This window comes from Falco rusticolus, chromosome 6 (assembly GCF_015220075.1).
Source record: "Falco rusticolus isolate bFalRus1 chromosome 6, bFalRus1.pri, whole genome shotgun sequence".
In the NCBI taxonomy this organism is placed as follows: Eukaryota; Metazoa; Chordata; class Aves; order Falconiformes; family Falconidae; genus Falco; species Falco rusticolus.
Genome location: NC_051192.1, coordinates 40,861,009 through 41,064,531, shown reverse-complemented (window position 1 = coordinate 41,064,531; position 203,523 = coordinate 40,861,009). Strand labels below are relative to the sequence as shown.

The following is a 203,523-nucleotide window of genomic DNA, read 5'->3' as shown; positions in this document are numbered from 1 at the left end:
TAGGCATATATTTAATATATAGCTCTTTAGTTGGATGAACTATCACTTGGCTAGTAAAAGGCCCCTACATATCAGAGGAGCATTCAACTCAAAATCTTTGGTAAAGACAGCTATCTGCTGTCACTGGACCCATTGTTAATACTCATAATAAAGTTTAGGCAAGTTTTTATTTCTTCATTTACTTTGACAAGATATAAATGACAAAAATTGAAGGAAGGAGGGGGAAAAGATAACAAAAACAAAAAGACCACATTTATACCAGGTATAAAGAACAATGTGTTTAATAAGACTTCTGGAGCAACTTGTTTGTATGATGACTGATAATACCAATTTAGTTTCAAGTGTAGGTTTAAGAATTACAGTGAAGTTACTAATTTGGCATATTTTGTACTGAGTGTTCTACAGTACATATATCCATATGTATTTAACGATGGGAAATAGAGCTGGAGCAGAGATGACCAGGAGGTAAGTGGAACAAAGTTTGGGGCAGCTGGAAATTCATTCATCCTCTCTGGAAGTTAAACTTTGCTTTATCCTGAAAAACCATGAACTTTCTTGCTATAAAGGAGAAATGAGCAGATAAAACTTGCTGCATTCATCTTCCCTGTTAAGTTAAAATTTCCCAGAGTGTTGATTTTATAAAGAAAACTCCTTGTCATACAAATCAGGAGTTTTGAATATGTAAGTGAAGTGGGGACTGTGTAAGCAGAACTTTCCTTCACATTTGGGTCTAATGCATAGCGTGTAACAAAGCTTTTTCACTGTAAGGATTTCATATCCTAATTTCATATGCTTTCTGCTGATTACATTGGTTAGTGTTAGGGAAGGAAGGGAAGGCAGGTAACAGGCCTCTGAGGTACAGAAGCGCAATACTGACCAGGAGTGTTCTATCTGCCCGCAGATGATATGGCCCCCTGTAAACCACAGCAAACATTCTGCTGTAGCATGCAGTCTCACAGAGGGATGTCGCCTTTGGGAAAAGGTTTCGGTACATACAGTGCAGTTATAAATTACCTGCTGTCCTGGTTTAAGAGCTTAGCTCTTACACTACATCTGCCCATCATCAAATTATTGAAAAGGCTGGATATGCAGTATTGTTTAGGAATATCAGTGAACCGTAAAAAATCAGAACTGCTTGCCATGGGGAAATATGAGTCAGCTTCTTATTCATTAAAACTGTGCAAAAGAAGACAAAATTTCCATGAATAATTATAAAGCCAGAAAATGTAACCCTGTTTGTTTGGGGTTTTTTTACATAACTGCCTTCTCTTAGACCATCCTGATGGAAGACAGTCCAGATGTTACATTTGTTACCAGGTACCTTTGAAACATGTGAAATTCCATCTGAACATAAGAAAATGCTGTTTACTGTCAGGATGGTTGAACATAGGAACAGATTGCCCAGAAAAGCTGTGGACTCTACATCTGTGGTTATTCTCTAAACCCATCTAGACACAGTCCTGGGCAACCTGCTGTAGCAGACCCTGCTTGAGCAGGGGGATTTAACTAGATTATCTCAATAGGTCCCTTCCAACCTCAACAATTCTGTGATGCTATACTGTAACTGGAGGTACATATGTGACTAATGCATAACTCACCAAGTCTACCTCAGCTTCCTAGGTTATCTTGTTAAAATCAGCTCTCTGGTGGCTTAAATCCCATAAGTGCATCACCATGCCACCTCCTCTGAACACCTGGACAAAGGAGTTAGAGGTGGGATGAGAAACAAGGGATAGGAATGATGCAGGTGCCCCATGCCACTTCTGTAACATTGGTTGCATAAAAGAGTTATATAATTCTTAATTCATGCTGGAGACTTAATATGTGTATTTTATGGATTGAGTTGAACAAATCTCTACCCCTAAATCGCCAAGCAAAAGTTGTGGAAGTATTTTTCTGCACCCTACCTCTACCCCAAATTCTCATTCATAAAACTGGACTAGTAAAATTTCCTGTCTTGTGTCCTGACTGAAAGTTCATCTTAGCAAAAACTATTTCTTCATGTATTTTAAAATAAACACGCAATTATACTTCACCCAATTACATCTTGGACTTCTGAGAAAACTTGAAATATTAAAAAATGTAGTATTTTCCTAAACAACAGATTCTTTTCTGTGACAGCTAACTGTAGTGGGCAGCACTGGAAAATAGAGTCAACATGAAGTATCTTCTGTTGTGAACAGGTGAGTAATTTTCTGGTTTAGCTGCAGTAAGGTTTAACTGATCAAGGGAGAGTAGTAATATGCATCTAGTACAACAGCCACAATGCAGAGGATGTTTCATTCAGTGGCAGAACAACAGCATTGGCTACCAAGGACAATAGTAACCAAATACCCACCTCAAAAATTTGGCACAGCCAGGTTTTTTTTAACTAGTTTGGCTTTGATGACTTTTCAGAAGCTTGTATTGCGTTTGGGCTGCCAAGCAAACCTGGAGGTGCCTGTCGTCATCTGCTAGCCCCGCTGCAGGAGATGCTTATTGTGCCAGCTCCCCTCTCTTGGTAGGAGCGACTCAGCAGTGCCACACTTCTGGCTTTTTACTATCTGCCAGACATTACAGCAGTAACCAGGCTCTCTCTGTCACCAGCTGGAAGCTGTTGTTCTATCTAATCTTTTATGCTAGTGCTCATCCTCAAAATGTCTTTTACACAACTTGTAGAAACTGTCATTTCAATATATATCTTTCCCTTTGATACAATCTGCTGCTGAAGGCTCGCATTTCTCTGGGCTAACAATTGCAGGGGGTCTCTACCATACTGTGATGATACTGTGTTACAGATGGATCCAAAGGATGGTTTTCCTGGATACTGATACTGCTCTTTTTTTTTTTTTTTTTCTTTCTTTTTTTCTTTTTTTTTGATGCTTCCACTTATCAAAAATGTTTGGTCAAAGCTGACTCATATTCTGGAAAAGCAGAACATGAATAAGAAATCTTTGGGTAAGGTATCTTCACGTCTCCAGAGTAACCTTTAATTTTCTGCCTTCTTCCTTTTTAGTTCAGTCCATGGCTATGCCAATGGATTCAATCCTTTCCTTCTTCACTCATTTACACTCATCCAGCCTCCTTTCATATCTTGTTCTTAGACACACAAAACCACTGTGGATATAATAGAAAACTATTCCTGTGATTTCCTCATTTATTAGTCTGCCATCTGTATTTCCATAACTAAACCCCTCCTTTTAAATCAGTGTGAAAAAAAAATCCACAATAAAAAGGGAGACAAACACACATGATGTGATACAAAAACTGAATTGCAAACTGGGTTTAGGGAAACGACCATGTATAACTTTCTCTACTGTTTGTTCAGCCTTGTATATTCTTATAGTCTGATGATCGTTTGAGATTGATCGCAGAGGATAGAATGACAATATGCTTTAAAGGAGAAAAGTAAGGGAAAAGCAGGAGGTCTAGACCAATCTTCAGAAAAGAACCAGCTGTACACTATTGCATATTTGAGCTCTTAGATAAATCACCGCAAATGCATATGCAAATAAATGAACACATTGAAATGACTTTGGACTTTCTCACAACCACCTTTTTCTGTATTATGATATGCTACCCACTTGCTGGAACAAAAATAAAAATCAAAATATTTTGGGACAGCTACATCACGGCAATTTCTCTAGAACTAAGTGAAATAACCATAACCCTTGCTTTACTGAATGACACCACTGTTGCAAAATACACATAACCACTGCAGAGGACAGACTGGAATAATGGATGTTTGCAAAGAAAAGCTAGTACTTAATATCATTAGGAAAATTTGGCTGCCGGAGCTCCTGCCCCCAAATCTCAAGTTCACTAACCCCAAGTCACTTTGCCATTGTTTTCTGTTTATAGAAGGAACACAACTGTATAGACTTCATAGATGCATCTTGAAGAGACAGCAGTTTAAGCAGATGTGAAGCAGTGTTATTAAAAGGCTTAGTAGTATGATTACTAGCTAATAAAGTGCAATTGAATAAACCAGAAGAAGAGGCTGAATTAGGATGTATTTGCTGGAAGTAATCTCAGACATTGTAAATATGGTAATTAGGATACCTTTGAAAGCCTTTAGGTGCCTTTTTGGAGTATATTAGCTGGTCAATCACACTAGTTTCTAGTAATTGGCAATTGGTAGGGATAACTGAAAATGCACAGGACTTCAATTTTTTGCCGAAATAGTCACGTGAATGGAGTTGTAAGAAAACCTTTTTATGAGCATTTGGGAAAAAAATATAGCCTGTTTTCAAACATCTTCAAGTCTTGCATGTAGTTCTGCAGCCACTGACCTAGCAGGTTTATAATTTATGAGCAGCCCAGATGGCACACTGGGATTCAGAACCCAAAGTAAATCCTTGGAAGACTCCATTTAATTTTGGCTGGTTTAGATTAATCACAAAACTGTCCTCTGTCTTTATGTTTTCTGAACCTAAGCAGTCCACGGTTTGAGAGGGTTTTTTTATTTTATTTTTTTTTGGGGGGGGGTGTCATTGTTGGCATCCTAATATAAGAGATGTCCTTCTTATCAAAGTAAATGATACTATGAATGTTTCCAGCAATGACTGAAGAGAGGGATTTTTAAACTTTCAGACATTCCTGATGGAAGCTGAGGAAACTGCGTATTTTTCACTTCATCACTGAAAACATATACAAGTGTGTCTATTATCCTGGTAAGGGATTCAGTTTGGGACAACAGCTTGCTGCTTATGATAAACTGAACAGATACGATGGATTCAGATGGAAGAAGTATGCAAGTTTCTTTCAGGGCCAACACACCTAGTTAAAATCTTCTTGTCAGCAATATAATAATGCATCTCTTGGGAATTACTGGTGTGTGATGAGGATAGGGTGTAATGCAGGTGAATGCAAACTACTGACATTCAGGGTTTGTATAAATTTCAAGTGGTTACCTAAGTCTCTATGAACTGCATCTTAATTCAGAAGTCATCTTTCTAAGATATTTAATGTACTGGGAGCACTTAAGTACTATGTCTTTTCCACCTCTTTGATATAGTTCTGTCCTTCATGAATAAATTAGCATGCCTAAATAACCTGCACTACTTTTATCAGAATTAGGCCATAAACAGTTTCCTGATTCAACTAACCTATCTAAATTTGTGTCCAGTTTTAACACCTTCAGTAGATCTCTGGTGAAAATTTGACCCTTCTTCTGAATTTAACGATACAGCTTCCACTGATAATGATACATGATCAAGCCTGAGCTCATGTAACTTATTTATTCAAGGCCAGTGTTCTGGCATCATTAAAACATTAAAACCAACGCACAGAGTGTAGTTGCTATGCCACGACTGGAACACAATACGTTTTGGGTACCATCATTCTTCTTTCAGTACGAGCAGATATTCTTAGTTTTCATTAATGTGCCAATAAGTTGAAAGGGAAAAGAAACTAATGAGCAGAATATTAATACAAAACAAAAAGCAGCTTAGCATGAAAGTGTGCATGCGAATGAAAGTATGTGATAGTGGCAGGAAATAATTGCCTCCTAAGTCCTCTGCTTTTTTTCCAGGTTTTGCATTATTCCCTAAACTCTAAAATTATGGCAGTGAATCAAATAATTTTCATAAAACTAAACCAAACCCCAGTATTTTTAGGTTGAGCAGATATACCATGTGGAGTTTATTACCATTTGCTAATTTTCAATTCATTTATTAAGTTCAGCTCTCATTTTTTAATTTTCAGTAATCAGTGTCACTCTGTTATGAAAGCACCTCTGCAGTCTAGACAGTACATACTCATTTATGTGATAAATAATGGATAAACACTGAGTGTGCCATTAGCCGTTAATGCAGTAGATTGATTCCCTGCAGCACATACTTTCCATCCTTGTTTTAGCACTTATGCCACCTGTCTCTTGCACTTACTGTATGATGCTTCAATAATCCGAATGGAGTTCCCTGATCATTCTTAATTTAGCTCATTTTTATCATCTCATAAGTAGGCTGGCTTTACTATGACAGATGTGCAAATCAAAAGGTCCCTCACTACTACCCTTATGATTGCTATCAGTGCTGTATCCAATGTTTTCAGCACAATACAGATTACTTGTGGATAACCAGATAGAATCAGTAGACCTATTTTCTTTCCACAGATTTCCATTTTAACATATCACTACTGCTTTGGCCAAGTGGCTAGGGCAAAGACAAGCCTCTGTTCCCATTTTCTTCAGCTGTAGGAACAGGGATTCAAATTGAATTAGGCCAAATAGACAAATTAGATATCAGTAAGTCACCAGGGCAGGCTGGCATTCAACCAAGATTTTGAAGGAACTCAAATGTGAAATTGCAGAACTGCTGGCAAAGTCATCTCATAGATCTATAGAAATAGCTGCTGTGCCAGGCTGCCAGTGAGACTTCCACCTACAAAAACAGCTCTAAAAGAGATCTGGGGAACTGCAGACCAATAAAATACTCCATTCCTGATTAGATAGTAAAGTATATCTTACAGAGTAAGATACTGGATCACATGGATAAACATCACCTGTTGTGAAAAAGTCGGAATGGCTTCTATAAAAGGAAGGGCCCTCTCAATCACCTGCTGAAGTTCTGTGAGGGCAGTCAGTAAGCACATAGATAAAGGGTATTAGGGGTACTTAATATTTTGATTTTCAAAAAATCTTCGACACGATTCCATACCACTGGTTATTAGAAAAGGTAGTTTTCCATGGGGGTGGAGGAGATGTTCTTTTATGGACTGAAAGCTGGTGAAAGATTTGGGCAAATGAAAGAGTTCGATCATCACTACTAGGGGTGGGGTCGGTTACCAGGGTTCAGCGATTTAAACACGTTCATCAGTGACATGGAGCAGGACATAAGCAGTGAATTCTCCAAGGCTTCTTTTTGGGCAATGAAATGCAGTGCTAAGAACAAGGGACACCAGAAACAACTTGCTAAGTTGGGTGAGGAGGCAAGCAGGGGTCATATGAGCCTCAGTGCAGACTCTAGGAAATAATCTAAACTCCATGTCTGCAATGTGAACTGAAAAGCTGTAACTCAGAGAAGAGGTCTTGAAGTTACCATTGACACTACCTTGAAGTCATCAGTTCAATGTGCCAATAAATTGTTGTACATCATCAGGAAGGGTACTGAGAACAAGGCAGGAAACATGTTGCCATTTTATAAGATGTCAGTGCACCTACACTATAGGTACTATGTGCCACTCCAGCCACCACAGCTCAAGAAGATATGGTGGAATCAGAAAAGATACAGAGAAAGCAGGTGAAATGGTTAAGGAGCTAGAGCAGCTGATTCCTAAGACACTAAAAATGTGGGCATTTTCACTGTGGAATGAAGAGGGCTGAGGGATGTATGTTCTAAATTACGAGAATGGCATAATTCTAAAACTAAGAGATGCTCAATAAAACTAGAACATCAGTTTAAAAAGTATTTTAAAAATACTACTTTACCAAGCAGGCAGTAAATTTCTGGAAAATGTTGCCTCTCCCAAATTTTGTCTCCTTCTGACACAGCTGGAGTCCAACAGAGGATGTTGGGCTAAATGGACCACTGCTCTGAAACAAGAGGCCATTTTTAGTCTTACATTTTTGGCAGCATTTGAGGCTAACCTAGGAAAGGAGGCACCTCACCTGCACACCTTTGTCATAGTTTTCAGTCAAAAACAGGAAAACATGGAAAAAAAGTGTGCTGCTTCACACACACAATGCAAAGATAGATCAGCAAAGCAGAGATGCTGCAGAAGTCAATGTGTGTTCCATAAGTAAAAAAGTCAAAGGCCCAGGGCAGGAAATGAAGTGCACAGGTGATGAGGAACGCACAGTTTTTAGCTTCGCTAAGGTCTATGGATGTTACAGCTATGAATATGTTTCCTGCATGACACAGCAGTGTGCCTCAGTATTGTTGCTGCACAGTAAGCTTACTTATGTGAACGTTGTTATTCCAGGTGCTTTGGATGTTTTTGACCCATGACAATGTTTTATGTATGGCATAGTGATAGATCAAGGCAAGAACTTCCATGACAGATGCATGATTATACATAAGTAGGTAGAAATTTGTGATTGTAATGCAGTTCATTAGGTACTGATGAACAGTATTTACATACAGATTCATATGGTTTAGTGAAATAAATCTCTTCTGTTGTAGATTCTAGCAATCTAATTAACAATTTATTTGTTCCTTACCTAATGCCTTTGGGTTTACTGGGTGATGTTCCTAAGATGCTTCTTACTTTTGATAGCCCATTGCATTTCATTTTTTTATGGGTATTACAATATTCAAGTCCTGCTCCTGTTTTGCATGGTTCCCCCAGTTCCTCTTGTTCAAAGTGGGAGGCCTGTGGCTGCAAGTGGGTAGCAAATTGCCGTCTATCTGTTGGTCTGTAAGGGAATATGCGAATAACTTAAATAAGAAAAACCTTTTTGTTTGATCTGAAACAGCATATTGTAGGAAAGATGGGTGAGAGAGAGCAGGGGGAAGGATGGACACAAGGAACTGGAAGGTGAACTCTTTTTCCTGAATAATCCAGGTGTTAAAGCAATTGGCAGGTATATGAGAAAGTTTGGTTCAGTTCTTCCCAGTAGCAGAACAGACTAGAATCTGCAACTCCCACTGCTTATTTTCTCCAACATGCTAGAGGATATGTTTGCGTGGTAAAGGGTTCTTTTCAATTATTTTTGGTGACTGTGTATTTTGTATAAATAATAAAAACTCTTTATTTTGGCAATTAGTGTTCAGGTTTCATATCTGAAGCAGGACTCAGGGCTTATTGTGACCTTGACTGATGACAGCTTGTTTTATGCGAAGGAAAAAGTGTCAGCAGTAGAAAATTCAACTGTGCTACATCTTAGCCATTAAGGCACTCATGCAAAGATAGTGGGAGAGCTAGTTTGAATCTGCTCTCTGCCTCATTCATGTATACCCATCGCCTTTTAGCCTTGTAGTTACATAACTCTCTTAGGCAAAGAACTGATCTTGTGTTGCTCCTATCTTGGGCAAGCATTTTAACCCTAAGGTTATTAACTAAAAAAGGGGGAAAGAAGGATGCAGGGAAAACCTCCATTATTCCTGTTGCAGTTCTATGAATACAATCCTCCCCACATCCCTGAAGCACCTTACAGTTCAAGCATTTGAACAAATATTTGCAAATAAATTCAAGACTATTAAAAATCCATTTTCCTGAATTCAATATTCCTTTTTTACTTGCTTAATTCTACATAGACACAACTAACTCATTTTCCCCCTGGATGGGCACATGTGACTTTCCTGAGCACATGAAAGATTGTTAGCAGAGAAAACGTCTGTAAAAAATAGCTCTACTGAGAACACAGAAAAAGCTTATTTGTGTCTTAGTGTGTCAGAGCCAAGAACAATGCAGCATGGCCAGAGATTTCAGGACGTCTCCAGCACTTACAGCTGTAGTCCAAAGGAGCTAAGAACATGAACCAGGCAGGTTAGTGTAAATATGTAAAAGAAATACAGAGATCCAGTTTGATACATCTCTTGAGTGCCACATGCTCTGATACAGTTCTTCCAGATTCAATTCTTCACAGGGGAAATTGCTACTAGAAGGTATTTATTCAGGAAGAATTACTTTATCTTCTTCCCAAGTTAATTTGTCTTTTCTATGGACACAATTGAAAATTAAGGTTTTTTAAAGGCTTTTACTCAGAAAACTGACTCTTCTTTTTTTGCCAGCATTTGCATCTTGCAGAACTATTAACATTTATACCTAACATTTATACAGGAATATTAGATTTTAAAACTGAAGTTCATGAGAAAGTTTTCAAACTGGTACCAGTGGAACTAAACCAAATACTGGGATGAATATTGTTACTGAAAATTAGACAATTAGTGCTTGACAGAAAAACATAAACACCAGTGGTACCAGAAAATTCTCAGTGCGTATGGCTAAAGTTTGACTGGCAGGGCTTAAACAGAAGTTCAATCAGAAATAAAAAACCTTGCTAATGCCATGGAGATAAGAGGAAGCTACCTTTTTCTACCTACATTTCACATTACTTTTTTATGCAAAACAAAGGTTGCCTTGGTTGAAGGTATAGGTCATGTTACTCACACTGGTCACTTGCATTAAGCCATGTAAGCAAAGGTTTGGGTTCCCATTGTTAATAATGTTCTTCCTTGAATAAGAGTCCCCAGACACCGCCAGGGGAACTGCGACTTGACACTATCTCCTCCCTTGGTAACAAACCCCTCCTTGTCCAGAGAAAGTTTCCCTTCTCATGAAAACATAGACTGGCCTAACTGGAAAATATACCCCATCAGGGCTGTTGACAGCACCAAGAGCAAAATCTCCGCCTGTTCAGATGAGCCAGAAGGTTCCTGCCTGCAGCCAGCTGGCCAGGTCTGCCCCAGCCCAGCCCCCTGCATCCTCAGCCGTGGTCCTGCGTGCCTGGCTGCAAGTGGTCACCAGTGCCAGCCAGGGGATGGCACACAGGCTTGTGCAGGCCACTGGCCGGCCATCTGCAGGCTGCCTGCAGAGCGGTGGTGCAGAGAGAAAGCAGATGGGGCCAGGCACTGACTCCCCCCAGAGCAACTCTTCTTCCCTGGGAGATTGTGTCTGGAGGTACACCTTGGAGTAAGTCATGGGAGTCAAGATCCTGCTTGCAGTAAAATGAAGAAGGACCAGTGCTCCCACTGTCCCTTCAACTTTCCCCCTCTCAGTCAGGATGGAAAGAAGTGCAGGACCCATACTGTGAGCCACAGCTTACAGGGTTCCTGCTCAACCTCAGGGCAAACTCACTGCGGGAAACTGGGGAATGTATTTATCTTTGCTGCATAGGTCATAAAGTATTTTTAAATAATGTAATCCTATTGATCACTGAATGTGCTTTTGCTTTAAAAGAGGACTAAAATGTGAAACAGTAAATGAAGTAGGCATGTCTCTGGCTCTATAGATGCATAAACTTGATTTGACCGTAGAAAAAATGTAGCCAAGAAGATCAGAATGTAAGTCCATTCAGTTTAACCAACAAAACCTATTTCCTCAAAAGACTGTCAGAAAAAGATTTACTTTTATTTAATTGTCCTGGTTTCAGCTGGGATAGAGTTAATTTTCTTCTTAGTAACTAGCACAGTGCTGTGTTTTGGCTCTGCTGTGAGAACAATGTTAATAGCACACTGATGATTGTAGTTGTTGCTGGGTGATGTTTATGCTAAATCAAGGATTTTTCAGTTCCTTGGGCCCTGCCAGCCAGAGGGCTGGATGGGCACTGGAAACTGTGAGGGGACACAGCCAGGACAGGTGGCCCAAGCTAGCCAAAGAGGTATTCCATACCATATGACATCATGCTTGGTATATAAACTGGGGGAAGAAGGGGGAAGGTGGGGACATCTGGCATTATGATGTTTGTCTTCCTGAGTAACCATTACGTGTGATGGAGCCCGGCTGTCCTGCCCAGGGGAAGTGGTGAATGAATTCCTTGCTTTGCTTTGCTTGTGTGCACAGCTTTTGCTTTACCTATTAATTTGTTCTTATCTCAACCCTTGAGTTTTACATTCCTTTCCCATCCTCCTTCCCATCCCTCTGGGTGAGGGGGAGTGAGCAAGTGGCAGCATGGTGCTTGGTTGCCGGCCAGAGTTAAACCACAACGTTAATCTATTAATTTTGTGGCAGAAAGCTACATGTCTTATCCTCAAATTAAATTTATTTACCCATGCATAAGGGAAAAGAAGTAAGCCTGAGAGATGCCCTGAGATTTAAAATTCAGTAGGTTTTGCTTCTGGTTCCATTAGATTCTTTCCTTCTTAAATTTCAAAGACTCTTAAGCAACTAAGTCATGCTACATAGGAAAATTACACAAAATAATCTGACTTTCAAAAGAATGATTGTTATGGCTGAACTTTGGAAAAAGTAGTGAGAGGCCAGGTTAAAGTACTACGTGTATCTTATTGTAAGTCTTAGAACACAGAGCTACGTTCAGCTGTGATGGTCTACTTTTCTTGGCAGGTTTTCATACTGCATTCAGGAGAGCAGTTATTTCAGGCTGAACAACAGCAACAACTATTCGTGTCCTTCAAACACATCCCGTGTATCTTTACTGTCAACTAATCTGGTTTGTGTATGTCAGTTATTATCCTGTTAGTTTATCAGAAAGGACCCAGTCATACACCCTTTTACTTCAGGGGAAAATCACAGCAGCCTTAAGAAAAAACTTGCACTGAGTACCAGGATGAGGCTGATACCACAAAAATGGGAGCAGCTGGCAAATGAAGGCAGCACAGTCCCTTCCTGTCTGTGCCAGCCCATCGGTGCTGCAACTTAGCTCATCCCAGTGGACTCCTGATGTCCTGGGGCCTTGGGTATTTGTTCTGGTTCTTGCCTGTAATCCCACCTATGGAGTAAGATAGTGGACTGATACTTGGCACCAGTTAAACCTGATGCTGATCCTACCACATTCTTCCCCAATGGCTTGAAGAAGTCCAGGGCAGTGATAGAAATCTCCCCTCTGTGGGATTCAAGCAGCATGTCCCATCTTTGTTTGTGTGAAAGCCTAGCTCTACTGTCCTAGGAAAAGCACTGGGAAATAATTATATATATATATATATTTGTATGTATATGGGAGGCAATTATTGACAATGACAGCAATTTTTTGACATCTGACTTCTGATAAATAGAGTCAAGTTCTTGATTCCACTTGCCATCCTATATACAAACCCCATCAAAACATGTATGGTGGAAATTGCACCAGACAGGGAGGCGTTGCATCCACTCTTATAAGGACTTATAAAGCACCAGGGAGGTCTGCTCCTCCTTATTTTCTTGTTTGCCGGCACAAAGTGAAGTCATAATCTTTTAGCTTCTGCTTCCCATCTGTAGAAAAGGCCTGTTTTCTTGCTTATACAGATGGCTTGGGAGAATAATCTTTTCAGAGGCAGTCACACACTACAGCAAGAGTAGCCACAACAAAAAGACAGCCTCCACCAGCAAAATCTTGGGGGGAGCCTAGAGCTGACTTTTAACTGAATCCTACATTTTACCATGAATTACATATACATATATGCAATATTTGGCATATGTAGCACTTACAAGAAATAGACTTTTAAAATAGTCAATTAACTGATCAAAAAACATATCTGTGTTCTTAGATAAAAATATACATTACTGTTGAATAGTTTAAATAACTACCTTTCTTCATAAAATTCTCCTTAGTAAATCTCTGACTTTGTTCTGTCCCTTTGAAATATCTGAAGTGTTTTTTGAGGAGCAGTCTGAACCCCATTCTGTCCTGACAGACTAGCACACCTGTTTGCAGTCAGCACTAGCAGGGCTCTGGCTCAGTGGGAACAATGACAACATGATAGCCTTGTCATCTGGAATATCCAATTAGCACTGTATTTTTCCAAATATTTTATGTTTGGTCTTCATTGCTGTTCTCTTTAACCTAAGTCCTGTAAAATCTGAAGGCAAAAATAAGTAGTTAAATTTCACAGTGATCGAGGATTATCTTACAGATGGTGCTATGGTATGTTAGAAAATACATTGCAGCCCCTACAGAAAAAAAAAAAAAAAAAGTCAATCACAAAACTTATGAAAACATTCTAACTATTCTTTCATAAAATGTTTAGCTGTTTTACGTGTTATAAAGTCAGTTTATCAGAGTTATAAATAACAGTACAGCACACTAAAACTCAGATTAATGTACACCAATACAAAATGTATCCCATCAAGCAGCACAGTCATTCATGTAGGTAGCTTTAGTCAGTTTATTGCTAACTTGATTGGGTACTCAGGGTACTTATAATGGATTTAATTTGGTAATAATAAAGTACTGCTTATGCTAATGGTGCTATCTAGATTAATAGGTTTTAAATGGTGCTGTGCTATTTTATTGTCTCTTCCTGACTAATGAACTGGTCTATATATGTACTGTACACTGAATGATGGAGACCAATAATTTAAGCAATATCATTACAGTGGTATCAATATGGGGCATCTGGATGGTTTTTTTTTCTTATATGCTAAAAGTTACAGTTGAAGCTTATGAAGAAGTGCTTTCTGTTTAATGTGTGCAACAGAAAGTGTAAATAGCTGAGAGAACACTAGGAAATGGGTGCTGTTTGAGTGCCTCACCACTCCTCACTCAAACCATCTGTCAAACACTTCTTCAGGAAAAAAAAATCCACATTTTTTTGGAATGTTTGTTCTGAAAATGTAAATTAGTATTTTTTTATTTATTTGCAGTCACGTAGATGGATCTGTTTCTTACACTATGTCTGCACAGAGATATGGTGCTTTTTTAACTACTTCAGAAAAAGGTTGTGAAGGCTCAGGCAGCTCATCTAAGATAAGCTTGAAATTTCTCCTTAGTTTTGCTGAAGGAGAAGTGGAGTGGCTGAGGACACACCGAGTGAAGTTTAACAAGTGTCTTCAGCTTGTGTCCAGCTCAGCTGTAGATGCTGAAAAAAACACTTTTGCCCTCACCTCTCCTGCTCATGTTGTCCAGTCCCCATTGCAAGTTCATTGCTGGTGCTGCTGGCAGCGCAGCTTGCACAGGTACTAATGCCAGCAGAGGAGAGAAGGTAGAACAACAGGGCTAGGGACATGGGGAAGGGGAAGCTCATCTCTCTCAGTGATGCTGTGGATTTATATCACTTTAAGCAGTTTGTGAAACTTCACTGCAGAGCCCCAGCTCAGCAGGCTGCTCAAATATGTGCCTAACTTGAGGCACACAGACTATCGGTATGAAAATATTGAAGCATATGCTTTAACTTAAAACACATTATTAAGTGCTTCCTGAATTGAGATTATTTCCTTCTCGGTATTTCTTCTCTCCCCATCCAGCATAACTTTATTTTTTCACTCCCTGCCAATATGCACTTCATTTCTCTTTTTGCATATTGCCAGTTCTCCCTCGACTTTCTGATTGTGCATCTTTTCATTCTCTTAGGCCATTTCTGTCCCGATGGGTAATACCGGGCCAGGGCATGGTTTCAGCCCTCTGGTTGTTAGCCTGTTGTTCAGCAGTGAACATGTTCCTGGCAGGGTTTTGGCTTGTGCCAAACAGTGGTCTGCCAGATACACCTGAGCACAGCCTGGGGAATAGCATGGGCTCAGGGCTGCTCCTGCCAGGTAGCGTGTGTGCGTGATGCCACTCTATTTTGGAAGGCATTAAAGACACAAGTCCTCAGGGACAGAGAATGGGCCCTAGCCTGGTTCATTGACTAGCATAGCTATAGCTTTGTTGTCTTCTGTGTTGTACGAGTCTAGCAGAAAAGTAATAAGAACCAAAATTAAAAAGTCCAAATATCTATAAATGAGCTTGGATTCAGATTTCCTTACCAGCCTTTTCTGGCATCAGATCCTATGGTATGGAGTGAAAATCTACTTCTACACCACTTATGATAGCTGCACTGTCTCCTGTGGCCTTGGAGAGGCAGATAAAGGAAATATAAAGCTTGTAACTGTTGCACTCTAAGTCTGCTAGTCAAGCTGAGACAGCGAAATTAAAGATCCCAAACTGCAGACACGACTGCCACCAGCTACCTGATTTGTTGGCCCAAGTATTTCTTTAATCAGAAGAATGTTATATTCTTGATTGCTAACAGCATTTCGCTGAAGCCAAACTGGAAACTTTCTGGTTTTGCAGGACTTAGATGCTTGTTAGGCTTTCCATACGTGTTCTTCAGTTGTGGTAGCTTGAGTGGTACAGAGTATGTAGGCAATATATTCAGCTAAATGGGTAATGCCTGTGCAGTCTCTGAAGTCCTGTTGGGATGATAATGGACAACTAGCACTGAAAAGGACTAGGAAATATGTTCATCTGGTTTACTGTCAACACAGCCACCTATTTTGATCTGTGTATTATCTCCTCTGCTCTTATTTCCTTTAATTTGTCTGAAGTTATATCTGACCTCATGGATTCAGTGATTTCTCCCCCGCCACATCTCCCACCTTCCTACTATATCTGTCTCCTAGAATATTTTATTACATTTTATTCGTTTGACTAAACTCCATGTTAATTTATACTTCAGGAACACCTGTTGCCTACAGTCATCAACAGTTCTTAGCTGTACTTTGGCTTTTCCTCTGAAATGGAAGATTCAATATTTTTTTTAAAAGAAAAGCATTTCACCTAAACTATTTAGCCAACCTTTACACCTACTTAGGGCAGAGAAAATAAGACAAAAAGATGACCTCCAGTTTATTATATGGCTGTGAAAGAGGCTTCTGTGCCCATTGCTCACAGCACAAAGGGTTAGCTGCTGCCAACTTTTTTGTAGTTTCAAAACTTTCTGGATTGTTGAATTATAATTATAGTTTAAATGAAGATGCCACAGAACTTTTAATTTGCTCTTTTAGTCATTTCTACAGCCCAGGGATCTTGATCCAGGAATGTCGATAGCCATGCTGTAAGCCCAGGAGTGAATCTCTTATTTGTATATGTTGGTATCCTCCAACTGACTTTCCCCAGCTGAACAAGCTTCCTCCTAGTTCCTTGACAAAACATGGTTATTACACTGGCAATGTCAATTTTTAGCCTTAGGGGAAAAATGCTTTTTACGCAGTCTGCCAATGTTCTTACTGACCAAACAGGCAACCTGGCTTTTTTTTCCCCATCTCCAGTGATTCCTCATAGTTATACTGAGACCGCAAATAATATTGTTAATGAACAACATCCAGTGAATGCAACCTGTCCGAATTTAGTAGTGCCCACACACATGAAAAATCTAATTCTCAAAATGTAAGAAAATGTTCTCTATGCATATTAATAGTCACTGGAGATGGGGGAAGTGTTTTATTAGTGTACAGATTTGAGCCATATCATGCTTCTTCTCCTAGAGGTGTGTAAGAAATGTCACTGTTTATGGGAGAGGATGGAGGGCACAGGATTGTGAAGTCTAGGACACTCAAGCATTTGTTTAACTTTAAGCCCAAGAGAACACCACTATGTTTATTCCTGCACTTAACAATTAAGTATACCTTTACACAGCAGCTTGACTTCAGACTTGACTGTACTACACTGACTCTAGGCAATTTTACCTAGCTCCCATTGATGTAAGAATCATTGTGCTGTCCTTAGTGCATCTTAAGTGATATTAAATATTCCATTAGAGGAACATTGTTTCCATTACAGTTTACAATTTTAACATCTAAAGACTATCATTAAAATATGTAGCTTTATAGCATACTTTTTTTTTGTATATGTAGCAGATTGCTATTTACTGGCAACTGGTCATGTATTAATTTTTCAGAAACATGTTTCCTGAATATGACTAATGACTCACATCCCTTTCATACCTCTTTACTCCAGATGAATGGTATACGGATTCTGAAATGCAAAATATATGCTGAACACCTAATTGGGCTAACAATGGCTCAAAAATATTAGAAGTTCAAAAAATCAGTTAATACAAAGTTTGCTGTCTGGATATTTTACATTTTTAAACTTGTGGTATTCAGAAAATAGAATTTATATTGATCTTTTAGCTTTTAGAATTGGTTACATCATGACAAATCAGTATCCTGCTGGAGATCTTTTAATGCATTTCTGTTTTCAAAGCAGAAAATATAACCTGCACTGCAATGTTTCTTTCATTATGAAAAAGAAAAACAGTGCAAGGATGAAATGAAATTTTCTTTGAATGCTTCTTCATATAATCTTTGAAACTGAAAATCATGAAAAAGCCCCAAAGTAGTCACACATTTGCAGAAAGAGAGGCTAAATGTGAGTCAAAATATCCCCATAAATTGGTAGGAAGATAACAGCTGCCACTACTGCAGCCAGATGAAAGCTCTGTGTAATTTACTGTCCTCAAAATGTGGCCAATGACATCACTTAAGAAAAGAATTTTCTCTTTTTGTCTCCTATACTTTTTCCATGATACACCCACTTGTGCCAGTTCAGCAAGCGGTGTAGAGACTGACCCTCTGAGCATCTGCATGCATATGGGCCATCGTTTTAACAGCCCGTGTTGGCCTATCTCACAGCTAATGAGGTGAATCTTGTTTTGAAGACTTGCATACTTTGGCACCCCACGGCATTCTTCTGTGCCAGGGCCACGCTTTAACTGTGTGCTGTGTCAAGAAGTGGTTCTTTTTGCTTGTTTTAAGTCTGCTAAACCAGGTAGTTTTCCTGGAAGGAGGCAGGGAAGAGGGATGGCGCCTTATTATGTTGTTAAATTTTGAGAATATCAAAGTGAGAGTTCACTTTTGGCTCACCCTCTTGTCATGACTAATAACCTTATTGATAGACCTTTTGTAACCCACAAAACCCTCCTGCACCTGAGAGCCCCAGCGACTGCCACGCACGCCCTGGGAGCTGAAGGGCAGGAGGGCAGGGAGCCCCGGGAGTGGGCAGGGAGCCCCGGGAGCAGTTCGCAGATGGAAAACCCTGCACCCAAAGGGGTGCCACCGCGCAGCCACTGCTGGCTCGCGTCCTGCCTGCCCCCAGAGTTTTGCCATCTGAGCGGTCCCACTGGGAGCACAATGGGCAGAAAATGACCAGAAATACATTTGGTATGTGCCACCCTAGATCTATAAAGCTCTATACCTCTTTACCCCTGCAATGACCTCCAGACTTTTTATTGCTCGGTGATAGCTACTATAGGTTCTGTGACTGTGATGGTGAGTCTAGAGTTAGATCTTTCCCCGTTTTGTGCTTGCTGATGATGAATTTTATTTCCCTTCTATGTCCTACATATGTGAAACCTTCAGTGGTACAGTTTCAGGTATTACAGAGATTTTAATGTGCTGTATGACAGAGTGGTTAAGACTGTGACAAAACTGGTAGAAACACTTCAGACTTTTATTATACACATTTTCACACTGTAAATACATTAAGATGTTTATTCTAAAACATATTATTTTATTTCTTTACTTTCCAGCTGAAGTTATGATGAAATTCTTCCTCAGAATTTTGGAGAATAAGATTTCTTAGGAAATAAATCCAATAGAGAAGTGTGATAAGCTTTAAAGACATCTGTTAATTTCAGTGAAGCACAGTTTTAGATGTTTTGATTATCTACTGTAATGTACATGAGCAGAATTTAAATCGCTGACTCCAAAGTGAAAGACTTTAATGAGCCTCAAAACAGAGTTTTTCAGTTACCCAGTTCCACATATATTAATAAAAGCAATTGGTCTTATTAAAATAAATATTTATGACCCACTACTACAACAGATGAAACAACACTGAAATCTGTTTCAACTTTTTGGATAGCAAACCCGATGCATTACTGTACATGAATAATTCAGGGGCATGAGACACAGGTAACCAAAGGACATTTTCTAGGTGTGTCAAACAAGTTATGACAGCAGCCATGTAAAGTTTCCTTTGAGCTTGTGCAACCAAATGATTAACTGAACAAAGTGCACTATCAAAGGTAACTACTATCTGGTGGTAAAGGAAGTTGTTCATTCATTTGTTAAAACGCCCTACCTAATACTTAAAGTGCAAATAGTGTGTATGTCAGTATTGACAACACATCCATGTGTTGTACTGATTATGCCCAAATTTAATCTTTTCTTACAGTTATAAAGATTGTTCTTGATATTCATCCCACTTCTGGCAAAAGTGGCCATGTAGAGGTAACACTTGTTTTCAGTCAGAGTGTTTATTTTTATCTCAAATTACTTTGCTTGCACGTGAATTAGATGGAGCTAGCCTGGATTGCATTTGCTCATGTCCATTGCCATGACCTTCCAATTGCTGAATTTACGAACTTTCATAAACCAAAGACTAATTTCTAATTCAAATCAATAGTGTGAAGGCCTGGAAAGTTCAGGAATAGGAAAGAACTTAAGAAAGCCCAAGACATAGAGAAAGTGGCCGAGGTCCTTCAGTAGGTGGCACACTTCCCTCTGAATGAGATGTGAAGGAAGGTATCTGCAGGATGCTCCGGGCGCTGGCCTGTGGGAAGATTCCCCAGATGCAAAACCAGGAGGGCAACCAGTGTGGTTAGGAAGGTTCCCATGACATGTGCCAGGAACGTAAGGAAGATAGGATAATATGGCCAAATTCTAGGTAGCTGCAACTTCATTAATGTCATTTTTCTTATCCGAAGTGCCCTCTGCCATTTTGAGACGCCAAGAATTTCTCCTTTGCTCTGTTTTCAGGTTGTCACTGCTTGCCACTGAGTGGTCTGCCCCGCGGCCTCTCCTCAGCCTGTGCAGGAAATTGTCTGCACATGAAGCACTTGAGGTTTCTTTGGATTGGAAGATGATGGAAAATTGAAAGTTGCCCGTTTGAGAAGAATGCTAAGTGAAAGACTATTAGGTCTAATAGGAATATAAATAGGTAAGCTTTTAGAAAAATTAAGTCGCTTAATTGTTCAGGTTATATATAACTCAGGAGTTGCTACATCACACCATGTCATTGGCAGGCTCTTACTTCAGCTGTACCTAGAAAAAGTGGGGCAAGGAGGAAGAGAGAACCGAGTACAGTCTACAAAATACATAGCAGCTATTACTTTTCATTTGAAGAGAAATAACCAGTCCCTAAAAACACAGCCCACTTGTTAGCAAGGCAAAATATTTCCTCAAAATGCCTAAAAGTAAGGGTGTTTCAAAAACATAATTCAGTTGTGATATTAAAAAGGATGATCAAAGAGGATCTGCATATAGCACTTAGAGGGTTCAATTTTCTCACATGAGAAATGCACATAATCACTCAGCTGAGTTTCTGGTCAGCACTGTAGATTTTCCTATTCAGCTTGCTAATTAGCTGTGAAAAAATGGAAATGAGTAAAAATAATCAAATTTTATTCAAAAATCTTTTCCCAGTATTCATGGGCTTTAAAAAATGTTCCCATGAAAGGGCATAATTTCAGAAAATTCTGCCTTTTTAATTTTTCCCCCCCTTCCAAGGTCAAGTGATGACATGCTATTATCAAGCTGTTGATACACACAGCATGTTAGTTCTGCATCTGGAAATACTTTATGTGGAGAAAATCACTTTCTTTCTTTCTCTCCTTTTTTTCTTTTTTTTTTTTTTTTTGAGGGAAAGCTCAATATAGCAGAAAAATATTTTTCCTTCAGGAAGTAGAGCCATTTGTTCATTACCAGGCAAATAGTACTCCTCTTCCTTTGGGCCCTCTGCCAGAGTTATTTACACACAGGCTTGTTCAAGCTAACCACCTTGGCTTCTTGCTCCTTCGCACCATTTGATACTGTATTTGCTTGAAGCTGTTGTGGATAAAGAAGTGCTTCACTGTGACTTCTTTGTGTTCTGTGGAGGAGTCACAGGCACACTCCCTTATGAGGAAAGATGACCCTTGTTTATGTAGGAGAGTAGACAAACAAGATACAGCAGCCCAGATTCAAGGAGCACATCAGGAGAGGTGTTGGGAGGGTGAACCAGCAATGTCTTTTTCTCTTTTCTCACAACATAAGATGGCACTTGAGCAAAATAAAAGCAATGCCTACAAATGGAAAAGTGGAATTCTGTGGCTGGAAATATGTTTTATGGTATTAAACGATTAAAGGATTTGTGAAACTCATAGCTGCCAGTTATCTCTGAGAAGAGGAGCTTGAGATGGTCAGTAGAAGGTAGGTATCTCTCAAAGTAAAAATCCCCTCAGTTACCTGAATTAATACTGCTCTACAAGCTGATTTTGTGATGCATTAGGCATCCAAAGTAAAGCAAGAGACAAATGCAGCCCTTTCAGGGCTCTCACCAAGTCTGATCTAGCTCGGTCCCCCTTCTTACCCTCCTTCCCAGCCCCAGAGCTGTTGGGAGTGCCCCCTGAGTCCCTGAGGACGGGCTGGTGGCAGGGACCTTCATCCTTGCCAGCTGTTCATCACCCCAGCATCCAGCTCAGGGCCCTTCTCTCACACATCAGGGGAGAAAGAGCAGGTCCTCCAAAAAGGAGGACAGAAGAGGGAGCATACCTCCCTTTCAGCATTGGAAATCCAGCCCTGAGTATCTTGCAGCTTTACTAGTACGCACAAGGAGTGCTGAGTGTAACTAGGGAGTTAGAAAAGGCAGTGGTGGGGGCGGAAGGGGCAAGGGCAGCAAGAGACATTGCAGTGCAGGCAGACAGAAAGGAATGAAGGAAAACGGAAGGAAGCTCCTACACAAATAATCATGATGTGTTTTAAACAACATTGATAGGAAACTAATAGTATTTGTTTATTTATAAGGAAAGCCATTCCCAGACAGTTTCCCATAGATTTTCTCACTTACTCAAACCTTAAGAAAGAGGATGCTAAAGAGCAAGATAACACCACTAATTTTAATTTGTGCTCCTACACTCTGAGACTTTCAGAAAACTGGATAAATTTGGTCCATTTTGCTTTACAATACTGACACTGAAATTGACAGATAGTATCAATCCCTTTATATAAAGTAATTTTCTCTTTTGGTGTGGCTCTATCTGTAACAACATTGTAAAGAAATGGTAAAGAGCTTGTGGGTACAGGTTCAGGGACCGATGAATTTTTCCCCAAGAAAGAAAGAAAGGATAAATTGCTTTAAAATTTTTAGCTATTTTAAGAATGGTTATTTAACATTTCAACTGTACTATTATAGAAAAATTATGTAATGCTTTCTATTATCTACTTTGGGAGCAGCACAATTTACAAAACTGATGGATTCTGTATGTTCTGAGATCAAACCAAGTTTTCAGAATAATTTATAGTGTTTAATAAACGGTGAACATCATTCCTGAATATTACCATTCTGTATTGTGCTTGCTACTAGCAGCAGCTGTGATGGCTAAGGTGTTTTCCAAGCAGCAAGAATGACTGCTTTTCTGATGAGTCTGCAAAATCTGCATTTAAATAACAGCTGTAAATCTTACACCTGAAAGCTCCCATAGTTCTCCTCTCAGTTTAGTTAGTGTGATAGTTTTATTAAATGCTGGATGTAAATGTAAAAAAAAAAAATCTAGAGGGAAATGATAGGGTATGATGCAAGGACATCATTATTAAGTTATGTTGTTGTCACAAGTAGGCGAGAGTGATTTCAGATGTCTGTTGCCTCTCTGTGGAGTTATTGGCAGGAGTTTGTGAAAAAAACTACCTGGGCATCCCAGCTGCAGTCCCTCTGCGGGACAGTACTTCTGCCTCATGCTCCCCGTGGGAGGGGAAAGAGGCATCGGTTAGGGATGAAGGTAAGTTTGTCCTCCGTTACACCCATTCTCCTACAATGGTGCACGAAGTGGAAGTGGGCTGAAGGAACCATGCAAACACCTCCCTGCCTCTTTGGCAGGCGGGGGTCTCCTCCAAGCTAAGGACACTTGCAGTTGCAAGTTGTGCAGCCTGTCAAAACCTGCTTCAGAGCTTGAGCCAAACGAATTATGTACAACCGCTGAGGTCTGAGCCCATGTGTAGCTTCTGTCTCTTCCCTAGGAACTCTAAGGTGCCCAAGAGCTGTAACGCCAACATGTACCTCGTGGAGCCACAGCAAAAGAAATGGCTGTGGCTCAGATGCTGCGATACTAACAGAAGGAGAATGCGGGAAAGGATGCAAAGGAAAACTCGTTGAGATAATCAACATAACTGGAAAAAGACCCTTACATTGAAAAGCATTACAGAGAAACATGGGGTTTTTTACTTTGCTTTGAGAATAATCGTCAGTAAACACTTTATTTTAAATTATTTTAAAATGATTGAATCTTGTTGCAGTACCTTCTGTGGGCTGGTCTCTGTGACAATAAAAATGGACTCTTGAAGCCTTGTGAGAGGCAGGAGAGCAGCAGACAGTGCTGGGCATACAGCAACAAGTCAAATGTGCTGGTCAGGAGCCTGCAGCTTCCCAGAGGGGAAGATACTGGCAGCTGTCATTTGGGGGCAGAGGTAAAGGCAGTTGCTGTGGAAAGCAACTGCAATGGGAAAAAAAACTCAATTTGTAACAAATCCTAAGCACTCCTGTCTCCCATTGACTTATTCTGACGTGACATCAAATAAAGATCACAAGCCCAAGGTCAATATGTTTACTCAGACAGAATAATTCCAGTCAAACAATACTCGGTGTCAGGAATGACAGTATCACTTACACTGAAAATCAGGAAAACAAACGCAGACATTCTCACAGCCTTAACTGGAGCAAGCAACTCCTTGTTCACTTGGTTCAGTCCTCTTAGTTTTGAACGTGCTTGCAGGAGCAAGCCTTTTCTGTAACAGAAGTCATCAGTTACTGTAAAACTGTGATTGCACGAGATGCTGGTGCATCTTGTATCACTTGAGGTGAGTCCCAAGACATCCCGAGGCTCTCTCGCACCTCCTCGCACAGTGAAGCCCTGTGTGAATTGGACTCTGAGGCCACCAAAGTCAACAGGGACCAAGGACCGTATTAGGGTGACAGGGTATTTATTGATAAATTCTGTGCCCCTGTATTGCTGACCCCAAGTACTGAATTACTAGTCCCTAAAAGCTCCGGGAACGACTTGACTTTCTTAATTACTAAAATTATGAAATAATGGGGTTTTTTTGCCCTGGCATCTACCGTAAGAACTACTGCTTTCGGGATTTATGCGTGCACCCTTTCCTTTCCATCCGTGAGGCTGAGATTTTCCTCCGGTGTGAATCACGGCAATGCTCAGGTGTCACTGTGACTTCCGACGTCACGGCCACAGCGCTGCGGGTCCGCGCCGCTCCAGCTCGGCGTGCGGCGCGGCGGCACGGTTTCCCCGGAGGAGAATCATCGTGGTCTGACAAGTAAATGGCAGCCCTGCTTTCGCAAGCCCAGCACGCCCCTGTGCCACAGCGAAGCCAACCAGGCGGAGCCGGAGCGGGGACCCCCGCGCTGCCCAGGCGAGGGAGCCGGCCGGGCGGACGGGGCTCTGCGGCCGTGACTAACGCGGGAGCGCCGCCGCTGCCGCCCGTCACCTCGCCCGGGTTGAGCGAGCCCAAAGCCCTCGCGGGCAGCTGCGCCCTGGGCCCGGTCCCGGCTCGGCCAAGGCTCTGGCGGCCGGCAGCGGGCAGCACCCGGGCAGCTCCCCGGCAGCGGGAGGCGCGCCCCGCCCGGCCCCGCCGGCAGGGTATTCCCCCTGCGGCGCCCCTGCCCCGGGGGCGGGCCGGCTCCGCGGCCGGCGGGGGTGGTGGCGGCTGCGGGAGCCCGGCCCCGCCCCGCCCCTGGACGTTGCGGGCGCTCATTGGCTGCGGGCGGCCCCGTGAGCGGCGGCGGGGGGAAGTGGCGGCGCGAGCCCCGGGCGGCCGTTAGCCGGCGTGAGGTGGTGGTGGCGGCGGCGGCGGTGGTGGTGGTGCCGTCTGTGGCACGGGCCGCTCTCGGAGAAGGCGCTGCGCCGCGGCGCCAGGCTGTTAAAATAAGTGCATGTGTCTGCGGCAGAGCCCGGGGCGCCGGCGGCGTGCCTACCTGCCCCCGGGGTGGCGGCCAGCCCCGCCGTGCCCCTGTGCTGCGCGGCCCCCTTTAAGCGGCCATGCGCTGAAGTGGTGAGCGAGGGTCGGGGCGGCCGCCCGCCCGCCCAGCGGGCACAGCCGTGCCCGGTTTCGGAGGTGCCGGGCGGGCGCCGCTGGCAGGCAGGTTGCGAAGCCGGGGCCGGCGGCCGCCACGGGGAGCCCTGGCGGTGTATTGTTCTCCCTGACAGATAACGTGATCTTGACCGGGCAGGAGCGAGGGGGCGGAGAAGGGGAGGAAAAAAAAAAAAAAAAAAAAAAAAAGGAAGCGGCGGGCGGGGAGAGGCAGGAGGATCCCGCGTCCTCGGAGGAAATTCTCGGGCCGGGAGGACGCGCGGTTTTGCGCACGGCAAGTCGGGACTGGCTCTCCTGGGAGTTCCCTCGGCGGGGAGGGGGAGGGGGAGCGGCGATCTCCGCCGGCGGGGAGAGGCCGCGGCTTCGCCCTCCGAAGCCCGGCCTCCTCCCTCCCTCCGCGGCCGCACGGCGCACCCCGCCGCCCGCCGCCTCCCCGCCGGCTCGCCGCGCACGCACAGGCAGGGGCGGGCGGCGCCCATCACCCCGCGGCCGGGCGCTGCCGGTCGCGCCCCGCTCGCTCCCCGCCGGCGCGCGGGGGGACCCGGTGACGTCACGGGCGGCGCGCTCCTCGCGCTCGCTCCGCGCTCGCCGCCCTGTAACTTCTGTTCTGGGAAGTGGTGCCAGGAATAGCCCGTCAGAGCCGCCTGCAGCGCGGAGCTCCCTCCCGCCGCGGCCGGGGCGGGCTGCGGCTCCCGGGCCTCCGCCTCTACCCCGTGCAACACCAGCCCCTCCGCCACTGTCAGGGTGATGGTGATGAGCCTTTCCAAAAAGAGGGAGAGAAATGACCTGCCTTAAGATAAATGCGTGAAGCGGGCGCCCCTTGGCCGCTGGAATACCTCTGTCTGGCTTTATATATAAAGAAGCACCGCGAGGCACCTCACTCAAGGCAAGCCCTTAGCAAAGGAGCAACAAGAGCGCCCGGCGGGATCATCATCATCAGCAGCAACAACAACAAGGGCACCGGGAGGGCTTCCCTCCTTCCTCCTCGGTGACTTTCCAGGTGAGCGGCAGCGGCTGTTGCGGGCAGCCCCCTCCTCCCTGCCCCGCCGCTCGTCCCCTGTCAGCGGCACCAGCTGACAGCCGCGCCAAGCCGCCGGCGGGGGGCGGCTGCCGGCGGCGGGGCTCGGGTGCGGGCCGCCGCGGGGCTGGGTTTCGGGCCGCGGCAGAGCGGGCTCTTGCCGAGCTGGGGGGTCTGACGGCCGCGCTCCCGGTGCCGCCCGAGCAGCTGGCGGCGCGGCCGCCGCCGGGCGCCCCCCGGCCGCGGGGCTGCAGGGGTAAATGGAGGGCGGGCAGGCGGCGGGAGGGCGCCGGCGGGGGAAGCCGGCGGGGCTGTAAAACCGCCGGACCGGTAAGTCACCTCTGTGGCGGCGGCTCCGGGCGCTGGCAGTTACGGGCGCCGGCCCCGGGGCACCGCGGCCGGCGGCCTTTCCCCCGGCCCGGCGCGCCGCTGAGCCGGCGCGGGAGGGGGCCGGGGCCGGGGACAGGCCTTTGTCGGTGACACACCGTTAGGAAATGTGGGGAATACCCAGCTTGTAAGTGTATGCAGATGAGGAGCCGGCTGCCTTGCGTAATCCCCTCCCGTGGCGGGGAATGGGCACGGTCACCCTCGGGGAGAGGCGCCCGCGGGGGGAGGGGGGGAGCGCCCCGACGGGGTTTTCTCCGCTGCCTCCGGCGCCCTGCGGGGGGGAGGGGGGCGCCCTGCGGGGGGGACGCCGCGGGCCACCCGGCGCGGCGGCGGGCAGGGCGCCGGGGGTAGCGGCGGGGGGTGGCGTGTGTGTGGCTCCGGCTGCCAGCACGTCCCCGCGGGAGGCGCCGGGCACAGGGGGTGTTCGTGTGTGCGGGGAGACCCGCCGCCGCGCCGGGGCTGCGTGTGTGTGTGTGTGTGAGTGCGTGTGCGCGCTGCACCGCGGTGACTGTTCCCTGAAGTGGGTGGGACGTTGGCCCGTTCCGGGAATGTTCCATGACGTGTAAACGCCACAGGAAGGGGGTTAACGAGGGGCTCGGCCGGGGCCGCCGCCGGGGCCCTCCTTTCCCCCGCCCGCCGGCGGGGCTGCCGTGGGGGCGGGGGCCGGCGGCGCGGGGGCTGCCGGGGGCACGGTCCCTTATGTAACGCGGGGTGCGTGTGCGGCCGGCGGTGGTTATGTAAGCGGCACGTCCGCGCCTGCCGCATAGGCTATCTCACACCGGCACCGCGCTGCGGGGGCCGGCGGCGGCGGGGGGCAGGCAGGGACGCCGCGGGCTGCCCCGCCGCTGAGGGCAAGCGGCGGCGGCGGGGAAAGCCCCGGTTTAGCCCGGGTGATGCTTCGCAGCCCGCTCCGACCTCCCTGCCAGGGGCGGGCGGGCGGCACGGCCTTCCCTTCCCCTCCGTGCGAGGGAGCCCGGAGCGGCGGGGAGGGAGGTGGTGTCCCTGCTGCAGGTGGTGCCCCGCGGAGCCGCGGGCGGGGAAGCCGACGGGAGGCCCCTTGGCCCGGGGTCGCGGCCGGCCGCCGGCGCACGCCTTGTCTCCGCGGGCAGGCGGCCGGGGCTGGCCCCGGGACAACGATAAACGGCCTCCGAGCTCAATTTCCCAGAAAAAGAGTTCTGTTTTTCTTATTAGCTGGCACTGGTGGTCAGACGTTATTTTGAGATGGTTTGTTGTTGTTTTTTTTTTTTAATCCCCTTCGTATGGTAATTGCAGAAATTAAACTTCCACTCAAACATTAAAGGTTTTCTTTAATGACAATAATTCCTAAGTACCCTTTCAAATTAAACTAATAGAAATACTAATGAGTTTCAGCATAAATATTTAGCTAAATAATTTCCCTATCTCATTTTAAAATGAAGTCAACTTTAATGTAAAACCTGTCTAGTTTTGTACGTTATTAAATGATCCAGAATACATTTTATGCCTACTTAGTCAAATGTGTGTGTGTGTGTGTTTTTTCCTTCCCCTTCCTAATGAACGTCTACTGTGGATTATTCTGAAAGAAGTAAATGAAGTCGTCAGGGTGGCAAAAGCAAACCATTAATCGACAGGTCTGTGTTGTTCTGCTCCGTGGGGCTGTGCGTGCAGACCGTACCTTCTGTTCCGTATTTGTGCAGCTCCTAGCACAAGGGGGCTCTGGTCATCGTTGGGAATTCTGGGGACACCAAGTAATTACTAAATTAAAAGAACTACTGGTCCACCAAGGTAAAAATTCAGTGGGCCCAGTTTTTAAATTCTGTTGTTGTGAGTTACCACTGGCCACCGGAGGAATTTGATCCTTGGTTATGAAGACATGGTGTGGAATCCTCAGTATTTTGATAGTGAAAATGATATGCAGACATGCTAAAAAAGTGCATCTGTTTTTAAAGATAGGAGAGTCTCTGCCTCTTAGGTTTGCAGCATGTGGACATATTTAGATTGATGCACTGTAACCTGGGAGTTGTATTTATTTACAGTTAGATGTTAAATCTTTACTTATCATTGCAGTCAGGAGGTACTTCTGAAAAACTTCAGGTATAGATTATGTGAAACTTTCTTCATTATTTTTTTGCTTTGCATCGTTTCTCAAAAAAATTGTGTTGTGGATTAGACAGAGTGGGTTTTTGCTGTGTGAGTTTGAAAAAGTTCCTCCTGTTGTCTGTAAATTCATTTAAAGTTACTGTGGTTTTCAGCTGTCCAAAGACAGCAGTGATATGGTACAAAGTCTGGGTGTCATTACTTTTGTTGATAGAACAATCTGGATTTTTAATGTTTTATAGCCTCTTACTGTGGTGGCATTCCAGTGTTTTTTGGGCATAGCAGTTATATACATCCTGGCTGAGGTTGCATGTTAAAACATCGCTGCTAGATAAGAATAAAATTGAGCAGCACTTGTCTCGAAGCACAAATGTGGAGGACTTTTAATTGTGTATTTAAGTCCAATTGCGTGGCAACAGTGCAGAACTCTTCTTTACAAAGGCAAGAGTTTTAGATTCTCAAGTGACTAGATTGCCTCATATGTGACATCTATTTACAAACCTTCTTGTTACTATGAAGACAAAACAGAGAGCCATATGCATTTATGCGGTCCTTGCTGAATAATGGTACATGTGTCTCCTTGAATGTTTGGCAGTATAACATGTTTAGTTTATGTGGTGGCACCCTACAAGGCTATTCTTTTTTGACTTTTAACTATTTGTAATACCATTGTCTGGACTCAGTTACATGAGTAAACTTACAACACTGGTCCACATGTTTGTAACTAAGCTGGAGGTTTTAAAAGCAGGACCTTTATTGAGCATTTTGCCAAACTTATTTGTTTATTCATTTATTTAGGTGCTTGTTTTTAAAAGAATTAAGGTAGATTGGATCTAAACAAAGGTGAAAATAGTGAGTACCATTTTTGCATATCCCTCTCATGCTTTTTGAGTCATCGGCAGGGGCAGTTACTGTTACTACTTTTGAAATTTAACTGTATCAGGTGGAGTAATGGGAATATAGGGGCTGTGTGTCTGGCAGAAGTGGTTTGCTTAGCGAACTACTGCAATATTTGCCCATTCAAGAGTAAAATGCTTACTATTTTAAGAGTATTACTGTGGAGTATACAAGTCACACTTATATGACTTGTATTACGAAATATGGCAAGCTGTTTTTCAAATTTGAGTATGATGGGGCTTTGCAATAAGCTGTGGTTGGTCATATTGATAGTTCTCCATCCAGCTCTGTAAGTAGAGCTCAGGAAGTACTACCTGCATGTAGTTCTCACTTGATTCAGCGTAAGAATTCCAGGTAAATTGCCAGAGCTGAGTACTAACTTCCTCTGCCTGTCTTAGGTCTTAACATAAACCAGGCCCAGCAAAAGTTGGTTCTTCATGTGCTGGCCTTCACACAGGGTAAAGAGAGGAAAATGTTTTATCCATCTTACCTCAGTCATTGAGAAGAGGTGAACCTGACAGTGCATGGGTTTAAACTGTTGGTCCTCCTGGCAGGAGGAATACATAATTATTATTAGATCTGATGTGTTAAAGTCTTCAGAAGGAGTTAATTGCTAATACTCTTGGGAGCTCCACAGAAGTGTGGAGTGCAGAGGCTGCATACCTTTGTTATTTGAAGAAAGTCCGATAAGTTATGAGGAAACTGCTTTAAAAATTATTTTATTTAAGGAGGCAGGTTATTTTTTCTTGACATTTCTTAAGCAGCATCTCTGAAGTAGTATGTTACAGATTAAAATAACTATCTTGGAAGTTATTTTGTTTTCTCCTGTAATTTAACTGGTGTGTTTGTTTTTTCCCCCCCTTCAGTAGAAGGAACTATCTAGCAGTTCCTGAAGAAGTGAAGGAACAGCAAGGGGAAGTGTAAGCCAGATGGAAAATGGAGAACAGTATTTTTCATGTTTCAGTCAGTGATTTGGATGCTACATTTAATTAAAGTAGCACAGAATTATCACAAAAGAATGAAAGTTTCAAGCCGGCTGTGCCATTTTCATAGGAAATAGCAGCTTTGTACAGTTTTGTTTCTGTTTTGGGGGCTTCAACACTTTCTATAAGACTTTGCAACAACTATTTATTTCAGCAGGAAATATTAAAAAGCAATTCATTGGGGCCATATTTTTCATTCTCAAATGAAATTAGGACTTGTAAAAGTGCTAGTCTGATAGCCTGAGAGCAAAAATCCATTGTAAATAGAAGTATTAGAAGTTTTTCCATGGTAACCAACTAGTGAGCCCTTACTTGGACCTTAAGAAATCATCAGTGAATTTAAAGAATATGTTAATCTCTGGAAACATCTGAGTTTTGTTTTTTATACCTCTTATTTTAGCATTCTGAGCCTTTGTTAATAAATTAAACAATTTACCCTAACCACTCATTTGTAGTAGGTTGCCCCCAGTAAGATTTGTCTCCAGAAATCTCTCACAAAGCTATGAGCTTGAAAAAGGTGTGAGAGGGTATGGGTAGGGGAAACAGTCTGATATAGTGTTTCCAAATCCCCGATGTCCCAATGTGAAATAATCATAAGATGTCCAAGTGCCTGTCAAATTAAAAGTCTCTTGTTTTTGTTGGTTTTTCTTTTTAATATTGTTGTCTTGTGATTAATTTCTCAGCATAATGAATATGGTCTAAATATAAGAGTTTCTTCTTGCACAGAGGAAATTTTGTGGATTCTGGGTGCTCATTTTCATTTGTCTTTCAGGCGCTTTTTGTTCATCTGCAAAATGGTCACTCTCCGTTCTCTGTATGGCAGGGTAGTAGCAGCAGAGTGTGGACAGCAGCTGTTCATGGTTACAACATTGCTTGTCTTTCTGTATTTCCTTGTTCTGCCCTGGGCATACCTCTTTTACTGTTTCTTGAAACTGCATATTGCCTTTTACTTTTTCATAGATGTATGTATGAGTAAGCAAAAACCTATACGTGGGGTTTGTTCTCCACTTTGGATGGGGAGGGTGTCTCAAGGTATACCTACCAATAAAGGTACCACTTAAATGGTAGTATTCTTAAAGTAATACAGTGTACCAACAAGGATATAATTATCTGATAGAAATTACCCTGGTACATGGTTACGCTGATATGACTAGTTTGTACAGTGATTATATCCATTTTTCTGAGTTTGTCTATGCACATTCTACCTCTGTCAGGGTAAACTTGGTCTCAGCAGAAAATTTATTTCTAAAAATGACATAGAAACCATAAGTATTGTACTAATTTAGTTGGTAATGGGTTTATGGCCACTTCATGCACATGTGGGTTTGTTTTGTTGCACTTCAGTTTGCGTTTAACAGAAAATTATTTTATTGTTTTGTTTTTTTTTCTTGTGATTGACAGTTTTGTCCTAATATGCCTATTGAGTGTGAAAAACGCAACTCTAGTATACAAGAAATTCCATCCTGCACAAAAAGTTGTAAAGAATATCTCTGTTCTTAAAAGTGTAAGTTCACTTCATTGCAACTGAAGTTGTAATAAACTGCTGCAAATCTGACTAAAATGATGTAATTTGTGTAAGCTGTCAAAGGGTGGGGGGAAAGGATGTAGAGTATTTTTTAAAAGACATGCTTTAATTGCTGTGGTGTCATACAGGAAGAACTCAAGGTTGATTATTTCAGCAAGTTTCTTATTTAGATAGTGGTTTATCAGAAATTCCATACAAAGGAAAGCAGTTAGATAATTTGCATGTGTAGTTCAGTTTAATAGCAAAGTGAAAACTACAGGAGCTAAAAGGAATTGAAATTACAGTGTCAGGTGACCTTTAAAAGGTAATGTAGTAAAAAAATATCTTCATAAGAAAATGATCATGAAAAAAAGCAGAAAACCCCCAGATTATTTTCTGTAATTTATGGTGAAGTTTAGACTTTTTTAGGCTGCAGAGGTTGGTGTTGTTGCTGGCATGACTAGCTAACAATCCTCCCTGTGTCCCCAAACTCTTGTGGTGTGCCTGGAATTTTCCTCTGCTGGGCTTGGTGGTGGACTGTCAGAGCTTGGGTGCACTCCTTACCAGGTGATTTATAAATACGGAGTAATAATGGATGTTTTCTATTAAGCAATTTAAAAAGCTGAAAGAAATGTCTAATTACGTGTTGTAGGACATGATACAATTGCAGAGAATTTAGTACAGCAGAATGCTTAATTTTGTTGAAATAATATAATTCAATGAGCACTTTTCCCATAAAGTAATATTTGTGCTTAGGCAGAAAGGAGCTTTATGTTTAGAAAAATCTTAACAGGACAGGATCAGGTTTATCAGAATTAGTATTACAGTGGGATTTTCTTGCATATTGTTTTTTCATTTAAATCAGTTAAATGGCCCAGTCTCTGTATTATGTATTTTGTATTTGTGGTTTGCGTTAAAACAAAACACTTGTAGTGTGTCAAGAAGGAATAACATGAAATATTAACTGAGGTTACCCTTACATGACAACAAGATGTGCCACTATTTAGAGCAAAAAATAGTTTAGACCAAAGGCAGTATTCAACAGAGACTAAGTAGCTGACATCTATTAACAGTCTTCATAGCTCGGTGTAGTTTATTTCAAGTGTAGTCAGTTCACGAAAGTCCTAAAAGTATGTGGAGTTTCATGTTCCTTGTCTCTCAAAGATAGCTAAGTTAGATGGCTCAGCTGGAAAAAAGTATCTTTATTTGCTCTAACTGTTGTCAATGTGTGTGGGGGTTTGAAAGTGATTTTCTTCCTTTCTGTACAAGCATTAGCAACGAAAAAAAGATGCTCTAGAGCATAATACAGGCCCCTGGTTAACTGACTTCTGTGAGTGCTGACAGTGTTAAACTGAGTCCTCTGTGACACCTGTGAACACTGATTCATCCTGAGAGTTTAGTTTCTAAAACTGTTTTGTTAAAGTTACAGAACAGAGAATCGAGTACAGTTCATGATCTTCCATAACAATAGAGATGGACTAATTTTGAGTTTCCCATTTAAAATCAGTTATGCTTATGAACACAGTTTCTGAAGCTACTTATGAAAGGGTTTTTTTCCCCTGCATTTGTCTTAAGATAAAATAATTCTTTAGTGAAAAAGGTACTTATTTTTGGCTGGATGGATATTCATAGACTCCTACCACCAAACTTCCTGTTGTGTTTCAGTCAATAAAAGTTTCTACACTTTGATAAAGGTAGGATTTAACTATGAGCTTTTGAGACCATAAAGTTTGACATCTTGATGCTGTGTGATCTGATAGTCTATTTTGATCACCAGGAGAGGTCATGGTACTAGGCTGTTAGAGTAAAGAGCCTTTAAAATCTTTGTAGAGCTTTTAAATCTTTGCAAGGCTATGTGAATATCATTTCTTCCAACATTCTTAGTAAAACTGTGTCAAACAGAACTTTGAACCTGTTCCGTTATTTTGTGCTTGGTCCTGCAATACTAGCAAAATTTCTTTAAAAGTTAGTGGATGTTTTCACAGTGCTGCTTGGCTGGAATCTTTGTTTTCTTAAGGCTTAAATAATGGATCAGCTGTATATATTTAATTTTGTGAGGTTCAGTTGAATTTTGTTACAGGCTTAGCAAGACGTTACTGATACCTCTGAAGAAATTTATGAGAAGTGGAAGGGTAGGAGTCATTTATATAACATGCTTGAGTAGGAAATTATGTTAGTGAAGTACAAACTCACATGAAGGTGTTTGTTTTAGAGCTAGAGTGATGGCAAATACAGTGTTGCTACCTCTGCAGTTGGTTGGTTTGGTGGCAAAATGTTGAGAGGGAGAGGGCAATGAAGTTGGGCCAGTAAGTTGTCTGTGACGTTTGATATATGTCATATCTTTTTTAGTTTTTTATTCTCTGATTTACTTAATTACTAATTAAAAAAAATACACAAATTGTACTCATCTCTGACCTAATTTATCATAGTGGGTAATGTTAATTATTGGGGAAAAACTTGAGAATCAGCCATGCATTAGTAAAACTACTACATAATTTGGAGTAATTAGTAGGGCAGCTTTGAGTCAGCAATGTTTTTGTAAAGGAGTAAGGTTGTAAGTTGGGACTGGTATACAGTAGTAGGCAGGTTCCAATAACACCTTGCTTTGGCCTAATTAGTTGACAGTACTTTGGTCTGTGACATGTCAGGAGCCAAAAGGATGACAGAGGGTACCTTTGTTTTCTCTGCTTTGTTTTTAGCTCAGGTCACTAATAGCTGGAAATGTAACATCCAGCTGTTCAGTGATTCCATTAAATTAGTTAGTGATTTCTTTGTGGACAGAAATTCATCACTCTGTATGTTGCTCTTAAGAACAGGCTTGGCAGAGAGGTGAGAAGGTAATAGGCAAGGAAATGGAAGCATATCAGATCCTCTAAAACTTGCTCTTTTGGAGCAAGGATAAGGTGTGTTTATGCAGCACCTTGGAAATGCTTGTTTTGCCTCTGGATTGTACAGATTTCAGCATTCAAAGCTGATAAACCTGAACCTTCCATGATGACAGATTGGCCCAGACCCATTCACTTGTAAAAGATGGCATACAAGGAGAACCTCTCCTTTAGTTTTGGTTTGTGTTCTTTGTGATGCTTTCTAAGTGGTGTGTCTGGGGTCTTTGCTTGTTCTACTGTAGTAATGGCAAAGTAGCTTTCAGTTGATATACCCTGACTTTCCTTCCCTTGCTCCCCAGATCACCCTCTGCATGGCAGGAAAGAGAAAGACACATGCGATGATGGAGTTCCTTTACACCCACCTCTCCAAAGCTTCACTTCAGTGTTTTACACAAATGGAGTAACTGTGAGAGAAACCTTTCAATTTTCTTTCTCTCTCACAGCCTTAGTAATTAAAGAAGAAAACAAAGATGCTAAATACACATTTTTGGATGTATGCTGGTTGAGAACGAAGCTTAGAGCAGAAAATAAATAAGATGGGGAGAGGAGGTTTGAATGTGACTGACAGTGGATTATAATTGCCTACAATAAGTTATTTTTATCAGATCAAGTTTCCCTCTAACATTTAGTCCTCAATCCAAAGAATTTTAGTACTACAGCCTTTAAAATCCCTGTTCAATCACAAGTTGTACAAGCATGTCTTGATGAATAATTAAGATCCTATGGACGGCATCATTGGGGATACAGTGGTAGCAACCTGTTTGACATCTCTACAGATAACTGACATGCAGAATACAGTGCCTTGTCTTGCTCAACGCTTGCAGGTATTTCTCTGCACATTTGCTTTGTTGTGATTTAATTTAGTTCCAGTATCATTTGAACCTGGTCAAGAGTTCAACCCACTTAACTAGCAAGCAAGGGAACAAATGAAACCATTTTTGACTGACTCTTTCTCAGTCAAGTAGTTTGTCTGGCAAGACAAGAGTGTAATTAATAGATTTTGTGGTTATTTACAGAGATACGCACTAGAAAACAGAGTGCTGTGCTTCCCAGTTTTGTTACATAATTCAGACAGCCTCACATCCAGATGATGGGATTACACCTGTGTTTTTGTGTCGCCAAAAATGCCCTTTTTTTGGCTCCTGCTTCAGTGTTTTCCCATAGAAATAAACAGATTACACCAGAAAATGGAGGGGTTTTGCTATATTGCATGAGGAAGTATTTGAGTATGCATGTCTATGTATATACCTACACACTTATGTACATTTATGTGATCGTAGCTTTTGCCTCCAGTCATGTTCTGTCTCCTTCACAGTACAGTATACCTGGAATAACTTCAGGAGAACTTGTGGTTGCCGGTCTGGCTTGCTTGTCACAGAGAGAAAGATTTGTCCTAGATTCAATGTAGGTTCAACTTCTGCTATTGTTTACATATATATATATTTTTAAATAAATAAACTTATTTGCATTATTTATGTGTATTAGCATTTATTTCACAAGTTTGTCTATAGATGCATATACACAGCCACATTTTGTTAAACAGGTAAAAAATCATGTTAGTTTTCTCTGATGAACTGCAGTGGTTTCACTTTGGTGTAATGGGTATCAGAATCTGCCCAGGTGATCTTTCTCCAGTGCTATCCACTGTTCCTGGTACGTTGCTGATACGATGATGCCAGCAGAGTCAGTAACTGAGCATGGCCCATTTTATTGCCTGTGACTGATTCAGCCAAGATGATGTCTTGTTGGATCCTGAGGATGTTTGTCTTCTAAGTTGAAGCCCTTTGAATTCCTTTTATATCCTCTTGTTTCTGAAGGACATAATGGTATCACTTTTTGTCTAGTCAGAAGGTTAAAGGATTGTTTCTGAGGCCCTCATTGATGGTGTGTGACAGTCAGCTTGTGGGTGGTGCTTATTAACCCTCACTCTTCTGGTGGGACACCCACTTCAGCACCATAGCTGAACCAGTGATGCCAGGTCTCATGGGTGTAGAAATGTGACCAGAAAGTCAATCCATGAACAGACTACCTGTAAATAGATTGTGTAAATGAAAGATATCATAAAAAACACTTGCATTGTGCCAGCACTTGTTATCTTGTTGCTTGACCTTCACTTCCTCTGGTGTCAAGTACAAAACCATCCTGCCCTCATCTCAGTTTTCTAATCAATGCCTCACAGCTGAGAAGGTGAAACCAAACTGTGCTTGGCACAGCTTGTGTTACTGTGTGAGCTGCCTCATCTCTTGTGAGTAAAATGAAAACCCTGTCATTTTGGATCAAATCCTGACTTCAATAAGTGCAGAATGAGAAGTTGTTACTGGGGTTTTTTTGGTTGTTTTTTTTTTTCATGAGGCCAGGATTTTGCCATCAGCTGTAGATAGGACTTACACTGCTAAAATAGTGCTCCTCGTGACTGTCTCAGCTTAGAAATGGAAACCTTCAGCTTGTGATGTTTGCTTTTCATTGGATATAGTAACACTAGGTGAGAATATTGGAAAAACTGTCTACACGGAAGCAGCCTCTGGATACTTCAGGCAGAGAAGTTATAAAACAAAAGGCACTCTCAACAGAAATGATTGTTACATTGCCAGATGGTATAAAGTAGTTTGGAAAGAAAAAGATATATTATCTACCCCAAGGTGCTTTCATTGTGATTTGAATATAAAATGCACGAAGACTTAGGTACAAGTGTTGGAACCGACAGTGGCTTAGAGCTGTGGTGTTAGCTTTTTTAAAATTTTTTTTTCCTGTAGTTGTAACTAATCTGAGAAAGGAACTTGCTGGGTTCCTGAGGGCATCGTAGTTCCAGCAAGAATTTGTGAGCTTGAAGCTTGGGCTGGACGTTACCTGTCCTGTATGCTTGTTTCCTCAGTAAAATCTCATTATCTGGATTTGGAAGTGCTTACTAAGATGGGAGAAATATGTATTTCATTTCAGTTTGTTGCTGATGGTGTGGTTTTTTTTCCTAATGAGGTCTGATACCTTCTAGTTTCAAGTGGCATAATTACAGAGATTTTTTTTCCTGTTTCTGGTATGGTTCAGCATAAAAAAAAATACAATAAAACAATATTTACAATAGGTTTTCAAAGTTCTAGTGTGATGTTTCATTCTAATGTAACCTACCTGTCCTATGTATCTCCATCTGAAGCTCAGTAGCACTGAACTGAATTGGCTTATCAATGATAACTGGGTTTCTCTCTGCACTTTCCCATTTTTAGATGTAATTTTGAAAGAATTGCACCTGATGGGTTGATTGGAGGGGATATGAGCTATTTTCTTGTTTTAAATACCACAAACAAAAAAGGAAAAGGAAAAAGCCCAGGTCAACCAAAGCTTATGATATGGTTTCAGAATGCATAACCTTGGGCAAAAAGGGCCAGTTATTGGAGTAGTTCTTGAGTAACATAATTGTTTGATAAGGATCCTTGCCTGTTTAAGTTGTTGCTTGTTGGAAACATTCCATTTCTAAATTTGTGCCTTACTGCATACCCTGAGGTATGTGTACAACCCACTGTAATTGCACAGTTTATTATTTTATTAATGAGAGCTGTGATAATGTGTTGGCTCATGAATTCCCTCCAGTCCAGGTATGGTCTCCTAATTGCCCAGGGTTCTGTGATGCCATCATTTGTTCTGGGGATGGTGACAGAGAGCAAAAGCAAAGCTTTTACAAGCATGGTTTAAAGAACTCAGACCTTGCCCTGAAGCCTGTATTTGGTGTGATATTGCAACAAAAAGCTGGAAAGGTAGGATGCTTTTTTAACACACACCTAATGAATAATAATAGAAGTGGCAGAAGTAAATTCTTACTACATAATGCTGAGTACATGAGACTTTGCCAGCTGGAAGGAGAGGGATGCACACCTTAATTGGCCTTCCTAACCATAACAGAGCACCCCTTAGTACTTCTTTGATCTGGGTCTCTCCTGCCTGCCTTTTTGCCTGAGTGGCTGGAAGGCTCGCACTTTATTTGCTGTAAGGCACACAACAGTGAGCAAGCATCTGGCATGCAACAGCAACTCTTATTTTTAATGAGCCTCAGGGGTAGCAGGCATACTAGGGTGCTCATTCCCATGTTCTAGAAACTATTTCTGTGTGCAGATGCTAGATTCATAGTACAAGAGCAGGGAGCAGCACTGGTGGAGGTGTGATCTGTGGAGGAGTAGTTGGGGAAATCCAGTTTACTGTGTCTGTAACTCTGGAGACAAAACTTTGTGGTGTTTTGACATGGCTTTTTACAGGAATCTCAAACAACTGGCACTTGCTCCTCAGCACTGCTTGGCTTTACTGGTACGCTGTAAACCTCTGACCCTGGGTTTGCAAGATCCTGGGAGCTCTCTCAGGACATCGTGGCAGCCCAGGTCCCCCCAGCCTGCAGGACGGCAAGTTCCCACTGAGTGTGTTACAGGTTGTCTCCTTACTGTGGTGGCTGGTATGCTTTTCCACAGCTTCTGAAACTGCTCATTACAGTGCTTGGCTCTTCTACAAGGGCTTTTCGTCTCTGTAGCCCCTGTGGCTTGCTGCAGCATGGTTTTCTGTTGGAACAGATGGTATATTGCGTAGAAAGTTACTGTATTTTTGTATCACTGATGATTATTTATTTCAGTTAGTCTTTTTTTTTTTTTTTTGAAGTGGGCATATAGCATAAGTGCAGAGTTTGGAATCGGTATTGGATTTGCCTTTGATATATTAATCTCTTTATATGTGTGCAGTATTTTACATTGAGTAATGTCTGCTTTCTGAAATTTTAGTGAACAGATTTTCATCGTATGGATTGAAATTAGTTCAAAATACTGTAAAGGAAAGAAGCCTAGGAAAGAAGATCTTTGAAAGGAAAAGCAAGTGTCGTCTTAAACAAGCTCTGTACTCACTGGAGTACAGTTTCATTTTTAAGTCAGTAGATGTGCTTTCTGTATCTAATCTTTGTTTTTTTAATTGATATCATCTGGTCAATTTGAGTGAAAATGCTATTCCCATAAGAAAAATATTTATTCTAAATATTATTGTTGCCTAGGTTCTTGTTGAATTCATGAGATACAGAAGCAGTCAAGCTGATTTAATATTTTTAACATTTTTATAGTGTTTTCTCATTGTTTCCATGAAAGCAATTTCAATAAATATTTTAGTGATTGCTTTTGGTTTCTTGAAATTAGGTTACCTATTGTTGAAAACTGCAGGTTCCTAAACATGAATTTCCGATCTGCTTTGCCTTGGTTAGACATTTGAAATGAAATATTAATACTTGAGCAAGCCCCAAAATAAAGGCTTGCCTTTCCCCTGCTTAGCTTCCAGGACTTAATGTGTCTTGTCCAAGAATCTCCGTAAGTCATTACTTACAAAAGATAGTTAAAATCACCGTGTTTTGGTTCCACTTAGCCGAATAACTTTCATATATTAACTTTTATTTTGTGTGTGTATACATATAATTATATATACAAACATATACATTATCTTACATACACATGCACATACACGAGTGCATGTATGTACATATGCATACATACACCATACATGCCTATATACTCTCACACTATACAGACACTCGTGTACATCTGCAATATATGGGATCATCCCATTTGAAATTGAAGGTTTATGTTTTCATCTTAAACCCGATCCTTACTACATAATCGTAGTAGTGTTTTTCTCTTTGCAACATGGCATTTTTCCAGTAGCTTCTGAACAGGAGGTTGTGCATCCTTATGTTTGGAGACCCCCTGAGGTACGTGGAGGGAGACCAATGCTGAAGGCAGAGCCCTCTGGGGGCAGGAGAGCACAGAACAGGGCAGCAGAGTGTGGTAGATGAGAAGGCAGATGATGGAGAACACTCTAGGAATTTCTGATTGCTGTGACTTCACTGGTGGTTGGATTGTGTCCTTCAGTGGTGGGCAGTCTCTCAGGCTGCTTCTTGTGTACTGTTGCATTTAGGCTGGATACTAGGTTTATGGTGAAAAAGAAGCCCCCCCCCCTTCCCCCTTCTGTTTTCTGCCACATATATTTTGAAGATAAATAATTACCTGTTATCAGGTGTTTGGCAGCTTGGACCTTGTAGTCTTTATTTGCCTTATTTTCCCCATAAGTGTCACAGGATATTTTAATTATCTGTTCATAGGATTGCTTGAGAGACTTCCCTTAGTGATGAGACAGTTCAACAAAAAAATCTCAAGATAATGGCTTTTCCACTTACATTTCTCAAATGTTCCTTCAAATGGAACTGAAAGAATTATAAAAATCTTGTATGTAGTTTAGATTCCCAAGTGATATGATACAGAGGCTTTGTTGTAAGTATTGCACAGATGTGTTGTAAAGGGTAAAAGTGTAACTGAGTTTGTGGGAATCTGTAAAGGTGTTAAATATTTTGTAGGTAGCCAGCTTTTAGCGTGTAAGAGTTGTGTTCCATAAGTATTTGTAGTTAACCAGCTTCTATTTTGGAGTGGAAAAGCACGTGTTTTCATCAGCATACCAAGGGTACTGACAGTGAGGCCAGTTCAGTTTGCATCTGTCCCTTTGCTTTAAATTTTGAACTTTAAATGAATAAAACCAACACAACAGATACAGCTCTTTTAAACATATTGAGGTCATATTTGGATGCAAAGCATACTGCAGAGAACGTACTTTCTCACCTCAAACCATGGCAGAGATGGTTTAATACCGATCTTCAACTGACAGAACAGTAAGATGTAACTACTTGAAGATTAATTCTCAGGACATGGATGGGTGTGTGAAAACACTGCTGTCCCTTATATTCTCTGTTCTTTAACAGGCACTGTATTGCAATAGGCAGCCATATATGTATGAAAAATGTCTACTGCAATACTCTGTGCTGGTGCTGAATGGTTGCATATCTGGGCCGCATGCTATGGTTGTGCCATGTGGTAATTGTCTCAGTACAGTCAAAAGCACCCAAATTGTGGGTGCATTTCTTTAGTTTTAAGGTGTGGTGCTAAAAATAATTGGCCAAGCTTATTCCGAATGGGTGTAGTACTTTATGGTCACATTTCAGAAAACTGAATGGCTTGCTTAGATGCTGTTTAGGATGCTGTGCACAATGGAAGCGTTCTTAGAGTACTCTGAAGGTTTTGTTCCTACTTTCTTTCTCTCAGACTGTCATGGCCTACACCCATCACTGTGTATCATATGGGCTGGATTCTGATCCAGCGCCCACATTTTTAAAAGGCAGATTCTGATTGCTTTACTCCGATTGAGCCAATCCAAACTGTCTTTGGTAAAGTTAATGCTTCTTCAGTTTGGTGCAGAGTTAGAATCTGATTTTCTCCCGCAGATTATGTATTGTGTACTGCAAATTGTTGCCAACACCAAAGACTCATTTGTCTGCTTTTCTAATATTGAAGAGTCCTGATGATTAGTGCCAGACTGACAACCTTCAGGATTAAGCCTTCAAGCTAATGTCAGAACAAGAGGCAGCAGAGGTATCTTCATGGTAACTGGGCAGTGAATCTTCAAGATAAGCTGTCTTTGAAAAATTTACCTCTAAAAGAAAGGGTAGAAAACAACAAAACTAGTTCATGTTTTTAAAAGTATATCCAAAATGTTTAGTTTATAAATAATTAAAAATACTATCTTTGACCTTCTTTTAGTAAAATGAGCAGTTTTGGCAAGCCGGTGGTGTTGCATATGTCCCGTGAAATACATGATTTATTATGAGTCCTGGATACAAACGTGGATCCCTAGTTTCAGCTCTGAATTACTAGAGCTGAAAGGCTGGCTTCAGTTCCCGGTGTGACCACAGGGTGGTTATTGCAGAAACGTGGCAAAAATACTCTTCAACTACTGATGGCGGTATGAGATGAAAATGCAGAAAAGCATTTTCCAAACTCTTTGTAACCTTCTAAATTGAATTTTGTTGAATTAAGTCCCTCTATTTGAAAATCAGCATCTATCAAGTAGAGCACTGCTACCCAAGCAGTCTTAGTCAGTGTACAGTGGAAAAGTCTAGTGTCCTGGACACCAGAGGTTGTTGCTGGGACTGACTGTATTTATCACTGTGTTTTGACATGTTGTTCAGAGACTAACTAAAATGGGTCTAGAATGTGTCTCATGAGTGAGAGTGTACTGTAAGCCCGTGCATCCCTCTGTTCCAGGGGAGGATCAGCTATAACCAAACCATTTCCTATGGATTGTTGCTCAGATTGCTTTTTAGAGCTTCCAGTGGGTGGAGACTCTGAAACCTCCTGGGTAGTCTCATTTGCATTCCTAATGATGCTTTCCATTAAGAAAGTCTTTCTAGTTTTTAACTTAAGAAGGTAGCATGGTGGGTAGAGTGGCAATCCAGGTTCTCCCTACACTTGCCAGGTAAATATACTGATGATTTACTTAGAGTCAGATGGACAAAATGCTGAACTCCCACTGCCACTTTACTTTTTTCCTTGAGCTGGGCCCTTATCTGCTTCAGAAAGGCAGGGACGAAATTGGAAAGAAGCATCTGTATTCACTTTGCTGGATTGTCAGCCATATCTGACAAGGGAATCCTGTAGTTTTACACTCCGCTTGTGCCCCAGATGCATTCACAAAACATGTTCTACTCAATGGGATCCAAAAATATGTAAGACTTGATTTCCAGATGCTTGGAGAAGTATAGGCTGTAGCGAGAGCTTTGTGCATTTCTATATTGTAGTGATATTCTTACACAAGCTGTAGAAGAAAAACAAGAGCAGCATGGCTCCTGAGCAAATGTTGTTTCTAGTCACATACAATCCTTTGCAGCTGAGCCTGGTAACACGCTGCTTAGCTGTTTTGCTATGCAAGTGCAGAGAACGCTGTTAGCAATAAAGCCACTGCTGGTTTCTCCTCCAAAACCTCCCTCCTTGCAGTGCATTGGAAATGACTGAACTTTGGCCCTCAATCTGCTGACACCCTGAGGGAGTGTAAATGTAATGACGTCTTTGCTTGTTTCAGCTGCACAACAGGAAACGCTCATGGCCTCCCCTTCTTCCTGCTCTGAGAAAGTGCTGCCTTTTTAATTTTTTTTTTTTTAATATTTTTTTTTCTCTCCCTTCCCCTGCAGTCGAGCAGGCTGAGACCTAGTTTCAGGTCTGGGCTCGGCAGCCAGCCGGTGCTCGCACAGGGCCCCCATTGCTGCTGCCTCTTCTCCGGGGCAGCCAGTCGCCTCTGTATTGCTCTGCTGTGGTGGTGATGCTAGAAATATGAGCATTTTGATTTTTATGGGGGTTTTTTTCCACCTGGAGAAGTGACTGAGAAGAGAATACAGTTATGTGGCAATGGCTTGCTCCAGGGAGCATGTCACTGGATACAGCTCAGCTGCAAAGACCAGGATGGTCAGGTGATGACTTGCCTTGGGGAGACCACATCACTTGCATAATATAGAGGACACACTGTCAGGTGGGCATTGAGGGATCCTGGAATGTGGTCCCAATAGTGCTGAATAATGCTGAATATACAGGGCCTGAACAGATTTCTTTGCTTTGCTGTAATACAGAAGCTTGCTTCTTGCAGAGAGCATTGACAGGAAACCTGTTTAACCCTCTCCGGCTGCTGCTTTTACACTTCGTAACCAAAACAGGGGCATGAGTAGGAACGGTTATCTGAGAAACATGAGCATTTTGCAGCTAACTCGAGGAGAATTTCGTCTCATCAAAGTCATCCAAAACATTAAAGCAATACTGCGTTCTTGCAAGTGAAATTGATTCAATATTCAACTGTAATTCTCTAATGGTTTGGGGGGGCGGGTCACTCTCAAAATGCATATGCACTAGGGATTTTGCATCTTGTGGCATGAGAAAAAGCACTGAGTAGTCTAGAGTACAGTATCTTGAATTTGAAAGATTTAATTAACTTTGAATGTAAACAGTGCTGGTGCAGTTGCTTATTCATTTGTTTAATGTTGCATAGGCATATTATCAGGGGAGCAGCTTTTGACTGTGTTCTGTAAGAAGCAAGTTCTGGATTTACTTCATTAATCTATCACACTACCTAGCTAAATAACTTGTTTTTAACAAGCTGGAGTTATGTAATGTGAATCGTGCCTGGTAAGATGCTTGTACGCAGGGCAAAGCAAGATAGGCAAAGAAATAATGGCACTCAACCTTTTGTGGAATAGGATATGACTGGGTTTTGAAATAAATACTGTGTGTCGATACTCTCAGCCATACAGACAAGGTCTAGCTATTCATTGTGAGGATGTGTCTTAAAATAAAGTCTTGGGTTGGGAATGTTTAACAGACAGAAGAGTGAATTTGCTCAGGCATGTGCAGTCCTTGGAGGATTTTGTATATATGCATGCCAAATTCCACCCCTCACTCCTCACACCCCCCCACCCCCCCCACCCCCCCTGTTGTTTTCCCTTTGAAAAAGCACTGTAGAATAATAAATGGGAAAATTCTCTTAAATGGGACTGACTTCACATATAAAAGAGAATAACTTGATGAGCTGTGATTGCCCCTGTAAAGTGTCATGTAAATCTCTTCTTCTAAATCTGCCCCTATAGGGTCATTAGGCATGTATACAATACAACAGTCCTCTGTCTCAAGAGAGTTTACAGCCAGCTTATGGAAAGGGGAAGCAAGAGATTATATGAATGAATTAGAATAAAAGCAATTGATTTTAAGTTAAATCTTCCTTTAATAATATTTCCTTGAGAATTTTCATTGCTGTTATTCAGTCCTGATCTTCAAAGTCATGCAGAGTTGTTAATCCTGGGATGACTTTTTGCTTTAGTGGCATGGATACAAATATTAAATAATGTTAGGAAATAAAAGTGTGAGGATAACAGGTCTTTAGGAAAGGAGTGGGAATAATGACTTCTTGGAAAGAAATGGTTTAAACTGCTCCCGAATTTCCCTTCAGACTGTCCTACTCACTCTCATTTTGACCAAATAAAGTCTGTATTCTTCCTTCCTTCATGCATAAATTCAATAGCTGTAGTCTGTGGCGTAGGGCTATTAACTGCTGTATTTTGAGATTTTATTGTTACCAACAACAAATATTCAAAAATGAGTGCTGATATTTATGGTCATCTCTTATATACTACCATATGTGCACAGTGGCAGATTATGCATTGGTACAGACAACAGCTGAGATGTTATAATAAGAAACAGTTACATCTGTAAGCTGCTTCTGTAGCTATAGCACCGTTTCTGATAGCAGCATGGAGAGGAGGAGATGAGCAAGCACAGACGGAAACATGTATTTTCTCACACGAGGCCATTCAGGTCATGGCCAAGGGATGTCAAAAAGGCACTGTAAGGAAGTAGACAGTGTTGCTCTCAGTATGTCCTTATTTTCCAAACAAATGCAGGATTTCTTTTGGACTGTCCATGCAACATCCTTCAGAAGGAACTTGCTTTTTTATGAAAACTTACAAGAAATTTCAGTGTTCAGGAGAATTTTCATTTATTATACTGGATTGAGTTAGTTCTGTGTCGTCATGTGTTACTGGTACAGCTGCAGAAGCTTGGAGCTGGGGGTCTGCGTAGTGGCATGTGAGGACACCAAGGTCTTGTAGGTGGAGAAAGATCTTTTCCTGAATCTGCATGATGATAACCAAATACAGGGTTCAACAAATGCTTGTATTTGTATCATCTCCAGTACTCTTTACTTCAGACTCTGTAGTGGTTTTTGGCTAACTAAAGTTATGTTCTTTCTGCAACTCCATAATTTTCTTAATGCAGATGAATGTTATGTAAGGACGTCATAAAATTGTTGAAATATTTGTGCACACTATCAATAGTAGCAGGGGCTCAATTTTCTGATGTGGTTATTTAGGAGGGTTTGAGTGTACTTTACTTGAATTTCCCTTACTCTTTTTGATGAGAAGTCCTTGTGGTTTTGTTAAGAGCTGAGACTTGTAAGGTCAGGGGTAGGTGGGAGCACTGTGGGGCCCATGGGGAGCGTTCACCCCACGTTTCTGTAGAGCCTATGAGATGGGCATAGCTGCAAGGGGGGTTGTGGCTGCCTGCTGCATTGTGTTACGGTGAAAGCCTGTGCACCTTTGCTGGGGTGTGAACAGGGGTGTCCTGAGGGCTGCCGGGGTGTGAGCTGTGGCTGTGTGAGCACAGGCTGGAGCCATGGCAGGTGGGCACAGCTGGGCTCAGCTGGGCTCAGTGCCTGTGAGTAGCGAGGGTTGCTCGCCATCATGGGCTGGCCTTTATTTCTGGTGGAATTTCTGTTGAAATAAGCGTGATCTGAGTGAGCAGAGTAGGGCAAGTATGTGGCTGCCAGATGAAAGACAGTAATTGCCACGAGTGTCACTGATGCATGGGCAGGAAGGGGATGTATCTGTGTGTGTGCAGGTGATGGCTTGGTCAGGAGTAAACTCTCACATCCTGAGGTCCTCGAATAGATCTTCAGAGGTTAGTAGTCCTGGTCATAAGGCTCCGCAGAGAGGGATTCTTGCCCTGCAGGTTGCTATACACAATTGTTACGTCCCCCTTGATTTGTTAAAAGCCCATGTGTCTTGTTGTTCAAATCCTTAAGTGTCTTCAGGTTATTGAGTTGTTCCCATATTGCAGCAAAACTTGAAATAATTACCAACTCAGATTCACCATTTCTGCCAGTTAAAAAAAGGTGAAATTTAATTTACACTAATTATTTAACTACATAAGATGCTCAGCGTGAAAATGACTAGGTGCAAATTAAGATTAAATAAGTAAAGGAGAAAAATATGCTGTGCATTATTTTTCATATTTAATGTTCTGTTTGTATTTCATTACCAGTCCATCTGCAAGAAGACTTCTTTTAGCAGATTGAAGCATTTTTTCAAGAAAAAAACACAGTGTACAGTTAGACTAATAAAACCAAAATTTTAGTCTGAATAGATTAAGATGGGAGAGTTTTAATAAAATCTTCTCATTATTGCAGGCTTACTTTCTCAACTCTGGTTACACTATGTGTATGGTATAATCTTTAGAGCTGTGCAGTGGCCATGCTTTCTCCAGGTTGTGTTGCTGAAACACATTTTGTAGCCTCCCCAAAGCCATTGTGTGTGTGAAATCAGCCTCTAGGTAATACTGAAATTCATATAATGCATAACCTGAGTGGGTTACATGGTCTTGGCTTCTTGTCACAGGAATGGATTTGAGAGTGTTCCCCTGTAGTTGTGCTTGCTGCAGTCCTGCTACCCCACAGCCTGTCCCCTGTGAACGTGCCGTTGCTTTGGGAGCAACGGATCATGAGTCATGGTGGCTCTGCTGTTTGCGGGGATGAGAAGTAAAAGCTTTTGTGTTATTGTAGACAAGACTAGCGGTGGGGGTGGGTTGAATGCGCTGCCAGTCTTACCAAGGTGAATTCAACACCGTAGCAGTGTTGCCATGGTACGTTTTTTTGGAAGCACCAATACCATACAACACCCTTCTGTATTGTAGAGAACTTGTTTCACCATCCAAAAATGTGTGTGCTGTCTTTCTTTACCTCAGCTGACCCTGGCTTTGAACCTTCCCAAACTTTGGCGATGTCTGGAGCGAGACTGCTTTGTGAATGGAATTTGTTTTTCTAAGTGCGGCATGAAAGATTTGGTTTATCTGCATAGAGCATGCTTGCTCAAGCAGTTGCTTTCCACGGTGCAGCGCTTGTAGATTAAAATCCTTTGTTGTGGTCATGCCAGTTCAGTTCCTTCTGCAGCAAGTCCATTTTGCTTGCAAGTGTGCTGCAGTAAGGTGCCTGGTTTCATTAGTGAGAAAGAAATTTTTTTCGTTTCCGCTGATGTGTCATTCTTGTGGATTCAAAATGGTAATGACAATTTTGTGTAACCATTTTTCAAAGATACTTTGAAAACTGGAATAACACTCCATGCTTCAATGTATATTTTATTTCACCTGTAAAACTGCTTTTACTGCATGCGTTTGCACTTGGAACTTGAACACTTTGCATCAAAACTAGAAGTGTCATATGTATGGAGTAGGTCATTTATGGTGACATATTTTACTGTCTGTGATGTGTGGTCACACAAGCTCAACAGTACGCAGCTGACTTGATATATTTACTTTATTCTCTACCTAAGGAAATACGGTCTAGTGACTAGTAGGCTAGGCGGGAACTTAATACCCATAGGTTCAGTTCCTGGTTCTGCTGCACAGTTCATGAGTTTAGGGTAAGATTCACAACACCTTACTGATTTTCATGTGAATTATATTCATAAATATGACTTAGGCATAAAAATACCATTATTGTGCAGTATTCTCTTTATGTCAGTTCCACTTCCTTATTTTATGGAGATATCCTGTAGACAGATGCTGTGTTCTGCTGTCAGTCCATAGGGAGCCAATAGGAGTTTTGTGCTAAAACTGTGGGATTTGAACCTTATTTTTTTTTTTTTCATTTGTGTATCTGTTTTTAAGTGCCCACTCTCAGAGTGATCAGTTGTTGTGCTATTTACTATGACCACGTCTGCTCATAGTATTTATGCTGTTAAAGGTCATACAGGTCATTGCAGAAGTCAGGGTACCCGCTGCTTTGGAGTCCAGTTCTGTCTCCTAAAGAACGAAAATAGCCTGGCTAAGGTACAGTCAGCAGCTAAGGCATTAGCGAAGGGCAGAATGCATAGACCTGGATCCAATTGTTGAATGCTGTGTTTAGAAAAAGAAAGAGTTAAATTTCCTCCCAAACAAACTGGTAAAATTCAAGGTGGAAATCTGTAAATTTTTTTTTTATAATTGACGTTGTATTGCAGTGAGTGTTAGAGTGAGTACCAGCTTTGCAGAGCAGAGGGAAGAGGTACTTCTGTTGAGTGGGTACATGCAGAACCTGCCAGTTTTAAGAGTAAAGCTGTATGCAACTGTGAAAGTTGTGTTTTGAAGTACCCGGGCAGTTCAAAGGGTAACTGCCAAAGCGACGGCTTAAGACAGCTGCTGGGAGCACTACAAAATGTTTCGGGGTCTACAAGGGACACGAGTGCTTCCTAAACCAGCAGAGTGCCTGCAGGGACACTCGGCCTCACCTGCGCTAAACCTTTGGGAGGTGTGAATCAGCTCGCTGTCACTGGCAGCCCAAAAGTCCCCACAGTTTATGCCAGGTGATGTTGCGTAGTTGCTCTGTTTCCCTCCTGATCCGGGATGTTGTGACTGAGCTCTGTAAATGTCTGTGGGGGAATGGGAGGCGGTGGTGGGAGTGTTGAGGAGACCTGCGGATGGGGCTGGTTTTATACTACGTGTAACCTTTACCACACCCACTCGTTAGCAACGCGCACTTTTCACTGACAGGCATTTCTGAAGAAAATGTTAATCATCATTGCTACGTGCGCAGAGCTGGTAGTCTTTCACAGCCGTGGTCTGGTGGCTGGGAGCGTGCTGTGCCGCAGGACCGTGGTGCCCTGCCCGGGTTGCGGTGGTCAGGGCTGAACCTCACCGGCGAGAGAAGGCAGACCGTGAGCAGCCTTGTCTTCACTCCCTCACTGGTCTTTTTTCCTCCGTTTCCTAGTTTAAGACTTAAACAGGAAGAATTCAAGTAGTTAAAGCGATTAAACTTAATGCTTTTGATACTGCTTGTCTTGTATTTCTCTGTGCTGTCTGTGATGCTTGTGGCCTACTCGGAAGGGTGTCCTGCGTGTTTGCAGTCCTTTCTGCTTGTCGTGTCCTTTGCTGCTTGGGTACCTCCTACATGCAGCTAGGCCCATCTTGGCCAGACTGGTGAGCACATTGCTTAGCAAACAAAGAAGATGCGATGGCAGGTAGAAAATGTAATGTAGAGACCGAGTGAAAAGCGAAGGCCTTGAATACCTGCCAGATGTATCCGGTGCTTGATTAGCAAAATTCCTAAGCGAAACTTTAATTTCGGGCAGATTCCCAAGTCATAGTGAAATTACTGTGTCCTACATGTGCTCCTGAAGTTAAGTATATGCTTATATATTTTCTGAATAGAAATGACTTATTGAGCTGGAGCCAGCGTGGGGAATTTTGGGACTCCTGCTGTTCTGCTTACAGTATTTTGCAGGGGAGTTTAAGGCTGTAGAATGACACCAACTGGATCCACAGAACAATCTGCTCCTGTTCCCGTGAACTCCAAATTATTTTCCTTCTCACATGCAAAGTTGTACCAAGAGCTGCATTTAAAAACCCATCTGTTGTCCATATTATATCAATAGAAAGAAAAATTTTAGACTTCTAAAATATTCTGATTACGTGTTCCATCCTGCTGTCATCTGTCTTTCAACTACATTTCTTGTAGTTGCACTTACTTCTAGCTGCTCAAATCTTTTTCCTCCCACCAACAGATGAAACTCTGAGTGCAAAAGTAGAAGCAGAATGCTACAAAAGGGTAGTGGAAAGAAATTACTGGTTTCAAATAAGATGCTTTTGGTAGTATAAAATAAATAAATTGATACAATGTTTTTTTTCTTATCAAATGTGGGAATAAGTAATAAATTAAAAGTTGTTTTGTCACATTTTTCATTATACAGATAGTATGTTTGAGGTATCATTAATGTCTATATGTGTTTTAATATAATCTGTGATGTGTAACAAAATACAGCAATTTTTCTTTTAACTTTTACAGCAAAATAAGGTAGTAATTCCAGTGCTGCTGGTTGTAATTCACCTGCTGCTGATCCCACTTTTCTGTGTTGCAGTGGCAGTAGCACAAGCATACTTCTTGGCAGATACACTGCTTTTCCACAGGGCAGCGAAGTTCATCTGTCTTGTTTATATTTTTTTTGGTTTGTTGTTACATTTTGGTGAAACAGCCAATAGTGACAGAACTGGAGAGACAATATTGTGTTGTTTCAGGTTTACAACCTTTTCTTTGCAACTGTAATGTCTACTCAGGGGTGTCCTGTGTGTGTGTATTTACATCTGTTACAGCATCCTGGCTTTTCTCCCACCATTTTCAAAGCAGTACCTTCTAATTGAGGGCTTCAGGATTATTCAAATACTGCACTGCGTCATGCCTGGAAAACTCCATGGGAGACACTCTGGCAATGGGAGCTTTGTAGCCTTTTCCCAGTGAGATACAGGTCACAAACTCAAACTTCTCGTCCCATGATGGTTGGATAGCTAGGCCACAGACCTCTGTTCATGGGAAATTCAGTGCTGACACCTGTCTGTTTTCTTATCAATCCTCTGTAAAGTTTCATGCTCAATATTAGAGCAGTGTCTGCTAGCAGCTGACCAGTTTTACTCATTTGTTCCCCAGTATGAAGAAAGCGAAAGCCTTCACCACGTGCGGTTAATGATCTGCTAAACAGCTCATTTTACCAGGATTTCAGTTGCCACTACCTAAACCCTTACTGCTTTCCCTTCAACAATTTAGTATTTCCAAAGATTCACTTGAATCTTGAAACCATCCCCTTGGAAACTGCAGGTCCCTGCTGTGGAAGCGTTTGGCTGGAGTTGATCCTTAACAGATTAGTGTGTGTGGCCCAAGAGGATCCCATTGATGTCTGTTCACAGATTCCCAATTTTACAGATGTTTCTTTCTGAGATTGGGTAATGGAGGTGATGACTCAGAGGGAAGTCCTGATATGGAAGGTTTCTCCTGATACAGAAAGATTTTGAGGACAGGATTTGGGCAAGGGGGTATCACACAGGGAATGACTGACAGATTTCAGACTTCAGCGAGGGAATAATTAGCACCTGAATTTAAAGGTTTGGGTCAGGGGGCAACACTGGTTTCCTTTGTCAGGACATTAAGGAGGAGTAGTTCAGTTTTAGACAAGCAGTTGGTAAGACTCCTGTTGTGACGCTGCTGGGATGTGGAAGACCTCGAGATAAAGTGTTGGTGGAAACAGTGGGTGAAAAGGACTTAAGGCAGACCACTAAGAGGAAGGTATAATGAATATACCTGTGGAGTTCTGGTACAGTAGTGTGTTGTCCACTATTTAACTGACACTTTCAAAGTCACAGACCTTTCTGTTACTGAATTTCAGTCTTGAACATTTTTGGGTAGAGAACTGTAAAGCAGTGAGTGTTTTCACAGCTCTTTCTGGGTGATGCATACTTCTGTGAAATAAACTGCATGTGCTCTCTATTGATTTGTCCCCTGAATGTAAAGGTTCAAAATTTAGAATTATGCACAGGTTACTATTTTTAAATGTGTAATGAGTACTGGGTTTAGGATGTGTAAGGAACAAACCCATGTCTGCAGTAGCAGATTTTTGTCGCAATAATACGAGACTCAGAGGAGACTATTTGGGAGTGCCCAGTGTGGAGGGACATGAAAGCAGGCAGGGGCCATGGGGGGGTGGGGGGTGGGGGCTGGGCACTCAGTCTGGAGCAGCTGTGCACTGGGCAGCGAAGCTCAACTCCAGAAACAGTTCTAGCGGGGATATCGCCCAGCTGGTGCTTTTATACATCTTGACTTACGGCACCAACATTCAAATTCAGGTCAAAGGTAGAAGAGTGGTAGGATGGAAGGTTAGTGAGGCAATGGTACATGTGTGTATTTGAGAACCTTCCCATCCCCTGGTTTTCTGCTTCAGTACTGCCCCCACGAGATGCCCTAGAAAATGCCTCAGATTTTTCCGTATGCAGCAGAAATCATGAACCCCAGCTTCCTGTAAGTGCCTGTCTTTTGGATGCAGTCCCTGCTGTGTTTGGGCTGCTGTATAAAAGGAGGCGAAGGACTGACCCTTGAACTGATAGCCAGGTCGTACTGGCTTGGTCACATCCTTGCTGCTACAGCGGCCCTCCTGACAGCAGGCCTGGCTTGTGAGGAGGTGGTTGGAGTGGTTCAAAAACACACAGGAGGTGAGCTATTGAGCAGTGTGCTGCAGTGCTCAAACTTGCTTTTTTTCCCACTTTTTATTCAGCCATACAGGTGCACCTGTAGTTGTGAACTTCAGGTTTCAGCACAGTTTTGCATCTCTGTACATTTATTTTACCTGCAGATCCTGTGTTGTCTTATGAGTCAACGTGGAAGATTTTTCCTTTAGTGTGGATGCTGGCAGTCTGTCTCTTGTCTGAGCACAAGCTGGAATCAGAAGGAGCTTCTTCCAACTGAGTAATTTTCAGATTGCTACCTCTTTGTTAAATGTCTGTAGAGAAGTTATTAGGGGAAGACAGACAGACACAGGCGTGACATTACACACAGCGTGTGATTGCAGGTTTTTTTTTTTACATAGGAAACAAGGCTACAAAAGAGATCTTGGGAGGAAGGCAGAGTTTATTCCTTTAAGAATACTTCCCGGATAGGAAGCTGTGTGAAAATGATAAAATGGTGGATTTGTGTGATATACATGATTTTTTATTATGGTGACTATTATTTTCCTTGTGGTAACATCTAAAGGTTTCAGTGAAGATGTAGGCCTCCTTGTCTTTAAGTCTTCAGACACATTGAACTTGCAGTGTAAGTATTTGATAGATAAAGATGAACAGAGGAAAAAAATGTTATCACAGGGGTCAAAAACAGAGGCAGATGTGAGATGTCCTTCATGGTCAGATATGAAATCTGTGGCAGCTAAGAGCTCAGCCTGTTTCTCAAGCCCTATGAGTTGATGGAACTCTCAGCACCATACATTGCTTAGCAGCACAGAAGTCAATCTTGCAACGCCATGTGAGCCTTTTAGCTCCATGTTAAACCTTCAGCAAACCTTTTTTCAGTGAAGCTTTTGACATACTTAAAAGTTTATTGCATGTATCTTTATGTTGTAATTCAAACCTAAATTTGTTTTGTTCTGGAGTTTAAAGGTCCCTTCTGATATAAAGCACATTGATTTTGGGAAAGATTTATGGAATAATGTCAGATGCTGCTATTTTAAAAAATGTTACTGCCTTGCAAAAGTGAATTTCTTGTTTCTTTGTCTAGTAACATATTGGGAGCACTTGAAAGGAAGTGTTGGAATAAGGAGATTTCTACCCTGGGGGGGTAGTATCCTGTGCTTTCGTTAGGTCATGTCAGGCCATTGTTTTGCTTTTCTTATCATAGAGATCTTGTGTCTTTATTCGTGCTCAGCTGTGGACCTGAGTTTCCTGGAAGAGTGAAATAATTAAGAATTAATACTATAAAATCATATGTTCTCTGTTTGTAGCTGTTTGTTTAGTCTAAGGCAGTTCTTACCTGTAGTTATATATAGTAATAGGTGGTGTAGATACATACCAGTAATGAGTAGTATCTAGTATCTGTGGTTCTCAGTGTAGCTGAAAAGAAATGCAGTTATTCTCTCTAAGTATGAGAATACATAGACTGAGAGATTCAAGGCCACCCATCAAATGGCTAGTAAAACTGGCATCTCTTGATCCCTGCAGGTTTTAACCCCTAATTGTCAGCTGCTGTTCTCAGTGGCTTTGTCTCTGCTAGAGGGTTACAGAGTGGCAGAGTATGGGAAAGGGCATATATGATTTATTACTTTAGGTGCAGCCACTGGGAAGGATGGTTAGGTACGCAGAGTGGTTTATCAGTAGAAGTCATTAAAGTAGGGTGATTAATGTAGTGCCAGAGAAGGGCACATGGTGTGTTGTGCTTGCTCTTAAAATCTGTGAACTGCTACACAAGGTCATGCAGCCTAAAGACAGTCCCGGTGAGAGGAGTCGTGGCAGGGAGAAGGACATTGCCAGCCTAAATTGAGAGCTTATATTACTGTGCAGTTGTGTCCTGTCATGGAGGAACACCTCCCTAATGACTTGCTGATGGAATGGTGAAAGCTACTTTGTCTTGCCTGGTAAATCTGGCTTGGTTCTGGTGTGACAGGGCTGAGATATATATTAATATAAGTGATGTGAGCAATAGCTTCCTGATCACAGCCTGGGATGCAAGTGCCTGCTTTGCAAATAAGCAGAATTTCTAGCACTGACAGTGAGATGCCTTTCCTCACTACTGTATTTATCGTTGAATAGAAGGAGGCATGAGAAGGTGAGGCTTGTGAAGTCTCATATGCATGGGACTCTTGCTTTGAAATGTGTTATTCTATTTCCTCCAAGTCTTCCTCAGGGGAACACTTAGTTTGGATTTCCTTTGTGTTTTACCATCGATTCTTCAGTTGTCACTATCTGCTTGTAGACTGTGGCCATAGTTTGAGTCTACTTTATTCTCTGTCAACCACTGCCACTCTGCTTGCAGGCTGCACTGTGATGTGTAGATTGTATGCCATGTAGAGAAGGCAGAAGTTTTGGTAGATGCTGGGAGCAGAGCAGAGGTGCCACGGGTAACCCCATAAAACATGATAGGTGCGCAGCAGCCAGCAGATCTGGCAGCCTGCCAGATTAGCATAGAAACCACCTCCTGCACAGACCTTGTTTTTCCAGCTAAGGACCGATATGCTCTCTTAAAAACAAAAATAAATAAATTGCACCGAGGGTATTCTAGTCCTTTCAGGGACAGCTCTGACTAAGAGAAAATGGAGAAAAAACCCCTGGCAGAGGGTTATACTGAGGCTGTCATCTTCACGTAAGTGGCAACACCAGAAAGAGATGAAGTTGCACAGCCATATGAATAAATGTGCAGAATCTGAAACTCGCACTTGTGGCTCATCTATCACGCACCATCCTTTTATAGTGTGAGATGAAATGTCCAGCACTAACTTTAAGCAGCCCTCAGCAGACATGCCATTGCCTTCTGTCCCAGTGCACAGCCGTAATCTCATCCTGAAAAGTAAGATTTTACCTTCCACTTACCCTTCTGGAGACAGCTTGTCAGAGCAACATGGTACTGCATACTTATCCTGCTTAATGGCAGCTAATTAAATTAATTTTTGAATATAGTACTAAGTCAATTTAATTCTGTCTTTCAGAGCCTGCAAAGATAGTTGTGACTCTCGGATGGGTTTCTGTCTCTGATTAGTTATCAGATCTCTTTGTGCTTTTTCAGACTCTCTGTCGTCTTCTGCGTGTCTCTCACCTGTACTTGCAGTGTTAGAGAACAGGGTGTTTTTCCCCAAGCTTTCATAGCCCCAGCATCTACTGTTGCCTTTCATAATATAGTCTGTTTAATGGCTTTTGTTCTCTGAAATGAAAGTGTCATTACTGTGGCTGGAATAGAAATAGAAATTACTGTGAAATACTCTTGGTGTTAGATCTTGATCTTGGAGGTTTTTTTCCAAAAGTGTTGATATTTGGAGGAACGGGTATTTGAGTGACCTTCTAACTCGGAGCTCAAACACCCGCCTCCGGATGACCATCCACATCACAGTCCAAGTGCAACAGCCTCCAGTAATGTTTACTGCCTGTCACCCTTGATATATTTTGTGATCGCTAACATTAATGAAAAAGAGGGGCAGAATTTAAAAGAAATAGTCAAAGAGAAAGGTCAAAGCAAATCCTACTGTAGAAAAGAACAATACGCTCGATTAATTAAGTAGTGCTGGTGGAGTGTATCATGCTAGAGAGAATCCAATGAGTATTTTTTTTTTTATTATTTTAAATACCATCTGAGCAGGTTATCAAAAAAAGTAAAAGAAAAAATACTGTTCTTCTGGGGATTTTCATGCATTATTTTTTGTACAGCTCTGTCATGTCCCTCATCCCTTCTGTGCAGCTTTGTGTCAGGGAGTGCCTCTGATCTGCTGTTTCTAATTCCCCTGATGCCATCGGATGGCACATCAGTGTGCATCACTGTGGAACCTCCTTCTGCAGTTTACCCCCTGTTTGCAGCTTCATTTTCTATCTCTTATTCTCTTCCCGCTTCCCCCCCTACTTGTTGATGTGTGTTCAGACATTGCAAGTGCAGAACTGAATTGCCATTGTCAGTGAAGTAATTCCCGGTTACTGAGAAACTGCTGCTCTTGCTCCTTCCAGAGTATATCTGGAGTGTATGGGGAGACGTGGTTTGAGAAGAAGCTTGTATCGTTGTCACGCACCATGATTGTTCTGTATGGAGAAGAGGTCTTCAATCTGCGTGGATGTCAGTCTGACATATTTTACAGGCGGTTGATTTATCCATCCATTTTTTGTGTTGCATGGTAAACCATACAAGTACTGTCATGTCTGTAATGGACCTTCTGATGTCAGAGAGAACTTAACATGGAGCTTCTGATGTCAGAGAGAACTAAATACCAGCTTTCTCACCTTTTTTGAAATAATGCTGAAATGCATCCGTAGATACCAGGAAAGTAAGACTTGAGACTATATTTTTTTTCTTAATTCCTGAAATTTGTTGACATGAAAGTTTTTTCAGATCATTAATTACATTTTTTCTTTTATTTTGAAATATGCTTTCTGAAAGGTTATTCACAGGTGTATTTTTTTGAAATCAGAATCTATAGTTTTTAAAAAATTCATAATAAAATATATGTATCTGGGGAGGTTTTGAGGCTTGATATTTAGACCTGATTTTAGTAAACAATTCAATGCATGTATGTAATCAATCTAAGCATTTGGTTTAGACACTCTGTCTGTTATAAGTCATTATTCATTTTTCAAATGAGCAAATAGTATTTACTGAAGGTGGAGAAAGAATTGCCAAAACCCTGACAAGTCCTAGAGCACAGAAGTGGTTTTATAGGCACTTTCTAAATACCCACATTTTAAGGCCTCTTCAGTTCTCTTCGTGTGAATTTGCTGTGTGCATTAATATGAATATTTATAATGCAAAAGCTTGCATATTTGCTTCTTCAGTGCTGTACTTTGTTGTAAGGAAGGAGTTCTTTGGGGTGAGGGAGTAACTTATCTATAGTTCAGTATGTATAAATACAGCTTTAATATTGTCTTAAGACTGATAGACTCAGTTTTGGGAAGTGAGGGCACACTTACCTGCATGTAAGTTAGCAGCAAAAATTATGTTTCGGCTTCCACTGATTTTTCTAACTACGCCTAATGTTTACATTTCCTTAAGATACTGCTTGTGAAAATAAAGGTCTTAATTGATGGCACCGGAGATTACCACTGTCTAGCCATAGAAAATAAACAGTTTGGACAAGAACTGTATATATTTTCTTACCATTATCTCTTTCTGTAGAGACTATATTGATTTGTATGTTTAGTTCCCAATCTTTCTTCCACCAAGATTTTAAGTGCTGCGTCCCTAGTGTATTCCTGTCAGCGCTAGCTATTTCCATAATTGCTAGAACCATGTACTTAAACAGCTCCCATATAATTTCCATTTTCAGATTTCACAGCGGCTTCCATGCTTCTGCTTCACCTGAAAAGACTTTGCCTTTGCTTTAAAGAAGCTTTTTTAGGACTTGCAATTTCTAAGTGTATTTTTGGGACTTTGGTGCTTGTTTCTCAGTGAAGGAAAGGCACTAGGAAGTCTCTGCCAGAAAGATCTTTGTGAAAGATCTTGAAACTTGTCAGGTTCACAAGTAGTTCAGTTGACTCTTAACAGCTTTTCTTTAGTCCCTCCTGCTCTGCCAGAAGTGGTTTGTTTAGAGCAGTTTTGTCTTTCTCCTACATGGTCTCAGAGATCCCTCTATCTCAACTGTGAGCGGAGAGGCAATAAGCTCAGAAAATGGGGCATGACTTGTGGCCTTGAAAATCTGAACCATGGCTTTGACCTGGCCAAAGAAAAGGAGCAAGGCTCAGCGAAGGGATCTGAGCAAAAGGGAATCAAATGGAGAACTACAAACGCATTTCCTACAGGACACTGAACAGCAGGAAGCCAACGGTAGCCGGTGACAGCTACCATCCTAAATTAGGTTTGAACTGATTCAGTGGACATGAAACACTGTGTTTCACTTGGTTCCATGTGTTGCTATACATTTCTGTTCACAGTGGGGCTACTTTGTAGTCATTCATTTCCATTCAGGTGGTGATTTTGGACTTCTCTTTCAGAGTATTGTCCGAGAGTACCCTTAACAGGCAGCAAAATAACAGAAAGGAAAAATGTTTAAATAAATTATTCACCTGAAAAGTTCTGGTAGTTTTCCAAAAGGTAAATGAAGTGATGCAAGGTAAATGATTAGGTGCAGTCATTAGGAACAGATTGATCAAATGACTCCAAATAAATCTGCAAGCAGAAAAAGAATGAGTTGCATGTCATACTGTATTTTCCTGTTGAAGACATCTGGCCATGTTTAGCAACATCCTTTAGTAGGGAGGATGATTTCTCTGGGAGGGAGAATTCTTTTTAAGCCTTCAGTGGGTTGAGAACGAACTGTTTTTGTAGGTAAACAGTTATTAGGAAGTAGAATTTAAGCAGTTCAATAGAATGGATTTATCTAACACTCAGGAAAATGGCTGTTTTAGGGAAAGCCCTTTATAACATCAAGCCTGGATGTGAAGTGTTAGGTGTATGCTCCTTAAAAATTCTAAGTCTACTTTGTAAGTTAAAGCTGTCTATCAAATCTAGATAATGCTCTCTTGTTCTTTTGTGCCTATGTGTATCTGGGAATGCAGATACCTGGTCATGTTTTGGCATTTCTGAAAATTAGTTGCCCTCTGGTAGGGCTCCCCAGGCAGGTGGGTGGTTTTCACACATTCATGCTCTGAAGCCCATGTTTCTGAGGTCAGAAGCGCTGCCAGTTTTGCAGTGTTTCAGCTGTACCGTGAGTGCCTGCAGCAGCCAGTTCAGCTGACGCTGTGTCCCCAGCCCATCCAGCCGTGCAGCCCTGCCAGTGTGCATTTGCTTGGTCCTCCCTGTGTCAGCCAACATGTGCACCTGCTTACCAGTACCCCAAGCTGGATTCACGTGTGTCAGACCTCCATGAGTTTCCCAGTGAGCCCTCTGTTCCTTGAGCAGAGGTGGCTGTGAGTGAAAGGGAAGGAGCCACAGCTGGTGTTACAGAGTGGAGGCCGGTGAATGAATGAGATGGTGCCTCAGCCAGCTACTCCGCAGCTGGGCAGCGTAGGAACCCCCCAGCGCAGAGCTAGAGGAGCTGCCTGCCTGCCTGCCAGCCAGGAGGGACGGAGCTCTCCCCGATGAAGGGGAGCGCTGCTGAAATCCCAGCAGTGGGGCACGGCAGAAGATCGTGCCTTCCGCCAGCCGGGACTGCCTCTGGGCACTGTTAGCAGTCAGTTCTCGGCCCTTGCTCACTGCTGCTGGATCCCATGCTGTGACTCAGCAGCTCACCTCAGTGCCTGACATTTAAGTATGTGTATACTGAAATATATATGTCCACTGCTCTGTACTGATTCTGTTCACCAACTCGTATTTATACTGTTTCAGAGCAGGCAAACATTAAATAATACATATTAGCATCATACCTATGGCAAGCGCACTCTACTAATAATATTTTTTTTGGGTTTGGACCATGGAGTATGTTCTTGGTAACTTAATCTTTACATGGTTTTATGCTTGTTATTGAAGACCAAATACAGAGTATAGGAGACACTGACTTGCTTAGGTAGCAGCAAATGAAAGATGTACATGGTGCTAGTGAGCTGTGTGATGTTGTGGCTGGCCAGTGAATAAAGGCAAGAGCCAAGCCTCTTTGGAGGTGTGAAGAGTCAAAGAAACATTAGAGTAACTTAAAAAATGTAAACTATGGCTAAAATCTAAGCCCATGATTTCTTTAAAATTCTTTGTTATTTACTAAACTTCGCTCGTGAAAACCTCTTACCCTAGGATGAGATGCAGCTTGTAGAGGGGGAAGAGCAGCTTCTGTTTGAGGAGACTTGATTTAAAAAGATATGAGCCCTGCTTTATCTCTGATGTGACTTCTTATCACTCTGTGTGTGTGTGTGGCTGTATTTCTGTGTGTCCCATAAGTTATATTATCCACATTTTCAAAATGAAGAGAACCCAATTAATCCGCTTTTTGTATCAATAACTGTGTTTTATAGCTTTATCCACATCCTCATGCATCGTAGGATGAGTCAAAACAATTAACAATCAAAAGTTTCTTAATTCTTGTTTCAAACATTTATTTATGGGGATACACAGTCCAGGCAAGTTTTCTTTATTTAATGCTGTAGACTTTTATGTTGCCTGAACCAACATTTGTTTCAATCAGTTGTGATTTTACCATTAGTTTTAGTAAGAAAAAGCTTTTTCATCTCTTAAATTGGAAAATGTATGTGTTTGCTGCCATGAGTGCTGCTAGTAAAAGCTCATTTTCCATATCTGCATTGGTTACCTACAATACATAAAAAAAATATTTTAAACCAGACTCACCCATCAAGTAATTTGAAATGATCAAATGGTTATAAATAAGGTAATTGTTGTCACCAATAGGAAAGAAATGCTTTCTTAAGACTGCTTCATCTCAAGAGAATAGTTCATGAGGGAGCTCCAGTGTTGTGTCTTCTTCTAAACCAGCGATTTTCTGTCTTAAGAACGAAAAAAAGAGATAAAGGTAGAGCCAAACTGGCAGTGCACTGGTGAGAGCAATTATGTGCTTGTCAGGGACCTGACAATGGGGAATCTGAAATTCCGTATCTGTCCACTCTACATTTACAGCTTCTGTTTTCATTGCTTTGCTAGCATGCCTGAAATCTGGTCTGGAGCAGTGGGCCAAAGCAGTTTGGCTACAGCAGCACACTGTTGCTTGCCATTGTGAACAGCAAAAAAAACAAACCCCCAAACCAAACAAGCAGAAAACCCATCACAAGTGTTTTCTGTAAGCTTGGGAAGAGCACAGACACTGTTAATGCAGAAGAGGAACATGTGTAAACACACAAAATGGATTAGCAGAGCTTGATGTAAATCTCTGAATATGATGAACTTACTATCTGGATTTGTTATGTTTTCAGGTGGGACTCTCTTCTGATATGTGACCTACAGCAAGCTACTTTGAATCATACGATGACAATGTTATCACTGCCACATCTCTGGGAACCAGTTATTCATAAGGATACGGTATGTGAATGTCTGCATCTTACATTAGCCATTGCTTGTTGGAACAACGCAGAAACAATAACATGAAGGTGCTAAAAGTCATTGAAGTAAATGTTGAGCCACATGTACAATCAATTACACGGAGCCGTTCCAGCAGATGTTTATCTGCTAGGCCTGGTCTGTATGCAGAATAGTGAACTGTTTTAACTTGAAAATGTATTTATTTACAGATGCTGGTAGAAACGTTCTACCACTGTTTTCTTTGGATGAAGTTATACTGGTACAGTGATGATATGTAGATGTACAGACTTACTATTTTCTTCCTCAAGCGGGAAGGGTGGTAGCAGTAGCGTGAAGGTTTCTGTATTGCTGCACTTAAAGCAGTACTATTTTTGCATTTAGGAAAGGTCTTTAATTGCTTTTCTCCTTCATTCCATTTTCAATTTCTGGTCAATCTAAATTAGATTAATTTCACACACCAGTGAATCCCTAAAGAAGTGTAAATTAACTCCATTTTACCAAACTCAGCCAGATGATGGCAGTTATTCCCTTGATGTTTAGCTTTACATCACCCAACATCTTTGACCAAGATTTCTGTAGGAATTAAATCCATATATAGACCCTTTTTTCCTCACCCTGTATAAGGAATTGGAGACTGAGATGCACATCTAGTGAGGGGAGGCTATTTAATTTATGGCCTACGAGGCCAAAAATGTAAGGTCACTGATAGCTGGCAGGTTTTTCTTTTCTACTGTTGTGGCTTGGAATTGTTAAACACACACTCAGGTCCTGTAAAACCATGAGCAAACTGGTTTTATGAGAGTAGTTACATCATTGTTTTATGTTCTGAAACAGTTCATAGCACACCACATAACCGTTAGCATGGAGCATCTTCATCTGATTTATGGCCCCGATGCAACACCCGCTGAAGCTGGTGGAAAAACATTTCTTCATGCTTATGGGAGTTGAATTGCATTGCATGTAACACCTGAGACTTTTGTTTAAGTACTGTTCCCTGCATGGAATTATTTTTACTGATTAGCTGCTTTTTAGAGATTAAGTATTAAAGATACAAGCATAAAACAGAATTACAAGGAAATGGATTGCCAAAATAACCTGAGAGAGGGCTCAATTACTGAAAATGCTTGTCTAGCTTCAAAAGCTATGAAGTGATGACGAGAGATGACTGTTTGCTCTGAAAGTATATATCTGGATTTAATGTGCTGTATTTTTGTACATAAATTAGAAGACGATGTCAGAAATGTGAATGATTTGCTGCTACATCAGTGCTGTGAGAGAGGGAAAGCAAGATAGCTCTTACAGGGAGCAGGGAGAGAAAGGTCATGCTTCATCCATCAATTTAGTGTGTTTTGGGAGAGCAGTTCACAACTCAGGTAACTTGTGTGCTCAGGTGAAGAGGTTTCCAAATCTGGCTGGATTCTGGGTCAGTTTGAAGAGAATCTCCTGGAGGCGAAATCTCCCACTGAAGTGAGAGAGTGTTGGTCCTGCATGTGCTGGCAGGGCTTCTAGCACACCTGTGTAGCCACTCTCAGTAATCCCTGCTGGCTGAATGCCATTAACACGACCCTTTGCAGACTTTTACTTTGCGCTTGTTCAGGTGTCTCCTCTGTCATCTATACTGAGGCACCTAAATTCTCCTTTCCGGAGGGATATAGGAATAGTAATCTCTGTTGCTGTTGTTTCTTCTGAGTTGATTAGTTTTTAAACATTCAGAATTGTTTGTTTATCTGTGTTTTTGTAAATAAGTTGTTTTGGTGTGTGTGGGAGCATTGGTAGTGGGAAGCTGGTTTGAAGAAGATTGGGTTTACGTTCTGCAGGGGCAGGGGTCTGGGAAGGACCCAGCAGGCCAGCTGGTCTGCTTTCCTGCCATCACAGGTATCTTGTCATGCAAAGCACAAATGCGTCTCGGTTGACATTTTTGCTTTGGTGAAATGCAGCCTATTGCTGGTGGAGGGGACCTCTTAGAGAGCTGAGGGTGGGTGGCGGGGAGAGGTGATTGTCGGAGTGGTGACTGTTTGCAGATCTCTGTGTTCCCTGGGCACAAGGAGCAAGCAGCCAACTCTCTGCCATGCTTTTAATGAGCTGTAGGGCAAGGGATGCTGTGTCTCACACCTCGTGAGGCTTCTTCTGTTATGCAGTAATAACCTTCACAGATTTGCCATCTACCCAAATCAAAATGAAATTTCCTTTGACTGGTGAATGCAGGAGTCAGAAGGAAGTGAAGGTTTTTGCGTTTATTTTTCGCGTTTATTTTTCCTTTTGGGTGTTACTTTATAGCATATAGTATTGCAAACATTTCAGGAAACTAATCTGTGGGAGCGCAGCTCATAAAAGATTGGCCTGCCACAGGATAAGGCTCTGCTTATTACAAAAGAGCTTCTGAGACTGTCACAGCTGAAAAGATTACACACTTCCACAGGAAATTAAATTTGGTGTAATATAGTGAAAGAATGACAAAATGGAAAGGGCATTTGTAACATTTGTTTGTGATTATTAAGTGGTAGAAAAATGAAAAGTTGAAATCCAGTAGTAACTTAGATATGGATACAAAATTGCCAATATTTTAAAAAATATGTGGCCCTCCCCTTTGCTCTCTCTTGGTGGTGTTAGGTCAATGTGGAAAATCATTAACATCTTGTAAAATTATGTCAACTTTGGGGCATGTTAGGTTATAAAGTATTTAAAACATGTTTCAGAGCAGTCCTGTGGCGTCCAGTTAGGTTACGTTCTCCAGCAGAAGATGCATATGTGGCACCAGACTGGGAATGAGAGGCATGAGCTTCCTTCTTTGCTTCATCCTTCTCCAACCTGCCTGTGCCCCTTGCAGAGTCGCAGGGTGATGCTCAGTGGCGGGTGACGGTCCCAGCTCCATCCCAGCTGCAGGCTGGATGCTGGTGTCACAGGTGCTGTCAGGCTCCAGACCCACTGGGGTCTGTTCAGGTGACACAGGTGCTGAAGAGATCTGTTGGTACCAAGGTCCTTGCTGCTCACCCAGGGTGCAGGCAGGTGACATGTCCCCTCTTCCTCTTCTCCTTGGGGTCAGCATAGGTGCCACACTGAGATGGGCTCTCTCCTGGCCAGGCGCTTCACAGCAAAACATAGATTTTCTTTCAAAGGAGACAGTAATAACTTGCAACATTTTAATTATTTTTCCTATAAGATCTGGTTACCTGCAATTGGAAAGAATAAGCAGGACTCTGGCAGAATTAACTTTATTAACCGTCATAAATCCTTTCCTTTTTGACTTTAATCAGTCCCTGGAGTCCTTTTAATGCTCTTGACATTGCACTGGCCTTTCATCACAGCACAATATACATTTTCCTGTAACTAGAAAACTGATGGCTTAGAGCCCTACGTAAACCCGAGGTAATGGACGCAGCGTTGGGGACACCCGACTGTCCGATGCTTGCTGCTGGTGAAGGCAGGAGAGGGAGCGTATTCCACCAGCACGGCTCTTCCCTTGATGGGAGAGCAGGAGAGGGGACCTGAAGGCACAGGTGCTCACGTGGTCTAACACCCAGGAACAGGGGACCAGCCGCTTTGCTGTGGCCCAGGCAGACAGAGAGACTGGTGCATTTGTGTCTTCTGCTCGGGGACCACGGGGGCCAAACCTTGCCTCAAAAAGCCCCTCTATGAGCAGCCCCCAGCCTGTGTCCCCGAGCAGTGAGCTGCTGGAGCTCACTAGCAGCTGGAGGGCTGACCCAGTGGCCGGGAGCTGCTGGCCAGGAGGATGTCACTGGTGGCACAGCAACCAGGCAAACCTGCTCGGTCAGAGGCGCTGGGTGAATGGATCTTTTCTGTGCTGGGGAAGACGCTAAAAGGAAGGAGTGTTACCAGGTGGTCGAGGGACAGGCACCTAAGCAACAAATGCTGCCTTCATAAAATAACTCCCTGGGTTATTGCCTTTCTGTCCAGCCCGTGCACAAAATCCCCTGGAAAGCGAGAGGGGAATTCCCTGGTCGGTAGTCTGTCTGCGTCTCTGCTGTCCACGAATTCATGGGATGGAGAAGGCATCCCAAGAATCTGCCCCCATGTGCAGGGAAGCTAAATTCCCTCTTGTTTTTCTGTATACCCAAGTCAGCAAGTTTCTTCAGCAAATGCTTTACTTTTAAGCTTAATACTATGCAAATATTTAGCTTTGGACAAAAAAACCTCAGGCTGGCTTCAGACCATGGACTGGCTTCCAGCTGTTTCTGCAGGTACAGATCCAATATTTATGTACACAAATGGTTATTTATTTTTTTTTTTTTTTATTATGGTAATCTTTTTATAATGAACTTGGATATTTGTGTACCCTGGTTTTGCTTTGAACGTAAAAATCTATGTATTTGCAATGTGTATATAGCCATTTTCAGAAGCTCTGGCAAAAAGCGCAGACCTGCTGAAGAGAATCACTGTAGGCTGAATCTTTAGATGCCACAGAGTTGTACTGACTAATTTTTTCTCTAACTGAAGTGCCCAAAGCTGTGCTCGCCATTGAAAGCCCACCAGCCTAGGTTATGAAAAAAAGGTGTGGAAAGATCTGGTGACTGCTGCAGGAGCTTTACACTGTGATTTGGTTGTCCAGACAAACGGGAACACATTAATATTCAGGAGTGTCAAGAATGTCAGCAATAAATATGTTAACTACGTTTCAAAAATCTGCTTAAGCTCTACCTGGATATGTAATACTTTGCTGTATCCACATATATTTCATATATGTATGCTTTCTCCAGCCCATATCTCAGCTGCTGCATGCCTGCAAACAGCCCCTTATTAAAAAGGGAAAGTCCGTAGTCTTTGGACCTTCTATAATGTGCTCAGCGTGTGAGCTATTGACTTCACAAAGACAAGAATAACTATGTCAAATGTGTTTCATTTGCATGTGGCAAGACAGAAAAAGCAAACTATGTGAAGATGAGCAGACAAGAAAGACACCGAATGCCTTAAATACTAAGGGAGTTAATGCTATGCAGTGATTTTGCTTCTGTTATAGGAAGTGTAAGAACAGTATGCTTCCTGGCGTACATCACCATCTAAACTGCAAAGGTTTCAGTTCCATGGCAACATGAAGAGCCCGACTGTGCTGAAGGTGTATGTATTAATGCATTCAGAGTGAGGGGCTGGGAGTGAGCTGAGGAAAAATAAAACATGCTGAATGTTTCCTGTTTGTTTTTTATTTGTATGTGAAGTAAAGCCCTTGTTCTTAGAAAATCTGTACTGACATGGATACAGCTGCCACACACACCCCCCCCAATTATTTTTTTGCTTGTGTTTTTCTCAGGCAAAGAGCAAATAAAGAGGCTGTTTTGTTGGGGGGGCTGGGGTGTGTGTGTTGTTGTTTTTGTTTTCTTTTCTTTAATAAGACTGTAAGTGCAGCAGCACTTGAATGTTGCAAGAAAATGCTATGAATTCTGGAAACTGTTACATATCCCTCAAGTGAAAGACTTTGGTGTGTGTGGGTATTTTTTCCAAGATGTAGTGCTTTACAGAGCAGAATGAAGCAGTGTTTATTATTATTATTATTATTATTATTATCCTTGATTTTTTTTGGTCTGCCCTCTTTCTGCCTTTCTCTGCATCCACCTCCAGTTTCCCCCACCTCCCCTGACTGAGGAGCAGGAAATAAGACTGAGCTGTTTCCTGACATCCAAAGAAATATAAAAGTATGAGGAAATGGTGTATTTTGTTTTGCCAGCCGACTCGGATTTGCAGACCTGCACTAGGAAGGTACCTGCTCCCAGACAGGGTCAAGAGTCACCCTCCGGAGCAACTGGGCAATTGGCCAGGGAATAACCAAGAGCTGATCATTACGTGAATTTTGTTCGATCCACTCAGTTGGCTGCGTGAATGTCAGACGGGCGATTGTGACAAATCTATTTTGCTCAGTCTAAAGAACTACCTAAGGCTGGTCCTGCCAGCTGTGCTGATGGATGGATGAATTGCAGATTTTCAAAGTTTAATGTCAGACTGGGCAGTGGGGGAACCTCCGGATGTTGGTATTTCTGAGGCTTAACAGCAGTGCTAATCTGGCATGGTAAAGCTGGCAGAAACTGGCAAGTTAAACTGGATTTACAGCTGCTTTACATTGCTAAAACAGGCAAAGCAGCCACAATGTATCAGTGGATCTGGCCTATAGATTTCAGCGAGGTGTCTCTGTTTTACTGGGGAGAGACTATAGCTCTGCAGTTGGAAGTTGGTCAACCTCTCTCCTCTTGCTGTGCCAGGAGGAATAAAATTTGTGTCTGTCTTATCTGTATCCTTTTCTTTCCCCCCCTTTTTTAGTCAAAAAGACTAGCAACAGGAATTTTTTTAATTATTATTATTATTTTTTTTCAAGAAAAGGCTTGCTTTCATTGAAGTGGGAACCTTGTCTCTGAGATTCTACTTGGGGGAAACCTGTCCCTGTTCAGGAGACCAGTGCAACATGGGTAAACTTTTTCTAAGGGAATAAATAGAATTGAAATGATTAAATGACCCTGTCTTGGCATTCTGCAAAGGAGGGGATTTCACCCTTGAGGCAGCAGAACTGCAAAGTAAGAAGGCGTTGTTTTTAAACAGCCACTTTCTGAGGGAGAGCAGCAGTGGTAAACCTGAGCCACTTGCTAATGCTGCATTTGACACTCCCAAATCTGTTGTTGTTGTGACTTCTAGTGTTTGCACAGCCCCCCAAAAAAACCCAAACCACCCCCCCCCACCCCCCCCACCCCCCAGGATGTGGCTTATTAAATACCAGCATGTGCTTTCCAGATTATGTGTCACCTTCATTTTCCGGACTTTTGACAAAGGGACTGTGCATACAACTCTGAATGAAGAGGAGGAATCACTCCAGCCAACCACGTAGTAAGGGAGGTGAAGGATTCCTGTGTAGGTGTCCCGACCTGGCATAACCCTCCAAACAGGCTAACTGCTAACCCCGTGGAGTGCCTCATTCAGCTTGGCAGGAAGGATGAAGAGAAAGCACCAAGAGGAACATAAAAGGAATAAGCAAAGGAGGAAAGAAATCAAGGACAGGAAGAGTGAGGAAACAGAGCAAAGGCAGAAGGGTGAATAGAGAAACAACAGGGGGCTGGGAAGAGCGCAACACAGGAAAGAGATGATGCTCTGGTGCCTATGAGGGAAAAGTTGTTTTTCAGATGTAATGTAGACCAAAAAAATTCCCCGAGGAGCAAGAAAATTAAAATACATGAAGTGGGAGAGCTTATCAGAGTGATGAGGGTGGAGAATTCAGTGACATGAGTAGAAAAAATACAGAAAACACATGGATTAATTTCAGGTTAATTTCATGCACTGGTCCATCCAATTTTAAATAGTAGCTGCTAAGTTTGTAGCATGAAGAGCTTGTGACAGGTTGTGGGGAGCAGTGGGGCTACATCAGGAAGCTGCTGTAGGCACTGGTGTGGGTGGTTGGAGGTAGTTCTCTTCTGTGCACCTTGGGTGGAAGCCTAAAGCCAGTATGAGTATCCCTGAGAAAAGTTACCCATCCTGCATTTGAAGACTGGCAGTCAGAAAAACATGTCCAGTTCTCTCTGAAGGTATCTGAGGATGGGCTGTTGCCACACAGGCAAGGATACTGGCTCCCTCTAGATACTTCTTCTTCCACTTGTTCAAGCTATCTAGGCTACCAGAAATAAACAGCTGAATAGAAATTCTAGTTCTGGCTGTGAAAAGAAGCTTTTGAATGAATTCTACATCAAATAATGAATGTCTTCTTTCCTCCTCCTCTCCACCTACCTTGTTCCTAAACATTAACATTTTGTGTCACTTGAGCTAAGTTCAGTGTCAGACTCACCAGATCCTGCTGAAAAATACACCCCTCTTTTGTGGCAAGCTGGAGATGATGAGAGGCTTGTGGTGTTTTTCCTTCTCAATCTCTGCTCTGCTGGGAGAAGCAGCTAAGACTGTGTGAAGCTGTCTCCTTCCCACTCTCCTAAACTTTTCTCCTAAAAATGCTTCTTCCTCAGCAGCTTTGCTGCTTCTCTGAAGGCGGCATGGCTTGGCCCACTTAGTGCCATCATTTGCCAGGGGATGTTTTCTCAGATTGTGGAGACTTTCATCATGATATGAGGCTGAAGAAGATTGCTGTGGAATAAGTCATGGGTGCTGCTAGATGTGCCATTTGAAAGTGATCACTTAAGCATGAAAGAAAAGGATCAAGAATTATGAGATTTAAACCTTAACCAAAGCCCCAAACCTCTAAATAATTTCTGCCATTTCTGCTTCCTGTTTTCTAAACACTTGGGCTGTACTTGCATTGTGCTTTTAAAATTTCCTCCAGAACTGCAAAGGTGAAAAATACCTTTTCTCTGCAATAAGTTCTCTTGTGGGCAGTGGTACCAGTATGTGTTCTCCCGTGGCCCTTTACCCCCCCCAGCGCTTCTCACCCACCTCCCTTAGATCGCTGCCAGCCGGCGGGAGGCTGCAGGCTTCCCAGCGGGCTGAGGCTGCGCAGCCCTGATCGCCACCGAGGTGGCCGTGCAACACCCAAAGGCTCAGCTCAGGGCATCAGTCTGGCTTTTGTCCTCAGAGCCAGCTACCAATTTTCTTGAGACTTGTGAGAATGTAATTACTGAAATTTAGTGAAATTTGTTGTCTAGGAGAGAAGATACGAATGTCTGCAGAGGTGGAGAAATGTGGCGTTCAAAGAGTGTGTTGTACAAGAAGGGGAATGGTTCTTACTGGACAGTCTTGTCTGAAATACTATGCAGCGTGTGGTAGTAATTACGATAAAGACGAATGCTTTCATGGTGAAAGCATGGGGACCTGAGCTTACCTGGAGACCTTAATATTTTTTCCTACTACAGAGAAAGGAAGTGGTGAAGAGGCACAACAAGGAAATACTGGTGAAAACAGACTTTTCAACAGTGAGCACAGCCTTACTGCCTTCGGTGGAGTGAGTAGGGACATTCCTGTATCGCAGAGTAGTTATGCAGAGATGTGCTGATACTTGCACATTTTCATCAGTGCTGAAGAACAGAAGCAAAAAATAGGATGTGGCTTTGGGGTGCTGTAATACAAGGCTGAATCACCTGAAATCAAAGCCAGTTCGAGGTGGAAATGCAATGGCTGATGTTTGTGTAACCTCAAATCTCCTAACCTGTACCTGAATTTACCTCTCACATGTTAGAGAAAAAGCACCCTTTCCACAGATGCTGTGTGAGCAGGGCAGCCATTTCTCCCCAACAGGAAGAAGTTTTTTTCCCTTCCCTCACCTTGTTGTCCAGTCCAGCAGTTAGGAATCAGATTTAACCCTCAGTGTTTATTTCGGGCCCTGTGAGTCTTTAATTCTTTCCCAGTGGCAAAACAGTTATTTCTGATAGACACACTAGTTGTTTGTTAATTTGTTTATAATCAGTTTTCCAAGAGGTTGCTTTGGTGTGGGAGGGACTGAATTCTTTGGGTGCAAATGGTTGCTGCTGACTCTCTTCTTAGTCATTAAGAGATGTTTTTCACATTAAGGCGCCTTTACTTTTAAGGGAAAATGTCAAGCATTTTCTGATAACAGACATACAAAATGTGTGGTTGCCTAAACAGAAGCCATTCGATGAGCTACAGCATATGAGGGCAGGAATGACCAAGACCAGCCAGAGCCTTCACCAGCCTCCCCAGGGAGAAGCCAAACAGCCCCCCATCCCCTCTGGTTGCTCTGCTGCTGCAGCCTCCTGCACAGCCCCCAGGACCTGGGACCCCACAGATGCTGTTTCCAGCTACCGACCTACATCCCTGCCAATATGCCTCCACACTAAAAGGTGTCACTGTTCTTTTCCAAAAAGAACATGTCTCTTTTTTTTTTTTTTTCTTTCAGTTCCCTTGCCAGCTTTTTGTATTTTCCAGCTGCAGCTCTTTTAAGGCTCCCTGCCTCTGCAGATCTTGCCTTTTGTATAGGTTATTTTGGGAAACTGGGGAACCAGGAGGTGGAATGAAATTTAGGGGAGTTAACTGCAGTAGAAGTAGAAAGCTCTTTCCCTTGGTGTGCTCTTTCTTCTCTCTCTTCTCGTGACCTCTGTGGTCTGACCCCCATCGCATCGCTCGTTCCAGGGCAAGCCATAGCCAACGGTCTTTGTGCCCAGCGAACGACTTCTTCCCGTGCAGAGGCATGCCGCTTTGCAAGCTGTGCTTGCTGCTTTCTCCCTGCAGCGGCCGTCGTTTCTTTTCTGCTTTTCTGGGTCAGCCAGTTGGCCAAAAAGTGGTAGGTGGTCGAGCAGAGTTTTGAGCGCTGTGAAATACTGGTAGTGCTTGGGACGTTGTGTGCCTTAGGGTAGATTGTGTGCAGAGAAGAATGTGTTCCCTCCGTTATTTCCTCAGTGGGGCAGCTCCGTCAAGGTGGTTGGCTTATTCTTGAAATGTGGGCATGTTTTTACGTTGGAAGTGTTACATGCTGATTGCCAAACTTTGCAAGAAAATACAAATTTTTTGGAAGACTGGGGATTAGTGACTGAAAGCTGATCTGGCAAGGGGGGACTGGGAGTCCACCTGTGGGCTCTGGGGCATGGGGCAGGCAGTGGTGAGCTTGGACCCCCAGACTGTCTGAGCTCTTCTGCATGGGGGTGATCACTTCACATCTTTGGTTTTGAATGCAAAAATGCAAGGAGAAATCTTCTGTGAAGAAGCACCCAAGGACTTTCTTTTTTCTGTGTAGGTTTTCTAAAATCACTAGCGCGTAGAAAGACATTGATGACACAGTAGGTCAGGCTGCCCTTTTGGTAACCGAGACAGTATTCAGATAATTGAGATGCCTGTGATTGCCCATGAAAATTTGCTGATGTTTACACTGCTGTCAGGTATTGAAGTCACACCATAATATTTATTGTGGGATCTTACAATGGATTTTAAAATAGGTCGATACCATAGCACAAAGTGGGAATTTTCCTTTTTTTCCTGAAGTTATGACAACGCCTAAATAGCAGTATAGCGCAGTAAATGTTAAACATTAAAAGCTGGGTTTGTGTGTACTGATAGGAGTAGACTGGGAGAGTAGGAAAGTATTTTGAGTTTTGTTGGTAAAGCTGATAGGAATATGGTAGAAATCAAAACAGGGGATGATTGTAGACTCAAAGCAGTAACTTGCCAGCTTTGAAGGATGGGTTTGGGTCAGCAACATACAAGAAGTGTTAATGAGGAGGACTTTAACCCTAAATTAAAAAAAAAAAAAAAGAAAGAAAAAAAAAAAAAGAGGATGATTTTACACAAGCTGCACAACTGTCAGCCAAATACAGGGAGAATGAAATCAACGGAACATGAAGTACTCTCTTAAAACCCATCCAAATGGAGGGTTTTTACTACCGTGCTATGGCAGGGATCAATTAAACTGTGCAGAATGGTTATGCAAAATGTTCGCTGTAGGGAAATTGCCATTTTCCGTAGATTCTAGGAAGGAGTGCTGGCACACTGCCGGCGGTGATTTATTTTCACCCAGCCCTGGTGCTTGTGGCTGGCACTCAATGAAATCTTCCAGGGCAAATTATTTATTTAATTAGGAATGGCCACAGTTGCACCGAGAGACTGGCAGCTCATCAGCAGGAGGTCTGTTAGAGATTAAGTCTTAACTTTGTACAGTTAGGCTGCTTATATATACTATAAATAATTAAAATCGTAAATAAGTGTATGTTGGCATTTTTGTTTAAGCTTATTAACAACAGTTCACAGTATTGAATGTGCTGTATGTACTGCCATGCATTATAGTCCTCTAATTTCTTGATTAACTAACCCAGAGGCTTGTGCAGCAAGCTGAAACATCAGATTGTTGCTAACTGAACTTTTGAACTTTTCATAAAGGAAGGAGACATCAGTAAGAGAAGAGCCAAATTTATGAGTGCATAAGCATGAGCAACCCAAAACCTTTCATTTCAGTGGGCATTCCTGTAAGAGCAAAGAGAGAAATCCCCCTCTTCTTACTCCAGATAGGCAAGGTGGTGCTTTCTCTGTGGTTTAGCATATTCCAGGGGTAACAGTTATAGCTGGTGGTTTGAGGAAGTCCCAGGAAGAGAGGAATTTGGATGTAACTAATGAAACTTTGAGGAGAAATCCCTGGAAAGTCTCGACAAAATTTCATATTGTTATCTGTGTTGTTTTTATTGTGGTTTTTTTGGTGTTTTTTTTTTTTTTTAAGAAAATAAAAGGTGAGGCAATGTGGTTTGGTAATTGTGCTTTTATCAATAAATTTGATTTTGGAAGAATACATTCTGAGTTTGATCTTTGCTTTCTTTCCCTGGTTGTTGAGTAATAAGAAAAAAATCTTGCAAGAGGAAAAGAAGTCACCTCTTTTAGATGAAACCACTCGTGGATTTAAGCTGTGTAGTTTGGTGTGAAGGAAAAAAGTGGACAAACATTTTGAAAAATACCAGAAATGGACAGTTTTAAAACATCGGACATAATTGGTTTTGGACAGGGCTAATAAGCAAATCAACACAAAGCTAAATTCACCTTCCAGGGGCAAGTTCCCCTTTCAGTGGGCGCTGGCAGCAGGGCCCAGCAGGCAGGCTGCCAGCAGCCAAGATGGGGCTGTCTCTTGCATGGGGTGGTTTGGACCTTCCCCTCTCCTCGCCCTGCACTTCCTCCCTGGTCCTGCTGGCTGCCTGATGGTCCTCTCTGAAGCTGTCGGCAGCAATGTCGGAAACATCTCTCGACTCTCTGGCTTTTCTCTCTGCAGCCCGGGCTCTCCAGCGCTGCTGAAACATTGAGGGAGCGGGTGGTTGGTGTTTGAGGAAGGGTTTCCTACTGTCCTGGCTGTGGTTTCACATCCTGGAGGGGCTGCTCCTGCTACCCATCTTCTGCAGCTGCCCGCCTGAGCCCACGCTGGGCTGGTTTGGGCAGCTGGACAGGCAGCAAGCTGTTGGGCAGCCAGGGATTTCTGATGGGTTAGCGCCTTGTCTCCCCACGGGCACAGGCAAACTCTAGAGCTGGCAGGAGCACGTGGCTGGCATGCAGAGGAAGAAGCAAAGCGGCATCTCCCCCTCTTGGCTCACAGCTTGCCACTGGACTGACCTTGCCAGAGCATGAAACTGCATCCTCAACATGCAGATCAGATCCTGTACATGCAAGGTCATTCACACTTGAGTACTGTGTTACGTTATCACGGTAATCAGGAACAGATACCAAGAAGATGATGGTGGAGGACAGCAATGTTTCCTGTGCTGCCCTTTTCCACTCCCCACTTGTGAATCCCAAGTCGATCTCTGTGTTTCCCTTTCCAGATGGAGTTAGAAATGGAAATGCATTCAGGATTGGGTTTTTATTGGCAGCACCTGTGAACGATTAAAGACTGTGCAGATTTGCAATCAAACTTCAAAGTGAAATGAGTGTGATTTCAGAATAGATTGTTTGCAGTCATTATTTTTATTTTTATTTTTTGCAAAGAAATAAAAGGCTTTACAGTATCTCCTCAGTACTCCTAATTTCTGTGCACTGGAATCGTAGAATCACAGAATGATTTTGGTTGGATGGAACCTTTAAAGATCATCTAGTCCAGTCCTCCTGCTGTGGGCAGGGAGATCTACCACTAGACCAGGTTGCGCAAAGACCCATCCAACCTGGCCTTGAATACTTCTAGGGACGGGGCATCCACAGCTTCTCTGGGCAACCCTTTCCAGTGCCTCAGCACCTTCGTTGTAAATAATTTCTTCCTTATGTCCAATCTAAACATACCCTTTATCAGTTCAAACCTGTTGCCCCTTGTCCTGTCACTACAAATCTTGGTAAAAACTCTTCATCTTTCTTATAAGCCCCCTTTACATATTGAAGAGCCATGATAAGGTCTCGATGGAGCCTTCTCCAGGCTGAACAACTCCACCTCTCTGAGCTTTTCTCTGTAGGAGAGGTGTACCATCCCTCTGACAATTTTTGTGGCCCTTCTCTGGACCCTGTCCAACAGGTCAGTCTGTCTTGTGCTGGGGACCCCAGAACTGGGTGCAGTACTCTAGGTGGGGTCTCAGGAGCGTGGGGCGGAGGGGAAGAATCATCATGGGGATTGAGTGCACCCTCAGCAAGTTTGCAGGTGGCGCCAAGCTGAGCAGTGCAGTTGATACATTTGAGGGAAGGGAAGCCATCGCAAGGGACCTTGACAGGCTTGGGAAGTGGGCCAGTGTAAATCTCATGGAGTTTGACAAGGCCAAGTGCAAGGTCCTGCACCTGGGTTGGAGTAATCCCCAGTACCATACAGGTGAGGCACGAATAGAGGAGGAGTTGTGAATATTGTCATGTGGTGGGTTGACCCTGGCTGGATGCCAGGTGCCACCAAAGCCGCTCTGTCACGGCCCTCCTCAGCTGGGCAGGGGAGAGAAAATTCAAGGAAAGGCTCGTGGGTCGGGATAAGGGCAGGGAGAGATCACTCAGCAATCACCATCATGGGCACAACAGGCTCGGCTTGGGGAAATTAGTTTAATTGATTACCAATCAGGTCTGAGTAGGGTAATGAGAAATAAAGCCAAATCTTTAAAAACGCCTTCCCCCCACCCCTTCCTTCTTCCCAGGCTTAACTTCACTCCCCATTTTCTCTCCCCCCTCCCCACCAGCGGCACAGGGGACAGGGAATGGGGCTGCGGTCAGTCCATCACACGCTGTCTCTGGGGCAGGAGGCTCCTCGCACTCTGCCCTGCTCCAGCCTGGGGTCCCTCCCACAGGGGACAGTCCCCCACGAACTCCTCCAACGTGAGCCCTTCCCGTGGGCTGCAGTTCTTCATGAGCTGCTCCAGCGTGGGGTCCCCCCGATGGGGTGCCGTCCTTCAGGCACAGACTGCTCCAGGGTGGGTCCCCCACGGGGTCACAAGCCCTGCCAGGACCCTGCTCCAGCTGGGCTCCTCTCTCCACAGGTCCACAGGTCCTGCCAGGACCCTGCTCCAGCATGGGCTTCCCGTGGGAGAAAATATTAATACAGGTATTTAACAGTATCAGTCCCAATAGGGACCGCTTCATGCTGATCTCCATTTGGACATTGAGCTGTTGACTGCAATTCTGTGGGTGTGGCCATCCAGCCAGTTCCTTATCCACTGAATAGTCCATCCATCAAATCAGTATCTCTCCAATGTAGAGAGACAGGGATGTTGTGAGGGACTGTGTCAAAGACCTTACAGAAGTCAAGACAGATGACATCAGTTTCTCTTCCCTTACCCACCAACGCAGTAGAATAATACATAGAATAGACCCATCATGTTTTATTGGGTAACTTCATTTTGTCCCTTCAAGTCAAATAGCATACATAAGATGTGAACAGACTGCTGAGACTACTATTATTTTTCATCACCGTATTCTAAAAATACTTTTAAAGGATTTGGGTAAAGAATAGATCTCAAAAGTATTTTTAATTAATATCTTAGAATAGGAAAGTACGCCTTTCTGAACTTACAGTTACTCAACTGTAAATGAGCTAGTTATTTAATGGACCCAAACTGAGTACAGTGAAGTGCAGAACCCTTGCATCCTTTGGCTGCAGCTGCAGAAGGAGCTATTGCTATCAATTTCTAGTTTCTCATTTCAACAAAATCTGATTCCAGGTGCTCAGGCAACAGCTTTCCTTAGTTTCATGGTTTGATTTGCTTTAAAACTTCGGCGTAAACCCTGTAATTTACTGTTGACTATGCTACCAAATGTAACCAGTTTAGACTATATAATAGGTAGTGATAATTTGAAATTTAACTTTAAGTATACTTGTTTCCAAAAATACAAATGTTGATTTTCATGTTAAATATCTAAAATAAGCGGAACTTGCACCACCATTATCCATTGCTACTCATCTTAGATTTCTGCAGGGGCATTTGAATAGAAAGGGAAGTATCAGATACCTGCTTCCAAGTAGAGAAGAATCATTATGCAGTATCAGAAGCCTCTACTTCTGTGCTTTAATATTTAAATATTTTAATATTGCTTTTCAATTATAATCAATATTACCTGTTTTACCAATGTTACTGTTGGGAGAAGAGCCCTGAGAGACTGATGTGCAGGCAGAATAAGAGTAGCATGACTGTTTTTATATTTCTGACATCAGTGTCCTGGTTTATCTAATGTTGTATGACACAGTGACTAAATGCTCCATACTGTTCCATCCTCAGTGAGCCAAACATCTTTTCCAATATTTCCCCTTGTTTCAAAAGTTGTAGAAACTTCTAAAAAACCCGATTTGCTAACTTGGGGTGTTCTCTTACTCTCTGGAAGGCTAGTAGTCTCTTTACTTTTTGTAAACAATATTCCTACGCCACATGAATGTACAGTCCTAACTGGATACTCAAGGGTCAGTAAGACGTAGTTCATCAGCTTCCTACTTCAAATACAGCATTTTTAAAACTATCATGAAGCTTTGTTACAACAGGACATCTCTGCACTCTTTTATATGTATTTAGATGGGTATATTTGGTTACCATCATGAATCCTGTTCTGTCCTTTACCTGTTTTCATTATTTACTCTTTATATTGAAAAGCCATACATTTTTACTACTGGGAACAGTTAAAGATGCTCCTACCAGATTCTTGTTTTTCCACATCTCCTTTTACCCCATAGATACCACCTTCACAACCCACCTGTCACATTCCCACACTGCACCTATTCTGTACAAGGGTTTTCTGGGTTCCTTCATGTTTGAAGAAAACAGGCTTTTGAAAAGTCTGGTGGCTCCAGAAGTAGTTGCACCAAGCAGCCTTGTGCTAAGTCTCCTGTGTGAAATGAACTATGCAAAAAAATTTCACTTTCCAGGTGGAGTAAAAAGCCTGTTGTAAGTGAGCGAAGGGTTTTGACTATCCCTTGGTCAAACAACCCCTTGGTTGAGATGTAGAGATTTAGATTGTATCCCTTTAATGAGTATTGACAGGGTCCATGGTGTCCTTTTCCTCTGTGTGTATGTGAAAATAACATCAGCTGTAATGTTGTAGTAAGGTGCTAGAGAAACAAAGCCCCAGGACGCTTCCAAAATGCCTGGCTGCTGTGATTAACCTGTTCTGTGCTTCAACAGGCACGTGACACATGGGAAGTTAACTTTCCAAGCACAGCTGGAAGTTGCAGGAGCAGCCTGGTGCTTCCCAAACATTTGAACAGTTGCCGCTTTACAGCTGCTGTTCAGACACAGAAATAAGAGAGTGTATGCTGCAGCTTTCTTTTTCCCAATCAAGGTATAAACAGACTTTTTGAGAATTATGAATGCAGTCCTAAAAGTTAGTCAGTCTCAACAGTATTTATGTTGAGCTTCAGATCGTGGTCTCCCTTCTGTGTTTGATTAGTGGTTCATGTGGTGCTATGGACATCTCTGTGGCTTTAACTAAATGCACAGAGGCGGCCAGCTGCAGCCAGCCTCTGCCTTGTGCAGCTGGGCAAGGAGGAAGAGAACGGAGCTTTAACCCTGCTTTCCACACAGCCTCCCCACCTCTCATGTCCCTTGAGTCGCCAGTGGCCGCTGACATGACTCGGAGCAGATGTACTTGCTGGTGGGGTTGCCAAAGAGCTGTCCTGGCAGCTGGCACTCGGTGGGACCCTCCCTTGGTGCAGGGGCCGGGGACACCACAGGCATGGCATCTCCTGGGGCAAGTCTTCCTCGGTGGGGATTTCCCTCCACCCAGGGGATCTACTGTTTGGGGTTCGGATGCCATTTTGGTTGTCTCACCTGTCACGCTAGAGGTGGTGTCCAGGGTATGCGTTAGCATCCGTGCCTCACAGCTGTTACAGCCTTGAAGATGCAGCCGTGCTGCAGGCAGATCCCTGCTGCAGCCATGCAGTGGTGTGGTGATGGGGCCGTGTACCTCAGTCATACCCGACACAGCCTCTGTGGAGAGGGTCTGGAGGGAGAGGGGACGGAAGCATGGCGGGTGGGACGGCGAGCACGTCCCTTCAGCAGATGTCAGAGTGAAAACAGAGGCGAGCGAGCTCCGCTGGCTCAGGCTTGTGCCACGGCAGAAGGGAGGTCCTGGGCTGTGAGCTGTGAAACTGTCTGATCCATCACTGACTAACCGTACATGAATTTCAGAATGTGTGGCAAAACGTATTATATGGCTTACAAACTGTTTCAAGGCTCCTGACGAAGGTGGGAATTATAATACTTCTGAATGGGGGAGGGACTTTGTGTGTTTCATGTGAAACATGGCAGGCTGTGTACTTCACAGTTCTTGGTGAGGTGGTACAGCTCTACACCTCTCCTGTTTTAGATGACACTTGTGTTATTCTAAGAGCCTCTACAACTGGGAGCGCTGGGGGATTTGAATATTCTGACTCCCACATCTTCTGTAGGAATTGAATTGTTGTATTCCAGGGCGTTGCATGGAATATACGAGTGGACACCAGTGAAAGACTCGGGAATGACAGGAGGGGAAAAGAGAGATGGTGCAAGGTTTCTGCAGCAAATTGGTTGGGATAAGCAGCTAGAGGGCACCAATGAATATTTCTTCTTAGGGCTGTTAAATTAGGCCATGTGGACTGCCAGCATATAGATGCATGAGAGAAATGTGAGGGCTTTGCAAAACAGTTGTGCTAAAAATAATTTAATGTTATTGCAGATCAAGAAAGGTAGAAGTTTGTAGCCTGGGACATTTTTTTCTCTTGCTTTAGAGGGTAAACACTATAAATCCTGGAGTGTTTGTTTGGCTAGGTAATGCTTTCCAAAAGTATGTCAATGAAGTAGGCATCAGAGTCATAAAATACTTTCCTATATTTAGATTTTAAATATGCAATAGAAAGTCATTAACTTTTAGACTTCTAAGCACCAAAATTGCTTCTGAAAAGGGGGCTTGGATGTTCAAATCAGTTAATTAAAAAAAATGAAAGATTTTAATATAGCCAGACATGCACAGTCAGTGTTTTGCCATCAGCAGTGTTAGTAGGCTCAGTTATATCCTAGTAAGTTTGGTTGCTGTGAGGGCATGAGAAGGATCCCGAAACTGAAGGGGGCAGGAATATTGTGGGATTACCAGTTGATGGTTAATTTAAAGGATTATGCTTTTAACTTGATATTCATGCCAAAAAAAAAAAATCCAGTTGCACAGAATCATAGAGTAATAATTTAGGCTAGAAGGGATCTCTAAGAGTTATCTTTCTAGCCCCTGCTCAAAGCAGGTGCATAGTACGCGGTTTTTCATGTCATTGATAACTTAAGTGGTTTTGATTTGTGCAAGAAAGAGTAACTATTCAGCTTTGGGTTTTTTTGAGCAGTAGAGAGGCAAATGCCAAAGAGGGGTAAAAATTAAGCCAAAAGTTTTTTATAAAGAAGTTGATCCAGATAGTGTTGAAGCATCACCAAAATATCCCCCACTCTTTCACATACATGGATTTTTTTTTAGAACAAACATTGCTCTGGTGTAGCACAAGGGACCTAGTTTGAGCATTTGTGAGTTAATTTTAAATTGTTCTTTTGATTGCTGGCTAATATACAGAAGGAATTAGTAAATAGTAAGAGCAAAGGCTATACAGCATTTTATAGCCAGTGGTTCTGTTTAGACTTAATCCCTATAATGCAGTGTTAAAATTTACAAAACAGCTTGTAATTGCAGTAGCTTATTTAAACCAGCTATTTGTGGTTATGTCTGCTGAGGAAACTTAAACTTCAACGTTCCACAGCCATCTAATAGCAGCAAATTGACTGCGGGTCTCTTGTAAGAATATCTAAATGTAGGCTGTTGAATAATCCCTTTGGGGGCCCTGTAACTATTTTTGTGCCTGGATATGCGTCATCAGTGGGTATTTTCTCTGGTGACTAGCTTACATCAGTAGGTCTCCTACCATGCACTCTATCAGTGAGTGACTTATGATTGATGGGAGTCACGGCTGCTGTTTAGTTTTTATCTGTGACCTCAAATAATGGACAACAGGAATTTCCAGGCTGTTAAATTCCTTGAATGACTGAAGACACGGGATGGCTCTGCTGATACAGGCAGGTAGTGCCCAGATACGGGGTGTTCACTGGGGACTGAGGCGGGGGGAAGGAGAGGGGGTTCCTTGGCTGCAGGGCGGTGAATCCAGCTCCGATGATGATGATGATGATGATGATGATGATGATGATGATGATGATGCGTAGCCCTATGCTTCCCGGACGGCGGGCAGCAGCCGTGCCAGAGGACGCCGAGCGACCGTGATGCTCTGACTAACTCTCCTGAGCTCTCCAGCCATACGTGCCCGCCGGTGGCAGTGGCGTTTCAGTGTGTTTAACTGCCTCATCTTTAGGGCAGTGCATTGCTCTGCTTTATCCCAGGGAGGCGAGCTGTGTGCAGCTCCGGGGAGGGAAGTGCTGTGGAATTTTCAGCTGCAGCCTGGTTGTTTTCTTAACCCTTTTTGTTACTTGCCCGTGTGCAGCAAGTGGATTTATTGGAGTGCTTCACCCGGGTGCTCTCTGGGCTAAATCTGAAGGTGCAGTAGGCCACGTGGTTTTAAGGTTAAGTTGCACCTGCCACAGTGACCCACTGAGCATGGATGCGGGCATAGTTGATTTCCTGGGGTTCAGTGCTTCATATTACAAAAATAAGGACTGCAGATACCGAGTTATCCCCTCTTTCTCTTTCCACTCTGCCTTTCTGTCAGAAGCTGACATGCAAAATGGGGCTGCAAGACAGATACAAGATGTTTGTGTTACCTGTGATGAATTTAGCAGCTTGAGTCAGCCCTACGGCAAGGCACTGTGTCATTTCTTCTTCTTTCCCCCCTGCTCTTCCTGCCTCTGCCAGGCTCAGTCCCCTGCATACAGCTGTGATAGGGAACAGGAGACCAGCCCTCTGTGAACTCGAGCTCAGAAGTCTCTCAAGCCCTTCTTTTGGCAAGCAGGGAGTAAAAATGACAGATGTGGATGCTCTCGGTGTGATTGATGATTAAAAAAAAGTCCTTAATGCTGTTTATCGCGTGGCATTATTTGGCTGAGGGAGGACAGCAGCTGGATCCAGATTCCTCCTCACCACTTCTTCCTGTTGGCAGGTGGCCCTCCGCATGGGCTGGGCTTGCAACTCTCACACGGGTCTTACTTGTTTGAGTGCCTGCTTTTGTTTTTCACTCAGGTGACAGCAGATTGGGTTTTGTGCGGGATTTTGAGACTTGAAAACTTTCAGAGGGAGAACAGGAGCTTTGTTCTAACTTGCCTGTATGTCTCCGGCTCTGCGTGTACTAGCCTAGAGGTCGTAGTTAATGAATGAAACCGGGCTTCCTGCAGGAGCCAGTTAACCCATGGCTGTGCATTTGTTGACACAGTGCTTACATAAAGCTGCTTTTGGTAGCAAGGCATGTGCTGTTGTAGTGTGGATGCCCTTGCTCAGAGCAATACAGGTTACGTATACCTCTCCGTTACTTGCAGACAGGTGCCTGGTATAACACACACACTGGGTCTGAAGCAGGTTTCCTCATCTGCTCTCTGTCTAGTTGAGCGCTGGTTGAGAATTGCATTTGACAGAAGAAACAGGAAGAGACGCAGCAGTTAAAAAAAGGCTTGGAAGATCAAGGGAAAGGAGGGAATGAAAAGATTTTCATTGAACTGTGATTGACGAGTGTACTCTTGTTTCTGTACCTTTTTTTTTTTCTGCAGTCACTTCACTAAGGCTTTGTGATTCATGACAAACTGGTTATATAATTCAAAATCTGTGAAAGGTTAAGCACAGAAAGCTTGATGATGACTCTTGAGTCATTTGCGTTAAAATTCAGTGAATTTTCCTGAGGTACTGTGCTTAGAAAATACAAAGTTTGCCAACTGTTGATGTTGCTATATGCATTATTTGCGACAGCTTTCTAGGAATCATTATGTCCAGCAACACATTAATATCTTTTGGCTAATACTGACCTCATTTCCCCCCATTTTTAGGGGGGTTGTATTTTAGGTTAGTGATAGTATTTTAGAGTAGCTTTCATTTACAGCATTTGTACAAAAGCTCAGCATCACCAACTTTCCAGAAAGATTCCTAAGGCCTTCAAAACATTTCGGAAAGGGTCGTTGTTTGCCAGGAAAAAGCGTTAGTGAGTTGCCTGCTGTTTCGTGATCCTTGGCACTAGGACTGTCTGCAAGGCAGAGGATGAAGTCCAAAGTGACATGTGGCAGTGTGGTACCTCCCTGTGTGCTATGACAGAGGTGTCACGTTGAGGACAAACCAGTCTAGGTGCTGAGCCTGCAGGGAAATCACGCCATGTGGATGCCTGGGTCCATATGCCTACACCCTGTTGACTTCAGTGACTGAAATGCCGGCACCAAGTTCTGCTTGCACAGCTTGAGCTGATGAAAAATGACTGCAGTGGCTAAAGCCTTGTTTTTCCAGAAGAGCCTTTGCCTGTTCAGTGACCACCTTTAAAATCTTGTCGGTCGCCCTGAACAACAGCTAACCACGTATTTCATTTTGGTAGTTAAAATAATTAGGTGTTGTGAACAACGGATACTGCACATTCACTGGAAGTCAAAGGATCTGCTGCTGCATCTTGTAATAACTCCATCGGCAAACCTCTCCCTCCTCCAGCAAAGCGTGTTGGTGTTTCAGTGTGCAACTAGTTCCCAGTGGGCACGGGACTGTAATTACCATACTTGGGAGGTGAAAACACAGACTGAATCTGACACAGCGATATCAGGGGCTTCATTTTGAAAATTATTGAAAGATTAAATGCAATTCATTTCTCTCCTGCTTGTTACATCTATGACTGCGCACTCTGTACAGCTGCTGTGGCATCGGATATTTGTTGAGGGTCATAACAATGAATCAGTATTTAATGGTTTTGTATTGTTTTGACAAAGTACTCTCAGTGCTTAAATACTCTTGAGAATAAAGAGATGCCCTGGGTTGGGGAGAACAGTAACAGGAATACAAACTCACCTTGGCCATGGCCCTCCCTTCTGACAGTACTGTTTCATGTGAAGAGTGACTGTGTGGAGCAGGCAGTGCTACTCAGTCAATAACAAAATCATTAATGCAAGTAGAGATATGTTGCTAACTGTGAGCTGGCTATATGTTGTAAAAGTATTCTGAAATACGAGGCAAAGTGTAGTGATTTCAGTACTTCATGGCACACAGTATCCTTTGATCGTGTTGGTTCAGATTCATCTTAATATAGTCATAAATACTTGCTTTCTCAAGGTGATCTTTGTGTTTCCATAAAATCCCATTGAAATCATTGAACCAGCTCCTAAATAGTAGGAAACTCCAATTTTGGTCAGCTTGTGTGAGGAAGGACTTGCATAGTTTCATTGGTTTGTTTTGGGTTTTGTTTCTTCAGGTGTTGTGGAGGAAGTGTGGGTTAGCCATCGCCTCATTCAGACATTACTTTGCTGCAGGGAAAAATAAGGAGTTACTCATAAACATTGTTGATGTTTGTAGTCAGTGGAGTAATAAAGAGCGAAGAGGAAGAAGAGCAATGCAGTGAAATAGTGTAAGGAAAATACAGTGTAAAGGAAAGTTGTAAAAGTGAAAAAAGGTACTGGTATTTCATTTTTGTGGTATTTCATTTTTTTAATCCCACTGATAAGTGAAAAGCCCTCCATCTTTCTGATGTTACGGCGTACAGTAATGTGAATGAATGGAGTCAGATAACCCTTCAGCTCTTCCTGCATGCTCTGTGCCTGATGACCTTGGTCCCAAAACCTTTGCTCCTCAGCTCAGTCCTTCCTGCAAGTGGCCAGCGATTTTCGTAAGACTGTTGGAGATCCAGGACCAGGCCGTCAGTAGGTTATTAGGTTTGTAAACATGACCCTGGCATCGAGTTAGTTTGAAAGGAATCCACCTGTTTGTTCACACATGGGGAAGAAGAGGGAAGGAGGATATTGCAGGTGAAGCCTGTGTGCCGTGGCAGACGGGAAGGTACCTCCTTTACGTCACTAGCCTGGCACCAACTCCTGTAAACTGTGGCACAGTCTTTTCTTCATCTCCTGTTTTGTTTCCTGTATATACACAGCGTTGTAATTCTTGTAGGGATTTTTGCTCTTGGCAGTATTCCTCTTTAGTGCCACAAAGTGAGCATTTTTCCTGCAGGACCTCAAACAGCTCAACAAGTGGTGTGTTGCCAGTGACTCAGTGCAGTCCCTGTCGTCTGCTTGCAGCCACAAGCGCTCCCTGCCAGCCTCCTGCTTTCGGATGCAAAGCTGTACATGAGTCCTGAGATCGGGGCAGGTAAGGGACAGGGTTATCCTGGGTATAGAGGTCCCATACCCCAAATAGATAGCAAGGGAAGAAACTCCCTTCCAACCCAGGTTAAAATCTTCCTGAGGCAGACCCTGGCCCTTTGCAAGGCATTTAGAGCGGCTTGGAAACTTGGTATAAAGGAGGCGAGAAAGAAGTGCCCCACACTGGCATCCCCAGGAGCCTTGATAATGTCAGGACACCTGACAGTACAGCGGTCCTTCAGAAATATCACTGTTGTGAGGGATTTACATGACACTGCAACAGCTAATAATATGATTGCAGTACAAGGCACTAATTCAGACTTGCTGAGGAGTTTGCTGAGTGTTAGTTTCATGTCATGATTTTGTCCCTTTGCAGACAGGCCTTTAGCATTGAGGAGTTTCCCAGAAACCTGTTGAGCCTGTCTTTTTCTCAAGCACAACTGCTAGTTGCTACTCTGCCAGTTAGAAATAATAGCAACTAAGTTAAAATATGAAATTCCTTATACAGATAGTTATTTTTTCCCCACAGACTTATTCCAACATGCTCAAGGATGGACTCTGTGCAGCTTTCTTTCTTTTACACGTGTATACTTTTAAGCAGCAAATGGAATGTGTGCTTGGGGATTGTTCTGCGTGCTGCTTCTGACCATCTTTGTTCAGAGGAGATACAAAGTTAGTCTGTGAGGTCCTGACATCTGCTATCCCTTGCTCGGGAGGCAGGATATCAGTCTGCAGTGTGAAACTTCTTCCCCCCCCTCCAGGGAATTCCATTTCCATATACAAACGCCAGCTGGAAATCTGGAAGTCTGTAATTTGGGAATAGGAAAGAAATGGGTGTTACGACAACTAGGAGACACAAAACTTTAAACTCTCTTTCACTAATGTGCAGGGAGAAGTAATAGTAACCAAATTCTCTTGGTGCAATCAATTCACGGAATGTCACATTGAGTAAAGGGAATACGAACCTTTGAGGTTGCTTGGCTAGTAGATCTGCATTGTCCGTAAAGCTCAGGGCCATGTGCTGATGACGTACAGCCTGTTTTTAAATACAGTGGTGGTGATTTTTCACCCTCTTGACTCTTGACCAGGAGCTCAGGTCTTATTCCACCAGAAGCTTGCCACTGGTTACGGAGGGAGCAAGGCTGCAAATGAGATCAGTTGCTCTTTTTAGTTTAGCATTATTTACCTTGATTGTTATTAAATTAGATATCACACTGGTAAAAGACACAAATCCAAGATCACCTAGAAGGGAATAGGAATCTCAAAGAGGTATAAAGGCTTAAAATGTTGCAAATGAGCAAAGAGTTTATTGGGTTAGCTACAGTGAAGATCTGTTCTACTGTAACTACTAAAAATCATTATGGTGAAGATCTGTTCTCCTGATGGAAACCAGAAGAGCTGATAAGTTTGACTAACTCAAAAGTGACCTGGACAAAACACTGTAAAATATACTACATAGATTTTTCTTATTTGGGTATGAGATGATCTAATAGACTTTGGCCATTTCCTTTTTGATCTAATTTCTGGGATTCTATGATCACTTTTAAGGAAGGTCATTTTCTTGCCTGTCTCACTGCAACCTTCTTCCTGAAAATTTTTGGCACTTTTTACCACAAAGGGAGGCATTTGCAGAAATCCAACATGGCGGTATTTTGAAGACTCAAAACAGATTTTTCATGGCCATATCTTGCTGTTGCTCCACTGTAAAATTCCCAGAATACCTGATGGGAGTTTTACATTAAAATTGTATGGTATTTATATCTAGCTATTCTTCAGAGGCTCAACTCATATCCATGCTCTATTCCCAGAGTAGCCTTCTTCCAGTTCTTTAGAGCTACAGTTCAGCTTTACAGGAAATAATAATCGTGCCTACCATACTGTAACAAAAATATTCAGACACATGAATCTTTTTCTTGACTTCGTATAAAAATTTCATTTATAGCTTTATTTTGTTTGTTCTGGTTTGACTATAATATAAACAAGAGTTTATTAAAGTGTTAGCTCTAAGTTGCAGTTCTTTCTTGAGACTGCAAGGTCTTACAAAAAATACTATTGAACTTCAGGGCAAAACCACATATTAACAGAAAAGTGAATAATGAGTCTGTTTTCATATGGATTTTTTAAAGAGTACAGCTTGTAGTTGAACTAAATGTACTGTTTCTTCCACTGCAGCCAGGAAGCCCTCATAGACTTCTGACAGCGCCGCCAAAAATTTAATGCTTTAGCTGTTTAAAAGATATCGAAAGCTTGTATGACAATTGTAATCTCTTCCAGGAATTCCCTTTTCCATTTTCCGTCCCTATAAAAACTGATAGCAAGTGCTTATATAGTAGAAACAGAAAGTCAGAGGTATGTTACAAAGTGGTGTGCATTCCTTCCAGCCTCACAAGATGAGGCACAACATCTCCACGGTGGGCCAGCAAACATGGGCACTCCATTGTGTAAGTAGTATTTGCTTCAAGGATTACCCGCTTGCCAGGGTAGTGCAGATTTAAATGTTTGCTGAGCCATTTTTGAGTTTTTACATAACGTGGCACCCAGCAGAAGAGCTGTTGGAAATGGCTGGGTAGGAACTCAAAGCAGTGACCAAGGAAAGACAAACCCAAAGGAAGCAGGGAAATAACGCTGCGTGTGCCAGCATCAGCTGACATAGCAGAACTGAAGGCAAGGGAAAGCGGTATCAGCCCGACTTCTCACAAATTTCTGTCCTCACTTTTACAGGCAAGATGATGTGACAAACTGAAATGAAATACAGCTTGAACTTTTGTTCTGAAGCATATCAAAAAGGCGCTGAAACATCGACTCAAATGTCAGAATTGCTCCCTTTTCTGTAACAAATTCCCAGGACAGCTGTTAATACTACTCTGTCTTTTAAGGCTAATCTTTAATAGTATTCACTGATACATAGTTTGAAATATATACCATTACTGTGGCTGTGGTGGTAGCGGTTTATTCTTCTCTAATGACAGAAAGGAGATACTGCGTTATGAACAGTGAGATAATTAAAGTGGTTGTCAATAAAAAAGTGACTGTGTTTACAGGGTACCCTTGCATTTAGCAAATGCCGATTAGAGAAATGCCACTTCATGTGCGCGATGGGCTATTAAGTGCACAAACGCTTGTACAGTTATGCGCTGGGTCAGGAAAGCAAGTTACTTTTCACCTCACAGCCATTATTTTAAAGCAGACACAACTATCAGGCACACAACTATCAGGCCTTGCGAAGGGGAGCAGCAAAGTAATGAGTGAAAATGCAGGCTAAAAAAGAAAAAAAGTCAATGTAACAAGCCTTGGCGTTGTAGGAGGTAATTTTTACCATGTCTACACTACATGGATTGGAAACATAATGGAGATGCAAACATTTTTTTCTACCACTTCAATAAAGGTAACGTACGGCCACGTTGTTCTGGTGCTTGGAAAAGGGAAGACAATACACATTTTTGTCAATTACCTTGTTTGGTACTGAAGTGCTTGTAGTCCACATGCCTTTGGAAAGGAGTTTGCGTACATCCTTGTGTTGTGCTGCCAGTGGTCTGGTATCACCAACATCTTCCTCTATACCCTGCTCTCAGCTCTTGCGTGTCTCTGACTGACTTCAGTAAATGAAATAAAGGGCAGTTCTGCAAGTGACCTGGTGCAAGACATGGCCTTGGGTGTTTATTACTCACACCTGTTTCTACGTGTTCTATTTGGTATTTTATTTCGCACGTTTTGCCTGAAGCTTCATTAGATGGAAGTCTAAAGAGGCAGAAGGCTCTGTGGGTGCTGTGGCCGTCTCAGGTGTGTACAGGATAGCTGTGCTGTGTGTGGATTCCTGAGTTTTGCTGAATGGCTGCCAGGTTTGTCTTCCTTTCTGATGTGGTTGCCATCCATGCTTCTGCTGGCTTCTTGCCAGGTCATAAGAAAGCACACACTTCAGCAGGGATTGTGTTATTGTTGGTGATCTGAACCTTTGTGCTTGCTTGACCTCATACCTCTAGGAAGCTCAGCTGGCAAATATAGGGCAGACCTATGTGGCAACACCCTCTGGGGTGTGTGGGTGACCTAGGTTGTCCTGCTTCCATATATGCTGAGATATTTTCATTGACATGCTCTTTTCACAGGTTTGAAATCTCTACAGCTTTGAAGTACCAGCTTTCCCTAAAGAGGAAGCACTGTGCTCACCCGAGGACCTGCTGGAACCCAGCATCTGCTGGGGTAGGACAGGGTGTGCAGAAGTTAAATGGAGAGTGTTAGTTTGAAAAATTACATGAGGTCACCATCCTTTTAAATCGGTTTACACAGATGGCTGGTTTGTTGCTTTGTCCTTGCTTAATAGCAACTGTTTATGGAAAAACGAATTGCTTTGCAGAAGGAGGTCCAAAAGCTAATGCTGTTGTTTCCCTCACTGAAGATCTTCATGTCGTTATGGGCACACAAAGATTTGGCCTGAAATGGAGATTAATTATGAAATGCACAGTGAATAATTAACTGTTCGACTTTTTCCGGAGTTCTGTAGCCACCAGGTTAGAAATGATTTCCCAGACTACAGGAGATAAGAGGAGGTTATTCCTGGTTTCACAATGTCTGTATTGTTAGGGCTTTGTGCTGTGTGTACTCTGGCATCAGCTGATACCTACGCAAGTCAGGTCCAGCTTCTCATCAAAACCACTTCCTGGGGTTTTCTCGGGTAATGGCAGTGATTCAGAAGACACCGCAGTGCCTCAGAAAGCTGTTTCTTACATGTCACACCCAGACTGTGTGACCGGCAAGAAATGAGGTTCTTGGGAAAGAGTTTGGATCTTAAAAACGCCCACTTTTTTGTTTGTTCTGCATTCTGATGTAGATGTGCATTGCTTGGCTTGTGTCCTACTGACCTGTTCATAGACCTGTTATGTGTTGTGGAAGATGTAGGAATATGATGTACATGTACATGTGAGGCAGGAGGTTGACACCAGCCTCCAAGCACAGATGCTGATTTTGCATCCACAATTGTTCCTACCTGGCAACTCCCCCCCCACCCCCCCACCCCCCACCCACCCCCCGGGGCAACAGGCAGGATTAACATTTTTTAAAGAAGACAAAATCTAAATAATGGTAATCTGCACTTTTGCAGGACTGCCTACTTAAGAAGCTGTGAGTGAGTTAGAAACACAGATGAAGCCTCTATTCTGTGAGGTGGGTATGTGTTTTTATTACTATTTTGAAAAAGCATAGAAAATTCCAACCATTTGCCTAAACCCAGACACAGAGCTGTTTAAGGGCCATGAACAGAGTCCAGACATTCTCTGCCACGGCATGTGTTCTGATCAGTACTTGCAAATAAGGTCTTTTGCCCTCCTCTGGAAGGAAGCGATCAGTTTTTGCATTCTGTTAGCATTTGAAGTGGCTCTTTTATTTTTCAGTTTCTGACTGATGGAGTAAGTGACTGTCACAGATACTTTTGCTCTACTGTCCTTCTGCCTCTGTTGTGTGCTGGTCTTAGAACACAGTTTGGGGAGATAACAGTCTGTGATAGGGAAGTCAATGGAAATCAAACGTGTCCACTGGATCCAGACCAAACATAATATGGGGTTCAGAGACGTTCAATATGTTTCATTGCTTTTTTATTTTCGCATTTTGTCACAGTCAGATGCACCAGCAGTCTTTTAATAAATCCCCTTCTCGGTTGAGACTTGCAGCTCAGGTTTGCAAACCCATGAGGGCTGGATAATTTGAATAAGTCTGAGAAGTGAAACTGAACATCTGTAGGTACAGCAACTACAGGCAGCAAAACTAGTGAATCCTTGTAATTTTGATAGCCTTTGCCAGTACAAGTTACTGCATGCAAAACCGTCAGCTCTGCCTGCCCTCTGCATGAGCAGCTCAGGCGTGGACCCCCAGTGCTTCCCTGTGCCAGGCTGGTCGTCAGCCCTGCTGGAGCAGCCCTGCTCCCAGGGGACTTGTTTTGGGCAGTGGCCTGAAGAAACTCTCTCTTGGGTTCTTGGTTGTTTGTACTAGTTGCCCTTTTGGCTTTGGTAGATAAACGCAGCGAGTGGGCTTCTGCCTCCTGCTTCACACCGTTGGGATCCTGGACTGGCTGTGGTGAGGATTTAAGTCAGGGTTAGAATGTGTCTCTAAGGATTTTGGGTTTTCTTTAAACCGGTGTTTTCCTTTAAAAGCCTTTTTTTGAATAAATTACTCTGACAGTAAGTACCAGAATAGATATTGATAAAATATGAATTTATGCATGCCAGCATTTATCTCTTTTGTGTCTATTCACAAATAACATGCCGAAAATTGACTCTAGCTCCATATGGTTTCCAATCTCTTCCCTCCCCCGGCTGTCAGCTTCTCCTTACCTGGATGAGTAAAAGGGAGCAGCGTGCTGGGCCATGAGCTAAAGGTGGGTGTAGCAGAAAGGTTATATTCAAAATGGTTTTCTCTGGGACATCACTGTGGCTGCTCAGGTGCCTCTCAGTTCAGATGGAAAATGTGCTGAAAATACAATGCAGTTTGATGCCAGTCTTAGCTTCACACTCTGAAAAAGGAATGAAAGTACTCAGAGGGCAGGTTACCTATGTGCAGATTTCTTTTCTGGGTGACAGAGACTGTGCAAAAGCTTTTATTTCTCTAGAAGCTTTTCAGTACACATTATGGCCATTAATTAAAATCACTTATTTTTTAATTTGTTAATGTCAAGCACTGGAACAGGCTGCCCAGGGAAGTGGTTGAGTCACCATTCCTGGAGGTATTTAAGAGATGTGTAGGTGTAGTACTTAGGAACATGGTTTAGTGGTGGACTTGGCAGTGCTAGGTTAATGGTTGGACTTGATGATCTTAAAGCTCTTTTCCAACCTAAATGATTCTATGATTCTGTGATTAATCTGAAATTTAGACTTGGTTGAATTAGAGATGACAGGCCTGCTTGTAATCTATTCAATAGGGCAATAAGAAAGTTGAGATATCTCCACCCCGAGACCTTCCGTTTTCTGAACAGAAGCACCATTTATTTTGCTCAGTTCTGGAGCATGCAAGTTCAAAATCTGTGGTGAGATTTGTAATACAACATTTGATTGAAATTATGCTAATCCTTTGCTGTAGCATAAAATGCTGTAAGATCTTTGGGAGGAAAATGTCCAGTTTCTTCTACCTTGACGCACCTGGAGGCCGAAGGAGCAGGTCTCCCATGTCGCTGCGAGGTGCGCAGTGGGATGGCACAGCTTGCTGCCTCCAAACTGGGAAAGTTATGAGCCAATATTAGGTGTTGCTGCTGTTGATCAGGGTTTCCATTATGACAGCGTTACCTCAGCTCCTGGGGCCACATGGGTGGGCAGCGAAGTGGCTGCCTTTCAGTTGCTCATGCTCCCATCAGCGGGTAAAGGGAGCTGAAGTGGTCACAGGCGATTTGGAGGCTTCTTTGGAGATTCCTTTGTGCTGCTGCCTTTAGAAACCAAACATGAAGCCACAGTTTTCTGTCCTGTTAGAGCATTAAGTTATCTTGTCAGATTCAGAGCAGTTAGATCAAGTTTTGAAGATCTCTGGGGGATAAACAGAGAGAGAAGGAGCTAAGGAGGAATGGAAGACAAAAGTGGTTGGAAGAGCGTTTAAATGGCAGAAAGTTCTGAAATAATTTACCTCTGCTCTAAACTGGGACAAACCCTTGACAACTCTTGTACAGTAAGATATCGTATTTCAGAACATTTTAAATGTTGCTTCAGTTTTATTCTCCAGAAAGATATTATGATGGCGTGAAGGTATTCCAACTCATCTCATATGTCTTGTTAAATTATAATTCACTGGGTAGCAGAACAATACTGTTAAACTGTTAGTATTGAACTACCTTGTTATATCACAAGGCCTATTACTTTTATTAATCTTCATTTAAACCAGGGACAAAATTTCTATTTTTTATGGAACTTTTCACTTTTATGAAATCAGTATGCTTTTCTTTCAGGAAACCCTTCCAGTATGGAAAGTTTGGATGAGTTACAGTTTTACAAATTTTTTCAACTTTTACTGTGCAGTTTCAATTTTTAAAATGAGTGAAACGTGCCTTCTTTTATTGTCCATAAACCCCATAAATCCCTAGAACTACATATTTATGACTGCATAGGATTTCAGCACAGATAGGGCTGACTTTTCATTTCTGTGAGAATGTTTACAACGAAACGGTCTCAGGAAAAAACCCACAACTATTTACACGTATGTTTTGCGAATATAGGATTTGCATACACTCTGAGCCATGAACCAAAAGCTTCAGATTTAGCCAGCAGAGAGGAAGGAATTTGTCTGCTCTACAGCAAAAGGAAGTATTTGCTGTGTTATTGTAGTACGTGGCCTTTTGCCATCTTTGATAAAGTATTTAAGGGTTGTGCACCCAAAGTCTGCTGCCCTCTTGACCCATCATCCATCACCAGCTGTAGATGAGGTGGGTGAGACACAGCTCCATAGCAGAGCCATTGTTTCAGCCCCACACAGCTCCTCCAAGAGCGGAAGCTGCAGACAAAGTGGCTCCCTGTGATTCACCACACTGCTCAGCCTCCCGGCATTTTCTCATCTACCTGTACCTTTTCTGGCCCTGCCCTGCGCTGGTCAAGGTGGACAGACACACGAGGAAGCTGTGGGATTGATCTGCTTTCCACTCAGCTTCACTGGGTGTGAACGAGACGAGTGTCTGGGATTTTTTTTTTTTTCTGTATTAAAAAGGAAAACCGGAGACAATTGTCACAGCACTGTGTCTTGGCAATATATTTAAATTCATTTCCCTTTTGACTCTTCAACACTGTTGATAGACGATGCTTAAAACACTGAATTACCCATCATTATTCTAGCGCGCTGTGAATTGCCCAGTCTGGGTTTTTTTCCCATCTCTGAAAGCAGTTCTGGTTACAGAGATGCCAGCATCCCCTGTAAGTATGCCAAGAATGTACAGTTATACTTTATACTGCTAAATTAACAGACAGGAATAGTCACACCAAACCAGATTCAGCTCCCAGATGGGAAAGCATCTCCTCTAGCCCAAATTCTAATGACTTTTTTTACATGAGAAAGTTTCACCAATATAGCATACAGTGTGATTTAAAACAAATGCTGTTGTCTCTCCATGTGGGTGACAGGTAACTTGTAGAAGAAAAGATGATTTCTTTGTTTTCAATGACCAACCAGGGGTTGGAAATGTCTGGACATTTAGGTAGGTTTTCTCTTAGTATCTTAAACTATTTAAAATTAAAGAGTATTTTTAGTTTATCAGTTGTACTTTTCTGAGCACCGGTTTGAAGTGAAGGCCAGGTCTGATTCTTACTCATTTTTTTATATATGCAATTCTCTTAGCTTTGTGAATTTAGTTATAATTTACCTTGCTGTAAGTGACAGGGGAATGAGTCCTAGATGGCATAACAGGATCAGAAGAGCTGACTTTGATTGTTGCTGTGTGTGGTGCTGATGGCGTGAAATAGTCTCAGATGGACATTTCTGTCTCCTGACTAGGAAAGGTCTGTTCGTGAGATGATGAAACCCATGGTCTTTGATGATTTGCCTGTGCCAGCTGGAATACCGTGGTGTATTTTGACCCCCTAAAAGTTTTAACAATGGCAGTGTTATGATGAAATGAGGTAGAAGTTTTACGATTTGTTTCAAAGAAGGGAAAGGGTCTTCCACTTTTTGCGAATGTTTTACCTAAGAGATGCTGAAGTTTGTAGCCTGACTTCTTCTTCAACTGCTGTAGGTTCCTGCCATGAAGCCAAGTGAGATATGTAAGTTCTAGAAGAAAAAGTTAAAAGGGGCATATGTATGCAGGCATTCAGACAGAAATACACGATTCTCTGTGGTTGTACCAGACACGGTAAATACCATATCTCCCAGTCATTGCAGGTCTGGAGAGATACTTTAGATGGGATTATTTTGTGCTGTTCTCCGGTTCATGGTATTTCTAGTTTTCAGTGCACTGTACTACTCTATTCCTGTTTATAAATCTTTTAAGTGTGCACATTAAAAAAGTAATTTAATTGTCATTATAATTTATAGTACGCCTGAAGTCGATCACCTAATTAAACGGAAAGAGCAGAGAGTAGTAGGTTCATAAGCATTTATTAAGTACTACAGTATTAATTATGCAGGACTTTTGAACCAAGCAAAAGAGGAAAGAATGGAAACACCAATCTAAAAAGGCTTTCCATTGCTGCCATTCTCAATTCAATAATGTGAGACACCTCCCCCCCCCCCCCCAGCTGGCAGGACAACACTAATGCTTTCTTTTTGTTAATTTTTAATGAAATTATGATGGAGGGTTTTTTTATGGCAATCATTTGCAGCATTTTCCTGTAATATTTTTGAAAGAATAATATGTCCCTGTGCAGGGGCCTATAAATACATGAGTAGAATTGGAAGATACATTTAGAGTTATGGTTTGGGGTGGATTGCGCGGGAACAGACTCTTGGTCATCACTCCTCGGCATCTCAGGCTGGGAGCGGAGCTGGTGCCGGTCCCAGAAGGCGGCGCCCGGGGGGGCCGGGGGGGGAGGGGGGGCAGTGGGGGTGGGGACGGAGCCCAAAAGAGGAGGCTCTGGGTGGCAATGGAGGAGCGGTGGGGATGGGTAAGGACACTGGTGGTGGGAAGGTTTGCTCGCTCTTCGCAGCCTTTCTCCCACCTCTAGCTGCAAACCCATGCCGCCTGGCTGAAAGCAGAGGGTACAAGCTGCTGGCTCGCCCTGCAGGGACTGGGTCCAGGGGGGCTCTGCGAGGTGCTGGGTTGTGGGTCAGAGCCTGGGAATTGGAGGTGCAATATATTAGGGAGCTTGTGGAACAGGGCTATCTTACCGTGTCTGGTTTGTGTTTTGCTGCATCAGATAAACTGCCTGAACACAAGAAGGTGATGAGGATGGAGCAGAAGCCTTAAGTTTTAATTTCTTCTTTTTTCCTGGTTTGTTAGAAAATTAAAACCACTGATAAGACACTGAAGTAGACTTATCTGCATTCCATGTTGTTTCTGGGGTTTTAATTTTAGCCTCAGTGGCTTTTACACGTGAGTGTTGGACATCAAAACTTCTCATTGAGATGGCAGAGGGGTCTGATGCTCCAGCTCTTGAGCCCTGGCTGTGCTGAAGTAGCCCATGGGCTTCGGGGGGGGGGGGACCGAGTGAGCAGGCAAACGGGCAGCTGCTGGAAGCGTTTCAGAGGTCTGTGGTTTTGCACTGATCCATACAAATGTGGCCAGTAGGCGAACGGTAATAAGCCCATGATGAAGAACAATAAGGGTTTTGAACAGAATGCCGTGTATACTTTGCAATGTTCGTGGTAAGGGCTAAACTGAAACCCCAGGAAAGGAACACCTTTGCTTTTTTCCTGTGAGAACTTGTAGCAACAAAAGCCTCTCTCACAGTTCACAAGAGGTGATGCCTTTAAAAGACCTTTAGGTGAGAGGTCTCTAAAAAAAAAGATGGCCAAAACCCCTTCCATATAAATGGGCAGGAAGGTGTTAGAGATTTACCTACTTGTGCTGTTATCAATTGATGCAATGTATTTGGAACCTAGCTGCACAGGTATCAGCTTATCTTGCATTATATTAAATAGGAATTCATTGGCAATACACAATTACAACATAAGGCCAGCATCTAAAAGCTGGACCTGACTTACGTGAAAACTGGAGAACCAGTTCAATAGATCTTTTTCTGAAAGAAATTTGAGATTGTTTGATTGGAGTGTAAATCCTGCTGAAGGCCATTTCTTTTCACAGTTGTTAATAGGCTGCACTGAACTGACAGCAAAAACAACAAAAAATAAAAGCCAGACCGAACAATCAAGAAAATTTACTGTGTATAGGGTTTTCATTTATACAGAAAACATAGAATTTCTTTGTCCATGAGCACTGCTGTATTCTGTACCATCTTCTTTCATGCAGGCATGCAGGGGATTGTACACCGAGGCCTGACCCAGCAGTTTAGATTGCAGTACCCTGTCTCCTTGTCCCGTGCACCCACTGAGACACAGGCTTGCGTGCCTTGCCGGCGGGAGACCTGTAGATACCGCTTTTAATCTGGTTATTACTGTAATTACTGTTTCAAAAAGATATAATTGGGATTCCCTTTACATCAAAGATTTTTTTTACCTTATATGGAGCAAATCAAATTATTGACAGCTCTTCATCCCAGAACTCGTAATAACCCTGTAATGAGCACAGTCATTATGCTTCAGGTTAGTGCTGCAGCAGCATTATATAAGGAATGTAACTTGACAGTTGTCTGAGGGAAAAAGTCATACATATGTGTATATATGCATATACAAAAAAAGTAGTGGCCTAACCAAGGTCTCAGATGACATAATGCGTGTTGGGTTATATAATTCATGTTATGGTCCCTGAGTCTGTCTTCTGAGTTGCATATTGGAAAATGTAATGCTTGTCTCTTTCTATCAAACTTTATAGCTATCTCTTTAATATAGAAATTGCTCGTGCCATGCTGTTGTTAAGCATGTTTTCAGGTTCTCGTGCTGGCAATAGGCAGAGTCAGTCCCAGCAGCAGTGTCTTCTCTTTGTTGAAACTGAAAAACTAGAAAACCCAAACCTTCCTCATATTGATTCTGAAAACAAGTTGGATGAGTATTATATTGCAGCTATTCAAAGCAACTGTGGAACGAGCCATTTGGATACCCTCTGCCAATGTTTCAGTGAAAACAGAGGAAAAAAAAGGTCTCCCCTACATGTGTGAGAGCCCCTTCTTTACCACCTTCTTTAGGCATATATTTTCATTGGGAAAATAGACTTGTTTTATGTTACAGGCAAGTAATTGATTTAAAGTCCCAGGTTCTACTTCAGTACATGCACATTGTGATACAGTGGTGTGCCAAATGAATATTGCATTTTAAATCCATGACTGTGGAAATATTTGTGAATCCTCAGGTACTGGAACTGGCACAGATGTTCCGTTGCCGATGGAGAATTTGACCACCCCAGTCTGTCTGTACGGGTTGCTCAGAAGTCACTCAGAGAGGTCTGTGTTAGGCACTAGCAGAGTTAGGACCAGCACGTGCTGGTAGCACATGCTTTGCACTTGCAGTGTGTGACTCCAGGCAGCCCACCCAATGACTCCCTCTGTGAGCATGAGCAGGCCACCAGCTTCTCCTGTGCTCTTGGACCTCCTCTGTGCTGGGAGCACAAGCGTGTCACGGTCATTAATATGTATCAGAAGAAGGCTGTTATTTAAAAATCAAAGTATATGGTGCCCTTGCCATGACTGCAGCCTGCCCAGGCTTACCAGAAGCAGCTTTTAAGATGCTTTTAAGTCCTGCTACTGGAACTTAGCGTGGCCTTAAAGGCCTTCAGACGCTCTCTATAAATGCTCAGGTAAACTTGGTGTTGATGAGGCTTCACTCCCAGCAATGCCTGATGGAGGTGACATACATTTATATAAGGAAGTAACACTCCTTGTTCAAATTTGGGTGGAAGTTCCCTGGAATTACAGAGCACATCCTGAAGAACAGCAGGATTGAATTCCAGCTGTCTTATTAATGTGCGTATTGATCTTGTATGGGTGATTTTCTCAAGGTGTTTCTTGGGAGAACAATATTAAATTTGAAAGAACAAATATCTATAAAGATTGGATATTAGGGAAAATTTCTTCACTGAAAGGGTGGTGAGGCATTGGAACAGGCTGCCCAGGGAGGTGGTGGAATCACCATCCCTGGAGGCATTTAAAAAATGCATAGATGCAGTGCTTAGGGACATGGTTTAGTGGTGGACTTGGCAGTCCTGGGTTAACGGTTGGACTTGATGTTCTCAAAGGTCTTTTCCAACCTAAATGATTCTATGATTCTAAAGCAGGAAGATGTGCAATGACATACTTGTAACTTCAAGCCTCATAAAATAAATTCCTAACTAGACTTGGTGCAAATGTTTCAAATCCTCTTCAGCCCACAAAATCATCAAATAATAAATCAAAATAATTACCAAAAGGTAACCTCAATTCACAGGACTCTTCAGGAAGGTGGAAAAGCCCAAAGTCAAGATGAAAAAGTATTTGAGACAAGAAGCCCAGGTATGTTGAGTCTGGAGAAAGTGTGAGAGCTTTAACTGCACATATGTGTGCAAAAGGGCTGGAAAGAACAGGGCAAGGTACTTTCACATGTCATTGAAGAGAAAGGGGGAAGAATACTGCGGTTGAGCTGCAGCAGGGAATACTTTGCTGGACTGTTCGATACTGGAAAGGGGTTACTACTACACAACATTTAGGTCAGTGGAGCAAACTGCCATGGGAGGGTGTGGAGTCAGTCATGGCTAGACTAGATGTGTCTATTATAGATGATCTAGGATGACCCATTTAGAGGTGGCTTCCAACCCAAATGTTTCTGTGATTTTTGTTCTCTTCAGGTACAACTCTTACCAGATTAACTTGTTCTTCCAGTTAGTATGTGAATTATCATGGCCCTACTGACAAAAAAGCCCTCTGTGCTAAGAACAGCATATAAGCTAGAAATATTACCAGTATTACTTTACATGTTATAGCACATGTAAAATGCCAAATAATTATTACATAAACTCAATAGTGTGTTAGTGTTTATGAGTAATCTCTTCAATTCTGTGTTAAAATTAAAATATCTTATAAATTTGTAGTCTATTCTTAAAGCATTTTGTTTTCTTCCTTAGAATAAAATTTTTTTTTCCCACACAGAAATATCTCCGTATTTTAAAGAAGGGAAATGTATAAAATTTCAGAGAATGATATTACACATGAGGTGAGATACACTCTGTGTCTCTATGACCACACAAACTACATCTCTCCTACAAATGTTTGTCACAGTGCTAGTTCCCAGAGAAGGGTTTAGAAGACCTACAGATCAGTAAGCTGATGCATGTGTGTTTATGCGCACATGTGCATACCTTTAGGTAATAGTATTGAGTACTGAGTCTTACTCAATAGTTACTGTAGTCAGTGGAATTTTTAATTTATCCCAGGGTACAGAAGACATGTTTTCTGTATTCCAGGTTGTGATTTCTTTTATGACACTATATTGTTCAAAAGCAGGCTCTGTTGTTAAGTAGTTAAAATGGGTGCATGGGGAAAGATTCACAGTTATCAACAGAAGAAGCATAATGTATAGCTAACCACTCATAGCAGGGAAAATCATTTCTCTTGGGGCTCAGTCCAAGTTCCATTGACTTTTATGATACTTGGATCCAGCTTTCTAATCATGTTGCTGTGGTGATCTGCAAACCCATTGGGGACTTTATTGCTCATTGCTGGGTCGAGTCATGATGAAGTAGTATGAAAAACACTGGAACATAGGTGCTGAAACCTAGATCTGCAGTTCATGTTGAGGATTTCTTTGATTTGTCAGAATGAAAGAAAAGGGGTATCCCCAGCAAAGTTAATTCTGACTCCAGTTACTTATCCTCTTTAAATCCCATTTGAGACTAGTGTAGGACTGGTGTATTAGTAAGCAGTCCTTAGAGAAGTGGTGAGAAGTGCTTCACCATATCATAAGGGCACACTAGGCAGATCAGGTCGAGTGAGCCTGCCTGGAGCCTTTTGCTGGGGTCTCCTAATTCTGCTTTGTCTCCTGTGAAGTAGTCCTGATAGACAAATAGCTTTGAGTGCTTGCTCTTTTATCATTTAAGCAGTTTCTGGTGGTCACAAAGGTTCTGAAACAGTGTGATAGTGGTTTGGGATATAACTGACTGAATTTTAGTATATCTGTTGTAACTTCCTGAAGCAAAGATGGTGGCATTCATCTCTGGAAACACTCAATGGGAATCTGAATAACTCTTTGGAGATGCAGAATTCAGTAGGGTTTTTTTGTCCTTCTTTCTCTAACTTACCACCTTTCTTACTCTTTGTGTCTGAGTTTCCGAATGATCACTATTGTTTGCTGTGTCTTTTTTTCCTCACAAGAAGCCTTTAACTTGATTTATTATGTTTCTTAGCAGTGGCATTATCTTTTCCTGGCAGAAACATTTTTGCTGCCTAGCATGTTGACTGTGTTATCTGGAAGCGTTTTTAGGTCCCATGCGCTTTCTTGGCTCCTTTCCTAGGGCAGTTTTTCCTCAGCTGGCCTTGCTACAGTCAGTGTGGCCTCTCACCATTTTCCTGTTTTTAGTAATTTTGAGCAGCACCCCTAACGCAGAATCAAACCTTGAGGTTTTAAGGGGATAAATGTCAGTCAAATTGCCAGCTTGCCAGTCCTTAGTCTTTTGCTTGCAGCTACACTAAAGCTCTGGTGAACATAGCAGAGAGGGAAAATAGCTTAAAACCCTTTTTTCCATTTGTCTGTTTCCTGGGGCAACCAGACCTTGAACATACCTCAGGTTAATAGGAAACACCCTCAGAAACCAGGTTTAGCTAATCCCTGCCAGTCTCTGTAAGTCAGCCATAAGGCCTCTTTCTGTCATTTAGTGGTAGGGTACCCATGTGAGTTGGCATCTGACTTCTGGACACAGACATGAATAAATTCAGTGGAGGCTCTGCTCATCTGCATTGCCATTGGTGTTTAAAAGTCAGTGATTTTCTTCTCTAAAATATGTTGCTTTTTAGTGACCTCTCTGGGGTAGTGAATAAAGGTAGTTTAGAGAGGGATTGCTTTAGTACGCTGTTTCAGTCTTTATTTTATTCTGACTTTGTTGTCTTGGCTATCACAAAAGGGTATCAGGGTGGTACTTTGCCCACAACAGCATCCGTGAGTCCTGAAAATTCACGATAAAACCTGTGTGTCTGCCCCAAAGTAATGAGTCTTCTGTCAAGTACCACATCATGGTAACATCGTTGTTACTTAGGGCTTTTAAGTTCAGTAGGGTTGCTGGTAAGCTTACTTCTTCAGTTAGTTCTGTAGTGATACAGAAAGCAAAACTTTCTATATTGCATTTTCTATAACTCTTCATCTATGCTGTAGGTCTCGGGGAGTGGACAGGTGGCAAGGGGCCACAAAGGTTGAAGATGACACTCTGCCCATGGACTGTCATTGCTTACTAGCTGGAAGTTTACTACTCCACCAGTCTGCTTGTTGAAAGAGCATTAGAAGTGCTCTGTTCCTTACTCCGGGCAAAGTCATCTGAACTGGCCATGGTTGCAGGTCAGTGGAGGGCTGACATTGACTGAGGTAGGAAACATGAGCCTGTAGCCAGTGAAGAGCAAGTGGGGACAGGAGCCAGGAGCACCTCCAGCTTCCACAGCTGGAGGAAGAAGAGGGCTTCTGTCACAGGTCTTAGGCAGCAGCAGTTTTCCTTTAAATGAGACATGCTGGGGTAGATCAGATAGCTACAGTCTTTTATGTTGTGTTTTCCTACATGATACTATGGAAAACTGGTTGAAATTCATATGCAAAAGTGTACCAGAACCAGTCTTGTAACTGTACTTGCAGGAGCTTTCCACTGTCCTCCAAACCCTAGCCCTTTATCTGAGGTTATTCTCCGGGCTGTTGATCACATTTGTAAGAGCTGCAGTGTTCTCAGCGATGATTGAGTCAGGACCATCAGTTGTTATTTCCAGGTCTTCAGTTTTCTTTTCAGCCTCCTGCCGTTTTAATCCCAAACCTTCAGGCTTCCTGTCCATGGAAACCATAGTAGTCTGGATTAGGTCCAACCTTCCAGAAATACATACTGCATGCCTTGTAAAGAAATTAGATAATACTGGGTGCCCAAGGACCACAGCTCTAAACGTTGCCAAACCAAAGGCAGGTAAGCTGGTAAGCCCTTTTAACAGGCTGGAAACCATGTATGAATATGCTGCCAGATCCCTCGCTGATCTTAATTTCCTCAAGGGCATGTTAAAGTCACTGCCCATTCTCTTATGAAAATCATAGACAACAGTGGTAAAATCTTTAATCTCTTGGATGATTGTGACCATACCATGCAGCACACCTGGAAAATATCTTTTCACACAGCTCCTTAAAGCAGATCCACAAATTCCTTTTAAAATACGTCTTAAATCAGCTGTGGTTTTCATCATCTGAGTGAATTTGTTTTCTTAAAGCTGCCCATATAGTCCCAGGCACTTGGTTTGGCATAATTTTTCCCATGTTGCTGAACATCACACTCCTCCCTTCTCCATCCAGGGAAAAGGCTGTGCCTGCAGAAGGCAGTGGCACCAAGCCCACCGTCCGCTTCCCCCTTCCCGCAGCTCCAGGGAAGGGTGCTCAGCCTGGGCTGAGCCTCGCTGCCATGGGCAGGGCCGGCTGGGTGAGCTTTTTCCATAACGATGGTGGAGCAGCAACTGGCATCAGTTGTAGGCATGCTGGAGACTTCTTTTGCTTGTAGAAATACCATAACCTTTCTGAGCAGGGCATGTGTGGTGAGACATTTTATATCTCCATTTCTGCAAAAAGTGAACCAGAAGGTAAGATTCCTGTTAGTGGCAGAAGCTAGTAATTGAAGTCTCTGCAAAGAACTTCTCACTCCAGTCAAAGGCAGAATATGCCTGTTTTAGACATTTTTGCTGCCGTAGCTGTCTTGGCCAAAGGCCTAGAGAGGCTTGATCCTTGACTTGATCTGCAACTGACACAAAAGCTCCCACTGTGGATATGTGTAGGACAAACCTTTAATTTTACTGAAACACTTTTTACTTGCTGGATGAGGGAAGAAGGACCTCAGGAAAAAGCTGTGCCATCAAGTAGCGTGATTTTGCTGGTACAAGTGAAGGCTGTGCTGGGAACATACAGTCAGTACAGTTTGCTAGGACAGCTGCACCAGCAGAGCTATCCTATTCTGAATACAGCCTTGTCTTCTGTTCCAGTTTGTCATGCATGATTTATCTTTCTGTCACCTCTTCAGGTCCCTAGGCACCTCTCACCGTAAAAAGAAATTAAAGCACAATACAGATGAGTCTGCTCTGTATTGGAGTCTTGACCTTTAATATATCAGGTTTTCATATTGCAACTTTCCCAGCAAATAGGCTGTCCTACTAGAACTGAGGTTGCTTTAGTGATCTGCAGAGGTCCCGCCTCCGCCATGCTTCAGTTTTACTTGCTTCCACCTACAAACTCTCAAGCTGCCTGAAATGCCTTTGAGAGGAGATAAAGTTTTCAGATTGCCTGGCAGATCATAACCATGAACTCTAACGGTCCAATAAGGAAAAAATACAAACATCAAAAATCAGAGAAAACAGCCTGGCAACCCAAGTGTCAGAAGAATTGCTTGATGTTTTTTCCTGTTATACCAGTTTAATTTTTATCAGACTTTGGGGTTTGTTTTCCACCCCACCCCCCTCTCCTTGGTGCTCTCATTACATTTTCCTTCCTTTCTGAAAGAAAGCATTTGCATCTTGCTCTGTGCTTTTGTGGCAGTATTCCTCCTGAGCCAGACCGGTGTGTCGCTCTGATGGCGAGTTCGCAGTCAGACTCCTTAGGTCAATAAACCATCTTAGTTAGTTGGTGAGTATACCAGATCTGAATTTTCAAAATCCACAGTTGCACTTAACATACCACAGAGGCCAAAACCTGATGTAAATTTTAAGAGGCATCAGAAGAATTGCTCAGTATTTCAGTCATAAAGCTTTGCCAGTGTTACCTTTTGACCAGATCACTGTTTGATTGGGTTTTGGTCTCATGTTTTTCTCTGCAGCTATTGAAGGTGCAGGTTTTTTTCTGCCCAAGAGAAAGACAACTGTGTCTTTAAAGAAACAAAACAACTGTGTCAACAGATGGGAGAGAAAATGCTGTGTCTGAAATAGTGCTAGGAATAAACCATGTTAAAAATAGGTAGTCTTGCCACAACTGTTACTTTGGCCAATGTGGAAATCCTTCTTTCCCATACTAGCGTGTATCAAAACCGTACTAAAAGCCTGCTAGAAAAACTGCCAAATTAGTCTATAAGACGTTGCTAGAACAGTAACAACCTGTTTCCTGCCTAATTGTAGCAGTCACACTAGTAAAGGAGAAACGCTAAGGAAGCTGCGCTGCTGCAGGAGAGCTCTGAACAATTTCTGTGACTGACCTCTGGCCAGCAGCAACTGAAACACAGGTCTTGCACTTGTGGGTATAGATTTTAATGATGTGACCCCCTCTTACCACCCCCAACAGTACTAGGATAACTGGGATACCAGAGGGTATCAGAATTTTTCCCTTTCTTAGAAGTGTTGTTTCACTCATAGGTATGGAGAGAAGTAATTTTCTGTCCCACAAACTACCTGGGGAGAACCCGTGGCAGTTTGGCTAACAAGTGGTGCTTTTTTGGAAAAAAAAAAAAAAAAAAAAAAAAAAATCCCTCCCCAAAATAGGAAAGCAAGCTGAACTACACTTAAACATGCTTGTTACTAGCAGAATTACAGCTGCAGTTTAGACATTGCATTTCTGCTTTCCATCTGTTGTCTCACTTATTTTTGCTGTCTGTCTCCTTGCTTTCAATTTTCTCTTCTGTTGTCTCGGTTTATCCAATTTTCAGGGCTGGCCAGCCATTTCAGCATTATCGCTGTCCTAATGGCTGTAAGGAAAGCAGAGAAGCTCTTCGCTAAATGATTTTATTTTTTTTCCACAATGCTTTGTTTCGTTGGTTTTTGTTTGTGCTCGGTGCTCCATGTTGTGTCATCTGGGAAGAGAAGAGTTCTTTGCATAATGTGTATTTTGCTGGAGTTGTTTGATTTCTACAAACATTTATACTCTACAGCTCACAGTGCCTTTGGGGCAGGGACAGATTGTAATCTCAAACAGAACAAATCTGAGGGTTGACCCCACGCTGGCTGTCTCTGGTAGCCTGGAGGAGCTGGAGAACAGGTAGAGCCTGGCCCACAGCACTCTCCTCTCCTGTCCACCCCAGCCTTCGGCCGGGGGGACCCGCTTGGGAGGAAGCAGCCTTGGGCAGCTGAGCGTAATTTAGGGCAGCCCTGCGGCATTTATGATTGATTCCTGATCTCTGAGACAAAATGCAAAGATAGATAAGGTCCCTTCATCTGGGGAGAAGGGCAGAGGTAGGTGAGTGGTGCAGCCTGCTGCTGAGCGTAAATTCCCTGTGACGGGTTACAGCCCTGCTGTTTGCAACAGGCTTTTCCTTTCCCACTTGTCTGCAGTCGAGGAATGCTCCTGGGGATCCGTGCTTGCCTGGAAGTTGTCTCTGTTAGAGTAATGGTGCTTCCTAAGACAAAAGAAAATTTAAAGGAAAAGAAAATGTTTCAGACAACTTTAGAGGCTTCCCAGTTACTTCAGTGCACCAAGGAAAGGGCCACATTCCTTATCAAAGCACTGTTTGTTATATCCTTATGCTTTCCGCATTCCCACAGGAGGGAAATGGAAATAGAGGAGTTGAAATGCCCATTATTTTCCACTCTTCTTCCAGTCGATAAGAAAGCTCCCAATTCACTCGTGAAAAGGCTCAGAGAGGCCCATCAAATATTCTGGATGTACTAGATTTCCTATGGTAGCTTCTTACCCCACCTTTTCTGTGTTACCTCCTTTCGCCTCTGTGGTCCTCGGCAACCCGTGGGTAGCATGTATGTATGCACGTATGTGTCTGCTCCAAGGATACGCCACATGGCTTTTTTAAATTTGTTTTTGCTTAACCAATCTATGATGAGTTAAAAATACTAGCGCTTTACATGCATAAGTGACAGTTTGATTAACAGCTGGATTCTACCTTCTTCCAGCATGAAGAGCTCTAAAGGAAATGAAGGGGAGTTTTGTGCAACATCCTCACTCTGTGAAAAACCCATATGCAGAACGGCGCACGCTACCTATTCACTGTTGACTTGAGCACATGCTTTGCTTTGCTGAATTGGCTTTACAGATTAGAGATGGAATTAAGCATATGCTTAAATGACTTGCTTAGCAGTGGCTGAGGTTCCATAATTTGACTGCTGGAGGTTTCCCATTGAATTCAGTGAGAGTAGACTCAGGCCACAGTAGTGATCAGATCACAGAGAGGTGATGCAGTTGTAATTGGCATGATACGCCAATTAAAATTTATTCCCTTTGTATTGTAAAATGAGGTTTTGCTTTCTTGTTACTGCCAGTTTCAAATTATGATTGTGAATTGTGGTCAAGTTAATATGGTTTCATGGGACAAGTATATAAAAATATTTTTGCTTCAGCTATGGCAATATATAGCTAAAAGCTCCCCTGTAGCTGTATCCAGGCTAGCTGCTTGCTGTTGCATTGCCTCATTTTTCAGACTGTTTCATCCTTGTGTCGGACACCGAAATCATTATAATCATTATAAAACCTTCACTGGCAGCATTTAATAGCATATATTTAGAATGTGAAATAAAGAAATCAGACATTTGTGATGCACCAATAATCTATTAGTTATTTTTTAAACTCCATTCCTCCACATATGTGAGAGAATAAAACAGAAGTTACTAAAAGAAGTGTTTTTAAAAAAATCTTTATATTTATGACCATTTGGGGTTTTTTTCTTTAACATACCAGCTTGTTTTCTGAGAGTCAATAGTGATTTGCAGGAGGTGAAAAATTGCAAACAAAGCTAAGTAGAACTTCAAGTTGGCTGTTGAGCCAAAAGTGTGATTCAGGAGCTGAAAATATCTCTGCACTTCATGCATCAAACTCAAACGCTGTGCTTTGGCAACGCCCCCCGGATTAGAAGCAGAGTTTGAGGTCATTCCTCCTCCAGCCTGCCATGTATGGATAGGGCCCACGCTCATGACAAATTACTGCCTTACTGAGCACATGCCAAGAGCAGAGTGACATCAGTGCAGAGGGATCTTGCCTCATGGAGGAGGACCAAAAACTCCACTGCTGCCTTTCTCGTGGCTGTCTGTGACCTGGAGGACCAGCGTGGCAGTACAGGGAGGGAGGACACTTTAAACAGTCCCTTTCTAGATGTGGCAACAACAAAGGATAGTGAGGTGGAGCATTTGTCTCCTTGTGAAGAAGTCACACAGCATCCAGCAGATGTGCCAGCGAAGTGTGTGGTCAGAGGTGTTTTAGTGGACCATCCAGATTTTTAAGGCAAACTATCAGCTGCCAGTAATGGTTCTTCACTGTGGCTGCTGACCTGAACCACCAGCAGCATACCCTGTGCCGTACAAGCTGTCTTTGCAACCAGGAGCATAATGCCAGAGACTGATACTAGCTTATCGGCTGCAAATCCAGAGTGCCTTGAATGAAGTCTGTGCTTTGGCTTAACACGATCTCACCGAGGTCTTAGTTTTATTTTATAGAGAACACTGGCTTAGATTTTGCAGGTAACCACAACCAAAACTCTGTAAACAGACCCCAAGTTCTTAGATCGTTTTCCCCGCTGACAAAATTCTGTTGTTCCCAGCCACCACACTTCCCTCCTGGTATCCTGCATATCTGTCTAGTTGCCAGCTTCTCAGGGGCAAGTTCGCTTTCATCTACCACTGGGACTGTCCAGCACTGCTGCCATCGCTCTGCCATGGCCTTGAACTTGCAATGGTTTTTCCATGGAGATGATTTTGACAGCTCAAGTGATTGTCATGGGCTTGTAGGACACCTGCTGCTTTGCAGCCTGCCTGCTTGGCAGCTCTGAGTGGCTCTGCCTCAGTTTCTCCTTTGTTCCCAATGCACGGGTGTCATAGCAGTGTAGTCATTCAAACAGGGAAGGAAAAAGCCAAGGCAGTCAGTGTAGGATGTTCCTCATGGTGATTTTGCTGAAGCCTGTTTAGATCACTGAGAGCATGAGTTTTACCTGGAATCCTGTTGTGGTCTCGACTGAGACCTGATGTTTTTGCCTTCTCTGCCCACTCTCGAAGGATCGCCAGATGTACTCACACCCTGCCGCCAGCTGCCTGCACAAACAGCCCTCTTCTCTTGGCAACAGCAGGGTAGGCAAACGGCTTAGCAATGTGTGTGTATGAACACTCTGTCAGTTGTCAGCCTGACCATTGTCTAAAGGCATCAAGCCTGGTTAGTGAGAGCACTGATCTCAGCTGGCAGCATCTAAACTGTTATTTGCAGTGAGGTTATGGCCCTGTACTTAGGGGGATGTGCTCTCGCTAATTTAGCTCCTGGCTGAGGTGGGAAAAAAAAAAGTAACCCAAAATCATAGTTCAGTGGTGGCAGCAAAATAAGATCCTGTGCAGTGGGCTCTGGGGATAGAGGAGATAATGTAGGGAGGATCCAAAGAAGAAATTCTGTGTTTGATTTTAATAAAGTGAATCACCTGGGTGTAAAGTAAACAAACAAAGTTCTAGGTGATGTTCCAAAAGGCATTTGGCATGATACTTCTTTTAGGTAAATTTTGTTCTGATTGCTACCCTTTTGCAGAGCCTGAGTGACAATAAAACCAGCTCTACTAACACACACATGTTAGTAAATACAGCTATTTTTATTTATATACTGTCTATACATACACGCATATGCAGATGCACATATGCACATATACATACATATATATGTATATGCACACATATATGTATGCATATCAATTAATGCTTGTATAGATTTCAACAAATTAAAATTTTACAAAGGTTTCTTCATGCTCTTTGCATCCAGATCTGCAAAATGGTGCTAGCATGCAGGATAGCAAAATGGAGAAAAGCTGTCAATAAAGAGAATTTAAATGGGCTATTACACTCCTATTGAGAAAAATGTGGAAAAAAAAAGCATAAATACTGAACAATCAATTAGGTTTAAAAAGTCTTTCTGTTTTAGTAATGAAGACAAAAATGTTTACAGCATAGAGACATTTGATTAAAAAAATAAATTATATCCCTTTAACTTTGGAGTTAGTTCAAGATTTGATCCATTAATTTCTCCAAGCTGCTTGTAAGAAAACATATCTCTGCAGTATTGAGAGCTGCCAGAATGACCTGGAATTAAGAGGGTAAAGGTAGAGACACTGTATTTTGATTCAGCTATTCACAGGTGATTTGTGTGAACACATTAAGAACACCAGTAAAGTAATGGGAATAATTTTCTTCCACTTTTTCCATATTCAATTGCATATGGTATGATTGCATTTGATCAGGACATGAACGTCATTTCTCAGATGATTGGGTTCTGCCATTGATCATAAGAAGTCAATTTAAAGTATGACATTGCTTTTACCTTCCTCAAGTAGGAAGACATCTTTGCTTCTAGTCTTAGCTGCTGTAGCTATCAAATTGTGTGTATAATAAATTGTGCTTTGTTTAGAGAGCGATAACTGTAAAATATTGCCCATTCAGAGAAAAAGTACTGAGATTGAGATTGATGCCTGGAGCTTAATGCATCATACAATGCAATCAAACAAATTTAGGCTTCTTTCTTCTCCCGTTACAGACCATAATTCACAGAGCTCTCCAGACTCTGTGTTTGAAGAGGAGAAAGGGGGCAAAGAGAACAGTAGAAAATCCACACAGACTGGATTCATAGTCTCTACATACTACAATACAGAAGTTTGCATGGACCATTCATTATTTTTAGTAAGAAAGCATCTATAAAAGGGGATTTGAACCCATTGAGAAGTGGGAGATTTGCATATAGCCTCACTGCTTTGAGTTACCAGACATGAATTCAAGCCCTTGGGTGGTATGCTGTAGAAGTATGCACATTTTTCTACCTGTGTTGCCTGGCTCTTCTTTGGTATGAATAATCCTATATAATCCTGGATCCTGGGTGCAATTTAAATGGCACCTGGTTTTCTTATGGACCTGGTCAAACTGGAGCTTAAGGGAGATTCCCAAACCATGGTAAGGTACAAAGGTACAGTCTGTGTAGGAATGCTGTCAGCTGCAAGACAGTTAAGGAGTAACATGGGCATGGCTTTATTTGGTCTTTCTTTGTAGTCGTGAGGTAATTTTACCCATTTATTGTGCTATTTCAGAATCTTTAATTAGCAGTAAAATAAATATTATCCAGTTTCTTTCCCTAAACTTAAGTTTCTAATTAAAATACACATGAGATTTCTGGTATTTTTTATTTTGTGAAGTGCGTAAGATTCTCCCTATCACATGCCCCTACCCCCAACCGACCTCACAATGCCGGTATAACAGATATATAGGAAGTAATATAAAATATAGTCCTTTTTCTTTTTGCTCCATGGAATGAATTAATCTCTATGGCCAGCTGATGCTGATGCCTACTGCTACATTTTTGTTTCACCACTAACAGTGTAGTTTTAAAATTACAAAATGAGCATGGGTGTTGCCAAGGGAGAAGCTAGGAGTCTTTCAAAAGCAGATGGTGTAAGAGTCGTTATCAAAGTACTTCTGCCTGTGTGTTTCCAGGTCCCGTGTAAAAGGCTAATCCCCGAGTGTCTGAGATACAAAGTTCAAATAAAAAAAAACCCTCTTCCAAGCAGTAGGACATGCTGTACTTCTCATACTCTCATATCCCTTCTGATGTGCTTGTTTAATCGTAGTCTCCACGGATGGCAAACAACCGCAGAAGTTTAGGAAAGTCATGACCAGATATGACCACGTACTAGCAAACGATCAGCAGTGGTTGCTGTGCTGCCTGCCTTGGGCGGGCGGGCGCTGAAGGCACGCTCATTTGCTTCTGCTGCCAAAGAACCAAGGATTGCACAAATTTTTACTAATGCGGTGATAAAAACAAATTAAAAGTTCCTGGGTTTAGTATCACAACAATGCCTCTGGGACCTTTAATTGGGCAGTAAAATCCTGTTTGATGACACATGCATTATCTGGGGTTGTTAGAGACTCTGCAGGTTAGCTTTTCCCTCAGACCACATCCTGGTGCTAGTGCCAGTGCTGCTGTAAGATGGTAGGTCAGTGAGGAGGTGCAGTAGTACTTCCTAGACAAAATCTTACTGTACTTAACCAGATCTCACTCTGGATACTTTGCCTAATTTTAATGACTAAGCTTCTTAAAGACTTGGAAACTGACCCCTGCCTTCACTGAAATACGGGGATTCTTTCACACTTGGACCAGATGCTCAGGTATCCTTTGAGGAACACCATTGAAGACAGGTTACCAGAGCGAGAGGGAAGGTGCTGGCTCCCATCAGTTAAGAGCTGAAAAAGAAATTAGGGAGAATGGAATGCAGTGTTCCTCATGGGTTTCAGTTTAAATACTCTTTATGAAGCTGGAGTGGCAGCAATGTGATTTTGTTTCATAAATGACATCTTTCGCTTATGGCTTCATTCTCTTTTTATGAAAGTCCCCTCTGCTCCTGCCAGGGTGCGGTAGAGCAGATTTTGTGTAAATGAGAATAAAGACCCTTGTATTTGGGTTGCAGATTAAATAAACCAATTCACAGTGCTTATTAATTAAAAATAACTCTGTGCGAGTGCAGCCAGCATCCCTAAAGCCAGTTAGGCCTGTGAAAACACAGGGTGGCCCACCTGGGGGCTGGAAGCTCTCCATGCCACACCAGGGAGAGGAGGCTACAATCCAGAGCACCCCTAGGTCCTGCTGAAGAGTAGGAGAATAAGGACTCATGACTTCTTATTGTTTTGCTTTGTTTTCTGACTGGAATATTTCTCAGGCCACTTGTAAAAGTAGCGAGTGAAATACTGGCCCTGATAAAACCTTGAGTCCAGCTGTGCCAAGGTTTCACCCAGATTAAAACCGTATTGAGCCCTGTTTGTTCAAAGGTTCAAAAGTGGCTCCTGGCTCCAGATGCAGGTCATTTCCTAGAAAGCTCTATACTGATGTGGCAAAGCATCCAGGTCTGGAGTCAGAGCATGTGTTATTTTATATACTCTGATGCCTGTATAGACCACTGTTGACATTGCTGGTCAGTAACACATCATTTCCTATTTGTTTTTTTTTCTGATAGCAAACATTAGCATATGCCTTTTATTGCTAACTGGTTCCAGGCCTGCTTTGCCCTTCAGCTTTTGGCGTCCCATTTTGACCAGCTCACACCTGCACTCTGCTAGTGGTGGAAGCACCATGCATCGCACACACCATGGTGGACAGGCTTTGCCCTGTCTATGGGGCAGCATAGGCAGCCATCACACTCACTGGAAGCAGAGGGAGGTTTGCTGCTGGCTTCAGTGCCAGTATGGTCGAGCCATGGGCACAGATCTGCAAGTCCAGCATGCTACATTTGAGACTTTCCTGTCCAAGTCCTCTGGCATGCTCCTCTGCCATGACATTTGTAAGCCCTTGAAGAGCAGGTGCCTTCTCCTGCTGCAGTGACCTGATTGCCCTGAGGCGGTGGCTGGCCAGGGCTCAGCATCACAGACAGAGCAAAGAGCAGGAGAAGGGGGCAGCATGAGCTGCACTTCTCATTGGGGCCCTCTGCTCCCCTGGGGTGCTGCCTAGTCCAGAAGCACATCCATCCCGGGATGCCCACGCTCATCCACATCACTGTTGTGTCACCTGGGGTAGCATCTCACGTAGGAGTGCTCAAGGACACAGGGAAGCCTGAAAGAAAGTGCCCTGGGCAAAATGTGTGCTGTGGTTGTCTGTGTGTTCGCACCAGTCTTCAAAAAAATCAGAATAGCCAGGCCCGTTGGAGTATGTGGTCACTAGAAGATCACTGAAGGTTTGTTGTCTCAGTATTAATGAGGTGGGCATTTCAATCAGCTCTATTATGTGCAAATTAGATGTAAGTCTCCGGTTCCTGGTGCACTGTGTGTATGCCCTGATTAAGGGTAGCATCCATGTATGCAGTAACCCCCTCCCTGCAGGTGTAAATAGGGCAGCCTGTAGCTGTCTAACACTTCTAACGCATTAACAAACACATCTGTGCTCCATGGCCTGGATGCAAAGACGTACATATATCTCTGCTTACATTTCTACAGCGGGTCTTTTGTACACAGAAAGTGCCTTTTTGTGGTCTTTCCCAGAGTACCATGACATGTAAAGAGAGATGTAAAGTTTATGAGTGATTTTCATAGTGTACACTAGTAACTTACTTTCTAAAACAGACTACCATCATATGGAAAGGGAAATATTAGAGGTGATCTCACTTCAAAAGCACAGTGCTAGACGAGAAAGAAGTAGAATGAAAGACAATTGGACTGCTCTGATTTAACAACAGGAAAGTATTTGCATTTAATTAAAAAATATGTGCTCTTAAATTCTGATTTGATCTTCTCAAAATCAGGCAGAAATGAAGCAAAAAACCTGGAGCTGCAAGCCCTAATAGGTAAACAGACTACAAAGGCCCTTCCGTGCTTTGTGTGTTTACAGTGCTTGTTGTATACAGCATGTTTGAAAATACATCATTGTGTGCACATTTTGGTCTTGTATGTCTGTTGTTCTCACCTTGGAATATATTCGTTGATGTGTATTCTAGCCCACAGCAAGTTGGAAACCACAGGACAGCTTCTGATTGCTGATGCCACATTGCTCTGGGGAAGAAAGACCTGAGTAGCGAGGACAACTGTGGCTGAATCTCAGAAGTTCTTATATCCATTAATGTAGCCAATGCATAACATCAGTTAGGTCATAAAATCAAACAGCAGGCTGAATCAACCATAGTCCTTAAAAATCTTTCATATTTGTTTTTCAAATAGGTGGAGGAGAGAGTCAAGAGCCATATTTGCTGGAGTGGTGAATTATATTGTCTTGACTGGAACCATTACTCACTTGTACCTTTGATGGCAGCAGCCAGGTAAGAGAGCAAAGAAAGGGTGGGTTTGAGTGAACTGAGGGAGCGGGCCTGAGCAAGTGGTTTTTCATTCACAGAAGGCTTCACGTGGAAGTCACTCACATTGAAATACTGATTACATGTCCTTTTGTTACGAATTAAGTCAGCTTTTGCTGTAATGAGAGGCATTTCTCTTTTGGGGCAGGTTATGTTATTCTTCATTTGGAAGTGCTGTCTTTGCTTTGTCTCCAAAACTGCCTGCCTGCAGTACAGGCAGTTACTTTTGTTGCTGTAGGAGACCTGAGACACTGAGAAGCTCCTTTTCTCTAATCTTGTCTGTACGGGCACATCCTTGGTGGTCAGAGAATTGTTAGCCCTCAAAACTTAAAAGAGACTCTCTTAAAATAGTGAAAAGTTAAGAAAAAGTTTGATCCTTCTCATTGGCCCTCAATTTATTTTTTTTAATTATCCAATATTTATATGCAACCATAGGAGCTAGGCATGTAAGGAAGACATTGGAGACTCTCATGTGATATCTTGACCACAGGAGAATGTGTTCAAATTAAACGCAGAACATACTTTGAGATAAAACCCCCATTTTTTTTCAGAACTATGTAAGTGGTGCTGGACCTACGTTTCATTCTATATATGAATCAAAGGCAAGAATGGAGAGGGGGTTAAATGATATGGTCTTTTCCCTGAACGTTTGCTCAAACCTGGAACAAATCCCAAATACTCAGCAGTCCAGGGTGGTGCTATATGGGTTATCTCTTCTTAGGGATCCCTTTCCAAGATCCTGCAATGGAAGTTGTGTGTGTCTGTGTTGCACTCTTTCCCCTCCGCAGTCTCAGCACTCTCCGTGCAGCCCCGGATCAGAGCTGGTGAGTGAGAGGGTTGCAAGCTGACGGCTGTCAGCAGGGGTGTTGCCAGTGAACATGTCGGCAAAAAAGAAGGCATCATCCCTGCCGAGGTCCTGTGGAATTTATGTTGAAAGTTCAGCAGGAAAACAAACTGTCCTCGTGCACCCCTGAGCTCTGTTGCCAGTTTGGGAAGCATTAACAGTGTGTGAAATTTATAAGTAGAAGTAATGGAATACTCCTGCAGTACAGAATCTTAGCCACGTCTCACGACTCACCAGGCAGGATTTAAGTGGAAAGCTGAGAACTTTGGTACACAAGAGCATGGCGGCCATCCTGTGAAATAGGGTTTTAGCATAATTTTTTCAGGTTTCATTAGCATGTAACTTAATGGTACTTCTGTGCATTGGGCCCTTATCGCAGTGGCTGTCTTGTACGCTGAGAACTCATGTGTTGGCCAAGAGTAATGGCACGCTTTACCTTTTTGTTCGGAACCATTGAGTTTTAGAATAGATGCTTTCAATTAATGTAGTTCAGACCAATGTTATTGTAACGATGATAATACGTACCGCTGCCTTGTGCGCTGAGGATATCAAGGCAAGCACTTAATACTGGTAGGGTAGTAAATGTGCTGTGTGGGCTAATAAAAGGCTCCCATTACAGAGCTGAACCCTATTACTGCCTACTTTACAGGTGAAAGCTTGCAGTCCGATTCCACCACTAGGTATGGGGCAATGGGAAGGCACATTTTCTCTGAGAATGGGAGCATGCAATGCTGCCAAACCAGCAGTCCCAGGCACCCTGCAGGGAATGATTCTTGCAGCAGAGCGAGGTTGCACAAGCTGTGGTGTAGAGGACTCGCTGCTTTATTTTGGCTGAGAATCCTTTGAAGATACTGGTCCCGATTCTCTGCCGCCTGAAACCTTTTGCTATTTATACCTGGGTAAAGTGAATGCCGAGCGAGCATAAAATGCCACTACCCTAGTGCTAAAGGAGCTGTTATCCACTTTGCCCAAATATAAATGATTATGCAAAGGGTGAAGCAAGTTCAAGGTCTCTCTTTTTGTTATGACATTGCCCCTAGATCCTGCTGCTCATTGCTGATGATGTGAAGAGGAGGAGACTGTGTTTTCGCACCAGTCTGAGCTCAAGATGTGCAAACTCAGGGGAAAGCAAGAGCGCTCATTTCTTGTCCCGCTGTTAGTCAGAGAGGGGAAAAACACGTTTCTTCCTCCACACCCAGGAGGTAGCCGAGCAGGGTGGTGGGACAACAAGTCCACTTGCTCGTTCTCTGGCCGCCTCGGACGGGAAGGAAAGCAACTCGAGAACACCCAGGGGAGGCCGAAGTGGGCGCTGCGACGGCGCGTCTCCCAGTCCCCGGGCAGGACGTGCCGCCGCGGCTGCCCCCGCCCGCCGCCCGCCGCTGCTGCCCCCGCCCGCCGGTGCTGCCCCTGCCCGCCTCCCGCCTCCCGCCGCCCGCCGGTGCTGCCCCCGCCCGCCGGTGCTGCCCCTGCCCGCCGCCCGCCGCCCCGCCCGCTGCCCGCCTCCCGCCGCCCGCCGGTGCTGCCCCCGCCCGCCGGTGCTGCCCCTGCCCGCCGCCGCAGTGCCGGGGCGCCGCGGGGCTGCCGGCCGCGCGCTGCCGCGGGGGCGCGCCTGGGGCGCGGCGGCGGCTCCGGCTGCGGCGGCGGCGCTCGCCGCGGGCCGGTGCGGTGCGGAATGTAGAAGCGAAAAGCCTGCGCCTGCCGCAGCCGCTGCCAGCCAGCCCTTGTCCCCTCGGGAAGCTGCGACACCCTTCAGCTGGCGAGGGGGCGGCGTTTGCCTTCCGATTGTGCTTATTCCAGAGCACCCCCACCCCTCCCCCCGCAACAAGCCCCAAGGTTTGGTTAGTGCAGTCTAACAGCTGAGCCTCCTCTCTGCCCCAGCACGCAACGTGCTTCGTGCGCCTCCCGTGCGGCCACAGGCGGTGCATGGCAGCTGGCAGCGCGTTAACGTGCCGTGTATTGGCAGGACACGGTCCTCGAAATGCTCTGGCACCACAAGCTCCTGCTTTCAGACTAGAACAGAGACAGATAAGGATGTCGTGAAGGGGAAATTCAGCATTGCATATTATATGAAATCGAATCCTTTAAAAAAAATGATACTTTTGGCAGTATTTCATATCTTGTTAATAGAACGCATATATATTCATGTGTATTTTAAGTAGAATATCGTGTACTGCAGTTTCTGCTATCTAAGCAAGTATCTTGGTAGAGTGATTTAAAAACTGATCTTTTTCTTGTGGCCAGCACTGCACCAATTACATAGCTATGCTGGCCTGTGTCAGGCACCCTGGGCTGGGATCTGCCAGCTGTATGTTTCCCTGCTGAAGGCAAGGAAGACGCTCGTGCTGGGGAGGTGACCTAGCACGGGTTGAGGGCATCAGTGGCTGGCTGGCTCTGAGCAGAGCTGCGTGTGGATTGTGTGTGCTGCCATGCACGCTGCTGTGGAAAGCACCCGTTTAAAAACAAGAAATGCACATCATTTGGAATTGCAGGCAGCAGGAAGGATTCTTCTTCTGTAATACCTAGATGAACCTTTATTTCTGTGGCTGTTTCATTTCTGCAAGTAACCTACCATCTGTTAGTGATAGGGGGTCATAGCAGTATGAACACCAAATGACTTGATGGGATTTACTTTATGTAACTTCCAATACATGTATATATCTATTCACATCTATATTTCCCTCTGTCTAAAAATATCCTAAGGTTACAGATTTAAGGCCTACAACTTCAATGAAGACGTGAACAATTGCAATTTTGAATCTTCCAGTGACAAATATCTAGATTATTGTAACGTGCCATGCTGTAGTAACAATTAAATATTCCAAAATATAAACAAGATGCTATAGTATTATGTTGGTCTTTAAAAGTAATCCTGTGAACCTTGCGTTTTGTTGCTGTGTTCTTATAAAAAATTTGAAGAATCTACATTTTTGAGAAATTACATAAGAACCAGCACCCTGTGCAAATCCGTGTGAGCAGAGTCTCTTGCTCACCGACGCTTTGCTAAAGAGTTCGGAGGCTGCAAAGTTTCAACCAGCTGGGAATCTCAGATCCACACTAGCAGTTATCTCCAGATGGCTGCACTCTTACTTTGTACCAAGTCTTCTAGCATCTCAGCATTTGCATGTTTGGAATGATGATGTATACTGTTCCACTTGTTTTTGCCAGAAAATGTACAGGGCATTGTATGATAAGTTTTGACACGATGTAGCTCAAAGGAGAGGTGAGAAAGATTGTGGGGAGAGAAAAGGGGAAAGGAAAAGACTGGGACAGGGAAGGAAAGGCGTAAGAAAATGCAGCAAGAAGAGTGTATGTCAGTGTAATGAATTCGATCTGACTGGCAAATACAATTTGAATGCAAGTTGTGAATTTCATTGAATTTGATCCAAGAAAGACACAGCTGAGCAATCTGCAGGAAGCAATCTTTTCCTAGAAGTATGCAGCTCCAAACTGTACAAATTCTTCCACTGGCTGTAAAATGTCTGTGTGCCACTGAACCTGTGTAATCAGATATTTTTGAAGAGAAAGTACAGTATTGAGACAGTCAACTAAAGAATAACAAAAAACATACTGAATGTAGAGTTTTGAAAGAAGAAAACCTATATAATTTGAACTTGGCCAATGAAGCCCTAGTGATAAGGACAGTTAATCATTTCTGGTGCAGCTGTTTCCTGACATTTCTGCAAAATGTTGTGGAAAAAATAATGAAGGTTCATTCAGTAATGGTTTCAAGCTTGGCTAGTGGAAAATATGACAGTATTTCCATCGTCAATTAAGAACAAGCAAGGCTGCTTTTTTTTTTTTTTTTTTTTTTTCCGTAGGGGAAGTGGTATGCAGTTTGTACTGCACAGGAAACTGTAGACTTGAGAGCAGCTGTGTGATAGTAACAGGTATGCAGAGAATATGGAGAAGAGCCTGGGCCCTCCTTATCGTATGTGTTTCAGTGCGGTAGAACTGTCTGCGTTACATACTGGAAAAGACCGTTCACACTATCTAGCACATGGGGTATTCCTTTGAGTGTCCTGAAAATAAATGTCCTTCTTGTCACTTCAGTAACAAAGCTTGTAGCAGTGAGGTTTTCATCGCAATTGTATTTTATTACTGTGATGTCCCAAAAGAATAACTCCTTTAGGTGGAGACATGCAGGATTACTTTAACTGATCTCAGAAATTCATGTTGCTTGCAATTTGATCTTGGCCTGTGTGCATATTTTCACAGCCATGCAGCACGCCTCGCTCCGTGGGTGCAGAGCAGCAGTAGCCCTGCTGTAGCTGGCTAACCACTTTGTGGTTGGAGGTGGAGGGGCACCCTTGGCCTCATGTGCAGTACGAACATGGGCTGCACATGTGTGCGAACTCGGTATCATACGTGTGTATGTAGTGTTGCACATGCCAAGAAAGCGTGCGGGCTAGAAACATGAGCATGGCCGGGGGTGCATTCCCATTGCGGATCAGCGTAGCTGAAGGTCACTGTAGCAGCTGAGCAGTGGCCTTTGTCCACTCCTTCACCTTATAGCCTGCAGTGCCTGGCAGGCGGCCAGCTGCTGACAGCCTCCTCAATGGCACCTTGGGGCTCCTGCTCCTGCTACAGCTCTGCTGTGCTTGGGCTTCTCCAGCTCAGCTCAGCATGGGGGATGCTGGATCCGTTGCACTGTTCAATAGGGTATATGGGACAGAAGGAAAGAGGCAGCATCTACTCTTGAGAGTAAGTTGTGAAGACCAGTCCCGTGCAGTCAGTAGAATTAACTTTTTTATTTGCAGGTGTCTACATTTTATTTTGTGTTAAAAATGCATTAGTGTGAAAATGCAGGGCTGGTACAGAAATACTGCAAGGGTTTAGGTTAATGATTTAGGTGCTTGGTACCTTTCTGGACTGGGAGGGGTTGTACAACCCTGCCTACTCTTTTTTTCTTCCTCTGACTTTCTGAGATACTTTGAGCCCTGCCATAAATATGATTTCTAGCCTGCTTACAGAGTATGATGATTCATGCTAAAGGAGGTGCATGCATTATAATGAATGGTTTATGCTTTTCTAATATCACTCTGTAAAGGAGATGCTTACTCAGTGCTCCTCCTGTAAATTTAGAAGACCCTTAGCAAGCTCACTGAAAATGTTTGTCTTACTCTCTATAATGTTAGCTGTGGAGTGCGTAGTTCTTACTGATGTGTTTAAGCAAGTGTAAACCAGTAACAATGGAGTTACATGCATGATTTGTGACTATTCACCTAATCACCTAAAAGTCAGCCCCAAGTTCTCTCTCCCTGGTGCAGCCTACTATGAGGAGCTTCGTTTGAGACTCTTCTAAGCTTGCAATCCCTAGTGCAGGTAAACCTGTTGCTGAAGTCAAAGACAGCTTTATCGGTATCAGAGCATTAGAGGCAGCTTATATATAAAAGCCTGTGATTTAATCTTTATTTGGGACATTAAAAGATTAATCCTTCAAGCGTCCCACCTGTAACCACATGTGTACTGCTGGTCAATGTACTGTCATGCCTGCGGTGGGACCACTTGTGTGCTGGAGGGTATGCATGGGAGTAAGAGAGAGATGAGGGCTCTGCGCTTCCAGTTTGTATGATGTGGGAAGTCTGAGGGTACTGGGTCAGGCATGAGCTGCTTTTAAACTTCTCAGCATGAGGGCTGTGCCTACAACTGCTTAGGAATTTCCCATAAAAACAATTTTGTCAATTGAAAGCGGAATTTCCACAAGAACAAGTTTTCCACTGGAAAATCTCCATATTGCTATTTTTATTTTTTTGGTTTTGTTTTCCCATGGAAATCTCTGAATGAAATACTTCCCTTTAAGTCACCTTATTCCATGAAGATCTTTGATCTGAGCTAAAATGGTTTCAGTTGCCATTGAGTTGCATCTGCCTGTTATTCCCTCTCATCTCATGGTGAATGGCAATATAAAAACCGTATGCGTAAGAAGTTCCTATGGGCAGGTCACCTTGACAGTACTCCATGTGCCACACTGTATTGTAGTCATCCGTGTGAAAAAATCTGCTAACTACTGAAAAACCAGTGTCATAGTGAAACATTCTAAACCAGAGGCCCCAAACCCTGGGCAACAAGGGGGACCTTGGCCATTTGTGAGCTTATATCTTTGCTGTTCAAACTCAGTTTCCCAAATTTTTGTTTATTTCTTACTGGTTGTTTAAAATGTCTATGGGGATGTAAAACTCTTGGATTCCATCTGAGAATAATAGGGAATAAAAAGTAAGTACATATAAGTGATTGTAAAATTGGCTAAGGTCACACGATCAAAGTAAAGGACTCCCACACGTCTTGCTTTTTTGCCTGCCCTATCAGTCCCTACGAAAGTGACCAGACACCTGATGCTGAGCGTATGTATGGGAAAGGAGGGGAATGCTGCTGACACCAAGGTGTTGATGGTGTCACACAGTGACCTCTTATGGATGAACGTTAAGAAAGAATGAATGCACGTTTGAATAGTTCACCAAGATTTGTTCTCCTTATGGTACTGTGTCCCCAGACTTATGTTAATCTTTTTCTTTGTCTTGCTGTCCTTCATTGGTTCTTCATCCTGTTCTTACTTAGATATGCAGCCAGTTCTGCTTGAAGCACTGAACTTTTGGCTGTATTGCATGGTGACTAGCTGGCAGGTTTGATGGTCATGGCTGGTGGCACGCACAGAGCACTAGCTCCTGCTATCCCCAGGGGAAATGTCCCCCAGAAGGAAATGGGCTGTACCAGAAAGCATGCTGCATGACAGCCACTGCACCAGAGGAAGCTTGCTATCTACACGAGGCTGAAGGCTGGCGCGGATTTCTTTGCCTCATGCACACGGGAAGCAGCGTGGCAGATGCCTGACTTCCCTTCAGGCAGCCTCCTCTGGGCTTCTCAGGCATGGGAGTTGTGGTTAAATATTACAGTCTAACCTTTTGCTTGCTCACAAACTGAACAGGAGCTAAGTAACTTTAAAACATTAGCTCCATTTTAAGTATCTCTTCCATGGGACGAAGGGCAGTTGACTCTCAATCATGTTATATCTTCCAAATGAATGACTCAGAGTGAAAATCCCGGGCTGCGCTTCCCTACAGCAGGGCACTGTGCCAGTGCATCTAATGAAACAGATAAGTGCAAAAGTCCTGCTCTGTGCCTCGTTCTGCCTCTCTCATAGGATTCCATTTCCCACTCCCTCTTACTCTGTCACTGGTTTGTTTTGGCCATCATAATTTTCACTGGGCAGCCTCAATCAGATTTCTGAATGCTGACTGCTGGATCTGAACCTTCTCGCTTCTGGGAGGATGGGAGTGACAGCTTATGAAGAACTCACTTGGCTGTGAAATCAGGAGGGCTTTTTTAGAGCTACCTTAGCCTTTAGCCCCACCAGCATCTCCATTCTCACTAGGTGGTGCTGGGAGCCCTCCCAGCCCTGAACCCTTCTGCTTCCCCACTGCTCAGCTGCCCCAGTGGTGCTGAGGAGAAAGGTGACAGATCTGAACCAGAAGAAGCGGTGGCACGGAAGGATTGGTCACTTATTCTTTGTTTAAATGTGTCAAAAATTGCCTTTAGGAGATACCAGTATAGCTCACTGGCATTCAAGGGAACACCAACTAGGCTTTCCATGCTAAAGCGAATACTTAATTGTAACAGAAAAGCTGAACACAGTTTCAAGGATGACACAGTGTGACACCACCGTTTCTACCTGTGTGTTGTCCTCTGGGGAGAACGATAAAGCCTGCCTCATTTTTAATCCCCTATACCAAAAGATAAGGTGTTCTTCAGCTGTAATTGAAACTGGAGTTTACATTCACCTGTTAGAATTAAGTGAAGGAGGGATCATAGTGATTATTCAGGCCATTTGGCAAGAAAAAAGATTGGCAAAACCTATGTTGGTGACAATCACTTTATTTCACAGTTGCACTGCAAAAGCTTCAAATGGCCTCAGTTCTAAATTTAAGATAGGCAGAAATTGTTCTGTTTAGTGTGTCCTAAAATTATCCAGCACATAAATACTTTGGGGAAGTGTAAAAATTAATTTTCCATTTTTCAAAAGGCAGCTTAAAGGGGAAGGAATGCTGATGTGGAAGTATTAAATAAATGTAATCTTGGTAACAATTTTACCAAATGTAGGGAGGAGTTGTACACTTCATGTCCTTGTTTCAAGATTGTTGGAGAAAATACACCCACTCAGATAGAAATTCACTGTAAACAGCTCTCTTGCTGTTAGAGTTGATGCACTTTTGAGGATGCAGTGGCTCTTAGAAGGAGCGGAGTACATTGTGCAATAACGTGACCTTATGTTGCATAGGCACTTCCAGTTTTGGAATGTGAAATGTCTGAAACTGGGAGTGGGTGGACAGGAGGTGGAGCCAGCCAGGAGCCTGGGTGGCTGCGTTTCTGAGAAACTCTCTTCTGCTGGTGAGTACTGCTAATTCGCCAAGCATACAGCTAAAGCCCCGAGTAGTGTGAAGTCAAACCATTAAACAACATCAAGTCACAAATGGACGTGGAGCTATAGGGTGGTATTTTGGAAGTTCAACATGTAAAACTTAGTTGAAAACAAGGCAGAATTCTTTCAGACCTGAAACCACAGCCTCCCAAAATGCGTCAGAGACTCTTCATGCTGCAGCGAGGTCAGCTTCCCTCCCCCCCCTACCTGTGAGTCAGGACAACTCTATTAAAGGAAGCTTTTATTGGAAGCTGTCAATAGAGAGGTAGACAACATGCAAATGGTGAAGACACAGTGGGAAAGAGTTTGGATCCTGTGCCTGCATAAATGGTCGCCAACAGGGAGAAGACCATTGTTCTGGAGAACAGAGGGATACTGAGGAAAGAGTAGTATTTGAGCAAGAGGTAGGTTCGCCTGATTGCACCTTCTCTCTAACTAAAACTAGGATTCAGAGTCCACTCAAGCTGGGGTTGTAACCATTTCTCAAGGGGAACAAAGGCTACGTCTCTTGTGGGCTTGCTGCCCTCAGTGCTTGTCCACAGTGCCTTCTGTATCTACTTTTGCTGAAAACCACAGAAAAATAATCCTAGAACAGCTCAGTTCACTGTAAAGAGAAAAAGAAGACCAAGGAGGAAACAGAAAGTATTGGATGGGTGGGAATTTCAGCAGCGTGATCTTGATTTTCAGGCAATGCAGTCGCTTTTCGAAATAGAAACTTTCTGTGGGGTAATGATGCACTTAGTCTTCCCTTTGCTATAAATCCAGACCTGCTCATGAATGGATCAACACTACTGGGGCTTTAAAATGTTAGAGAACAGTGCTGTCCCATTTATATTAGTGCTTTTTTAACTTTGTCCTTGTTGTTTGTTAGTGCTGTTATTACCTGGACTGCTCTAGCAGAGTGTTAGCATAGATGAAATTCCTGTTATAAGTAGCACTTTTAACAGCTGGGACCTGTGGTTTTAGACGTGCTCTTCTTTTAACGCTGGCAGGTGCTCTGCGCTTCCAGAGCTCACTGCTGCCAGAGAAGAAGTATCTTGCAACAGCTTTGTGATGAAAAAAATGCCTCTAGAACTAATTTAGTGTCAATACTTCTGTTGTTTCTATGTGAGATTGCTAGCAGAAGGAAAGAGATGCTGGGAACCATCTGGAGTTATTTAATTCATGACCTGTCAAAAAAGAGGGTTTTGATTTTCAATCCTGACAAGCACCTTGGGTGAAAAGCAGAGCATGGTCCTGGCTATGCAAAGAGCTGACCTCCCTGAGCCCTCAGGACACTGGGTAGTACTGCATTTGAGTGATTTTTCTGAGAGCATTCTGTGTGGAGTTTCCTGCTATACTGAAGGCTTATGTTGTACTGGTTTGATCCATTTTCCATTTCACCGGAATATTTCTATTATTTTTCCCACACAAGCTGATTCAGACTGCATTTAAAAAAAAGGGGGGGGGGGGGGCGGGGGTGAAGTTACTCTTCTTTGCACCTTTAGTTTTCATGTCAATGTTAAGATGTGTATTTGAATCCACGGGTGGTGCATTTTATAAGCAACCTCAGTAACGCTTTGTTCCTAGAGGTCTAAGTAGTCTTTCCTTTAAAAAAAGAAAACAACTGAATGCACTTGTGGTGTCCCTCTGACTGCCAAGCATTCATTAGCGAACACTCAGGCAAATGGACCTCTTTATGCAGATATGTCTGAGCCCGTATGTGGATGTATTCACGTGTGGAGTCTGAGTTGGGGAAAATAAGCTGCTCTTGGTAGACCTGCTGAGGCAGGTATCTGCCTGAAGTTACATTTGTGCTTTCCATTTAGAAAGTGTTCAGTCTAAAGATGGTTGCAAAGGAAAAAGAAACAGAAATATATGTTCTTAAAGCATAAAACAAGGCAGTGGTTTATCTGAGCTGTATGATGAGGGAAGGAGGGGTGGACAGACAAACCTGAGCACAGCAGTGTGGGCTACCAGATGGGGTACAGAACTGCATCTGGGGAGCCACTGCAGCAGGCGAAAAAAAGGAGGGAGCTCCTGGACGCCTCGACAGGACTAGCTGCCATGTTCCCCTTTAGTGTGATTCAGCAAATTGTTTCCCCTTTGGACAAGATCAAAGTATGCTTCCTCTGCCACCTGCCTGGTCGCTGGCCATCCAAACCTGCTCTGAGAAGCCAGCAGGGAGCATGGCTGCCTTTGACCTCTGCTAACCGCCTTCTGTCTGTCCTCTGCCCTTTGCACTCTGTGGCAAGGTCCTGGTGCAGTCAGGCTGCAGAACAGCAACATAACTGCCAGCATCTTCCAGATGTCATGTGAAACTGCAGTTTGGTTCACATCAATTCTGTTCTTGCTACATTTTTTTGCCAAGCAGGTTTATGCAGAATGTAGAAGTCCAAATCCTATCTTCAGATTAGAATTGACATCCTTGAACAGATCAAGGAGAAAAATAAATTGTTACCCTGAAGAAAGCTATGAAGAAAAATATCAGACTGATAGCTTCTTTGCTTTTAAGTTTTGCTGATCAGAAATCAGAGGCTGAAAACCATAGTGGTTTTGCAATGAAATACTCTCAGCTTGTGAAGATGCAAACAGCAGCTCCTCCAGCTTGCTCTAATGAACTGGTAGGCTTTTTGTTGGTGCTAACAGAGGCTAGAAGAGCAGTGTTTGTTACGCTGTTGCATCTGAGTGATTGGGGTCATTTTACTCAATCAGACCTCACTGATCCACAATTAAAATGGGATTTTCATCTCAGAGGTTGAGAAAAAGCTTTTGAAGATCTTAGTTGCTCTGATGATGAGCTTGGTAGAGGAACATAATCAAACAAGTGTCTTTTGTTGCAGCAGTTGGGTTGTGACTGAGACAGTTGGCTGCTTCATTATAGCAAACATGTAGGTGGCCTTTCTCATGTTTTGAGATCCAAGAGAAGAGCTGTGAATTTACTGACACCTTTGAGGGGAGCGGAATCAATCCTTTGCAGAAGCAGGGTCACGTCAGCTGTGCCGCCTGCAGCACGTGCTGATAGTGAGCCCTTTCCTCTCAGCTGCTTTGAAGTTACAGGCTCTGGCTTTCTGGCAGGATCAGATCTGAGTGGTGAGATTGCCCTGGGTTTGGGCAACCTAAAATCTGCCTGTAAATTTTTGCACCTGTTTGATTGTGGTATTTATAGCTCATTTTTACCTGTGCTTTCTCTTTGGCATAATAGTTAGCAGCAGCCTTCCTTGCTGGTACTGGTTCAGCTTTGAGGGAAACGCTGGATGTAATGTGGAGGATGGTTAGGGTGAGATCAGCTCTTGAAATCCGAGTCGAGTTAATGATGAAACCTGAGTTTTGTTAATAATACATTGTAATTATTACTGTCAGCAGGGCAGATATCTCGGATTGCTCATCTTTTAGCTTGAGGATCCTAGTTACAGCGATCTGTTTGACTTCTTGGCCATTCTGCCCCTTGCTTGGGTCTGCAGAAGGAAGGTGTCCCATCTCCTTCACCAGATTTCCGCTCCAGCTTTCCCAGGTAGAGAAGTACCTCTGCAGGTGTCGGTGTGTTACACAAGCTGGGGCACAGAGGGGCCAAGAGGAGGATACGTGACCAACAGATGAAGCAGCACAACGTTAATGATACAAGGCACCTAACTGGACCTGCCCTTTCGCCCAACATATGTCAGTGTGCAGCAGGCGCCTGGCCTGTGGCAACCTAGTCCCATCTTCTACAGGTCTTCACGAGGGGAAGATTGCATTATGAGCTGAGCTGCTTTCTTGCTGTAATTGCCATTAAAGCATTAATCCTAACCTTTCGTAGACTGCATCTGCTGCTCACACCTCAGGGGTGCCGGGCCAGATTGGAGAGGTGACATAAATAGTGGCGCGCGTTGCAGGTTGGTGAGTGGGAGGGGACCGCACACCAGTGAAAGTGATACTGTGGTGCAGGGGTGGGCGGGAGAAGGCTGCAGCAGGAAGAGCGACCTGTGGCAGGATGTAGGAAGATGTGAGACGGCGCAGCCCCTTCTTAATGCTCTTATCTTCTTACTGCTTCCCATGGCTCCCATTGCAGCCTCCCCTGCTATCCTGTGCTAGCGCCCGCTGCTTCCATTTGCCCACACTGGAGTGCCCCTACCCGGGGTGTGAGATCAGCAGTGCTGTCGCCGACTGTAAACTGCCATTCTATAGAAAGTGCCATTGTGGAACTGCTGTCCCACCTGTGGCGCAGGCAGCCACCATGTCTGGTCTCCCACCCCAGTGCCACGTGCCTGGGGAGGCACAACTCAGGGACTGACTTATGTTCAGGACAGCAGCTTTCCTACACCCACAGTTTGAACACTGGCCGATGGAGAAAGCCCATAGCAGGAACATACCAAAAAGAAGAGCTACTACCCTGTTTTGTTTTACCTCTGCTCATTATCGTGCCTGCCTCATGGCCAGGTGTTGTATGCCACACTGAAAACAGAAAGTTTTGTACCCTTGAACCCACCATGAGTAGGCTTTGTACTGGTTCAGCAAATCCTCATCATGGTCTGGGCAGCAGAGAAGGCAAGAAGGCAGGGTGGCAGCCCTGGAGCCCCCGCACGGGGCTGGGCTGTGTGCAGTCACACAGCCCCTTGCCCTGCACCGCCATGACATGGGGCTGCCCCCTCCCCACCATGACGTGGGGCTGCCCCCTCCCCACCCTGTCTGCGCCACTGCACAGCAAACCCACCCAGCACGGCCCTGACTGAAGAGCAACCATTTCTTTCCCTCAACGTGTTCTCGAGGCAGTTTGCAGTTAGAAACTGAATTGGTGCGTGGTTGAAGCCGTCTCTTGTGGGAGCACTGAAAGCAGCGGCCGAAGGCCTGCGTGGGGGTGGGCTGGGGGCAGCGCTGCCGGTGTCCCCGGCCCGCGGGAGTGGAGGGCAGCAGCTGGGCTCTGCCACCGCCTGCGGCCGGCCTCAGGGACAGGGCTTCAGGGAAAAGGCACCACTCCATTCTACATGGCTTTGGAAAATACCATGTAATCACAAAAATTTTCTGAAGTGTACAGCAAAGATGATTTTTTGGTTTCGTAATATGCTTTCCTGCTGGTTTTTTTTTTTTAATTTTTTCTTCTCCTTTGTACATTTTTCTTTAAATAGGTGAAGCCTTAGAAAGATAGGTAATGTAACTTCTGCTCCAGATCTGACTGGGGGGATAGACTGAAGTTCTGATCACTATGCTTGTAGCTTTATAACTTAAGAACCCCACAGCACTTGAGGGTATATGGTCCTGTCCCCTATTAACTTTAGGTAAATATACTGCCAGACTATGGTCTTCAGTATTTAAACCTGCTAATAATTATTTTTACATTCATATTTCCTCTAATGTAGCAACATTTACTCTTCATTTCAGATAAAAATTAAATTGTCTGAAGAATAATATCATCTGCTGATTTGTCTTGTGTTGCAGTGTTTATCTATTCTAGTAAAAAAAATCAGTGACTATTGAATTTACTGCTTAGGCATAGGATGAAAAGACAAAACTATGATGCTGAACAAAGAATGGTTGCTTCAATGGGAATTGATCACAGCATCTCAAGAAAAGAGCATGCTCTCAATTTCCCACTGGATTTAATGTTAAAAATACAATCTTATTAACTTCAGTTACTTTTTAAAAAAAAAAATTAAACAGAAGAAAAAAAAATGTCAGAATAATTTCATTGAATCTTGCCTGTGAAGTTGGCAGTGTCTTACAGTGGGCTTTTTCCCCGTTGTAAATGGGAGAAGAGTTCTGATATAAACGTGTAGTTTTGTTTAACCCTGGCCCCAGAGTGGTTGATGTGAGGTATTTGGAGCCACACAGAGAGGCTGCATAATAATGAAACAAAGCTCTCATGTAAGCATCAGCCAAAGGACTCACAATATTAAGTAGAAAAGCCATAATTGTGGAAAAGACCATTTCCTTGCACAGCTCACGCGGAGCACTAGAAAGTTGGCATGTGCTCTACTTCCAGTAGTAATACTGCAGTAATGTACTTTAAACAGTTGCAGACATTCTTAAGAGAGTCCTTGGGACCTGGCTTGCCTTCCCTTTGGGTCAGGGGGAGCAAAACATGCTGTGGAGAAGCACAAAGTTGCTCTGGAGAGAGAGGCTACTGGCCATCTGTGAACATCTATGCTGAGCAAAGTTGTGGCTCGTCCTGTTGCCATTAAACCTGTGAAAGTTTCAGGACTCCTGATGCAGTAAGGTGGGGTGAACAGTGGGCTCAAAGTCTGCTTGGCGTGGGTGCTGGGCAAGGCTGGCAAGTGCCAGTGGTGCGGAGGTGGGCTGGGACTCGGCGCAAGCCGTCCTGTTCCTGGGCATGAGGCAACCCCTGGGCTGGAGCCGAGTGGAGCAGATAGATAGCACATGGTGTCTGAGCACTGATCTCCACTCATCACGGTGTGTGTGACAGCTGACATATGTGGGTACAGCGCCAGCACTTTGAAAGCACATGCATTAATTACTGTAACTCAGGTATTTGGGAATCAGAAATTCAAATGTGCGGTTGGAAGCACTTCTCCGTATTGCTCGTAAGGTACTAAACTGTATCACTTGGCCAGACAGTTGTTTATTCTCGTGCCACTTTATCAGGCAGCATAGGAGTGCCTTAAATGGGAGTAAGTTATATTTACACCCTTCCTAAAGGCTCCTTTGTGCTGATTAAGTGATGTAAACTGGCCTCGGAGCAGACAAGATTTGCAGAACAGGGCTGTAAATCGCAACTGTATCTCATCAGTTGGGCAGTGGAGCTGGCCCAGGGTATGTCCCCCTTCCTTCAGCTCTCAGAGTCTCACTTCTGGTCCCAGAGAAGTTGGATGGTACAGCTGTTTTTGCTTCTGAATCTATTTCCTAGTCCAATGGGATCTATTAGGATATCTTAATTAGCAAATTCTCCTCTATTTGATATGGGATGTCAGGATGCAAAACCCTTGTAGGAGATCTACCTGGTCTTTTCACATTTAATCCTCTCACAATCTCAGTGAAAAAGGGACAGTTTCAAAATCTGAATTTCCCCCCCTCATGTTCTTAAGTTTCTCAAGTTATGTTTAGAAACAGGAAGCTGTTTTGCATAAAGGTAAGATTGTGTTTTTAACAAGAAAAGTTAGTGTTAGACTGGCTAAATATACCCACACAGTCATACTCAGTGGGTAGTCTTGGCTATTTTTAGGCTTTATTTTTGCCTTTCTTTATTTATTTTTTTTTTAGCGGCACCTCCTCTGTACCTTCAGCTTGTAGTGAGGCACCACTTCCTGCACCAGTATGAAACTTGCAATTACAGGAGGAGTCAGTCTTGTCAGGTGTCATTTATCAGGCATTGCAGAAGGCTGGTTTCAGTGAAGGAAGAACAAAGCTTAATAAAAAGAGAGAGAGGGAGAAACATTCTCTTAATAATTTGCCCTTTGCAACAACAGACCCTTATCTGATCACCCACGCTCATCTGGCTGCTGACGCTGTACTTGCTTCATTAGTACGAGCTATTTTTACACCGTTGGTGTCTTTTGAGGAACCAAGTGGGCCTGCTGGCTTGTAGTGATTCACCATCTCCAGGCGAACAGGGTGTCCTCAGATCTTGCAAGAGGGTAGGAAGAGAGAAGTAAGGGGAAGAGTTCAGTTGAATGCGCAAGTTGACTAATTGCCTTGGCTAGTCTGAGTGCTAAAACATCGCCCTTTAGTCTTAAGGAGAACAGCCTATGTGCTTTTGGTTTGCAGTGCAGTTTTTCAGATGTTAGGAGCCATCCCAAGGAACATTTAGGAATTAATTAGTTTAAGTAAGTGAGTAATTAATTAGTTTAAATAAGTGTAGAGTAGCTAATATGATGCCCTGTATGCTCATGTGTATTCTCCATGTGTTTCTTTCCCTGTCTGTGAAGGAGCCGTTGAGGGCTGGACTAGGGGGTGTTTGGGAGCTGAACTCAATGATCTTTAAAGGCCCTTTCCAACCCAGACCATTCTGTGATTGTATGTTAGTGATGCTTTCTTTGGTTTGTAGCGTGCAAGTGTTGTTGGTGTATCACAAGCACCTGAGACACTTTTGGGCCAGATCGTTAGCTGATTTCACTTCCACTTCTGACAATGGAAAGAAAACTAAATTTGGTGGAATGTGCCAAGCATGATGCAGGAGAAGGAGAACCCTGTATGAAGTTGTCTGGAGCTTTCTAGAGCTTAGCAGTGGTTGCTTTCCCTTTTAACGGACCATCAGCCCTGAAAATGTCCTCTTAGAGCCTGCTGAGCTCTCATGCAGTGGCTGAATTTAAGATTTTTGCTGTCCTTGCTTCAACTTTTCCTGGGTAGGAGTGATTTGGCATCCAGTTGTGACACTTGTTTAGGAATGCCCTGTAATACTGCACCCCAGTCTAACCTTGTCTGATACAGAGTCATCATGAAACCTGAGCAGTGTCTTTCCAAAGAAATGTTTAGGGTTTTACTGTGTTGTGCTTGCTGAGAATCTGTAACTGAGCCGTCAGCTTGGCCTGTCCCTCAGATATCAACACAACCCTGTGGAAAAGCAGTGGTTTTATATGTGGATTCAGGCATTTAGGTAGAGCTTCATCTTTTCGGAGGTGTTTGCTTAGAAGAGTGATGTTCCATGTTAATAAACACAGTTTATTTGTGTTTTGTAGAAAGAAACCTAAAAGCAAAGAGAGAAATTTCATGCATACCTACAAAATGCAGCAGAAAGCATATGCGTATTTTACTGAGCTTTAAAGAGGTGTTCTGATACAATTGGCTATGATACATACTGACTTCCAATGCTTCATGCAATAAAAAGAAGGAAGTACTGTAAAAAATGGCCAGATAAATTTAAAAGAGCTTTTTTTCCTTTTTTCCTCTCCTAGGCATCCTGAGGGTTGTAAAGAAAGCAGCATCCTTAAATGTGCAGTCTTACTAATGTATTTTATATTACCACAGTAGTGGTCAGACTCTTTGGGCGATGCCAAGTGACTAGATTTGCCACAGCAAAATGCCTGCATTGAGTCACTAGTCAAAGTGAAACATTTTGGCTGCAGACTAGCAACTGTTTTGACATCTGTGTGATGTATAGGATTTGGAGCTTAATAGCTGATCTCAGCTGAACTTCAACAAAGTATTCAGAATAGATAGAAATAAAACTGCTGTGAAGGCCTGTTCCACTTTGGGCGCAAAAAATGGAGAAAAGAAATGGTAAGAACATGCCACTGATGTTTCGCATGCATCTGTTTTTGTTTTGACATGTGGTGACCGCAGGGCTTAGTAAACAATGACAGGTTTTAAAATAAGCTTGTATAATAATTGGTGTGAGTGAAAAACAAGCGCAAGCTCAGATACTATAAATGTCTTCCTATGTAATTCTTCCTGAGGTGAGAGTGTCCGTCAGGGGCAGTGCATTTGCTCATTCAGGAAGTGTTTAAAAGACCGATAATTTCATGTGAAATGTAAGTGGCTTCTTCTGACATGGTGTGAAAGGAGACATAGCTGTTCATAAAATCTGCCGTGGTTGCATAATTAGGATTGTGTAACTTTTAAACTAAAAAAGCCTCACTTCCCAGAAAATTTAGCGATATTTTCCCTCTAAGATGAAGATGCCAGGCAAAGGCCTGATATTTACCTAATATTTCCGTTTGGCAACAGAATAATAATCACTTTGTACCTAAAAATGATGCAATATTTACAAAAATTTTGGTTATTTTTTCCCCTGGGAAAGCCTGGGGAGAAGCTGTATGTTATCTTAGGAGGGACTTTCCTGCACAGTTCTGTTCTTCCCAGCGTCTGCCCAAGGTTACAGTTTTTGTGTGAAAACAGGCATTTCAGCCTTTGCATGTCATTTCAGTTAGGAAAATTGTTATATCTGACAACTTTAGCAGTCTGAATACTCCAGCGAGCCTGTTCTTACCCTTCTTACTGTACATGAAGTTTTATAAATCTAGAAATGACTACAAACCGTGTCCACATGGGATGTTGCTCTTTGCATACACTTTATCTTTCACAGGTGCTGCTAGATTCACAGATTTGTTAATCTGTCCTTTATAAAATGTGAAATTTCCCTTTGATTAACACGGTTTTTTATGTTGAACTGAGAAAAAAATCTGTAATCTCAGGAACTTTCACCAGTTCTTGCAAATGCAAAACATTCATTGCAATCCCAATGGCATCACGTTAGTTATGGTTAGTGTCTGAGCCTTTGTTTTTCACAGGTTTTAGGTACTTAGCCTTTTGGGGGCTACATAATGCCTATTTGTTAACATGATATTAGTTTGGGGCCAACAGTAGGGCCAAAGTTCTATTTCTTTTCTACACTGCAGGCATGAAAAAAAAAAAGTAATCCTGCAATAGTGATCAGAAGCTATTTCACACTTCCATGGTTCGGCATGGTATCCTTATGTTCAGTTGCTGTGGCTCAGAAGAACGTGAAATGGAGTTGAGTTTCTGCTGATGAAGAGAGCAGCCCAAGATCTTTGTATCTCAGCACCACTTTGGATACCACTATACATTGTTAATGTGTATTTAAGAAATACTGTTTACTTACTGCTTAACTCATACTTGAGAGACATTTTTTCTTCTGCAGGTTAGGGCCAGTGGGATTAGGCGTCATACAAACCTGACTTCAGCCATCAAAACAGTGTTCAAAGGGACCTTAGAGATGGGCATCTGTTTCTGACTGTTTTCTGCATGGGAACTGCTCTCACTTGCAAGTCACTGTGTACTATGTTTCAAAAGAACATGGGGACACAGGAGGGGGGTCACAAAACGACTGTGATACTTTTGTTGTCTTCTGAAATTTTAATAACACTAGAAGTGCTGTCAGATCTGCAGTTGCTCTGCCATCACATTTTAAGGTCTGTGTGGGGAAATGATTGGCATTTTACTCACCTGTTTTCATTTTTTAACTTGTTCCCCAAGGAAATAAGCAGCAGTATGAGAAGATTAGCAGTTTATATAATTCTCTTGTTTATTTTCATATCTGAATAATCGCGGTCCTTTGCTTTTGTATAGAAATAGATTCAGGATGTCTGCATTGGAAAACAGTCAACCAGAACAGGTAGATTTTGTATTATCTGACACGCTTAAGCACCTCTGACAGACTCTTAGTGCACAGCAAGGTTAGGCAATGAGAAACAACATATTTACCTGATCCGTTAAAAGCAGTGGGAACAGAGAGATCAATTAGCTGCTAATTGAGTGACAAGATTGTTTGTCCTGTTGGCTGTTTTGGCATCTCATTGATAGCAGGTTTTTGTTCAATTCAAGCAGAACTGATTTGTTTGCAGACTTCCACTTATAAAGGAAGTGTTTAAGAATAATTCGGCTTCTGTGTAGATTTCTTTTTTCCTCTCTGTCTCTCTCTTTCTTTTAAATAGTCATCCTGTGGAAATAAGTGTGTTCAGTTGAACTTTGGCAATGTGAAAGCTTTTTTTATACATTTTTTCCATCTGGTAGTAATGTGTACATTGTGTATGATGCTGAGACAGGAAATAGTGATGTACTTTAAGTGAGCAATCCTTGTCATTATAGTGAAAAGGTCAGTCTTAAATCATTTCTGCTATAGGCTTCTTCTATGGCTTCTTAAAATACACTCAACTTGAATTTAAGTTTTTTAGGAGGTGCTGTTTTTCTATAGAGAGTGGCAATTTAAAATTATATTTGAGATACTTAACATAGCAAAAATTGAGTGTTTTGCTGCAGCTGTGCTCTAAGCATTTATGATGCAAGCCAGCATCTCTTAAAGAAAATCACCCACGTTTTCTTACTACCATGTAATTGAACATTTATTGCAATATATGTTACAAAGTTCTTTGTAGACATCTTGGAGGTGTTGGACTAGTTTATTTTCACCTTGTAACAAATAACCTCAGCTATGTAGTATGTAAGATGTAAGAGCCTAAACCTAAGCGATGTCTGATTCTGGTGGGTTTTATGAGGAATAAATCTGGAATTGTATCCTTGGATTTGCAACTCATTTCTTCAGATTCTTACCAGGATAATGTAGAGCAGAATTTGGCTCTTACATTTACTTGCTGTTGGAATGATTTGCATCCTTTTAGCCTCTCTGAGTCAAACCTCATATCTGTTCAAAGCTCCTTGAAGTTAAGTGAGAGATCTTGTTTCATACCTCATTTTTCTGTAAGGTCACCACAGAAGGGATAGTGTGTGCCTGACCACAGATTTGGTAGGATCACATTCACAGGAGGGAAGAAGAGTCTTGTTCTTCACAGCACATACCCATTGACTTTTATATGAAATGTCTGAGACAGGTATAAGTTCCTATAGTTAAGGTTAACAAGTCTTAGAGTACAACAGATTTGATTATTTATATGTTTTCTTAGTTGGCTTCAGCATGCTTTGAAGCAAACAGGTTCCTGTTACTTTCTTCAACATACTCAGCTAATGATATCAGATAATCCTTTGAATTATCTGAATTAACAAGATTAAGGTGAGTTTGGTAAAGCCTTAGAATGAATGAAATAATCAATACTACTACTATTAACTAACATGTCCTGTTACACGCCGTCTCGCAACAGGTACAGTTCTAGAATGGATCTCAAGATATAAGCTGGATTTAGCGTAAGCGCTGAAATAATAATTGCACAAATCAGGGTGCTGGGTTTTATACCACTTCGAGTTTTACATGCACAGATTCTGTCCCTTGAAACCAACAACTACCAGGGACTCTCACAGAAACCTGAGAGTAACAACCCAAAACTGGTGTTTGGTCACAGCAGGCTTGCAGTCTACCCTTGACGCATCTGTAACTGCATTTTTTCTGTCAGTCCCGTCAGTTGCTGGCTTCTTGGGCAATCCACAAGAGCACAAGTGTTTACCCAACACAGCAATGGAGAACAGATCCTGCCCTGTAGCTTCTCCTCAAGTAAGCTTAGTACAGTTTGTTTGATCATTTAATAGTAAATTCACAGTGTACTATGTGTAGTTGCCGAGCAATATTTGGTTTTGTATTGGCTAGTACTTTTAAATGACATTTTAAAAAATACGTTTTAATGATTGGTCCAGCTGCCCAAATGTAAAAAACATGTGTGTTATTCTAAATGTTTCAGAGTATTTTCAAAACGGTGATTTTCTGGCTGGTTTTGGAGAATAGCAAGTCATTCAATAAAGCACTGAAACCCAGAGGGATGGCAGAACATCTGAGATGGAATTAAATGAACAAATTAGAATAGTGTCTTCAAATGTGAAGAGGTAACAACAGCAATTACAATATAGAAAGTGGTAGATTAAAATAAATGCACCTAACCTCTTTTAAAAGGACTGCCTTCTTGGAATTGCATGTGTAAAAGGATGTCTTACAGCTCCTGCCAAACTGCAGCAAAAGCACGGGCTTCCCTTGCATTCCCCCAGTAGTTCAAGACTTTGCCAAGTGCCAGTGGTTGACCTAGGAATTTACAGTCATTCCTAGAGGTGTGCAAATAGACAGGTAGAAGGCCAGCTATAAAACCACAGTCAGATGGGACCCCTAAGCAGGGGCTGTTGAAAATGCAGAGAGAATCTCTCTGGTCAGGAACAGGAAGCCTTTTTAGAAAACTGGGAGATTTAATAAGTGTATCTTCTTCCTTATCTTTTTAGTAAGTGCAGTTCAAAGACCACAGGTGGTGTGTCAAGTGGTATAAAAAAGCTTGCAGCTGGTTGTCTTTTTTTTTCCATTTGTGTAAAAAGCCAAAACTATATCCCCCAAGGACTGTATTCCTTCTGTTGTGTTGGTACATAACATCCTCAGCCGAATATATACCCTTGCAAAGAAAGAGAAACAAATGCTTATCTGTCTTCGTGCCAGTTAAATCCTTCAGTTCACAGATGTATAGTGAATGGTAGCTGAGAGCTCTTCTTCAGACTTCAGCCCACCTATGACTTTGCCTAGGTAGAAGAAGCTGTAAAGCCATGTTTTATCAGGGTTCCCACTCTTTTTTTTTTTTTTTTTTCCTTTTCACAGCCATGTCAACACCGAACAGCTCTGTGGGGAATATCATTAGCGGTGCAGAGGGAAACATGGGGTAGGACAGCAAGCCAAAGGTGTGCTGCCTTTCTTCCTGAAAGGCCAAGGCAATTTTCTTCTCAGTTGCAGGTGGGGAAAAGCTCAGAGGTGGCCTCTCTTTCTTGTAAGGCTGCTTGGCTGCTGGGCTTGTCTCAGACATAAACTAGACTTGCCTAATAAGGGTCTTGGCAGATGCCTGTGCATGAGTGTAAGGATTTCATAGGAGCCACTGCAGCTCGCCTGTGCTAACACTTGCCCTATAGAATACGAATTCTTCAGGGGCCCGTTACCGTGGTTTTAGGCCAGCTTTGTGCTGGCAGAGCTGGACAGAAAAGATTTAAAACAGGGCTGGATCTGACCTTTAGTCCTTACGCTAGAGTCAATATTTATTCTGTATGGTGCACTCAGGATTTAGCCTGGAAGACATAAGCTTCCAATTTGTTCACTTGCAAGGGCTGTAATATGAGCTACAAATTGAGAAGTAGTAAAAGATGTATTTTGCCAAATTTTATTTTAAAGCTGTTGAGTGTAACCATTTTAATGGTCCGGAAAAAAAAGAGAGAGGGGAAAAAAAGAAAGGAAAGAATAGTCTTGGAGCTCTGCAGTCAACCAGATATATGTCCTCTGCACGCAGCTCACAAAGGCACCTTAGGAAAAGGAGTGATGGGATAATGCACCTTTCTAGAAAGTTTTAAAAGTCTTGATTTAGTAGGTGCATCTGACATAAATACAGTTCCTGGTTTCCCAGTAACCTTCTCATGTTCAAAGTTTTCACAGAAGTAAAATGTCCCGGTTTGAAGCAGGCAGATAGTGCAGTTAGTGTGGCTGGGGGAGCTGGCTCCTGGGCCACATTCCTACTGGGAAACCTGGCTTGGCCCCCAGCCAGGCAGGACTTTGCAGCTGCTGTCAAACGATGTGCTCAGTGCAACTCCTGTACAGCTTCTGATCCGTGTAGGTGGGCTCCTCTTAGTCATTCCAACAGAGCTGAACCGTGCCAAAGGTATTAAAGAAAATGTGCTTTTTTATCATCCTTGGTTCCTGAGTTTGAAATATGTAGCACTTGAAATATAGGGAATTTCTGTCTCTTGAATAGTGTATGTTTGATGAAAAGCAATACTGAGAAGTATATTTACAGTGTTTTCTAAAGGAGAAACATTAATCAGTTGAAAAATGGAAGTCTGTTGTTGGATTAGGCTAGGCTGTGGATGCGGCAGATGAGAGAGACTTAACTGGAAAAAAGCAGAACGCAAACCAGCTTTGCAGAGTCTTCGATTTCTCCATTTGGGCCAGTCTCCCAGGAGGGGAGAGGGGGAAGAAACCGAAAGAAATAATATTAAAGCCATCTTTGACATAGGATGGATGGCAGCTCAAACCAAACCAAAAATACTATGTTGGTTCTGGAAAGGGATTTATTTTCCTCAGGAGAGTGACTCTGACCAAACTTAAGCCATCAATAATCCCTGTACTTAGTCTATACCTGTTTCATAGTGTAGGTTGAAAAATTATATAGAACGTTCTGAAAATAACAGGACCACAGAATAGCTTGAACTCTGTAACGGAGGTCTCAGTCCAGAACAGAAAATGGTTGGAAGTATATTAGCATCATCTTTTGCTCAAATAAAACCATTGCTGTCACACTGCTGTGACTGGCAGATTTCTTCTCTAAAGCTGCTTTTGGTAGAGAGAGTGTGGAACAGGAAGGATACTGGCATCTTCTAGAAATTTCTTCTTATCATTTGCAGAATTGTCTAATAAGGACAAAAGTTCTTTGAAAATGGCTAGTATCTTTAAGCTCTGTCAGTAAGGGACATTCCCTCCCATCCCTGTTTCTCCTTCCCAAGCCACATATTTTCCTTTACACCTGTGTTTGTATACTGGCATCATTACTGACCTGTGATTTAGTTTAGGCCAAAAATGATTTGCCACTTCCCTGCCATTTCCTCATAAGGCACTGCAGAGATGCTCTGTAGTAACCGCTTCTGATATATTGTAAATTGAGCACGAGGATTTATTTTTCCATTTGTAGCAACACTTTTTATCTGAGAAAATGGATTAGGAAATTTTAGAAAAGTTTTACTTGAATTACATTTTTTCTTTTTTCTTTTAGAGACTCAAGCAAGGGAGTTATTTAAAAATCCATTAATGCATCAAAGCTGAATGACATTATGACCTAAAATATTCTGGTTTGTGTTTGATAGCTAGTTATTATTTTGTACTATAGGAATTCCTCTGTAGTTACAATTTAAAAATACGTTATCTGTGTTTGACTAAACCAACAGTCCATTAGCTATTGCTGTCCTAACTACTAATATGTTATTAGTACTGTTAAATAAATAATCAAAACAGGTGGCACAGTAGTGATTCTACTTATGTCAAGTAGTGGAGTTTTACTGACATTTACTTGTTCTTTGAAAGTTTTATTCACTACAAAGAATAAAAAATTATTTTTCAATATTTGTTTTCTTTTATAGACTTTACTATTTTATCATCTGTTGTATTTATTTTATGGAGAAAGCATGAGCGGTCTAGCCGTTTTTCTGACAGTTTCTAGTTGAGGATCATTATAACAGCCTATATCTCATACTCTGAAATTAATACTCCAGCTGTTTTTGAAGATCTGTTCTTTAGAGATGCTTTGAATTTTGCCCTAAATAAAAAACATAAAGAAAAGCCGTAATCGTTGCTTTCATTATCACAATTGAGCAAACATCCTTTTTAATGGAATAAAAGCCAAAATGTGTTTTCAAGATCAGATTTGTTGAAAACTACTGGAAGGGAGATTCCTTGTTTCACAGAAGTGCTCTTTAGGGCAGTGAGGTGATGTTCAGGCTCCGTGTATCTATCTCTGTGCCAGTCTTTTCAGCAATGCAGAGTTCCCTGCAGTCTGGTGGTGGTCAGGCAGATGACAAATCGTGGTAGTCACAGAAGTCTTTTAACCATGTATTTGGTCTGTGGGTTTCTTCGTTGAGAAGGCACCCGTATATTCTTGAGCAGTATCCCACTGGTGTTAACTGATTTGGAAACCTACTTGCATTTCACTACATCTTGTACCTGACTGGTGACACCCTGACCAGGATTTTGTTCTGGTCCCTGAAACATTTAATGAGAGGCCTGGAGTCTAACAGTATTAGCTGGAAAGAGGCATCGAAAGGGGATTTGCCAATGAGATTCAGGGATAATCCAGGCTTAACAAAGGCATAGGAATGAAGAGGGACATTGGCAGCTCTCTTTTTACCAATGCAGGAAGGTGAGACTGCATTAATTTAGACTTGCAGTTACTCATCTGCACACTAGAAAAACCTAAGTAATTTAAAAAGATTCGTGCTCATATTCTTCAAGATGTGGTTTCTCAGACCTCTTAGACACAACATGAAATTTTTCCAGTGGATGGATAAATGAAATTTTCAGGCCTCTATTGTAAATAATAGAAAACTTTCTTGAGCATTTGTACTTAATATCAAGCAATTCTTAAGACTTTATTTTTTTTCTACAGGAAATTTGAAGATAGTCATGCCTATTAGATGCCTAGAAGATGCAGGTAATTGTTTTATACTGGACAAAACCCCCACATATATTCCCATTACCTGTGTGTTTTCCTGTACTTTGCTAATGTTTCTTCAAGCCAAATTCAGTTTTTCCACTGTAGGAATGAAAAATATTCCTGCATCTCTAATACTGCTTTTTTTACCCTTTTGCTTGCTATTCTAAAATGATTACTGGCTTCATGATTCTCACTGTTTCATCCAGAAAACATCCTGTGTGTGGAAGACATGGAAGCAGGAAGCCTACATTGTTCCTCAAATTCAAATGCTGTACTTGTCTATGAAAATCATACCTCTGAGCTTTTCTTCTTTGTAACAGAACAGTGGAAACCTATTGCATTTAAGCATAAAATGTGCATGTATAGCTGGATGGAAAAGTTTTGACATTGAAATCTGAATTGCTAACATAAAACAGTCATAGCTTGTTTCTCGAATACGTTTTACCTCTTGCAAGATGTTCTCACTAAAATTTCATATGATGATTGGAAGATGGAGATGTGAAAAGGTACCAGTAGTACTGTATTTGGAATGCTTATTTGATGTCTCTTTTTTGACTGTTTGAAAGTAGTTTAAAAGGGTGATTAACACCTTCTTGTAAAACCAGTTAGCTGATCTAAGGTAAGAAGAACCTCACTTTAGCCATCTTAAAATTTGGTATATATACTCCAAGGTAGTCATCTAGGATTTCTGCCTAGCCAACAGTAAGAAACAGGCATCTCTGTAGTGGAGGGCTGTGTGCATAGACAATTCCCATGTCTGAAGCACCCATCATGATATGGAAGGATTTCTCCTCTGGAAGTACTTACTGATCACCATCCTCTGACTTTAGAGGAAGGCCAGGTGACTAAAGTGCATGTCTGAACTGTAGGTGAGTAATACTGGGTAAGGTAATTCCCACCCACGGTGTTAAGACTCTATTTGCGGTAGCGATTTGCTGAAAGAGCTGAAAGTAGGTGGTGGACTTTCTGAGAACAGAGCCTTTAAACCGTCCCCGGAAAGCCTTCCAAAGCTACTGTTTAATTTGGAAAGTGTAGATCTCTGTGTTCTATTCCTAGGGCTTTTACTGAGTAGTGATTATGCTTGTGTGTGATCTCTGGAGCCAGTCTTTACCATGTCTGCTCACAAAAGGGAGATTTCTGAAATGTAGTTACCTTTGCTTAAGTCTTTCTATACTTTTTATGTAAGGCTCAATAAAAATGCAACTGACTGCATCAGTGTTACTTAGCATGCCTGTATTAATTGGTGTATGAGGTTTCTTTGTTTTTGACTTTTCTATACAGATAGCTGTGTCACCATGGAAGAGATGAAGAGAACTTTGCTCTAGTAGATCACAAGTATCTCTGGGTCATTCTGCATCTCAGTATTTAATAACAATGGAAAATGTCCAAATGCTATAGCAAGTCTTTGCAAATGTATAATAAACTGTTTAGGAAAGTTCCTGCCATGAAAAGAACTGTATAATACTCACATTAGTGTACAGATACAAATCTAATGCCTATAGACTACTGTGTGGAAAGTTCCAAAGAGAAAGAAAAGTCTGTGAACTTGCAACAGCCCTGGAAAAATGGGAGCAACAAAACTTTAAAAAGCACAGCTTTGGACACACTCCATGTGTCTGCACAGCTTTCAAGTGAACTAGCACTTACGACCTTGTGTAACAAAATGGACTCTGGGGACACAGCTATAGGGCAAAAAGCTACCTCAAGGTCTGGAGAAACTGCTAAAGTACCAAGTAGATGGAGGCAAGAACATTCAGCTGTTATTAAGATGAGCACTTTTGGCAATCAAGAAGTACAGAGGCAACCACAAATAGATCACGAGCAAATAGGAAACACAGCATCAGCACAACTTTTTAGTTCTGGGAAACTGGTATCATCAAATGAAGCTGCACAGCAAGTCACGGAGAAGCAATATCCACAGCATCGTCCAAGTCCTTACTCATGTCAACATTCACTTTCTTTCCCACAGCATTCATTGCCACAAGGCTTCTTGCACAACATAAAGCCACATCAGAGCTTGGAAGGCCCTCCGTGGCAGTTTTCTAGCCACTTGCAATCAGTTGCCTCAGAGGACTTATTTCCTTTTCATATGCATAGCCATAGTGGAAGTTTCTCCAGGAAGAAGATTTCGAGTTTGAACCCTACATACAGCCAATATTCACAGAAATCTTTAGAACAATCAGAAGATGCTCACAAAAAGGAGCACAAACCCAAAAAGCCTGGCAAGTACATTTGTCCTTACTGTAATCGGGCTTGTGCCAAACCTAGTGTACTTAAAAAGCATATTAGGTCTCATACTGGGGAGCGACCGTATCCTTGTGTTCCTTGTGGTTTCTCCTTCAAGACAAAGAGCAACCTTTACAAGCACAGGAAGTCACATGCCCATGCAATTAAAGCAGGATTGGTACCTTTCACAGAGTCAGCAGTCTCTAAATTGGACCTAGATGCCAGTTACATTGATGTGGAAGCTGAAATACATTCAGACGGTGAGCAGAGCACGGACACTGATGAGGAGACCCCACTCTTAGTGGAAGGGTCTGACAAACTGAGCCCTATCTCGCAGCTCCCCCTGGACATCGCTAGCAGGAGCGGTTTTCACTCCTCCGTGGAAGAGTCCTTGGTGGGGCCAATGAAAGTGCCCATTTTGATTATCCCTAAAAGTGGAATTCAGTTACCCAGTGAGAGTTCACCGTATATTGGCTCTGATATGTTACAAAACCCATCCTTAAGTACCAAGTCCGATGACTCTCACACAGTTAAACAGCGACTTGCACTAAGACTGTCAGAGAAAAAAGGGCAAGATTCTGAGCAGTCACTAAACCTCCTGAGCCCACACAGTAAAGGAAGCACTGACTCTGGTTATTTTTCCCGCTCAGAAAGTGCTGAGCAGCAAATTAGCCCACCAAATACTAACGCAAAGTCTTACGAAGAGATCATATTTGGAAAGTTCTATAGGATTAATCAAAGGACAGCACTAACAGTAGCCACAACAAATCAGGAGCACAGTTTAATGGGTAGGAAGGGCAAAGCAGAGCCATTACCTCTTTTGAATAACCGATTAGATATCAAGATGCTTGAGGAACATATTTCTCAGCTGCCTCCAAGTAAAGAAGAACTCATTGACTCCAGTAATTTGAGCGCTATTAAATCTGCACAAGTTTATCCAGGCAGCAATACAGAATGTAGACAATCCCAGACTATCACATCTTCCATCAAAAGTGAATCCAGCTTGTACCAAGTCAGTCAGCAGGGTGACGTACCCATCCTTCTGGAACCCCCAGCAGATTCCTCTCCTCTTATTAGAAGTAACTCCATGCCAACCTCTTCTGCAAACAGCCTAAGTATTCCCCCATCTCTGAGAGGAAGCCACTCATTTGATGAGAAGATGACTGGTTCAGATGATGTATTTTACCCTGGGACAGTGGGAATATCCCACCAAAGGATGTTGAGAAGACAGGCTGCCTTTGAACTGCCGTCTGTGCAGGAGGGGCACTCAGATTTGGACTATCATGGAAGACCAGGGAAAAGTATAATTATTGCTTCCAGCAGACAGACAGCAGGTGACAAGGGACCATCCTTAAAGGAGAAGAAAGGAGACAAAACCTTTTATGACTATGACACCAGTGGAAAGCACTACAGAAAATGGGAAGAATTTGAAGCTCAGAAGCAGAACTACAGGGATTCACCATCCTTAGGTGGGATGAACAAGGGGGGAGAGTACTTCGTTGATCCACTTGGACAATCTCAGGCGGTGCCATCCATGCTTGGAACAACTTTTGAAAACAGAAAGCGCAGGAAAGAGGAGAGTGTTGGAGATGAGGAAGACAGTCCCATGCTTTGCAGCAGTATGGCTGGCACCACTGGGGGAATTCAGCCTTTGGACTTTGATCCCAAATCTCAAATTCAGGAAGTGCCAAGGAGCGGATTTGCCCTTCAAGGCCTGGACAATGCTGCTCATTGCCATGCGGAGCGTTTTGAAATCTGCAGGCCTTACTTGCAGTCTGGAAGCCCAGCAGCTTCTCTGGAAGACTCATCATTAACTGCAGAGCAAGAAAAGACTGCAGAATCACTGACTAGAAAGCCCCCAGGAAATGTCATCTCTGTCATTCAGCACACAAATTCGTTGAGCAGGCCAAACTCATTTGAAAGGTCTGAATCTACAGAGCATATTGCGTGCCAGCAGGAAAAGATCTATCCACCATCTGAAACATGTGAGAGTGAGATTTGTGAGTCCCCAATGAGCCCAGACCGAGCTCCACAAACAGAAAATGCTGACACCAGTAAGCCATCTCCATCCCAGCAGCCTCAGCCGTATCATATGCAGCCCAGGCTGGTTCGCCAGCACAACATACAGGTACCTGAAATTCGTGTCACAGAGGAGCCAGATAAGCCTGAGAAAGATAAAGAAGTGCAGAGTAAAGAGCAGGAGAGACCCACTGAAGAATTTCAGTGGCCCCAGAGAAGTGAAACGCTTTCTCAACTTCCAGCTGAAAAGCTACCACCCAAAAAGAAACGTTTACGACTGGCTGACATGGAACACTCCTCTGGAGAATCCAGCTTTGAGTCCACAGGTACAAGCCTCTCTCGTAGCCCTAGCCAAGAAAGTAATTTGTCCCACAGTTCAAGTTTTTCAATGTCCTTCGAAAGAGAAGAGAATATGAAGTTCATCACGCCTCCCAAACAAGATGAGTTTGGAAAACAGTCTGAGTTTTTAACTGTTCCAGCTGGTGCTTACTCACTTTCCGTCCCTGGGCATCACCATCAGAGGGAAATGAGACGCTGCTCATCTGAACAGATGCCCTGTCCTCATGCTGCTGAAATTCCAGAGATCCGAAGTAAATCCTTTGATTATGGAAACCTGTCTCATGCCTCTTCGGCTGGGACACCTACTACGGCACTGTCTCCATCCCGAGAAAGGAAGAAATGCTTCTTGGTTCGCCAGGCTTCCTTCAGTGGTTTTCCAGAGATTTCCCAGACCGATCAGAGCACAGAACAAAGTATAAAGCAGGAGCAGATGGAACATGCTCAGGCTGGTCTTCGCTCCTCCCAGCTTGCTTGGCATCACTCCCCGTCCCCTGTACTTCAGCCCATTCAGGTAGATGACTCTGGAAAACAGGCTATTGGGTCTTGCGCTCAGCTTAGTAATAGCTCATCTCACCTTCCCCAGCAACAGGCTCTTCTTGCAGACAGCCCAGAAATGTTAAGAACTCCCTTGATCCAACAAGCACCTTATATTCCTAACAAACATCCATCAGAGCAGCAGCAGCTATTTGCACATCAGGAAAAAGTCCCATTTCCCCCTATTCACAGCACCTTGTTTCAGCTCCCCTATCCAGCTGTCTGCATGGTTCACTTGCCACCATCTCAGCAGCCTGTCTTGTGGCAATCGTGCACAGAACCTCTGCACTTCCAGCATCATTTTGTACAACAGCTACAGAAATCTTACGTCAAACAGCCTTTCCAAACAGATGTTCCTCCAAGTTATCACCTGGAATATGCGCCAGAGCTTATTGGAAAGAAGCCAGCTGATTATGTGCATGCTAAAGAGCAAGCATACCAGCATTACTCAGGAACACCTGGGCAGTATTCAAAAAGTACTCCTGCTAAGTACCAGTCAGACCATAGCATTAAACCAACAGATACCTCCACTGAGCAGCATCTTCAGACAGATTTTGACTCCCCAAGTGATGGATCTGTACAGTCTTTGCCAGGAACAGTTGTTCCTGTCAGGATTCAAACCCATGTGCCGTCTTATGGTAGTGTCATGTACACAAGCATTTCCCAGATCCTTGGACAGAGCAACAGTCCTGCAATTGTCATTTGTAAAGTTGATGAAACTGTTTCTCAAAGAACATTGGCAACTAATGCAACCATGCAAGGAATTGGATTTAACATAGCTCAGATGTTGGGTCAGCATGGAGGGCTAGAAAAATATCCTTTGTGGAAAGTGCCACAGACGCTACCACTTGGACTGGAGCCACCGATTCCCCTGTGTTTACCTTCCAGTTCTGACATGGCTTCTACCTTGGGAGGAAGCAAACGAATGCTTTCACCTGCCAGCAGCTTGGAGCTCTTCATGGAGACCAAGCAGCAGAAACGAGTCAAAGAAGAAAAAATGTATGGGCAGATAGTTGAGGAGCTAAGTGCAGTTGAGCTAACTAACTCAGATATTAAGAAAGATTTTCCAAGAGTGCAAAAGCCTCAACTAGTAAGGCAGAGCTGTGCTACCGAGCCAAAAGAAAGTCTGCCATCCATGTCATCCTCTTCACCACTGTCATCCTCATCATCTCAAGATTTCCCACCTGTCAGCATGCCAACAGCTGATGCTTTCCCACTGAGCAGGGAGAAACTTTCCAGTTTTGATTCCACATCACCAGGGCAGAAGTCCAGTGGCCCTTCTGAAGGAAGAGACTCGCCAGAAGAACTGGATGTGGATGAAACAGCCTCAGATATGAGCATGAGTCCACAGAGGTCTTCATTGCCACCAGGAGAAACTCAGCCAGAAGACCAACTGAAACATCAAAAATTGCCTCTTGGGATGTTAGTCCAGATGTCATCCAATACCAGTGGGAAAGTCACCGGCTCAACCATTCTCCTGACAGATGTAGCAGATTTTCAGCAGATCCTTCAGTTCCCAAGCCTACGCACTACTACTACTGTGAGCTGGTGTTTCTTAAACTACACAAAACCCAATTACATTCAGCAACCAACCCTCAAATCTTCTGTTTATGCTTCATGGTGTATAAGTTCATGTAACCCAAACCCATCTGGCCTGAGTACAAAGACCACTTTAGCACTTCTAAGGTCCAAGCAAAAAAACACCACAGAAATCTACACACTGGCTGCTATGCATAGACCTGGAGCTGGTAAACTGACATCATCAAGTGCATGGAAGCAGTTTGCTCAGGTAAATAAGAGGTTTTAATAAAATTAAATTAGTTTATCTGTATTTGAGAAAATATTAGTAAATATGAAATGTAAGTTAATGATTTTTTTTAAAAAAAAAAGATTCCCCATTGGGAAATCAGACATTGACATCTTCCCATGATAAGTTTTGAGGCTCAGTTGACCCTTCTGCAAGCTCTGCTACTTCTGCTGTCGCTGTCTCCATTTTCAAAATCAGATGTAAAAGGTGAGGCTTTTAAAGCCCTACCTTCGTGTGTGCCAGAACCTGATACATGATCTCCTTTTATTTTGTCCTTTGTTTTTGCCATTTTCTGATTCAAACAGTATCAAACACAGAAATCCACATGCCTATGTAAGTAAAGATTAAGTTAAAATTGAATAAGGATCTTCAGATCCTTTAATGTCTTTTACATACTGGCTCTTCCTGATGGACTAAGCATTAGATAATGGTGCCAGGGAAAATTCTGTAATGGCAATAAATTACCTTTTAAGGCATTTCTGTTTCTATTTTCCATTTTTTTTTTCTGAGGAAAGATACGGTGCTGTCTTTTCTGTCAAGACTCTCATAAAAATTTGTCCATACTGCCCCCTCTCATATTCTCCATCAAATTAAATGGACAAATTAATTTATCATGTAGAGTTGCACCAAAATGAGAGTTTGGTTTTGACCTGGAATGTTAAAAGTACTTGAAATGAAGTGTGCATTTATTGTGTGCTCCAGCAGTAACTCCCTTCCTTGACTTTGTTCTACAGATGAAACACGAGCCATTCTTCTTATTTGGCAGCAAGCTTGAAAAGAAAGTAGTGGGGAATATTATAAAAGAAAGAGTAAAAGGAGACATTCATGGAGATAAAGACATTACATCCAAACAAACTGAGCCGATACGAATTAAAATCTTTGAAGGAGGGTAAGAAAATGCAACTGGAAATTTCAAGCTCAGCCCGTCATTTTAAAAAGATTTGAAAATGAATATGAGTGAATTAGATGTGAACAGTCTCCTGTATTCCTGCCATGTCTTGTAGCTCCCAAGCCTTTTCTTTTTTGTGTATATGTCAGTCTTAAAACAAACTGCAGAGTACCTGTACTACTTGGCTCTAATTTGCTATTAGGACAATTCTGTTTTCTGTCTGTGTGAGAACACTCAATCAAAACTGTTACTTTCATTCCTTAGGCCATAAAGAAATGGGTAAATGGTTAACAATTTGATATTTTCTGTACCATTTCTTTGTATTTAATGGCTTCCATGAGGATATCTTTCCATTTTTAGACTCTGTACTTCCACTCACTTGAATGGGTTAGCTTGACATGCTTACTTTTATTCTTGTAATATTTCATTATTTACTGAAGTTGGATTTTGGAGATAAAATGTAAGGTGACAATGAAATCTATAGTATCTAAACCTAGTCCATAGATCTGTCATGTATGTTGATAAAGTAATATTTAATTTTACCATGGCCATCTATCACTCAAGTGATAACAGAAGCAAACTAACAAAGAGAGGGGAAAAGGAGACCTGAAGGCCCATTAACATTGTTTTGAGACTTGTGAAGCTTCTTACAAAAAGCAAATGAATGGGCACTTGTTTGCATCTGCAGTATACTCTAACATGGAAGATATTGTTTAATTTCTTTACAGAATTCTGACATGATGCAATAATTTGCCAGTTTAGTAGTGAATAGTCAGGTGACTGAACAAGATGTGGTTTTCAGTCTTACCAAACTCAGATGGCCTCACAGCACTGTTTTATTGGGGTAACTAAATAGGTCAGGGTGGAGATGTGAGAAATTTGTACATCCATTTTTTCAGAACATGCAGAGAGGCAGTAAGGAAAGATAAGGTCCGTTTGGAATTAAATCTGGAGAGGGATGTCAAGGACAACAGGAAGGGCTTCTTCAAGTACATCAGTAGGAGAGGGATGACTAGGGAAAACGTGGGCCCACTGCTGAATGAGGTGGGTGCCCTGGTGACGAAGGACACAGAGAAGGCAGAGTTACCGAATGCCTTCTTGACTTCAGTCTTCACTGCCAAGGCTGACCCTCAGGTTTCCCAGACCCTGGAGGTGAGAGATGAAGTCTGGAGAAAGGAAGACTTTCCCATGGATGAGGAGGATCCTGTTAGAGACCACTTAAGTAAACTTGACACCCACAAATCCATGTGCCCCGATGGGATGCACCCTCAAGTGCTGAGATAGATGGCAGATGTTATTGCAGGGCCACTCTCTATCACCTTTGAAAGGTCATGGAGGACAGGAAAGGTGCCTGAGGACTGGAGGAAAGCCAATGCCACTCCAGTCTTCAAGAAAGGCAAGGAGGAGGACCCAGGAAGCTACAGGCCGGTCAGCCTCCCCTCCATCCCTGGAAAGATGATGGAACAGCTCATCCTAGAGGTCGTCTCTGAGCATGTGGCAGAGAAGGCGGCTATCAGGAGTAGTCAACATGTATTCACCAAGGGGAAATCATGCCTGACAAATCTGATAGGCTTCTATGATGGAATGACTGGCTGGGTAGATAAGGGGAGAGCAGTGCATGTTGTCCACCTTGACCTCAGCAAGGCTTTTGACGCTGTCTCCCATAACATCCTCATAGTTAATCTCAGGCAGTGTGTGTTGGATGAGTGGACAGCGAGGTGGATTGAGAACTGGCTGAATGGCAGAGCTTAGAGGGTTGTGACCAGCGGTGCAGTGTCAGGGTGGAGGCTTGTAGCCAGTGGTGTTCCCCAGGGGTCAGTACTTGGTCCAGTCACGTCCAACTTACTCATCAGTGCCCTGGACGAAGGGACAGAGTGTGCCCTCAGTGAGTTTGCTGGTGATACAAAACTGGCAGGAGTGGCTGATACACCAGCAGGCTGTGCTGCCATCCAGCGAGACCTGGGCAGGCTGGAGAGTTGGGCAGAAGGGAACCCAATGAAGTTCAACAAAGCCAATTTGTAGGGTCCTGCACCTGGGGAGGAACAGCTCCCTGCACCAGTACTGGCTGGGGGCTGACCTGCTGGAAGGCAGCTCTGTGGAGAAGGACCTGGGAGTCCTGGAGGACACCAAGCTGACCATGAGCCAGCAGTGTGTCCTGGTGTCCAAGAAGGCCACTGGGATCCTGGGGTGACTTAGAAGGACCATGGCCAGCAGGTCGAGGGAGGTTGTCCTCCACTTCTGCTCTGCCCTGGTGAGGCCGCATCTGGAGCGCTGTGTCCAGGTCTGGGCTCCCCAGTGGAAGAGAGACAGGGAACCACTGGAGAGGGCCCAGCGGAGGGCTACAGAGATGATGAGAGGACTGGAGCATCTTCCTCATGAGGAAAGGCTGAGAGAGCTGGGCCTGCTTAGCCTGGAGAAGAGAAGATTGAGCAGGGATCTTATCGCTGTATACAAGTATCTTAAGGGCGAGTGTCAAGAGGATGGGGCCGGGCTCTGTTCAGTGGTGCCCAGTGACAGGACAAGGGGCAACAGGCACAAACTGCAACACAGGCAGTTCCATCTGAATATGAAGAAAAACTTCTTTACTTTGAGGGTGACAGAGCACAGGAGCAGGCTGCCCAGAGAGAGTGTGGTGTCTCCTTCTCTGGAGATATTCAAAACCCACCCGGACAAGATTCTGAGCAACTGCTGTAGGTGAACCTGCTTTAGCAGGGGAGTTGGACCGGGTGATCTCCAGAGGTCCCTTCCAACCCTGACCGTTCTGTGATTCTGTGATTTCCTTTGCCTGACAGTTTATACCCTTTAAAATCTCAGTTATCCTTCATTAACATGTGTTTTGGCTCTGCTTGAATAGTCTCCATGAAATTAACATTGGCATTTTCTCTGTAGTCTGCAACACTGAAGGGAGTATAGCCTACATCTTTCCTGAAAGATTGAAAAAGTTATTTTGGAGATTGCTGTGGGTATTGCTGACCCAGATCCCGTGATCCTGGCTGTTGTCTGTAGTTGTCCTAGTACCCAAGCCAGTAGGCTGGCTACACAAGAGTGACACAAATCCAGGGGTGAGCTGAAGTTTACAAGAAATTTAAAGAGCTGTTGCTTCAACTCACAGCCACTTTGAAGTATAAAATTTGCCTGCTTCCCACTATGTATCATTTCTGAATGTGGAAATTTGGATCACCTAGCTAAGATAGTCTGCACAGATGTAAACTACGTGATGAGAGGTCGGAAGGGTAGAGATGTGTTAGAAGCAAGTTAAAGGAGGATTCAGATCAGTGTGAGCTGCCACAGATCACTCTAAAAAACACCTCTACCGTCTAATACCTTCTTTAAGAAACTCTGTATGTTACACCATCTTAAGTTTCCCTGTATACCAATAAGGTCTATAAAACTATTTGTGTAAAGTTATATAATCCACACATCACCTAGAAATGACTCCTAGTAATGCTTGGCTATGTTTAGATATCCTTTGAGTGAAACAAAACGTAAGAAACATTGATGTGCACATTAATATCTGGAGTTGGGGGACACAAATAATCTGTGCAATAGACTGGGATTTCCTCAACGGGAGCATGTAACCTACTAGTTACAGTGAATGAGGTGATGTAGTGTTAATGGGTCCACTTTTTCCTTATACATCATAATTTTATTGTAGGAATTATTTGTGGAAAGATAGATTAATTCTTTTCATTAATTCAGCTATTTTTAATCGGATCAAGTATTCTTTAGATATGATAACCACGTCTTTCATTGTTTTCAGCCCCGGTTATTGAATTTGTCCTTCTCTTCAGGTTTTTGTTTGTGACTTCTGAAAGCTAGTTTTTAACGTGGGTGGGTTTCCGTGCTTGCTTGCTCTTGACTGTAGAGCTGTCCTGTTCTCTGTTCTGTTCTGCTCTCATCAAGCTCATCTTTGTATTGTCTCAGCATGCGCAAGTAGTGTACTGAACTATGCAGCAAACATCTGTTGTCTTTGCTTCATGTTTTCTCCCCTGGACAGACAAGCGTGCGTGGTGACATCTTGTTTCAGCATGGTATTTTTCATTTCGTTTTTTATTTGTCTTGGGGAGTGGATTTGCTTAGGCTTCTTGATTGCTTTTGTTTGGTAAGTGCAAAGAAGGCAATGCAGAAGCCATAGTTGGGGAAGGCCTGCGGTTGTCAGTTTTTGGTTTGCAGGAAAGCCTGTCTGCTAGCCAGGGAAGTGCAGCTGCCATGTGCTCTGGAGTGGAGCGCTCCTATGGCAGGTGGGCAAACCGCAAATAGATGGGGCTGTGAGAGAAGCTGAAGGAACAGAATGAACGGAGTTGAGGGGAAAAGTAGATGTCACAGCACGTCACCACCTTGCTGCACCAAAGCCTGTGAAGAGAAGCGTTGCAGCAGAAGGGGGTTTGAAGGAAAACACAACCAACCATATTGTTACCTCTGGCAGGTGGCTTGATTCGAATGAAATGAAATGAATCACAAAATCCGCTTTCCATCATCTCTGACTGTGAAACTCTGGTGGGATGTGAAGCAGTGTTCCTTAAAGAAAGCAGCAATTTAAAGTTTGGTACTTGCTGCAGTACAGTTAGTAAATAACAGCGTGAAAAGAAAGGAGGGACAGGGCAGACATGCCTACTGTCCTGTCATCTTGTTAATGACATTGTCAGCTGACAGCAAGAGTTCACAGTTTGCTTATATTTGCTCTTTTATATCTAGCAGTAATAGACTCTAATTGAAAATTTCCAATAAAATGACATTTTGGATAGAAATTGCAGGACTCTGAGGCGCGTTAATGCTTTTTAACTCTAAAGTCCCGTTCAAATCAAGCTCAGAGCAGCAGTGACCATAGTCCATATATGAAAGTTTTGTAGTGGGAAGGAGGAAATGACTGAAAGCTTTGGCACAGACATGAGTTAATAGTAATATCTAATATTCCTGGGGGCTAGAAAGTTAATCACCATAGACTTAATCTTCTGGTGTCTCAGTTTTTGGACCAGGCCTTCTCTGAATGTCAAATTTGTGTGTGCCATTTCTCTTGCAGTTGTTATGTTGAAGCATACTCAGGGAGTCAAGGTCAGTTATGGCCAGGAACCATCCATGTGAATGATGAAGAGACAGATCTTGTCTAATTGTGTTTGTGCCCAGTGGGATCTGACAGGTGACAGAAGCTGGTGGAATGAGGTCAGGCAGAGATGGAGCAACAGAAAAGCACATGTTGTAACACAGCATTTATCTTACCAATATCGGTCAGGGGTGATATGGTAGACTCCATCCGAGCAAAATGAGACTGTAAGGAGGGGTGAAAAGATGATAAAATGGCAGTCTTTCCAACAGTAATGAATATTTTTTCTGTCTGTGGGAGAAATCCTGGAGGTAGTTGAAGAAGTGGTGGATAGGAAGATGTCTAGGAGTCATTGGCATGTGTATATGAAGAACCTGAGAAATAGGGCAGAGAGAAAAGCAGAATGTAGAAATGTTATACAAACAAAACCCACTAGAGAGATGACTAAATATTAAATGACATTAGACTATGCCGGTTTTGCCCATGATGCCAGGGAGTGAAGGAGAAGGGAGAGGGTCAACTTTATTGGGAAGTTTTTCATCAAAAAAACTGAATTTACGCATCCACATTTGAAAGAGGAGCTGATATGTTTAATAGATAACAAAATGGACATGAGAACAGGACAGTGTTTTATGTATTTCTAAGATATTAACTTCAGTATTTATATTACCAGTGATGTAGCTGAACATACGGAAGAAGCGTTCATCTAAGAAAAGCACACTTGGAAAATGTTTCAGCTCCGTAACCCAAAAATTGCCACTTGCTTCTTGTAGAGTTATCATCACATTAACAGAATCTTTCACACAATCCCTTATTTATTTAAAGCACGGACTGTCAGCACCACAGATATTTTGTGGGCTGGGCATCCACAGGGTGGCTGAAAGTACTTTCTGCTGCTTAGGGAAAGGGCAATGGAGGACAGACAGAAAAAATATTATTTCTCAGTTCTTGCAATTTCTGGATTTTACTTTGGGTGAATGAGGATGAAATGCTCCCTCTAGGGAATGCCCAGCACTTTTCAAACCTCAGAACAGCCTGAGCAGATCCCCTGGGTCCTTTTAGATTTCAGTATTAATAATTTATCGTGATAGTAAAGGCAATGTACAGCTTTACATAGATTTGCATATGTTATTTATTTTCTAACTACACACTATGTAATCAGCAAAAATAGCATGGAACACTTATGCCTGTGCTAAGAAAAAAATATTTAACAGCTTTCTGCTAAGTATGCAGGTTGGAAGTTTCCCATTTTATTTCTAAAGCAGCACATACCTGGGTGAACTCAACTTGGTGTCCCTTAGGGATGGATCCATCTTTGGGAACTTCAGACATCCGTAGTGTAAATGGGTACATGCTTGCTAGTCATCTGCATTCTCTTTATGCTTAATGGGGAGAAATGGGCATTTCCAGGATGTGCTTTATCTGATCTCAAGGGTTGAATACGCTAAAATAGTTCAATGAACTGTGCCACAAAATGACACTCTTTTCAGTGGTGGTGGGCAAGATTACAATTAGCTGAAGTAAATCCAACCTGCAGACTCCTATTTGGAGTTCTGCTGTGTCTATGGCAATAGAAGCTAATCTGTTTCTTGACGAGGTGTTTAAACTATTCTCATACTGCAACTCTTTGATTTCATATTGTTAAAACACAGTGGGACTAGTGCATTCCCTGAAAGGCAAATACTTTGTGAGTTCCAGAATGAAAATTCATTAGTTGCTCTAGACTTCCGTGGATTTGTTGTGATGAGATACATACAGGATCAGGTTCAAATGGGTAGAGGTGCTGTTTGTGCATGTATGTGACCCGGAGCCTGTATGATTAAAATGCTTGCTCTCTTCCAACAGGTATAAATCAAATGAGGATTATGTCTATGTCAGAGGTCGTGGCCGAGGAAAGTACATTTGTGAAGAATGTGGAATTCGCTGCAAAAAGCCAAGCATGCTCAAAAAACATATCCGCACTCATACTGATGTCCGGCCTTATGTATGCAAGTTGTGCAACTTTGCCTTCAAAACTAAAGGTACTTGACCCTTTTGCTGAACTCTTGCCACTTCCCAAACGAATTGGAGCTATTTTCCATCTGGGATCCAAGCACCCTTTGCAATCGAGGAGAGAATTTTCTTCAGAATAAAAATACTGTGTTTATGTATACAGCACTTCATAAAAGAGGGTTTTCTCTTCTGTTTAATTGATCCAGGGATTTTGTGAGACTCGGAGACTCCTTCAATAGCTTCATTAAGAGCTATAGGCTCTTGGCTGGTCCGTCTGCAGAGAAAATATAGTAGCATAAGAACCACCCTTACAAATAATACTTTCTGCAGAATTGTTACATGGTGCAAATTTTAATTGCAGCAACACTTAAATGCTACCCGGAGACTACACTTGTTATGACATAATGTAGAAGCAGAGCATCAGCTGCTGAGGAAAACATGCCTTCACGGGCTTTACAGTGGGTCAGTTTCAAGTTTATAAATAATGTATGTCTCCCAGATGGGCCACTCCATCCACTGTGGCATTAATTATGAATAGAGATCTGATAGCTTGTGTTCACATGTATTTATCAGCACAGAAAAAAGCTTCTGTTTGTCACCCTGAGGCCACAGATAATGATATTCTTTGGTATTTGGATTTGCATTGCAACTATCCCCTTGTAAGAAAAAAATCCTTTTCTTTGGTAGCATTTTTTTGTAGCACAGCCCAAATGAGCCTTACATTCTCAGTTTCTTAGCTTCCCTTTGGCAGACAAGGGAAGTGGATTCTGGTCCCAGTGCAATGAACTTACTTGAACGGGGAGAGAGGAAGCTGAAGGAAATTTCTCCCAAGATCCCAGTGCAGCTTCATGGCTATTCTGAGGATTGAGAATTGTAATAGTTTCCATGAGTCCACCACTTCTTCCTCTGCCAAAGACGGGAATAGCTGATGGATGGTAGTAGACCCATCAACCTAATTTAAGATGAGAACTTTCATGGGAATGTAGAGACAAAGACAAGGAGCTGCTGGTTTGTAGTCCCAGCAGACCATCTGGTGAGCTGTTCTCGGATCATTATTTACATTTGACATTGCTGGAGGAATGGGTCTTGAGGAGGGACTTGAAGGAGAACTGTGGTTTTGCAGCTGTGTTCAGAGAGGACATTCCAGGCAGAGGAGATGGCATGGAAAGAAATGTGAAATTGCTTGCTGAGGCTGGCATTTCTGGTGAAGAAGAAACAGGGAGGAGGTGGTATGCTATTGCACAAGGGCATGAGTAGGAAGAGACTGAGTTAGACTTCAAAGTACAAGAAGTGTTTAACTGGTGTATTACCGCTTGTGAGCAGTTGTCAGCCTCGTAAGTATTGTTGCTATTTTGCTGAGAACAGTAGGGGACAGGTCTTCAGAGATGTTTAGGTTTTCATACACCCTGAGCATTTAGCTATCCAGAGGCATCAGTGACAAGGTTAGACTTTTCATGCAGTGCACAGGCGCAGTAAGATCTTACTGAGAAGGGGATTATTTGAACTACCTAGGACTGAAAGTCAGAGGAGAAGAGTGTGGCTTGTGACACACCTCCACTACCCAACAGTGTGCACTGTTCCTGCCCCCAGGTTGCATGTTTCACACGCATCATCTGGAGACGCTGGTTGGGGTCCCAAAAGCAGCATAGGCATATTCACAGAGAGCTTTCCTTGATCTAAGAAGCACCATGTCTTGGTAGTGGGTTGGGTTTGCTTGTGCCATGCTTTCCCTGTTGGGTGTTGAAATGTGACTGAGTGGCTAATGGATTAGAGCGATGTTCTTGTTTCTCCAGCTTGTGCTTTGTGCTCAAGATTCTTTGCCATGAAATGTCTCTTGGGGCCAGTTTCAACACAGTTTTCTTATCTGTGAAAAAACAGACCAAGACAGGCACTCCAGAAAGTCAATAGTCTAGTGTTAGGTTGCTCCCTCAGGGGAATGGGAGATCTGATTTCAAATCCGTGCTGTGTCTGGGTCAGATCCGTAATCCAAAGCAGGAAGCTGGACCTAGATTTCCTACATCCCAGGTGAATCCTCTAAGTACAGCTCCTCTCAGTTCAGAGACTGCAGCTAGATGGTAAACTTATATAGAAACGTCTCCCAGAAATGTCTTTTTTTGGGGGGTATTTTTGCTTCAAACACGCTGAACATTTGGAACCTACATGTGGAGTAAATGGGAGACCACTTAACTTGAAAGTACCACTGTGAAAGTAGGAGTACGAGCCCTGAACAGCTGGTGTGCTTTGGACTTACTTCGATGTCTGAGCAGTCTGTACGTATCATGACTGAGCCCAAGGACAGATAACATCCAAGAGTGAGCTTTTTAGCTGGCTGGGGTGCCTTAATGTCATGTGGAAAATTGGAGAGATGCCTATATACCTCTCAGGCCCTGAGTTTAAATTTATTTGAAATACTTTTTTTTTTCTTAAGATATAAAACCCCATTCTCATTAAAACAGGCTCTGAGGGCAATGGGCTGGATGAGTCAGCCTTGTCTGTTGTGGTTTTTTTTTTAAACTAAAAACCCCCATCTGCAGGCTAACAGAGTTAAGATATACCAAAACCTGACTTGGAGGGTGATGTTTGCTGTTGTCCATTAATTAGATTAATCTCTGATCCATAGGAAATCTGACAAAACATATGAAATCTAAAGCACACATGAAAAAATGCCTGGAGCTCGGAGTATCAATGACATCCGTAGATGATGCTGAAACTGAAGAAGCAGGTATGTCAGAATGATTCAATTTAGTTGGAATGGCCTCTGGAGTATGCAAATGACTCATTGCACTTTAGCACAGTGGCTGGCATAGGAAAATAACATTTAAGAGCATTTGGGACATTTTTTAATTAAGAGGTGTCTTTTTAGCAAACAGGAAGTCTAAAAAACAGATCGGATCCATCTGTCTGAGTTACATTTTTTATTAAGATACATGAGGAGGAGCTAGAAATAAACATATGACCTGTTGTCATCTGTCTCATACAAAGTTCACAATCTTTTCAATTGAGATGTGAGACGTGGCAACATTTAGCGAAGTTGCAAGGTGGGCTAGGGTGAATTTGCTTGCTTTTTATACCTACTTTCAAGTATAGAGTTTTAAGGTATTATGAAAAATTATGGCCTGAGACTATGAAGAATGGCTTTATGCAGCCATCCCAGATGATGAGCATCCAGCAACGGCCATGGGTGGGGTGTGCTGTGTGGGGAATGAGTGTGGTGGAAGATGTAAGAGGTGGGATGTGTGCTCACCATTTTGACTTGCCATGGCTGTTTCAGAAAACATGGAGGACATGCAGCAGGAGGCAGAGAAGAGTAGCAACCTGGCAGGCCTGTCAGCGGAGCATCAGTTTTCTGATGCAGAGGAGTCAGATGGCGAGGATGGCGATGACAATGATGATGATGATGAAGATGAGGATGATTTCGATGATACTCAGGGAGACTCAACACCAAAAACCAGATCAAGAAGCACCAGCCCGCAGCCACCTCGGTTCTCCTCCCTGTCAGTGAATTCAGCTGGGGCGTCACAGGGGGCTTCCCCAGAGGGCTCCCTTTCTGTGGGACACTCCTCCCTCATCAGTTACTTGGTCACCTTACCTAGCATTCAGGTTACTCAGCTTATAACACCCAGTGACTCCTGTGAAGACTCACAGATGACAGAATATCAGAGGTTTTTCCAGAGTAAGAGTAGTGATTCAGAGCCCGATAAAGACAGATTGGACATACCTAGTGGCATGGATGAGGATTACGCGCTTTTGTTAGACCCCAGTTCTTCTCCACGGGACCTCTCACCTTCCAGTCGACAGTCATCACCCGGCTACGATTCTTCACCCTATAGAGATAACTCACCAAAGAGGTATTTAATGCCAAAAGGGGATTTGTCACCCAGAAGGCACCTGTCACCCCGAAGAGATATTTCACCCATGAGGCATCTTTCCCCACGGAAGGAGGCTGTGCTGAGGAGAGAGCTATCACCAAGACGGGACATGTCACCAAGACGTCACCTATCACCAAGGAGACCAATGTCACCAGGGAAAGATGTGTCTGTTCGAAGAGATTTGTCTCCTAGGCGAGAAAGGAGATATATGGCCTCTGTTAGAGCAGCGTCTCCCCGGAGGGGCTTATACCATAATCCAGCACTGTCCATGGGTCAATATTTACAGTCTGAATCTATTCCAGTGGGGCATTCAGTAAGTATGCAAGAATATTTTCACTCCTATTGTCAAAAGCAGCACTCATCTTATTTGTGCATAGTATTTTTAAAAACTTTGCAGCTTTGTAGAAGAAGACATAAGCTTTGAGCCTTGGCAGGATGTCCTTGAACAAATGCAAGAGATTGGGAATAGACAGGGACCAAGTTGGAATGTTGATTTAGTTAGATGCAACAGAGTCAGCCTGAGGGTCAAATCTTCACTTGGTACAAACCTGAGTAGCTCCATTAACTTCAATGAAATTAGTCTGACATTAACTGTCCCTGTCTTTATTGCATTTATATATATATATATAAAAAATATTACGTTAAAACAGCTCAGGAAGCATACATGGCGTGTGGGGCTTGTTTCCACACTGTAAAACCTTTTACCTCCCAGACTGTCAGATGGGAGCAAGCCCAGATCAGGGCTTAAGGCCCTGGTACTGCAGTACGGTGCCCATCACTGAGTATTGTTTAATTGAATGAAAACGTTAAAATAAATGGAATGTCTCGGAAAAGCAGGGTGCACATCGAAATCAGGATCTGTGGCTGGAGTTTAAAGGATATTATCGTGTGACAGGAGCAGGCAGCTGTCGGCTCTGCAGAAAGCACCATCACAACCGGCTGCTCCGGCAGGGACGGAACTGTCTGGGTGGAAATGGCAATATGCAAAACTGGCACAGCTGCTGTCTGTGCTGTTCCCTTTCAGTAAATCAGCTCTCAGAAACTGCTGACTGGCACTTTTGACCGGCCCTAGCATTCACAAAGCACTCTCTCCACAAATAGATTTTGGTCTTTAGAGTTAAGGAACAGCTTCCCTACGTATGCATTTATGTTTTCATTTAGTATGCTTCCCTTGCCGCAACTGATGTTGCTGCTGCCCTTTCACTGCCTGCCTTGTCAGCCCGTATGTGTGGGTTCAACCTGCGCAGGCTGTGACAGGCTTACGCTGCCTCAGGGCTCCTACCTCCCTGCCCTCATCCCAGCAGGGCTCTCCTCCCTGCTTCCCTATTGCCAGTCATCTTGGCTTTTTGTGGTGCTTCTCTGCAGAGGAGAAGAATTAAACCCTGAGCTCATAAAATCAGCATTTCCAGAGCTCTGGGTGAAGCTCTTTGTAGACCCAGGCTGATGTGTTACCTACGCCTGGGAATGGAGCGAGGGATGCAGCTGAGTACAGGCATCTGGAGCAGGGATGGACTGAACAGAGCTGAGATGCCACCAGCCTGGCAGATCCAAAAGTAGCTTGCCCGCTTTTCAGAGGGATAAAGGAAAGCTGCAGTGTGTGTAGGAGAGAGCAACACAGGTAATTCTCCCACATCTTAGACGTGGCCCCATGGCCTGGTAAGTTGCTGGGGAGGGCAGTGGAGTGGCTGACTAAGTGGTCCTTGAGGAAGGGCATGCTGAAACCCTGCTGCACTCTCATAGGGGTGATCGCTGTGCAGCTGAGAAAGGATATAAATTCTGCCAGCAGTTCTACTGACAAAGTAAGGAAGCACAAGAGGATAAAGAGCCACCAGTTTAACAGTCTTAATATCAAATGGAAGGGATTATATGAGACGCTACAGCTGACATTGTGCAGGGAGCCCCAGTCCCTAATGTCCCACATGAGACACTTCCACTGGCACCCTGTAGGAGAGATTTTGCATGTGGGATGATGCTGGCAGAAGCGTATGTAACAGTCACCCTTGGCCATCTGACAGTCCTTGCTGTAATGTTTGCCTTGTGTGTTATGCAAACCTTCCAGCAAGGCGTTTAGCACGTTGTAAGGACTCTTTTAGCACCCTTAGCTCCTTCTTTTGGAAAGTCCACCATGCCAGATGGGCTTTTAACACTTACCTTATTTTTGAGGTAGGATCAGGCATGTGGCAGTGAAAAACTCAATGTAAAAGATCATTTGTCCTGCAGAAAGCATCAGTAACTCAGAGGCATGTTGAGTGTTATGAGAGAGAAGCCCACACCTCAGTACTGCACTGGAACTTGAATACAGGCATCACTGGAAGAAGAGCCCAGGCAAATTTAAATGAGGAAATGAGCAGTGAGGATGATTGCCCATCTCAACAAACTACTGCAGGCAAGGAAGGACTCCTCACCTCTTGATGCCTTTCTGGAAGACATCCTTTGGCCAAACACTAGTTGAGTTTAAGTGAAACACAAGTTATTATACTCAGTGTGTGGGAAGACAAATAACACCTGAGCTTGCTATAAATGAAAGCTGTCAGAGAAAAAAAGGGAATAAAGGCTGTTTTTCACTTTCAGAGAAGTGAAATCCGGCAAATCAGAACATGATTAGCAATTGCATCAGTGATGCACATGCCAGCTTACAATCCTGCTTCCTCTTTCAGAGCTTCGCTGGGTTCCCAGTCCTTGCAGGAGTAAGACTGGTCTTGTGCTTCTGGTGCCTGCAGTTCCCAGAAGAGCCCAGTTTTCTTTCTTCTCCACTAAAATTGATGTATTTGCTCTGGTCTCTTTGGCCAGTGCTGGTCTAGTTCCCCTAGTTCATGTTGCTTTTCCTTGAACGTTCATGCGCTTTGGTGGTCTTGTGCAAAGAGCTTGTAAAGTGCTCTGGCACTGAAAGCACCACATAGAGAGCAATGGCAATTATTTCTTTAGGAAGTGGAAAAGAGCGTGAGGAAAGTAACTATTTTTGTAGATTGTACAAAAATACAGAAAGATATACTTCCCCCCCGCCCCCGCCCAGTTAATAACAGGCTACACTCTTGCAACAGGATACTCTTTCCAAAGTAGCCTAAGGCTCTGGTTGATGCTGGTACACATTTGGCTTTGGCAAGTTAAATTGGTGTCTTTAAGTTTAAAGGCAGATCCCCATGCCTCTCCAAATACAATTGGGATCTTCTGTCAATGCCAGAGGTTTTTTACCATTATCAAAGGGTGCTGATTCTTCTCCCTTGTCATTTATGCCAGTCCTGAGAGAAAGAGGAGAGATGGAAAGGCTGCTTTTGTTCATCTTGAGTGCATTGCTGTTAGCATTTTAGTTTGGATCATGCATATGTCTCTGTTGTCACATTTATTGTGCTTTGACTCACATTGCAGATCAGTCTTGAAGTAAGTGACCTGGATTGTTTTCAGAGGAAATTAAACTGAAAAATATGCTCCAGGAGTGCAGCAGGTGCACTTAAACTGTGAGTGGGTCACCAAGTGAGTGAGAAGAGACCACACAGGGTTATTTCAAAGCAATTCCCCTCCAACCCCACAGCACTTACATGGTGAACAAGGGACCCAGCACCAACAGTTTCACTCTGCTCCTACTTGTCCCCACACCTAGTGCACCCCACCACTTCCTAGTGCGGACCAGAGCTTTTGCCTCTTCTTCCAGTCCCAGGGCTAGACTGGGAGAGTGAGACTGTGAATATAACTTGCTGTGAGCAATACAGACTTGACCCTAGCAACAGGGTTAGCTTCTAGGAGGTAGTAGATTGCTTGTGTTGTTGTTCTGTCACACCTCTCATTCGTTTTGAAGTCCTAAGCCTGTCTGGATGTATTCAGAATGGCTGAGGTGAGTTGGGCACCTTTATATCCACTTGAAGTTCAATAGGACTTAAGGTCCTTTGATCATCCCAGACATATCGATATTAAGTCCCTTGCCAGGCATTCAATACTTGTCGTCTTGAGTGAAATGCATTCCTGTACAGAGAGCCAGCATAAAACTTCTGAAGTCCAGGTAAACTATAAATAGGTCCACTTGTGTATGTGGGCTGCTATGGTGCATTCTCAGTTGGACTGCAAATTGAGCTGATACTGAAACTGAAGTTCACACAGATTTATAGTCACTTTACTAACCATCGTGTGCTTTAGAAAGCACATCAGTAATACGCTTTGTTATTCAGTTTAACAAAGAGTTCAACATTTTCTGTTTTTTAACTTTAAAAAGCCTCAAGTACATTCTGATACGGTAATCAAAGAGATTGTTTTCCACCCATCATCTTTTTGCAAGCTGTGGTCTGAGGCTGCTAGGAGGGTATCTGTGGAGGGTGCTTGGCTTTGAAATGTGATCTTCCTCTTAATCCCCCACAGCCTGTTTTGGGTGATGTACCAGGTACAGGGTAAACCCTGTCTCATCCCTGAGGCATTCTGGGGGACCTGTGAAGCTGGATATGGCTTTGCTCAGGGGTGTGGTGTGACAGTTAGCTTTGTGACTAGGTCAGAGAATTTAGTGAAAAGTTGCTACAGAATCTTGTTGCTTGGGGAATTATATGTCACCTGGAGTTGGAGGGAAATACACTAAACTGCAACAAATGAGAACAAATAGGAAATGAACTGGATTTCCATCACCTGACAAAGAGAAGAGCTCATTTCACTGCACTGGCAGCAACCCATTCTGACTGCACTGTAAAAAGATACTATGACCTTCTGCACTATGCTTAGTGATAGGATCTAATACTTGCCCTGTCAACAGAATAAAATCCTGGATTTTCAGGATGTTTGTGAAAAGAAGATAAGTCTTGTAATATTCAGTCTTCCCCTCTGTGTATAAGACACACATATATGTATATGTGTGTCTGCTTGTATGTACGAAAATGCTAGATATTGTTAAAGGAAATAAAAACTGGGCAGGGGGTATGAACTGTTATTAATGCCTGTAGCCATTTATGTTGGCCATTTCCAAACTCATCTGTCAGAGCTAGAGAAAGATAATCTGATATGTGCTCAGCCATGCTTGGAAGGCATCCAGTGGACATGCACACACTGTCACTGTCTATGTAAAAATGAGGCATATGGGACATATATTGGATGATACTGCTGATCTTGAAGTGTGTAGCAGTTTCTGTCATGTTAGGCACCTCTATCTGACAAGGACAGAATGTTGCTCTATTCTCTTTTGAAACTGTGGCAGGGTACAACATGAAGCCAGTGTCTTTCTCAATTAGAGATTTGTGTGTTGACTAGGTTTGTTCTCATCTAGGAGTTGAGGTTTACTCCTTTTTTTGGTTGCTTTTGCTCTCCTTCCTTTAGCCCAAGTTCACATCAGATGCAATAGTGATAAATGTCATGGCTTAGGAACAACCAAGAGACCAGTATGACTTGAGAAATGGGTTGACAGACCAAAGATAGAAAAAAGAAGGGGGCAAGCAGCTGTGCAGAGGTGAGGTTAGTGATAGGAAGGACAGATAGGGTAGGTGAACTATGTATGTCGTTGTGGCTTGGCAACTGCAGTTTATTCTGTAATTTTTCCCCATTCAGCAGTATAAGAGCTGTCACTGTGCTTTCTTATGACAGTTTCTCTTATGAGACCAAAATGTCTCGCTTTCTGAAGAGGAAAATTCCCAGCATAGATTAGTCCAAATAACATCTCTTAAGTTTGAGTCTGATGATTATGGGTCACCCTTCCTGTCTTGACTTTGATTTATATCAAACAGGACAAAGTGTCTGAGCACAGTGAGATTGAGCCCCTGGGTAGCACAGAAAATTGCTCCCTAAACCAGTTCCCCGGATGGGATCAAGAGGTTGCTTAATGCCTTGAGAGCTGGGATTTCCCAGCAGTGTGAAGTGCTGCCACTTCAGTGCACTGGCATTTAGCAGCGCAGTCCTCTGGCTGCCACACGGAGACAGTGGTAGCGGTACAGCTCTGGGGCAACTGGTAGGTGTTCGGTCCATTTGCAGTGCAGAGGAGAGCATTTTCATTCATTCAGTTTCCTATGGGAGCCCCCGAGAGTTGTGTGGCCAGATCCCATACACAATTATGTAAATGTCATCCTGCACTTCTGTCATCATTATCCCTCTGGTCAGCAATAAATGATACTTAATCATCAGATGGAAAACAAATTTTAAAAGTTAAGAATGAAAAAAAGAGAAACCCAAAAGCCCAGGGCATATTTAATACTGAGTGGAGATGGAGCTATTCATTCTTCCAAGGCAGGAACTAATGGGAAGGCACTGAAAATGTCAATATTGTGAGATTGTTTTTTATTAGCTGTTACAAAATCCCTCATTCTTCTCCATCCCATTATGAGTGGGTGAGTCTCCCTGTGACAGAATCATCACTTTCACTCACAGCTCATGCCTGTGCTTTTGTTATTATTTATTGTTTACATTACAGATAGGCCAGAGTGGTCCTCCACTGTCTTAATGACTATAAAACTTGGGTCTTGATTGCACAGAAGCATTTGAACCTTAATAGAAATACCCATCCCCTTTCATCAAGAATTGGGTAAAGCTCATGGGGAGCCAGTGCCTTCTCTGGAGCTCCGGAGCAGGATCTCTCACCAGGCAGAGAATACGTACGTGCAGTCAGATTTTTCCCATACTGCCAAGCAGTGGTGGCAAGCAGGGAGTGTTCGGATGTGTATTTCTCTGCAACACAGTCTTGCTACCTAGTGTGGACTGCCAATACCAGCACAGTTTGCACAGTTTGCCAAAAGAGAAGGTAAGACGGATCTCCTGGCCAAATTTCTCCTGGGGAACGAAACTCTATCTACCCCAAATTCTCTCTGCAGTTTCAGTTGAATATAATACTCTTCACTTCCTGACCTAAATTGCTGCATTGTGTTGCTGAACGCTCTTAACTAGCTGCTGCCTTTCACCTCAGAGGCATGAGCCCTGTAGGGCTGAGCTAAGCAAAACCTCCTCTGTTGTTTGGATAAGCAATTAGTGGAGTTTTCCAAATGCTTTGGGATCCATCTGGATGAAAGGTGCTGCCTGAATGGGAGGTTGTGTTAGACAGGAAAGCAGATAGGTGGTTTGGCAGCCGGACAAGAATTTTGCTAGCAGCAGCACTGACATTTCTTTTGTTTTTTTTTCTAGTTACAGAGAAGGGGGTTGTCTCAGGGGCCTTACTTCAGCGTATATGGCGAAAAAGGAGGTATGGAACACCATGGGGCTAGCCCGTTCCCTGAGGGTTCGAGTGACTACGTCTTCAGTCATCTTCCACTACACTCCCAGCAACAGATCCGAGCACCCATCCCCATGATGCCTATCGGGGGTATCCAGATGGTCCATTCAGTACCTGTGGCCCTCTCAGGTTTACATTCTCCATCCACTCTGGCCCTGCAGAGGGAGGGCTCTGAGGAGAAGCAAAGAGGGACTGCAGAAATCCTTGCAAAAGAGTCATATAGTATTTCTAAGCACCACGAGAAATGTACCTCTCCGCACAGCTTGCACCCCACTGCTCCCTCCAGTGCGCCGCCCTCTCCGTTGCTATTGCTGACACAGAGCACGTCGGAGGACAGTGTTGTAGCTACTGAGAGGGAGCAGGAGGAGAACATACAGACTTGTACAAAAGCCATAGCCTCTCTGCGAATCGCCACAGAAGAAGCCGTTCTGCACGGGGCGGAGCAGCTGCAGAGGCCTTCTGAGCCTCACCAGAAACCCTTAGAAAGTGCACATTTTAGCATTAAACACTTTAGTGGATCTGAGCCAGGCCAGACCTGTGCCTCAGCCACCCATCCTGACTTGCACGGTGGTGAACAGGACAGTTTTGGTACATCACAGACTGCGTTAGCCCATCCCACCTTTTACAGCAAGAGCTTTGTGGACGTCCGGCAGTTGGGCTTTCACAGCAGGAGTGACCCCCCATCAAGCACACAGGAAATCAAAGATCCGTCATCTGAGAAGAGCAAGCCACATTGATCTGAGATGCATGGAGACTTTCACCCATACATTTACCCCACTTTTTTTTTTTCTAGAGATAGAAGTATTCAACTTTACAGCATGCCTGTTCTAAGTTACAGTAGTTTGCTATTATATATACTTTTGTTATATCAAAAGAATTAGATAAAATAAGTCATCATGAGCCTGACCAAAACTAAATTTGAAATTCTTACTGGGTCTGGTACTTTTAAATTGTACAGATGTTTGTGCCTTTTCTTTACTTTGCTTATATTCTTATAAGCATTTTTTTAGCAGTAATTTGTACATATTTTAGAATTTGTGTATCTGCTTTGTAATAAATGTAATTTCTTTCCTTTTTTGGACACTTGGATCTAAATGATGTAAAGCAAAACAGCATCAATATATGTGAGGTTGCACTAAAACATATTTTTATATGATTAAAACTGAACAGCTTTTATGTACAGCTCTGATTCTGTAATACTAATATTTATTTACTTTGTTTCATAAATTGTAAATTTTTTTCTTAATGTTGTGGATTGCTTTTCTATGTGAAGCATGGGATTTACTGTTGCGTTATTAGAACAAAATGTATATTGTAAAACAAGATATTTAAACTAGAGTATCTTATCTTATTCTGCACTTATGCATTAGTTAAAAAAAAAAAAAGATAAAGGATGTATCAGTCAGTTCTTAACCCTTGTAATTTTTTTTTGTCTCTTGTTTGCCGGATTGACTATAACTTAAGTGCTGATTGTGATTTTAAACTGATAGTACCGTAAAGCATTAAAGTAAAACAATGTGCTATTGTGAGTTTTTTCAAAGCTTTATAAAACAGTTATAAATATATTAAAAGTATTTGGTCTTATGAGAACATGTTGATCTATATACTCCTTTAAAAACCTATGGGAAAACATTCCACCCCATGTAAATAACTGCATCACTGGTGCCGTCTGTGTAAGTCCCCGGGACAGGCGATGTTGGCTGCGCCAGGCGCGGAGCAAGGCACCACGGCTGCCGGGAGGCAGGGTCCGGCCGGCCATGACCCCCTGCCCTGCCCACTGCAGCGGTGGCGAGGCCCCTACGGCCGCACGGGGCTGGGCACCCCGCCGAGCCCCGGCAGTCCCCTGCTTGCGAGGGCTGGCCGTGGGGTGCAGGTGTCATGCAGAGGTGCCCCGGAGTGCCAAGGAGGGGTTTGGAGTGGGGAGAAAGAGGTGTTCCCTTGCACTTGAAGGCCACAGCTGGTCCCTTCCCTACTGTGGTACCTGGGTCTGCTTCAGGGAGGCTCCCATCCCGTCCCATCCCATCCTGTGGATGGAGGAGCGTGGCCCTGCCAGCGAGGCAGAGAGCACCGCCACCCCGACCTCTTCAAGGAGTGGGATTCATGGCCAAGACAGTCACAGTCTTCCAGAGCAGGGTCTCCATCTGGGTGAGATTTGCTGCAGAGGAAAGTCAGGAGGGGCCCGGGCTGGTGTCTTGAACGCGTGTGGTGGGTTACCACTACCACCAGCAGTAGGCGTGTGCACGCCTGCGCACACACAGATGAAAACCACACAAAAAAACCACACGCACACACGCAGATGAAAGAAACCAACGGCCTGGATTATATTTTGTGCTATTTAGTGGATTATAAATCTGTGAAACCAAGTTTGTATATTGACTTACAATACATTTAAGGAGTGTTCTTTAAAAAGAAATAAATACAGTTACATGCATGAGGTGTCTAGTTTTCATGTGTTCTTTGAATTCTCCAAGTTTATTGGCGTTCCAGTACATTGTCAGAATCTTTTATTCCTGAGCATTGCTTCCCTGCACAAGGAGCACCCTTAAGAATGTGAGTGGCAGCAAAAAGGTGGATCGTATTTTGGCCTCCACAGATATTATCAAACTAAACCAGTTTATTTCTCCAATAATACCATGTGGGGGCAGGACCACAGCTGGTACATTGTCCTAATTCTAGCATGTTGGCATATGACTCGTGTAATACCATAACGAATGGTGACCACTTATTACCATTAAAGGCTAGTTTCTCGTATCCATTGCAGTGTTTCTACCTTTATTCCGGATCATTATGGTAACCTTGCCAAGATAAGCATGTGCCAGAAAACTGGCTCATCTCAGCCTGGAGAGAGGAGAAGCAGTATATGTAGTTGGAGGTGAGCGGCTTGTTGGATCATGCTCCCATAAAAAAAGGAGAAGTCAATTACACATTTTAAATAAACAAGATGTATCTGATAAAAGCCTCTCTCCTCTCCTTAGCTGCACGGCTGTATTGAGAATAAAATGCTGTGCACAATGATCAGCTAATCAGGTAATCACAGATATTTTATTAAAAGGGAACCAGGCAACCCCCGATGGTAAATGTTCTATTAACATTGCCTTTATAAGCAACCCCCTTACTGTGGGAGTTACCTCTGGCTTTTGATTATTTTAATTAATTTGCAGCTGCAATTTACCATCTACTTTTTCAGCCTTGGGGCTTTTTTTTTTTTTTTTTTTTTTTTTTTTTTAAATAATCATTGAGCAAGTATTGCTGAAATTACATGTCATATTTTTGGGTTACAGTGGAGCAACCCTAAAGAGGTTTCAGGTACTTAAAATCTCAATTGTATTTTCTTAATGAGTTAATGTTTATACAGTGCTTTGAAAAAAGCATATCCTCATACAGGGCTTAGGCATCAATGATGACCACTTTTCACGCTTTGGAAAGGGTGTGGAGGAGGAAGGCAAACACATCTGGCAAAAGTTTCCCAGGCATGAGGAATTCTTGGAACTAATATAGTGGGTCCAGTGATGGGGATCAGGGGCAGATAATCTCACGAGTGCGCTGCCTGCTCTCCCAGTGCAGCTTTTTCCGAGCCGTCACCGGTAATGACGGCGTGGGGTTGTGTCTGTGACCTGCTGCACTCAGCTAAGACACCGTGCTTCGAGCCTATGGGCTTGGGCTCAGTGTGGTGCGAACGCAGCTGCATGGCTCCTGGCCAGGGCTGTTGGTGTGGGCAAGACAGTCAGTGCCTGTGTGCTGACAGCACCCAGGGGTGATGGGGAGGGGGTTCCTCCAAAACACTTGGTGCAGTGGGTGCACAGCGGTCTGATGGGAACAGGAAGAGTAGCTCTGAGGTCTTCAATGTAAAAGTTCTGTGTTTTTAAAAGGGATGAAAAGAAATTTGACAGGGCACTCTAGAAAACTGCAGAACCAAATGAGGCTTTTTATATGCAGTGTGCTATAGAATTTCTAAGTCAGGAATATAATTACCTGTTATATTGTTCAAGGAGGTTATCATTTTTTGTGAAGATCCATATGTCTTTTCTGTAAAGCACAAGAGAAATACAGATGCTCTGGCAAGCTCTTTTTATTCCCTTCTCGCAGAATACTGCCACCAGAGTCACTTCAGGGTTTATTTACGTCAGCAAAAACAGAGAGTGTATTGGTCTCCTATAACTGCCTGCACAATCCTCATACGAAGCTTTAGATTCTGACTCAGGGTAGTAACTCCATCGCACCTTAAATACCTTCATGTGGACTTTCCCGCTGCAGGACACATTGCCAGCCATGGTTAAGAATTAGCACCAATAAAGGATGTCGTTAGCTATAACAGACCCAAATGGAGTCAAGGGACTTACACACAAAAATTCCAATCCAAGAATGCTGCGGTCGGCTCCTGTTTAACCCCAGCGGCACCTAGACTTCACCTAGACTTACAAGGTGCCTCCTTGTTTGAGGATGTCTTTCCTGCTTTTGGGCGTGAGCTGAACTGCTCACCTTGGAACTGATATATGCCTCTTCCCCTCCCAAACTGACCGGGACACCAGAAACTGCCTATTTCTTGGCCTAGATCCTCCAAGGGACCTGCCCTACTGAGTGGGTCTTTGAAAATACCTGACATATGATGAAATGTGCCTCCCTGTTGAATTATAATTCTGGCAAGTGCTGTCACCACCTCTTACAGATTAGCCTAATGACTTGCTCCCCTTCCCTGAGTATCTAAAAAACCCCCAAATCTGTGTTGAAACTGGCTAGATCAACATCTCCAGTCTCCTAAGAGAGTGTCCTAAGTACCCCACAAGAAGTAGAAAAATCTTCTCTTTGCTGCTGAAGTACTGTTACTGTGAAGCAAAAACCTCAAGGTTCATTGGATCATCAAAGTTGTAGCCTATTGCCCCCAAGAAGAAAAGCTGTTTGGATGTGCCCTCTCAGCCATCTGGAAGGCCAGTGAGTAGAGTGGCGTGGCAAAGACTTTGAAGGACAAGGACTGAGCTCAAGCAGCACCCTGCTGGCAGCCTTCTAGACGGCTTGGAGAGCAGTCTCAAGCATGCTTCCTACTTGGCATCCAGCTCCTTTCTGAGGTGGCTGACTCTCCTATGTCCAACAGAGGGGGGGCACGCGACAGACTTACAGTTTTCTGTTTCAGAGTGAGGACCAAGCCCTAGAAGTCAGGTGCTACACTGAATCCTTCATTGGGTTTTGCCCTAAACAGCTCAGGGAGAACAAGCCTTTACTGATCGATTTCATTGCACAGCGGAACAGGTCAAGGGGAGTTTTCTTTCTACGTCATTTAGCCACTCCTGAAAGGTCCAATTAACATTCTCTAAAGAAGTCCCTAAAGTAAATCCAGAATATTCAATGCAAAACCTGCATGGCACATCATATATTTTTAGCCTAGCCTCTATTTTGGGTTTGGGTTGTTAGGTTTTTTTCTCAGTTAAATTGCCTGCATGAAAAAATCAGCAGTCTGTGTACTAATTGAATTTATTACTGTGATGATGTCCCTGTGCCCTTTTCTCATGCACAGATTACATACACTAAACACAGACCCTGAACATATGCTTACTGTAGCCTCAATTTAAGATGAAAGAGCTGGATAGTTTGACTTGCTCTACAATTATTCTTGAGGGCTTTACATATGCTACATCTGCCACGTGTGTTTATGCTATCTTTAATATGCCTTTTAACTGGATTCGGTACCACTGATAGCACCAGGAATGTGGGAAACAGCTTTCAGTGTGAAACACTTGGCTTTTGCCCCTATGTGATGCCTACATGAGCTATAATAAGCTGATTTGTTGTGTGTACAGAAGTATTTTATAAATGATTGTGCTTGGTGAGGAAAACTCTTTTTAAGCGTTTGTTTAATTTCTGCTTACAGAGGTGCCCTGTACCTATGGATGGTTCATATGTGTAGGGCTTTATTGGGCATGTAATTGAACTTAAGCAAAAGAGGAATGTCTCTGTCTTTTTATACAACATAATCTTGAGCTGGACCACTGTGGAGGCAGAGGTGGATTAAACTCATCCTTGGGAGCAAGGACCATGAACAACTGGGATCCCCATAAAGGATGAACTGGCATCTGGGATTGCTGGCTCTCCATGCTGGCAGCTGGCTGCACATGTTGCCTTGGTGTCATTTTCCCTGCAGCTTTAAGAGACAGGGGTGGCCTCCTGTTGTGCTGTACATTGCTGTATGTTGTAAAATAATCTCCTACATGCAAGCTTCTCACCCAATGCGCATCAAGTTAGCTGTTGCCAGTGCATCTCTGCTGTAGAGCTGCCAAGGGACCCTGGGACCCCGACATCTCTGAGGTATGCTCAAGCGTACAAACAGTCTGCAAGATCTCGGCTGCTTGCAGGCTGGACTGCAGGCTGGTGGGAGCAGCAGTAGAAGGAAACAACAGGTTTTTGAAAACCAGTAAAAATTTCTGCTCTAGTGAGTTTCCCTGCTTTTCTGCATTGTCTGAATATTCATTCCGAAGCTGACATGATGAGGGGGGCTGGATCAGCAGCAGTCTTAATCAAAATCTAAACCAATATTACTACATAAACTGTCTTTTTGCATTCTTTCCTAATGAGTGACATCTCTTAACTGACAGGACTATTGCTAAGCAAAGCAGTCAGGATGAATATGCATGGCAGAGCACAGCCGCGTGAATGCCCAGCAAGGTGGAGAAAGGCAGTGGAGGCAGATTGGGCTCTGTGCTGGAGAACAGCATTTCCTTTCCTTCTCCCCTGCCAGAATATAAGAAGAGGCTGACACCATGCCATAGAAACTAATGGAGTTTCCACATTCATTTTAACAGCAGGAGATGCAGTCTCCGAAGGCTTGTTTCCATGAGGTGATGAGAAATCTCGCTGCTAAAGTTGCAGGGATGTCAGAGTACTTGGCATTTTGCCATTTCAATTTCTTTCATTCCCATCTGCTCCTGGAGAAATGAACGTCTTTGCCTGGTTCAGCTGTGCTCTGCCGGGGCAGGGGGGCTGTGGGGGGCAGCTCTGGGCCATGGAAGGAGCCGGTCCCTGAATGTCCTCGGTGCTGGTGTAAATGCCCTGAATGCTCTGGGCATATTAGCATCGGTGCTCTAAATGCTGGCATTGTGTAGTCTGCAAGGCAGCTGAAGGCTTGGGGAAGGACCTGTTTGCTTATTCTTCCTAAACAGATACAATCTCCAAAGGGTTACTTCAAAAGAGCCGGCTATTTGAAAAACCAGGTTTTCTGAAGAGCCAGACTCTTTGACTGAAGCACTTTAGGTGAAGCGGTCAGAGATTTCAAAAGGGCTGAGCACTTGTCCTCGGCAGAAACTGCTGGATTCTGGGCACATTGAAAGTCTGGCCCCTAGAAACTTCTTAATGACTAATTTAATGACGTCTGGCACTTCACTTCCATTTGTTATTTCTCACAGTCTTTCTTCCCTCCAAAACACCCATATTTAGCCAGAAAAAAAACCAAATTTAAAAGCGAATGAATGAAACAATGAGCAAACATTCATGGCTGAAATAGCCTGTTCCTTTTTACTGCCAGGAAAAATGAAAATGATAAAGTGGAGGCTTTGACCAGTTTTGTGACAAAGTTTTTCCTCTGTGTTTCATATTTCTTGATGACATTTTAACTGATGGGACTGGCACAGAGAGACATCTTGGACTCATCTTAAATCTTTCAGAAGTTTTCTTTGGACACTCAGTAGAGAGGGGGCTTTTAACTCTGAAAAAAAAAAAGAAAAAAGGCAGAGGCATGGTGTACTGCAGGGAGCAGTCTTTCTCTGGCAGAAGATGAGCTAAATAGTCAAATAGTTTTTTCCATCTGTATTTCCTCTGGCCCTACTGCGAGCAGAAGGGTTTCAGATCCAGCTGATCTTTTGGGCGAGGGGTGGGTGAAGGGGGCTGGGTGATATTCTAAACTGAGCCCTGCTGCCTGCTCCATCAATTAGCACAAGCAGCAGGAAGAAGCTGAGGGGATAACACCCTGTGGTGTTGCCCCTGCTCTGTGGGATCCCGTGAAACGTTTTTGCTGGCCCTCTGCAGAGCTGGATCTCTGCCAGGCTGTGAGAGCAAAGGATCAGCCACTGTCTAGAGCACTGCCCTGTGCTAACCCTCTGGATTTCCATGCAGAAATCCAAGTGAGAGTTAATTCGGCTTTACGTTTGGCTGGGCTTGCGCTCTAGCTGCTGCTGTGCAGCTGTGCTGCCTTGGCCACTGCCAGGAAAGGCACTGGTGGGGCAGCGCTGGCTGGGGGGCTCAGCCCAGCAGGGCAGGGCAGGGGGGTGGGCGGGGGGCTCCAGGGTGGCCATTCCTGGGGGATGCGCTGCTCTCTTGAGGCTGCTCTGGCCGGTCTGTGTCCTGCAAGCTCCCAAAAAGTACTTGGAAATTCTGTATCCTGGAGCTTGTGAAGTTTCCTGGCTCCTGCAGTCTGATTTTCCAGGAAAGGGGTCAAGCTAAACCCTCCAACGGTTTGGTTTGTTGTTTTTCTTAACATTAAGGTATTCAAAATAATGCCAGTGCTGTCAAACATTACCCCTCCCTGGGGGAATATGACCCAGGAGCCAGAAATATGTTGTCACAATGCACATTACCTGAGAATTTCATTAAATTTAAAAGAGCAGTGAAGAAGAAAGTCTCTGACTCTTCAATAGGTGGGATACAGTCTCTTTTCCCCTGCCAGCTTTACTCTGCTAGTTTCAGAAACATCAGCAGTGACTCTGATTTAGTCATCTGTATTCTGCGGGTTTTAATGGGATGCCAGCTCCTGATTTTATACATGTTTCTTGATAGACTGCCTATTTCAGCAGAAATTACCATTGTCAGCTCAGTGTTCAGGGTGTTAAAATCATTGATGTCATGTGGTGGGTTGACCCTGGCTGGATGCCAGGTGCCACCAAAGCCACTCTGTCACGGCCCTCCTCAGCTGGGCAGGGGAGAGAAAACACAAGGAAAGGCTCGTGGGTCGGGATAAGGGCAGGGAGAGATCACTCAGCAATCACCATCATGGGCACAACAGGCTCGACTTAGGGAAATTAGTTTAATTGATTACCAATCAGGTCTGAGTAGGGTAATGAGAAATAAAGCCAAATCTTTAAAAACGCCTTCCCCCCACCCCTTCCTTCTTCCCAGGCTTAACTTCACTCCCCATTTTCTCTCCCCCCTCCCCACCAGCGGCGCAGGGGGACGGGGAATGGGGCTGCGGTCAGTCCATCACACGCTGTCTCTGGGGCAGGAGGCTCCTCACACTCTGCCCTGCTCCAGCCTGGGGTCCCTCCCACAGGGGACAGTCCCCCACGAACTCCTCCAACGTGAGCCCTTCCCGTGGGCTGCAGTTCTTCATGAACTGCTCCAGCGTGGGGTCCCCCCGATGGGGTGCCGTCCTTCAGGCACAGACTGCTCCAGGGTGGGTCCCCCACGGGGTCACAAGCCCTGCCAGGACCCTGCTCCAGCCGGGCTCCTCTCTCCATGGGTCCACAGGTCCTGCCAGGACCCTGCTCCAGCTGGGCTCCTCTCTCCATGGGTCCACAGGTCCTGCCAGGACCCTGCTCCAGCATGGGCTTCCCATGGGTCACAGCCTCCTTTGGGCATCCCCCTGCTCCAGCATGGGGTCCCCCATGGGCTGCAGGTGGCTATCTGCTCCACCGTTAACCTCCATGGGCTGCAGGGGCACAGCCTGGCCCACCATGGCCTTCACCAGGGGCTGCAGGGGAACCCCTGCTCCGGCGCCTGGAGCACCTCCTGCCCCTCCTGCCCCGGCCTGGCTGGCTGCAGCGCTGTTGCTCTCACCTGTTCTCACTCCTCTCTTCTCTGGCTGCAATTGCGTAGGATTTTTTCTCCCCTTTTGAAATATGTTGTCCCAGAGTTGCTACCAATGTCACTGATGGGCTCACCCTTGGCCAGCAGTGGGTCTGTTTGTAGCTGGCCAGCACTGGCTCCACTGGACGTAAGAGAAGCTTCTACCATCTTCTCACGGAGAAACCACCCCTGTAGCCCTGCACCCCCCACACCACCCCACCTCTCCCCTGCCCACTACCAAAACCTTGCCACACAAACCCAACACATATCACAATGGGTGATGCAAAATGTGACATCAAAAAGGAAGAGTTCAGAGGATGTATTTTCCAAAAAATTTCCATCAATCAAATGCTACAGGATCTGCAGCAAAATGAAGGCTGAGGCAGGGGGAGAGGAAAGCTTTTTGTATTATAACAAATAAAATGCTACAATGAAGTTTGAAGGTGCAAATCAGGCTATAACAAAACATAAGTGTGCATGTTTTCAACACCAAAATGACTTACTGGCTGCTAATTAAATCTCACTGCAAATGGGATTTCATTTTTATTTTTTGATGGAAAAAGTGGTTTTATTACATTTATTTGGCTGACAGCCAGGAATACAGCTCAATGCGAATCAGGCAAAGTTAAAGGCCTTCTGCAGCAACATATGGCTTGTTTGGGAAGTATGAGTCATAAATGGAACCAGATGCAAAAAAAAGACTGGTTATAAGGAGGTAGCAACTGTCCTCAAGCAGATGCTGATACTGTTATTTCTGATGTTTCCACCTCATTCTGAAAAATTTACATGTGCATATTAGTGAACACTTTTTTCCAGCACATACTGTCTATTTCAAAACCCTTCAATGGCATAGGTCCACTCGGTCTGGTCATATAGCTAGTTCATACCTGACAAAAGCTATTTTCTTCTTGTGACTTACTACACCATGATTCCAGTGCTGCTTGTTTCTCTCCTGGTTTCAAGGGTGTTTCTTAGCATATACAAGGCTGGCCTTTAGTTTGTTCTCCAAGACCTATGTAACTACTGGCTAGCAGAAGTATGTCCTTGCCTAGGAAGGAACCCTACTGATGCTTCATGACTGCACCCTGTGCATATCTGCGGGGAGGGCATGCATGCGTATGCCTGTCCAGACAGAAGCCAACTCAAGTGCCAAGAAAATGACAACCGACATGGGGAGGGGAGCCATCAGGGGCCGTCTTCTGCCAAGAGCTTCAACTGCCTATAGTGAGGCAACAGGTAAACAGGGGAGGACTGGAGTGGTGAACTGCAGGGATGTGGGCAGACTGGGGGCATTTCAGCAACATCAGTAGTGCTCTCAGCTCTTTTCCTGCTGCTTGCTGGCATTGCTGTGTGTCAAGGGCTCTCTACAACCACATAAAGAGCTACATGCCTGTGCACCCATTGCTGTGTTGTGCACCCACAGCATAGGTGTGCTTTTAGCACAGAGGCCCATAAGTTTCAAAGTTTGACTCTTGAGCCCCAGATACCTTTTTTTTTTTTTCCCCCAGAGTATTGTGTCCATATTTCTCTCTGTTCCTGTTGTTATTGTCCTGACTCCTCCAGCCCTTCACACCCTGTTTATCCCATAAGATGTCAAGAACTTTGTCAGAATTTAAGTCAGCAAGATCTCCTTCCTTCCCACATAAGATCCCCTCTTACTACAGGTAAGACAGATCTTCTGGGGCTCCCTGCTGGGCAAAGCCTAGCTAACACTGGTCTGAAAGGAAATACTGCCTTACACACCCAAGTCCTGTAGAGGAAAATGGCCACACATCCTTGAACAGTGACACAAGCCACTCAGCCAAGCAGTACAGGTGCAAACACCAGTTGATAGAGTAGGCTATAAATCAATCTACTTCACCCAGTGGTGGACACTGGATGATGAGTAAACAGTGTAACACCCCATGGGAACACAGTGCCCTGCTGCACATGTCCTCCCAGCCCCAGCTCTCCCTCCGTCCTGGTGCCAAGGTTCTTCCAGTATGGGTCTGCTTGCACAGGACAGGGAGTACAGGGCAGTCATGTGGCTGAGCCCTGCTGTATCTCCTCAGAGGTGGAGCCCTGCGTGGTGGGGGGCAAAGTTCTTGGAGAACCTGCGATGCATCTGCTTTGTGCTGCATTGTCTTCCAGCAGGATGTACAAGAGCTGCCCCGAGCCTTGTTCATGCCCCCCACCTGGAAACCTCAGCGCTTAAACCACAGCTTGAACCACTGCCCTTTTCTTGGCAGGCTTTTTTTATAATTAGAAAAAGGCTATTGTATCACCTAAGACGTTATTTGATCTTACAGCATCTTGCCTTGTTTGATCCACAAAGCTTAGTAAGTCACCTGCTTCTGTCAGTGGAAATGCATTTGGAGTCATCGTACGTGGCTATAGCCTGCCCAAAATGTCAAGCCATAGTCGTATCAGCCCCAGCCTCTCCCACTGCAGTTTAAGCTACTGCCCAGCTACCAGCTACTCTGACATATGGGTAGGCTGGCTGAGCTGAAGAGGGGGGACCAGCTCAACTCATAAAGCAGATGTGTGCTTACTCCCTTGTTATCTTAGCGAAAAGTCAAACTACGGGCAAACATTACCTCCCAGGGTTTGCATTATAGCATACGTGCAACCCTTTGCACTTTAGGAATTCAGATTGCATATCTGAGTTGGAAATGTTATTTCCTTCTTTTGCACCTGGTTTCTGCTGGCATCTGGGATCCTAACAATAGAGGAGAGTCAGCTGTCAGTAATTTTGAAAGTGATACCAAGGACTGAAGCTAAGGAGAGAGCTGCTATTAAGGCCATTGCTTTGTACCACATAAATCCTCTGGGAAGGTAAAGGGAAAGCTCAGGAGACTGCATGGCCTCTGGGATGAACAAGAATCCGTCACCTTGGTGGGGAACCCCGAGCTCAGCTGGATGATGAGACAAGGTGTGTGAGCTGAACGGATAGAAATTTATACCTGTGCTAAAACCAACCCTATAACACACAACGCTGCTTAAAAGCAGTTAGATTTTGCAATTCTTGCTCATGCTGATGACATCAATGGGATTACTTAAGTGAGCGGGTGTTTATTAACATGAATAAGGGCTGTGCTATGTAGCATTAAGTGCACCCCAGTTGGGCTGTGGGTTGGGGAGTTCATGTTCATGACTAATGCTTAGTGCTTGCTAAGAAGAGCTGGGAGTGCCAGCAAAGGAACTTCCAGCTTCTGGGGGGGGAAAGGCTTTACTTTCTGTGCATTAATCGTACTTGCCTTGTTCATTGTGAAGGAAAAACTGAGCTCTTCAGCATACCCTCCAAAGGCTTCCTACCTCAGGAAGAGCCGTGGGAGGTTTTGTGTGCAAATGCTCCATAAGAAGAAAAGTCCAAGAGGATGGAAAAACTGTGCCTCTATACCAAACTCCCATGGAGAAAAATTTCAGGGGGGTTGGTCCTACAGAGCTGGAGGTATATACTTAACTTTACACACCAAGAGAGGCCCCATTGATTAAATATATTTAAAATCGTTGTATGGTCTGTGCCTTAACTTGTAAGCTCTTTTAGTCACAGACTTTGTCTGCCTCTTTGGCCAAGATTTTGTTTCAGACAGTGCATCCTTCCAAGCACAACACTTGTGGCAGTGTAACGGGTAACCCTATTTCTATAGCACAGGAAACCCAGCAGTTGTTTCCACGCTCCCCAGGTTAGATAACGCTCTGTGGTATGCTGGAGGCCAGATTCCCTGGTGGAACATGCTTCCTGGCCCCTGGGGGCACATGAGCCTGGGGGAGGGCTTGGGAGTGCCCCACTCCCCTGCAGCCCTCCAGAGCACCTCATCTCTGCTGGTGTAGATCCTGTAACACAGCTACTGTGATTTAATTCAGCAGAGTATTTGGCTTTTAATTTTGCATTATTTTGATGAGCAGCTGGGTGAAAAAAGCTGCCTGGAGTTGAGTTTTGCTTGGGTTTTGATTACTGAGGATTCCAGGTGGGTGCAAAATGTACTAACATCAGCCAAAATGAGATCTGTACTTTTCTGGAGCAAATATATGTGTCCTTTAGACTATACGTGGCTTCAAAAAAACATACACAGTTGTATTTAAAAATCTACGTTATGTTTCCACCTCACTGAATATAACATCGTGATGATGGTTGCTATCATAACCCTCAGTGCTGCAAACTCACGGTTTCAGAGCAAGCTTAAGTTTTTTAAACATTTTCCTGTTGTCTCATTGGTACAATTTTTCATGGTTGCCCTTCATCACCAGCCTAATGGCAGTGTCACTGACAGCTGACAATAAGGTACAAGTTAAAACTACAAGCTTTGGTGTATTTGTTCCCATCAGCACAGAAGTCTGGGGGCATTCGGGGAGGCCTGGGGGGACTGAGCCCCAGGCTACAAATGCCCTGGCCAGAAGAAGGCTCTCAAAAACTAGCAAAGCTCACAGTTTCCCAAGAGTCAGGGATGAGACACTGGCCCTTTTAAAGTGCAAGCTGATAACCAAAAGAGAGGGAGATAACAATAAACAAAACAGCTGGAAAGATCCTAGATATACTGGAAGAGTCTCTTCTGATACCAGGCTGTATTTCCCATTGCATGATCTTTTTATAGTCACTCACAGGAACAATGAAACTACAGCAGGTCTATATATGAGAAAAATATCCAAATCTGTGAAGAGATACTCTAACAGGGAGCTGTAGGTGAGGAGCTGGTTGCTGCTGAGAATGGGGCCAGGTAATATTTTTTGAAACCAACTTTAAACTGTAGCGAATTGCTTTTTGGAAGCTTGGGTGTATTGAATGTTCCTGATTGACAAAGATGTCAACTGCTCAAAAAAAGCAAACATCCAAGCCTTTGTTTATAATATTTAATTTAAGACACTAACTAATGAGGGAAAGAATTCAGGTTTCAAATATAAACCGAAATATGGGGAACAGAAGTAAACTAGAAAATTCTGCCTTTGTTTTTCTGTATTCTGAGTGAGAAGGCGCATTGATTTAGGACGGTATCCTAAAGTAGCAGTGTCATGGGTAACAGGTATAAACCATTGCTCTCTTATTAAGTACTTCTTAATATCATGTGAGGATAGGTTGCTTCTATGGTACCGAACATTTATTTTGCTGGATTCTTCTCTGCATTGTACTTGTGGCACATTAATATCCAGTACACTCTAGTGAGCCAAGTGAGGTATATTAGTCAGGACATACAAGAGAATAATAATACTGTAATATTTTGTTATGCTGGAGGGAGCTGTTGTCTACAGCAGACATATGATTTGGGGAATCTGTCTAAGAACAATTTATGGGTTATGTATGGATCCTGTATGTTTGTGTGATACAGACAACTCCATTTTATGAGAAGGCTGACCTTTGTGTCGCTACTACCTTTCATCCTCTGACTTGGACTAACGTTACTAGGAGGACCTGGCACAGGTGCTTGCAATGCTAATTAGCAATACCATTGCCATGTACTCATTCTGAGCAATAAGCTCTCTTCTGTCAAGTCAAACTGGTTCATTGCTGCATAACTTAGTTTGGCAATGCTGTCACCTGGCAAGGTACTGTCGTCATCAGATGGGGTGAATCAGAAACTGAGCTGACAGAGGACGGAGAATGTACCGTCTTGTATCAGTTGAAACCTCAATCAGTTTACATAGCTGAGAAACAGCCTGCAGGAGGAAGTCCCTAAGACAGGGAAATCCCAGCACTGCTGAATGCACATGAATTACCAAGGACACCCAAGAGGGTGGGTGAGCCAAGGGGCTAGGGGCAAAAGCTGTTTGGAGAAGATGTTGGTCCTTGGAATTCAGTAAAGCTTAAAAAAAAAAGGTAAATAAACCCCCAGAAAAATTATGCACATGTATCTATTCAGTTTTGCACATTTGGTTACAAACTGCATTTGTTTTCTTGAAGAGTTAATATATGAACCAGAAGGTTTGCTTCTCCCCTAAAACTCTGGGAAAATGAAACTCTGGGGGCTCTGTCCGAATCCTGGGAACAGGCAGTTTTCCTATGGGTCTCACTCCTCAGGAAACAGTTCTAGGTGGAGGATCTACTCCTCAAGAACTTTACTGACCCCTGAGACAGGTGGAGAGTCTGGACTCTTGCTTACACCCAAAAGCTCAACACACACAAGGATTCTGTGTTGCAGCTGACTCGATCTATTGTGTGGCTGGCAAGGTACGCTCAGTCAGATGTTGCAACAGCAGCTCCAGAGAGACTGATATGCACGCTAGATATACTCAACCTTATTCTGAGAAGCTACCGATCTCTTCTGGGGTGTGAGATCCTTGTCATCACAGGCAATCCTCTTCCAAGGGACTAGGTCTCATCCAATCCTTGCAGCCTTCAGAGACAGTGAGCATGAGCACACAGGAGAGATCACAACTTCATTTTAGCATGTATTTGCAGGATGAACAGACTCTGGACAACTGTTAGGTATTGAGCTTCATTTTGCCTTTCAGAGCAAAGGTGGTGAGAAGAGAGTGAGAGGACGTGCCAGGGGTGTGTGCACTGGTGAATCCCTGCAGTAGCCCAGTGGAAGTGGAAGGAGCCCTTGGTCGGACTGCAGGTCATCGTTGCAAACTTGGCAAGGGCAACTTTCCGTTGAATAAACATGAGGGAAAGGCGAATGTAAAACTGGGATGTTATGTTTTTGAAGACTTTCAGAAAGTGCTATATCTGCTTCATAAGCCCATGGAAATTGGCAAAGATACAGAAAGTTGAGGTGAGTGGATCAATTGGGTGCGGTGAGGGGAAAAAAAAAGGTCATGAAAAGACTTCCATAAGGTTGAGGTTGTTTGCAACAGAACATCCCAAAAGCTTAGTGAAGACCACTCAGCCACTTGAAGGAATTGTTCCCCAATACAATAGGCAAAGAAGGAAGGCATGAGACATTCTAAAATGAGAATAAGAACTTCAGGATTGAAATGCAGTAATTTCAAAAATTACACCACCCCCCCCCCAAAAAACAAAAAAACCAAAACCCCAAAACAAACAAACAAAAAAACCCAAACCTGGGAATTGCACAGGAATATGGGTGCCGGCTCACACATGACATGACTATAATGAGAAGGGTCATTCAGAACAATTCTAGAAAATAAGGGACTCAAAATAAGCCTTATATTAGTCTCCAGTGCAGAATGTGACATGGAGTTGTGCAACTGTTCAGATCTGGGGAAATTATGGAAATTTGGAAAATGGACTTCTGAAGTTTGAACAATAATCAGACTGGGACAGTGGATTTCTTTGCTGTTGAGTGATGTCTTAAATGCCAGAAAAGAGAACTTTCATATGAACAGATCAAGCAAATAGTTTGTAGGCAAATGTCTTGCTGTGGGAAAGTGGCCCTGCCTCAGAAAGCAGAAAACATAATAAATTGTATATTGCAATAGTGTTCTAGCAACGACCTGAAAAAGAAAACAAGCAGCCATCAGCTGAGTCTGGTTTTGAAGTTCATATTTACAGATGAATTTTACATTTTAGCTATCAGAGGTCTCACAGGTTATGGATTCTTACCTATTTTGCAATACTTCAGATTCACACAAGCATTTTGCTTGCTCTAGAAAAAGGAATATGACAACCCCAAAAGGAAAAGTGAGCCAGTAGATTTCATAAACGATCATTTATCAGAAAGATATAATGTTCAAAGAGATGTAAGTTCTTCCTTCAGAATAGGAAGTGGCCTAACATCACCCTGTCCTTCAGCTTCTCTAAGCATCCTAGTTCATAAATCCCCAGCCACAGCAAACTCGATGTAGTCACTTAGTGATTTCCCTTCCCATAAAGAACTGCACAAAATGCAGGCAGGGTAAAGAGCACTGACACAGGAGACATGACGTTTGTGTTACAGAAAAGAATTCATGTAAGACAAAAGCAGCTCTTGTGCAGCCCTATCTCATGGGATCATCAATGGATCATGGTTTTGCTTTGTTTTGTTTTGGTTTTGATGTGTGTAAGCCTTTGCTTGAGGCAGAAGTAGGCAATCAATATTTGCTGCCAGCGGCCAGCTACTTTACAAAATGGTTGGAAGTTTCTCCAGGAAGGAGCCAAGAGGCTGAGAGTAATAAAATTCTTGACTAGATCTGATAAAGTCATCTACAGAGATGGTTTTGAACCTACAGTTACTTGGTGAGTTTACAAGGGATTGGCAGTCCACCCACCCTGGCATCCCACAGGATGGGGGAAGAGTTCATTGGGGCTTGGCTGTCTCCACAGTGAAGCATCATGCTTCTGGGCATATCACACTTCCTTTCATTAGTTACAGGCATCTCCTAATTGTTTCCTCCCCGTTAAGGGAAGCGGGTCTTTGCACCTCCTTTGTAAAGAAAAGTGTCAATGCTCAAGAACCCCTTGACTTGTGCCAGCCAGCCACACACGCTAATGGGAGCACTCTGCATGGCCCAGACTGCTAACTGCTCAAGCCAAAGCAAGGTGAGATGGTAGTGGGCAGGCTGACTTGCTAAAACCTACTTAATAAGCGAGCTGCTTGAAGGAATGCATTTCCTTGAGTGCACTCCCCTGAGGTCCCTTCCCCAGGAGGAAAAGATTTTCCCCAGCCACATGAATACCCCGTGAAATAAAAGTACATGATGTTCCCAGATCAACAGTGCAGCCTACTGGACATTTCACTCTAATCAGCTTATTGAGTCTACAGCAAAATTCAGTCTTCAGCAAGAACCAGCAGGTCCTCTCAGACATGCTTGGATTATATACGGCATGTCTTTACCAGCACCGTCCTAATACCCACCAAGGGTGGCTTAAAATACGTTTGACTTGTGGCAGATCCCATATATCTTCATGGAGAATTTGCAGTTACTGTAGCAAAATAAGTCATTTAAGCTGCCTTAGTTATTTCTTGGAATTTCCTTTGATTTATTCATGGTTGGAGGATTTGCAATTCAGAGTTTTGGCAGCTTGTCAACAGTTGCATTGTTGAAGGGAGAGATGCATTCCACAACCTTTAAATAGGCTGGGATCGTCTTGTCGGATGTGTTTCTAACATTTGACCAAATTCCTTATGCCTATAGTTAACAAAAATTTCTTGCAAATATTTCCACTTTCTAGGCTCTACTCTTTATTTTTTTTTCCTTACAGCTTGGATTAAAAAAAAAAAGTTATTTATCTTACAATCAAGTTGAATAGAAGAGTATATGTGACAGGTTGTACAAAAAATAATTCTTAGTATACAACCAACAGAATTAATTACTTTTTGACATAATCATTCATTATTCCTTGTTGTGTCTTAGGCTCAGCACACCTTCTCTAGGTAAAATACTGTCTTTCCAGTAGTCTGTCTACAGTGTATTTATCAAATGCTTGCATAACCGTAAAAAAATAATGTGAAAGACAATGTTATTTTCAATGGAAATTATTGCATTCCTGAAGTTTGGCTCAGGTTAAACTTAACTATTCATTCCAACCAGAAAAGATACATCAAAAAGGTTTCAGCAGTGCTTATAATCATAACTCTCCTCCCCTCCATTACTCTGGGTTTTCATTATGTTGCTTATCATTAATTGCTGTGTAAATCAGAATATAAATATGCCTTGGTTCCTTTACTTGCTTCTTGAAATATAATTTTACCTTGATTAATTTTTGGAAGAAAAAAAAAAACACCTTATGAGTGTTTTGAGAGATTCTAGCTCTGTGCTAGGGAATTATAAAGGAACTTGGTCAAGACAGCATCCTAAATCTCTTGAAACATCCCTTCCAAAAGTATGTTGTTCCAAATGAGAGCCCTGACCCAGCTGAGCATGTGGCTGCCTCTAACGTTAAGGACCTGCCCAAATGGCTTACTGAGTTAACTTCTGCTTCATCTGAAGGGTGCAGGATGGAGCTGAGGGAGCAGCAGGCATTGCTTTTTGAGTCAAGAAGGTTTAACGCACCGTGGTGGTGGAGGAGGAGAAATGTGGGAGGAATCTGAACTGATTTCAGCTTATCAGCCTCAAAGAAACGAAGAATGAAGCCTGAAATTGCGCCGCTCCTTTCCCCTCCTAATGAAAGAGAGAGCAGCCGGTTGCTCAAGCATTTACCTCGCCTGCCAAGAGCACTCTGCTCGCGCCTCAGCCAGCCCCCATCTCCTCTCCTCCTGTGCTGAGCACAGCCATAGGCAATCCAGTTTATTTATTCAAAATATATTTTCTTTCCAATAATTTATCCATTTGTTAAAGGATATTTTTTCCCCTGTGTAGACACACAGGAATTTAAATAGGGAAGCAACCTTTGGCCTTGAAAATCTATGGAGGCAGAATAGGCAGTTGGTATCACTGGAAATCACCCTGTAATTACAACCTGAGACACTTGTTATGATTGGGCTTTGGCTTGTAGGAGCTAGCATAACCCCCCCAGGCTGAAAGATAAAGGTCTGCTGACGTTAAATGAGGGTTGCAAATTAATGTAATGAATGACTTTTCATAATAACCCTTTGGAGGTGGCTCAGTGTTGCTAGCAGTAAGTCATGAGGACGATTTGCTGTATGGGCCTGAAGGACCAGGGCAGGCACCGTCAGGAAAAATAATTGGAAGTGGAGGTGTCCTCGGTTTTTCAGAACATCCCTATATTCTGTGTGTGGCTGCTGTCGGTCCCTTCACTACTTATAACTTCAAGAAGGTCAGAACTTCCCAACTTTATCTCCAGAGATGCGAAGAGAGTGACTTCAACTGTGTGATGTTGTTAGATTAGGCCTTATTAAAACATATTTCTGAATCTTGAGGGGGATCCAATCTCATCTCTTCAACAGCCAGGGATGAAGCCATGATGATCAGCAGCTGTGACTATGTTTCAAGGCCCATGTCTCCTTTAAGTGTCTTCATCAGAAGGGGTGTCTTCCTCTGCTTGAACCCCCAAAAGCTGCAAAAGTAAAATGATGACAGAAACCAAAGAAAACATTAACAGAGAGCAGTAAAGAGGAAAGGGTAGGGAAAGGCAGAAAATAGCCTCTTCTGGGTGTGCCCAGGGCCACTTTTAATTATTTGGCACATGGCTTAAACTTAAATATACCCAAGGCAGTCAGCACAAGAAGTGGCTGAACACCTTCCTCTGCAGTGCAAGTGCAGTGTTTATGGCTACAGTAATGGGGAAAGGAAAAGTATAGGCCAGACTGAAGCAGTGGATGGAAAAACCCTCAGACATCCTCTGTACTGATTAGTATCTTGAGTCATTGCCTCTGAGGGATGTGAGAGTTTCCTCAGTACCGAGGAGTTAGATGAGCTCCTTTAAACAAGTTAGATACCAGAGGCATTACGCAGTACCATGGAGTTCCCTTGGGGGGAAAGAAAAAAAACAACAAACCAGATATCTTTTCACTGCTGATAGTCGAGGTTTAACTGGGGATCATCAGCATCAAAAAAAGACTCTGAGAGCTACTAAAGCTACCCTACCTATGGCACCTGGAAGCAGCCGCTAGTGATGGGAAGAGTTGTGATGCCATGTAGCGGCTCTGCTCCCTGGCAGATCTGCCTCTAGACCCTTTCCTGCCCCTCGCTCGAGCTCAGGGTCTCTCACTGCAGAGAGGTCCCAGTCCTGCTTGTCCCCACACCAGCTGCCAGGCGGCTAACGGCTGTGGCTTGGCGGCGAAGCCTCCATGACGGCCCCAGCGGTAACACTAATGCAATGTGAAACCTCCTGCAGCCAGCAAGGCGGCCGGGCAGAGGGGAATAAGGACAGAGGCAAACAAAAAACGGGAGAGAAATCAGGCCGTCTTTATCTCCTTTCAACAGACGTTTGTTACACAATGTGTGTGTTTCTGCTGCTTTATATAGCACACGTTGAGTTTTCCTGCTTCCTGTGTGCACTGGCTGGGACAGGGCATTGAGACGAAGCATGTGTCTGCCGTGCTTGAGGAGTTAAACTCACCAAAGGAAACGTGAAGGTCTAACCTACATGAACCTTATGACTGCTGGTCTTTGTCCTGTGGCTAATGCAAAAAAACCCCAGGTCTAGCTATTCCGGTTTGGAAGCCGCTTGTGCCTGGGTTGGGTCCCAGGGGGCTTTGTGAGTTTCGACACCAGAGACCGGAGGGTGGCTCTGAACAACACAGAGCTAAGAAAACAGAGCTGACACCTTTGCAGTTAAACCTGCTGAGCACCTTCAGCTACCAACTGGCCAAACAAGTTGTCACCAACTTCAGGCGGCCAATGTGGAGGGCTGACCTCTAATTTAAAGCGTTTGTCAAGCTCCTTCACTGGCAATCTGTAATCTTTTTAAAATATTCAAGAAAAGTGAGGGAGGAAGGAAAGATCAGAGATCTTATTTTGCATGGAATGACCTGACAGTACTGAGGCTGAGCTTTGCTTTTTAATTCTTTTTCTTTAATTCTGTCCCAAGAATTTATAGCACTCAATACTTTTTTCTAATAGGTTGGAGTGGGTTTAGGAGTTTGAGAGTCTCTTCATTATCACCTTTTTCTTTTTGAAAGTGTCAGACTGCTTTTTGCACAAAAGGCACATTAATAGACTGAGAGCTGTTGTAGTGATAATAAAACCAAAATGAGATGCAGCTAGCACCCTGCTCCTGCCTGCAACAGAGCTCAAACGAGTGGCAGATACCTCAGTGGAGACCAGTGCGGATGAAACTGCAAAGCAACTTAGCCAGAGGGCTCTAGCTAAAGAGCCGAGATCCAAATTTAGTTTTGGACCTTTTGGGAGCACATGGTGAAGTGTTTGTTTCTAGGGTTCCTGATGGCTGTAAAGCTCAGGTGAAGTTCAAAGCTACAATAAAGTTTTTGACAATGCAAGGGGAAGTTGGTCCTGGAACAGCAAGCGTGGAGGCACCTCAACTTCCAGTAGAAACACCCCAAGGCTATTTCAGCTTTTCTTTGGTGAAGTGAACATTTCTCTGGTCCCTTTAACGCATTTATCGCCCCTACTACCTTTCAAGATAATAGCTATGAATGCCTCCTTTGTTATAAGACGCATGCTGCCCGTGCGTGTGGGAGGTGGGTGTTACGATAGGCATCATACGGCAGTATTCTGGTATTTTAATAAATGAGCTTCTGCTGGAGGTGACATTACTTGAGTGTAAAACCAGGCATATCTGCCTCAATAAGATACAGGGTATTTTGTGGGGGTGTGAAGTAATTTTCTGTGAATAATTGAATTAAATAATTATGAGTTATATAAATGTGTAAGGCTCCAATTGCCCATAGTATCTGTGTACCATTCACAGAACTCAATGCAATATTTTCTTCTGATTACATGAACACTCTATTCTGAATATGCCAAACAACCTTCCTTTCTCCTTTTTTATAGTTCCCTGAGAACTACTTCTGTAACACCCATGAGATGTGAAGAACAACCAGAGACCTCCTACAGGGAACAATCTGCCACCAGAAGAGCTGCATATTTAACTGATTTTTTTGGCTCTGATGCCAACTCACACCCTCATTCAAAGACAAAAAACCCCAACCCAACCCAAACCAAAACAACAAAAAAAACTTTAAAAAAATCTAAAATTTGGTTTCTTGGTGAAGCAAAATCTCAGAACATCTAATGCGTTCAAGAGATTTTGATTTGGGTCCTTGCAGCCCCAAGACATACATGCTAGATTCACAAAAGCTGCTGTGGGAGGATATATTACCCAGTAGCCTGGAGCATGCATCAGGCCTTAGGAGAAGTAGTTCAGTTTCCATCTCCAAAGAAATCTGAGAGCATGTGCCACACAGGGTGTTGTTTTTACTAACTGCCTGCAAGCTGGTTGTGCCTATGCAAGGCTTGGAATCATTGCTCTTTGGTCTCTCCTGATGAGGCATCCACTCCATGTGCAGCATTCTGTGCTCACTGCAACATGCTCTAGAAACCAGACATCCACTTACCAGATGTATGAATGATTTTCACATTTGTCTTCTGTTTCAGTGCCTGTTAAAAGTATTTTATTCAAAGTAGACTGGTTTCAAATGGAGTATCTAGTGAGACCCAGCTAAGTTTAGGGTAACTGGACAGGGATTTGTAGGACATTCATCTACAAGGTGGAAGAACTTGATTCAGATCTGCCTCTAAAGGATGCACCACAGCTTTGAGTAGGCACTCAGTGCTGAGCCAGCACAGTGTCTGAGCCACTAAGCACCCGTGTGCTTCAGGTAGCTCCTTGCAAGACCTCCTCTTGAAGATCCTGAGATCAAGAGCCAGAATGATGCCCTGGGTGGGTTGAGCACACCCGGGAAGTGTAGGAACACTGGTGTTTGCAGGACTAAAGCATGACACCCTTGCACTATCCAAGGTTTCAATCAATCAACAGAGTAACTGTGGGATATAAATTTAAGAACACAGCATCTGGACAAAACAGTCCATGGTGATGGACATATGTGTCTGAGGTGGGAACTGGGGTGCCACTGTATCTTTTTTATTCCTGCTGTTTCTTCCAAAGGCTTACTAAAGGATCATATCCGGATTAAGAAAAGATGGCTCCTTTTGTCTGAGGGTCTTCAGATGAACTCTGGGAAACCAAACTTGAACAGTGTTCACTTATATTGAGAAAAGTGCAAAATTGCCAGGCATTAACATGTTGATGATGGGAAGCCCCATACTCTTCCTGTCTTCTGCTCCTCAGAAGTGTAGAATAAGTGCAATAAGCATGAAATAGATGTTTACAATATCAAGCTACATACCAATCAATATTTACTGCTTTTTGGACTGTAGAAATAGTAGAGATTTAGCTTTAACTACTCCATTTTGTTTCATCCTCAAGTCCTTTTCTTGAAATCCTTTTCATTTTACTGCTTTTTGTCTAAAAGCATCGCATTTTCCCAAGATCCTCGGGAAATTTCCGAGACATAGAGTTTCGCTTTGGGCTTCAATGATCCCACTTGTGGCAACATTTAGATTTTTATTTCAGTTGCACCTCTGAGTCACAGAATCGCATTTCTTCCTTCTCCCGCCTCCCCCCCCCCTTTTTGTTTTTTTCCAGAGTATCAGCAAAATGTTTCAATTTCCTCCCCCTAGAAATGCTTTGGCAATATTAGGAACTGGATTCTTAAAAATTAAAGGAGCTGTTTCAGTGTCTACCAGGAAACTTACATTTGTTGGTTTTGTTTATGCTTTTGAAGTAAGAAGGTTCTGACTTGCAATGTTGTTTGCTTGTGGCTTTGTCTTTTGGCAAGATATTTTAAAATCGTAATGTCCCTGGTGCCGACTGTCCAAGAACAGTGTGATTTCATCCCTTCAGGTGGCTCTGCTGAAACCTAATGTCACTCGGCTGCCTTATAAAGTCAGTGAAATGTGGAACAAACCAGTCAGTAGCCTGGGGAAGTACCCCTTTCTGGGTGGCTTTGTGTTCCTTGGCAATTTTATATGCCTGCATACATTATCCTTGTAAGTGTGATCTGATGTGTAGGTGGTCCCTATTTCTGACACATTACATTTATCTGCATCTCTGGAGCAGCTTAAAAAGTCAAGCCTTTTTTATAGTCAGAATATTACCATGAATGTGATGTATTCTGGGGACTGGGTTCTGCATCTCGAGCATTCAGTTAATCAGAGCTGCAACTCCAGCTGGCCATATTTTGCCAGTGAAATAAAATGGAGCTATATAGGGAGAACACGTGAAGGCGTGCAGTAAATTTTTATGAGCCTGAGGATGGAATGACCACATTACTCAAGACTCACCAGCAGAGAGCTATTGAAGGGCTTAACCAAATAAATGGCAATTAAAAGTTTATAGTGTTTCACATTGTCATGTGCTTGTTTGTGCTCTATGTGTAATTTTTAGCTCTTGTTTACACCTGCACTGATGAAACTGAGGACAGCAGATGTTGCCATACAGTCACCCAAGAGGCATGTTTTAATGTAGATTGCTCCCAGGTCTTCGCTGAAGTTTCTTGGAGTTTTTTTCACACTGTTTTGAAACACAGGGCAGTACACAGCCAGGAGGGAGCTGTGCAGCAGTGCTGCCTTTTTACTTTTGTGCTGCACAGTGGGCTCCCCATGCCAAGTAGTGACAGTGCCATAGTGTATAGCTCCTCATAGGAAGTCTTTTCCTCCAGAAAATGTAGTTCTGTAGATACCATGGAAACTGAAATGTACTAGTGGTGCTTATTATAGTGGTGCATTTATAATAGCCATAAAGTATATTCACTAGACATCTCCTTGAACCAAAACTAGGGTTAAACATACTCTTGAGCTTTGTGCCTGACTCTAGCCTTCCTTGGCTTCAGCCTGCTTCCAGGTGGTTTTCATGTTTTCTTTTTCTGCTTCTGGTACAGGTGGTCTCTCTGGGTCTCCTTGTACCCTGGCAAGGGCCATGGAGGGTCAGGCCGAGCAGAGGGGAAGGGAGAAGGTGCCAGCTCAGTACAGCAGGGAGGAAGAGAGAAGGAAAATCATCTCAGTAAGGACAAGAGAGAAGAAAGTAGGGCAAGACAGAGTTAAATAGCTAGGACTGCAGGATCAGATTAAAAAATACAGTAAATGGTCTTGAGACATCTCTTCTCCTGAACCTCCAGCTGACAAAACCTGAATGACTCAGCCCCATTCACATGATGAGAAAATCTTCTACTTTGAAAAGTCAGGCCTCTGCCATTAATGCTAAAGATCTCCCTCCCTGTTTCTGGCCTTAACACGTTCACCAGTGTAACCCTGGAGTCCTGCAAGATGATATCTCAGAGATAAGCCTGTCCCCAGGGAATCACAGAAAACAGGGATGGAAAACACCTCAAGAGATAATCTAACCTCTGTTGTTCCTCTAGGCAGAGGAAGGCAGATTACATATATGGGCTGGGGGGGGGGGGCGGGGGGCATGGGCAGGGTTTATTTGCTGAAAAGCTGTTAAGTAGCATGTTGGGAGAATGGTGAGGTAATGGGAACGGCATTGCGTGCATACAGTATTGGAAACCGCCAGGTAGAAATGAGGTGCTTTGTGGTGACAGTGGAGAGGCAGTAATACAGAGTAATGACAGTGCTCTAAGTTTTCTTGCCCAAATGATTTAGGGCCAGATGGATATCCTGACTTGACTGAGATGATCATTGCACATCTGTATGTGCTGTGGGGCAGGGGTAAGGACTAGGAGGGCTGCAGCAGTGCACATGCTGTGCTGTTAGTGCAATTGCAGTATTGAGCAATACTGCCCTTCCCAATGACAGTGCTGATGGATCCAGCTTGGTTGCTTTATAGGGTCAATAATCTGCAGTAACCAGCTTAGTAGTTGAGCAAGGTAAGAAGTAAACTGACCCCTTCAAGAAGTCTGACTATTACAGGCATCAAAAGTAGTGTGATTCTGAGGACCTGCAAGTGCTTTCAGGCACAGGCTTCCAAGTTCCTGCTCTATGGATTGCAGAAGTTCAGAGATGTCAGTGCTGTTCCTTCGCATATATGAAATGTACAGTAATGGTGAAATGAGAAGGACTAATGGGAAACCTGAGACTTAACTGGGTAAGGTACAGAGTTAGCATGTGTAATATCTGGCCACTGAAATCAATGTTGGAAAGTTGAGAGGGAAAGTCACCAAGGACATTGAAGAACTCACCACTCAGAATAGAAAAGTCACAAGAGAACCTTTCAAAGAAGAGCTTCAGCATTTACCCCAATAAAATTCTTCCAGGTGATTAAATTGAAAAATAAATACTTCGGCAGAACACAAGCAAAGCAGAAGAGATTGTAAAACACAGCACAGCAGCACCGTTCGCCATCGGACGGTGGCAGGGGTGGTGAAACCTGGTCCTTCCATGCCACCTAGTGTAGGAAGCTACGCAGCTCTCCTGCTCCTGATGGCAAAACAGGGACCGGCGCACCCTGCGAGGTTGGATTCGGCAAGCAAGGTTGATTAACCAGGAAATTAAGTGGAGGTCTGAAGCCTGCCGCTGTATGAACCATCTCACCGGTGCAGATAAAAACCTGCCTCCAGCACCCTGGCAGTAGGTGATGCTTGCTGCTGGCTGTGTTTGCAGTGCGGCACGTGGAAAGATTTTAAAGGGATCTGTCTGGCCTATGGTTTTACGTACTTCAACTGGGAAAGAACAAAGTTACCTAACTCGCAGCTGTCAGCACACTGGGAGAAAAAGATAGCAGGGCGTGTTTGTATTCTGACACTTAGTAACATGGTTCGAGTCTTCATTTCTGGGAACTAAAAGTGGGCTGTGGCTAAATGGATATAGTGTTTGGTTTGCTGGTGGTTTGTGGGTTTTTTGTTTTGTTGGTGTTTGTTTGGTTTTTTGTTTGTTTGTTTTTTTGGGGTTTTTTTGACAGGCTAAGAGGAGGTTTTGTTATATGGCTGATTTGGGTAAGGAATAGAAATAAACTATGGTTCCATTATCAGTTGCTCCAAAACACATCAATGGATAAAAAGGGCCCAAAGTTGTAGGGTGCTGTCTAATTGAAGCTTCAGCTGAGTGGTTAGGTATACTTTTCTCTAGGGACAGTTAGTGCTGTAACTAGCTAAACCAAGGACTCTTGACCTTACTTTGAAACATTTGGTGCTGATTTCTCTTTGACATAGAAGAGCAGATTAGGTGTGAGAGAATTCTGATAGCCCTTCATACTCCCGGAAAATCTATACCATCTCATTAGACTTGTTCAAAACTGCTTCTTAACAGATTGCAATGTCAGTCCAGGATGTTACCAATCCCAGAATAACCAGATAGCTATATATATTTCACCCAGAACACCCATGGACAAGGGCACCTGCACACTGTCAGATTGTCCTATGCATAAGATGTGAACTGTGTTTATAAGCAGTTTTTGAGATTCATAATTGCTAACCTTGATATATGAAAAATAAATGACCTCAGCAAAATTAAAAAAAACCAAAAAGACAGTTACCCTGAATACTATGCTGGAGAGCCTGCCTCAGACATAAGAAGAGGTAATTAATGTTTAATTTTTGACTTAATAAATATGTCATTCTTTTTTCCTCTGCTTTCTTGGTTTTCTTCTACCACTCTGTTTATTCCCTTCAGAAGTGTGCTGTTTGAATCACCCAGCTGCTGTCCTGCTGGGGCTGATAGAGCGTTGCCTCCAAACAGGAACAATGGGAGCTTGTACGAGACTTAAAGGCAGATCTGTGCCCTTCCTCCACCCTGCCTGCTTGATAGATGCCCTCACCTGCGTACAGGCTTCCGTGCTCCCACATGCCTTTATCGTGGCGCAAGTAAGGTTTTATGTGCTATGTAAACAAGGAAATCCCTAGAAGCAAAAGAGCACTTCAGACGTTTGGCTTGCATGATGGCAAAATGATGACATGTAACTACAGCACTAATAAGGGCCGTATGTCTGCGTTGTGTGTTGAGAAATGGGTGAAACACAGCACAGGGGAGGAAGAGATGGAATGTCATCATATGCTTTCCATTTGCACCCACGTAAAAAAAAAAAAAAAAAAGATAGTGTTTCTACTCTTTCCAAGGCAATGTGATGTATGTGTCTGGTTCCATTATTAAAAAGAGATTAAAATGATTTAAAATATGTTTCAGTATTAAAAAAAGTAAAGTGGATGTTGGCCATTTTGAGTCATCAGCCAAACTCTTGGCCTTCCTGTTTTTTCCTTTGCTTGGAACTCCCACGTATCTCTAGTTAACAGAACTCCCAAAGATGATGTTTATATATTTAAACTCCTTCTTTTCTGACATTTTTCTAGTCTAATTATTGATCCCACAATGTTTAGTATCCAGGAAGCTGCCCCAAGTTCCTGAAATGAAAACCACCTTCCAAAACCCAGGCTTTTAAAAGATGAGTCATTGGCTGGCACTTGAGCATTTTTTGGCACTTAGCTTGAAAGTAAGAGGTTTTGAGGAGGATTTCTGTGTGTGAGAAAGTAAAAAAAAAAAAATTAAAAATTTGAAAGTGCTTGGCATGCAGCCTGTCATCTTTCAGAGAAGAGTGTAATAAAATCATGGTGTCCTGGGTGAAAGTAGGGGCACTCTTCTATTTTGTGTTTAACTCCTTCCCGAACAGTCTGTAATTTCTCAAAGTCCATCCTGTATTTCTGTAAGGCCAGAAAGACCACTGGAACAAAATAGCCTAAAGGGCTGTGTTTCTCCCTCTTTTGGAATGTGGTTTTTCCCTGCTGGAGCTGTTGGCATCTACCCAGGGCTTTGGTTTGCTCATGGAAACTGTGGAAGACAGGATCTCTGCTTCCTCACTGGCTCCTGCTCCCTCTTCCTCACTCCTTCAGGACTGTTGTCCCTGAAGCAAATGCCAGATTGCTGGAAGATATTTCATAACTGATTCACTTAGGACTTGCCCTGCCTCTTTGTCCCCTTAGGCAAGACCTGGAGCAAGGAAAGAGAGGGTAGGCATCTGACTGTGTCAGCTAGAGTGCTCTTAACATCTGTTTGTGGACAAAAATATTTTCCTCATTGTTTTCAACATTTTCCTTCCGAAAACTCTAAATTAGTTTCAGGAAGCTCTGCTGGTTCAGGTCAGCAAAGATTAATAGAGGGGGAACAGAAAGGCAGGAGCTGGCATACCTACCTCCCTGTACTGCACAATCCCAACAAAACCGAGTGTGCTACCAGTGAGGTGCATGGTATCTATTAACCCTTGGGGAGGGAAGACCTATGGTCATATGCGTAGAGCACCCATAGCAGAGAAGGCAGGGCTGTAAATTCCTGGGTCTGCCACGAGGCCCATAGCACACTTGCATGTTCCATAGTGCCTGCCAAGAGAAGGCTCATGCTGCACAACCCAGTATGCAAGAGTAAATGGGGAGTAATTCCAGTGAATCAAGAGAATTGAGGTTGATAATCAAGGTGGTTTTTAACATTCTTACACTTCTCATTGTGCTACTCTAAACTTGCAACTTCTCATCTTCAGCTAATCATTCCTGTCCCTCCACAGTACTCTGCAGTAGCTAAGCATGAGTTGGTTTGTTTCAGGCTTTCTAATTAAATCTGTAAAGCCTCTTTTGCAGTGTTTGTGGAGAATGATGATAATCCTCTTATAATTTCCATTCTAGGTATCTCCTTGATAATCTGCAAGCTGATGAGGACTGAGGCTATGTACATGCTTGGATACTTGGATGCATGAAACCATGTGGCAAGAGGGAGGTTGGTAGAGCTCCTATAGACTCAGACAACAATTTTCAAGCTGAAAGTATTACCAGCCAAAGTGGAATGGCCATGGGTTATCGGTAACATCACCTGCTGTTACATGATTTTCTTGTTAGTAGCTCCTAACCTGTCACAACGTGCCCGTTCCCAACACCAAGTAAAACCCCCATGAAAATCAGTGAGGTTACAAGATTTGTGGGAAGAAAAATTCTATATACCTGCTCATTACAGACTTCCAAAATTCAAGGAAGTGCTTTCAGAGCTGCAGCTGCGGTGAGCCGGTCTGAGCCTCTCATTGCCAGTGGCTGATCACACCATGGCTGCAGAGAGCAGCCAGGAAAGGTCTTATCTGCAGCCAGGCAAAGGAGCTCGGCTTTCCTTGAGAAGGCGGCTTCCCACTGCACCATGCCAAGGAGGGTGAGCTGCAAAACCCCAAGTGTTTGCCCTTTGCCCTTGTATTCCCCCACTGTGTTCAGCCTGGGCAGTGGGACAGGAGGGAACTGTGTGATTTAAGTTGAGAGGAAAGGAGCAGATAAGGACACAGGGAGTAATGAAATGAGTAGCTGGAGTCAGGGGAAGTGGGAAGCTGATGTAAGGAGGGCGGAATGTCACTGGGGACGTAGGGGTGGGGACATGGGAGCTTGGCGAAAAAACTGGAAGGGGAAGCCAGGAAGGGAGGGTGTGGAAAGGCTGAGATTAGCTGGGGATCAGAGAGAAAGTCTTACTCTGGGGCTGGGCTTGTCTTGGGTTTGGGAAGAGGACTGAATCCAGAAACCCAGTGAATGGACCATGGCACTGATCAGGGAAGGTGTCAGGAAACAGAGCGCAGGAGGAAGAAGTTGAGGGCATTGGGCTGAAGGGGTTGTGCTGGGATGGAAAAGAGACAGAAGAGCATGCATCCACTCAAGCGTGCACCAGCCTCCAGGGCTGGAATGGGACCTGAGAGGACTGTGTGCTGACCCCACTCCACTGTCTGAAAATACCTTTCAGACCTGTTCTTTAAGACAAGATGCAAGACCACACTTTTAGCTTCTTTGATGTTTGAGGATTTAGCCAAATTATCATAGAATCATAGAATGCTTGGGGTTGGAAGGGACCTTAAAGATCATCTAGTTGCAACCCCCCTGCCATGGGCAGGGACACTGTCCACTAGACCAGGTTGTTCAGAGCTCCAACCAAGCTGGGCTTGAACACTTCCAGGGATGGGGCACTTACAGCTTCTCTGGGCAACTTCACAGTAAAGAATTTCTTCTTGCTATCTAATCCAAATCTGTCATCTTTCATCTTAAAGCCGTTGCTCCTTGTCCTATCACTACATGCCCTTGTAAAAAATCCCTCTCCAGCTTTCTTGTAGCCCCTTCTAGGTACTGAAAGGCTTCTATAAGGTCCCCCGTCAGAGCCTTCTCTTCTCCAGGCTGAACAACCCCAACTATCTCAGCCCGTTTTCAGGCCGCTCCAGCCCTCTGATCATCTTTGTAGCCCTCCTCTGGACTCACTCCAACAGGTCCATGTCCTTTTTATGCTGGGGGCCCCAGAGCTGAACGCAGTGCTTCAGGTGGGGTCTCACGAGAGTGGAGTAGAGGGGAAGAATTACTTCCCTTGACTTGCTGGCCACACTGCTTTTGATGCAGACCAGTTGCAGTAGAATAACTTTGTTAGGTAGGATAAAAAGTGAAGTCAGGAAAGGGAGCCATCATATATATATATACCTGAACAAATCCCTGTAATTTTTTTCTGCTTTGTCATGTGTTAAGTAAAAATCACATTTTATGGCCAGAGAATTTGTCATCAGTTCTTACTTTGCTATGTAATCAATCCATTAGGTGATAAATTTCAGCAAATACTGGAGTAGACTAATTTTAGAATGGTATCAAAAAATAGCACATTATGAAAGAAATACAAACACATTCTCTTATCTTCTCAATTTTTACTATTCTTAAATAATTTTAAAATTGTAGCAGAGATTTTTCTATTAATATAATTTCTAACAGCTGGCACAGAAGAAAACAGCCAATCAAGACATGCTTTAACATTGCCATGTATTTCAGGCTGACAAAATGTGGTAGCTCCTATGATTCTTAAATCATTTTGTCAGGGAAAGTAAGGGAAGGTGATCAAAAGCTGTCTTATCATGAGTATATTTAGCTGTATAATGTAGTACATGAACTTAGTAGTCAGGTGGAAGCAAAAGTATCTCCTCAGTTTCTAGCTAATTTGTGGAAAGAAGGGGAATGTCCTGCCACTGTTAACATTGCTAGTAAGAAGTTTGCATCTATTGGCAAAATTAAAATCAATTCACTACAGAACATTTTTCACACTTTTCCAAACATTCCTGATGCATTTTCAGTGCAGTCAAAAAATAATTGGGGGCCAATTAATATTTATCTTCAGTTTTATTTCAGGAGTGTAATTAATGCGGTCTTTGAGTGATATAAGAATAGCATCTTTTTGTTTGATTTATTGTTAGATTTTTTTTGTTTTCCCCCAGCTTGGCATTAGTGTAAATTCTGCACTGGAAGCAAGTACGATCAGTGCTGTTCAGTGTTCCCCTACCGAGGGTGGGTAGGTGCATTCAGTCTTCCTTGCAGCTCTGCGAGAAGTAAATGAAAAAAGGTGTTTGTTAAAATGGGACAGATGAGCACTCTGCTTCTGTTACTTAGGGCAAGGCCCTGCACAGTCACCCCCTGAGCAGCTTCATTCCCTGCACTGTGGGAAGAGGAAGGTATATCTGTTCCATGCAGTGCAGTCCTAGTCTGTGATATTTCAGCTGGCTTCAAAACTGGAAGCAACGTAGATGTGCCGGCACTGTGCTAACACCACTGCTTTGGTTGGTAGGACTCCGGTGAGCTCGTCGGTACTGCACTTCTGCTGACTTACCTGGAAGTTGTTTCAGTATTTGTAACATTGCCCAGTGCAGATAAATGGAAAATATGATGGAATCTGTTAATTGAATCTACACTGAAATACAAGGACATGAGGGAACTCAGCATGGTCAGCACCTGGTGAGAGAGCACAGGATACTGATATGCTTGCTCATTTCTGATAGTCCATTACAGATAGCCTTTGGAATATAACCTTGATTTTTTTCCCCTATTTTACTATTTTTAAATCCAATGTGATTGCTAAAAGCTATTTAATGAAAATTAAATATTTTCCAGAACAAGTACTGCATGAACAGCCCGGCTTTCCTTTCTGGGCTTCATATTTTTACCACATGTATTAGCAGTGCAGTTTTTAAGGTTCTCATCCAGCAAAGTACTTGAGCAGGTGTTTAATTTTAAGCATATGCTTAAATGTTTTTCTCTCTTAAACCCTTATTCTTGGCTTCTACTAAAATTGCTGAAAAGGGTGATAAATGTATGGAAGTTTCTGTGATATAGAAAGCTATCTATTAGCAACTCCAGAGAAACCACCAAGTGATTCCACATGGACCACCAAATTGTCTTCAGAGTCTAATGATTTTCATTTGTGCTGTCAGTCTGGGGTAGACTCAAGATTAAAAGTTATGTAATATTTTTCCAGTTCCCCGAGCTATTCAGTCCTCCCTCCATCATTTGTTTAATACATTCCTCATATGTTGCTCTGGTCTCCTGACACCCAGGCTGTTCCTGGGAACAGCTGAATTCCCATATGAGAGAATCACATTTCCATATGTTTTTTAGTATTTCAAAAGTGTTATTTTATTTAATAGATTTAAAATATTTAAGCCCCCACCCTTCCACCCCCTCTTTGGCATGCTTTTAGTGGGTGTCCCAAAAGACTGTAGAGTAGAAATGAGAAAAACTACAGTAGTACAGAAAAGCTTGCTTTCCATAGGAGTTCAAGGTGACATATAGTCAAGAAATACATGAGAAATAAAGTGAGCTTAGTCTCCTTTCAGTTTTATTCAGACCCGTTCACCTCTGTCTCTTTTCAAAACTACTTCTACTGTTTCAGTTTTAAAAGCTAATAAAATATACAGAACCTGACTCTTCTGTTGCATCAATTTTAGATTGTTAATGTCAGGGTTATAGTACTCCATTAGCCACAGGACTCCATTAAAATGTCGACACTACATCAAGAAGGAGAACCACATCCACATTATCTGAAAAATTCTGAGCTACCGGTATTTTGGGGACTCTTTCAACTTGCAGATTAGAGGTACCTCTTCAACACAGAAG

At 43.2% G+C, this 203,523-nt stretch overlaps 1 protein-coding gene and 1 long non-coding RNA gene across 4 annotated transcripts; both read left to right on the top strand.

The window, feature by feature from the left end:
- Positions 1-25,561: 25,561 nt before the first annotated feature.
- LOC119150378 lies at positions 25,562-36,571 on the top strand. The gene is made up of 2 exons (XR_005105041.1): positions 25,562-26,350; positions 35,400-36,571. It is a non-coding gene; the product is annotated as an uncharacterized LOC119150378 (long non-coding RNA).
- A 7,619-nt stretch (positions 36,572-44,190) lies between these two features.
- On the top strand, positions 44,191-171,098 carry HIVEP2 (HIVEP zinc finger 2). 3 transcript variants are annotated; one of them, XM_037390919.1, is made up of 11 exons: positions 44,191-44,457; positions 62,565-62,670; positions 91,765-91,826; positions 115,934-116,031; positions 142,742-142,786; positions 144,071-149,696; positions 150,449-150,603; positions 157,490-157,665; positions 160,257-160,358; positions 160,908-161,818; positions 168,580-171,098. In XM_037390919.1, the coding sequence occupies exons 6-11, from the start codon at positions 144,282-144,284 to the stop codon at positions 169,402-169,404; spliced, it is 7,584 nt and encodes a 2,527-aa protein (XP_037246816.1). In that variant the 5' UTR covers positions 44,191-44,457; positions 62,565-62,670; positions 91,765-91,826; positions 115,934-116,031; positions 142,742-142,786; positions 144,071-144,281; the 3' UTR covers positions 169,405-171,098. The 3 variants fall into 3 exon arrangements, with proteins under 3 accessions (XP_037246816.1, XP_037246817.1, XP_037246818.1); XM_037390920.1 differs by lacking the exon at positions 44,191-44,457 and adding an exon at positions 116,786-116,888 and having other exon boundaries at positions 62,527-62,670; XM_037390921.1 differs by lacking the exons at positions 44,191-44,457; positions 91,765-91,826 and having other exon boundaries at positions 62,527-62,670.
- Positions 171,099-203,523: the final 32,425 nt, after the last annotated feature.

Excerpts from the sequence above, each read along its gene's own strand:
- HIVEP2 (XM_037390919.1), top strand. The coding sequence starts at position 144,282 with ATGCCTATAGACTACTGTGTGGAAAGTTCCAAAGAGAAAGAAAAGTCT. Across the intron at positions 149,697-150,448 it reads CATGGAAGCAGTTTGCTCAG|ATGAAACACGAGCCATTCTT; the intron begins GTAAATAAGAGG and ends TTTGTTCTACAG. Across the intron at positions 161,819-168,579 it reads CTATTCCAGTGGGGCATTCA|TTACAGAGAAGGGGGTTGTC; the intron begins GTAAGTATGCAA and ends TTTTTTTTCTAG.